Source organism: Sphaeramia orbicularis, chromosome 10 (genome assembly GCF_902148855.1).
Source record: "Sphaeramia orbicularis chromosome 10, fSphaOr1.1, whole genome shotgun sequence".
NCBI lineage: Eukaryota > Metazoa > Chordata > Actinopteri > Kurtiformes > Apogonidae > Sphaeramia > Sphaeramia orbicularis.
This window is the reverse complement of record NC_043966.1, coordinates 31,673,032-31,961,389: the sequence shown is the minus strand read 5'-3', so window position 1 is coordinate 31,961,389 and position 288,358 is coordinate 31,673,032. Positions and strand designations below refer to the sequence as shown.

The 288,358-nt window shown below is 39.4% G+C and overlaps 12 protein-coding genes across 21 annotated transcripts; 5 read left to right on the top strand and 7 right to left on the bottom strand.

Moving 5' to 3' along the window:
- Window positions 1-52,770: 52,770 nt before the first annotated feature.
- nlgn3a (neuroligin 3a) lies at window positions 52,771-174,958 on the top strand. Its single transcript, XM_030145985.1, is given in 9 exon segments — window positions 52,771-52,792; window positions 76,935-77,565; window positions 77,567-77,651; window positions 78,734-78,793; window positions 85,972-86,031; window positions 96,459-96,608; window positions 135,126-135,311; window positions 164,426-165,215; window positions 174,001-174,958. Coding segments are annotated over 8 exon segments (2,577 nt in total). The 5' UTR covers window positions 52,771-52,792; window positions 76,935-77,178; the 3' UTR covers window positions 174,860-174,958.
- A 12,002-nt stretch (window positions 174,959-186,960) lies between these two features.
- LOC115427666 (regulator of cell cycle RGCC) lies at window positions 186,961-191,024 on the bottom strand. The gene is made up of 5 exons (XM_030146305.1): window positions 190,870-191,024; window positions 189,590-189,754; window positions 188,863-188,943; window positions 188,144-188,206; window positions 186,961-187,575 (listed from the first exon to the last, which is right to left on the bottom strand). Exons 1-5 carry the CDS (start codon window positions 190,889-190,891, stop codon window positions 187,568-187,570), a joined length of 339 nt encoding a protein of 112 aa, XP_030002165.1. The 5' UTR covers window positions 190,892-191,024; the 3' UTR covers window positions 186,961-187,567.
- A 3,764-nt stretch (window positions 191,025-194,788) lies between these two features.
- pcdh20l (protocadherin 20-like) lies at window positions 194,789-199,076 on the top strand. The gene is made up of 2 exons (XM_030144754.1): window positions 194,789-194,879; window positions 195,331-199,076. The coding sequence occupies exons 1-2, from the start codon at window positions 194,832-194,834 to the stop codon at window positions 197,851-197,853; spliced, it is 2,571 nt and encodes an 856-aa protein (XP_030000614.1). The 5' UTR covers window positions 194,789-194,831; the 3' UTR covers window positions 197,854-199,076.
- A 1,448-nt stretch (window positions 199,077-200,524) lies between these two features.
- Window positions 200,525-208,603, top strand: plp1a (proteolipid protein 1a). The gene is made up of 7 exons (XM_030145744.1): window positions 200,525-200,669; window positions 202,940-203,126; window positions 203,266-203,422; window positions 203,742-203,910; window positions 204,002-204,075; window positions 206,787-206,852; window positions 207,250-208,603. The coding sequence occupies exons 1-7, from the start codon at window positions 200,666-200,668 to the stop codon at window positions 207,328-207,330; spliced, it is 738 nt and encodes a 245-aa protein (XP_030001604.1). The 5' UTR covers window positions 200,525-200,665; the 3' UTR covers window positions 207,331-208,603.
- Window positions 208,604-209,869: 1,266 nt separating this feature from the next.
- rab9b (RAB9B, member RAS oncogene family) lies at window positions 209,870-214,290 on the bottom strand. The gene is made up of 2 exons (XM_030145786.1): window positions 214,213-214,290; window positions 209,870-213,229 (listed from the first exon to the last, which is right to left on the bottom strand). The coding sequence occupies exon 2, from the start codon at window positions 213,152-213,154 to the stop codon at window positions 212,543-212,545; it is 612 nt and encodes a 203-aa protein (XP_030001646.1). The 5' UTR covers window positions 213,155-213,229; window positions 214,213-214,290; the 3' UTR covers window positions 209,870-212,542.
- Window positions 214,291-215,105: 815 nt separating this feature from the next.
- On the top strand, window positions 215,106-218,932 carry pofut4 (protein O-fucosyltransferase 4). The gene is made up of 5 exons (XM_030145871.1): window positions 215,106-215,243; window positions 215,526-215,864; window positions 215,992-216,372; window positions 217,066-217,688; window positions 217,856-218,932. The coding sequence occupies exons 1-5, from the start codon at window positions 215,241-215,243 to the stop codon at window positions 218,004-218,006; spliced, it is 1,497 nt and encodes a 498-aa protein (XP_030001731.1). The 5' UTR covers window positions 215,106-215,240; the 3' UTR covers window positions 218,007-218,932.
- Window positions 218,851-231,485, bottom strand: znf185 (zinc finger protein 185 with LIM domain). 4 transcript variants are annotated; one of them, XM_030145869.1, is made up of 35 exons: window positions 231,349-231,485; window positions 230,332-230,384; window positions 229,919-230,036; window positions 229,705-229,812; window positions 229,585-229,611; window positions 229,324-229,380; window positions 229,163-229,210; window positions 229,000-229,071; window positions 228,835-228,915; window positions 228,053-228,115; window positions 227,763-227,885; window positions 226,542-227,673; window positions 226,474-226,511; window positions 226,200-226,265; window positions 225,998-226,066; window positions 225,659-225,733; window positions 225,366-225,440; window positions 225,075-225,167; window positions 224,655-224,714; window positions 224,454-224,507; window positions 224,175-224,234; window positions 223,564-223,614; window positions 223,412-223,456; window positions 223,145-223,192; window positions 222,797-222,862; window positions 222,585-222,656; window positions 222,396-222,458; window positions 222,019-222,114; window positions 221,680-221,727; window positions 221,315-221,350; window positions 220,542-220,607; window positions 220,330-220,404; window positions 220,159-220,224; window positions 219,775-219,880; window positions 218,851-219,394 (listed from the first exon to the last, which is right to left on the bottom strand). In XM_030145869.1, the coding sequence occupies exons 2-35, from the start codon at window positions 230,339-230,341 to the stop codon at window positions 219,293-219,295; spliced, it is 3,369 nt and encodes a 1,122-aa protein (XP_030001729.1). In that variant the 5' UTR covers window positions 230,342-230,384; window positions 231,349-231,485; the 3' UTR covers window positions 218,851-219,292. The 4 variants fall into 4 exon arrangements, with proteins under 4 accessions (XP_030001729.1, XP_030001727.1, XP_030001728.1 ...); XM_030145867.1 differs by having other exon boundaries at window positions 226,474-227,673; window positions 231,349-231,484; XM_030145868.1 differs by having other exon boundaries at window positions 226,474-227,673; window positions 230,332-230,381; window positions 231,349-231,484.
- A 4,076-nt stretch (window positions 231,486-235,561) lies between these two features.
- On the bottom strand, window positions 235,562-239,751 carry nsdhl (NAD(P) dependent 3-beta-hydroxysteroid dehydrogenase NSDHL). The gene is made up of 7 exons (XM_030145310.1): window positions 239,565-239,751; window positions 239,305-239,466; window positions 237,747-237,893; window positions 237,520-237,648; window positions 237,159-237,301; window positions 236,856-236,958; window positions 235,562-236,692 (listed from the first exon to the last, which is right to left on the bottom strand). The coding sequence occupies exons 1-7, from the start codon at window positions 239,583-239,585 to the stop codon at window positions 236,360-236,362; spliced, it is 1,038 nt and encodes a 345-aa protein (XP_030001170.1). The 5' UTR covers window positions 239,586-239,751; the 3' UTR covers window positions 235,562-236,359.
- Window positions 239,752-241,970: 2,219 nt separating this feature from the next.
- Window positions 241,971-244,897, top strand: cetn2 (centrin, EF-hand protein, 2). Its single transcript, XM_030145314.1, has 5 exons — window positions 241,971-242,273; window positions 242,501-242,665; window positions 242,750-242,878; window positions 243,638-243,775; window positions 244,018-244,897. Exons 1-5 carry the CDS (start codon window positions 242,271-242,273, stop codon window positions 244,105-244,107), a joined length of 525 nt encoding a protein of 174 aa, XP_030001174.1. The 5' UTR covers window positions 241,971-242,270; the 3' UTR covers window positions 244,108-244,897.
- Window positions 244,898-248,158: 3,261 nt separating this feature from the next.
- LOC115426840 (olfactory receptor 10G4-like) lies at window positions 248,159-249,483 on the bottom strand. Its single transcript, XM_030145069.1, has 3 exons — window positions 249,274-249,483; window positions 249,065-249,166; window positions 248,159-248,758 (listed from the first exon to the last, which is right to left on the bottom strand). The coding sequence occupies exons 1-3, from the start codon at window positions 249,481-249,483 to the stop codon at window positions 248,159-248,161; spliced, it is 912 nt and encodes a 303-aa protein (XP_030000929.1).
- A 1,986-nt stretch (window positions 249,484-251,469) lies between these two features.
- gcna (germ cell nuclear acidic peptidase) lies at window positions 251,470-257,474 on the bottom strand. Its single transcript, XM_030145309.1, has 12 exons — window positions 257,026-257,474; window positions 256,741-256,918; window positions 256,588-256,660; window positions 256,423-256,466; window positions 256,265-256,331; window positions 256,105-256,175; window positions 255,598-256,005; window positions 255,336-255,501; window positions 254,048-254,192; window positions 253,792-253,927; window positions 253,426-253,630; window positions 251,470-252,074 (listed from the first exon to the last, which is right to left on the bottom strand). Exons 1-12 carry the CDS (start codon window positions 257,110-257,112, stop codon window positions 251,843-251,845), a joined length of 1,812 nt encoding a protein of 603 aa, XP_030001169.1. The 5' UTR covers window positions 257,113-257,474; the 3' UTR covers window positions 251,470-251,842.
- Window positions 257,475-258,037: 563 nt separating this feature from the next.
- ogt.1 (O-linked N-acetylglucosamine (GlcNAc) transferase, tandem duplicate 1) lies at window positions 258,038-272,510 on the bottom strand. Of its 7 annotated transcripts, none has more exons than XM_030145302.1 (23): window positions 272,143-272,510; window positions 270,299-270,479; window positions 269,384-269,627; window positions 269,187-269,255; window positions 265,701-265,817; window positions 265,517-265,596; window positions 264,950-265,145; window positions 264,643-264,783; window positions 264,420-264,520; window positions 263,986-264,139; window positions 263,677-263,778; window positions 263,356-263,553; window positions 262,918-263,076; window positions 262,666-262,755; window positions 261,375-261,500; window positions 261,086-261,256; window positions 260,842-260,958; window positions 260,489-260,659; window positions 260,317-260,364; window positions 259,985-260,137; window positions 259,632-259,884; window positions 259,321-259,444; window positions 258,038-259,185 (listed from the first exon to the last, which is right to left on the bottom strand). In XM_030145302.1, exons 1-23 carry the CDS (start codon window positions 272,177-272,179, stop codon window positions 259,005-259,007), a joined length of 3,213 nt encoding a protein of 1,070 aa, XP_030001162.1. In that variant the 5' UTR covers window positions 272,180-272,510; the 3' UTR covers window positions 258,038-259,004. The 7 variants fall into 7 exon arrangements, with proteins under 7 accessions (XP_030001162.1, XP_030001163.1, XP_030001164.1 ...); XM_030145303.1 differs by having other exon boundaries at window positions 263,374-263,553; XM_030145304.1 differs by having other exon boundaries at window positions 270,299-270,449.
- Between the last annotated feature and the right edge of the window lie 15,848 nt (window positions 272,511-288,358).

Here is a 288,358-nt window from a genome sequence, read left to right as displayed (position 1 = left end):
CAAAGACCATATGATGCCCTTCATCTGGGCTGTGTTTCCTGTGTGTCCGTAAGGATTGCCCATCTCTGGAGAACCACTCAGAGGATTCTCTGTGCAGTAGGCCAGCAGAGCGTGTGATATCTCCCTGAGGTGCTTTGTCAGAGAGCTATTAATAGGTTCAAGGGACATCCTCCATCCCCCAACACTTTCACCAACCCTCGTCCCATTCGCAACCATCCACACATGGGCGCACCCCTGTGTTGGCGTGCCCGGTGAAAAGGAATTGCGCAGTCAGCCATGATGTTGTGTTAGACGAGTGTGCGGAGAGACGCTGTTCTCCTTCCCTACTGGTGACACTGACATTTTATCTATAATATGTTCTCTAAATTTCACCATACACATTTAATCCGGATAAATATCAAACATTTTTAAATCTAAATCAATGGGAGCTCATTGTGTGCTCAAAGTGCGATGCAGAATTTGCATTTTTATAACATGTGCAGAGATATATCTGATGCCTCTAGGGTTTATGTCTGTTCTGTGTTATAAATATGATGTCTATATGTTCAACATCTGTTACATGTTTTTATATGCCACAAGTTGCCAAAGGCTAATCTCCACATGTGCAGATCATAAACTTTCCTGTTGTCTACCTTGTCATAAAGTAAGTTATTTCCATTCCACTTATTTACCCACAAAAGTCACTTGACATAAATAGATAAGTAAATGTTTTAATTTTCAGTGTCAGTCCAACAGCGATACCTGATAAATATAATAAATATGATACCTGAATGTCTTTGTAATAGTATATAAAAGAACTGACCAGAGATCTTAGGTACAATTTCTTTGGACTGTCAGTGTTAACTAAACTTTTTTAATCATAAATTGAAGAAATGTATTTATTTATTTAACTTGTGACAAATTTTATTTAAAAAATATTAGATAGAAGAGAACTACGTAGGGAATTGCAACGAACAAGGAGAGGGACAAATGCATAAAGGGAGAGAGAAGTGAGGATTAATCACTGTTGCCCTGCAGCTTTTTCTCCAAACTGAGCAGAGTTAACTCCCCCGCCTCTGTCCTCCTGGACCATATCCAACATCAGATGTTTGCATTTCACCTACCAAAACCCACGCAACATCACTTACTTCAGCCTGCCGCACATCAAGGTCAGTCTATATAAAGGCTTTTAGCATCTCTTCAGTGTCTTTCAATACCTGTGTAAAACAAAACTGACCTTCAGCAGAAGCTGTACATCGTGCCGGTAAATACCATCACACATGCCATCATAGCTGTCTTAACGGATGGCTAAGTTACTTCAATAACACAGCAAATGCCATCCTGTGTCATCTTCTCACAAAGATAATGTATTGACCATAACATGTCTGTTCTGTAAATGTCTGCTGTGCTTTGCAGGAAAATTTTTCATAAAACAACAACTGATTGGATGTCACTTCCATTAGCACCTGGCCTTTTAGCGATCAGTGGACTTAAGACTTACAATCTATGAGGTGGTATTCAGCAGTAGACAGACTCCATTTCAGAGTTGTTATGCATTCAAGAAATAAATACAGAAGTAAAAATATAGAATAAAAACAGTTACTAATGAGTTTCATACTTGTTTCTGTGACTTTTGACGGACAAAAATGCATTATATTAATCACATTATTGAATTAATGCCCATTTGTTAATGTACAATATGACACTTATCAGCAAAGTTAGGGTACTTTATCATTTGTATCTATTAGATCCAATGTTCTGCTTCATAATTTGTAGTATGTTCCTGTGTTAAACTGTGTTAAAGATAAACAATAATTAATCTCAGACACAGGCAGTGAACTCAAACTGCAGAGGGCTAAAATTGTCATGGGGTCCATTAAACTGCTGATGGAGATTGGCCCTGTAGCAACTAATGGTTTAGCTGCACGTTTTTGCAGTAGTGCAGCATATAACTTTCTTTACTTTGGAAATGCATGAACATATGTTCACTTACAGTACTGTGTGATTTTGTCTTGCCTCGAGGCCCTGGTTAATCTGTGCCAGCTTAAGTCCTTGAACTACCTTTGCCTGAATACAAATTTAATTGAGCAAATTCTGGCCTTGTTTCACATAAAATCATGTAGCCTCATATGGTACACACTGTTTATGTCACTGCCAAAAGCAGTAACTGCTTCTTTTCAAAGGCAGTCTCCTTCATAAGGAAATTATAAAATCAGTCATGATTCTGAGGCAGGCAACGCCAGGATGTGAAGTTATGCTTTTCCATGAGCAATCTACGTAAGTGGGTATTATCTGCATACTAATAATAAATTATAGTCCACAGAGCACATTGGAAATTGTCTCCTTGGTGAGGTCAGTTCACATAATCATGGAAACCAGTGACTCAATAATTAAGTATATCATTAACACAATAAATCCAGAAATATAATTAAAACAGCCTATTGGAATACAATCATCAGTTGATCATTGCATAGGCTAAGGTTAGCCTAATTTGTCAGTGAGAATCTGTCAGTAATGACAATCCTAACCTTGATGCGCTCTTCTTGAAGTTCAATTAAGTCTGTGTGATTGCTCATATTGTTTCTGCATGTAAATCAGCCTGCACTCTTTCATTTTTCATATTCTACTATGTGGGCAAAGGACACTGTAATAATCCATTGTGTTGCACCGCACTTGGGTTTTATTACAAAAATATAATACTTGAATCATTTTAGTGGATTTTTTGTTGCCCGGGTGTTTGTGTTGCACAGCTCAGGTCAAGTACTTTGTAAATTATATCAACACATAACATATTAAAAGGTGGGACGGCCCTCAACCTTGCCATTGTATTCTGTCGTGCTCGCTCCGTTGGGCTAGACTGCGCTTTTGACTGACAGTATTAAGAGCCATGCTAGCATAATAATAACATTCTGCCTGTTTATTCTTCCTTAGAGAGAGCTGGTCCCCTGGTACCTGTCTGCCCATCAGCCTGTGTTCCTAATACTTAGAAATCAATCACAAATCTACAGAGCATGAACCCAGAGCTTAAGCGCTGCTATGACACATGAAAAAAGTCAAATCGGAGTCACGACCAAAGTTTTGTCACATCAAACAAACCTCTATGAGCTGTAATTGGACTTTTGCCATAATTTGAGATCATTTGACTTTACCGTACATCTTGTGTCAAGTAGCCTCTCATTCTGAGTAGTAGGCGTCTTACGGTGGTTTATACTCTGTGGGGTAGGCAGTTGTCAGGACAAGTGTAAAAGGACAAGGCTTTGTTCTTCACCGTGTACAATATAAGGACAATCTTCAGTCTTCAATGTTCTCTGCTACACAGTAATCACCATTCTGCAGTTCGCTGTAACACAATGGACCTTCAGTGTGTGTGACCTACAGTAAATATACAGCTTTGTGGCTTACCCAGGCTGCAGAGCCGTTGCAATCTCACTGACTTGTCTTCGTAATCCAATGAAAGGGAAGCACTCTGTCAAGGAGAAAATGAAAAACGAATATGAGTCAGAAATGTTGAAATTGTGAAAAGGGGTCTCGGGAATAACAGCTCTGACAAAGGGGGCATCCATTTCAGAATAGGCCCCGTTATTTTCATTAATGTCTAAAGAGGGCAGATTGGTAGGTGTAGAATGGGATGGCATGGGTCGGCTTCATGCACATTTTCATTCCCATCATTCTGTCATGCTCATTTCATGGCAGACTGAGGCTCAAAGCCATCAGCGCATTATCATTCTAGTATAGCTGCTGTCGGAATCAAGGACATGGGCATTATCATGAGAATGAATTGCCAGCTGACATCAGTGAAACACAGATATCTTTTACCACCTGCTTGCGACCTTTTTCACTTTTCCTTAAAAAAAAAAAAAAAAAAAACACAGCATGAGATTTTGCATTTTTTCTGTTGCTTCAGCATTTGATACCTGACATGCACCTACTGAACACAAAAGTTGTTTCACCACATGTGCAGTAATACTAATGAAATCTGCAGCTACATAAATACAGACTATCAGTTTGCATAAGACAGGCTGTTTGAAAATGTATATTGGACACAGTGGTTCTCCAGCTCTGTGGGTGGAAAATGCTCTACTCTGCTCTCAAGCAGTTCCACTGTGCTATTAGACATGTAAATGCAAAACGCTGGTAGGTGGTTCTGCTTTTCTGCCTTCCTGGGGGCTGCACACACCCCAGATTAGAAGCCTAGTGCCCCCTAGTGGTGTGATTCTGAACATATGAGCATCCGTGTGTATCAACATAAGGGGTTCAACTGATTAAGGCCCAGCAGATTTATCATCAACACATTATTAAAGCGGTTCATTAAATTATATGCTGTGCTACAATGCAGGATGTACATTATAGTCATTTTTACAGATCTGATGGGGACTCTCATGTGTTTTGTCGCATCAAAGACAAGACAAATACCGTTCTGCAGCTATAAATTTGTTGAAACAATCCCAGTGCCGCTGCTCAGCCAATAATGTTTGAAGGCTGTTCTTTGGTGATATAGGTGTTTTAGGGGTCTCTGCAATTATTTCCGTGCTCACGTAAAATGAATAGCTTGATGTGGCTTTATGCTTCTCCGTATTTGTGAACTCAGGAAACCACTCAGCCATTCAGTGTTTAGAGTAATTATGTTTTGTTGTGCCCACAGGAGTGACTCACAAAAGAACAGCTGCATGTGTTGTTGCAAATTTCAGCACACAGGAACACGCACACAACAGACATGTTCACATCTGTGCTCCATCCAAATTATATCAGGTCAAACAAAGTGTAAAACCATTAGCGATCGGCGAGTGCTAATTGAAAAGAACAGTATGAAAGTGAAAGAGTTTCTGCAAAACTTAAAGAAAGGTCAGTCTTTGCTTATTTTTGGTCTGTTAAAAAATTTGACAAAACATTAACGCAAAGAATGATGTTTATTTAACCCATAAAGACCTAGTGCTACTTTTGTGGCCATTTCCAAATGAATTTTTGTCTCTATTTAAAGGGGTCATATTTTGCTTTTTAAAATGGAATTATGCCTTTTAAAACATTTCCCTGTGGTCTACATGAACTGTACATGCCTTCTGTAAATCCCTCCCACTTACTATCCAACACTACCCTGACCTCAACACCTTTAAATCCCCTTTAAAAACCATTTATTTAAGATTGCTTTTAATGTTTAATTTTAACGTTTAATTATTTTATATTCATAGACCTGTCTTCTGCACCTACTTTTATCTGTTTTAATGTGTTTGGTTTTTGTTTTTATCTGCTGTATATAAAGTGTCTTTGAGTTCCATGAAAAGCACTATACAAATAAAATGTATTATTATTATTATTATTATTAATATTATTATTATTATTATTATTATTATTATTATTAATAATAATAATATGTGCTTGGGTCTGAATTCTTCATTAATTCAACTCCACAGGTCCATCTTCAACCCTATTTCTGAGTAATTACACCAGAAAGGTCGTTTTGAGCGCTGGCCCTTTAAATGCAAATGAGCCACTTCATGCCCCACCCCCTCCAGGTTGTTGACTGTGCTTTGCCAGAATGAATATAGAGAGCTTTGCAGCACCCGGGGGGTTCAAATTCAAACTTTTTGAACTGTTAGGGTCCAAATACACAAATAAATGTAGCAAAGACTAATAAAAGTGGGTTTAGTAAAATATGACCCCTTTAACTGGTCTGTACTCATCTTACAAATGGTGTTTCCAAGAGAGAACGGAGAACATTAGGTAAACGTTAGGTAAAACTGCTTTTCGATATGTGGTCTCCTCTCAGTAGAATAATTTACACAAGAACCTGAAATTGTCAGAACTTTAAGGAAGTACATTTTTAAGAATCAAAAGAATAAACAACAAATTCATAAGGGAATTTTTTTTTTTTTCAAACTTCAAACTTTATAAACTATTAAGGTCCCCAAATACACAAATAAATGTACCAAAGACTAATAAAAGCGGGTTTAGCAAAATATGACCCCTTTAACCTTTCTTAAGTGATTCATCACCATATATTGTAATATTATTCTCTGTATTTTGCTTTTTTTTTTAAGTGAAAATCAAGTATTTTCCTATATTTAATTTACTGACCATGTATTTATGTTTACATTTAAGGATTATTGTATCAAATACAGAGGAAAAAATTTACTTTTTCAGTCAAATCTTTCAATAAGTGAACATAAATCAAGTGTGTCCATCCACTGTCACTGATCCAACTCTATCAGTGTTGTAGAAGATGATGGTGTTTCCATGTTCACTACTGAGCCTCTGAACGTCCAAATGAGTCATATCTGGTGACAATGAAAAGATGACAAACTGTGTTTTACACCAATCATTTCAACATATTGATTAGTGGTTTCAAAGTTATGTAACATTTTAGGTCAGTAGATGGTTTTGGTCACCAGTGGATATTTGGGTCTTTATGGGTTAAGGCAACAGTTCATGCATATACAAGTATATGAACCGATGTGTCTCAAAACCCAGAAACATGACATACACGGCAATGCTTTCACACACCCAGGTAGGCACACAAGGAGAAAAAAGAGGCAACACAATTTTGCCAAGAGGACACTCATAGATCATACATGATATGCTATTTCCTTCATATTCTAACTACTTTTTGTCACTTCACAAGGTGCAGTACAGTAGCAATAAGCTGGTTCAGTGGCGAGTAACAAAGACAGTTCAGTTTTCAACTAGATTTTGTCCTGTAATACAAATATGTTTGATGACTGCAGTTTTTGACTATTGAACATCATCCAGTAGGTGCATCTGCTCAACATCACAAACATATTTGTCAGGAAAAGCTCCATAAAGAACCAAGAATGAATTCTACACTAAAATCGCTGCATATTCGGTCTCATACTGAGAAATTAAAGGTGTATAGACATCACTCAGTGAAAGTGCAAGGCTTAGACTTGTTGCTGAAATAAATTTTCTAAACGAGGAATTGATTGGCCATTATGTGAAACTAGCACTCTTAGAAAATAAATTTACATATATATTACAAAACCTTCAAGATATAAGTAGCTTGGGTGGAATTCTAACCAGATTAGCTCCAAGATTGAATTACATACTAATTGAGTCCATCAGTTAGTTTTGACTCTATAAAGGGTTTAATAGTGGCCGAAAAGTTTATCATGGTGCAATTACTTTCACTCTTAAAGACATCACTTTATGTACATGCAGCAGTAGAACCTGTTGAGGATGATGTTTCTGTTCTTAATGAGTGTTTATTACAGCACTTACTGCAATGACTGGTATTTTTTATCATGAGGATCACATTGTGAACATCTGTGATTTCATAGATTTGACAGAAGGTATCGCTCCTCTCTCTGACTCTCTCTCTCTCTCTCTCTCTCTCTCTCTCTCTTTCTCTCTCTTCCATGTTTCTTATCATACCCTCCACCTCGCACTGTATTGTTCAGCTGATGATGAATGGCTGTGGTGGTAGAAGCCAAAATGAGCTCTCGCTGAGACCACACGAATGCCACACTTTCAATACCCCTCCAGAAAGATTCATTACTGTAATTAAAGTTCTGTTTTCTCACATTCTTCCACAGAAGTCACTTCTCGCAATCACTCCAGACTCTCAACAAGAAACAAAGCCCGCTGTAGTTCTATTAGCATTACAAGTGGGTGGCGAGACTGGTTTTCTATTTTTATCGAGGTGGACATCACCAGCTTGGATAATCAACTCCAACAGATTGCGCTCTGAGAAACAAATTGCTTCATTTAAGCATGAAAATGATTGAGCAAAAGGATGACAAACACAGCGGAGTGCATTTATCAAAGCTGTTTACACAAGACACAAATCATGGCTGCTGGATCCACTTGAAAAATTGCTTTGTTATAGTTACAATTTATCATTGACATGTTGTATTTACTGAAAAACAAATCTGTCAGATGGTAGTCAAGATAGATTCAATATGTCAATTATTACCACTGACTGAAATTACAGAGAAGTCTCATCTGGGCTGCACGTCGCAATATGAGGTCTTTGTATAATCATATTTTATCGTATTCCAGGGTCAAAGGTTTGCAAAGGCACTTTCCTCTGATTTAACCTCCTTCCAGCTGCACAGTAAAAAAAAAAACAGTGTCAATTTCACCCTTACAGAGTTGAATTTAACTGTTTCAGGTAACATTTGGTCCCACTCAAAATTAGAGTAAAATTTACTCTATGGCCAGTGTCAAATTTTCAGAATTAATTCTACTCAGTTCAGTGTCAAAATTAACAATGAAATGTGTTAAGAAATGTTTAACATTGTGGTGTTTTCACACTGTTAAGAATAATATGATTACACTTTATAGAGCTATTTTTACTCCAAATTTAGTTCAGAAATGACTCTATAATGCATTAATGTTTATTTGTCTGCAGAGTTTTTTTCTTTAACAGTTTGCACCCTGTAATATATTGAAACAATGCAGAATTGCAGGGGTCCCCCAGGTGGGGGTCATGAAAATGTAAGGTTACTCTATGTGTTTCTAATAATCTAGGACAATCTTTTCTTTTGAATAAGCACTGTCTTCCCTGTTATCAATACTGTTACAACTTCAAAGCAACGATCACGTTCAGCATTGTTCTGCCTACATGTTTGACTAATGGTGTCACATTAATAACAAAAAAAATAAACATAAAAAGGGCAATAAACATTGTAAAACAGACATATTAACCTAAATAAACATTAACACAACCCCCCCCCCCCCCCCCCCCCCCCTGAACCCATGCGCATAAAATACAACACAATGAGTAAAATGTCCAGTGCCCACAATGCAATGCAGCAGACTGGCACTAATCATCACTCTGGAGAGTTGAATTTTACACTGCATCTGTGCAGAACTTTTCACTGACTTTTAACTCTACTGTTAGAGCTGGTTCACTCTCCATAGAGCTATAAATGTTTATGTTTATGCTTATGCATTTGGCAGACGCTTTTTTCCAAAGCGACTTACAGGGGAAAACCAATCAAATCACTCAGTCAATCAAATTTTATTTGTATAGCGCCAGATCACAACAAAAAAGTTATCTCATGACACTTGATTAACTTTAAATACTCTATCTAGGTTAAAATAACTTGATTCTGAAATATTGACACTGCATTTTTTACTGTGTGGATGCTACATACTACGACCTTTGTAGTCACCAGATCTACAGTTATACATGTATTAGAGAAATCTGTGCATCAAATAAGGGGGTATTTTCTAAAACAATGTGTCTGTTCCTTAAGTAATGACTTGAACTAACCTGCAGAGACCTAAAACTTTTTGTAGGTGACTTCTAAATGATTTTTTTCTGCATTAAACCTTTCCCAAGTGATGTTATTTATGCTATTTTTATCAATATATTCTATATTCTTGTTAGTTGTGGATGAGGCTCTTCATTTTCTCAGATGGTAAAGCTGCCCATTCTTCTTGGCAAAACACCTTCAGTTCCTTTAAGATTTTGGGTTTTCTCACATGAACTGCATGTTTGAGACCTCCCAAAAGTGGCTCAATCATATTGAGGTCAGGAGACCGAGATGGCGCCCTGCGATGAACTGGTGACTTGTCCAGGGTGTACTCCGCCTTCGCCCCTATGTAGCTGGGATAGGCTCCAAGCGACCCCCGTGACCCTAGTGAGGATAAAGCGGGTTCAGAAAATGAATGAATGAATGAATGAGACCGAGATGGCCATTCTTTCACCTTCACTTTTTTCTGCTGTGGCCAATGACAGGTGGACTTGGCCTTGTGTTTTGGGTCATTGTCATGTTAGAACATCCAAGACCGTCCCATGTGCATTCTGTCAGGGTATGTAAACCTATGAGCACAACTGTACCTGTGATGTACTGAGGTGCAAGGCTATGCAGTGCTTTGTAAACCAGGAGCAGGATTTGAAATCGATTCTTGTTTTAATGGGTAACCAGTGCAAGGATTTAAGAACAGGTGTGATGTGTTGATATTTCTTGGTACCAGTGAGAATACGTACAGCTGCACTTTGAATGAGTTGTGACCTGTGAATACTTGACTTTGGGAGTCCAGTGAATAAACCATCACAGTAATCTAGTCTGTTTATGAATGCATGGATTACACCAAGGTGTTGAATTTTACATGTTTTTTACTCGTGAGTGCATTCAGCCTCTTTGTCAGGATGTTGAATGGATATGAAAAAATATAAAAAACATACAATACAAGTTTTTGTATACAAAATATACAAAAACTAATCATTTTTAAATTCATTTGTCATTATGCTTCTATTAATTTGGGTGAAATTGATGAACCTTTTCATGTTCAGAGGCAGTGAAGTGATACATTTGGGATTTTTTTAATCTTTTGCTTAAATGCACTTACCTTAAAAATGACTTATTATTGCAATCATTACAATATGAAAAAACGGTAAATTCAATCAGACGCATCCTTGAACTATAAAGTGCTGGTGCAGTTATTATCAACCTACAGTTAGTAACAGCTTTTTAGTTCATTACTTTGCCATCCTTGAATTCAAATTTGTGCCAACTCTGAAGAAATTCCCTCATGGCCAGACAGCCCCATGGACATGTCTAAGAAACTAAAAAGTGCAGAGTAAAATCATTTCTTGAGTCTACACTGGCATTGACGACCTAGTTTATCATTTGGGTGCTTCTATGAAACTGGGTTCATTTTGGTATCTGGCACTTTTCCAGTTTTTTAGACCCAATGATAAAAGAGAAATTTAGACATATTTCTCCCCAGGATGTACCTAATGACCTCAGATAAATGTAAAAAATATTATACTCTTGCTCTGAGCCATCCCAAAATTAATGAATTGTTAATCAAATATTAGGGCCAAAAATAGGACCAAAATTGGGACAGGAAAAGCTACTTAGGTGTCAGTGGATTTAATCTAGAAAACATGGTTGTAAATCATCTTATATAGCGCTATAAATAAAGACACTGTGTTAAATTTGAGGATCCTAGTGATTTTACTAATCCAGACATACAGCAGTCTCATTCCAGGTTTTGCATATAACCCATCATGTCCACTTGTGTTACATGCAGAACCTGCCCATTTAAACACATATAAATCGGAAGTGATTTTGCAACAGCAGTCATTTTTGTGAAACATTCTGCCTTGCATAATTTGTTCAATTCCCAAAATGTACCTGTGAGAGAATAAAAAGATATTTGAAAAAAAATAGTAGCACATCATTTTCATGTCTTTTTTACCGTGTTACATGCGGATTTTTGTATGAAAATAATATAAAAATGTGTTTTATCTGAAAAATAGTTTCTTTTTTATCTCAGTAAATATTTATTTTTAAAATTGACCCAAAGTGCTGTCAAACTTGGTTCTTAACATTAGTCTGTATCTTGTTAGAATTTTTCACCCCATGTCCTGTTTTTAGGGACCAGTTTCGTAGAAGCGCCCATTTAGATATCAGAAATAAAAGTTCAAAAAGATGCTATGTCATGACAGGAGAGACTCTGAAACAAAGTCTAGCCCGTGCAAACAAAAAGTTGGACAGATCATTGATCTTTTCCCTCGCTTTGAAAAGAGTTTTACACCATGACAAGACCAATGGGATCATTTTCTCATTAAGACCACATTAGATGCCATTAACTGCACAGCATTCTACTCCCACAGTATACAGTAACCATAACAATTGCTAGGGGCCATTGCAAATCAGAGATGATGGTTATATCAGAGGAATCATTAGTCTGCTGCTCCCATTTGTCTTCAACCCAATCTTCACGCCGTCAAAATTCTCCACCCCTACCTGGTAAGCTGGAGAGGTGATTATTACCTTCTACCTGCCTTTACCCCCCCGCCCCCAGGTTAAAGCACCAGCCCACACAGGTCTCCACCCTAGGGCCTAGGAATTTACATACAAGACACAGGTCACCATGGAGACGCTGATGAATAGAGGCAGAAAGGTGAATGGGGGTTGTGCTTTGGTGAATCTGCTTTAAGGGCACAGATGACAGTTCAAGGTTTTTGGGTCCCTGAGCTGAATTTGATTTGGTGATCCTCAACATCATGGGACTGCCAGTGTTAGTGAGAAGTGTCAATCACGCACAGAAATACCTTTTTTGTGATATTATGTAGTAAAAAACAGAGTTCCACTAATGTTTGCCAATAAATAAAAGCAACATTTACTTATGAACTCATCATGTAAACAGTGAGCTTTATATTTGATTCAGTGAGTGATCCAGTCTGTGTACATCGTGTTGATTTGTTTGTGGTTTTGATTGTAAGTGTGTTGTGGTATGCAACATCCATATCAAAATGACATAGAACCTCTTTAAAGAAATGCCAAAACTCAGTTTGATGAAATCTAATGGTGACAGTAAAAAAAAAAAAAAAAATCAGAAGGGGTCAACATCAGTAATGTAATTTGTGGACATGGATCAATTATTTCAGTCAAAGTCAATCTAATGTTCTTCAATCCATAAAAACCCAAACATCCATCATTGACCAAATTCATCTACTGATCTAAACTGTTTAATACCTGTTGATGCACTAATCCTATCAATACATGTAAATAATTGGTGTAAAATGCAGTTTGTCATCTTTTCATGGTCATCAGATATGACCCATTTGGACGTTGAAACGCTCCGTTGTTACACCGTTATCTTCTACAACATTGATTCACCAGTAAATCCCATGGAGTTGGATCTATGACAGTCTAAGGAAATGCTTGGTTTATGATCAGTTAATAATAAATTTGACAGAAAAAGTCATTTTTTTCTCAGTTTTCTGATAGAATAACCCTCAAGTTTAATCTGAGCTTTTATGAACATCTTCATGATCAGTAAATTAAATACAGGAAAATACCTGATTGATTACTGATAAAATACAAAATGCAGAGGATAATATCATGAATAGATGGTGATGAATCCCTTAAGAAAGGTTAAATATAGAGAAAATTTTATTTGGAAACTGACATACAAGTAGCACTGGTTTTTTATGGGTTAAAATAGCCCAAATGTAGTGTCAATAGATTAACATAAATTGAACATATTTATATAACATATAAAATACAATCATTTACTTACTTTAACCAGTTAAAAATAAAAATTGGCAGTGGACAGCCACAAAAAAAAAAAAAAGTCCTGTGCACAATATGTTCTTAGACTGACCTTAGCTCTTATTATAGGATGTATATGAATATATGATGTGGATTCATTTATAGTCCACTGATGTAATGTCACATTAAATGCCACAACATTTATTTCCGTGCAGAGTTGCATTCGTTTTAGGCCAGTGTCTTGTATTGATGATGGTAAAGTCAGACTAAAGTAGAAAGTCTTCACCACACACCAAAGATTCTCAATGGGGTTCAGGTCTGGACTCTTGATGGCCGGTCCATGTGTGACAATGATGTCTGACGCTCCCTGAGCCACTGTCATGATGTGATCCTGATGATTCCTGTTATTGTCCAAACTTTGTGCTTTCTAATAAACTGATGGTTAAAAAAGAAATCAGAAGCTTCTCAATGCATCAGTTAGAATTTAACAACTTGATGTCAGATGAAACATATTCATCACTGTAATGAATATCCAAAGGAAGGTTGTAACTATTTGCTTAGTTCTATACAAGTGTAGACTTTTTCTCACTGTCCAGGAATTGAATAAAGATGAAACAAATGATGTTTTATTCATTTTAAAGTTACTGGTTTCAATGTTTTTAATTTCCACCTATTTTTCCTATTGTCATCTTTTATATGTTTTTTTTTTGTTTGTTTTAAACTTGACTTTCTTAGTTGGATGATTTTTTTTTTTTTACATATTATGTCTTGTAAGTGTATGTCTAAATGTATAAAATTACTAAAGAACATGCATAAAATTCTGAGCTAAAGGTTTACTAAAGAATAGCACAGGACTTGATAAGTTCTGATTATTGTCATGAATTATTTATTGAGAACTACTTCTGGTTAAATAAATGATAAAACAGAAAAGAAACCTGAAATAAATCTAACATCTTTGTGTGGATGATTAAAGCTGGAGGAGCCAAAATCTGGGATCAAAACACCAGAACTTGAAATGCACATTGTCACACTGCAGCTCTTTCTTCTCAGTCCAAATCCAAAGAATAACTGCAAATATAAATACAGATAACTTGTCATTGTCTATACCATTATGGAAAAGTGAATCCAGTACTCCAGGCGTAGAGCAGTGACGCATCCCACATGTAACAGAATCTGTATAAAACCTTTGTCCAATGTGAAGATTTTTTTTATTTGCAGTTTGTGTGCATCCGTGCAGAAAGAAAAAGGATGGCATCACATTTTATGGAAGTCTGTTATTTGACTGAACATGTAATGAAGCTGCACCTGAAACATCAAATCCAGGCATTTAAAACAGCAGCAGCAGCAGCAGCAGGGATCCCTCTGGGGGACGGATCGAACTGGCATTATGGTCAAATTAACCCATAAAGACCCAAGCAGGCACCGGTGACCAAAAGTATCTACTGATTTAACATCCTTTATAGCTGTTGAGCCACTAATTCTATCAATACATGTAAATAATTGGTGTAAAATACAGTTATTAATCTTTTCATGGTCATCAGATATGACCCATTTGGACATTCAGAGTTCACCGTCATCTTCTACAACATTCACTCACCAGTAAAACCCATGGAGTTGGATTAATGACAGTCTTTTTTTTTTTTCAGTTTTCTCTGTTTTGATATAATAACCTTTTTATTTAATCTGAGTTTTCATGAGTATCTAAATTAAATATAGAAAATCAAATATAGGAAAATACATGATTTTCAGTGAAAAATACAGAGGATAATATTGTAAAAAAAAAAATGGTGATAAATCAGTGAAGAAAGGTTTAATAGAGAAAAAAATGTATTTGGGAACTGACACAAAATTATCACTGGGTCTTTATGGGTTAAAATAATGAAATGAATCCACATCAACAATCAAAAGATAATTTACTGTAAGTTTAAACCTTTTTGTGCTGTAGTGTTCACAGAAATACTTTGTAAAATAAAGGTCAGATAGACAGGTTTTTTTTCTGGAAACAGAGGTAGAATAATATCAGTGCTAGTGCAGACCGGGCATAAAAAGGCTTGTGATTAGACAAAACTGAGGTGTTCAAGGGAAGATTCTCTACAGCTTAAAAATACAGGCAACAGACTGATGTTCTCAAAAACCATGGGAATTACAGTATCATTAAAGGTAAAATTAGGATTTTTTTTTTTTTTTGTCCAGGGATGCTAAAAATATAAAAGCTTTGAATTTGTTAAATGTACTTTAATGGTTTTAGATATAAATGTAAGTATCTAGTGATTACATTTTTTTGCAGTTGCTTGTATCAAAATATGTCTAATGTGTATTCCAGTGTGAAATGAACATGTGACCAGTTGTGTGTGAACCAACAGTATTTGTCCAACTGCACATAAACATAAGACGCTTTGTTTAAATATTCCAACCATAAACATTCCAAGTGTTGTGATAGATTTCTCTGGGGCCCTCTGGTGGCCATTGGGCTCCAGGCAGGTGCACAGTTGTTATAAGATATCTGAAACATTTCACTGAATGGCTTAACTTCTGATAAGTTAACTTTCTTCTTTATCAAAGCTTGTGTGAAAGTTTCTTAAAACTTCAGATCAAGTGAGATTTCACACATTGTTTGTTTTCAAAAGAAATTGCTTCAGAAATTGGCAAAGAATAAAGTCTATAATCTGGAGAACAGTCGCTATGCTTGAGAGACTTCCACCAAAGTCCCTTCATTTCCCTAGAAGCAACATTAAATCCTATTCAACCTTTTCTATTCAGCATCTTGGATTTTTGTCCAAACCAGAATGTAGATAAAGCCCATTTGTAACCCTCATCAGAATTTATTGTCTCGCTGCCAGTTTTAAGGTGCAAGACTATAATCTTTTCATCAAAATTAGATTTATCATCCCAGCCTTCCCAGATGGCACAAAATGCACACAATGCTCTTTCCTCTTACATTATAAATGCATAGTGTTTTTTGGACAGTGTGCTGTGCCTTTTGGGCCAATTTAGAATATGGATTAATTCATGAGATGCTTATATTTAACAGCACTCTGGTTAAATTAACTTCCCTGTTTAGTTCAGTGCATCTGCAGAACAGAACCGTGATACGACAGCAGACACTACGCCTGTGATTAATGAGCAGGTGGCCTTCAAAATGATGTTCCTGGAAAAAAAATGACTAATACAGCCTGTGGGTATACTGACTTTTGAAGAACTTTCTTAGATTCCAAGCATTTGTTTCTGCTGTTGGTTCAGTTTTATGCCTCTAAGAACTTCTCTCGCCGTGTTTCCTGCACAGCATTATGGGCCTCAGGTAGGAATCGACGGGCCTGACACAGCACAATCTGTTGCAGAAAATATCTGACACTCAGTGAGACTCTGTATCTTTCAGACCTCAGTTGCCGCTGCTATAAATTGCTTTTTGTGAGACAAGACCCCAAGCTCCATTACCTTCGGTAGAAAACCATCTCATGGAAGGAGTTGTAACCTTGAGGCCGAGCTATTCTCACGACTGAATGACAGCATTCCGCCTGTCTATCTCAGCTCCTCTCTCTGCCTCTGTTCCTATATCTCTTTTTTCTATCTCGAAGCCCCTTGCTTTGCAGTCGGTTTAAATACAAACTGCTCCTGCTGGTGTCTCTGATTTTCAATCAGTTTCAGGACCAGAACCTTTCAGTGTTGTCTTCCTGTCAGGGTTTCAGAACATCCACTGCTGGTCGGAGAAAAAACTGAATTCATCAGGGACAAAACCTGACAGGATGCACCATTTACATACAAGTCTGAAAACCCTGAAGCATCACCACTATCTCACCCACCGTCCCACCATCTCCTCAATACTTCTCTCCAGCCTCCACTTTAGACAGCACAGACTTCATGTGTTAGACAGAGCCCTTCGTACTGACCAATTACCAGGTCAGCACTGTCAACAATTCTGGGAAGAAAGCAACAAACACTGCAGACAAAAATAGACCTTACAAGAGAAGTTAAAGAGAGGTTAAAGGTGCTATATAATATTTTATTTACACCTTATTTTTTATTATTATATAATATTGTACATAAATAGATAAATAAATGCATTTATGTGAAATATTACATAAGAATAAAAAATGAGGAGTTTATTAATGAATAAGGAATTTACTTAAATGGCTATTTATCAAATATTTGTTTGTATTTTGTGTCTGTTCTCATCTTACAGATTGGATTCTGGGTCAGACATGTAGAGATGGACATGTGAAGTTTCTATTTTGAACTGTTAACAAACCAAACAATAGCAATTCTGTTTGCATCCAGTTTTAGAGCTGACACATGAATGGATACAGCTTGCACATTGGAAAAGGGGGCACTATATATATATATATATATATATATATATATATATATATATATATATATATATATATATATATATATATATATACACAGGTAGAAGTATAGATACTAGGGTTTAGAAAGACTTTTGTAGAAGTTGAAGTATGAACTCAAACTTTTTACACCAGTAAAAGCACTGGTTTCAAAACTACTTAAAATATGAAAGTAAATGTGAGGGGGAAAAATGCCATTAGGACAAAAGCTTAGGCGGTGCCACATGAGCCTATAGTGCACTACCCCACCTCCCCAAGAAACATTTTTCTAAAGGCCATAATGACTATACTGTTATATTAAAATTTTAATGTTGAAACATTTGGGATGCACTAGTCTAAAAGTCGTAAAAAGTCGACTAAAAAATAATTACTCCAATAAAGTATAGATAACCAAAATTTATACTTAAGCAAAGTAACGAAGTATTTGTACTTTGTTACTTGACACTGTGTGTGTGTGTGTGTGTGTATATATATATATATATATATATATATATATATATATATATGTATATATATATATATATATATATATATATATATATATATATATATATATATATATGTCTTAGTGCTGGGCAGTGATTAAAATTTTTAATCGCAGTTTATCACGATTAATCACATTAGTTATATTGGGGGGGAGGTGGTTGCCGGCATCAACAGCGTGTATTGCCTTTAAGTGATATTTCAGACTCGAAGTACTCCAGTGATAAAAAATAATTCCACATTGCAAGTGCTTCCAAACAACTTTGTCCTTCTCAACCCCACCATCTGAAGACATTTAAAATGCAAATGTCCATGGAAAAGACCGGTACTTTTCTGCATGTTTATGTCTACACCAGTTTATTTCCGGTTGTGAGTGACTGACAGGAGTCTTAAGCCCACTAATAAGTACTAATACTAATAAGCCCAATAATATGTGATGTTCAGTTGTTCAAAGCAAGCAAAGGGGGCCCTCTATTGGTCGGAATAAATTGCACAAACGTATGTTTTGTCCTTTCGGTGTTCCCGTAGCCAGTTCGGACATAAGAAGGAACTAACGTATACGTTTCTTTCACTCTGTTTGTATGGCCCCAAAAATGTTTGCCTGTGAGTATTTTATGTTCGGTTGTTGTAAGAATGAACAGTATAAAATATCTCTGATGTGAACCTTTTGTTACTGGATAAAAAGACGTTTTAAATATTAAATTAATCTGTAAATGCTAATCGTTAGCATGTCTATGGATTTTCCCCATTCAAGTTAGCATCGAGCTAGCGATCTTTTTCCCATTCATTTAAATGTATAACGCCATGTAAATGTACTAAGTGAACATAACTGAGACATATTTTGTAGGTATGTTGCAGTTTTACAGTGAGTCTACAGTAAAAGATTTGGAGAGAAGTTTTGGGCTTTTCTTGTTAAACCTGTTGTCTATCTGCCAAGCTAATCCAAGCTAATCGCTACACGCACACAAAGCAGGGGCAGAATAATAGGAGTTAGAACTGTACTGTCCTCGCTAAGATGTCTGTAGCTTAAATCATGTTAATAACACACTGTAATAAACACATCCAAAATAACGTCAGAAACATGTTTCTAACGGCACATTTGCATGTGAAATTATTTAGCAAACAACAGAATGACTGATACGTACAGGCGTTGCTTCTGCAGGAGTTACACAATGTTTGATTCAGCATTTCTCGGAAAAGCTCCGAAGGGAAAAAAAAAAAAAGAAAGGAAAAGCTCCCTCTCTTTTCTCCTCTCAGCTCGTGCACAGTTCACGCAAAGTACTGGTGTGTGGAGCGCCAAAATAAAAGCATGAGTTTCAAAATAAGAGTCCATATGTAAAAATGAACTAAGACTTGGTTCAAAGGCAGAACAGCATTAACAGGAGATTTAAAAAATTGTCGGCGTTATTTAATGAATGCGTTAACGCGGTAATAACGCGTTAACTTGCCCAGCCCTAATAAAAAGTCAACAATATTATACCTGGAGGGTACTCTATTGCATATATCAATAACTATCCCTGAACACCAAATACACAATCAGACAATGTAAAATGCAAAATACAAGAGTTATTGTTGACAGAATGAACAAAACCTATTTCATGTTTTCTCTGGTCAGTGTAATTCCATTTGTCGGCTTTGCATCATATGAAATGACATGACCTTTTTCCACTGAAACACAGTCTAATCTTTTAACTCTCTATCAAACTGAAGGTTGTTTAACAAATGAGAAGCTACTCACGTTATTTCCAGCTGAAACATATCAGTCCCTTCAATAACTATCCAACTTATTTTCTTTGTCCAAACTGTGTACTTTCAAATTGAGTTATTTCTGTAGAGAGTGAAATATCCAAATCCCTTCCTGCCTGTATTTTAGGAACACATCAATAATTTTCTCACACATTTGCTGACAACCTGGTGATCCTTGTCCCAACTTTGCACCAAAAGGACTAGATCTTTCCTAGATGATACTTTTGCACTAAATCATGAATACAGTCATTTGTTCACAAAATCTGCTTCAAATCACATCATCCTTTAATTACACATTTTTAGCCTTAAATTACAACTCTCCCAACCTTATATTGAATGTGTTGCTGCCTGAATGTGAGGAATTGATGTATATTTACAAGTGAAATAAAACTGATCAGACAAAATACTAAATCTGTTGTGTTCATACCACCTACAATTTAACATCCCTGTTTCCACTTTTAGTTTGGATAAATTTGTACATATTTTCCACATGTTTTCAGTTCTGGAAGATGATATACTAAGGAATAAATACCTGTTCACATGAGATATCATTCAACTCAAGTGCATCAAATCCAGCACTAAATATGACTGTGCTTTTGTAATTGAGACTATTTTTATATGGTGCTTTTAGGTAATGTCAGAGTAGTTAGCTACTTAATCAACCAGACACTGTGTCACATTAATAAAGCCCCAGAGTAGTAAACAAATACGTTTCCACTCTCATTAGGACTGTTTCCACACTGGTAGAGCTGGAGGAAGCTGCTGTGTAATGACGTGTGGATCACAAGGTAATAAATTAAACACAACCTAGAATTAACAAACCAGATATTACATGGGCAGAATAAAATGACTTAAGGGTGAATGCATATCCCAGTCTCATCAGTGTACTTCAGCAAAAGCACCTTGTATGTAGTCACAAATGAGGAAGAAGAATGATGCAAAGGGCAGTGAGTAATAAATGCATAATCACTGGTGTAAATATAAATATTCTGGGCAGTCTGACAAAGACAACAGTGAGATAGAACATATACAATGTATTTTCTGGTTGTCATCGATGTATCATGAAAGCAGACGAAACCTTTGTAAAATCACAGTGAAATCTTCTGAAGAATATAAGGTCATGTCACATCCATTTATCAAGTTTGTGCACAGTAGCCATGGATTTTCGGTTGTATTAGAGGCTTATAAGTAGAGGAAAGGGATTATGAACTGAATCCTTTGTAATTAGGTCCACTGGGTGAAGACTTAGAAACAACGAGAAGAGGCAGAAATCAAGGTGATTGGGTATAGTGGTGAGAAGAAAACATGTTTACACAAAGGAGACACGAGACTGGCTTTCACATGTCGCTCCATCTGTTATTTCTATTTCACGTTACAGAACCTCCCAAGGGTATTTGAAGCTTAACACTTAAATATGTTGTAACCCCGACAGAGATCAGTCCTTCCTTTTACCTCTGCTATCGTTATTATCTGACTGCCTGCCATGAATGAGACGTCTTCTTTGCTGTGTGCTGTCTCTGGCTACCTAAACCTCTGTGCATCCACCAAGGTCCTCCTCTTGGTCCCTGGCTTTAGCTTGAACATCTTCATCTTGGTCTCCCTCGTGTCATGTTTGCTCAGCCAGCGAAGCAAGATAAGGACCAATGTAGCGATGTTCATCCTCGGAAGCACCTGCTGCAACCTCATCAACCTGAGCTTGTGGCCCATGACCATTCACTGGAAGCAGCACGGCCGCTGGCTACTGGGCTCTCGTTTATGTGAAATCATGGTGAGCGCCAAACACTTGACAAGCACCGCTTCTTTCCACTATGTCTCCTTCATTACCTTTTCTATTTACCTGACGGTAGTATGTGACTGCAGGCATCTGGTAAACAGCAGGTTTTTCCTGGCCCTGCAGCTTCTGTTCCCACTCCTTCCTGTGGGACTGAAGGAGCTGAGCCTTTGGATTTTGGGCAGCCATGTTAATCACCTGGATCCTGTCAACCTCACGTGTTTCTCTTTTATCAATGATAAGATTATGAGGATCTTCTTGTTGGTGAAGACTGTTGTGTTCCTTCCGCTAAGCCTGTATTTCTATGCCCATATTTTGCACACTATTGTCCAGAGTGCAAAGGTGATGAACAGGAAACAGATAGTCAACGTGCGTCTTGCAAAGGTGTTCGGCCTCATTTCTCTCATCACCTTTACAGCACATATTCCTGGTAAGTACACTGATAATAAAGATTTTATTTAGAGATGTTTTAATGACATTGGAAATGATCTTCTTGAGAGACAAAATGTGCCAAATCTCAACCGGAAAGCAAGTGACTTTTCAATACATGTGATGATGGAGCAGCCATGGCTCAGGAGGTAGAGCGGGTCGTCCATTAACCGAAGGGTTGGAGGTTTGATTCCTGCTCTGTCCTGGTCATGTGCTGTTGTGTCTTTGGGCAAGACACTTGATGTATGAATGGTCCATATGGCGCGATTTGGCAGTCATGCTTCCATCAGCATGCAAACGTAGTTTACCACCACCAGTGTGAGAGTGAATGACTAATGGATCAATAATGTAAAGCGCTTTGGGTGCCTTGAAAAGCACTATCCATTATTATTATTATGAAGTGTCATTATATTTTAGATTAGATTACATTACATTACATTAGATAGAACTCAGGAAATTGAAGTTCCAAAAGCAGCACAATACAGATGCATACGCATGAGAAACCCCACAAGAAAAAAAGCAATACAATAGCATAGCTATAAAAAACAGTAGTGAATAAAACACCATTGCACTTTGGAAAGTACTAGCAGTAACAAGTGGCAAAGTAGTTGTGATAATAGTTGTAATACTACTACTACTACTACTACTACTAATAATAATAATAATAATATACATAGGTTTATGTACATTTATACACTGTTGCCAACAAAGCTGTAATAATTTTGTTTTCAGACACATTCCTCTTTTTATTCCTATTTATACTCATCAATAATCACCTTTGACCTGGTGCAATGATTACATACTGAGTCTCAGTTACACATTTTTTATCAAGAATAAATCACATTGTCAGAATCATTTTATGAACAATATTTTATTCCAACTTTATAGGCAGGAGCATATGATACATGTCTAAATCATACACCAGAAGGAGTCTGTAAAGTGAATGTATTGTAATGTGTAGACACAGTGTTGTGAAGGACATCTGGCAGCTGTGAGACAAACATCACTGATCTCATTGATTCATATAATTTTACATTTTGACCAAGTAATGTATCTTGAAAACTACGACTACTGCTTCTTCTTTATTAGTGACAAAAATCTGGTAAAGCTTTCATTCTAGAAGTTTTTTGGTTGAAGACCAGCGTGATCATCGATTAAAACTTAAATATATAATCAATTTTTACCTGATACATTTTGTATAATCTCAGCTTCAACACTTATATTCGTTTATGATATTATTAGGCTTCAAAGGTGCTTATCTTTAGGTAAAGCCAGCAGAGGTCTTTTCTCTAGTTTTCTGTTTTGTGCTTGGTTTCGTTGACTCATTCTTCACTGTTAAATATACATGAAGGTTTTATCAATCTTCTAACTGAATTGCATATAACAGAGATTCTAGAAATGTAAAATCATCTCTTTGAAACACTAAGGCTTTCATAAGGCTTATATTATAACTAATTTTATTATATTTTTCACGTCTGGAGAATACTGATAAATAATGTGCCAATATATGATATGATATGATATGATATGATATAATATGGAAAGAATTCCTACATCTTGAAGGCATTAACATTAATTTCCATCATTTACCATCTACCTTAGATAAATGCATTCTAAACCTGTGTGGAACCAATGAATACCCATACTTTTTATTTGTTTAGTTTTTTTTTCCTCCTACAGCAGTGGTTCCCAACCTTTTTTGGCTTGTGACTCCATTTTAATATCACAAATTTCTGGTGACCCCAGAACTGAGACTTTTTTGTTTTTTTGCTAAAATTAATTGTTTTTGATTGTGTAATAGTTTACAATACTATGTTGCAAATTAACGTTAATTTTAGACAACATTTAGTCTATATATTGTATATTATTATGGATGGAGGCAGAAAAACCAGGTGTAGATTACTGCACAAAGTGAGAATTAGATTTTCCTTGGTCAGGATATGTACAGTCAGCCTAGCTTGGATTTACAAGGTTGACAATTAATACTGAACAAACAATAACTCAAACTATGAATTATGAAAGAGCTGCAGCATCTGAAAATGACCACAATGAACATTTGAAAGATAAATAGTACCACAGTGCTTCAGTTTCAGCTTCACAGTTTGTCATGTCTTTTGTGTATTGGGATTGTCTCTGTCAACTCACCATATATTTTTTATTAGTAAGTTTTTCTTAATTTTTATCAATGACTAGAAATTTCAGGCGACCCCATTTGAATTTCAGGCGACCCCACATGGGGTCCCGACCCCAAGGTTGAAAAACACTGTCCTACAGGGTCTTGTTAAATGACTTCTAACAGTAACAATGCCCTGGACTTTTTATCCATAGGCCTATGTTGAAACTAAAACCATCACCTCATCTGTGACTGTACATTGCAAAGCTACATGGGCCTTAATGTACAACCTTTATAACTGCTCTCATGTTGTACTTTTACGTGTAATCCAGGTGCTGTGTTTGCGTTGATGGACCACAACTCTGTGTGTCAGGAAATGGTCAGAGACTTCCTGCTGGACCTGCCTTTAGTCTCCAACCCCATGGTCCTGTTTTGTATGAACAAAGAGCTGAGGAGCCAGTGTGCGGTGCTGCTGCTGCGCAACCACCACATACAGAAAAAGCCTTTCCAAGCTGAAACAACCAGACAAGATAAGAACATGACAACAGGAGAAACTGACACTCTTCATGTCGAATGATATACAAACGTATGAGGTCAAACTGTACGTAACCTGTTTATAAAGTATGTGATAACTCAAGGTTCAAGGTTCCCTCTGAACTTTTTAGTCCATTGCCTCAAGTAAATAAATGTGCTTTTAGCAAAGAGCAAGAAAAATGAGTACAACAGGTGAAAAACAGCTTGTTCTGGAAGAATCATTTGTGTTGACGTGCTCCATGGAATACGGAGGTGTAAGCGAATCTTGTCTGTAGTTGCCGTGAGACCTACATTACCACATATCCAGGATCAATATGTCTGGGCTGTACAGAACAACATCATTATTTATTCATTATTTACATCCATTGGCTTTTTTTTTTCCAGCCACAGGATTGAAACTTGTGATGAACAAATGGTCATGTAGTGACATCTAGTGCTTACTAAGTTATATTACTTTTCATTTCAGCTGTTCTACCCACATTTCCCAAAATTCACTGGTTTTCTAATTAGCTTTTTTAAACCTGCTTATTAGGTTTGCCTGTATTTCTTGGTTTCTACAGTGGCTGAAGTGATTATACACTGTTGCAAATAAAGTTGGAATGAAATATTTGTACCTCTTCTCATGAAATGAGACCATGTGATTTATTCTTAATAAAGTGTAACTGTGACTGTAATCATTGCATCGAGTCAGAGGTGATTACTGATGTGTATAAATAGGGGGAAAAAGAAGAATGTGTCTGAAAACAACATTATTCCAATTTTATGGGCAACAGTGTATAAAATCTACATCCTTACAACCCGGGTTCACTCTAGGCCTTATTATGTTGCATTTAGAAAAATTACCAACCCATAAAGACCCAAACATCCACCGCTGGCCAAAAGCATCTACTGATCTAAAGTGTTTAACACCTGTTGATCCACTAACCCTACCAATACATGCAAATACTTGAGGTAAAATGCAGCTTGTCATCTTTTCATGGTCATCAGATATGACCCATTTGGATGTTCAAAGGCTCTGTAGTGAATGTGGAAACACTGTCATCTTCTGAAACTTTAATCACTGGTAAACCCTGTGGAGTTTGACAAATAACAGTGGATGGAGACACTTGTTTTATGTTCAGGAAATTATATATTTAGTTGAAAAAGCCTATTTTTCCTCTTTTTTTTTCTGATTTGGTCCAACAACCTTTGAATTAACGGTGAACTTTTATGCATATCTACATGACCACTGAATTACATACAGGAAAATCCTTTTTTTCCCTCAATTAATTAATTAATTAATTAATTTATTTATTTATGTATTATGTATTTACACTGAAAAACACTGCAAAATACAGAGGATAATTGTATTTTATTCACTTATTTATTTATTTAGTTAGTTAGTTATTTATTACAAAGGCTAATTTTATAATAAGCAGTGATAAAGCACTTGGGAAAGACAAAATAATAATAATTTGGAAGTTGTGACAAAAATAGTTGTGGGTCTTCAAGGGTTCCATAAACAAATGGAATTACTAGCGATACTAAAGAGCATTTCAGAGAGTTAATAAAAAAAAACCTATGTGCCATAAACGCCACTCAAGCAAGAAAACAATAACGGATTCAGTTGCAGTGTATTTTAACAACCAGTAGGGGGTGCTCTTAGCTCACAGTTGAAGCTACTACTTGCCGTAAATCAACAATGACTGAATAATATTCATTAATCTTCATGATCTATTCGGTGAGAGGGATGCAGCACCGGATAATGAATATGCATATTTATGAGCTTCTGCACTCCTGACTTAGATAATCCAAGCACATACAAGTTACATATTTCCCTGCAGCCAGTTCGCCTTCATTTCCTGGAAGCCTCTCTAGGTCATCCACCACATGGAACTCCCACAGCTCGACCTTTAACCCCGGTAATTTCCCATGGGTCTCTGCAACACAGAGAACCATATAGAAAATGGAAATTACTGGTGTCTCAGACTACCCACATATTATGTTAACTAGATGAACCACAATTAACATATTACTGAAATACTCTCATGTTATGCATAGTGGATGATTGGTGCAGTGCAGTGCAGCATTTCAGCGTTTGTTCACAGACGCCAAATAACATGACAAGAAGTGACAGCTTATGTATAATATAATTCTTGCTATATGATAATTTTAACAGCAAAAAATAAATATATTAAAATGGTTAGACAAAACTGTGTACATTTGGGTGGTGTCCTGTATTTTAATGCTTATTTGATATGCATACATGTACTGTATTAAGTCAGTGTGCATTTCCTTTTCCTGACTGTATTATTCATACTATTCAATCATATGTTAATTCTGCAGAATAAAGGCTAAAAGATGTGTTGTGGTGCTGTTTGTTTTATGTTTCATTGTTTCCATTCTTAACAACAAAACTACTCAGCTACTAAATAAAAGAAAAAAGGCCGTTTCCGTGCAGACTTTCATGAGCCGTCAGCTTAAGTTATTATTCAACATGTTGTGCCAACTAACACAATATTGTATCAATTCTAATTACTTAGATGATTGTTATGCAATTATATAAAAATCTTCCCTGCAAGGCATTATATAAGATCTTTCCTTGAATCAAAGAATCACTTCAGTCTGCAGCAAGTGTCTTCAGTTGCCTAGCAACTCCAGCCCCGGTGCGGACTAATGCTGTCTGGTGTGTGGAGGTAAATCAGGGGGCAATCTGATTTCAAAATAGGTTGCATGTAGGTGGGGGTCAAACTTTGCTGTTGTTCTAGGACAATTTTCCCAATCAGTGGTGGATTCCTGTTGCACTCTTTGCTTTAAAGAAGGAATGTTGGAATTAAAGTGAGATTAAGAGACTTTAGTCCAAGGACAAGAGCTCAGATAGCATCAGCTGATGGGAACGTAATGTTTAGTTGCTGACCATGTACACTAGAGCCTACAAGTCCTCCCTAATGGCAAAATTAACCATGCCCGCCACCTGAGCTGCCAACTCCCCAGGCAAGCTGTGGCTCAGTTCAAAGCATGGAAATTTGCTTTGTGGATTGCAGCCATGTCCTTATTCAGTGGTATGTATAATTGCAGTGGTGGCTCCTACATTCACATGTGAAATGCAAGTGCCTATAGCAATTGTTCTCACAGGTTCCCTGCTTCTTGTCTGCTACGCTTGACTAAAACAATTCCACATTGCCTTCAGCAAATCAGCCTCTCTTTTGCACGGTTTCCTCTTTTCCTGTGTTCATTAAAGTTTCATCCCAGATTCTTACTTTGATAACATATGCATACTGTATGTCATGCTGCTTGATGCAGGTAGCATCACAGGGGTTGAAAAAGTCTGAAAGTCCAGATCTTCACATAGGCGTTGCTGTCATACGCTTCTGCTGTTCCCTTCATATCTTTCCCTGTATGTCAATGTAAGTTAAAAAAAAAAACGCTTTGACAGCAGGAAGAGACATGTTATTGTGATGTTAAATACATCCATCCAACCAATCACAGCATTATGACAGACTCTGCATACGTTATCAGATGTGCTTTTTGAACATCCTTTCATTTTCGTTCTTATTGTGATGACAGCTTGCATTTTCAACACGTATACCATCCATGATATGCCGTCTTATCTTATATTTGGTGAAGAGAATAAAGCATGAGGGATTCTAAGCTCAGGTAGATGGCATATGTGTTTTGCTCACTCATCACCACATGATTTCTCATCAAAACTTTCCCTGGAACTTCATGGAAAAATCACATTAAACCTGACATACCTGCATTTTTAAGGATAGTTATCCCTTCTGCATTTCATTCTTTGTTCACCTGTGACAGTGTCAAGCTTTTTCCTTTAAAATCCAGATTCTGAAACAACAGAAATGCCTTAAGTGAGCACTGAGAGCTTAGGTTTTTACTGTCAAAACTTTCTGAACAGCCTTCAGTTGTGCAGATCTCTAGACTTTTCATGGAAGGGGAAAGTAGAGCAAACTACAAATGATTTTCAGTATACCACAATATTTGACAATTACATAAAATATATTGGTGTTTACCGGTATGATATATCTGAGGCGAAACCTGACAGAATAAGCAATATCCTTGAACTCAATGGGAAAAGTCCCAGCCCCTCTTTCTCCCTCACTTTACCCTCTTTCAGTCACACTTTTTTCTAAAGCTTTCTGATGCATTTGTGCTACTCTTTTCTTGCCCCGAAAAATCACTTTGTCACATAGCGACGCATCATTTCACATGCTAAATTTTTAAAAAGTAGAACTGGAAATCCTTTCTCAGCATGCAATATCCATTAGGGAGAAAATTATTCATATGATTCCTCTGCATTATTTATCGTTTAATGAAGAGAAATATGTGCCCCTCACGCTCTCACCATTGTTACCCGCCAATACTTTACCTCTCAGGAATTCTGGTTCATCTTTACAGGGTCCCACTGTGCCTATACAGGATAATCTTGAGTGAGAAACGACTTTTGATCACATAGTAATGGGATTTAAAGTGCCCTCATTCCTCCATCACCTCTGGAAGACTCCCTTCATGGAGGTCCCATAAATCTCCTCTATAGAGGTTGTTGGGGGGCATGTTGCTGATTTTTAATACACATTTTCTTTATGGTGGTATTGTGGGGAAGGTTTTTTTGGGCAGACACATGAATAATACCCTTGCACAACCTCCACTCGCCGTCTTTCCTCTCCAGCTCTGTGTTCTGCACCATCCTTTACTGATGCACTGCAGACCACCAGCTCGAAGAGTTGAGATACAATATAAAACACAGGCAGAATGTAATTTGGAAAGACAGAAAAATATCTTAGAGCACCATCGAATGCATTTATTCTGGAGACGATTGTAGCCGCTGAAAATAACTGCAAAGCATCAAGCGGATATGCCTGTGTCAAATACAAACTGTCATAGGGTATTAGAGTCAAGGTTGCCTTGACTGTGTATTGGGTTATGGAGCTTTTTGTTGTTCTGCTGTGCAGGGGGAGCAGATGGAGACTTTGCAGGTGGGAGAAACAGGCTTCTGCTCATGGTAGAAGCAGAGAGGGGAGGAGCTGTACAGTATGTCTGCTGCTTATGTCTCAGCCTCTCTGGGGTTCCTACAATCACAGAACTGAGGGTGATAAATGGACCAGCAAAAGGCGACACTAAACAAGTTCACGGTTCAAAGATTTGGTCACTCCATTTTTTTTTCCAACCTTGTTTGCATTTAAGTAGAATCCATAATCATCCTCATAAGCTCCTGCATCTGTGTTCATTTAATTCTACAGATGCAAATGCAGAGCTGTACATTTTTGTGATGCGCTGCAGCACATGCGATTAAATTTGACTGCCTGTGTGCGCACGCTTACATGTTTGCAAATTATTGTAAATACCACTGACGGTGTAAATATGAAGATTCTGACCTTTTACGACTATTAAACAATGTTACTGGTGCTGCTGGCTCTCCACAGCCTGCAGCTTTTACAGCTCATGAAGAGTAGTTTAATTTGTGAACATATGTAGAAACACTTTTGGCAAGTGTGTGAGTTCTCACAAACAAACAACGACAAAAAATAGCTCTAATTCAGTAGCTGTATTGCTTGAATTTGGCTTTTCGTTAATGTGAAACACATAGCCTGTGAGCTGGCCTCTATTTGCTCATCCTTTTCTCTTTCCAGTATCATCCTGTAGACCCTTACCTTTGTTTACGCATCAGGCCTTGTGGTTTTGCCTCACTTTGATAAATAATTGACATGCTCCTTCCCTTTGATATGTACTTTAATGCTCTTTTCACCGAGCTCATAAAAGTCTGCACTCTCAGTGTTTCTGTCCTGCTGAGTTTAGAGTGCTCCTCAGCACAGTCACTGATTTCATGGTGATAGCTGCTTTCATATAATATGCACATATGTGAAGTTCAGGCCATTTTTACTTTCAGTGAGAAAAAACAGGCAGTTAAATATACACAAATTACATCACTAATTCACACAAACAGCATCAGGTGAAACATTTTGTGTTTGTACCTGGTTCACTGTTTATGTCAATACAATGGCTTTTTATATATTTTCATACTGTAGGATGCTGTTCAACTACATACTGCACATCTACAGCTCATAACATTTAGTGTATTGTTGACAAAAGTTACTGCCTGCTCACCGGAGCCTCATTTATTGTATGCTCCAGGCAAGAAACATTTCAAAGTGAGAAAATGTCTTTGAGAAACATTTTTGCAATGGCAAGTGCTGTATTTTTAATAGAACTGCTTGACATACACACTGCATACGCTCAAAATAATTTCAGAACCCTTTGAGTTGAGGCTTTGAAATGTTCAGATTTTTTCATTCTAAAATCACATTAAGGTTCTAAAGTCTGGGGAAGATCTATTATTTAATTAAATTCTTGCTGCAGAATTATTCAATAATGCACTCTTGATCTATCCATGTGGACAGGTATTTATATTTCGGTGCGCATTTATTCTGCTCTTAATTTTATTTCGCTGTTCAGAGGTTTGCAATGCCTAGCTTTGCTGAGTGCTGATCGTTTAAAGAATGGAAAAAAAATGTGCATCCAATAAAAAGAAAAGCAAGGTTCGATTTGTTTTCTTTTCTACCTGTAAGACTTTGCTTGTGCACAACTATTGGCAGAGATGACAGGTCTGCTAATTAGTTGTCTGTGTTAGGAGGCGGGGCACTAAGAATCCCCAGCAATCATTAATACCAGTGACAAAGTAGGTGATTCAGTGCTCTCATTTGTTCTTTTATATGAGGTGAGTGGCAAATGGTTGTTGACTGACACATCTCTGTAAAGTATGATTAAGCTTTATACTAATTCTTCACACACAGGAACGATAACCATGTTCATGGCCTGACAGAAATCATTCTTTTCACTTGTTTTCATCATCAGTCATTTGATGATTAATAATAAAACACCTCATCTACATTCAAGGAAACCCCCACAAGAAGAACATATAGTCTCAGCAAATTTGCAGTTATTGTGATAGAATAAAAAGAAAGCATTTTTTGCTGCTTATTACGACTCAATGAAGACAATTTGACACAAAAGTGATTATGCATCCAGGCTAGAAAATGTGAAATAGGTGCACCAATGGGACGCAGATTCATAAACAGGCAGTGAAAGTGATATTCTGTTGAAATGCAAATTCTTTGAAGGTTTTGTTCCAGAGGCATGCAGGGTGAAATTGGCCTTTAAATAAGTTGGCATACTAATGTTGTGAGGTACTTCCACCTTCCGCTCGTTCAGAATAAGCATGGCATTATAATTGAGTCAAAGTTCACAGTGGCAATGCATACATTTTCATCAGATAGAATTATACATTCCTCTTCTTTAACGCACATCTGTTTTACTGTGTGTCAAGTGTGTGTATAAGTACCTGTACATAAAAGTGCATTTGTAGAAGTGGAGGCGAAATGTGTGCATTATGAAAGTCACTATTCTGTCATTTAGCTCTGAGGATGTGCGGTGCTGATGGTGGAAATACTTAGCTCTTGATCTGAGCGTGGTAGTGCTGTTTGCACTGACAGCGTTCAACAGGTCTGTTAGCGGGTCTGCTCGATCTTGTCTTTTCTCCTGTTTCCTTCTGTCTTTTATGAAAAAGAGGCTACACACATCCTTGACACAGAAGCAAAACCATATTCATGTGGAATTTACACCACTTGTCTCAGAAAAAGCACAGATATTTAGTTCTATACTCTTTACTGATACTATAACATTTAGCTCGAAAAAGTAGATTTTAATCAGTCGTGCGTTGTACAGTATGGGGTCTATGTTGAAGTGTGCAGACTGGAGATGCATATTTGTCTCAGTGAGTCAGCTCTACGATTGGCATTCAGTTGAACTCCCTGCAGGATTTCAAGCAATAAATATGGAAATCTGAGCATGAGAGCCAAGCTCTTGTCTAGCTGCTTTTTGCCTATTGCACAGTTTAGTCAAGTATCACTTCAGCATAAACAGACTGATAGCAAACAGTAAGATTGGAGCTTTCTCAACTGGCAACTATTTACTTCAACATGATCACTCTGAGAACATTTTACACATAAAAATTAAACATTTCTGATTTGCACTCTACTGGATACCTCTGCAATGTTTTCTGTAGGTAATTACATTCAGCTGATATAAAATTGGGTGGAAGAGACAGTGAAATCATGTGGGCACATTTTTGCATGTTAAATTTAGTTTTAAAGACTTACTAGCAGAGCCCTGGGCGCTTGGCACAAAAATATCCCTAAATCCCCTCTCCCACCCTGGGCAGTGACACATGCTGTGACTAACCCTTTTCCATGATAATGCCGTTAAAATTATTGTACATAAAAGGCTGTCTTAATAAATACAGTGTGAGTAAAGCGCTGAAAAGTGTGGCTGATGAAAACTACTATTAACAGCAGCAGCATTAGCAGCTTGATTAAAAGTCTTTGTTTCCTCTGATATTAAGGTCCTAGGGAGCTAGCTTGATTTTTGAGGCTACCTGAGACAGTTCCTGATGAGAGACACTGTAATCAGCCTCTGCCTGTGACCCAATCACTGTGAGTGGGGAGTGACTGGAAATACCATAAATGTGTTTCAAAACAGCAAAAAAAGCAGTTCAGTCAAGCTGAAAATAAATGTTTACAAGTAGAAATGATGAAAGGGTATGTACAGTTTACAGGCGGATTAACGTGAGTCGACTGCGGACATGAACTGTAAGCATAACCCTTAAAGTATTACAACACCATCAGATCCCCTAAAGCCACTGACAGGCTGCATTCTCTGAAATGCAAAACAGACTCTGTTGTTTTTGAGGGGAAAAATTAATTAGTTTAACATTGTGGGGGTTTTATAAACATATATTTTAGCCTAAGTCTATTGTTCTGCTAGATTTTGCTATCTCTAACATCATTTCTTTTTCTGATGTTTCTGACATCCTGACTAGCTGCTGCTGATTTATGCATCTGCACTGAGCTACTGGTAGAGTCAGAACATTATTTTAGCATGAGGACTTTTTATGACCACTCTTTGGTGGGTAAATAAACAGGAAAAAGCAAAATCAAAAACATAAAAATAAAATAAGAAATAAACAAAGTACAGGGTCAACCAACTTTACTGAGATGATGAAAAGATAAAATAAAATAAAACAAAATAAAATAAAACAAAATAAAATAAAATAAAAATACAAGGAATCTATTGGTCAAATGACCGAGGATGAATGATTTTAATAGTTGTCTTTATATCCAGCTAGCCTCATTTCACAGTGAGAAAAAGATGCACTATGGCTATAAATAGAGTCATATGGGTTCACATTCATGCCACGCTTACATCTGCCCTCTCTTCACTTTCTGGTTTTAATATTCGATCTGCAAACCAAAGGTTGGAGGGCAGGAAAGGTGCTGAGCAAGTTGGTCAAGCTCTGACAGAGATTACTGTGCCGGTCTCTGGGGTGAAGCTACAATAAAAGAAATAAACAGGATGTAAATTCCACAAAATATAGCAGAAAGTGTTTTTAGTGCCCATATGAGAAATGTGCAGTGGTCGGCACTGGACATCTGCTACGGCTACAACTGACAGAAGCCCTCCGTTTATTTTAGAGTAAATAACAGCATTCGTATTTAACATGTTCATTTAAATTCTATTGATCTATAAAGTTTTAAAGTATATATTTTTGTGTGTGTAATTCTTGAGCCTCTAGAAAACATATGAGGCTTTTATGTATTTCTTGCTCTGTTCATATGATGTGTATTTCTGACATTCAGAACTGGTGCAAAAAGATGAATGCCTGTAATATTCTGTATCTGTATAAACTACAGCAATTGAATTCATCAAATGTAGTAGTTGTGTGTGAGAAAAGAGGACATATATTGTTTGTTGCTGTAAATTGCATAAATACAATTCGGCAGTCAGTTTGAATTATTACAGTTCATCAAAAAATGTATGTTTGAACATGGCATATCTTAAATCCACTACATAGTATCCCTGGTTGCATGAACCCCATAGATTAGAACTAAAAACTACATTAACCTAATAATGAAGCTGTGTCTCCTGAAATTGTTTGGAAATAAGGTCCAGAGGGATAAAAGCCATTAGTCAAGTCATTAGACTGATTTTTTTCTTTTCATTCACTGACTCTGTCTGCGATCTGTCTCCACTAGGCTTGTCTTGTCATGTGTCTTTGTTATCTGATCATTTTTCAGCTTCTTTCTGATAAGAAAATTCTCATGTGATGGTAAAACAAGGCATTTTATTTGTTTATTTATTTGGATTCCTCACAGCAGTGACAAGTCTTCCTGGGGTTAGCATTCTGAAAAATACATGAACAAAGCATACATGATTACACAAAAGCATCCTACTGTACAAAAATCAAAGATAATGCCACATATAACACATAAACATTGTTATTGTAGATGCAAAATATCAGTAATCTGAGTATATTATACTGTCTGTCATATAGTAGTTTTGAAGTTTTTCTGTGTGTTAAAGGGGTTATATGTAGTAATGATATTCCAATCAGAAGGGGGAAGTCATGTATCTGACCTGATCTGACGACCAAAACAACTAATGAATCAGCGCCATGTATCCACAGACTGCATCACACACTGAATAAAATATAAAGCTCTGCATTAAAACACATCTGTATTATGGGATCATCAAGTTTTGTTCTTCAAACAGAAAACTTAACTGGTTCTGTTTACATTTTATAATCTTCACTTCATGTGTCCACTGTAGCTCTGTTAGCTTGGCTCTTACTACCATTTTTGACATTTTGTGTTGCCAGTAGCTGCAGTAAACATCTGTTTGGAACCATCCAAACAAGGTCAAAATGGTCACAGTTTAGTCTGAACCGTGGATCAACAAATGGTGAATTTAGCAAAGACAATAACATCATGTAATGACTTCATAAATTTCAGTATCAAACGGCAATATTTTCATTCAGAGCTGTGTCCAGTGGTAAAAACAACAACAGTACTTTTGGCTTTTATCACTAAAAGTTGTTTCTTAGCGGTTCTCATCCTATCTCATCACTTTCTGATGCTTTGTTCAAGGCATCATGGTGTTGGTTTTCATCACAATCTGAACCAGCACAGTGACTCACTACTCCCTCTAGTGGTCACATAAATCTGCCAGTTTGTCAGTGTGAATAGATTCAGTGAACATCCCCTCAAGTACATTGGTATCTTTGTCATAACGTCATAGTTATTAGTCAAACATTCTAATGATAATTTAGGGTAAATTTTTTTTATGTATTTGGAACCATAAACTGTATATTGCATTCAGTCTCGTTAAAAGTGGGGTATCTAGCTAACTCTCTAATATTTGAGGCAGTTGGTTACATTTAGAAGATCCTCTTAAAAGAATATTTTTCTTCAGAAATAATCAAACTGTAGTTACCTAAGAAGTGTGTAGTGACCTTTTCTATTACCCAGCTTGGCTCGGCTTGCTTTTCTCTTAGGCCCAGTTTACACGACAACACTCTCGGGTGAAAATGACCAAATATTTTATCAGATATGCCTTTCGTGTAGACGGCAATGGCATCTAAACACAAAAAAGTTCATTCACCTTCCAGAGTGGAAATTGGAAAAAACGCTCCACTCTCACATCACCATCTAAAGGGCTGAAAACGCAAAACTGCGTTTTTTCATCGTGTAGAGTTTACATCACATGCACGTGTCAGTACAAGAAAACAACAACACGTCAGATTTCCCTGTGACGGCCCTTCAAGTTGCCCTAGCTGCTCTAATTTACATCCAAGAGCAACTGTCACAAATCTTTATAGAGAGTTGTAGAAAGCAGAGAAGGCACATGAACTACCTTCAGCAAATTATTAATGCACCAATACTGCAGAGGTGAACCAGACAGCTGTGGATGAGACCTGGGAGGACTAGTTAATGGTGGGACAACTTTGTTAATGGAGTAGTTGACAACTGTGCATCACGTAAAAAATAGTAATCTAATCATATTAATTCCACACACGTTTGCATGTCTGTCTGCATGCAGACCCCCCCCCCCCCCCCTCCAAAACACAAGTCTAAACACAGAATTAAAAATGAGAAAGCAACGCCACTTTTGTGTTTTTGGTTCAGATCGTTACCGTCTAAATGTAGCTTCAGCCTATCAGAAAACAGCCACTCAGACTGGAGACCATCTGGCTGGTGGTTCACCTGGGTTGCAGGGCTTGTGAAGCCATCTCCAGGGTCTCTCATCATCATCCACTTTATTACCCCGCCCACTGAAGGGGAGGTAAGGGGTCTTCGTTTTGGTTCGGTTTGTTTGTTGTTAACACTCTAACAGCAAAACTAATGGTTGAATTCATACCACATCGGGTTTATAGATTGCAAATGACCCAGAATAGATTTGATTACATTTTGGGAACAGTATGTCAAATTTAAAATGTTTTATGAATTTTCAAAATCTTTTTTTTCCCATTTACTTATAATGGGCAAAATTCCAAATGTCTGTAGCAGTAAAACTACTGATTGAATTCATACTAAATTGGGTTTATAGATTGCCAGTGACCCAGAATAGATTTGGCTATATTTTGGGAAAAGTAGGTCAAAGGTCAAATATTTTATAATTTTTTTTAACATATTTTTTCTTCTCCCATTTACTTATAATGAGCAAAGTTTCAAATGTCTATAAAAACATCAATTTTGTTTCAATTTACTTCAAATTTGGCACATATATAGAGGCAATTGATATGCTGACATCAGCACATGCATAGACATGATGACATCAGCTGGATCGATGCCAAAATAAACTACAATACGTGCAAGGGAAGGAGTTTGTTGTGCGTGGTACCACTTGTTTACTTTATTTTGTCCATTTATGGCATCCAACACTTGACTTCTTCCATCCTATCACCTACATTTCTACTACTCACTGATTTGTCACATACGGTTTGGATTTGGTAATATATTCAGTCTGTATCTTACAAAGTATTGCTACTTTCTTTATAAACCAGTTCGGTATACCACAGTGTAGTTTATCTTCTACAGGACAGTCTGCTCATACTGGACGGACATTAGCATCTTATAAATTATAGATAAAAGTAATAGAATATAATGGATTAAAAAAAACAACACTCCAATGGTAACATGTATATGTTTTCCCATTTTGTTACTGATACTGCTCCTATACTGAGATGTTTATTACTGAGGCAGTGAATGAAGATCCTTTTTGCTTGTGTTAAAGTGCACATCTACATGTCATAAAGCAATGAAGTGCCATCATTGTGCATGAGTACTGCTTCTCACACTGTATAATAATGTGAATGTGTCAGTTATTAATTTGTGCATTCACAGAACATCCTGTCTTTGGATATAGAATATATATAACTGTACTTCTGAGACTGCATTAGTTGAAGTACTCTAAAAGCACCTGACCACCAACGGCACAAGCCAAAGGATTTATCTGTGATCGCTCACAATTTGTAACTGTATTATCCAGCTCATTTGACTACTTATCAAGCATATTAATCATTTCACACAGGATATTGATTTAAATGATTTTATTACAAGCTGAAGTCAAACACAAGCTACTGGAACAAAAAAGGGAGATTCACAGGACAGCAGCCATAGAAAGTATTAACATTCTAACTATTGTTTTTTCTGTCAAATGGCAAAAGCTATTTTTGGAATGGTTGTGCATAAACATGTATAATTTGGTATTCTGATCAAGGAAAGCAATTATTGTTAACAAACAAATGACTGTGGTTTGAGGACACTGGCACACAGATACTCAGAGACAGATGGATCTTAAAACCACAGCCATCAGAAAGACCAGAGCACAAGGCAGGAAAGAAAACAATCAAATCTAACTCTAAACTAGCAGGTTTAACTCAACATACATTCCCCATGAGCTTAAAAACAAAGAATAGTAATTCTAGTGTCGCTGAAACCTGACATTGATTGTATGAATAAGGGAAGAAATGAGCAGATGGGTTTAAAAAAGTATAGAGAAAAAAGGAAAATTAATCCCAAGCATAATTTTATACAAAGAAACCAAACTGCTTTCTGTTTAACTGCACGTTAATCTCAGGTTTTGCTCCAATGTCAAGAAGACTGCTTGCTTATAGATCATAATGGCAACCTCTGGTGCAGGATAAGAAAGGTTAAGTTCTGCGCAGAGTTAAAAAAAAAAAAAAAAAAAAAAAAAAAAAAATATATATATATATATATATATATATATATATATATATATATATATATATATATATATATATATATATATATATAAAAGCTTTGCTCAAACATTCACAGCTCCTGGAGGATGCAGATAGAGATGAAGGAATTGTTTTCACATTAAAAAGACGAGACACCTGGAGCGCTTGGCATCGTAACAGACTTGAAATAACTTTGCTTTCTATGATAAATTACCAAAATTCAGATGAACAGGCGCAGTCTTACTGTAAAACATGCTTCTACTCAAATACACTTACACAAGCTGACCACCACTTGTTATACTTGTATCTGTAGCCCCTTTTACACGGCACTTCTGTTATGGGAATATTTCACCTTTATTTCAGAACGACGTCTGTGTAAACAAAATGGTGAGATCATTCGGTCCCACCTTTATCATGGCTTTGTAACACCTCTGGAGGTAGTAACAGAGCCATGATAAAGGTGGACTCATGATTCCAGAATGCTGTGTAAAAGGAAAAGGAAGGTGTCGTTTTGATGATGTATTGCCTGTGCAAACCCCACACTGGGGGAATTTAAAAATGAGCATGGGCTGTGTACAGTAAACAAATATATTAACGCGACCAGAAAGATGTTGAACTGGGGCGATGCTGAGATCTGCGAGGTGCTGTCACTTCAGATTCTATCTATGCTAACATTTGTGGAACGGTGAAAGACAGGCCGACTCTGGAGAGGTTAGCAACACCGTAAATTTTTTTTTAGTTAGTTTAGTTTTATTTCGAGCACATAAAATCATCAGATAAAAAAGAACGATACAACATGGTCAAACAAAGTTTTCGGTGCACAAAAAGGAGTGGGAAGAAGTATAACTTACAGACTCCCACCTCCTTTTTACAAACTAATAACTATATCAATTCTGCTTCCTTTGCTTTGTTAACACACACTTTTTTTTTTCTTCTTTTTTTTTACACACTACTTCTCAATATGCTTGGGGTATTTCTGACACGCAAGTTATACATCACACTATACACTGTGCTGCATCACAGCTGCTTTAATTCCAGGATGCAGGTCTGCTGTGTAAAAGTCCAGGCTGTCTCACCTCTGTTACTCCTTTGGCTTGGCTGTGGAAATCAGTCAATGGTGGAAAAAAGGTGGGATCACCATCTCACCTTTTTTCCAGGATCTCTGTGTAAAAGTGTCTTGTGTTTGTAAGACATGTTGGCGTGAACTCACATTTTACATCTCTGAGCTGTTTATAAATTTTATTGGTAGGTCATGATTGTGTTCTGATCATTGTTCCCCCGATGATGTGCATAAATATAGGAAAATAAAATCTTATGTCTTGGCATAAAACTTGATCTTTTTGAGACAACAATATATACTATGCAGATTGTGTAAAGTTATTTAAAGAATGTTTCAAGCCCCATCCACAGTAATGTGGATGTTTTGCAAAACAAATATTTTTCTCTATGTTTGGGGCGCTCATCCACATATCAACAGCATTTTGGGCAGTAAAAAATAGAGCAGATTTTAAAAACTCCATCTTGTGTGTGTATCCATGTGGACAGACGTCATACTCCACTTTGCACATGTCTGTTATTGCTCTGTGTAATGAACATGCACACGAAATATCAAATCCAAATGTATAAATCAGTATATGACCTGAAGTAGATCAAGATCAGCATGGATTCTTTTACATTCCATTCCATTTCACTGGCTTTTATGATGAAATCCACATAATGTACATAATGCACTTCAATAAGATGAACCAACAACTTAACTTCTTGTTGCTGGTCACCATCGTAATAGAGTAAAGCCTCTGCTATGTCCAGTATTATCCACCGTATCCACACTTTGTCCACCTGAAACAACTGTCTGTCCAATCACTTACACTTCTTTTTTAATTATTTTTGCATTATCACATGGATAGAACTATTTTGTAAAAACTAGTCATGTAGACAAAAAAAACAAAAACAAAAACAAAACAACAAATGAAGAAAATATCTATTTAGAAAAACATTCATGTTAATACAGGGCATTAAGAATATTTTTCTTACTTCATAAAACTGGGAACACCGTGTTCCATATCGTGTTTGCTTTTGAATAATGTTTTTTGGTGATTTATTTTTCTTCTCTTTACTCCTTGTCCTTTTTATTTTTCCTGAGTTCTTTAACCGTAGCCTGTCTCTATTTGGTTTTGTTAAATTCAATACTGAGATCCCAAATCTGGATAATCCAGCAGAACTTTCAGAAGAAGAAGAAGAAAAACAGCATTAATGTAAAATAATAAGATAAATTTCTCCATTTTTTTCCCCAAAATCAAACAGGGGTTTTATGAATATTAAAGATAGGCAGTACATTACAAAAAACACGAGTAATTGAAAAGAAGAAAGGTATTACAGCTGGAAACTTTCACTCACACTTTCACACACACACACACACACACACACACACACACACACACACACACACACACTGGAACAGTCAAAAACTTCCTGTAGGGAGTGAGACTTAAAAAACAGATGAAAGAAAAAAATTGAGAAAGACAGATAAATTTGCATCAATAACGTCGTGTTGTATTTCCTCGGTATTGAAGATGTCACACCATGTTGGCGAATGTTAAGCACTACCTTTAGAGACCAGGTAAAATTGAAACACAGATCCAGTAATCAGAATGTCAGTTGTCCTCTTGACTGTTCCGTCTTGTCTTCTCTGCCTGCCTGCCATGTTTATTTATCTTTCCCCTTCTATATCTCCAGCTTGACATTTTGTTTTGTTAATCTTGACTACAGTTGACAGATCCGTGCTTTGTTGTCCCATGTATGTATTTTTCCTGGGTGCTCTGTTTTTCTGTTGTTCTGCCTTTCCGAGGCCTTTCACAGAACACTGAAAACCATGTCATTTTAATGTACTTTTTAACATTTAGTCAGAGACAACTGGAAAGATTTGCCATTTAGCATCACTTCTCATTAACATTTTGATTGTTCAATAATTGCTCTTGTCAACAATAAACAAGCATGACATGAATCTATTAAGTTGAATCCAAAGGTGGAATTCTTCATTAGTTCTCATTGCAATACTCAGAAACTCACAATGATTTTGGTTCTTTTTTTTTTTTCTTTTTTGTGAAGAAAATGCTGCCAAAGTGGAGATCATCACAGGGGGTGGTAAGCAATAAAAAAAAAAGCAATTTCATTATTATCCACCATAAATTTCAATTATGGTAAATAAATTGATTCATTTTGTTTTGAACACATGAATTAAAAAAAAATAAGTTGGAGAGTGGTGTTTTTAAAGTCTTGATCTGTGACGGAACTTGTTTCAGAAATATCACAGGACATCTGGCAGACTTCCACCGTGACACTGTGAAGCTCAGACTCCTAAGGCATAAATATTCTCCAGCATGCTTTTACACTAACCCATAAAGTCACCTCAGGCACAACAGTCATCTGTTTGTGACTGACTTGACACTACACAGAAAAATGGACCTTGTCAGTCTGACTGACTTGCCTCTGCTCACCTGTAAAACACACTCCACAAATACCCCCCTCATTATTCGGTAGTTACATGCTCACCTGAAAATTTGTTTTATTAAAAGTACATGTGCAGTGTACTTCCCACTAAAAACTTTTAACAGAAAAAAGAAGAAATTCTTCTACTTTACTGTAACTTTTTCATTTTATTATAGTCTCCATGAAGAACATTTTGTTACACTGTCAACTGTGGACAAGAACTGGCAAAACTGAAATGAAAAATCATAAAAAAAAATAAAAATGAAAATAAAGAAAGCACAGTGCAAACACAAGAGAACGGACACAAGGACAAAAGGGGAACAACAAAGATAGACAAAGCACTGGTGATTCTCTATTGATCTGAAATAGATTTAAAGGCCAAGGAGAAGACATGCGTTTTCAACAAGGATTTTAAAAAGTCAATAGAGGGAGACAACTTATGTGAGGGATAAACGATCCCATTCTTACTAAAGTTAGATATATGGTCACTTTGGTCAAACAGAATATCTCTGTTAATGCTGTGTATCCACGAGCATAAATGACAAAGAAAGAAAGAAAGAAAGAAAGAAAGAAAGAAAGAAAGAAAGAAAGAAAGAAAGAAAGAAAGAAAGAAAGAAAGACGGATGGATCATCATGTTTTGGGAGAACAGATATCAGGAATAACTTTTCCTCTTAGATCTGGAGGCAAATCTGGATATGACCCAAAAATAAAGATAAAAAAAAAAGATTCTAGATTATGTAAATGCTGAAAATCAAAAGAAGGGTATTGGTGTCTTGAAGGAAACATCGTAGCCTACTTATGAATAGATATATTTATCTACTTTGCTTTATGAACATTTAATCTGCCTTTTCGTCAGATGTGTGTTGGAATGTTTTTCTTAATTGATTTATGATGCATTTTAACATGTAAAATGTATAAACAGGGGAAATGATAGAAAAATGACTGTGTGTCCCAGTTGTGTTCTTCTTACTGATTAGTCTGATGTAAGTGCCCTACTCTGTTATGGTCTTTGTTAGGTCTTGTAGCGTAATTGCTCTTTGTGCCAAGAACATGATGTTCTCTCCCTAAGATGTCATCATTATTAAAATGTCACCCTTTATGATAAACATCATCCAGTGTGTAAAATGTTATCATTGTCATGTGTCTAATGCCTGCAGTAGCGTCTGCCATATCAACTTTTGGGTTTAAGGGTGTTTTCCTTTTGGACCGTCATGCTTGGATCTGCTCTCCTTAAATCCTGACTGTCTTTGGTTGTTGTGTGAGCTCTTATCTGTGCACAAAGAAGACCTTGAAATAAACGGAGCAGTTCTTCTTCAAGCACCTCGTCTCAGAGTGGTGATTTTTATTTTTTCCTTTCTTTGATGCTGAGGAGTGAGTAAGACCATGTACATGGCTGGAGAAAAAACATATCTGTGAATTCAGTACAAGGGATTCCAGAAGGGTTCGAGTAACAATGGCAGAGACGAACAAGAGGTGAGAAAACTCCTGTTGTTTGAAGGATAGGTAAAAAGGTTCTGGAGAGTTAAGTCTTCTCAGGTTAATAAAAAGAGGTTAGAACCTTTAGAGTGTGTTAACCTGGTTCTGCATTCACTGCTCACAGGCCACCATGTGAGAAAAGTGTAAGACATAGGCACTGGAAGTTAGGTATTCTCTACTGGGACTGAATATTCCCAGGACGCTAATGCTGCGTTCTAGGCAGGTTTTTGAGCCCGTAAGTCATGACTTCGAACCACAACTTTGTAACGTTCCAGGCAAGTAACACCAAACTGCCTGAGCGCAAGGAATTGTGGTAACTAGATGTAAACAAACCAGCATGGCGGACCGTACAGGGCTTATGTTCATTTACAATCATTTCTATCACCAGTGGTGCTTACTCCATGCTTATTTGAGGGAAACAGAGGAGGAAAAACGGCGTATAAGGCAAGAGAAGCTGGTATATCTTTTATGTTTCGTTATTTGTATATTTGGATATGTATTTGGTATTAATTTGTTCTTGTCCTAACGCTACAGTAGCTGCTGATTATGCATGACATTTGCAGATAAATAATGTTAGAGCAATACCTTGTTTTAATAAACAATCTGCATAAACACCACATCCATGGGGGCCGCCATTGTTGTTTCATGGGCTACGTGATGTCAGAGCTCAGAACTGGGAGTACATCAATCTAGTACAAGTTCACGGGTGGGAAGTCACAGGTTTGACTGCCATTCCAGCGCATTTTCACTGGCTGAAGGCTGGAAAAAACATGAGTTATGGGTTGCCTGGAACATAGGTTGAGTTTAACTTTATAAAAAGAAAAATATAAAAATTTAAGAAAAACACAAGAGAGAGAGAGAGAAAGCGAAAACAAACTCCAGAAAGCTTGCCAGTGGCGCAAAATTCAATCCCTCAAGCGTCCACAAGCTTGAGAAATGGATTTCTTTTTCCATTTACAAACAAGTCAGTGATTACAAAAATCTTCATGCAAAAGGGGTTATGAAAAAAGAGAAAAAGAAAAGAGGGATTAGATTCAAATGTGACTTGATCAAGCAGAAGAAAAAAAAACAGAAGAAGAAATAGTTGAGGGTAAGACAAAAACACAAAGAACATGTTTACAGTTAGGACTGGATGAATCAGTGGGATCATGGTGGTCCTCATGTTGTGCAGAGTACATGTCTTTACCCTGATCTTCCACAGGACAACACCGCTCTCATACACAAGTCTGTTCCTCATCTTCGTCCACCAGCCATGACAAGGCCGGCACCCTTCACCAGGAGAGGAACATCCATCCCAGCAACAGGAAGGATAATGCTGCCTTTGTGTGCTAAGGGAATTATGGTGAATGCTACTTACAAACTCAAAAACTGCACATGAACTGGGAAAAAATTTTGATACATGAGTTGCCGAGATGAGAATAATCTGAACTTTTCAATGTGGTGGAGAGCAAAGACACATTCATCACAAATGATAAACACTGCTTTTATTAACATTTTGCCGCTGTTCCCTGATGTTCTTGCACATTTACAACATACAATATTTGCAAAAAACAATTTTACAATAAAAAAAGTGGAATTACATGTTTTCCGGGTACTCTGGCCTCCTTCCTCCAGCTTCGTTAATAGGTTCATTGGTTAAGCTCAATGTGAGAGTGATTAGTTGTTCATTTTTGTCCCTTTTGAGGATAAAGTTCAGAGGATGTATGAATGAATGACTGAAAAAAGTGCTGTAGCAGATGAATTAACACATCCAAAACTGTTTTGCCCAAGTAACAGGTAGCAATAAATTGTGTGTCAGCCATTTTTCATTTCACTTCGACAACAAAAGCAATTGCACTCGAACACAACACACTGGTAATTTGTGGAAAGTGGAAAGGATCATCTTCCCAATAGCACGTGAAGGCAACATATGACCATCACACTCCCACTCACGGGCAGATGTCACACTAGGAAACATGTCACATGCAAAACATGCAGAACTAGACCTGCTAAATGAAAATTAAAAAGGGAATCAAACACAAAAACAAACTGTTTCATGAGGAATGTGACGAGACTTAAGCTGAGGATGATTTTTCTCTCCATTGTGCTGTTTTGTTTTGTTTTTCAGGAAGAAACTGTTTAACTATCACTGTAACTATTTCACATCATCTCTTAACTGTGAGGTTCATTGACCAATGGATGAGCACGTCCATGGAGGCTGGAGGTTAAGAGCAGGTCATGGAGGTTGTGGACATGGAAGATGAAAACCTTCCCAGTGTGAAAAACAAAGGTAACAACTCACCTGTTCAGACTAACCACCGAAAAAGAAGCCACCTATTACACACACACACCTACACACACACACACACACACACACACACACACACACACACACACACACTCACAAACACACACATTTGCAGAAAGATACAGGTGCAGACAATAACATTTTGGTGAATTCCGTGAGGAATGAGACTTAGGAGAAATGTTGAAATTAGAAAATACTGATTTGATGTTGAGCATAAAGAGCCTTTTTTCTGCCTCTTTGTTTTTAAAATTCTCTTGCTAGCATAAAAGGCACTGAATGGTTTAGGCCCAAAATACATCAGAGACCTTCTAGTCCAGTATGAACCATCCAGACCACTCAGGTGGTCTGGTGCAGGTCTGCTCTGTGTTCCAAAAGTCAGATCTAAACATGGAGAATCAGCGTTCAGTTTCTATGCTCCGTATATCTGGAACAAACTACCAGAAAATATCAGGTCTGCTGAGAGTCTGAGTTCTTTTAAGTCAAGGTTAAAGACTCACCTGTTCACTGCTGCCTTTGACTAAAAGGCTTTTTACTTTTTTAATTTTACATTCTACTTTGAAACTCTGCACTACAACTATTACTTTAATATGTGTGTTTTTAAATTTTTGGGGTTTTATGTGTCGTTTTCTTACTTGCTGTTTTTAATCACCTTTTACATATTTCGTTTACAATGTTTTAAATGTGTTTCTTTTTCCCTTGTTGTTGTATTTCAATGTCCTGTGTGAAGCACCTTGAATTGCCTGGATGCTGAAATGTGCTATACAAATAAACTTGACTTGCCTTTGTTTTTTGCAAAAAATATTGTGTTTCTTTGCAACTCAGGAGCCTGCAGTACTGTGTTAAAAGCCAGTGAAACACCAACAGGCCAAAAAATGTCTAATGACAAAATGACGGTCAAATATATAACCAGAAACACCACAGTTGAGCCTCAGCTGAAACCGACAAAAGTTTGCAATCCAGTCTCAGACTTCAGCGCAACATTACAACCAGTGATCTCCATTTCCTATCCCGTAAATCTGTTAGGAAGAAACAGCATGAGAAAACTAAAGCTAGGATTAACAACAGAAAAGAAACAGGATTGACTGCAGTAAGACTCAAACAGCCAACCTGACAACTAGTATGGTATTGATCCAGTTAACCCATAATGACCCAAACATCCACTGGTGACCGAAATCATCTATTAATCTAAACTGTTTAATACCTGTTGATCCATTAATCAATACATGTAAATAATTGGTATAAAATGCAGTTTGTCATCTTTTCATGGTCATCAGATATGACCTATTTGGATGTTCAGAGGCTCCATAGTGAACATGGAAACACTGTCATTTTCTACAACATTGGTTCACCAGTAAAATACATCGAGTTTGATAAATGGCAGTGGATGAACACACTTGTTTTATGTTCAGCTATTGATATCTTTGTTGAAAAAGTCCTGTTTTCTTCAGTTTTCTCTGTTTCTGAAATAATAACCTGCAACTTTAATCTGAGCTTTTATGAACATATACCTGTACATGATCACTTAATTAAATATAGGAAAATACATGATGTACAGTGGAAAAATGCATAGATAATATAATAAATAGCGATAAATCACTCAAGAAAGGTTCAATAAAGACAACAGTTCATTTGGGAACTGACACAGAAGTAGCACTTGGTCTTTATGGGTTAAAAAAAAAAGGCCCAGCTTCAATCACAAGTAGAGTGGAAAAAAAAAAGACCAGGAAATGTGATGGAATCAGAAAATGACATGAACATCACCACCTATTACGAAATGACCCTGGGATTGGATCAACAGCATACCCGCTTACAGTGACCCTTAGTTGTACAGATCATGCACATAACACCAACAAAAAAAGTATGTCACCTTCTGGAAAACTTTACTGACAACCTTATGAGATACCAAACTTCAGACCTACTCCTACAACAGAAGATGAAGGCACTCTTGGAGATTATATGAGCAAAACAATGGTGTATAAAAGACAAAGTATTCCCACCTTAAGTGTTGGATATTATTTCAGCTATCAAGAGTACCTCAACCCTTAAAGACCCAGTGTGACTTTTGCAGCAGTTCCAGAATGAATTTTTCTCTCTATCTAACCTTTTTTAAGTGATTTATCACCATTTATTATAATATTATCTTCTGTACTTTGCATTTCTACAATAAAAATCAGGTATTTTCCCATGTTTAATTTACTGGCCATGTAGATGTTCATAAAAGCTCATATTAAAGTTAATTGTCATAATATCAGAAACAGAGAAAAATGAAAAACATGACTTTTTCAACAAAATTTATCATTAACTGAACATAAACCAAGTGTCTCCATTCACTGTCATTGATCTAACTCCATGGGTTTTACTGGTGAATCAATGTTGTAGAAGATGACAGTGTTTCCACGGTAACTACAGAGCCTATGAATGTCCAAATGGGTCATATCTGATGACCATGAAAAGATAATAAATAGCATTTTACATTAATTATTTACATGTATTGATAGGATTAATGGATCAGAAGTTATTAAACATTTTATATTGGTAGATGATTTTGGTCACCAGTGGTTGTTTGGGTCCTTATGGGTTAAGGCGGAGAAAGAAGTGTTCTGATCCAAGGTGGGAAGGGCCGTACACTGTACTGCTGACAAGTCCTACAGCTGTGAGAGTGGAAGGATGTCCCATAAAACAGCCTGGAAAAGAGTGTCCAAAGCCTCCCAAACCTGCCATATCAGTGGGGAATGGGCTACACGGGCGGGGGGGGGGGGGGGGGGGGGGGGGGGGGTACATTAGTTCCACAAGAAACCAACAGATCCCAGAGACACCAGTGGTGAGAAAGTGCAAATGAGAAGTACTGCCATCACATGCACTCCAGAAGAGAAATGGCGTCAGAGAACACAGAGGCAGCCCATAAAACATCACCCTGATATAATGTGCAGCATACACAAGTCATCTGTTTCCACCTTAGAACAATGTAGGGATTTTCTGCATTTGTTTCATATTCTTTTTGTTATTTGGTTTTACCTACTCTTGTCCCACAGTCGACCAAGTACAGAAAATGCAGAAAAGTTAAATCAAGCTACAGTTTGGTAAGCTGCAATTTCTACTTTTTTCACACTTGACAATATACACACTTAACTTCTCATATCCATATGCTAAATATGCAGCAAATTCACAAAACAGAACAAAGTGCTATGTGTGTACTCACATGCCAGTGGCTTCCAACAGCCCTCACCTTTCCATAATGTATCTAGGTTGTTTCCTGATATCCTTCCCTTCCACATGGATGTTACATTTTCAAACTAAATTGCATTTTGCGCAACAGGCACTAATCTACAACCACCAAGAAATGGTTCTGGCCTGGGATTTTCCAAACTAATATATACTGATGACTATGGACAAACACCCATATTTGGACCAGTCCATCTTAAACCAAATTTTCACTTTATATGTCATTCCCCAAATTTGCACTAGGCTCCAAGCCTAGTCCCTCACACCAGATCCAAGAAAGGGGAGGCAGCGTTTAGAGTATATGCCTCATAAAAATGGAACACCCTACCTGATACAGTTAGACTTGCCACATCAGTAGCCATTTTTAAAAACAGGATAAAAACGTTCCTTTTTTCCACAGCATTCTGTTGGGTTTTTTTTGTGTGCATGTGTGATGGTATGGGTGTGTGCGCATGTGCAAGTTCAAATGTGTACATATGATTGTTTACTTGCACTTGCACACTCTTTGTAATGATTGTTTTTTATGTTGTATACCTGCTGTGAAGCACATTGAGCCTGCCTTGTGCATGAAATGCGCTTTATAAATAAAGCTGAATTGAATTGAATAGAGATGGTCTCCGATCTTAAACTCGAAAAAATCTGATATACATTACGTGGATCTGAACAGAAGTTTCATAAAGTGTGGAAATCTTTTTTTTAAACTTTTTTGACAATCCTTCGACACATGCACAAGGCCTTAACAATTTAAGATGTATGTGTATATGTAATACTCTGATATGTAATTTTATTTATATCTACACTGCCATATTGTATATGCAGGTAGATCTGGTGACAGCAAGGGGTTTGGGAGGGTCAAGTGGGTTTTGTTTGATTTTTTTCTTTTGTGTGTGTGTGAATACCTGTGTGTATTCTGTATTTTAAAATTTAATAAACATATCTAAACAGGAATTGCATTGAATATATATCTGGGAAAACTCCTACATGTTTTTGCTTTACAGATATTACTAATCTTACTTTGAACATCAGTCAAGCCGTAAAGGTAGCTATGCCCCTTTGTTTCTCCATTCCAGATGGTATAGGCACTTACACCCAGAGTGATTTGATGTGGCCGTGTGGATGTTACGTAGATGACATCCTTCCTCCTACTTGAAGGAGACATTGAGCTTCTGTTGTAGTTTCTGACCAGTCCTACAGTGTTTTTCCAGTACCAAGCTGTGCAGAAACAAGAGGTCTTTCTGAGAGGGGTATGAATGTTCCACGAGACCATCAGCTGTGGACCAGTGGTCAGGAGGTGGTCTTGTTTCTTGTAACAGGTGTAAGACCAGTTCTGTGGGTTTGTGCATGTCACACTGTCCACCTTTGAGGCACAGAGACAGGAGCTGAGGGCCTGTGGGTAATGAGGCTCCAGAACCGTATGGTACCACCTGTGCAGGAGGGGTTTGTGCTTTAGTCGGCACCCCATGTTGTACCGATATACCTAAAAATGATAAAGATGGAAGAGTGACACAACAGACGATAGCTAATCTAACCTCTTCACACAACACTATTGATACAGATTTTAAACCTGACAACTCATGGTTTCTTACTGAACCATGGTACGCAGATGATTCTAAAACTTCTCACCCCAGTGTTATAATTTTTTCTTGTTTTTTCTCATTATTTTGTGTAGCATTAAAGAACTAATCAGACAAACTACTGCAGGCATCATGTTTTAGGAGAAGAGGTATCAGGAACAACTTTTTCTCCAAAAGCTTACGGCAAATCTGGATATGACCCAAAAATAAAAATATAAAAGGAAGATTCAAAATTATGTTAATGCTGAAAATTGAAAGAAGAGTATTGATGCAATGAAGGAAACATTGTAACCTATTTATGTATGGACATATTTATCTACTTTGCTTTATGGACATTTAATCTGCCTTTTCGTCAGATGTGTGTTGGAATATTTTTCTTAATTGATTTATGATGCATTTTAACATGTAAAATGTATAAACAGGGGAAATGATAGAAAAATGACTGTGTGTCCCAGTTGTGTTCTTCTTACTGATTAGTCTGATGTAAGTGCCCTACTCTGTTATGGTCTTTGTTAGGTCTTGTAGCGTAATTGCTCTTTGTGCCAAGAACATGATGTTCTCTCCCTAAGATGTCATCATTATTAAAATGTCACCCTTTATGATAAACATCATCCAGTGTGTAAAATGTTATCATTGTCATGTGTCTAATGCCTGCAGTAGCGTCTGCCATATCAACTTTTGGACAGTCACACAGAGATCTGTCCTCAAATCCTGACTGTCTTTGGTTGTTGTGTTGATAGATAGATAGATAGATAGATAGATAGATAGATAGATAGATAGATAGATAGATAGATAGATAGATAGATAGATAGATAGATAGATAGATAGATAGATAGATAGATAGATAGATAGATAGATAGATAGATAGATAGATAGATAGATAGACAGACAGACAGACAGACAGACAGACAGACAGTATATGTAAATTATATTCACATTTCTTCGTAATAATATAAAGTCAGAAACAAAATTATTTAACAATAAGTATCAGGCATTAGATTATAGATATGTTTAGACTAGATTATTGTTATTAATTATTTAAGAAGAAGGGGTGGGAATTTATAAGTTATACTTCTTCTCACTCCTTTTCAAATATCTATTTTATGTCTTATGTTTAACTGTTTTGTCTATTTATTTTTTACATTCATATTTGAAATAAATACTTCAATCAATAGATAGATAGATAGATAGATAGATAGATAGATAGATAGATAGATAGATAGATAGATAGATAGATAGATAGATAGATAGATAGATAGATAGATAGACTTTACTGAAATTCAAATGGCTCTTTCTGTTATTTTTTTGTAATAAAACTTGCCTGTTTGTGTCCCACCTGCACTAAACCCTATTATATCTGTATGGGTGGAAATTAACAAATTACATCATTCATTATGATTGTGTATTACAACTTGTAGAAACAAATTGCGATCATTTATTCATTTCCCTCCACCCACAACCAGTATGTCATATTTGTAAATAGCTTATGTTGAGGCAGCTGTGTCAATTTCATCATAAAACAATCCCAGAGTTTCCCCATCACATACAGATGGAAGGTGTTTTTCACATGGGTTAAGTGAATATGTATTTGACTGTGGCGTGTCCCATCATCGAAAGGTTGAAAGTTCCAAAGCCATCCCCTCCTTCTCATGTATAATGCGTGTGCCCTTGGTTTCCTAGTAACTCTCCTCTCCATCTCCAATTGGCGCTCCCGAATGCTCCGCCAGAACGCGCGGCGCGCTCTCGCCAAAGCTCGTGTTGAACCCAAGAGTCAAGGCAAGAGCATTCAAACGCACCAGGAGTAGGAGAAGAGCTTCCCGCTGAAAAAAAAAACAAAACAGAACATGGGAGAAATCCATTAATATGACAGCGGAGTGAGGATAATGAAAGCCGCCACTGCTTCACAGGAAGGTCATTCCCGAAAAACGTAAGCGCAGCGCAGACTATTACGGATATTTGGAGTATACACACTCGACCACAAGTGAAGACGCGAAACAGTGAAACATTGTCCAAGCTTTTTTTTTTTTTTTTTTTTTTTTTTTTTTTTACCCCCTCAAAGAAAGGCATGGGGGGATTTACATCTCGGCAAGGCAGGTGAGTCATTTCATGATACTTGAAGAGCAGCTGGGAAAAAAAATCTGACTTAGAAGGATGTATGAGAAATAGGTTAAGGCTCATTGAAGTCGAATTAGAAGACTTGCATTTGTATGTATTTTTGTTTATTTTTTTAGTGAAGAAATAGAGTGGTATTTTGCGGCTGTACATCGACGCAGCGCTGTGAACCGGTATGAAGCACGTACTTCCAAAACGCATTTGGATGTTAGGACTTGAACGCACTCCCTCGACTCTTGGTGCCAGGGATTTGGATGTTTTCCGTCACAGTCATGCAACACACAACAACAGCCAGCAGTGTCAGCGTCAATGCAGAGAATATACGTGTGTGATAATTGTTGGGAGCACTTGTTACTTGGGCATTAAGACGTCTCGTGTGCGTGATGGAGCAGTGACGCGCGAGTCCCCTCATTGCTCTGCCTAACCAAAATAAAATAGCCCTGTGAGCTTTGGAGAAATGGAACAACGGCCTCTGAAGTTTTTTGCAGAAATAACTGAATTAATTCGCAAAGGATGGCATTGGATCCACATTTTTATTTTTTATTTTTTATTTTTTTTTAACGCGACTGGAATCTGCCTCCAGTTTGCAGCTATGCACGTATATCTGTTGTGATGAGCAGGACACTATGGCATAGGGTTATATATATATATATATATATATATATATATATATATATATATATATATATGTATGTGTGTGTGTGTGTGTATGGGAATCCCCATTTCCAATATTGTTTCAAGTTTTCTACTTTAATTAATTCATTTTACTATTAAATGTCTGATTGTAATCCATGGAGTACTTGGATATTAAAGGTAGTGCATAGGCCCAGGTGTTCATTATAGATTTTTCTCCTGATTTCATAACCAATAAATCCACTTTCAGTTAAATTATCAGATCTGTTCCTTCATCCCATGATATTTTGTGGTGTGCAGCCTCAGTTGTTTTTTTTCTTTCATTCTGTAACTGACCCAAAAGCTGCATAACCTCATGCACAAACTGCTCATCCTCAAATAAAGACACTATCTGTTATATATCTAAAGCCACTCTAATGATCCTTGCTGGCCCTCATGTGTTTTTTTTTGTTTGGTTCCGAAATTCCTGGACGTATGGCACAAGCTCAGAGATAAATAGCCTCGTTGTACTCAATGGAAGAAAGAATAATTAACTGTGAGAGTTGAATTCCAAAAAGGGAAGAGGGAGTGGAAATGTCAAGCAGGAGTTGTCATGGTGATGGGTTGAATAAGCAATGTGTCCCTGAAAACTAAGCATTTAGGGAAAGATTTTCAGCCTTTTATATGACATACATACCCCGGTATTGATGAAAGATACTGTTAATGGGTAATAATAACACAGGCACATAGAATTCCTAGTATTTGCTTCATGTATTTAGAATCACCCAATGAAATTTGATAAGGATTCTTTGCTTTTTGATTTGATTTGCAGGCAAATTGTGTTCATTTATATTGTATGTGTGTTTTCAATATCATGTGAATGATTATGCATACTGCTGCTGCTTATGAATTCTCTCTCTGGCCCTTCAGTGTTTGTATTCCAGTCCAGCAAAGTGCTATTTTTTAAGCTCCCTGCGGTTTTAATATTCATTCTTCACTCTTTTTTTTTCTAAATTATTCGGGGCTATGCTCAAGCTGGGTAACTATCATGGCAGTTTAATTTACGATTAAAACAAAGCTGTCTGTTTCAGCTATTGTAGAATAATTACGAGAAACACTCGCTCGTTGAATGCGCTGATTTGCTAGAAAGGTCCTACTAGAAGGTTTGGACTATTACGAAATGGTCAACATGTGATCACTGACAGGCAGGTACAACTCTTGAGCACACACACTTCACATAGGGATTCAAAGTGCAGCACTGAGTCTGTTGTTTACTCGGTGAATCCCAGGACTGCTCAAGAAAAGCTCCATGAGACTCTGTTTCTACTGCAAAGGTCAGCAAGGCTTCATCCTGACCTAACGTGAATACACCTGAGTATGTCTTGGCCTGACTTAACATGGATGAGCCACTCATTGGTCTCTAGCCCCAGAGGCCTCTTGTTCTTTAGCCTTCACTTTCTCTTTCAGCATGCTCCTGTTATTGCACTCTCATCCACACATGTGCAGGAAGGTGTGTTAGGTTGTGTGTTCCTCTGTGTATATGCAGGGGTGTGTTATTGCACATATGAAAACGCACGAGAAAGCTGTGGAAGGTTATTTGTGTTTTCTAATTTTCTTCATTGTGTTTGACATGTTGTCTTGAAGCAGCAGGAGCAGGAGCTGAATAATTTCCCAAATGGATACCTCTGACCTTCTGAAAATATGTCCTATCACTGCCTATCCCGCACCAGAGGAAAAGCCTGTCATTGTTCCAGCACAGTTTTCACGACTTTACAATGTCAGACAAGCAAAAGGACTAGTTTCACTGCATTATCAGCTAAAAAAAGGATCTTCCGTCGGGCTTGATTTCTGATGCAGAAGAAGACACGCAGTTTAGAGGTGTCCTCCGAAGCAGAAAAATAGTTTACAGACTTTAATATATCACTTCCTCTAGTAAAGACAGAAGTCGGCTTTAATTCTTCTACCACTTAAAATGTAGATACGCAGAGACTCTTCAGGGTTTTAATTGTCCTACACATCTGCGATACTCACAGGGGTTTGAAAACTGATGAGAGGAAAAGAAACATTTATAAAACCCAAGTCAAACGGTGTAACATAATGTGTCAACTGAGCTCTTTCAAAGTCTGGCCATACACAGCCATAGATATGGAGTGACTAATGAAGGAGGATCAACTTGTCTCTTCGTATTTGCTCAGAATGATTCACTTTCATCATCATTAAATCACACCTTTTGTAATTAAATAGCCGAAGACTGTGCTGATTTTTTTACACATTTTTCGAAACAAGCCTCAAGTCGCCAGATACATTTGTGTCATATTCATTTTAATAATGAATAAGACATATTTGTTAAATCTGTAAAAAGATGAAAGACTCTTTGTTTGACTAACAAAATGGTTTTGGCCTGAGGCACAAAGATACGCCTCAAGTCTACTGCACATAACATATTTAACAGAGATTTTACATTGTTCATGGCCCAAAAACATCTCCCCTGACTAACAGGTTTCCCTGCCAAAGACCAATGTCTGCTTAGTAAACAAGATTCTTTTGGACATCGCCATCCTAACTACAAAGCAGATGTCACACAGTATGTCTCCACTCACTGTCTGCCAGAAGTTATCTTTTTACTATTTATTTATTAATTAGACAATTTACTCTCAATGTCACACAGACCGCAAATGCAGCCTACTGAGCTGAAATCAGGGACCTCACAAAATATGCCGCAGCAGTGAGGAGCTATTTTTGATTGTTTTCCTTTTTAAAAGAAGACTTTTTAAAAATGCATCACATGGAGAGAGACAGAGAAGCGGGGGTGGAAGACTGTCATGATAGGGAGAGAGACTCTCAGATGCAAAGCTCTACTTTAGACTTATATAAGGTTAGATTAGAATGAGGCACTTTTATTTACTGTATGTGGAACATGCAGAAAACATCATTTTTCAGTGTTTGGTATGTGGACTTTCACAATTCACCACAGCAGTCTTTCTCACATCCCACTTATTTGATTTTATTAAAATGAGGTGTAAATCCCACACTTTGACTGTGACTGTGCCACTGTGATGTGGCAACACATTACCTTTTGTGCTACACATGCTAGATGCCATTTAATACTAAAAAGAAACTTCTGGTATTTGACTTTTCTGTCCTCATAAAGTCTTGCCAACTCATTTAAATTGTATAAAGTTCTTTTGAAAAAGGCTTTTAAGCGAGTCAAAACAGAAGAAAAAACTTTCAGTCACTCTGTCATTACTTTTGAGTATGATGGGGTGAAGCCCTTGCGTGTTTGTTTCTGAAAAGTTCACCTTAATCTGCATGATTCAAATTGCATTTTACTCCACTTAATCCACCTTGAAAATATACAGACAAGTGACAGTGAATCAACACTTTTAAATCCGGGGGATGAACGTTACTGTCCAGGTAAACTTGATGTGGCAGAGTGTGCCTTTCCCTTGTCAATTCTCCAGCTTCTTATCCAACTAAGCAATCACTAAGCCCCTTTCTCTGCTCATTTTCTTAACATGGAGTGAGTATTGTGTGGGTCTGGCAGGACACAGAAGCGAGGGCCTGTCTAATTCATGGGGTAAATTAGTAGAGATAAGGCCTGAGTCAGTACCTCCAGCCTACCATAGATCCCCTGGGGCAGGCTCTTAAGGAGCTTAGTAAAAGCCTGCCGTATGAAGACATGACATGGAGCTGGCTAAATGGGCTACGTTGGAGTGTCTTCCATCAACCTAATATTCATATATGGGTCACTGTCGTTCAAGCTTTAATCCCATTCAATTTATTCATTCTTGGTTATTAATTCAGAGTTTCAGAAAAATATGCCACCCCTGTATGTTTAAGAAAGGTGAAAGAGGGTGTATTAGTAAGGCTCTAATGCAGCTACACACCAAACTGACAAAACACTTAGGCCCACTCATAAGACGGCGTTGTGTAAGACTATGAGTCTGTGCTACCAAATCAATAATGAATGCTGGTTTACTCATAGTAAAGAACAAGGAAGTACTCCTCCAGAGTCACTGGGTCACATACACTGGGGAAACAATTAGAGGCTTCCTTATGCTTCAAAGTGCCACAGTTTTTTTTATAACATTTTTTTTTTAGATGCACGTATTTTCCTTAATTTTTCTCCAGGGTACAACACCATGTCTGGTATCGCTGCTGAGAAATTACAGACACCGGCCACAAAGTCTTTTTCAGCTACAACTACAAAAGGCCATGTCATGTTCCTGTGATATATGTGGGGCCATGTGAAGTGGAAAACATGGTGACGGATAGGACACTAGTCTTGCGGGTGTGTGTTAACCTCATAATGCTGACAGATTACAGATTTAAATATTTTAAATCTCACGAAGCACATGCTGCTGGTGATGAAGAGAGTGGAAATGACTGCAGTAATGCGAGAGATTAATAGAGATCCTTCCTCTCTCTCACACACATACACTCCGACACGCACACACACATAACCTCGACTCTGCCATCGACTGACTATTGTATACTCACAAACACTTATGCCAAAAGTCGCCTTTTGTTTAAAATTACAACTGATTTGTCTGTGGTTTCATTTCTCTGCTTTCTTTTTTCTTTGTGACTGTTTCACTTGCACATAAATCTGTACATCAGTTTCACATTGAAACCAAGTACTGCAGACTTAAGATTACATTTTAGATTTAGCCAAATAAATGCTGACATTGAGTCCGGTGTCAGCATCTTGCTTTTTCATCTCTTTTTGTCTCTCAAGGCAAGTTGTAAATAATGTAGTCTGCATTTATTTCTATGCTTTTTAAATTCAGTTTTTAGGCAAACGGAGCACGACGCTCCCAGAGTTCACCTGTGATCATGAGAATATGCAGTAGGTTTATGCACAGTGGATGAGGATGTGAATCCTCTGGCTGAATGAAACCTTGATTTTAATAATGTAACAACACTTGAGATGAGTTTTAGCTCCATTTAAAAAAAAATATATATATTTTTTTAAACACAGATAATGTTTTGCAAAAAATAACTTTCCACCATACACATATAAACACATCTCTCAGGTCATTACAGTCTGTTAGAGTTCTAATAGCCAGAAACGATGCAGGAGACATGTCCTTGGTATCTTTAATGCTAGCTACAGTCTTGTCTCTACCAGGGCTCACATTTCCTCCCACATTTCGCATAAATGCAAATCAGGTAGATGAGAGACTTTAAACTGCCTGTAGGTATGAACTGGAGTACGAGGGGATGTCTGTGTGTGTTAGCCCTTTGATGGGTGTCCAGTCTTGTTGTACTTCTAATCTCCGTAACCTCAATAGAAGCACTGCACATAAAAAAAAAAAAAAAAAAAAAAAAAAAAGTAGATGGTTCAGTAATTAAGCAACCAAATTATATCAGATTCTCTATCACTGCGGTTTATGGCATGGGAGCTTTTTAAATGCATCTTAATGACATTGTAAACCCTCAACCTAAACAAGATACTATCTGGTCTGGGATTGGTTTATTTTGGTGCTTTCATGTAGACCTGCTCCTGACTGTAGTCTATTTATATCTTTTGCCAGCTTGGCATTGCTTCCTGATAGCCTTTGAGGACAGAGAAATTCCTCCATCAAACTCCAGGCCCATCTGTGCCCATATTCCTCCCAAAAGGAGCCATCCTCCACAATTATTGCTTTCTTCCAATGATACCATCATCATGCTATCACTCTGTGTAAGAACAGGCTCCAGGAAATTGACTTGATATTAATCTGACAAAATTACGAAGAAAGGAAATTAGACTAGGGAAATCTCTTTGGCACTGATTTTGTTTTAAAGGCAAATACATATTTTTGTAACTTCAATAATAAATTAGTTAACTATTGATTAGTTGAAATATTCAGTGAAGGTCTGTGTCAAGCTCTAGGTGCTAAATAGAGTTGACTTGACCCTGATATGTTCTCTTTGACTTGCTGCAGCTTATTACATTGATATTCACCTGAAAATCTGGGTCATTACAGAAATAGCCTTGTGGCTCACTCTCCCAAGACGGTAACTCTGATGAATTGGTGGCTGTAGGTCACTATGACAATGATGAGGGGAGGAGCTCAACATTTTCATGGGTTTCATGTTAGTTTGATGTAAGCTTGAGAAAATCTGCAGTAACACTGCCTGGTATTGCAATGACAATAACATTTATATAAATAAACAGATGACCTCTTTGTCACCACCAAATTGACAGCAATTAATCTGAGGGTAATTATGTTGTATAAAAATGTCTTCCTTAATTGGAAAATGAGAATTCCTTTTGTATCAACCAGCAAAAACTTGTAGCATGACATGTTAATATGCCAACAAAGCTGAAGCAATATATTGTAGAGTGTTAATTCCAGCCTTTGCAAATGTTCGCATGCTGAGTGGGAAAGCAGGGCGTGTATAAAATTAGTGGTGTAACGGACCATAGTTGATCCATACGGAACTCCCCACCCCCACCCCCCATGGTTCGGGATGCATGTGAATCACAGATTAATTGAAAGTTTAATCATCACAGTGATTAAACTTTCATGTTGGTAATTGAAGAAACCCAAGGCACATCCATATTTATTAGAGGTGACTTACATTAAATTAGCTCATCTACTGCTGCAGTGTTTACATAGCATAAGATGTAAAAACAGAGAAAACATACAGTACATACCTCCGCCAAGTTCACTAATTCAACCAAACACCATGAAGAAAGGAGGCTTACACTGTCGGCGGCTGACAGCAAGGATATATCCCTGAAATCCCCCCAATCCTCTGCTATATATAAATCTATCCACAATAATTGTTAAACAATCAATATGAACTCAGTTTGAGCTACATCGACCTGATAGTGGAAGAATAATGGTCAGAGAACCAGTTTTTCCCCACAAAACTCCACCAATTGTAAGATGACCAATATGAACCAAATTTTATCTCAATCAGCCTATTATTGCTTGATTTATTTCTAGGGCTGGGCGATAGCACAATAACGACATAGTATATCGCAAAATAACTTTTCCTCGATAGACATTTGAGACATGCTAGATACAATTTCGATAGAATTCATTTGTCCATGTTTTGACAGACATAAGAACTGCCAATCATCATTAAGTAGCACCGCGCCGCACTGAACCAATCACGCTAGAGCCACGGCAAGTTAGTTTGACGCACACAGCACAGGTGTAAGAGCAGCCACAGCACACACACTAATGTTTGGGCTGGAGCGTGAGATAATTTGTTCTTTCAGGAGAAAATATGACTGAGAACTTGGGTGACCGGGTTACTGAAAAGTAGGGTGCAAACCGTTTCAGTTCAAGGCCTTAAATACAATACGGAGGTGTACCGAACAAACACATGTAGCCTAAGTGAAGAATGCAAACACTCACCTTTCCTTAAGTTTCACTTTCAGTTTTATGGCAGTTACGGAACCCACCCCCGCGCATATTCCTCCAGTATTGTTTGGTGAAGATGGTCTGTTTTTGTTTGTGTTCTCTTTTAAAACTTGAAAGCTTTTGCCTGCTGGTCAGACTTTCAATTTAGTTTTAAATATATGTACCCATTTTATTTATCTGAAACAGTTGTATAATGTTCAGCACATCTGTCATGTTCAATGTTTGACAGAAAATAAATCACATTTAAATCAAACCTAACATTCTGATATCTTCACAACTAACTTATGAGCAACAGAAAATTTAAGCTTGACAAAAATAGTAATTTGATTTATATTGTGATACATATCGATATCGTCTGATACGAAAAAAATTATCATGATATGATTTTTTTCCCGTATTGCCCAGCCCTATTTATGTCCAAAAAAGTGATTTTTCAACTGAAGCGCCCGCAACTGGACGACTAATAATACTCATAGAAAAGCTGAAATTGGCAGTGTTCTTCCACTAGGGGTCCCCTGTGTTGGTTATCAAGGGATAAGAAATCTCAACCAAATCTTTCCTAATTATCATGTTCACACGAAAGAGATCAGCATTCAGGGTAAAAACATTATGTCCCTGAAGCTCAATTTCTCTGTTTGTTTATGGATCTACACCAACATTTAATGGGTTCCTCCTTAGCTCATGTTCTACTTTTCCACCAAATTGAATAAAATTCTGCTTAGTAGCTTTAGTGTACTCCTGCACATAGTGACAACGATGGTGACAGTGATGTTGTTAACATCTGCCCCCAATAAATTAGAATATCGCCTGTTACAGCTAAGTTTTGCTCGGCTTTTATTTGCAGGAAAAAAACAATCCAGTTAGCTCAAAAACTTGAATGTGAGGAACAGTTATTACATAGGAGGCAGTTTATTGTAAGCACACAATTGAATTTCGCATTTAAGAGAAGTTACCAAAATCTTTCAGAAACAAGAATAGTTAAATCTGATTTTCTGACAAGGAAAATTATGAGTGCACTTCATATTTCAACAGCCCTGTGCTGCAGAACCAGGCCAGATTCAAGCTATTAATAAATCGACTGGGATGTTTATCGTGGGCATCATCATTCTTCATACTGTCATTTAATTTAACAACTATATTAATTATAGTTAGTTATAGTTAATTAATATTGCATATTTTATATTAAAATTGTGTTTAAACATTTGATGTGTTATAAGGCTGTGGACATACATTCTGTGCTTTTCACAATATTTAAGTGTATTTTTTAAATTTTCATCTCCATTCATTTTTTATCTAAAATGATCTGAGTTGTGTATCACGTTGGAACCCTGGTGTGAATGTTATATATATATTTTTTATCCATTTCTCTCATCTTCTTGTGATTATTTGCACATGTTCATATCATGGTGGTGATAAAAGTGGGATTTATCAGTAAGGACTAGTTTGTTAAATCTTGCAGAGTTTTGTTTTTTGAGGATTTTCTTGATGTGGGCGAACAAATAAGACCATCCTCTAGGCACTTTTCTGATCCTTTAAGTAGCCCAGATTTGAAGGGTTTGTTAAAACTCTCCAAATGACATACATCCATATTCTCCAGTTATTTATACAATGATATGTGGAGTGCACCCCTCCGTTTCAATATACTGTATAACCACAGGCTCCATGTAAATAATTCAGCATGAAATTTTTCCTCTCCACTGGAACTGTAGAAACTGACATGTGTCTTTTGTCTCACAACAGGAGTGTAGGTTTGTGACTAGAGGCTTCAGAGTTGTAGTCTCTCTCATGTACCTTTTTTAGCTTGCACCCACTGTAAATTTCAACTGGGTTTAAGTACAGGTGTTGAATGACATAATAGTGGTGGGCAGTTCAGTCCTGAAGCTGAAGAGTGAAATGATACTGTTGGATAGAGATGGTTGTGTGAGAGTAGTAGGAATGGAGAGGGGATCAGAGAGGATAAGAGCAAGGACAGAAGGAAGAGGTGAGATTGAAAAGAAACAAGAGGAAAATGGTTAGGCTGGAAAAAGGTAAGCCTGGATAAGCCTTTTGACAAGTAAGCTCTGGGCTGGAGGAAGCCAGTCAAACAAAAATCTGCCAAGTTTGTTTTATTCATGCTGTGGACAACTAGGGCCGTGCAATTTTTTTCTACTTTTTCTGTTTTTTTTTGTTTTTTTTTTTACAAAACAATACACAAACGACAAGCAGAATACAAATGCTACTGAGTTGTATCCTAGACTTTTTCTTCACTCTCTGTTTTAAGATTTTTGCCAGATCTCTCTGGCATGTTGAAAGTAACTAAATGATTCAACGTTTTCTGACATCCCAGAATATACTGGTGTTCTCATCTCGTATTCTCTTTAATCACATCCTCTTTCAGTCCAAATCTGCTTCACACACTTTTTGTGCATTTAAAATTATACAGAACCCCTTACTCCAAAGCAAACTGCGACAATAAGCATTTATTTTTGAAGCTTTTTGGTCGCTTGGAACCTATATCGACTGACAGGATGTGAAGTAGCATGCATTTGCTATTTCTACTATGCAATTACGGTTGACTGAACAGGATTTAGAATTCACATTGGAAATAACTTTTCTTAAATTGTATAACCATCCTTTTACACAAGTCTTGTTCCGAGGTAAATTATTAAACAAGTATTGTTCGTTTTAAGTGCTCAAAAGGCGTTGGATCTGTAAAATATATTTTTGGAGGGCAGCCAAACTGCTACAAATCATTTTACTTGATTGGTTGATACCAAAGTACCTGAAGGAAAGTCATTAGCCAGCATACACTCACAGTTACTGACTGCTCCAGAAACTCCTCAGGGTTGATTCTAATGATACCCATGTGATTTATCCAGTAGATGCATGATCAGTGTGTAAAGAGGAATCCAGAACTGACCTAATAAGACACATCTTTGCCTTTGTTTCTCACTGTGCTTCTTGAAAAAAGATGCAGGGACGCACGAATGAGGAAACCTTGTCACAAAAGACGTTGAAAATGTGACATATTTCCTCTGGGATGAGTGTGCTTTGTGTCTCTGTGGCCCAGTTTTTCCTTCATGTGGATGCTTTGCTGCACATGAATGACAAACAGCTGTATCACATGTAAAGTCAAATCCATTAGCAGAGGTCCGAAGCTAAGGACCTGAGAGCAAAATGCCTTCCACTGACAAAGTGCTTATTCTTTGCGTTTAATTGTTCCGCACAGTGTGAAAGGACTTGTCAAATTGGGTTAAAATGTGCAGCCTCAGTTTCCCTTTTAATCTGAGACTTGCACCCCAGTACCCACACACAACAAAATGCTGCTGAAGATAAAAAGCAACCAAAACAGTAGGGCATGGATATAGTGGTGAATGCTCATAGAGGATATTTATGTAATCTTGGGGCACCAGGGCTGACTCAAACCCGACTCAGAGCCGCTGTTGCAGAGAGAGGCCCAAGGACAGTAGCAAATGTTCTAAATCCCTGGTAGACACAGAAAGTTAAGACAAGCAGCATTGCAATAAAACAAAGCCCAGCCCATTTATCTGAGCATCCCACACAACCCCTGGCCCAGATTTACAGCCCCGGGTATCCAGAGCTACCAAATCTTCTGGCAGCCACTGCCGCAGATATTGATAGGAAGAGTGAGAATCCCATCAAGGAATTCTGAGCTGGAGGGGTGAACTTCCCAAAACATGAGCTGTCCTTAAATGGTGTCAAATCAAGCTGTACAACATAACATTATGTACAATAATAACAGTGTAAAGTGGGATAAATTGTTCCTCATTGATTTTACTCTTTCTCTCAACTTGTTTTTGTAAGTATCTCGTGGCATTAAGAAGTTATGGATTGTTTGACAAAGCCAGGACTTTGATGAGCATTTGTACCCTCCAGAGACAGAACATAGCCGCTGTTCTATCAAGAGCAAAATGCCTGTTTGAAAACAAATAAAAAACAGGCCTCCTCTCATCATTAGATCTAAAGCACTTAATCCTGCACAGAGGCGGCTCTCCTCGTCTCCTGAAAACCTTTTTCTTTGTATCCATCACATATGGATTTCCTTCGTAGCAAACGTCTGCATGCCAAATTGCTGGTGCTAACCTCTGGAGGTAGAGGCCAGTCTTCATCATTATGCCCCTTTTTAGGTGATTCCTAATGTGCGGAAATAGATACGGCTTAAATTATTCTAAAGATTTAAAGATGACTTGTGGAACTGAAGCCTCGCACCAAGAGAGAAAAGAGCATTAGCTGTAAATAAAAATAAAAGGAAAAACAAATGCTTTTGTTCCTGAAACTCTTTAAGGCATAGCAATTTGGTACTGTCATATGTACAAGCTTTGAATAAAAGCTGGATTTTATTCCTGCTGGAAAAAAAAAAAAGTCTCGATTTATCTCAGCGTTTTTCACTGCCAACTCATAAAAAAACATGAAAAGGACAATTGCAAATCAACCCCCACACATTTACACACAATCCAACTGAGAGACACACCTACACAGACAGATATTTAGGCTAGCCAGTCTTTCAGTTCACCACAAGGGTAAAACACTGGTAATATATGATGAGGCCCTTCCCTTTAGCATCTATGAACATTTCAGCAGGGCCTTGTAGTCACATGAAACTTTACAACAGGCATGGAGGCATTTTGATTGTTGTGCTTGCTTCTCACAGAAGCTCCAAGGCTTTTGAGCTAAAAAACAACAATGGCCTCGTTGTTCTGTCTTTTTTTTTTTTTTTTTTACATTCATGCCTGGTTAAGAGAACATAAAATTGTCTTCCCTCTGCAGTACATGCACTGAGGAATAGTTTTCAAAGTGTCACCGTTTAGGGCATGGTTTGGATGTCAGCAGCTAAATGAATAAATAATGTGCCCTCAAGTTGCATTTGATGTAGCAGGATCTGATCTGATATGACTTTTCACTCAAGCTAGCTAACATCCAGATGTTAGATGAAAACCCCCCTTTTTCCCATCAAGTTGCTAATGAAACACGGAAGAGGGAAGATATTCAGTCATTCCACAGACAAAAACATTAGGAAGAAGGTTGAACAGATGGAGATACCGTACGAGAAATTGTTTTCGTGAGAGCAAAATTGATTTGGAAATACTGTGTTTGAATGTGTGATCACAACAAAAGGAGCATAGTGTAAGTGCATGCAGAGTATCTCCTGTATGCGCTGGCATTGCTCTGGGCTTCTTTGATGCAAAGTAGGCGAAGAATAGGAAGAGCGATACAGTAGTAGCTCGCGGTGCCTGTTGTGTGCAGTTTTTGAGGAACAGCAGACCACCCGAGGCCAAATTCGCCTGCAGTGTTTGGACATGGCCTACTTCTAAGCATGCAGTCATTAATGTGGTTTTCAACACTGCTTTAAATACACATTTTCATTGCTGTTCTCTCAGTTCCATAAGTGTTTGTGCTGTGTCTTTTCAATCCGCTTTACAGTCATACCAAGCTCAATTTGAACGCTGTAGTTTAAGATTGTACATGTGCATTATGTCTGCATGAAATAGAAGAGATTTTGAGAAGCGATGACATCCAGTGTGTGTGTGTGCGTGTGTGTGTGTGTGTGTGTGGCACCTTGCTGCGTGACCTTGAGTACCCTCACTAAGCCGCAGTGTCTGAGTATATGTGCTCGGGACTGTAGTGGCCTACTCTTGTCTTGTGGACTGTGTGTGTTTGAATAATGTCCTGCAGGAGACACTCTAAGTGCAATGTCTAGGACTCAGGCGTCAGCAGTAATATCAGGGCAACCTCTCCTCTCCCTCTCCTCTGTGTGCAGTGGCATGGGGGATATTACAGCATTAGAACACATGAATTATAGCCATATTGTTAGCTCAATGTCAGGAGACATAGGCGTGTTTCTGGTAGCACCATGGCATCAGTCAAAAGCTAGAAAAGGAGGGAAATGAGGATTATCAAATGTGTTTTAAGTACATCCCATTGCACAGTGTTTTGGACTCTGGTGATAAATTTAAGCCAATTTCACTGAATTATGCTATACTGAATTAGGGTGCCACATTTGTCACATACTATTGTGAGCTTAAAGCTGCTGCGCTGTTTGATCTGAAGGCTGCTGTGTTATCATACAGCCAGGTATACAGCTGAGGATCCAGTATCATACTAAATGGATCTGTGCATTTCCCAAAGACAGAAAAAAGAGAAAAGACCAACCAGTGCAATAACAAAGGATGCATTACCTAATAGATTTGGCAGAAATACAGAGTTCAGGGCGGCCTGATAAAGCTGGGTTACAGTACTTTAATCAATCACTAAGAACACGAGCCAATTTAGAAAGAAGCCTGACATTCAAGATAGGCTTTCAGACAGGATTAGAAATAGTGAATGGAAAGTAGTCATATCTGCCAGGGCAAGCCGAAAGGACTGTTGTCAGGGGACAGTGTTCCCTTCTCCATGTGTGATATTGAGGCATGTCTCTACTTCACCCCCTCCTTCTCCTGTCGATGTTCTCTGTGTCCCTCAGTTACACTTTTTTTTTTGTTCAAATGCAGATCGGTATTTATACAAGACAGCATCGGTTGTCACTGTTGTTTACTTTCATTGCAAGAAAGGGCACTGTCATTTAAAATGTCCCTCTGAGCTCATCATCATCTGGATTCTCTAGCCTGACTAATGATATCTAGAATATCAATGTGAACATGCAGTGATCAGAGTAAGATGGGTGCTTTTCTAAACCAGACAACCGGAACCAGCACAAAGGGAGAGGAAACATTTACTGATTTTTAGTTTGTTTGTTTTTTTTTTTCCTCCAGAACATCTTTTCTTGTATCAGTTCTACATTCAGATTGTTTACCTGGTCTGTATAACCATTCCACAGTGCAGATCATTATATGCAATTTGGGTTAGTTTTAACAAGAAATATACAGAAAACTCAAGTTTATCCTAAAATTGTATAATAAATGCATTTTTTTCTGTAGCCTTTGGGTCCCTTGAATAGAAAACATAGCTCTTAGCTCCTGCTCTAGCCTTATAGCCTAAGAGGGATCAATGGGGAAAGCAGCCAGGGATGATGATGGTGCTGGATAAGGGGATGGTTCAACTGTGGTGATTGATATCACCTCGCTAATCCCTCTACATCTCCTCTAAATCCACCTGGCTGGAGCTCTGAATAAGCCTGTAATGTGATGAATTAAGATTTAAATGCTCATTTAAATACATTTCCAATTGTGAATGCAGATTATTTGTTATCGGAAGTAAATATAGTCATGATTATTCATACTTACATGCAGAAAATATTTCACTCTGTGTCTTGATTCTCTGAAAAAGTGAACTGCGTTTCACTTACAAGTGTTTTATTTTTTTCTCTGAAATGTCAAAGATAATTTGTCATCAACTCCTTCTTGATATAAAGGGCTGTTAATTTCTTATATCTTTATTAGTGGCTGGTCGAGGCCATGTGGTGCAGCATGTGTTTGTTTGGTCTTTGTTTATACTGAAGATGAAGGTCACCCCCTCATTAGTGCAGCAGCATCTTTTTTGATGTTGTGATATACATAGTAATCAAGTGTGGCTCACATTGCTGTTTACTGCTGACCTTTAGTTAAAAGCACAACACTGTTGGGTTGCTTCAAAACTTAATTATGTTCCCATAAAACTCCAGGCATCATGTACAATGGACAGACCTCATTTAATCTGTTGTCATTAGGCTACAGTAACCTTGTGCCCCCTCTGTAAATAGAGCACACACCATAATGCTCATGAATCCATTACACTTTTCTTTTTTTTTTTTTTCTGTTTAAAAAATAGATGCTGTGGGTATTGCTGTGTCAAGCGCATGTGTGTACATCTTGGCTTTCAGTTATGTATTGAGAAATCCAGCTTGTCACACAACAATACACTTTGGCACCTCTCACTTCTCTGCAACTACCAGTCATTTGCATGTCAATAGCGTAATTCTACCACAGTGCTTTTGGTATTTGTTAATACTCTGCAAGGAAGCTAAGTAGTCGATGTCTTTGAAAAGAAATATCAGAATAATGTGAAGTGTTGTTGCTGTGTTTTTTTATTCTCAAAAATGATCTTTTCCTAATTGGGCATCAATCACAATTACAGTGTTTCTATTCAGGACAGTTGTTAAAGTATCTGTAACATTTGAGTGCACATGCCAAAAGATGAGGCTACACTGAAGCAATGGTTCTGTCACATTGTGGTTATTTTAGATCAGACAAAATTAATGCATTTATGTTGTTACACGGTCTAGCAACAGCTCTATATATTACCTGAATGTGGAGTATCTCTGTTTGCATATTACTGTAACTGCTGCAAACGCTAAGGCTCCTAATGCATTATTAGCTCATTAATTTTACAGGCAGCATCTGGGTCATGTCTCTGCTTGGTATATATATGATTCTGTGGAGCCCTTTCACACCAAATGATAAAGCTGATCTTTCAATTTTCACTGAGAACTGCAGCCTACTTACCTTAAATTAAAGCTGTTATTTATCTTATTAGGCCAGAGAAAGATTCATTTCCTCAGCGTACTTACAGTGTATACGGTACAAGCACACACACACACACACACACACACACATACATAATATGCACACACACAACTAATACATTTCACAGTAGAGCTCCAAAGCCTTTCAATTTATTGTAAAAAAAATTTAATTAATTCCACATTCTTTCGGACAAGTTGATCTGAATTTTTAATCTTTGTCTGCAAAAAAAAAAACATAATTCAAAATGCAGTGGATGAAAGTGGTGAATTACATGCACTCAGAGCAGGGCTCCACTGCTTTTGAAATGGTGCATAGCTAAGTGTTGTCCTCAGGATGATCAGGTCTTCAAAGGACTGGCTTTGTATGATTTATGAGGATACTTGTGTTTGTGTTTTAGTTTCTGTAATGGGGGGTGGTGGGTGGCAGCAACATTACAACCATAAGAATTAATTTTCTCAAGTCCTACAAGGAAACATCCACCAAATTGCAGATATTATAGCATTGTAAATTACCCACATATAACATATGATGTGTAATGTTTTTTATTCATTGCTAAGAAATAACATTATCTTGTAAACCGTTGCACTGGCCCTGAGGAACTATCTTGTCCTTTTTAAATAATTGCTCACAAATGTGGGTTACTCTGAGTTGCATATCTGTTACTAGCTCTGCAAATGGTTATTCAGGCTGAGAACAACTGCATGATTTTTTATGCAGGGTGAGAAAGTCAATAGTAGCTATAGGAGGTGTCACATGTAAGATTTTTTTTAACGCAGTGAGAATGAACTTGAACCCCGGCTCATCGGAAATGAGTCCGTTGTTGTAATTACGTCCAAACCTCAATTAGCTCACAGTAAACCTGTAGTACAGCTCCAGATGTTAGTGAAGGGTTAGTATCACCTTGAAGAAAAAAGGTTTCCCCACTGTCTGTCTTTTCTTCGCCACCACTGATACACTTAAATGAATGTCCATTACATTACAGCGTATACTGTTTAATACCTGACTTAAAATTACTGTACATCTGTGTACCTTTATTAATCTCAAATAGGGCTGGGTGATAAAATGATAATGATATATATATAGGGGGGTGGCCAGATGGTAGAGCGGGTCGTCCAATAACCGAAGGGTTGGCGGTTTGAATCCAGCTCTGTCATGTGCTGTTGTGTCCTTGGGCAAGACAGTTCACCCTCCTTGCCTCCAGTGCTGCTACTTACACTGCGGTTTGAATGTGTGTGAATGTTTGGTGGTGGTCGAAGGGGCTGTAGGCGCAAACTGGCAGCCATGCTTCCGTTAGTCTGTCTGAGAGCGAATGAATAATGGATCCACTGTACGTGCTTTGAGTATGCATTCATAGAAAAGCGCTATATAAATCTAATCCATTATTATTATTATCATTATTGTTATTATTATTATATCTCAAAATAACTTTTCCTTGATAGAAATATGAGACATGATTTCGATAGAATTCATTCGCCCATGTTTTGACAGATGTAAGAACAGCCAATCATAATTAAGTAGCACCGCACTGAACCAATCACACTAGAGCCACGTCAAGTTAGGTTAACGCACACAGCACAGGCTTAAGAGCAGCTGCAGCACACACGCTAATGTCTGGGCTGCAGCGGGAGGTAATGAGGGTTCCCTCAAGAGAAAATTTGACCAAGAACTTGGGCAACTGGATTACTGAAAAGTAGAGTGTGGCATAGAAGCTGGGAGTCGGACGGTCAAAGCATGTTAAGTTTCATTTTCGATTCAGATTCAGAAAACTTTACTTATCCCATACGGGCAATTCTTTTGCAGCTTACCACAGACATCAGTCAACATTCAAAGTGCAATATGACAAACATGAATCAGTATACAAATACAAGACAAGATTAGTAATTGGAAAGCAACTACAAATAGATACATTAAATAATCAACAATAAATAATCAATAAATACCAATGCAGGCTAAAAGACCGTGTTAGTTCTGCTAGCATTAAAAAATCTCATACAAAATGGGTGCTGTCAGAGTTTAAAAGTGTGACAGCTGAAGGAATAAATGATTTTGAATATCTGTTGGTTCTCGTCTCTCGTCGGTAGCGCCAGCCTGAAGGCATCAAAGCAAACTTCTTGGACAACACATGGTGAGGATCGCTGTTGATAGACTCTGCTTTCCTCACTACCTGAAGCTCCCAGAGGGAAGACAGATCTCTTTGCCTGACTCTGATGATCTAGGAACATGTTTTTACAGTGGTGTGCAGGCTGTTCTTGTCTTTCAGAGTCAAACCATTGAACCAACAGACAAAACAACAATGTGAAACAACAGTGTTAAGTTTCTTTTTCGGCTTATGCCAGTTGCAGTAGTTATGGCAGTTAGGGAACGCACCCCCACGTATATACCCACAGTATTGTTTGGTGAGGATGGTCTGTTTTGTTTGTGTTCTCTTTTAAAACTTGAAAACTTTTTCCTGCTGGTCAGACTTTTAGTTTAGTTTTAAATGTATGTTCCTGTTTTATTTCTCTGAAACAGTTGTATAATGTTCTTCAGCACATCTGTCATGTTCAACGTCTGACAGAAAGTAAATCATATTTAAATCAAAAGTAACATCTGATGTCTTCACAACTAACTTATGAGTAATGGAAAATTTAAGCTTGACAAAAATTGTGATTTGATTTAAATTGTGATACATATCGATATTGCCTGATATGAAAAAAATTATTGTGATATGATTCTTTTCCATATCGCCCAGCCCTAATCTCAAGATATACTCAGTCAGTGTAAATGTGAGTTCTCTTTTCAAACAGTAACTGACGACTGGCTGCAAACTCAGTGACAAGCAGGGTTTAGACCAAAGACCAGTACAGCAGAAATAATACACACCAGTTTGTATTTGAAGTGGTTGTCATAAACTTTGATTTGCTTTATATACGTAGTGCCTTGCCAGCACTGCTCAGGTTCCTCGCTTTTGCTTGAATTTTATTAGGGATGCATCCCAGAAGGCTAAAAATCCATCCTCCTTTTCACTGTAAGCCAGAAATTTATGTTAGTGCTGCCATGTTATACGTGCTGTCCTCACAGTGGAGGAGATGAGAGGAGCTGCTTGAAATATCAGCTGAATTCGCCTTGGTATGCTCAAGTGTATCCTCTCTAGGAATTTCATCATGTTTCACATGTGCTTACCAAGTCCAATCAAATGTGTTGCTACTTCACAGACGCAGAATGATTTTACCAGTGACTAGCAAACACAATACTTAGAATAGCATCAATGCATGTTTTTTTTTAACAGCGACACTGAGGGTGTTATTTAGGTGATCGCTGCTTGTGTAATGTTAAATGAACAGCAGAATGCTCTTTTTGGTGGATATTTAAGCAGGTGTGTCATTGAATATAAAACATGCAGAGATTTTAGCAATTCTGGTCTACTCTTTTTTTATCTTTATCCCCTTTTCCATTCGTTTCTCTATGTGCAGGTTAATTTCTTGGTTTTAGTTATTATTGTAGAATATATGACTAGAACATTTCAATGAAGTGACAGTGCTGCTGTGACAGAAAAAAGGCCTGGGGTGGATGATACGAAACTGGAGAATTAACCATATTAAGTTCATTTGCCTTGTTTGTGTTCAGTAATTTGGCTATTTCAAAAGATATAGCACAAGCTGCCTTCATGCTCTTTGGTTAGCAGCACTTTGGCGCTGCGTTGGCAGGGTGATAGAAATTGCACACAAAACACTTTGTCGAGAATGGATCCCACCCTGCAAACAGCATCTGTGGGAGCTTGGATAATGAGTATGCCATGTGTAAAGCCTTAATGTGTTTACATTCGGCTAGATTAGAGACGGACCCAGTACTTGCCCCTGCGGTTTCTCAAAGAATCCCTTTGGGCAGCATGAGTGATTAGCTACTTTGAGTTTTTTTCAGTAGGAGTGTCTAGTGGGATTCTGCTGGGGATCAATAGGAACTAGGATGATGAACTGTCTTTATGTTTTTTTTTTTTTAAGATTTATCTTTATTTAAATGTAAGCTTCTCAATCTTTCTCCATCTAATTTAGTCTGTTAGCTTTAGATGATATACCGTGCACCTCCACATATTGCTTCATATATGGTATTGCTAACATAACTGTATCTGACATTCAGAGGGATGTGCGCCCAGTCAAGAGAAATAGACGCAATATATACTGTACGTAGGAATGGGCTCACTGCCTTTACTCGCAGCTTTAGGTCTTCTAGATCAAATCTGTCGCTATCATTTTAGTCACGAAGAACAAACAGTTGTTTCAAGCACCGTCAGCAGTTAACAGAATGGCCATTATTTATTTGCTGCACAGCCACAGAATTCATCTCAACATGAACTCACCTGGAATCTGTCTTTATTTGTCCCGCCAAGCTCACCTCTCTGTGTTTCCTTGGCCATTTGGCTGGTAATGATACTCATGGCAGCATTTATCCGCCAGCCAGGAGACAGGGTACAGACACACAGCTTAGCAGGCGACCACAGCAGCAGCACCGTCATTCCCCACCATCTTCCTCTTGCTTTTCTTAAAAATATGTCGGCATCACCACGGTGATTAGCAGTCAGAATGTGCCGCGTCTTTGTCCTTGATTTAATGCCAAATCTCCTAAGTAATAATGACTGCACAGGCTCGGTGTCTGATGTAAAAAGCAAAGGAAGGGAAGAGTGGGCCCTCATCCCTCACTGTTAGAGTAGTACTCATTCCCAGCAGGAGGCTCATGAAGTCGCAGTTTCGTTTTGACATTTTGTGACTGTTATTTCTGAAACATGCCAATCTCCTTGATTTAATATGGCGTGCTGTTGTTCGTCAAGCCCAAGCACTTTGCAATATAAAGTGTGTGCCTTCAAGACAAGACATGAAGTATGTGTGTACATTCGTTATTGATTTTTCCGTGTTGCAATCCATGTTTGCCTGTTTGAAATAATAAAAGAATGTGTAAGCAGACAATTTACAGATACATTTTCAACATTATTGACGCACAGGGCAAAGAGCAGTCCTATCATAAGTTGAGCTGCTATTAAAATGCAGCCTGCACAAAGACTGGTGTTTTACTGAAGTAGGTAGAGAAGTTTTTTTTTTCTTTTCTCCTCTCGTTTTAATGAGTTCAGCTGAGGTAACAGTCTGGGTACATAGGTTTCTGTCTTCCAGTTTGGGTCTTGTTGCCTGTCTCTTATCGTTTATATAATGGCGCTTTCAGCCTTGGTTATATTGTAACAGCACTGGTAGCATTTGTAATCAGTGATTACACTCTCTCAGGTCAGGATAGCTCACTTCATTTGAAGTTAGATGTTCCAGAGGACTAATGCAGCTTTGTGAATGCCTTTGTTGCGGACTACCTACTATAATAACTGAGTGGGGAGAGTCAGAAGCCCCATCTACTCAGAACTCTTATTGGTTCCTATTTTATCAGAGTCCATTCAGCCTCTCTCTAAGGGATGTCGAGGCGTAGGAGTACATTTGGCTCTGTGCTCAGACTTTTATTGCGATGCAGTGATCTCTCTGCTGTTGGAGAACAAAGGGTCTTCTACAGTAAGTGTACAAGGACCAAAATATAGAACAAGAAAATCTATGTACATATTCTTCTAAATATGAGCCCTGTACGGGGACAACTCATGAGATTTCCTGTCTGATTTTTTTTTTTTTTCCTCCTTGCAATAATGATGAATAGGGATTGGACTGACAGAATTTAACATGTCCTATTAATCATGAACCAGAGAATTGGGGAGGAGGGTGTTTAACAGTGTGTTCTTGGTGGAGTGCCGTCTTGCATTAAGGGCTAATAACCTCCCTTAGAGTCAGCACAGCCCCCCCTCCCCTCCTCTTCCTCCTCCTTTTTTCCTCCACCCCGCCTCCATCACCCCAGTTGTATTTATTACGGGCTGCAAGGCCACGGTGATGAGACGATCAATATTTCTGGGATGATGAGGGAGAACTCATGCAATCTCTCTCTCTCTCTCTCTGTTCCTCCCTTGGCAGTGCTTCAGCAGGTAGAGAGATCAAAGCAGAGAGGACCTCTGAGATGCTGTTGGAGGGGAGACTGATGAAGTCCTCTGTGCTGTGTGTCCTCTAAACACACACACTCCATCACACTGTCCTATGTCCTTGCCATGTCCTGATTAAAAAGTTTGACCTGATGTATTTTATCTCAACCAGAATTAGTGTTATCACAGTTCTTCTGCTGCTGGGTGTGCAAATCTACAGAACAGAAACAGAAAATGCTTCATTTGAAATTAAAGAGTCAAAATCAGTTTTTATCTGTTGGGAATTGTAAGGTGCCCTTTCATGAAACCTTCAGACAAATGCTGTTATCTGTTTAGCGGGATCAATGGTGAGCTCATTATCCACAGGACTGAAAATGGATAACAAATGAGATTAATTTAAATTTAAGTGGAAACAGTTTTTTGAATAAGGAACAGGCTTGTAGTAGTGGTTAATGAGAGTTGTTATAGTATTTTAGTTTAAGTCGCTAATTCATTAGAGAATACAGCAACCTGGCAAAAAATCCTACCTGTTTTCCTGAGAAAGGGTGCAAATGCTGTCATGTGACACTTGTAGATGCTGTTCTTTTGATCTTATATATCCAGTAAATGTAATGTTTTTGTACAAGTAAAAACATCAGTCAGACAATCTTTCAACACGGGAAATGTAATATTGGTTCATTTCTCCTGCATGGAGGCTAGAAAGCAACACTGAGACTTTGTCAGTGTGTCTTTTCTATCTTTTGCCAAGTCTTTTCCTGCTCTGCCCCCCCAGCAATACATGCTTTTTAGTCCCCAGATTGGATATGGATGACTTTTCGTGCATTATCACTTAGCAGATGCTCAGCGTGTGAGTCCCTGAACAGGATTGTCCACCACACACATTTCATTTTTACATCTATTGAGGAAGGTGTTCTCATCTCCAGTATTTACAAAATGTATATACATGGTTTTGATATGACGTAAGCGTGTCGATGTACAGCCACGTGTGTGTGGATTCTACCAGCAGGCTCTCCACTGATCCATGGCTGCAGCAGATGGGAATAGCTGCCTAGCGATAACAGCACCTCCAGGAACGTCAGGATTGCTTTCTCTCAGTGCTTAGTGGCCCTCCAATGGCTGCTGATACATTATAAATCATTTACACAGTCATTTTGGAATGCAATATCCTCCTCTAAATGCTGGTATTTCTTGCCCATTGTTATTAGAGTGAATGCTGCAGAAGGTGCACAAGGCTGAGGGGGACCCTAAGCCTCAGAAATTGAAAATTGATCAGGCAGTGTGGGAAGGTGTTGTTGCTGGCACTACTGGTTCACCCTGGGACTGCTGATTAGCATTTACAGCACTGTCACTGGAAGCACCCGTGCTGCCTGTAGCGACATTATCCTCTGCCCCTTCCTCTGTTCATCCTAAAGTGTGATCTCTTGTAAGAGCAAACAAGGGAGTTGGAGTTGAAATTTAAATTCTACATTGCTGATAACTGCACCAAAGGGAGCTGTAAGGAAAATACTGCAAGACATTAAGCAGGGCGATAAAATGTATGTATTTATATGTATCAGGCACGGGGTTTAAGCACTGTTCTAATGGTAAACGTTGTTAATACTATCTTTTAATGGAAAAAATGGCTTTGAAGTGGATGATAAATACCTCCTGACGGCTGATGCTCTTCTCATTTCAGTTGTCCTATTAGCATTATTAGGCGCTACTTGACAAGTTGCCCAACACTTAATTGTAGCATTCAAGTCATGGGCAGGTTCCTGATTTTGTGGATTGATGATAGGCCTAAGAGCTTTGTCATGTTTATGTGAGCTGCTTTATGTCATGACAGAAAAGGCTCCACAAGTCAATAAAAATGACTGACTAAAAATGGGAGCAAACTGGTGGGCTGTCAGAGAAATGCCATTCATTTTCTTGTTTTCCTCTCTTGCAGCACGGGATAGAAGACCTGACGAGTGAGAGAGGACGGTGAATAAGGACCTTGAAAAGAGAGGGACTGCATAATTGTGACTGTTTTTCCTCATCTGTAAGCAGCCGGGCCCACAGCTGATGACTGTCCCTCAGGTGGCTGGACTGCAGGGCTGAGCGAAGGCACAGGAAGCCTGTGTGTTTGCTGAGGGGGGGGCTGCCCCAGCTTGTATGTTGGTCACTTGCAGTTGCAGTCACTCACAGGGACCATGTGGTTTTCCCCAAGGAGAAGTCATCTCCCCTCGAAGAACTGCCGCGGTGCCCACAGTTGCACCAATTTCGGCGTGTCCTTGTGGGTATTAAGTTTTTGCTGGTGCTTTGCGGCCGTGAGAGGTCAGAACTACCACCCCACTGTGAACACACAGTATGGGAAACTCCGAGGGGTGAGGGTGCCCCTACCTAGTGAGATCCTGGGGCCGGTGGACCAGTACCTGGGGGTTCCGTATGCTGCCTCCCCAGTGGGGGAAAAACGCTTCATGCCCCCTGAGCCTCCTTCGTCCTGGTCAGGGATCAAGAACGCCACACATTTTGCTCCTGTTTGCCCCCAAAATATTCACAATGCTGTGCCGGAGATCATGATGCCAATATGGTTCACCTTTCAACCTGGATATAGTTACCACCTATATACAGGACCAACATGAGGATTGTCTGTATCTAAACATCTATGTTCCAACAGAGGATGGTGAGTGCGTCGGGTATACAGGATGAAACCACACTCTTCCTCTCCTCTGTCTCTGCTTTTTTCTCTTTTCTTTTTCTGTCTATTCTCTAGATTTTTTGTCACCTCAGTATTTTGCGCGGAGCATGACCTGTTGTCTGGCGCATGCTGTGTCTGTGTCCATCATTTCTACCTCCCATCTTGACTTGATCTTTCATTTAGTCTTTTCATCAACTCTCCCCTTTCATGCCACTGTTAGAGGTTCCTCTTTTGATGACTAAATGACTGATTAATATGACTGAATAAGAAAAAAAAGAAACCTAATCATAAAAGGAACAGATTGGAAATACTTGGTGCACCTTCCTACCCTCACTGTCTTGACTGTTCTGGGGATATTAGCCATTAGTGATTAGACGCCTGCCTCATAAGTGAATGATCTACTGTAGGGTTGGTGAAATGTTCTGTCTGGTACACGGGAGGCCTGTGGCATCAGCCGAACCTATGTAAGACCCTTTACTCTCCTTGTTTAATTCAGAGTTTGTCCTTGCACAAAATGCAAAAAAGCAGGTTTTGTATAAAAGACAAACATTGATTGTGCTGCGCCATAACTACAAGTCTGGAAACTTTTAGATTTATAGCTGTTGATTCGTTTAAGCTGCCCCCATTATTTGACTACTTAAAGGAGACCCACACAAGAAAATGGGCTTGAAATGTTAAGTGCTCTGAGAATCAAATGGACAATGTCAAATAACACTTTCACTTATCAGATTACAGAGTGGACTGAAAAACTTTGGAAATTCAACCTCTCTGCAGAGGTAATGTTGAGTTCTGTGTGGCTGTAATGGGTCTTAAATAGAAGTGCATGTGAATATGGGCTTCCTGTATCCCAGGATGCAGCAAATTCATTCCACCATTTTGGAATATTTCTGCAGCAACACCCCAGTTACTTTCTCAACAGGTCCTCTGTTGTTCTTGTTGTAAATGACTGGGAATAGGGGAGGGGGGGAGGGTGAAGAGGGGTCTGACTCAGTCTGAGTTGTTGCATGTCACATGCGATCTTTTCCAGAGCTCGCTGTTATTTTGTAGTTTTTTCATTCATTTTACAGTCAAAAGAATATCCAAGGAATGTGCCAGGAAACCCAACAAGAAAATGTGTAGAAAAGGAGGTATGTAAAAAAAAAAAGCCAACACGGAACGAAAGAGAGGATTTGAAAGAGAGAAAGAAAGAGCAGAGTGATGGGTGCATCCTTCCAAAGCCGCCAATATCACCACCTATCAACTCCCAAATCAAAGTGCTAATTGGGATGAACATGGGACTTGTGAGTCAGATCAACCTTGACATGTGTGAGAGATGAGCGAGTGGTTGTGCTGTGCTACATGTGTGTATGTGTGGGTTGTATGTGTGCACGGTGTGGCTTGGTTTCTACTACGAGTGTGTCAAGGAGTACAAATCTAGGTCCCTAAATAAATCATGACACTTTGTCAAAAAAAAAAAAAAAAAGATTGTGATGTCTAAGAATAAACTGCCTTCATTTATTTTGACATGATTGTATGATTTGTTCAAATTGAAAGTGTAAGATTTTTAATATAAATACAGCTGTTGATTAATTCCGAAGCGAGAGTGCTACTTTGAGACAGTAGAGCATAAAATTTGACTTAGTATGCAATTTTAGTCATGTTTCAGGCTGCTTTGACAGCACTTAGGACACCATGTTATTGGAAGTATTTGTCAAAGACAATACCTGAAAGCATCTGAGCCTCAACCGCTGATTCAATTTACACTAAACAGTTGAGAGCCACCTCTTAAATATATTATTCACAATTGTTCAAACAGGGGTGTGACAACATTCATCTATTCATGTGGCAAATATGGCAAACACACAGCAAAAGACTGGATTTATTAGTAGAAGCTAAAATCTGACTTTTAGTGACAACAAAGGGCTAATTTTCATAGCTGCCTGCCTAAAGGCACTTCACAATCTTACAAGTAGCTTTATGACTGTGATCCTGAGCGTATCTTGCTCCACAGTAAAGATCCAGTTTCAGCTGTGAGGCCTCTGCTGTTGATTTCCATGGAGGCAGGAAGCAGCTATTGGCTTCACTCTGTGCTCATACATTCTGCGTTGGTAAACCAATTTTGTTAGAGACAGACTGGCCCTCCAGGCACTTCTGCTTCTGAATTAGTCCCAGTTGTGGAATATACACAGAAATATCTCTTTAATATTCCCTTTCCACTTGGAATTTTTCAATTATCTTCCCCATGTTTGGTAATGAGAAAACAGTTTATCATAAGTTTCATATGTTGGTTTTGTGACACACTTTTGTGCAGAGAGGTGATTGTTGTATAGTTCTCTGTTGCTATAAACACAGAGGTTGTCAGTCTCACTGGAAAGTCTTTTTATTTCTATTGCACTTTTTTTTTTAAACTGCTTCTACTAATCTTGGCTTATGTTGAATTAGCAGTGCAAATGAAGCATAATTTATCCGTCTTAGGCAATGCAGAAAAGCAACCTCTGAAGCATACTTTGGTTTTGGTTAAATCTTTCCAACAAGGAAGTTTAAGTCTTGTGAATTGGCAAATACTTTAACAGTTCATAAATTCCCTTATTAAAGATTTTAATTAGTGTCACTGCAATAGTAAGATCTGTTCCACAGAGCTGTAAATACTGCAGGGTTAAATATGTGTTCTATTTTTTTTTTTTCATTTCCATTTTAAAAGTGTTCAATAGGCTGCATTCCTGTATAATAGAGTCATACACACTGTGCATCTTCAGTAATAACTATGTTTCCATTACCTTTCTAACAGTATCTCTATCTCTATGAATGCCCCTCCACTGGACTAAAAGAGTGATTAATATCCAGAGAGAAGTATGGTATTTGACACTTGATAAAATGGTTGTGTGATTGTTGCCAAGCAACCGTATGCAGTTGTGACAGCAGCAAAGTAAATGGTACTCCTGCCTAGTACGAAACACCTTTGTTGGTAATGCTGATGTCTATCAAGAGAGAAAAATGCACCACTTGTGATCCTTGGAAAAAGCATCAAACTTATAATCTTAGATTCTTGGATTGTGTAGCGGAAGAGGTGAGTTTGCAAGGAATTATATGATCTGAAATAAGTGTAGATCACCATCTTCAGTGAGATACAGGACAAGCAAGTGACAAGATATTATTATAGAATTTGGAATCTTAAAGGTTAATTAGTGAAATTGTTTTGCAGGCAAACCTCCTGATGCGCTGATATAAACAATAAGCTCATTAAATGGGGGAAAGCTCTTACAACTCATGGCAGTACCCTTACTAAAGTGAGAACCCTGATTCTTTCCAAGACAAGTTGACAAGTGGATGTACCTTTCCTTCAGTTTTGCTGATTATTCATGGCTGTGCAGCTAATTTAGCAAAAACAACAATGCAGTTGTCCTGAAATGTTACATATGAGTAAACCCTCAATTAGAGACCAACTCTTGTCGTTCCTTATGGGACTAAAGCACATCACTTCATGTCCAAGATGTCTCAGCATTTACTCACTGAGGTCATGTGGAGGTGGTCTATGTGCAAGATCAGCACCGATGCCCGCTGCTGTCTTTGAAGTGGCCTTATACTGAGCACACAGCGCACAGAGCTTAAGACACTGGCGCCTTTGCTATATCAGTCAGTCATTTTCTCTGCTCTGAGTCAGAGTGAATGGAGTGAGGAGAAGGGTAATGATGTGCAGGAACATAGCTAAGCACTATTCAGACTCAAACAGTGCTAGACTGGCTCAGGATGGGTCAATTTTGTGAGGACAAACCCTGATGAGGTCAGTCTTTATCTTTAAAAGAGGTTTACGTTGTTAAACTGATTGACAAATTTTAAAAGACATCTGTAAAGTTGCGTCCTTTTGATGAGACTCTCATTGAAGCGGACGATTGGTGATAAGGTGCACTCATTGTGCCGCGTCCAGCATGTTTATATTATATTCATATTATTTTCTGTGGGGCTTTACAGCTCGTCTCTTTCACTGCTTGTAACCTGGCTGTAAAACCTGTCCTTAGAGTCCTTCACACTAGTCTCTCCGAAAAGCTTTGCTTGTGAGAGACAATCTAAGATCAATTCCTCTGGCTCCTAAACTCACCCTCATCATGGGTCCATTTTAGATAAGTGCAAAATCTGGTGTATGTTTTGGCTTGATTTAGACCAGTCAACTATCATTCCTATGCAGGCCTCACAGGCCGCAGGCTGCCATGTGTTTACAGACCGGTGCCAGTACTGAACAGCCGATCATTGGCCAAACCTGTAGATTAACTACTGCTGCAGAAACATTGGACATTGTTTCCTTTCACCAGATGACCTCCAGATGCTAGAGAGCTGTAAAAAATAAAACAGTGAAAGAGCCCCAATCCTGGTTAGACTATGTCTGGGCCATGGCAGACAGTAACACACCATGGTAATCCCGTTGGTTGGCCGACTCAGCCCTGCCTCAGGGAGGGAGGGGCTCCTCCCTGGATGCTGCCGAGAAAATCTGCACGCCAAGCAGACAAGGCAAAAAACTTTCCAAGAAGACAAGAACAAATATTGCCTTGTGTGACTTGAACACACAGCAGATGCCCCCCTTTGTTCAGTGCAAAACTACTGCTATGATCTGTTATTACCATCTATCTGGGACAGTTGATGACCCCAGTGAGTGAAGGCTGTAGCCGGCCTGTGATGGATCCAGTCCAACTGACTTGAGATGCAAGACGCGACCTAAGCAGGAAGTTTCTATTCAGAGGCCTCCTGCTGCTTTGCTGTCCAGCTTCCACGGTCAACCCAAGGCTCAATATCTCTGTTCTGTTCTTTGTTTATCCCAAAGCAAAAAGGACTGAAGGACACAGTCTGTGGAGGCTGTACTTGGATTTAGCTTCTTGAGTCTTAGTTTTCCCTCATTCGTAGCCATGTTTTTATGGCAGCATGAATCAGTTTGTACACAGTTTGTAGACATTTTTCAGTCTCTTACAAGCGCATTGTTTAATCAGCACTTTTAAACATGTATTTGTAAAAATGTTAGTGCTGTCGGGCAGGGACATTCATCAGAATCCAAAAATCACAAATGCTGTCCTTGTGTTAGTATGCCTGCTCAAACTCTGTCTAAAGTATCTGTGCCATTAAATATTTAAAACATCAAAATTAATCTTTGATTTAGAGTATTTCTGGCTATAAAAAGCATGCATATTTGATTAAGGTGAGGCACCTATTTAATGACTGTTGTCTATCAGGCTTAAAAGGCTTAAAGCCTCATGAGTCTGGATTGTGTTATGATATGAGTGTGGTTATTAGTAGTGTTATTATTGTATGTATAAGTAATGACATACTGCTCAATATGGTGAATTAATGGTTTGCTAGTGCAAGTTACAAGGATACCGAGGTGTGTTAAGTAGCCTCCACCCTAGGTCTCTGTCTATTGTCTTGCTTCACAACAAGTTGGTTTCCTTTTTTCTGTTTTATTTCATTTTGGGAGCAGCTGAAGCGCAGTGTGAATTTTGGCTGTCCTTTACAGGAGGATTACAGCCTCCTTAACCTTTTAGCTGCATTCTCCATCATTCTCTCTTATGTGTCCCTCCCAAGCTGTTCCTTAACCTCTACACTGAGAGACAGATTGAGAGAGATGGAGATAGACAGAGAAAGAGGAAAAGACACAGAGAACAAGCAGGAGGAGAGACAGGTAGAGAGACGGATTTCAGCACCCTGAAAGAGAAAAATGGCCACCTGAGGATTACAGACTGAATATAACTGTTCTAAATTGTCAAGGCTGCAACATTTCACATTTCACTAAGTCCCTTTCCACATTCTGACCTTTCTGATATTTAACTCCAAGGCTCATCTATTGTCAGTGAACCTTTTTCCAGGAAAGGAAAGGCAGTTAACATTCAGCCTTTCTACAATGTATTGTGTGAATTGTGGATTCAGTCGAGAAGTCTCTAGAGTCAGAGCACTCTCTTCATCTATGTGTGTGTATGTGGAGGAGGCTACTGTATGTGTGCATGCTAAGGTTTGCATTTCAATTCTGCTGAAATGTTAAATTTCAATATCCTTTATGTAAGGAGAAAGTCCATCAAATGTCGTCTCTTTGAACCTGGTTTGATCTATGCAACAGGTTTTTATTTTGCTTGTCAGGTAACATGAATAATACCTGTTATTCTAGATGCTGCCTGTCATGAAGTGATGCTAATGCCGACTCCAGGGGTCCGGCAACACATAGAAATGCTTCAACTCATTTTGCTATTGTTTTATTTTTAATGCCATACTCTTACTGCATTGTCATTTTAAAACACTCAAGGTCAAATATAGGCTCGCTTGCTGAGTCACTGAAAATGTCACATTTGCGGTTCCTGTTATAGATCCGGCATTTGACACACAGGCTCACAGACAGCTCGATCCAAAGTGACAGAGTTTCCCTGTCGACACCTGCCATCCAATCTATGCCTGTCCGAAGCACTATCACTCAATAACCTCACTGTTACCACGTCAACAAAATTGTGAGTGCTAGAATCACGGTAATTGCTAACAAGCTGTAAAGAAGGCTGTTAAAACAGATTAAACGCCATTTGTGCTGATATTCTTCGAAAATATTTTTTGTTAGTGTCCAGGAACGCTAAAAGATTTCTGACACTGAGACACTTCCTACCAAAACCTCTCAGAAAAGCATGTATTCAGGCTGATATTACGTGAAACAAGGCATCTTTCTCATGACTTTAAGTGAAACTGTGTGTCCATAAAGAATTGTGTCACTGTAGCCAAAGCATGCGAGAGCATCTGGCAAAAAAGCAGAGGCTGCCTCAACTAAGATGGAGAAAAAAATCCAACATTGTATGGAAATGTGCTGCATGAGGGAAGGAAATTCAGGACATGAAATGGCATGTTCCTGGCAGGACACTTTGTGGATGACTTTACAATTTTGGAATATTGATCAGTGTAGCGATCAATTTATTTTAGAGCAGAAATGCAGCCTCTACATTACAAACTAATTTAATGTAAACTATGCTGTGTTTTAGCATCTAAAAAGCTTCCAGTGGCCTTACTAACTTGTATTCCATCCATTCCCCATCGACCAGCCCTGTGAAAAAATGGCAAAAACAATGCCTCATGATTCCGATTAAACATTAACATGCATTGAGCTCGATGTACCACAAAAACCCCAACCAATTTAATCATCGGTCTTTTCATGATGCGTTGAAAGTGAAATCAAATTCTGCCCATTATAGGGGCATATCACAAAGCTGCACTCTCAATATTGTGTGTTTTTAATAGATTTATAAATGGTTTCATACATTTATATTCCAGCCAGTGAAATTACATTGGCACTCGACACACCATTTACATTTACACCAAATATCCCTGACTGTGTAGAACACTATCACTATATTTGTACGTGGCGTCTAGAGGCTCTTGAGGGGCTAGATTTTCATACTAACATGAATCACGAGGACAACAGCACATTATCTGCTATCGGGGGCAAAGAGACAAGCTGAGTATACATACTCTACATGCAATCTTGTGATTTATTCAGATGTTGGTACCTCTAGGGATGGTGCAGGCCTCTGTGCTTAAAACACTGTTCATAGATTTTCTTCTCATTTCCAAGTTGTAGGATGTTACATTTTTATTTATATTAACTTTCAACTCACTGCTCAAGTTCGTTTTTAATTTCCTTTGCATATTGCAAAGATAATAGGAAATCCTTGAGTGCGGAGGCGCCTATTAAACTTAAACTTGGTTCAAAAAGTAATTTTGGAATCTGGCTCAGAACCAATCAGTGAGAAATACTGTATTACTGCATTTTTCCCTTTCTTTCTTCTTTCTTTCTTCTTTCTTTCTTTCTTCTTCTTTCTTTCTTTCTTTCTTTCTTTCTTTCTTTCTTTCTTTCTTTCTTTCTTTCTTTCTTTCTTTCTTTCTTTCTTTCTTTCTTTTCTTTTCTTTTCTTTTTTTTTTTTTTTTTACATTTTTAATGATCCAACAAAAGTGTTTCCTTTCTATACTTCAACACGTCGTTCTGAAAATGCCAGTGGTGTATGACTCTGCTCCAAATGAGATATAGGAACAGTGTGGTTTTATTTAAAGTTACTTCCTGCGAGATGTGTTTTGATTTTCACTATGGTTTAAAAATATTCAGTAATGTTCTTTTTTCTTCTGAATATGCTCTGTGTGCTCATATAAATTGTCCTTTTACAGATTTTTAATGGGAATCTTGTATTTACATTAATGTTGTTATTATTATTGTTCATAATTCTCTGGCTTTGTTGTTGAATTTTCTTTTCTATCTTTGTTGCCAAATGTGCTGTTTTGAATTTTCTGTGCCTCTCTATGTCTCTGCTTGCTTCAATAATAGGGACCCATGCAAAAAAACAGAACGAAGATTTATCGGATAACGACGGTGATGAAGATGAAGGTATTTTCCATGGTGAACAAAGATGGTGCATGATTTCTTCTAAAGTTGTCACTGTTTTCAGATCATTCCTGGTTTTATTTATTTATTTTTTTATTTCTAATTGCAAGTGCAAACATCAAGCAACACTGTCATATTATTATATGTAGAATAGTGTTGTCTTTTGAAAGTGATCAAATGTGTTTCAGTGATTGTCAAGTCTCTGTTATAGATGTGTTTCTAAATTTACCCACAGGAGTAAGTGATTGACATCAGAGGTAGATCTAGTAATAGTCAGTCATTTCAATATCTTATGTAGTGACTTGAACAACAGTTATTACAAGGGCAGCAGTGGCGGTGAGAGCCCCTTGTTAAGGTGTGGCCAGCGGCTGCATTTGTGGCGATAATGGCAGAGGGAAAGTGGAGCAGCAGTGTAATATCAGACTGTTCACCAGGTCTGCCAGCAGATTTAGATGAGGAGCGGCAGTTCAGGACTGCTGCTGGAGAGGATTAGAGGCGAGAGGTGTAGAAAATGGGAAGTTGCTGCTCAGCAATTGCATTGTTCACTTTCCATATTTATCTTGGGATATTCCTGGCTCAGGGTGGATCTCTGCCGAGATTAGAATGAGAGACGATTCTTGTGCTGCAACAGAAACGGCTTAAGTCGCCGAATCTAAATCAAACCCTTGATATCGCCCCGCCCTTGTCTTCCTTGCCTTGTATGTGTAGAGCAGGTGATGCAAGCATGATGTTGGGTATCAGTTAAAAGTCTTTGAAGATTGAATGTTTTCACAAGCATTGGAAAATCAGATTTAGCTGTATGTTTGGAGATAAGCTGTTTGGAACCTCAACACATGTTTAGGGTATGTGGACCATTTATGTGACAGAAAACATAAGGCATCAAGCAACATTACAATGTCTTTTCATTTTATTTGTTATTGGAGGCAAATTGCTGTGGATTCTGTTTTGGGTTTTAAACCCTGCTCTCTCCAGATGTTTGAGAGCTTGCAGTGAAACTCCTTCCTCTTTGCCAATGGGGTCTCCTCTAAAAACGAAAGCCTCACGCTGGCCTTGATCACAGAACAAGAAGCGTTGCCATGGCTCCACTTTGACACACAGGTGTTTCCTCATTCAAGCCCAGGGCGAGCTGTTGCAACTGAAGCCAGATTGCCTTCAGTCTGTGGCTTGAGTTTGTGTGTGCATGTGTATGTTTGTCTTCCTTCGAGCAAGCCCACATTTGTCAGTGTATGTAGCCTTAAGTCCGTTCAAAATTGCTGACAAGTGCCGATCCCTTTGTCTGGCACGTCTTTGCATGCGTATACAGTGGCTTGGTCTCCAAGCTGTTGCACAAGACTAGTCTCACTGAAAATGTGACAAGTCTATTCTTTACCAAGCGCAACTAATGCTATTTACCGAGCATCACCGTAGAAGCACAATACAGTCCCAGCAGAATCTCTGCCACAGCACTGTAACTAATGCATGTGTGACAGGGTTGGCCATCAATCCCTAAACATGATCCACACGATTTTCATTGTCCTTGAGTGTGTCATTTTTTAAGTGTCGTAACCTGACGCTTAAACCAATGTTGAGGGACTCCCCCTCTGTTCTGCTGTAATGCCCACCAAAGAGAACTGTTTAAAAAAAGATATTCCTCACTAAGGGATGGTTCAGTACACTGCACAAACCACAAAGTCCTTGTAAGCTGTCGTATATACTACTCCTCTCACAAGTGGCTGTACTGTTATTGTGAGTAATAACCATCTCCTTGTCTACAGTAAATGTACTGCATGCATTACCAATGAAAATCAAACATTTGTATTCAAGTTAAAGGCCAAGACACACCAGAACGTAGGCAGAACTTCCTCTCCCTCCCTCTCTCTCTCCCTCCCTCCCTCCCTCCCTCCTTAGCTGGTGCACCTCTTATCCACATATTCTCATTCAGTCCAGAGAGCTGCTGTCTTGTCTGGTCTCTCTAACTCCCTCCATCTCGCAGTCTGTTCATCCCAGCATTACCATGCTGTCTCAGTTGGCAATCTGTCTATCCAGGGCTAATTCTCTCCCCTGCCCCCACCCACCATATTTCAGCTGCCCTCCTCACTGATATAAACCTGTTCTCAAATTCTAATTCAAAGAGTTTCATTACAATAATAAAGGATTTCTACATTGCCAAAGAAAGGCGAGTATCATACAAAACTGAAGAGTAATATATAAATCTCAATTTATATAAATATGAGAGTAGGGGAGCAAAATGAAATATTTAGCGAGGAGTAAAGTACTTCCTTGCTCTCTCTCCCTCTTTCTCTTTCTTTGTCTTATATATTAAATATCACTGTAAAAAATATAACTAACTTCTATCATGTTGTACACAGTATGAACACAACATAAACTCTATGGACAAAAATACCAAGAGACATCACAGCTACAGCTTGTAAGACTTGTCATTCCTGTTGATTTGACAGATTATCATGACAAAGACATTCAGGTCAGTTGTTGTCAAAAATGATCACTGTAAATGTCAAGTCAATACTAAAGTTTAAAGGCTGATTTTCTGAAACTGTTAGTAACCCACAGTTACGTGTGGTTTAGAATTATAATTTCATGAACAGAACATGACAAATAAATGCAAATGTAGAGGCAGAACATTTAAAACTAGAAGAAGAATCATAATATTAATAATCAAAATAATAAATCAACTTTGAAGTAATTGTATGTAACATTAGATGACTTTAAACCCTAAAGATGAAATACATTTTAATGCAACGGTATTTATTAGAATCTAAAATTATATTTTGACATTTATCCATTTCACCCTGTCGGCAATGAAACTGAATTCAGTGTGTCCCAATTTTTGTGTCAGTGTTGTGTATTCATATTTTCCATCTGTTCTTCACATTCAGGTTGCAAAACCTTGGAAAAAAAGGCGGAACAGGGACAACATAGGCCTAATAATGAGTTAAAATAATGAATAGGGCCAAGGATTGACACCAAATGCATAAGAAAATTATTGAAATGTTTTGGAAACAAAGTTCTTCAAAGAAAGATAGGAATGGATTTGGATATTAAGCCCACTCTGGTACATAATATAAAAACATTTTCAAAGAAATCAGATGGATTCATTGTATGATGTATCCATTTATTTATTGTTTTTTATTCAGTGCATAAGGGGTGATGACGTAAGACCAAGATCTATGATCCATCAAGCAACACCACATCCAAAACCATCATTCATTTATAGCTGATACAACCACATGGGCTCAGGTTTTCTGTGCCAAACCTTTCTCAAACACTGTAATGCAGAGTGACATTCACAAATGCCAGTACAAACCTTACTGAGCCAACAGAAAGCCTTATGTTAATGGTGTCCAGAAGCACGGTTGACCTCCCTGTCCTCTGAGGCATCTGGGATGGACCGTTGCACAGTGGGAGCATGTATTGTGGTTTTCCAGGTTTTCCATTGGTAGAGATGGAAAAACCCCATATTTCCCATTCCAACTTATTCATCAATCTGTTACATGCTTGAATGTGACGAATGGATGTATTCTCACAAGCAAAATTAAAATTACCGGACAAAACATGAAATATGCTATTTTATACTGTTTACAGTGGAATACATATCGAAGCAAAGTTTAGTTTAATAATGTATTAATTTGCATTTTCCATAGTGTTCTAAGTACTTATTCCATGGAGTTTCATTTGCATTTGATTTCTGTTTTCTGTCCTCAAGGCTCTCCTTCTTGGCTTTCTTTTTCTGTTCTTGCATCCTCCTGTCTGTCCTTTTGGCTGTCCACCTGTCTGAGCAACAGTCGTCCACCTGGGACCTCCAAAGTGCATTCAGATTCTATACACCATCCCTTCCAGCACCACCACCCATTGTGTGGGCCAAGTTGCTGTGATTTACACCAGTCTACAATCAAGACTCAATTTTACAGAGGCTGTTATTGCACTGTAAAAAGGGAGTGCAAGCTTTCAGTCACCTACCTGCTGTTGTTAGATAAAGGTGGGCATGTAAATAGAGGAAGTGAGGCTGTGTAGGAGCTAAATCTCCCAGATGGAACATGGCAGTAGTGCTGAGGTACGGTGCCCAGTTTTCAGACAGGGAGAGGGAGCTGTCCCCACTCCACCTCTAGAGTGTCTCGCGCCACTGCCGCCTCGGTCCTCTCCCACTGATGTAAAATAGATGTGTGTGTGTCTGCGATTTGGCACTTTGAGACTCTCACCATAATCAGGAGGAATGCTCCCATCCTGTAATAGTGTGCACATACTCAGACATAAACACCCACATCTATTAAATCAGTGGAGCAACACACATATTTGTGCACATAAACAGTGCTTTCATCCAAAATCTAGAAGGAAGCAGCACATGCAAGCACACACACACACACACACACACACACACACACACACACACACACACACACACACACACACACACACACAGAGTAACACACATACTTCTACCCACCCCCAGAGAAGCTCTCCATCGTTGCCGTGCCAGGGAGCAGAGCTGAGCTCCACCTGCCTGGGTATTACCATTAATTCCATTGCACAGGCCTGACTGGATCCCCATCCAGCAAAGCCCTCAGCTCTGCTCAGACAGCCTGGAGAATGGTGAATTGACAGTAGGGGCAATTCACACACCATTCTCTCCATTCTGCCACTATCCTATTCTGTCTGATGTGGCAGGGATGAGGAATCATGCCCCTTGAAGTCCATTTATGCAAAGATATTTGGAATTCTGGTACTCAGCTTCTTTGCAAGATAAGCATTGCTGCTAATGGCTGATCCACAAGGGCATCATTTGAGTTATTTCAAAGGATGGTAAAGCCAGAATGTTACTGTCATCTTTTTTTTTTCTTTGTCCTCTACTCTTGAGTGGCACAAAATAATTGGCAAGGCAAAAACATGCAAAACATGCTGCTTTTGAAAACTCTAGAGAATAGAACAAGAATGGAGATAGGCTTTGAATTAGTTCACTGAGGGACTTTGACTCTTTTCCTTATGCAGCACCACACCATGTCTGTGAGGGTTTGGATAGTATGTGCAGTTCTGTAATATGTTTGTGTCCTCAACAATTCAGGGGATTTTACAGCGTAACGTCAGCTTATGGGGCTCACACCAAGGACAACAGGCTTCCCTGGAAGACTAAAGGGCTAGTCCTCTTTTGCACTGGGAGCAAACGGCTGTCTTTGAGTCTTATGGATGACAGCACCTCTACTCTCATCTAGATCCAGACCAAAGCTATAGGGAGCTTTGGTTAATAGTCTTGCAGGCTTCATACTATTTCTCCCTTTTATTTTACTCAGGTTGTGCTTGTTTCATCTCTCCTTTCACTGTATTCTCTCCTCTCCTCTTCTCTTGTCAGCATCACATTTAACGCACAAACACACCAGCCAGAGAGAAAAAAGTCACCTTCACACAAAGGTCATTTCTGCCATTACATTTACTGACGTGATGTCAAAATTCAGAGCAGAGACACACTCTCACATACACCTTCTTTTCATATTCCCTTTGCCAAGTTCAGAATTTCAGACATGCATTACTTAATCTAATAAATGTCAAATTGTTGTAGAGAACCCTGTGGAGTCGGACTTACTCTACCTCTTAGGTTCTATTCATTTTATGACATGACTCCTGATGATGTGCATTATGAAGAGAAATTACTCTCCGAGGGGCATATCACATGATCTGCAAATGAAAAGATTTACATTTGCACTAAAATATATGCACTATATGGGGTGTTTGCAAATGTGTGTTCAAATTCATGCACAAATACCAATAAATTTGAATACATGTAAAACAACTTTACAAATGCACACATCACAACTTGAATAAATATTGTTTTAAATACTTATTTCCTCTTCAGCTTCACAGAGCTGATACAGTTTGACTTCAAAAAGCTCCTTGTGCAGACGAATGTCTAACAGTATTTGTGACAGTTTTGCATTTATTTACAGATTGCTAAATATTTGTGCACTGATCATCTGACACGCTCAGATCACATTACATTTGTGTGTGGAATTTTAGATGCTTTCCACGGTCCCAGATCCTCACAGATCCACAAATGCATTCTGTGTTTAAATGTTGGTGGGAAACTGGGGCAGGTAGGGTTTCATGGGATTCATGTATAATTTTGAAGTGGAAAAGACATTTGTTCCAAAGACAGACACTTAATAAGTCTGTAAGAATCTTAAAATTGCATTGGTGGTCTTCACAATCAACTGTAGTCGTTAAGGTAACGTTTGTTCAGTGTTGCTAGGCAATTCTAAGATGAACTCTGCACCGAAACTCATTACATGTAAATAACATTTTCTGATGTTGCTTAAAATATTGAGATTATAACTAAATTATGAATTACTATTGCAAATTACTGACCGCAGAGCATGAGGCTATTACTGCTTCCTCCTGCTTATTTACATTCATAGGGCAGCCCGCTGTGTAAGACACTGGATGTAACAAAAGCCGTACTCAGCGAGTTTGACTTAGAACCACATTACACAGTAAACAGTTGGTAAATGTATGTTTTCTACATGAGTGATGAGCTGTTCTGTCTCTAAAGATCAACATCTCTGTCTCTTTAGAAAAACATCTTGCCAAATGTCCCACTTTGCCACCAGCACTCAAATGCAGCATGCAGAATATGCGGATCTTTGTGGAGCAAAGACCGTGAAACGAGTCAAAATCCTCCAACAAATATGACATGCATGTCAGGTGATCCATAAACATGCATATAACTACCAGTAAATAAGTGCAAGGGGGTTGTCACAAATATTTCTTGACATTTGTTTGCACAGTTAGCGTTTTGAAGTGTAAAATAATCTGATGTGTGAAACTGAAGTTAAAAATCTGTATGTAAAAAATAAACATTTGCTCAAGTTGCAATGTGTGCACTAGTAAAGATGTTTGATGTGTTTGAAATGTGTTGTTGTGTAATTGTATGAGGACTGGAACAAGCATTTGTGAAAATTATGCACAAATCAATACTGTACATTTGAAAGTGTTATTTTTCATTATTAGATCATAATATATCTGTAACCATTTACAGACTAAGTTTTCTCCATAATGCAGGCTCCAGTGGCTTAAAATAGTAAGACCTTTTTTTTTTTTTTTTACCCTTTTTTTGTGGTCTTCTTTCCACTGTGCTCTGCAGGTCCAAAATAGAAAATTTGTTACTGTGTGTTCCTTCACTTCAGCCGTTTTTCCCTCCGAGGCCTAGCAGTAATATTAAGCAGACATTCAGTGACATTCAGAATACTGACAGTGACTTGTACAACCGCACAAGCTGCTTCAGTGTAATTACATTGCCTGTTTTGCAAAGAGCTTCCTAGATAAAGTATATGCAGTTCTTAAATGTGAACATGGCCAGTAATGGACTTGTTATAAGTGAAGCGTGAAGCTTGGCCTGACAAGAGCTCTACAGTAGGGTGCATGTCATGTCCTGCCACATCAGGACATTGTCACCCATTCCCCCACCTCAGACCTCACTGATAGCCGCTGACAGCCACCATGTTTCACCAAGTGTTGACACAGTCAATGCCACCGACACTTATCTCCACTCGCCTTTGTCCCGTCCCACTCACGGGTGTCAAGGCCGGTTCTGGGGCGCTTAACGTCAGATATATGACTGACTGTTTTCAATGGAGTAGGAGGCAAAGGACGAAAAAGGTTGAGGTAAGGGTGATAGAAAAAATAAAGTATAGTGGGAAGGAATGTGTGCTCCTAGGCCTCCTGGTGAGTTTCACTTGCAGCAGCAACACTTAGAGGCACAGCTCAGCCTGAGTTATGCCTCCCACTGACACTCCAATCAGTCCAGAGCTACTGTGATGCACCTATAAAAAGTTTTTCCATGTGCATTCTGCTAAAATTCATGCCTATTTGTCGGCGAAACTGTCCCAAACTCTTCACTTTAGCCAGTGTGAAATGCAGTGAACCGAAGATCGGTTTATTAATGTTGTCACATAATGATTGTTTGAATTTACTGTTTTGTAGCTGCTGCATGATCTCACTTGTATTGTTGAAAAAATATGTGAGACATACTGTGTTACATGAATTATCTTTCTGTTCATTTCACTCTCCGGTGCACATCAGCTTTCATCTACATTTCATCATCCGTATACATTTTTTTTCCATCTTCAAATCACAAGTTTATTTGCCGTTTTTATTTGTAGCTCACTGTGCATGGAGTTCTGTTGTAAATAAACCTGTATGTGCATTAATGAATATATTTCTGTTTCTTTTCTAGCACAGAGCTCTGTGCATTTGGAACCTTACGAAGATACAAATATGTGTGTTGATGTAATGATGTATTTGCCTTGGAGAAGTAGTGAATCAGGAAATAGCTTTTCCAGGGGAGCTCTACTGAGTCACCTGTTTCACCAGATTAGGCCGTGCTGCAGCTCAGATGTGGATGTACAGCATGCATTATTATTTTTCACTGTAAACCAAGGTCCAGTAGGGATTTGTTGCATGTACATTTTCTACTGACACAAATCAGTGTCATTGAGTCCTATATCACATCTTTGTGACACTTCAGATCAAGTCAATAAATAGATTAGAAGAAGTGGAGCTTCAATGTCTTATATTGCTCTCCCAAACGGATTTAACTGTTGTCATGGAGACACGATGTGAATCAACAAAAGAGGTGACTGATAACATTGACATGACTAATCTCTTTTTCTTTCTGCCTCCTTTTCCTTCTTCCCCTTTGCCTATTTTCTCTCCCTCTTCTCTCTATGTATATGTGGCCCATTTCTTTGACTAGCTTGTGTAGGATATCACTATGCTGTTTCTCTCTCCGTCTAACCCTTTTCCTTCTCTGACTATACCTTTCATGCCTTCTCACCCCATGCATCCCCTCCTCCTCTTGTCTAAGATAAGTGTGTGCATAGAGAAGTGTCAGCTATAAATCACATTTCACTGTGTAGCCTTCTCAGATACCAGCAAGATAAAGAAAGTCATAAATAAGGGCACGTCATATACAAGTTATTGCTTTGCTTTTAAATGTAATGGGGCCATGAATAACAAATGGATAGTGGAAAAAAAAGTGTGAATCAAGGCTGAACTCTGCTATAGAGGTTAAAGAAAATGTGTCTCTACAAAATGCGTTTAAGTAATTGTCCTTAATGTTAAGCATGCTAATGTAATAGGCCACGTAACAACAAGCAGCGTTTGTAGATGGATACAGATTGGACTGTGCAGGATGTGGTCCGCGATTAGCTGTTCTTGAGGATTTTGAGTTTTGGCTCTCAGTCACCATAGCAACCAGAATACAATACCACCCTTTTAAATCTGAGCCCGTTGCTTTCTTTTTCTGTCGTTTCTTTTATATTCTTTTTTCCTGTCTTGATTCTTTTCTCTCCTCTTTCCTTTTTTCTTCTTTTTTTCTTTGTTTCCTTCCTTTCTTCCACCTTTTTTTTTTTTACACACCATCTATTTGCTTTCTCTTTCTTTTCCACTTTCTCTGTCTTCCTCACTCTTTGCCCTCCCACCCCCATCTCATTCTCACCACTCTCAGGCTTAGGGGGAAAAAAAAGAGAGAGAAACAGGGAGTTGGACAGAGATGGAGGGAAGGCGGGAGAGAAACAGGGAGAGACAGGGGAGAGTCTGTGAGTGAAAGCGATACAAAGTGAGGGAGGGGAAGGCGAGAAGCTACACAGAAAGCGGGGGGAGCAGGAGTGAAAATGAGAGAGAGTTTCTTGTCTTGTCTCCCAGCTCCAGCTAGCCAGTCAGTAATTCAGTCTATTCCTCAGACAGAGCCTTTTTTCTTCCCGCTACCTCTGGATGTGCTTTATCTGGCTGAAGTGTCGCTCCAGCTGGGTATCAAGCTCTGGTTCGGGAATAAAATAAACAACATTTTACCAAAACTGAAGCACGATTTTAACTGGCAACGATGCCACGCAAGACCGTGCAAATAAATTGTTGCACAGAGATAGGCCCGTGTAAAAAGGAGGCACATGGTAGCATTGTGTAATTAGCTGGTGCATTTTCCCTATCACTGTCAAGCCAGATTAGCCTTCTCCCTGGTTAGGAGATGTGTCAGAGTACCTCTCTTTTTATTCTCCCTAATGGCTTCCTACGTGTCTATATTGGGAAGTGGGTCTGCTTCCTGGAAGGCAACACAAAACCAAACACATCCCTAATAGTTTAGTTTATAAGAGGTAAATGACAAGCCATAGTTTCAGCAAAGACGGCCAATTATGATAATAGAGTTGAACTCACTATAATGAGTGGGCATTCATTTGTTTCTCATAAAGTAGATATGAAAGGATATTGTTTCTGTTCCCATTAGTAGGCCAGCAGACTGTATCCTTAAAGCTGGTATCTGGGAGGTGACTGTCAGCTTGTCTGTTTGTGGCGTTCGCCCATTATGTTCTGTATCTGCTGTATCTGAGCTGACCCTTGATAGGACTGAGTGGACGACAATGTGAATGTGTTAATGATGGCCACTCTTGCAGACATACGAGATACTGGAGCCAAGCCCGTGATGGTCTACATCCACGGAGGATCCTACATGGAGGGGACGGGCAACATGATCGATGGGAGCGTCCTGGCCAGCTACGGAAATGTCATCGTTATCACTCTCAACTACCGTGTCGGAGTCCTCGGTAAGCATCTTTTCCTCTCTTTTTCTTTCACCTCCTCCTCCATCTTCAAGGACATTTTTCTGGGCCATCTTTGTAGGTCGGCTTTAGGTGTAATGAGCGCTGCTGATTGTCACATAAGCTCCAAATGAGGCAAAGGGAAGAATACAGCACAGTAAATACACGGACTGGTTCCTGTGCTTCATTTCAATGTGGTGCCCGTGCATCAAAATCACATTAATTGAGTGTGGGTTTGTTGTTGTGACTGTGGTTTGGAATAAATTAAGAAATTATTGTAATGAGTTTGGAAAAAAAAAAATCATGAGATGGGCGTGATGCTGGAGAGAAGAGAGTAGAAGAGTCTGTTAGAGAGCGAAGGGTTCTCTCTCTGAGTTGCGGTTGGTTGCAGATTGACTCACACAGCTGAATCCTCTTTCAGACACTTGTGTGTGTGTGTGTGTATGTGAGAGAGAGAGAGAGAGAGAGGTAGCAGAGAGGCAGAGAGCGAGCGAGAAAGCAAGGGAGAGAGAGAGAGAGCTCCATGGAAACAGCTGCAGCAACACAAAATGGAGTTTGTTAGCACACTACCCAAGCTTTGTACCTATTCCATCCATCTCTCTGACACAGCTGATTTCCTTCCCCACGCATTTTTTACATTTAGAGTGGTTGCGTACTGACTACAAACACTTTGAATATAAAATGAAATTTGCATGTTGTTGTTTGCATTTGTTGGAAATGTTGCCTCAGATTTAGAGTAAATTGGTGGCAGGTGTTAAAACAAACTGATAAAGCTGGAGCCACCGTACCCGGAGTTTTTAAATCAAAAACAAATCCTGCAAAAAGACCAAAAATAACAATTTGTAAGAGCATTTCATCTGAAGTGTAAACTTAATAAAGGCCACCAGCAGAGACAAACAAAAGTAACTTTTGGAAATAGTGGCAAATTGAGAAGTTAGAGCCAGATATGTGCACTTCAGAGTCCAACACTAAAGCCAAGTTTGTTTTGTTTATTTAAGAATAGCAGAGTTAATAGTTGTATATAAATGTTACTCAAAGACAGAAAATATATGATCAGACTTGGATGAAAGTAGCATAATTATAGTCATAGCAATGCATGTGAAGTGCAAGGAGGCGATGGAGAAGGAGTGCTGTTTTATCCTCCAGGACATTGAGATGACTGTGTTTGAGTCACAGTGGAACAGCTACATTCAACCTGACACAGTTTTTTTGATGGAGATGAGAGCGTTATAGCGATCGATTTTGCCATCAGGATTGCTCGCCTTGAATGTGCCGTGTTTTCCTCTGTCATTTTTGTGGAGTATCATTTTGAGCGTGGTAATCAGCCTTCAGCGTGGTAAGGTAGTGGGTGCTGTAGCTGAGCTCTCTGCCTCCGCCGCTGGTTTAAAGCATGAGCACGTAAGCCTAATACAAATTCATGATCATATTTCTTTCATGGCACTTCAATTATGAGTCAGATGTTTCTTCTCTCGCTGCCACATTTTGCTAAATGTCATTCTACATGCATGCACATACACCCTCCAATGCCATGTACGAATAGCCTAAGAAAGTGCACGTGCTCACACATTCGTATTTGCACACACAGTAAGAATAGATACACATGCACAGTGACAAAAACACAGAAAAACAATGCACACACTACACAACTGTGGCACAAATACAGACATTCATGCACACACACACATACACACAAATCCAGTACACAAAGCAGCTCTCTTAGTGAGCTCCCCAGCAGCCATTCTGAGAAATGAGCAGGGAAGAAGTGATGCATGTAGTCGAGCGATAATGTCCATCGCTGTAGCATGGACTGATAATCTCCCCACGGTACTTTAAACTGTTATTACAGACACACTCATATAAACCAAATAAAACCAAGGCCAGAGAGAAATCAGACCATGATGGGCCAATTAACACTAAGCTGTCTGAAGATTTTCAGTCATAAAGTGCGAACTGCAGTATACTCAGAACATGACAAATTATAATTACATGTCTTCATTTTGTTTTTGTTTGTAGTTTTTATTGAATATGGATGCCACTAACAGTTTCAGCGTTAATCTAGTTTAATCGGTATTAAATGGAGTAGATTAACTGTTGGTATTTGACACTTTACAGTTGAACATAACAGCACTCGTAGTTCAAAGCGGATACTTGCAGTGTAAGATCAGGTCATCGGTAGGAAAAAAAAGAGAGAATACTCTGGGTTTTGCTTCTCTCAAGTACTGTGCAGCAGTTCTCCTTTTATTTAAATAATGAAAGAACGCAGGGTAAAAGCGTTTTATGTAGAAATGCAAATATAAATAAATAAATAAATAAATAAATACATATTAATGAAAAAAATGAAAGCTCTTTTAATTAGGCTGCTTAAAGGGATGAGGGAATAATGGAGGCAGAGAGAATTAGACAAGATAATGAGTTTAAAGTGAAAGCAGACAACGCAACTCAAACCATGCTTTCTGACACTAATGTAGCTCTCCCGTCGTCCCTGAGCAATCTGAATGTGGCATTAATAATGCAGTAAACACCTTTGAAACACACACAACAATCTGAATATTTAACTCATTTCACAGAAACAATAGGCCTAAACTATTAGGCAACAGCAGCCCTCAGTAACAAATCTGGGCTAAAAGCATTTTTAATACAGAAACTGAAAAACATTATCATCAGCAGATTTCAACAAATTGGAGTGCACCAAACTTTTAGAAATGTCATTTATGGATGTTTTATTTATCCTTTTTCCCTATTCATTTCATGTTCTTATGCTATTCCTGCACTATCCCCAGTTACTGCATTATAGGACATTCAACATTTCACTAAAATATTTACTGAAAGATGGTGCTCAGTGCATGATGAAATGCAGATTTAGCATTTAGTTTAGTGTTTTCCAAAACATTATGGGTAAATCCTGTTATAGTATGTAGTGTATATTGCAGCTACAGAGTTCCACAGTGAAATATAAACTGTGAATACACTCACACATAAAAAGTGGGAAATGGGTACACAATACTGTAGAAGAAGGACTAACACGGAGGAGGGTTGGACCATATTTTTCCCTGAGTAGCCACTAGTCCTGTTCCAATTAATGAGGAGTCCACTAAGTTTCTAGTGCTGTTCTATCATCCCCCTGCAGCTCTTCGCCTTACGCTGCTGTAATGGTAATTATTGCTTCAAAGGGTGGACCACAATTCTCCTGGGGCCCCATTTGGAAACTTTCATATCTCAACCTTTCACTATTTAGATGAATGAGGATTCATTTCAGATTTAATCTTTAATTACTTATTGACCTACCACAGAATGATTATCACTAGATGAGATATTGAGAATATAGCTGTCATGTTAGCACTTGTCACACTTGGGTCAGGGACTTGAAGAGCAGAGTTTGTTTACAAGAGGAGAAGTGTTTGGATTTATTCTCATTGATCAGTGTGTGTGTGAGAGAGAGACAGAGATTGAGACTTAAAGTGAGTGAGACATTGTGAATTTGTGTCACAAAGTGTCTGAGACTCGTTGGCCCACGTACGTGTGTGTGTATGTGGTCTGTGCATACGGTGGGTGTGCATGTGCCTGGTTGCCGCGCCTCTCTAATGATGTGTAATGAGTCCCAGTCAGAGGGGAGTATCTTGTATCACTGCTCTTTACAAATATAATTACTCACTGGCTCTCCAGAGCATGTCAATTTCCCAGTCCACTGGGGGGGGGGACTTAATTACTAGTTTCCAAATGCATTAAAAATTAACAAAGGCTGCCTCTCTTGCCAAAACCCAAGGTGAGACTCCTCTCTCCATCAAACGCTCTGAAAGGAGACTGGTCAAGTACAGTCTGTAATTGTACGAAGAGATTAGGAGTTTTCACCTCTGACAGGGTTTATTTGTGACCTCTGATGTCTATCTCCCATATCTCTCTGATCACAGCCATTTTATGGCGCCACCATCACCATGATGGACTGTCACCTCAGTTTATCCCAGTTATTCAACACTTCAAAAGAATAGTTTTAGATCCAATCAAAATAACCTCAGCCTACTGTAAGTGCAAGCAGCGCTCTCAGCAGCAGCGCAGGTGATTTCACATTGATTTGTTGAATTGCCAGAGTTATTCAGTGTGTTGTAAGTGACTCTGCCTTTCTGTGCTGCTATGTCCTTCCTCTAAACTAAAAATGGTGACTGCTGGTAACTCAGCCGAGGACTGGGGAGAAAATGCTACTTAGAGCTGTGTTTGTAAAGCAAAATAAAACCTTTTTTGGTGATATTTGACTGCAGAGTGTTATTTAAGGACACATGGTGACTTCCACTGAGAGTTAAGTAGCATCCTGTCTAAGAGGCTGTTGATGTTAATTAAGCAATAAAACCAGTAGATGTTATGTTGTAAATTCAGAAAAAATATTGTGTCTGTAGGGCAATACAGCGGTTAGCAATTTGTTAGCAATATGGCCACACAGAAAGAAGGTCTTGGGTTTTGGATTCCAGCGTTGACCTGCATGGGCCTTTGTGTGTGGATTCTCTCTAGGTATTGTCCAAAGACATGCACCACAATAGGTTAAGTGGCCAATTAAAATAGTCCATAGGTATGAATGTAAGAGGGAATGGTTCCAGTTGGATTAGTTCATATCAGTGAGTGCCTAGTTGCCTCTTAATGTGGACCCTCTAAGAACTTGTTTTCTTTTGTACCGTGGAGTTTTGTCAATATATCGCTGTATACATTCGAAGATGGTTGAAAGAAATGAGTAAGTGAATGTAACTGGATACCAAGTTCTAATTTTCTAAATACTACTGTTGCTCATCACTAGATGTAATTCAGTGTAACTCTGTGGTCAGTTTAACAACATAGAACCTACTTGAAAAGTTATCCCAGTGTTATTGTAGATGTATCATCCCTTTAAGTAGCGGTCAGTGGGATAGCCCACATACTAGGGGTGTGCCATCTCAAGCACCTCACAATTCAATTTGATTACGATTCAGGGTGCTATGAGTCGATTAATCAACAATTATCACGATAATAATGATTATTACGATTATTTTGATTTTCGATGCATCTTTTTTCCCCATTCAGGATTTTTTTTTCTCCTTCTGTGGCTACTTCATCCTTTTAAACGAGGTATATTTGTCAATATCTATAAATTCAAGTAATCAAACAAATTTGCCTGTTATCTTTTATTTGTTTAAGACCACTGAATGATCCAACATATTTTCCACCAGGGAACCAACAGGACAAAGGTAGCAGTGACATATACAGCAAAAGCTGCTCTTATTCACAGAATAAAGATTTCTAGTTATCTGCAAAACATTTGCTGTATCAAAAGCAATACTTTTCAAAAATATATACCTATTAACAGTACAAAAGAAACTTTGATGGAATGAAGTCCACATTTTTTTCAGAAAACAAACAACAAAGTGTCTTTAGAAATAAATAAGACTTATTTCAATCAAAAGAGGTTTTCATAGATTTCTGTACAAGTCTAATAATAAATAAATAAATAAATAAATAAATAAATAAATAAATAAATAAATAAATAAATAATTGCTTATTTAGTTTTTCTGGCCCCTCAAAAGCTCCCCAGGAACCCACTTAGACTCTCAGACCCTCCTTATACACATGCTTCGGTAGAAAACTGTAGAAAACAGCTCATTCAATCTGAACCAACACAAGTGCTGCCTTACTCAGTCATAATAAATAATATCCAAACAAAGTCCTCAATGAGCAGCAGAAATCCCACAACAAACGAAATATTTCACTGTCCACTATCAAAGCCGGCATCACATGTCAGAGTTGTCCTACATGCTTTTGGTCTCATTGTACAGTTCGGGAACTTCCTTCAGGGCCAAATACTTTCGGTGTGGAAGTTTGAATCTGCGCTCCAGTGTTCACATCAGAGCATGACAGCCCTATTTCCAAATGCTAGCTTTTAAACCCGCTGTGTAAATCTGACGCTCTGTGACTATAACCAAGCAGTTATAGTTGGTTTTACTGTGGTCCCCCTGGTCCATTCTTTAAGGCATCTGGGCAGCATGTGCCACTTTTATTTTCCTGCCGCCCGCTGCAGTTGTGTTCCTGTCATTTACTAATTATGAAAAATAGTTGTTTTTGAATATTCATGAATTGTTATCGAATTGTCATGTATTGCATCGCAATGAATCTAATTATTGATGTATTGGCAAACCCCTACCACATTCTGTACATAACCCAGGTGGTAATCAATGGTTTCACCGCAGCAAGAACAGCTTTATTTTGGCAAGTGCTTTTAACGTACGCTGCTGGGTCTGATGAAGCCGATGTTTGTACAATATACTAACCTGACAATAATAGCTTTGAGAAAATTATAAGTTATTGTTGTATTTTTTTTCTTTAACTGAATCTTAATACAAAATATCAGCACAAACTACAGCTTTCACAAAAATAAATACACACCTTGCTAAAAGCAAATCACAAACAAAACACTACAACCTCCATGATCTTTGGTTTTTAGACATGATGACGGGAATGAAAATGGATTTTGTTTTTTGCTACAAGTTTTTGTTCAGGATATAATCTGTCTGACTGGATCTCATGTGTCACATTGGATGCCTGGGATCACAAAAATCACTCTGTGAGTTACAACAGAATAAAATTTGACATGACAACCTCCTGTGTGGCGAGGGTGAATCGACTTAAAATAAACCCTTCCAATAACACGAGCCTTCAGTAAGCGTTCCCAGTCTCAGTCATTTTGGTTATCATCTGATATATGAGCTTGGCGCTGAGCAGAGGAATTTTTAAACAGTAGGTGGAAGAAAAAGCGAAAGGAGAGTGAGTTCTCTTTGTCTTCTATTATCAGGAGGGGAGCTGAGATGGATATTTACTTGTTTTCATTGCCATTTGGATGAATTCATCCAAATTAAGCAGAGAACAAAAACATTTATTCATCCTATTAATGTCAGGGAGTGAGGGATTGAAGTAATGGTTTTCATGCTCCAGTCTGCAGCAGCTTGTTGATGCTGCTCTCCTACAAATCACTGTCAGGAAATTAACTCTTAAGCCGCTCTTGCCAGACGCTCTGCAACAAATGTCTGGCTCTGCAAGACAGGACCAAGATGGGGCTATTGTTTCTCTGCGCTCGTCTTCACCTTCCAGAAAGTAGATGTTTCCTTTCTAACTTTAAACTGCTGAAAAGTATTGATTAGAGCTGAAAGGGGATAATGCTGAATAGGACAGAGCCCCAAGAAGTAATGGAGCAGTTGATGTTAAGCAGCATTTACACAGCAGGATGTTGAATCTTCTCTCAGGTTTATGTTTTCAATATAGAGTTGCTCAGATGTTTATGGGTTTATGTATGCATTCATTTTGATTGTATTATTTCTAGTAAACATTGCTGACGTTACTGCATTTTAATAGCAAGCTCTCATTTACTGTAATTGGCTATGATTGGCAGAGTTCACCCTCCACCCCATTAAAGGAATGTGTCATTTCCATAGCTGGAGACTTTCCTGATTGAAAGAACGCAGTCCGTTGTCGAGGGAGTGGAACCAATCAAGAATAATTGTATTTTCACACACTGATGCAAAAAGTCCAAAACCTGGAACCAACCGGGTTTGTTTCATTGGATTGCCTTTATGAATATTAAACTCAGAGGAATAGGAAGCTTTAGTGTGTGGAATCTAGATGTATCTATTTGTAGGAATGGAGTGTAAAATTCACAATTATGTTTTTATTAGTGTATAATCACCTTAAAATAAGAATCATGATTTCATTAGACTGAGCTTTTTACACATTACTGTATATATATTAAGCAGCCTCTCTTCCATGGAGCTGCACTGCCATGTTTCTACAGTAGCCCAGATCAGACAAACTAAACACTGTAGTGAGAACCTTTTACATTTTTCACCGTAAAGTCTTTAAATGTAAAATTAATTTGTTATCTATATTATAAAAGCCAAGTGGCCTCTGTTTGAGTGTGTGTGTGTGTGTGTGCTTTATAATTGATAAACTGGACAGAGCTAGCCTTTGCCATTTGCAGTACTTATGTATTTTGGGTCAAGGATCAGACAGGCCAAAACAGCTTATTGATTTGACCAATACTTTTGGAGTTATTAGTTGTTTTTAAAATTACAATGGGCATATAGTTGGCCCACGGAGGAGTCCATTCACAGCCGCAGAAAAGGGCAGGGGGGGCTGCTGGATCTGGATCAACGGAACCACTGGGACACAACGGGAGAACTGGGTCCAGCCGTGATCACACACTAACAAGGTCAGTCTGGTTCTTACTGTGGCCCAGTTCCACTCCACCGATCCCCAGTCTGACCTGGCCCGTTAACTTCCCCCTCTGGACCATAACAAGGTGACAGACGTTCTGTGCACACTCCGATCAGACGGTCATGTTCTATCCTGTGTAAAAGTCTTATGCTGCCTTCACATGCTACTGGAAATAGTAAAACTCACTAACCATCATGTTCAGTCCCGTGTAAAAGTCTTATGCTGCCTTGACAGACTGTTCAGTGCAAACTCCGATCGGATGGACCGCAGTTCAGTGGATCCGGACACAAGACACAATAAAGAGTCACAATAAACCGTCATGTTCAGTCCTGTGTAAAAGTCTCTGGTCCACGTTGATGTCAATACAAAACAAAATAAGGGCCATTCTATTTCTTCCTAATCTGTGTGTTACACCAGTAAGCTTAGCTCAGCTCCCCATTTTATCAACTCCACTGCTTCTAGAACCTGTGCATTCCCACGGGTCAGCGCACTAGTAAGATTATATTATTACATATGAATTTGTCATGAATAAATATTAAAGTACTGAAGAGTTACTGAGGTTAGAAACTCTAATGCAATTATTTCAACTTGTAATCCCTCACATTGCTCATTACAGAAAAAAAAATCACATTTATCTTACATATGGCCATATAAATAGACTGATATTAGGCTAGCACAGGCTGCATTCACACTTCCAGGCTTACTGCTCAAATCTGATTATTTTGTTGTACTTTACATTATTTTTTAGATGTGGCCAAAATCCGATTCCACTGTGAACTATCAAAACTGAACCACATGTGCAAAAGCAGCAAAGTTAGAAGCATTCAGATCATTAAGTAAAAGTACTAATTGTCACCATGGAAATACTCCTGTATGTTCAAAATATGCATTCAATACCTTAATTTTAAGCTAAAATGTGTAAGCATTTGCTATTGTATATGAATGTATGTGCATTTGAATAACTATATAAGATGTGAGTGACTCCCTCTTGTGCAGAGTTGTGACAAATCTCCATTTAAAGTTATGTAAAAGTCACAGGAATTCTGATCTGCCTTTTAAGACTGAGATCACATTAAAAAAGATCAGATCCATGTCTGGTTCAGGACCACAAATGGAAGTGGTTTCAGATCAGAAAAGATCAGATTCTATGCGATTTGTCTAGTTCACACTGGTTCATGAAATAAACAGATCTGATCCACATATAAATGAAAAATCAGATTTAGGTTATTACCTCTGCTGGGAGGTATTGGGATCGCTTTGCTTTGTGTGTCTGCGTGTTTGTTTATTTGTTAGCAGGGTAACTCAGAAAGTTATGGATGGATTTTCATGAAATTTACAGGAAATGTTGATACTGGCACAAGGAAGAAATTATTAAATTTTGGTGATGTTCCTGATCTGTCTTGGCAGAGGTCTGCACTCTCCAAGTGCTTTTCTTGTTTTTTCCTGCAGTGGTAATGTAACCATGAAGTCATGAATTCATACAAGTTAGTTTCTGGCTTTGACACTTCAATATGGAAATTATTTCTGGTTTGTTTGCAATTACCATCTGTTCAGGGATGGTAAAAAAGTGACATTCTACTTTTTTTTTTTTCTCCTGCAGGGTTATAATGGTCATTGTACTGTAATCAATTTGCTTGACATTTGTTTGTACATACTTGAATCTCATTAGCTAAATTTCTAAAAATGTTTAGCTTATTTATACCAGAAACTGAAACATGGATGCAACACAGCAGAGGTGTATGGTATAAGCACTAGAGCGCAACTGATATGAGATTTTTGGGGCCAATGCCATTACCGATATTGGGGGCCAAAAGAAGTCAATATCCGATATTGGCCAATAAGAACATTGATATACACAGGATATAATAGTCTTATATGGGATACTGGTGGACATGTGGATTAACAGTTGCATCTTTCTTTATCTCACAAAGATCACTTACACAACTTTAAAACATTGTATAATAGTCTTATATTAGACTAGTATGTGGGAACCACAGGTTGTAGATGTGGTAGTTTTTATGCTGGGGAGAGCAGACTTTTGGGAAAAGATATGAGTCTATATTTTATAAGTAGTGACATAAAAATTGTTTTGTAAATCATTCTTTGAATGTAAGCGACAATTAATATACAGTATTAATACCCAGGTGTGCCTGCAGAATGAAATTGTGAGGTACAGAGGAAGTGCATGGATGGGGATGGGGGTGAATAGTTTGTAAGCCTGGGGGGGGGGGTCAAAGTGAACGTGAAAGTGAACATACTTTACTATTCCTCTAACTCTCCGGGCAGCACAGACACACAAGAGCAGAGCAACAGAATCTCCACGCAGCAAAAAAGTTAATACATCTGCTACATATTGACCAATATTGATTAATCAGTGATACGCTATAATCAGCGCAATTAATTGGTTGGGCTCTAATAACCACCCTAATGACACAGAGTTGTCATTGTAATTTAATATATAAATAGACACCTGCGAATAATAAACAAGGACGAAAAAATATATGGATGAAAAATATATATTGTATCATCAAACAAAGCTTTCTACAATGAATTCAGTGTAGCTGCTGGTTAACATGTAGGCTCTTCATGCAGTAAATGACCATTTCACACTAGTTCATTGTCTGACAACAAAACTGAAGAATAAGTAAACAAGAATGGTGTAACAGTGAATTCAGCTGGGGGGAAGTAAACAGAGGTGTAACGGACTGACATGGGTGACTGACTGTCTACAGTCTATGTGAGGGTGACAGTGAAAGAGCTAAATAAGACTAAACTTTGTGACAGTGGTGTTTGCACGTTCATCTTCTGCTCTTTATGATATTCAGTGAGAAAACAGATGTATCTTATAAAAACATATCTGGTAACCAAACGCTGTACACTTTGCTGTACACAACAATGAAAAATATGTTATTTAAGAAAGGATGATTTCTGCAGAAGTGAATGATTTCACTACTTTTGATTCATTTACTGACTATTTAAAAATCCCAACATCGTGACCCGTCTCTTGCTTGAATCACAGTTTCTTTTCACCTGCACAGACTGATGCATGGTCATTGTGCCATTGCAGAAAGTTGTTCTACACTGAACGAACAATACATTTCTATTCACTTTTGTGACTTGAACCCACGTTGGTGATGTTTTCTTAATGAGAATTTGTCTTTCCTTTTCATCTTGCAACAAATGGAAACAGGAACAAAGCTCATTATTTTTCATAAGCATGACATTTCAGAAAACTGTGACATAAAGAAATCAATTTCTACGGTACAGTAGTGCTTTTCACTATGCAAAACAAGCTTTGCTGTGGCACTGCCCTGAGATGAAAACATGTTTAGATGATCGCAGTACTTGCACCAAAACAGTAAATATGCATTACAAAGACATCAAAGCACTAACCCGCCAATTGCTTTCATCTGGTCAAGGGGTCCTCTGCAGCGTCTCATGTAAAAATGGAGCACTCAGACTCAAAGATGGCAAAATGAAGTGCACAGATGGAACGGTGGTTTGCTGAAGGAAAATGTCAACCTCATGTCAGTGTTTGTGCTTGAGATGCTTTATTGCTGTATGTTTGACCTTTGCTGTTAGTGATGGAGGATCTTGTGAAGCATTCATTTGCCTCCTTAAACATGCGTCAACATTTTTCTCTTTGGTCGAGTCGGAGACAAAAGTGAGAGTTTTCTGGGTACAGATGTGAGTGGCTCCTCAAAGACAAGAATAATATTTGCCCAGAGCCTATCTTGCTCACTTGCTGACATGGCATGGTATGGAAACAAGAGATGGCATTTCTGCTTCTGCCTCTGACAAATCTGACCTAATACTGATTCAGGGGGTAGAACTCCAATTTCCAGGTATGCCACTTACTGCCATTTTTTTCAAGTGGTCCTTAAATTGAGTGTATTTGAGTGTGAGGCTCAAATAAAGTACCCAACAGGCAATTCATAATGCAATGCATGCGTAGTGGCAGGCCAGTGCAATCATTAAGCTTTTCTTTCAGCTTTGATTTTTGTGGTAGAGGCTATTAACGTGCACAAACAGACCTTTTAGAGTTTTGTTTGAATCCCTGGCTGGCCTTCCCCTTTGCTTCCTGAGCCAGATGCCCTTTTTAATAGTCATGCCAGTAAATCCCAAAATATATTCACACCAACTGGGGCTTTCATGTGACCTGATGTACTTGGTTGTGTTTGGACTGGTTTATAGCCCACCCATTGCAAAATGACCTTGGTTTCTCAAGGATATAAATTGAAGGTCCCCTCAACCTTTAATGTGTCATTGCATAGCTTATCAACTGTATAACATCATGACTGTGGAGCATTAAGCTGTTTTAATTAATGCATTATTTTACTCCCAGGGTCACACTAAACTGCATAAATACTGAACTTCAGTTCACTACAAGTTCTTAATTCTAATAAAACAATGTACAGATAATCCTGAAGCAATAAATAATGCAAATTTATTTGCATTACCGAACTGAAGTACATTGAGGGACTTAAAATGCCTCGGAAAAATAGAAACAATTCAGCCTCTAATGGGAACTGCAAATTACTGCTTTGTTTCTCCACCAAGATATTGACACAGGCGCCCAAAATCAATTATATGAAAACAGCACATATCATTGTATGAAGTCTTTGTACAAATATCACTTTGTCAAAAGATGACACCTGCTAGATATATTCTATACCCCAAGGTGAATATTTGTATTTTGAAGACTTTTATAGCTGTAGTATATTCCCAACGCATATTGGGCTTCTTGTTTATAGCGCCTGAAAGATCTATCTGTGGTGATTCATTGCTCAAATGCTTTGTTTTGCTTTATACTCTGCTCTAAGAGGGAGTATAGGGCTCCTAATGGCAGTACAGCTTTTCTTCTTAGTGCATTTGTCCTTGAGGGATTTTTAACTTCACAACCAAAAACACACAGGCACTTCTTCTTCTTCCTCAGGGCAAAATACGTACAGGTAACAGCCTTATCGAACGGAAACCAGCAAGTACACCACCCAGATGAGCCCAGTGCGGTGTGTTTGATCATTTAGAGAATAAAAAAAAAAAGTCTGAATCTAAAACTCCCCCCTTTTCATTTTTTTCCTCCTCCACAGCAGCATTATAAAACAGAGGAGGAAGAGGGGAAGATTACAGTACAGGTACAGCACAAAGCGAGGATGGAGGTTGAGATTTGTCCGTCATCAGGTGTGTTCTGAGACTGGAATGATGTGTGTAAGAAGATATATATTGGTCAGGCAGGTAAAGGTACTTGCTTCTTGTCTTGTAGAGGCATTAATCATAGCAGCAGCCGAGCCTAAGCTCCAAGGTCAGCAGTCCTCGGATGTGTGGGAGGCACTCACCGCAGCTGCCGCCACAAAAGGGCCGCTGCACAGGGGGCTAATAGAGGCGGGAGGCAGGAGTTTGAAGACGGTCAGGAGCGGGGTGTTGAACTGACAAGGTGAAAGGAGGAGGAGAAGAAAAGGGAAGAGAATAAGGTTGGATTAGTGATGACCCTGGGGGCGTGGTCACTAAAGAGTGGTACTTGAGGTGGTAGCGAAGGAGATTGCCAAGCAAAGGTAGGTGGACATTTTGGGATAATGGATTAAAGTGGGCAAGACAGCTGAGGGGGCAAAATAACAGCATGTGATGCACTGGTACAGAGGGTGGAAATGAACCAATCAGTGGGAGGAAGGTGGGAGGGACTGCATGTGAACAAGGTCTAGTCACAGTGTTTTTAATCACACCTCTCGAGTAGGAGTTGGGTATTATTCAAATAGGACAGAGGTGAGAATTATGCATGTTCAGGGAGAATCGTGACTGTTTGGAGCTTTGAGAAAGATATCAGATGATAAAGGCGCTCTTAATTTAGCAGAATAGAGAGCAAGATAACCAGTGCAGCACTTGTATTTAAAACAAAGCATCCACAGAAGGCCTACAGTCAGCAAATAGGTGGCAATATGTCCACGACGGGTTATATTACACACACAGCAAGTACTATTTTGTCCTATGAGAGCTAATTTTATGGGGTCATGTGTGGTTTGGAATGTGTCATAGCACAAAAAAGGTCTATCAGACGAGTGGGAGGGCATGTCTGTGGTGTCAAGATGAGGCCAGGTAGCATTGTAAAAGTATGTGAAGTATTGTATGTGCAGTGCAGTTTTGTAAACTCTATCTATCTATCTATCTATCTATCTATCTATCTATCTATCTATCTATCTATCTATCTATCTATCTATCTATCTATCTATCTATCTATCTATCTATCTATCTATCTATCTATCTATCTATCTATCTATCTATCTATCTATCTATCTATCTATCTATCTATCTAAATGCACCTACAAAACTTATTTTGCTCCTACAAACCCATTTTTACCCCTCAGCCAACTTCTGGTCAAAGGGGTATTGTAATGGCTTAGTCGTCTGTCTGCCCATGTGTCCGTCTGTCTGTCCATTCAACATAATCACATTATCTGAAGAATGTATTGAGATATCCGCACCAAATTTACACTGTGGATGCGTCTTGGCATGGAGCAGAAGCCTATTGGAAATAAATGACCTTGACCTACCTTTTCAAGGTCAATTGGCCTTGTGCAGTTATAATATCTGAGCACTTTCAAATATAAAAATGTATGTAATAAGTTTTACACACAGACAATCTAATCTAAATGAACTTTCGACAGTGTCTAGACTATATTTGGCAGAGGGGTATTAAAAATATGCAGCACTTCCATTTTACTCGTACAAAATGCTTTCTGCGTTTACAAAACTTTGTCTGCATTTATAAATTTTCTAAACTTTTCTGTGGTTGCAAAACACTCTGGCCTCTTTCTGATGTGAGGTGGGGCTTAGAGCTTGGAGCACTCTGTAAACGAAACTGGTTCCGAGGATCTTGGAACTGGTTTCAAGAAAGGAACCAATTTCACTCTTGTGAAAGTAGATGAGGTGAAATGGGCACATTACGGTGGTACTTCACAATTGCTCCATTGTAGTGAATGAGACGATGTCTGTCCATCACCACTAATATTGCTTCCTGTCTGGACCAGGTCTCGACATGCCTCTCATTTAACCACACTCCCACGTGAAAAAGAGGCCACAGTAAAGTTTTGTAAAAGAAAACATTTTGTAAAAGCAAAAAACAGGCTTGTAGAAGCAAAATAAGTTTTGTAGGTGTATTTTTAACAGGAAATATATATTTTTGGTTTACAAAACTTCACTTGCACTTGCAATACTTAACGTACGTTTCCAATGTTTTCTGGCCTCATGCTTCACTATGAAACAAAGGCGTGCTGTGTCCTTACATTCCGCAGTCAAAGGAGCCATGGTTGCAGTACAACTTAAACCAACTTCCAACTCTGTCTTTCCCTCTATTCAGAAAACCTGATTGGTATAAAACTGATGCAATTGGGAATTTCCAGATTCTGCTTCGCCCATCCATTCTTTTGAACCCCAGGAAGGAGGAGATACTCTTGAGGGAAATGTAGAGAATTAGAACGCACTGGAAGGGCTTTGTTGTAGTAAGCCAGCGTACAAGGAGTTCTGCAGGGCACTACCTTTGCCTGACTGCCTTCTGCTTATGTAACTTGAAGTCATTTCAGGTAGAGGACAGGGTAGAGATGTCAGGTCTGTTCATACCAGGAAGGCGCACGCAATACCACATTTTTTATGTCTGACGTTTTTGTATTTAGAGATCTTTTATCTGTATTACTCTTAATTTTGAATCATGTATAGTTAAGATAATGCTATTATTTAAGTCAAACATTTGTTTGTAATTATATCGGGGGTCTTACCTCTAAAAGACACACCTAAACCCTATCCTCATTGTTGTAGGCGAAAACACCTTCACTAGCCCACACTGATATTTAATACATTCCTGTTGCATCTAATATTTATAAATCCTCGGTATTCATTGTTTTACCACATGTCTGTAAACACAACACCTATTACACTGTCTGTCTGTCCTGGAGGAGGGATCCCTGCTTCTGTGGCTTTCCCTGAGGTTTCTACCATTATTTCACACAGTTTGTTTGTTTGTTTGTTTGTTTGTTTGTTTGTTTGTTTGTTTGTTTTTGTTTGTTTGTTTGTTTGTTTGTTTGTTTGTTTTTTGGGGGGGGTGAGGAGGGGTATATTTCCTCACTTGAACTGAGGGTCTAAGGACAGATGGTGTTGTTTATTGTACAAACTGTAAAGTTATTTGAGGCAAATTGCACATTCCTGAAGACATGAAACCGAACATAGTATATAATGTTGATTGAGTTTATTTGTGTATTATTTATTTATTTATTTTAAGTTTTTATGTGTTTAGATGCTGTATGTTTATTAAATTTCAAAATACAGAATACACGCAGGTATTCACACACATAGAAAAAAAACAAACAAAACAAAAAACAATCAAACAAAACCCACTTAACCCTCCCAAACCCCTTGCTGTCAGCAGATCTATATACATATACAATTTTTTTTTTAAGTTTTTATTTATTTATGTCAAATATTTTCTGTTTTTTGCATCTGTTTCTACTTGTTTAACTTTTTGGAGAGCTGCATCTGAATTTCATAGTGTTTCACTGTACAGTGACAGCAAAGGAATTCTATTCTATTCTATTCTATTCTATTCTATTCTATTCTATTCTATTCTATTCTATTCTATTCTATTCACAATATAAAATTATATTTCTACTAATATATTCTATTTATTTAGAATAGAATAGAATAGCATAGAATAGAATAGAATAGAATAGAATAGAATAGAATAGAATAGAATAGAATAGAATAGAATAGAATAGAATAGAATAGAATAGAATAGAATAGCAGTGTTTTGCTGAGCTGTATAGAAGAGTATCATTTCCATTGCTTATTCACTTGTTTATTTTTAAGTTCTTCTAATACTACCTCATCTTAATGCAGTAGCTAAGGGATCTAGTGCAGGTTAATGTGAGCTGTCATTATTGCAAAAATAATCCTTAACAGGGTGTAAATTGTGTAATAATCTCATTGTGCATTACTCCACTTAATACGTAACTAATTACTAAAGGAATTAATAATTAGGTTGTTTTTTGTTTTTTTTTAATATATGATTGACTGGAAAATATTTATAACTGAAAGTGCACACGTCATAGAAATGGTCTGTTATTTATAGCACAGTCTGATGTAGACAAATCACAGAACACAGTCATTGACCAGAATTAAGAACAAAGCTGTGCAGCAATAAATCACAATACGAAAATCATGCTTTACAAATCATTATTTTGCATAACGCACATGTACATTAAAAATGATTGGACAGACTGGATCGGATGTAAATGTCTGTGCCAGCACTAGTAGATTACACACACATCCAGTTACAGACATGAAGCCCACCCTCTCCAAGTGGCATGACTTTGGAATGGCAACATTTTTCATTAATATATTATGACTTGTCTTGATTCTAATGTGGGTAAACAACAACAAAAGAAAGTTATGTATTAACAGCAGCCTGAAGGGGGAAATGAAATTACAGCATGACAAAGCAGCTTACAGAGGAGGAGAAGTAGTGCAGATGGTTGATATCTAGCAATTCATTTGGAAATTACATATTTTGAGAGTAAGTCTGACATGGTTTGCCTGTAAATAATCGGAAAAAAAATAAAGGGAAACAAATTAAAAGGCTCTAATAACATGCAAAGAGAATCAGGTTAAATTATGTGAGGATGTGTTGTGCATGCAGTGGGTTTGTATTTGTGTAAGGGCAGACAGGGCGAATCAAAACATCTACAAAAAGGAACATTTTCATTTCGCTAAAAGGAATTTTCATACTACACACGCTACACAGTTCAACTTTTTTCATCTTGTATCACTTAATTTAATTTGTTATGTTTATTAGGGGATAAAATGTGTTTTTTCATGTTTTTTTTTTTTTCTAGCTAAAGAGCTTAAGAAGTTATTCCCTGTGAATCACCAAACTTTCACTTTGGTGATTCACAGTATCTCAACAACACAATAATGGTATTACGATGAGGGGTGAAATTATATTTATATATGCTGCGCAGCCACACATACTCAGAATTTATATATCTCAAAACACAGGATTTAGCTTTTTCAGTGTCCCTTTTACACAGATTTGCAAAAAAACCCCAAAAAACTGTGCACAAGGTAATCAACAACACGGCTTAATTGAGATTAGTCTGTAGAACAAAAAGCAGCTTTGTTCCTTGCAGGCGAAAGGAGTTCAAGGGAGTCTTGTAAATATCACGCAGGACTAATGTGAGCGTCAGGTGCTGCCGAATGCCTGTTTCGCATGAATAATAGTAGTGAAATGTGTTGATAAATCCTGAATGTCTTGTTGAAGTTGCGTGGCTTCAGGTGTTGGCTGACATTCTCTCTGTGGAACTGCCTGTCAAACCAACGCTGGGACTCCGGAGCGCTGTCTCTGTCTCTTTCCATGATATTTTTCAATAGCACAAGACATCGCACTTGAATATCCTGCCTCTCTTCTGCAATGCGAGTGTAATACTGAAAATTCACAACCTCACTAGTATACTGTACAAAGATTCCTCCCCTCATATTCAGAGGTCTCATCTGTTCCTGTTTTGTTTACACAGATATGAGCCGTGCCGTGTTTTCCCATATCAAACTGTATTAGTTTCTGTCATCACTAACACAACGTAGCGGGCTAATAAAAGCATCAGTGAAGTGTGTGGCACATGGCAGGCACACTGGGGACTGTCGATGAAAAGCAGCGGTTCTCATCTGGATCTGAAGAATTGTGGGTCCTGCTCCCATATATTGGCCAGGAGCCTGTGTGAGCTGTGACCTCATGCCACTTGTCCTTTACACTCACTGGCTGCATGCTGGCAAGCTGACCTTTATCATTAACCCTGCTGCGTGCCTGTCATTTGAAGTCTTTATTATTCACGCTTCCCTTTGGGTATATTGTATACCGGTGAGAGGGATACAGAGCTAGTTAGCACATTTACACTCAACTGCTGATAAAACCAGCGAAGAATAACATAAAAAACATGACAGTTACACATGAATGGTCTGGTTCACCGGACGTAGCCTGTTGGAATAAGTCTGCCATTTGGCATCTGTTTCATTGGCATTCCCCTCCTCTCTGCTTTCTGCATTTTTAAAGTCTCCTTCGCTACATGGAACAACAACAGCCATATCTGAGTTACAGCTTCACACTGAAAATAGCAAGTTTTGACAGAGACGTGCCTTTATATGCTGCGTTTTCTTTTGTGCGGATTTAGTCATTTTAATACCACAGCTCACTTCCCCATGTGCAAATATTCCAATAAAGCAAGTTCTTCCCTGACACAACTTTGCAAAAGCACTATCACTGCATCTTGCTCTTAGCTCTACCTTACTCAGGAGATAGAACACAGGCATCCACTAAATGAAAGGTTGGTGGTTCAATTCCCAGCTCCTGTCACATGTTGGAGTGTTTTGGGGAAGACACTGAGCCACCAATTTGTAAATAAAACACATTAGAAAGAGCTTGGAGTGTCAGTAAGGTAAAAAGAAAAGTGGTACATACTGTAAATGTAGTCTGTTTACCTGTGCAGAACACAGATGGGTGCTTCTATGAAACTAGGTTCATTTTGGTACCTGCTTTTTAGACTTTTTAGATAAAAGAGAAATTTAGACATTTTTCCCCCCAGGATGTACCTAATGATGACCTCAGATAAATGCAAAAAAAAAATTATACTCTTGCTCTGAGCCATCCCAAAATGAATGAATTTCTTTATTTTTTTAATAAATGTGTTAATTGGGTTTTTTGTTTTTTAAACACACACATAAAACAAAATAATAAAACAAAACAGGCTGGGAGTGGTCAGAAAATAAATAAATGAAATTATATATATGCAGATACACACACGTGCGTGTACACACACATATACATATGGACTTCTAGGCTATACATATGAAAGATACAGTACAGTATACAATACAATACAATGGAAGCTGGATAGAAAGAAAATCATTTTTATACAAATACTCTTGTCATTATAGCAGATATGTTCAGATTAATATAGTCAAGGAATGGTTTCCCGATTCTTTCAAAGGTGTTGGTCTTTTGGTGCATGAGACAGGTCAGGAAGTCCAGGGGTATGAATTCCATTAATATCCTAGGCCACCCCACAATTGAGGGGGTTTTATCTGAAATCCAGTGCTCTAGAATATTTTTTGTAGCACAGAATGCCATAACATTATGCAGTGTTTTCTGATATACATCAGGTACACAGACAGTAGGAAGGGCCAGAAGCAGAGAAACCGGGTCGAGTTCAAGCTCCATTTTGAGAATTTTTTGTATTTCAAATAATATGTCATTCCAATATTTTTGTATTTTAACACAGGACCAGAGACAATGAATAAGATCACCAATTTCTGTCTTACAAAATTAATAAATTTCTAATAAAATACTGGGGCCAAAATAGTACCCAAATTGGGACATGAAAAGCTACCTAGTTGTCAATGCATTTGATCTGGAAAACATGGCTGAAAATGGTCTTATATACCACTATAAATAAAGACACTGTTAAATTTGACAATCCTAGTGGTTTTTCTAATCTAGACATGTGGGGTTTTAATGAATCGGTAGTCTCATTCCAGATTTCGTGTTTAACCCATCGTGTCCACTTGAGTTACATGCGAACTTGCCCATTCAAACACACATAAACTGCGAGTGATTTTGCAACAGTGGTAATTTTTGTGAAACTCTACCTTGCATGCTTAGTTTGATTCCCAAATGTACCTGTTAGAGAATAAAAATATATTTGAAAAAATACTAGCATGTGATTTTCATGTCCTTTTGCCGTGTTACATGTAGATTTTTGTATGAAAATAATATAAAAGTAATATAAAAATGTGTTTTATCTGAAAAATAGTTTCTCTTTTATCTCGGTAAATATTTATCTTTAAAATGGACCCAAAGAGCTTCCAAACTCGCTTCATAACATTAGTCTACATCTTGTTTGAATTTTTAGCCCCTCTGTCCTGTTTTTAGGGACCAGTTTCACATAGCTGTGATTGGCATAATGCTAACAAAGTAAGGAGGTTTGGCCATTCAACAACACATGGCATTTAGACCTCGCTTTACTTTATCTTGCAGGCAGACACACACCCACATGGATTTTCTTGAGCACATGATGGTACACGTACAGATATAGAAATGGACATCAAACTGACTGAACCCTCATTTTTCTTGATTCTCTTCAACATAGTCACAGTCTCCTTCATACTGCATTTGTCCTGTTTTTTTTTACTTTGATATGTGCAGGCCTGCGAGATGAGAGCATACATCGTGGCTGAGACACTGTTGATATTCTTTGGACATTACTCTCTGTTTGCAGCGGTGTTAATCAGCTGCCATTCTAATTAAAGTTAGTTTGCAGTTGAATTCTTTCAAACATACTCAAACATTTCTGAATGACAGCTGTTTGATAGGACACACCGGTGCCTCCGTCCTGCTCATAGGTGATAAGAGCAGCATATATGCAAAAGGAGGTGGCAAACGGAAGCTATTTTTAAAGAACCGATTGTCTGAGATCTGACTGTGTGTAATCTGGCCGAGACAGTCCACATCACACACCTTCGCTATGATATTCATGAATGTGTGTTTTTTTAAACTTCTAATCCACATCCATTACATCTTTATCACAACTATTTTCATTATCATCCAGCTCTTCCACTTGCCTTCGCTCAACCTCATTCTGCTGCGTGCCAACTCAGCAGTCTCCTACAAAAAGTAATCCTCTGCCTTTACTGATGGACTGCGATATAGCTCTCATCGTTTCAGTGCTGCAGCGACGGCTGCCAAATGTAGCAAACAGGCAGTTGACACCCCACTTCTGGTCTGTCGGCTGTTCCATTTGAGCAGCACATAATCAAAATGCATCCATTCAGATTACTTGATTATATTATATAGTCAACTGCAGTGTTTTGGTGCGGTTATTACCAAAGGGTTTGCATTCAGTTTATGCTGTTTTGTTTTTCTGTCAAAGCCCTAACAATCCTACATACCATTTTACATAGAGTTAGTTGGAGGATAAATTACAAAATGCTCTAGACTTGTAGAATTTTCCATCATTAAAACACAGAAAGCTATTCAGATTACAAATAGGGACATTTAAAATGCATGTTTTTTTTTTCCTCTCCTTTACCCTGTCTGAATCAATTGAACAAACCGGCATGATATTTGATGGCCTGTGAGCTCCAATTATTAGAACAATATTATGGCTGGGGTAAGTCAAGGGAACTCCAGCGGAATTCCAATAGTGTTTGAAAGCTATTTGTATTGGTGGTAGTCCTTCAGGGGCTGAAGAAGGGCATACAGCTCAATAACTCAATTCTTAACAATTAGCCCTTGACATGTCCCCCAGAAAAAAGATAGAGAGGACTCTAGTGGATCATATTTTCCAAAGTGTAGAGATTATTGTTTCAAAGATCCAAAGAGCATTGCAAAAAAAGTTGTGACTGTGCTTTCAAATCATGCTTGGAAATGATCAGATTAGTTTGATAAGTTTGTAATTCTTCATCACTCAACAGTTTCAGTAGCTTTTATTTTGTCTGCATCCACTTGGATCTCAACACAAGCATCGCCTGCTTCTCACTTAACTGTGAAAAAAAATGCTACCGGTTCTCCAGGGTCACTAATTATCAGCAGTGCACTTACAACATTTTAAATGGCATAGACCTTATCACGCTCAATTATGAATGTATTGTACTGTAATCGGAGGGGCCTGTTGATCTGGGATCAGATCGCATCTGGCTAGCTGTGTGCTTAGCGCTCTCCTCCCCTCCTCTTTGCACACCTCCTCAACCGTGGACCCAGCTGAGAGTGACCTTGGACCAGAGCCGACCTTGCTGCATCACCGCGGTCTGATGTTATTAGATTGTCCAGAAAGGAGAAAGGTTGAAAAAGCATATACAGTCCACCTCGCCTCCTGTGCACTTTCAAGGGGAGAGGGAGAACAAATAGAGCTGTCTGAGGGTGTTTGACTTTTGTGCATGGGGGGCGCAAATGTGTGTTTGTGAATTTGATGTTTGTGTACGTCCAACAACTTGTGTCTGTTCAGTCACATAGCTGAATACATAAGTTGCAGACAGACATAGAGGTGGCATTTCAAGTTGCCTGCTCAGGGGAGGCAACCATGCCGGAGGGGATCGTACTCAGTTGGACTCTCCTTTGGGTCCTGATGGACTGTGCGCTATGCTCTGTCTGTAAAGAGGTCGTAGCTTTGTGATGGAAGCCCCAGAGGCCAACCAGAACAATTAGAAATTTGTGTTTCTGGGTCACTGGAGCACAGTTACAAGTCTTGTAATAGTATTCTATTTCCTGGCTGTGGAGGGAGAGAAGTGGCTTTGCTGTGGCTTTTGTCTGATTCATGATGAGATATCTCTGGGCTGGAAACACCATGCATGCTGCTTTGTTTGAGCTGGTTTATACTTGCAACTATAGCATAGATTTTCAGGCTTTTACTTTTACAGTATATTCAAATCCTGCTCTATAGTCCTTAAGTCAACAGTAAACAGAGCAGTAACAATACAAATGCATGAGCAGTAACCCAGTAAGTAAGCTAAGCCTAATGTAAACACAGCCATCATTTAACATGTGCAGAATGCAGCATGTACCAATGTAAGTAATATATCTGAGAGAGTAGACTGCAGTGTTCTATAAATATTTGATGAAAACAAAAACACAAGGTCTGCAGACTCCACTGTACAAGAACATGTGTGTAATGTAATTCATTGTTTCTATAATACCGGTGTGAGCCTAATTCTTTCATTGGAACTAAATTGCCATGGGTTATATACTTCTCTCAGAGGCAGCATATCTGGTGCTTAATATAGCAGTAAACAAGTTAACAATGCTTGACAGGGATTAAAATGAATATGGACTCATGAGTGGCAGAAACTCAATGATCCAGATCAGATTAGCTGAACTGTTAAAGGTGTCAGACCATGTAACTTATATATAGATTTTAGTTTCATATCAATGTGGTTCTTCAGCCTTGTCATTTTTTTTGAAATATTAAGAGCTTCAACACAAAGGTTCAACAAGGTTTCCACCCCAGAACAACAGTATATTGAGAATTTATCACCTTTACACTTCTCTTCATGAAATATGAAAGCGCACAGACAGGATGACTTAAGCCTTGCCTGCGATCATTGGATCCAGCTGTTATATATGAGTGAGAATATGAAATGATATGAATTATCATAAGTGGTATAAGGGCTGCATCAAAACAGATTATCTTCTGACTCAATAATTTTGCAAGGTTATATCACACCAGTCTAACTTGATCATCCGCCCCCGTCATTTTAGACATGAATTGTGTATCAATTATCTCCCCAGCTAGAGCAGGCCCAGGTTCTGAGCACAGCTCGGTTTGATTTGGTATCCTAGTCCTGGCATCTAAATGCTTGCTTTTCTTAAGGTAACATTTTTCACGACGGATTATAAAATGCTGACGTACATGCTTTATGTGCTGCATTTGCATTTTAATGTAAATCCACATTTACATTTACTAACAATGCCACTGTGGTCAGAATTATAATGGTAATACTAGCCACTGGGTAAGAATAAATAGGTTAGGAAAAGGTCTTTAAAGCTTTTAAGTCCCATCTTTTCGAGACAGAAAGCTAACACATTTTTCTGTGCAAACAAGTCAGGGTCCAGTGCCATTTGCTGGTGGCACCACTGCTCAAATGCCCATTTCCCCCCATGTTGTAAAAGGCTAAATTAGACTCCTCTGGAGCCAATTTAACTGAATTAAGGAGCTTAGAAAGGTCATACTTACATTTCATTTGAACTTAATAGACAGTGCAATAAGAGGACTTTTCTATGTTTGCCTACATCACCACAAGACACTTTCAAATGTAATAAGACCAAATATTCAGTCATTACGTCTGAACCCTGATCATGCAGAAGATTTGCAGGTAGCTGGGGCAAAACCCTCCAGTATCCAATATCTTCATGGCATTTTCCCAAATTAGACCTCCAATCCACTGTATGTTTGGCCACCGAGCTACCTCGTTAAGATAAATAATGAATGAATTGCACGGGTAATTATGAAAACTGCTCACAAGCGGGACTAATGCTTCTGTTGGTTTAATTAGAGCAGGAGCCTGCCACTCAAGGCGCTTCACTGTGCCAATCTGGAGGACAGAACTGAGGCTTCTCGGGCTGGGAGATAAGGCTGAACTCAGGGGTTCGGTGTAGTTCAAACCCATTGCCATTGCTCAGGTTACTAGCGGTAGCAGGGTTGCAAGATTTGCAACCACACGTAGGATTACTCTTGATGGTAAGCCACAACACACAGTCTAGTCAAGTTATCCTGGACTAGAGACAGGAGGAGCTGTTAACCACCTGTTTTCCAACATGGGAGCAATTTCAGTGTAGTTCACTTGACAAAGAGAAGAGAAGAGCATTGTTGCCGGCATATGTTCAGATAGCACCACAGAGACCATTAATAGACATTAGAGAGCATTATCCATTGCACAGCCAGTTAGTGGACACAGAAGTGAAGGAATAGATGTCAGGCGGTAGAACGGGGAATGATTTGATCAACACAATTGGCTTTATTTCTGTTCTGCACCTGCTTGCTGTGGCTACAGATGCTATCATAGAGCCAAAGGGGTTTCTGGAGCACTGACTGAAACAAGATGTCTTGGTAATAAGATTCAGAATCTTCCATTAGAAAGTGTCTGTTTTCCTCCATTTATTGACATTGTTGTCGGGTCAGTAATCTAGCTTCGTAACCTCTAGGCAAACTGAATTGGGAGGATGCAGAGTTTAACGACAAAGTGTGTCAGCTCAGAGATAGTGAGCTGAGCCATGAGACAGGCAGCCATGGCCGTTCAGGCTGAAGCCAGACTGAGGAGAGAGGTGACATTGGCCTTGACTACATAACAGAAACACCATAAAGCAATCTGTATAATGAGTGGTTTCCCCTCTGACTGAGATGGCTTGTCATTTCATTCATACTCCATAACTCAATACATCCTCCTTAGTCAGCCCTCTCAAGCCTGAGGGGAGAGGAGAAGACAGCAGAGATGGTATAAACATGGATAGAGTTCACCAAGTGGATGAGGAAAATATATATGAGTATATGTATAATTGAATAAATTATCACACTGATTAAGTCCCTTGTTAATAATATTACAATTACAAAGTATTTATGTTGACTAAAATATGTGAATTTAGTGTTTAAATCCGGAAGATTTTTTTTATTCTGAAATGCTAATACAATTCCCTGAGTACATATTGCAGAAATTGGTTACACTCATTTAAGTCCTTAATGTATAACAAATGCTGGAGCTGATGTTGTTGTGGTTGCATCTGTTTTGAAAAGTATGAGCATGTTCCCCAGATAAACCCATAGGCTTATGCAGAATGCATCACAGTTGAAACATATGAACTCATAAACGTCTGCTAAAGCAAAAGAAACTCAATTAGAGTAAGAGATCTGTGGGGATTGCATCAAATTAGGTGACTGACAAGCCCAGTAATCTGGAGCATATAGCATTTTTCATCTAATAACACCCAGAGATGTCCTTGGAAAATGGAGTATGTGGTGATTCTCGGCTGATAGTGAGCTAAAGGAGAAGAGCTGCTGGGGCGGGGGTCATGTATGAGTATAGTGACAATTTCTTCTGACAACGTCCTGTCTTATTTTTGCTTTGTCAGCACGCTCTTTAAAGCGGGGATGTCGTATTTAATCAGATTACCTGCAAGAGCTGCTCCTTCTTTTATTAATTTATTGAGGGGTAGGGGGAGTCAGGGTGGGTGAAGGAGCACGGATGAGCTCCTTTGGGATGAGTGTGTTTGTGTTCTCTGAAACATGAACCAGAGAGGGTTGAGTTAACAGGAGCTGACAGTGGCAACCGCCCTAGTGCTCGGGCTGTGAGAGGACCAGTCGGCTTTTCGCTCGAGCCTCGTTAGGGACACAGCGAGAAGGGTCGTCTGAGGCTCAGAGACAGGAGCTGGGTCTGGTGCTGCTGCTGTTAAAAGGAAAAAGGATCAGGTTTGACTGTAGATGTCAAACATTTGAGTCTCAGAAGCTGTTGCTTTAAACAGTGGTGAGTGTAGAGGACTCTTATCCAATCACATCTCTCAGCAACATGATGTGACGCTGAATTAACGCTGTTGACGAACCATATATGATTTATTTGTGCTTTAATCAAATAGCGCTAAGGCTAAAACCTCTAATCTAATTGTCCATCAAAGCTGATTTTGTCAATGAAGATAAAATGCTGGCAGTTAACTAAACGTGGGGATGCTGGATGCTTTTCTTTCTCTACACCACCTCTTTCAACCATCTCTTGAACTGTGCTTTGGCCTTCAGACTCTCAGGTGTACAGTGTGTCTGGCTAGCCTATAGGGTGTGTGGAACAAAGCCATGGTGACATTTTATCTGAGGGTAGCTCCTGTGGGGCCTGAGCCATGCTGTCGAACTGTCAGGCAGATTTCAGCACGATGAGGAGGGGGAAGAAAGCCAAACAAACAGAGCCCTGGCACAATCTCCCATCGCCAAGCAGTGGAGATGAGCACAGAGAGACATCCCAAGGGATTGCAGGAGGCCGAGATGAAACAGAAAGCGAGATCTAACCTTTTGTTGTTGCTGAAACCTAGTTCTTTAGTGCTGCTAGATTAAAAGGAAGAACGGTGAAGTGAAATGGGAAAAAAATAGAATCACTTCAGCTGTTCGAACATAGAGAGCCTTACTGGAAACAGGACTTCAATATCAATTGTAGGGAAAGAAAATAAAGCAAATATCATCATCCTTTGTAGGACATGGGTGCAAGTGTCTTTTGTATAGAGCATGGCCTTTGTGTAACATGCAACAATACATGACAGGAACACTCTTTTGTAGAAGTGTTATAGTAATCATACACACTATTTCAAAAGCTTCATCCATTTTTCATTTGCCACTATGAGGGTGAGGGAACAGGCATGTTTCATCAACAAAGGAATACGTGAAGCCAAGCAACCCAAGCACCCTCATAGGGTAGAAGGTATTATATTCTGCATATGTACAAACCTAGTGGTTTACACTTCAATGAAAGAGAAAGACATCCAGTCACCACTATTGCCATAGGAGATGTTTAGCGAGCCACTACACCGCAACTTCAGATCTTCATGTTACCCTCCTTTTATAAGGTTTCTTTTGGCAGTTACATCATTGACCTCTCCTTCGTCACAGCTCAAATAAGGACTATAACACTGAGCATAGTACCTTCAGTGGTAGACCTGAGCTTAAAAAATACTATCCTGGATAATCCTCAGTATAGGGCTGTTGTTTTTCTTCAGCCCCAGATTTTGACAAATCTTTAAAGTGGTTCAGTGCATATGTGGAGTGATGTAATTAAAGCTGAGACTGGGAGTTGCTCCCCCTTCTCCTCCTCTTCTATAGGGTTGGAATTAACCTTCTGATTCTTCTACTGGCAGATGAAGAGATACCCACCAGTAATGTTAAGCTGAAACTGGAGCTGGAGCCCCAGGAGGCTCTGATCAAATCCCCCAACTTAGTGCTCCACTGTGCACTGCATAGCCCAGTTCAGCCTCACATAGCCTCGCCTGCCCTAGCTCTTACTAAAGGGATCCTCTTGCACCATCCCCCTGGTGTGAAGAGGATCCCAGCAGACAGAAACTGATGGAGAGGAAAGAGGGAGGAGGAAGAAAACAAAAAGGTGTAGGGGAAAGAAGGTGGTGATTGAGTGGTATTTAAACATGAAACACTGGGAGGAAAGTGCACAGTACAGTGAAGACCTTCAGTGGCAAAGTTCACTTAACAGAGGGAAAAGTTTGATACCGGGCTTACTGCCTCAGTTTAGAGGCTTAACACTTCTTTATAGGTGACAGACACTTTAAAATAAGCCCCGGTTCCATTAGTTAGTGGTGTCAGACTTTTAAGAACAAACAACTGGTGAGGTCAGAACTCTTACACCTGAACTCAGTTTTTCAGAACTGCAGTTCACCAGGATGACAGATCTTGTACCTTTTTTTCCACATTAGAGAGTAAATGCATGCTTTTACCACTGGCCCAAATGATTGCTCATATTGCCATTGTTCTAGCACTTCATCAAATTGATATTGTGGGAAAACACATGGGCAGTGCCCAGTCTTTAGTTCGTAAACACACAGAGACTCCCTGCCAGTTCCCATTGGCTTCTGTGTAGGCTAGACCTCGTCAGTGCATTTGGCTGATAATATGAATGGCAATGAGTGACTGGATGCTGGGATTGAAAGCAAAACCTTGCTGTAATTTAGTTAGATTGATTAAAGCAGCTACACTGTACTCTTACAGATCAGTGCACTTTGTTAGAGGTCTGTGCTGTCGGTTAGGGCACCGGCGGGGGGTGGGGAGTGTTTGTTGCCAAAGTGTATGTATATGTACGTGTGTAACCTGCAGATTGTGGTTTAGGTAGGTTGTTGTGTGAGGAACTAATTGAAATGAGAGGCGATGTGCGAGTCTTAGCCAACATGGCCGGTCCATTTGTCAGGGTGACATCACTGCACTCACACCCCATCCATCTCCGCCCAGCGCCACAGAACCATGCTCCTCCTGGTGATTAATATCCATACCTCCCTCACCGTACTGCATACAACCCCCCAACCCCACCCCCTTCTGAGCACTCGCACTTTGCCGCTGCTCCACACATGCACCCACAAACAAACAAATAGTCATACACACTCTGTTGGAAGCCCTCCTCCTTACTTATGCACACAGTGGCTGTGCACTCACCCACACTCATTGCCATGGCACTCCCATTTACTCTCTGATACACACATGGCTGAAGCCCAGAGCCCAACAGTCACACACATAAACTTCCTAATTGCTTCAAATACAAGCTGTCCTTGTTGTCTGGTAGGCTGTGGTCTCAGAAATATTTCCTCCATTCAAGCTGCTCACTGAATCCAGCATCTTACTCCTACATCATTGGTACACTCATATTAATATGAGTAGTATCACTATTAATCTATTTTCAAAGTAATTACAGGAAATTTTGGGGCTGCCATAGTTAAATAATGTAATAGATAATAATGTGATTTGGTGTTACTTTAATGGGAGCATAAAAAATTATACACTTGCCTGTGGCGTAAGTCAGTCCTGTGTTTTTTTAATAATAGATGTATTACTTCTGAATTAATGATGCTTTTATTATTATCATTCCATTTTGATATGAATGCAGTGGTCCCTATGTTACATACTTGATGATGATCTGACTTTGTTTCTGAGAAATTTTATTTCTCATTGAATGATCTTTGATTTTTATTTATTTAAAACATTTTTTTTTTTTTTACATCTCAGTAGGAAGGTGTTTGGGGTGGATGGTGGATATACAAAATTTCAAGATTCAGTTTAAGCTAATAAATACACTGTGACTCTTTTTTCCCAAATCTTTGCAAACTAACTATAACCATGAAAAGTTAAATAATGCTGTTGTTAAAAGTTGTAAAAAGAGATTGTCATTTTGTTGGCAGACAAAATGAAATATAGTGTCAATAAACACTTTACATTTATATTCATTATCAGCATACAGTGTTTGCCAGTCAGAAATGATGTATATTTACATAATTTAACTAAAAATTAATGTGGGTAGCATTATGTTTTTCATAAAACTAGATTAATTAACATCCTGTTTAGGTACATATGGGCAGGGACAGCCATGGGGTTGACTTGTTCTGCTTGGTTTGGCTGGTGATATAATGACAGATAAAATAAATAAGCAAATAAAATTAAATAAATTAATTAAACACAACAGCAGTGAGTGTGTGAACCCTGGATTCCACCAGAACAGGTGCATTTTCTTGCATTTCTTTCCCCTTTTCCTCTGTTTTTCCTGCCGTATCTTTATTTGTTATTTATGGCAGTGGAAATTTTGAATAACAGTCTGTAGTCTAATTAAAATTCTTGCTTATGTTTCTTAACAGAACTTTTCATATCAGACCTTTGGCCCCTGAATTTTGTCTCTCAGACAGAACTGTGCAGTAAATGAGAGGAGCTGAAAGAGGAGACAGCTATGTAAAATAAGTCACAAGCAATAAATGCTACTTATTTTTTTTACTCATGCTGATCTATTATATTGCAAACATTATATTAATACATTACATTGGCAACAGCATAACTGGCAATGTAGGACGAAGTGCATCAGGTCCAACCACTACTTTAGGTATGTAATAATCAGTATCAAACAGGATAATTTTCAACAAAACCTGCTTCTTGTAAATTTGGAACCAGCTCCAAATCAGAACATAACCCCACTGGCAGCAACAATACTTTTTGTAGCCAAAAATATTATGCTCCTCTGTAGACAAAGCATCACTCATACAGCACACAGCACAGGACTAAGCCACAGGATAACAGATGTTCATTTAAACTGGTACTGTTGACTTGCAGCTAAATCTGCATTTTTTTTTAAGTATAGGTATGTAAATTTAGAAATATGAAAAGACAGAATTGTAGTATCAGGAGACAGAGGTTAGGCATAGGTTTGGCTGCTTCTGTGTATTTTCACAAGTTCTTAACAGGGTCAGCCAAAGTTAAGCTCATTATAGCGAGCTATCAGAGCAACTCAAGCTTAAGGTGGAGGGGAGTCGAAGGTCCTCTAAATGACGACCTTCCTCTCTTTCTTTGCTCCACTGATGTGCTTTTTTTGATAAGCCATGCTCTGATCTCCTCAGTGGCACCACAGTACATCACGGCTCTGTCTGGACCTGGTTGATACTAGATTTTCTCACGACACTCACGTATTACATCACGCAGGCTCGATGCCATTTTTGACACATTGCCTTTGAACTTATGTAACCACAGGACAAAAGTATCACAGGTCTCCCCTTCGTTTCTTCATTGTCGTTTGGTTTAAACAAGAAATAGTGAATTGAGGAACGGTTTTACATATCAAACTTAAGACAAGGTAAATTATTTTTCATGGATTTTTTTTTTCTCCTGTAATGCATGTTCACCAAGTGGAACCAAAGTGCTATTTAACCTCACAGTTGTGACTCTAACGGCAATCTCTCCCTCTCTCTCTCTCTCTGGGAACATGCAGGCACACCTCCACACCAGCTGTGAGATGCAAAGCTCCTCTTAATGTAAAAGCCTTTCCCTGTCTTTGACAAGCCACTGTCTGTGCTATTCACTGTGCTATTCAAAGAAAAGATGTTGAGAGTTACAAAAAGAAAGAAAATAATAGCTAGTGGAAAAAGATGGAGGCATCCATGCAGCTGGAGAACGGAGTAGGACACTGAGAGCAAGGCAAGACAGGTAACATGACAGAGAGGCTGAGCAAAAGGGAGGGCTGGTGAAGGGAGGGTGGATGAGAGACGAGGGGGAGCAACAAGACCGAAAGCCGACAGCCGCAATAGCCGATGTGTGATTGATTGAGTGGCATTCAGATGCCAGGGGTCATACATATGCAAACTGCTCATTTGTAGTTGCTGCCAGGGCTGTTGTTCACCAGAGCCCTTGAATAGTATTGCCTGACCACCAGGACACATCACACAATCAGATTAAGCCGCCCTGGAGTCACATGCAGGACGACCAGCAGCTGCCACGTGCACCAGCATCTCCGACTTACAGTATCTGTTTGTCATCCCTGTCTGCTGTAACAGGCCTTTGTCCGTCTGTACAAGATCTGGGTTTTAAAGGACTCAGATATGTGTCAGAGGAGCTTTGGTGTTTGTGCAGTGCAGAGTTTCCCTTTTGACATTTTGTTTTGTTGGTTTCTTAGTGCATTGTTGCACACAAACCACATTTTCCATTTGACTGCCTCAGTCTGCATACAGCGACACAGTATGCATGATGCTCTATCTTCAGTGACATCTTTTCAGTGTAACGCGTATAGTAGCAGAGTGGGATCATGCTGCACACGTTGCAGCTCTCTTTGACACTGTGTGCAGCTGAGACTTATATTCAATAGAAATCATTTAGGTTTTTGTTAGTCACTGGTCTCCTGGCATTTTTAGTTAAGACCTTAAGTTTAGTGAGGATGTTATTATTCAGTCTGAAATTCAGTTTGAACTCATTCTATGTCAAGGGCCAGGCCCCTGAAACATCAGATGACTTTGTTGCCATTCAAGACGTTCTGATATTTTCTTTAATTATTGATTAGTGATGAGGCCAGCAGGAATCAGACTCATACATAAATTCCTTTTCACCGCTTTCTAGTTTGATTTTCTTACCATGTTATATTCATTCATATAGAACTAGTAATTTGTGGAGGTGACAATCAAAAAATATGGCTTTATTTTTTCAAGTTCTTTATTTTCCCTTTCACCAGAAACAAGGACACGGTGTCGGGTAAATGGTCTCCTGTGTTCAAGCTGCCATAAAGGGGCTTTCTTATACTTGCTGGCCCTTCTCTCCCCCTCTCTCTGTTTCTCTATTTCTACCTCTCACTCTCCTGCTCTCAGATCAGACTCTGCTCCAGCCATACTATTGGGCACTGAGCTGTAAACAGAAGCTGTACACAGATCCAAGTGGCAATCACCTTCTTTTAGGTCAACGCCTCCTACCCTCTCACTATCTCGCTGTGCTTCTTTTACATTTTTTTGGTTGGAGAATGAGGTGGTTCTTGTCAGCGCACTCATATCTTTACCAAAGACAGGCTGAAAAATGCTTGTGGGAATAACTCCCTGTGTGGAGGATGAACCTCTGGGTATGTCCCTTGCTCGTCGTGAGCCTGACACACAGGCCCTTTATGTGGCTGTGTGGAGGGTGGCTGCTTCCCTCCTCTGCTTCTCATCCACACCCCAGAGGCTCCCATTCAGCCCAGGCCTGGCTGGGGGGAAGTTGGGTCCCTTTTGTAGTTGGGGATTCTTAGGGGAGGCTGTCAAGGCTGTGACTGTGTGGGCCTTTATTTCTCCAGAGAAGAGAAGGGAGAGAAAGATAGAGGGAGAGGCAAAAGAGAGATCGGGGAGTGTACCAAAGGAGAGTTTGGACACAGACGGCCTTGTTAACCGGCACCCCTAAAGAGAGGGAGGATGAGAGGGAGAAAGGAACGGGCAAAAAGCAAAGTAAAAGCAAGAATGAACGTAGCAGAAAGCCAGAAATCTTTCAATCCGTTACGTCACCACTGTTCTTCCCATCCTCCTACCCTCTTTTCCTCCACTCCTCCCTATCCGTTCCCTCCATCTGTCCCTGTGTAAGCTCACTCTTCAGTTCAATAACAAGCTTTTGCCCTCCCCCTCACCCTTCTTCACCCCCACGCCACCCCCCCCCAACCCTCCGCCATTACTTTACACACATTCCATTATCTGGGAGACCAGGCTAAGAGAGATGTCTGGGGTCGGAGCGATCATTATCATCACCTCTTTCCGCTACACTCTGAGTTATAGCCCACCGTATTGGAAACAGACATTTAAATCATAATCAATAAAGCAATATCAATGCTGAGAGGCTTGGCTAAAGGAAATCACTGCCAAGGCTCAGGAGGAAACGGAGACGCTCAGTTTAAACTCAGATAGCGGCGCACTTATTGATAAAAGACGATCAAGCCACAAAATGCATTATGTGGCATCACGCTCAGCGCTCGCTTTCTGGAAAAATAAACTGTTTCACTGATATTCAGCTGATGCAATGATTGTGGCTGCTGTGTGACAATATGTGTGGAAAAGGAAAGGTGCTGAATTCGAGGTGATCTCTGAATGTCAGTGTCTGTTGTTCATGTATTGCTTCTGGCGCTGTGGCTGAAGCTCAAACTCTAGAGAGAGGACATTGTCATACTGTATACATTAACTGAGCCCCTGGTCATGTTAAGGTGACAAGAGCAACAAAGTTCCTCTAAGCGTGGCCTGCAGTACACAAGCAATGATTTGTTCGACAAGGGCGTTGCAAGGTGATTTGTGTGTGACCTGACTTGGCCATGATCAGAGCACATTTCCTGATGCCTGTCTGTATGTGATCGGGACTGAATTAGTGTCAACGCACTGCCACCGGACAAGAATCCACTTCTTTATACAGTGCACCACATCAATTTCAAGGAATAGCAGCTGTGAGACACAATACAAAACACATCATATAATCAGTCAGGGAGAAATTACAGTTCTAGTATGCAGAGGAAGAGGACAGAATCACTGTTATTACCTCATACAGTTTGTTGTGAGGAATAAAAAAATTCTCATGCCAATTTCATGTCCAATCCTGCTGATGTGCGAACAGGCTCTTTTCAATTTTGTAAGTCTTTGTTGGAAATATTAAGACAGTTTGAAATGTTATTTGTTGACATGACCTTTTCCAAGTGATGCTTATATAACCAGCTTTCTCAACAGATTGTTAGTTTGAGTTTGGCATTCATGATTTTAAACAAAGCTCAATTATGTTACGCTTTTTCTCCGGCGTAGGTCAACAAAGGGACATTTCCATTTACTCTAATTCTCCATGTTTCCTCCTCAAAACAAAACATTTTCTACTGAACCAACTCAGCTGGGAATACAAAACAAGAGAAAAAAGTAGTAGGTAAACTAAATGTGACATTGCTTTTCAACCTCCAGGTAAAAGGGTATAGTCTCGTTTCTCAACAAGCATCCCACAGCTTATCTGTAGTCAAAGTTAAAAACACGCAGGCACAACAGGCATGATTAATAATACCACATACAAAATTAAATTAGCACAAATTAATTTGTTTGCACTTTACTTTCAGTAGTATCAGATGTATGAGAGCTATTTACTGTGTGTTGATTTTTATGTGTGTTGAATCAACTTGTCTGGGACAGTTAATTGGTCAGATCAATTAAGAGAATTTGCATATTGATTTGAATTCACACGACAAACAAAGATGGATATTATGTGATTACAGTTGTAATTAAATGCTTATTGTAAAGTAACACCCAGTGTGCATTTAAAATCTCACTTGAATGCTGGGTTGAGTAGTACAGTCAAGCACATAACCAGCCTGGCCAAATAGTTCAGCTGCCCAGAATCCCAAGGTCCTGTGTAGGTGGGAGCTGTGAACAGATAGTGCACTGCACATCATGGTTCATGAGCGGCTCAAGCCCACGCAGGGCTGATCAGGGCTGATCATCTGCTAGACCTGGAAACCTTAAATCCAAACCCTGATGGCCAAGATGATGCAGAATTATGTGATTTTATTATGCTATTATTTAATTTGACTCATTATCCTTTGGTAAAGCACAAGTATATTTTCTGCACTTCTTTCTAGCAGAAGCGTTTCTGTTTTCCATATATATTAAAAGAATAAAAGAGAAAACACACCTGTAGAGTCCTAGTAAAGACAGAGACCACTATAAATGTAAAAGTTGAAATAGCTATGCATAAAACAATTACTTTGCTATCTTAATTGCTTTCCAAAGAAAATACTTTCTGTCACCTTTCCAATTAAAACATAACCGGCAGCTATATTAGATGTATTTTTAAACGGTGCCTGCAGCATGTCTTGTTGTCTAAGATAGGATTGGATTCCACCGCTACATTTTAATGACCAGTTTCATTTATAGATGCAAAAAAAATCAAGACGCCTAAACAAAAAGTCACCACAGAGCATCGAGTAGTATTTTAGTCTGTTAGCTGGGGATTCAAGTCTAATAATTTAGATTTTTTTCATTTAGCGATGTTTTATATTACACTGCCAAATGGCTAATGTTTACTATATTTTTTTCAATTAGGCTAACAGTTGCACAGAATTCATTTCACATGCCACTCTCCTGACATTTCTTAACCCGTGTGATATACACTTGGTGTGAACTATTCTGCAAATGAGAGTTATTCTGGGAGAGTCACGTCTCCACTTTCCCAAGCACCTGTGAGAGGATTGTAAAAGCTGCTGTCCTTTAGTTATGACACAGCACAAGGAGGGGCCGCAAGAGAAAAGGAAAAGGAAAGCTCTTCAATCGGAGAATCCTCCCCTCTCGTCTCTCTGTGTGCCTGTCTCTATTCCTCTCTGCATGTGCCCTGCTGCTCTCTCATCCTCTGGGATGCGTCTGAAGGAGACCATCTGTTGATCCATTTGTCTCCTGCTTTGCTTCCTGTGCCACCTCTTCTTCCCTATCGATGATCACGCCTGGCCTTTCCTCTGCCCTCCCTCTTTGTTGCTGCCAACAGGCACTTGGGGTTATGCGAGTGTGCTGTTGGGGTTGGGGTAAAAGGTTATGGCTTCTATAATCTATAACACACACACAGAAACAAACAAAAAACGGGGATGAGCTGGAAAGGAAACACACAGCTCTTAGCACATATATGCCAGAAACAGCTAATGAGCCCGGAGCAGCTAAACTAATGTGTGTTTATCTAAAGTTAGCATCAGCAGACTGACCTAAGTCAAAAAAGCACATGTTTGATCTTTTTTCATTGCTGACATCAAAACTATTCCCTTTTACCCCTTAGGACTTAAAAACAGAGAGCTTATCATTATATGGAGGCATTGACCATGAAATAGATGTTGGAAGCAATGCTGAGCTGCTGAAGGAGCATCACTGGAGGCTTGTGAGTCTTCATCACCAAACACATTTACTGCGAGAAATGTTTGGACATCTTTTCGCTAAAGAGTGAAGTGTGTGTGTGTGTGGGGTGGTTACCACACATGTCTCTTAGCTGTCACCTCGCATGCATGTTCAGGGGTTTGATGGACATTGAGTCTACCATGGGGACTTCAGAGATTGCCTGCCTTTGATCTTCTCCCGTGACTCTCGATTACCCATCATTCAGCAGGGCTTAGGCTCAGGAGAGCAGCTGGGAGAGGATGGTGTGTTAACATGAGCTCTGATGTACCCAAGAGAGACTGACTGTCCAACTCTGACATCATATAGCAGGTTACACAGACACAGAGGGGAATGTGGGTAGATAGTTGTTGTTGTTGTTGTTGTAAATGTTTAGGCTGAGAATCATCCAGACTGCAGAGAGCGAACCACAGTCACAATATTTAACGGGAAGATAGGATGTAGAATGAGGTCACAGTCTATACACAGGTTTTTCCAGCTTCAAAATGACTGTTACTCACTGTCAACTTCTTTTTCTCTGTCTGTCCACTGACGTTTCGTAGATTCCTATGAAAAGTTTTTCATCAGGACTACTCAATATATCCTATGATGGGTGTTCACCCAGGGAGACATGCCATTGATTTCTCATAAGGTGCAGATGACATGTGGTCACATACTCTCCTATTTTACCAACAGCTGTGTCATCTAATAAGTCATTATTTCTGCTGCTGTCACCTAGCATGATGGTTCTTCCGATACAATTGAGGTCGGGTTAGTATGCGCAGGCTACAGACTACCTTCAGTATTCTTTATTTGAGTCCACATTTAAATCAATGTACCAAACTGATTTATTTGAGTAGTTTTCTTTTGGACATGTTTTAAAATCTTGCTCTTTTTATTTATTTCAGGTTTTCTCAGTACTGGTGACCAGGCTGCTAAAGGGAACTATGGGCTACTAGACCAGATCCAGGCATTGAGGTGGATCAGTGAAAACATTGGTTTCTTCGGAGGAGACTCCAACCGCATCACTGTGTTCGGTTCTGGGATCGGCGCTTCCTGTGTCAGCCTGCTCACCCTTTCCCACCATTCTGAAGGTAAAACGGGAGTCGGGGTGGGATGATACAGCTGCGGAGCTCGCGCCTGCTGCTGTGTAGGCTGCTTGATATTAGAAACTGGCGATGCAGGTCATGAGTTCTTGAGTAATGTATTCTGCCGTATTGTATACTGTAGCATGACAAATGTTTAAAGGAGCAGGTGTTTGCATTTACATAAGTGTGACGTTCAACAGGAGAATGAAATTCTACAGCAGCTGTCAAACCACATGTGGGTTTTGACATACCTTGCTGGTTTGCTAGTGCTTAGTTTCAATATTTTTGTCAGTGAATATAATATACTAAAGCAGGCTTTTCTAGAAACTAAAAGCCCATGGGGTACTAGGCAGTATTTTTTAAGGTATCCACAGTCATGTTAAATAATAGAGAGACTTACTCTGTGGTCTTCATTGTTTAACTGCTGGTTACTTAAATGCTTCTTCATGAAGATTTACTGCCCATGTTGGCCATGTCTTTAATACTAAATGGAGCGTGTGTGCGTCCCTGGACATGATAAACATCCCTCATACACATGCTCCTCTAATGCATCATTGAATTAAGTTGGGCCTCTATGCCGGATACTGTAGGTATGTTCTTACGGGAAGGCTTTGAGTCATGTTTATAAACCACACATTCACCAGTGCAGCACCCCCGAAGAGCCAAATGGACGCCACATCATTCTTAACCCCGGAAATTATTTCAGCCAGTCACGTATGCACCCATCTGTTTAAAAGCTGGCTGGATCTTGCATTTAACTGATAGCTGCAATGATGTGAACATGACAGGGGATGAGGATATTGAGGTGTTATTGTATAGCAGTGTTCATGTTTTTCCACAGTGTTTATGCGGTAGTAATATTCCAAATGAGAAATCTTTATATTCAGCCACGCTTGTGTACCCTGTTAGTGCAGTGAACATGTTAACAAGCCACAGGCGTACTGCTCTGCTTTGTAACACTGATCTTTTATTGTGCATTACGTGGATTACATTATAGAAATCACTGTTGCATTAGATAGAGGATTGGTCTTGGGAAATGCTGTGGTCAGTAAAACATTAAGTGGTGCAGTTGACACTACTCAGCCATCTCACACGCCATCACACACTCCTGAAAACCTGGCAGAGGCACATATCTGTTGTGGATTTTTGATAGAAGACCAACCTGGCTCTGAAAGAGGTCATTTGAGCTGCTCTTCTCTGGTCTCCATTGCAGCAGCAGGGATTTGGAATGTGTTTTGCATTCTCCAATTTGCATTAAAGTGTTACTAATTGCCTTGATTTCCTCCGATGAATGATGACTGCTTTTCGATTGAATTTTTACCATAAATGCCTTTTTTATTCATACTCCATAATGCTACGCTCCATGTAGCATGTTATTATACTGCCAGTGAAACCATCTCCTCTGCCTCCCAGTAAATTGGATATTACCGGGTCTGTTTTTTTCCCCTGAATAGAAATGTATGCCCCACTGATGGGATAAAAAAGAGCCAGTAAAACTTGAGGGATCCTAGGAAATTGAAACAGGAAGCCTTCTATCACACCAGGACTCTTGCTGCGAATGTTACCAATGGCAATCAGATTTCACACAGTCTCTCTTGGAGCACAGATTGTTGTAATTATATAAAGTTTAGGACTGGAGTGGGCTGCAGGATGTGACGGGAAATCTAAGTGAAGAAATGTCTTTTTGCACCTGCTTTCACAACCTCCGCTCTACCCCCTCCTCTCGTCTCTTCTCTCCTCTCTCCTCCTCTCGTTCTTATAACTCTTAGCTGCTAGAACTGGCATGTTCTTGTTGCCACGACAACACAGTAAACAAGACAGGAATCAAAGTGCCTGGATCTGCATAGTGTTGAAAACTGAAGTAAAAATCTGTAATCAAATGAATTATACACTGTGGCATGTGCACACCTGGTTTCAGGTGGCCTTCTAATAATAGATTTCTTTGCTTATTTTCTTTCCATGTTCCTGTTGCTCTCAGAAAAGTGCCTTATACCGAGATTCCTACTTTGCACTCTAAGCCTGGAAACAGGACTGTAAACAATGTGTTGTTGCTCCTCCCTCATCTCATCTCACAATTTGAATTTTTACTCTAACTTTCTCAGAAATAAAAATTTTACCCAAACACTATCCCTCGAAATGAAAATAGTGGTGTCATATTGAATGTGGAGTGTTTGAAACCCTGAGTAGAATCTGGCAGTATGTGATAGCACAGGACAGTCCACATACACACATGCTCTCACACACAAACATTTTCCTTCACCTGCTGCTCAGACGCAGGATAACGAGGCCCAGGTAAAAAGAAAAAGTAAATCAGCAATGACACACTGTTCTGGAGCTCCCTGGTGTGTTGGTGTATTAATGACAGTATTCCCACTCTTACTGTACACAGGCTGTCATCACTGCCTACAGTGCATAGACTTTCCATCTAACACAGAGTCCTTTTATGCCTTTTGGTGGCAGAGTGACAACTTACTTCAGATGCTCCATGCTCCTCCTGAAGCCTATTTAATAAGCTGGATCCTCCTATATCATCCCAGCCCTACGGCCTCTCTTTTTGATTGCCTGCTCCTCTGGCCTGGCCTTGGTGGCGTCTGCATGTGGGCGTGCCGAGGGCTCCAGTCACAGGGTGCATCCATCACCAAGCCTCCCCCTTCTGGCCTGTGTGGAGGCTGGTCTGGGAGTCCTCTCGTGAGGGCTGGATTTTTAGACCCTGTTGCCTGCCCTGCCTCCTCCATCTAATCTTCTCCTCACTGCACCCATCTGTCTCCCTGCCTTCACAGACAGTAAAAGCATGCAAGTGACACACTCTTTTTCTCCATGTGCCAGTGTGTCTCTCTCCTTTTCTCCCTCTCTGGATTTCTGCTCCCTAGTCTGCAGCATGTGTGGTACGTTGCTATTAATAAGATGGCTGCCTTGTCTGTTATGTGGCAAGCAATCTAGCTGCACATCTGAGACTTTGGAAGCAGAATGGTCATTAAAAGCGCTGTCTCTCTCGGCAGGAGAGTGTTTTTGACCAGCTTATTAAATGTAGCTCAACAGTTGTGTTCCCACAGAGGGAAATCGCTGTCCCCATCTTCTTTTTTTTTCGTCAGCTTCAAACAGAAAACGGCTGAAGAAGTTCAGAAGCAAGGGCATTAGGCATTTCCATGTATTATCTATCAGTAATCGCACAGGCACTAATTGAACGTGGAGATTTGGCTTTTTCTCTATCATCTAATAATCATTATTATACAAAAAGTGAGATGGTGTGCTGAGCAGAATATCAAGTACCGACTGAAAGAAATGCATCATTTTAAAATCAATGTGTTTCTCACCTCACAACCTCTGGGAATCATCGCTCCGTATCAGTATTTGTATCCTTGTACACACATGTATACACAAGCATGCACATTCATGGAGCACACATGGAGGGAAGGGCTATTGTAGAGGCTCTGAAGGTCATTCGGTTTCTTTTTTTCCCCCTTCTCTTCCTGTAAGCAATCAGGATAAAAGCTCTGCTTCTGAGGAAGTGCTCCCCTTTTAATGGAACGTCTTGGACATTAAAGACAGCTAGTGAGGAGGATCCTTCATGCCAATGTCAGCTTTCATTTTTATTAAGACTTCTGGGTTATTGAGGACCATAAATGTGCATGTTAAATGCTTGGGTTTTATTGCAGCAGTGCAATGAGTACCAAGGTTTTTTAATGCAAGACACCACCTAGCAAACACTGAAACCCCTTGAACCATGATTATTAAGAGGGCAGTGTGACAGGTACTCAGTTTTCAGCAAAGGGTAACAAGTTTTGGAATTCATTTAGTATGAAGGATTGCATAGATGGTGATTAAGTGAAGGGACACATTGTGGGATGAGAAGAAATAGAGGATCAGAGAGATTAAAATATTATATGGTGTGGCAGGACATTTTTTTAAAATCAAATCAGGAATATTAACTTAAGTTAATGGCTGCTCTTCAAAGTGAACTGCATGCTGTGGGTTTTCTGACTCCAGTGCAGACAGGGGCTCAGTTAGAAGGATGTCATTTAGATTTTACAGGAACTGATGTATTGAGCTTCAACTTTTTTCAGCTGATTGAGTGAGAAACTGGACTAGAGTGTGATTTAATAATTACAAGGACAAACATGCAGCCATGTCCTTTATTGTACCAAGGCCCTTTTGTGAACCCTCAGGTGTTTGGCATGCAGACTAGAGAGAATATTTACGTTAAAGTAAAAAACTTTTTTTTTCTTGCTGGGGTTTTGGGATGACAGAGTGTAACATTTCCTATAAATGGCAACCTGCTTCACCAGATTTTTTGTGAGATTTATCACAATAATTGTATACAGTATGTGGAAGGTTTTGGAACATATTTCCTCTTGATAATTTCCATACCCATACACATTCACAGCTGCAATCTCCATGCACTGGAATTTAAAGTACCCACTCAGAATGTCTTTTGCGGCTGAAATCATTTTCTCCACGGTTGTCCAACCCAAAGCAGTGTGTCCCCGAGGTCTCCATCCTCACATTTATGATCAAATTTGGTCAAGTATGAAGAGTCAGTGAATCACGTGAAGGTGCAACTGCTGTGAAAGACAGATTTAAAAACCTTGAAGACAATTGTACAGGGACCTAAGTGAATCAGACAGAAAAGGGGTAATTGGGTAAAGCTGTGCAAACTTGTGTAACTTAAGATTTGCACTTATTATAAAGTCAAAACCAGAAACAGTTAAACACATTTATGCTGAGACTAAGACATAATTTTTTTTACAAATATGAAAATACTACTAATAATTTTATATTTTTGCCAAGTACATTTTGTTATGCCTATTGGTAATATTTGGTTCGAATATGCTACTGGATACAAAAAAGATTCACGTTTTTTTTTTATTTTTTTTTTTTTATACCTTTTTCTGCAGTAACATAATATGCACTATACAAAACATAAATAAATGTATATATCTCTACTACAGTTGTCATGCATACAGAAGTGAGACAGATGACCTACATATAATTTACTTGTTAGTTTATAAATACTATCAAACGTTTGTCAGTCTTACTTTCTAGATCACATCTAACTTGGTAGTATGTATTTTTCTTATGGAAAATATGTTTTTTAAAGATTATGTAAAATAATTCCAGGCATAATGGCACTTGACACAACTCTACCTGCATGACTTTACATACATCAGAGGGAGGTCAGGACCTCTCAACTTGGTAATTTCAATGCACAAATCAGTACAAATGGCTTCTACTCTGACATGTATTTAACTGATAGGTGTATAAGAGAAGGAAAAGGGACTGACAACAATGTATATTGGATCTCAAATCAATCTAGCTCTGTCAGTCTTGCTGATATAGTGCAGCTGTTGTGAGATTTAACGTCTGCATTGCTATGGGCGCCCAACCTCTGTCCTGACAATCATTTCCCATGTACATGCAGGCTTTCAGTTGTCCTTTGAGGTAACAACACAAACACTTTTGTACTTTTTCTGGCTGCTGGGAATTGCAAGGACATGTTGATTTTTAAAAAGTTGCATAATTATTCTTTTCTGTATTTCAACACATTGACACATAATCTAAATTACCTTGTTACAGAGTAGAGAAAGAGGCCAACAGGCCATATAAAGGAAGAGTATTGCACTACATCACTGCTTTAGCTGTAATGTTACATCTGGGTATGACCTTTGAAAATAACATGTGTGGGTTTCTGCTGTGAAATGAGACCCATGGGAGGTTCTCCTTGTGGAATGACCTACAGGCCCACACTCCATAATATCACTGTACCGAGTTCTCGGCATACGGCTCCAGAGCTACGATCCCCCCACACTTGTGTCGACATTATGTCTTTGGGCTCCTGTAGCAGCCTCCCTTTGCCTGTGGAGTTTAAGCATCAAATAAAGGCACCTTCTAAGACCTGGAATGTGAATTGGAGTCACCAGGAACGATAGCTGCATAACCGCATCCCTGGGATGTTATTCATACACGATGCAGCTGCCATTGTTGTGCAAATGCCTTGTGCTTGAGAAAAACCAGCGACAATTGTCAAAGTTGAATAGACCCCATTTCTGAGGTGTCAAAGGCATTCAGCAACTCAACACTGTAAAGTTACCTGGGTGTTTGGGCCAACAGAATGCCTCCATCTCAAGGTTTGATTTGCCTGTTTGCTGAAGGGTGTCTGTGCATCTCAGGGTGTGAAAAAGGCCTATACAAGATGAGAGAATGGGGCCGCGCCTTGTCAGGTGCCGTATTCTTCCACCTCGATTGACAAGAGCGATAATTAAACCAGGGGGATGCCATCTCTGCGGAGGAAGAATGCATGTATTTATTTACGCTGACTACTCTGCTTTGTTGTCTGCCATACACTGTGGCCATCATTGTGTGGAGAAAGCACACTATTTTTAACAAGTGGCCTATGTGGCATTTTTCAGTCACACTTTGAATAGCAATGTCTCTAACTTTGTGTACGGCAAAAGAATTGCTTTATTTTTTACAAAACAAAGATTGAGGATTACTCAAGAACTAGAAGGTATTAGTCTCTTTTGAACTTGAAAGAAATTGGAAATAGCCTAATTCAGGAAATAAATGGGTTTTTCTCCTATCTACTCAGCAGTGCAAAAAGAAAATGAAGCTAAAGTTGTACTGAGCCAAAGAAGAAAATGAGGGCCTGCAGCTTAATGTGGGGAGTAGGGTTGGTATTAGGGTAAAGACTGAGGTCAGATGGCCTCCTTGAGGGAACATGTAAGAAAATAATATCCAGCTGGGCTGTCCATTACAGAATGGCAGGTTTGCTTGTCACTACCTAGAAGAGAACAGAATGAAGAACTGACAAATGGCCTGAAAATAGTAAAGGTAGTTCATTCAAGTAGTCCAGCCATCACTCTGCTCGCAGCATGTAGTTGAACCTATAAAGCATGGAGTTATAGGTGTTAAGAAGCTGGGCAGCAGGTCAGAGAAAGAAGCAGAGGATAATTGAGCACTTTAGTAAATCCATGCCTCCATCAACCAAGGTAATAGCTTTGAGCACCGCATATACCTGTAGCCACAGATCCACAACTGTACGAATGGGCTTCAGCAGCTTGAGCTACGTGGCACGCATGGGCGGGCTCAGCAATATTCTCCAAGACAAAACAATGAGACCCATCTGCTGATGTGTCGCAGAGATTGCTTTTGGAATCTAATCGCAGCTGATGAACGAGGTGACTACAGAATATGTCATCTGTTGATGACCTGAAATCCCCAGTGAAGACACTGGCAAGTCATTAGTTCAGGTAGATGCCATCTATGAATCATTCCTGATAAATCATTGTCAAGGGTGCATTCTTACACCTTCTAATGGGCAGTAACAGTAGTATGGCTGCAGCTCCTGGCTGTGCCCCTGCGTTTTTTGATGCTGTTATGGCTTTAGATCAATTAAACCAATAGCTGCATCATATTGCTCCCAGACTGTCTCGTCTATTTCCTCTCTTGATTGGTCTAATGACTTGATGGAGGTTTCTGTCTGCTTCTGTCTATCCATTTCCCCGCTACACTTGCCTTCACTTCAGTGCCTTAATCTCTGAGGCATTTTCTTCAGCTCCTTTTCCCTGTTTCTCATAGCAGTTTCTTTCTTTTTCCAGTGCCCACCCTCCCCCATGTCTCTTTCTCTCTGCCTCCGTCTTTCTCTCTCTGGCACCAGTGTAAAGCATCCATTATAGAGCGATGCATGGGTGTCTGTGTGAGTGGGAGAGAGGGACTTGGCACTCCTCCTGCCCCACCTGCAGAGGAAGCACTGACAGCTGAGCACTGGGGGCTCCCCCCCTCCTCCTCCTCCACCCATCTCCACATCTCTGCTGACCTCCCTCCTCCTCTCACACCTCCTCTAGCTCTCATTCTCTGCCTCACCCTCCCTTTATTCCCTGTTGTTACACATATTGGCCCAATTTTTCCCACCCCTTACTTGTTTTCCTTACGTTCTTTTTTTATTTCATTATGCCCATCCATCTTTTCATTTGCACTGTCTGTTGCCTCTTTTTTGTCTTCCTCTTGGCAAAATTTAATTTCTCTCTTCCTTTATACGTGATCGTATGAGTATTTATTCATTAAGTATTCCGCACATCATGGCCAGATAGATGTTGACCGTAGGATGTTTAATACACTGTTGTTTTGGTGTTTGACCACCAGACGAACAACCACAGTGTAATTACCTGAACTTTGCCCTTTAGCGATGACCACCAGCACTTTGTGTTAGCGTGTTGTTGCTGACAGCTCACCTGTGTGGTTAGCTAGGTCAGTCCTTCAGTGCTCATACATCTGTTTATCTTTGCTGAGAGGAAAGTGCTCAATGCCTCAGTATGAATAACAGACAGATACTGTGGTGCTGATATGAAACCATGCCATGGTTGAAAGCACTGTCGCATTCCCTGTCAATTTCACCGATTTGCATGATTGTGATTTATATACATCGTCTGAAGCAGGAGGAGAACATTACCTGGTCTTTCAGGTGAGGTTTTTGAAACTTCTGAAATATTCTGAAATAGGAAATGTGTGAGTTTGTGCTCACTTAATTCTGATATAACTGTGTCATCTGCACAGAGAGGCAAAATACTTGTTTTCCACTTTACTCCATGATTATAGGCCTCCAAGAATACATCATTCCGTTTACATACTGTCTCCTTGCGACAGTCTGTGTTTACAAAGAGAACGATTTGGAGGGAAATTGTTTTTTCAGGACGTGATAAGAACTGTCACATTGGAAAAACATCAGTCCAATTACTTTGCTGCAGGACTAAGCTAGTGCTATTGGTGGGTAAAGGAACAAAATGGAGTGGGAGTACAGATCCAAAAAAATCAGAGTTCATGTACTGCATATGGGTGCTTATCACTAACATAATGTGCTGTAAGTGTGCGTTTTAAATGTCTCTATGTATATGAGCATGTGTAGTCACAAGCTCCAGCCTGCCTACCAAGATGTTCAATTCAGGCAGTGCAAATGCATTACCCTTAGCTGTGAAATTTGCATAGTCTGAGCACAATGAAATCCCCAATGAGAGTAACTTCAGCAAACATGCTGACTAGCAGAAACCTCTACTATAAAGGGCCAACATTGTGCAGCCTGACAAAAAGGCTAAATCTTTAACCGTCATGCCCAAAAGGCTGTAATAGATTTTTAGCTTAGAGAGGTAACATAAGCTATAGATCCTTTTCACTGGTAAAAGAGAGTGAGTCACCAAATCGAACATTACTGTTAGCGAACAATCCTCCCAATGTGTTGAATCACAATTTGAAGACAGTCTCCTTCTTTTAGAGATGAACTCCACATGAATATCCAGACTGAGACTGAAATGTTAAATGTATAAGTAAAAACAGTCTTTAAAGATGAAAATCTGTTTTGTCAGTTGAGCTTTTAAAATAACATCTTTATGTTTCATTGGAAATTTGATCTCATGGGCAATTAAAGTCTTTCTACGCACAGCAGCTTTAAAATGGTTGCTCATGAACACAGGATATCAGCCATCAGTCACTTTGGGATGTGCAGCTTTGTTCTGTATAACAGGGACAGTCAGTTCACTCTACTCCGCTGCCTAGACTTTTACTAGGAACTCCAGCCAGGCTACGTGCATGTCCTCTATGTGAGTTAGATTAATTATGGCCCCTGTGGTACATAGAAAAGACACCTTCAATCCAAAGCAAAATAACAAACCCAACAAAAACTTACATAAGCTTATTATAGTATGTCCACCTTTGACAGCAATTTTTTTTTACACCAAATCAAAGATCAGACTTTGTCCACTTTTTGCACAAAATAACTTGTGCATAAAAATTTGCCTAATAGAAAAATGACAATTTTGCCAAAACTCTTGTTTTTTTGATGAAAAGTTTTTTAGCTTTCAAGAGGTGGTTTTTCAGGTGTAGCAAAATTGTTATATTGTGCAAAACTGCAATGGATGTTGTTGGATGTTACAACAAGTGAAGTAGAAGACTTAAAATAAACATGGTGCAGTATGTGTGGACACTGGAGGAAACCGAATCATTTTTTAAATTTAGTACGGGATAGAGGGGTAACGAGCATTCTAGATTCAAAACAACAGTCTGTCACCATGTTCATGGAATGACTTCTTGCGACATCACTCAATAATAAATAAACAAATCATCGCATTTGTGATTTAATGGAAAAACTGATGTTACGCACTTCTGTTTTTTCGACATTTAGTAAATATTGGTAAAGTTTTGTCCAATGGAAAAGCAACTAGTGTCTGCTAATGTGCTTTAACCCATAAAGACCCAGTGTTACTTTTGTGGCAGTTCTCAAATGAGGTTTTCTCTCTATTTAACCTTTCTTAAGTGATTTATCACCATTTATTATATTATTTTCTGTATTTTGCATTTTTTCAGTGAAATCAGGTATTTTCCCATTTGTAATTTACTGATCGTGTAGATGTTCGTAAAAGCTCAGATTAAAATTGATTGTCATAATATCAGAAAAATGAAGAAAATGTGACCTTTTCAACAATATCTATCATTAACTGAACATAAACCAAGTGCGTCCATTCACTGTCATTGATCCAACTCCATGGGTTTTACTGATGAATCAGTGTTGTAGAAGATGACGGTGTTTCCATGTTCACTATGGAGCCTCTGAACATCCAAATGGGTCATATCTGATGACCGTGAAAAGACGACAAACTGTAGTTTACACCAGTTATCTGCATGTATTGATAGTGGATCAACAGGTATTAAACATTTTAGATCAGTAGATGGTTTTAGGTCACCAGTGGCTGTTTGATCCTTCATGGGTTAATACCTTCTTTGCAATGTGAGGAACACCTCACAAGCTCCCAAGAGGAACACAAAGGAATACCAGAAATGTCTTTTTTAGCATTATCACATGAACAGTGTTTCAAAATGAGCTCTTATTGGTAATATTAGAGGTGAAATTTAAGAAGTGCTGCAGGCGCTTTTCGGAGAAACATTCCAGGGGCACCTTAAGCTAAGAACACACTTGACAGGCAGCTGAAGCATCCTAAAACAGGACACAACACACTTAACGATTGTTTCCAATGACTGGAGCTGTTTTTAGTCTTTGACAGTCAGACGGAGTCACTAATCAGAAACAGGCTCAGCAAATGGAGTATTTTTTCATCCATATGGCACCAACTTGGCCTGCTTTTTAGTGAGATGATACCGTCCCTTACAAATGTACTCAACTGATAGCTAACACTATATATGTATAGGACACACAACGGTCTGCTGATAAAATATGGAAACATTCACTGTTAACGCTGTATTAAATGTCACTGCTTACCTGGTAAATTGGATCATAGCAGAGTTCCTTTTCTTGTCAATATAATATGTCGCCCCTTGACAATATGCAGCCTTAGACAGCAGCAGATGTCCAGTTTGTTCAGTTGATTTCACCTCTGCTATGTGGACATGTACTGCAATACACTGTACAGAATTGTCAACTGTGGTACTGTTTGTTGTCAGCAGATACCAGAATTATTTTAACTATAAGGAACAGATGAGTGTTTGTGTTGTGGTAGGATGCCAAATCTAGTGTACTTTTATCACAAATATTTTGCTCAGAGTTTCTTTCCTTGTGTTTTCCTTGTTTGCTGCAACCAGGAAATCTGTCAATAGTGTCAAATATTAAATATGTTAAAAAATATTAATGAGAATCACTGATCACAGCTAAATTCTTAAGACTTTAGACTTAAATGTTTATACTCTACTTGATTATTTTTTAACAAACCATTTCACAGTGTAGTAATACTCAGAATGACCTTTCAAATAAAATATAAGGTGCAAATAAAACACAGTTGAAAAATCAATGAGTAAAACATTATTGTGAAATGTCCAGCTAGCAAATACATAGTATATAATGTCATCCATTAGGGGTTTCTCAGTCTAAACAATAATAAAATATATTATAGTAGAGGATGTTTTTGTCTCAAAGGTTTTTATTAGAGCACATTGTCATACAGTTACATGTTCACTGCATACACATTGCATGCAGGATTTTTACATAATGCCCTCTTATTGTTTTCTTTTAACATATAACAATTTATGAAGAACAGATAGAAACATGAGGTACAAAACACAAATGAGGAAAAAATACATTAATATAAAAACAAAGACAAATGAAAATAAAAATAAATATCCATTCTAATCCATTTTTATTTATAAAGCACACATTTAAACAAACACATATGTTTTCAAAGTGCTGTTCAATAAAATAAATGCAATAAAGCATAATAAAAAGATAAAATACTAAGATAAAAACACAATGAAACATAATAAATAAATAAATAAATAGACTGTCCACCTCAGATAAAATATAGATGCACATAAAATCAACATATCCCTCCCACCCCCCCACTATCCACCCATACCCTTCCGTCTATTCACTACTTTGTTAGAGTAAAGGTGAAAAGTTAATTTCTGCTAAGAGGTGTGAGATATTGAATAAGAGGTGACCAAGTTTTTTCAAAGAATGTGACTTTAGTAGAGGATGTTTTAAATATCAGGGGGTAACCCGAGTTATTTTTACCATTGCTGATGAAAAACTGTCTAAGGTGACTCAAGCAGAGATTATGTTTACAGACCAACTGATGTGATGCAGTTTTTTTCACATTACATTTTGTGACATTTATTCACACTATCTCTTTTCATTCCAGTGAAATATTTGCAACTAACTGTAAGCACTAACATGGGTATATGACATTACTGACAAGCAACCGACAGACTGTTAAACTGAAAAGACATGACAGTTTACTTAGACATTTACATACAGAGGCAAAATGTATAACACGAGCCAAGATATTTTAATGTGGAAAATGTGAAAAATATTATAGCTTTAGGTGAATCACAGTCTGGAGAAGCTCCTATCAGAGCAAGAACATGAATATAGCAAAACAAAACTTCCTGTGTGACTCATATATTAACAAATGTAGATCAAATGCAAAGCAAATAAAAAAGCAAGATGTCCTCAGAGTTGTTTGTGATTAGTAGTTTAGTATTCAACACAGAGGCAGAGATAACTGTGTGAAGAATTAACAGAGGAGAAATAGCAAAGTACTCAGAGATCTTAATGTTTTCACACCTTAGCACACCTTGTTAATTTGTGCAAAGTGTAAGTGTAGACTTCTAGAATTTCTTGCCAGTTTTCTTCCAAGGAGGTTGTCTTTTAAATTATGCAGCAGACTTGACAACAGAAGTGACGACTGAGGAAAAAGTGGATGTTAACTCATGTATCATTTGAAGGTGACTCATCAGACAACAAAGCCTTTGACAGACTCAACATTTAACTAAAACAAATACTCCTTTTGCTGGCCAAAGATAATGCAGCATCATGTTTTCACTAAATGAAAATAGGCTCATCTCCTGATACATTTCTCCTTGTTTAAGTGAAAGCTGTTGTGAGCGCATGCATCCTCCACAGTATTTCAGATGTTGACAAACCCATATGGCACGCTACTAATCTTGATGGATGCCCACCACCGTAAACACTACTCACACTGCAGAAGATAATGAAATGTAACAATGCAACATTTCACAAAAATCATCACAGTGATCTGTTTATTATCCATTATGAAAGGCATCATGGTTTCTGCCATTTTCTAGTCAAGGAGTGTTTACTTTGCAAACAGCAGCACAGAGTGCTCATAAAAGTGTCTGCAGTCAACCATTGTGCTATTCTTAGGGTTCCCCTTACAGCCACTACCTAATTGGATCCTTGGTTGTCCTATCCATGAAGCTCTCCTCTACACAGACTTTTTATGAGGCTTGTGAGTGGCTGAGATTCCCTGTCTGGGTTTCTGTGGCTGTTCTTCACCATGTCCCAGGACTCTTGCTCATCGGTGAGGGCTTCATTAGCCGGGAATGGGAGGTGGCAGCGGAGAGAGAACAGCTGTTTAGCTAACCATTCGCATTGTTAGCCAGCCTTCTCCGTATGCCTAACTGCCTAAATCCGTCCCGTAGCTGCTAATAGAATGCTCATTAGGAGAGTAGAGGGAGATGTGATGGGAAACAGCGCCACTATGTTGCAACCCTCCCAGCTTTTGCTGCTCCTCCTCTCCCTCTGGTCTCTATTAAAGAGCTGTATGGAATAAATGTTCTCTCTGTGGATCAACTACCTATCCAGCCCATCTTGCCCTCTGACCCTGACCCCTGGGAAAAGACAGACGGTGTATAGGTATGTGAGTTTTCCTTTGAGAGCCACCAGCCCGTATGATATCAAACATTCCCCATACACTGCCAGAGATACTAAAAGACACAAGATTACAAAATCCCAGAGGACAGACAGACGCCTGAAGCAGGATACTTTCTGAGGAGAATGGGTTACTTTGGTGCGTGCGTGTATGTATCTGTGTGTGATTTTTTTTATATATATATATATATATATATATATTTTTTTTTTTTTTTTTTTTTTTTTTTTTGCTCCAAAATTTGCTCCAAGCAGTGTGATGTTAAATTATTCAAACTCTGTTGATTGTGCAGCTGTAATTTATCAGGAATCCAAAAGCACAAGTCTATTTTTCTGTGTCAAAACTGATGAAGCTGGCGAGAAAGATGGAAAGCTACAACATAGATGGCACTGTGAATATCTGATGGTATTCACAGGAACAACCACAGATCAGAGCCAAAAACGCCTGAAACCCATCACAGCCAAAACTCATCCCTGGCTGGAAAAGGTTGGCCCATGTTTGATTGAAATACAAAAGATGAAGACATGTTTTCATGGAAGTGCTTCGGTGAATTAACACAGGCCAGTTGCTTACAGGGGAAACAAAACCCACAGCAACATGGAAGGAGATTGGCAGAAATCAGCATGTGGTAGCACTGATATGCTTCAAGCTATTTACAGTAGATGATGGCAAATGTAGACTCTGTTGTCATGGGAAGTGAACGCTGGAATAGTAGTACACAAAACAGTATTTTTACCGGTGAATAATTATATTGTATTAGGCAAATATAGACCAGCAGTAGCATAATTACTGACTACAGATTTCTTCTTCCTTTCATTATCATTATTATTATTATCATTGTTCTTATTATTGCAATGCATCAACGTCCAATAGTGGCATAACTGGGCAAATATTCCATAATAAAATTTCAGTATAAGCCATATAGTAAAGAGGAAGCAAGAATCCTATCCCTTTCTTTGGAGATATATTTAGCTTCTCATACGTATTTAAACAAAGGTAAGGAGGTTTAGTAGTGACTGATCGCTATTAAGATGCTGTCAGATGTGACCCTACTGCTTTAGCCTGTGGTTGTGTCGACTGCAGTCTGTTATGTTGTATAGCTGAGGCTGGCAGCCATAACCAGTTTTCTCCAAATGCCCCTGTCACAAACTGTCTGCCTGATCTCTATTGGCTCCAACTACATTCTAGTTCCTCTGGAGAGCATCTTTGCTGCATATTCATGAAACAATATCTTGAGGCTCCCATGATTTCGGCAGCCATGATTTGGAGAATAGAGTGCAAAATGTTGAATGATGTTGTTGGTGACTAAACCACTGAAGCTGTAAATCCGCTGAGTGAACATCCTCTGTCCAGGCCGTTGGTGGATTCCATCACTGATCTGATCTTCAGAATCCAAGGGTAATTCATACACACATGGACTGAAATGTGTTAAGGATCTGTCTTGTTTTCTCTCTGAGTGCTGCTATCTTTACTCCATACGATAGTAGACAGAGAACATGACTCATCACAGAGGCATAGAAAAGTAGCTTCACTTCTCTACACCAACGTGCAACAGCATCAGGTCATTTAGTCTTTTAACCCATAAAGACCCAAACAGCCACTGGCAACCAAAACCATCTACTGATCTAAAGTGTTTAATGACTTCTGATCCACTAATCCTATCAACCCATGCAAATAATTGATGTAAAATTAAGTTTTTCGTCTTTTCACGGTCATCAGATATGACCCATTTGAACATTCAGAGGCTCCGTAGTGAATGTGGAAACACCGTCATCTTCTACAACATTAATTCACCAGTAAAACCCATGGAGTTTGATCAATGATAGTGGATGGAGACACTTGTTTTTACGTTCAGTTATTGATATCTTTGCTGAAAAAGTCACTTTTTCTTGAGTTTTCTCCGTTTCTGATATAATAACCCTCAACTTTGATCTGAGCGTTAATGAACATCTACATGATCAGTATATTCAGTACAGGAAAATACCTGATTTTCACTGAAAAAAGCAAAATCCAGAGGATAATTTTATAATAAATGGTGATAAATTACTCAAGAAAGGTTAAATGGAGAGAAAAATTTATTTGGAAAGTGACATAAAAGTAGTACCGGGTTTTTATGGGTTAATCTGGACAAAGGAGTGAACCCTTTTTCTTCCCGTTTGATTTCTGCAGCTGTGTCTTTTATCCATAGTCAGTCCTGATTCAACAAACTAACAAAACAGTCTCAACTCAAGAATAACTTTTCATTGTTTGCAAATCTTTACTTTGGAGTTTGTCCACTGAGGAAAAAAGTTTAATTCATTGGACTATTCTGAAAGCATGGACAGAAATGAAAAGAGTTAGTAAGTGATGGATTTTGAATCACACATGCTACACATTGCATTTAAATTTGACTTTCATTTAAATATTAATTAAATATCCTAATGAAGTGACAAATATTTTTCTTTCTACAGCTATTCACTAATGAAACTGACATATACAAAGTGAAGCAGAAATAGTTTGGCATTCACATACTTAAAATGTCGCATCACACCACAAAAGAATGCATCATTGCTAAGAAATTTGACTTAATAAAAGCAGCAGTAGCAGAAGTAAAAACAGCATTCATAGAAATATATAGAGAGCATAAATCCTTTTCTGCATGCTAAATGTTGTATAATTTTGTTAATTTGTTACAACTACTTGTTAAATTTTCCAGACTTTAAACAACTAACAAGTTAATTTGTAATATTTGTGTCAAGAGCAGACCTGTGTGTCACATCTCTATGTGGTGATGGAGTTTGACAATGACACATTCTATAGTAAAGGCAATAGGCTTACTGATGCCACTCACAATGTGTGCCGAAAAAGAATGTGTGTGGGTGCGATATGTGTCAAGTGTTGTGACGTTAGTTGCTGTTGAATATGTGTTCGCTTGACATTGAGAAAGTGGAGCGTGCCAACATGCAACTGATAGACGAGCACGCCCAGTTATACACACACACACACACGCCTGTGCGCACACATACCTCATCCGCACCGAGTTACATCGATGCTGCGCAAACATGTATGGTACCTACGTGCACAAACACCGTCATTCTGGACACACAACACACACCCTATTCTGATTATGGAAGGTCCAGACCCATGAGACTGACTGTTGTTAAAGGTTGCCCTGCATAAATATCCCCTCTTTACTTGGCTCACCTCAGCACACATGCAAACATACACACACAGATCATGTGTACATATAAGTCCAGATAGGCTCCCACTCCAGGCAATTTCATGTGGCTACAGCTGTGTGCCTACTGGCGCTGGCAGCAAGACACAACAGAGAGATGAGAATATACAGTAGAAGAAGATATGGAATGGGACAGATTGTAGTGAAAGGCGTGTTACCATGGGAAACAAGACAAAAACATGTGAAAGAGAACTGTGCAGTCTAAAACGGCACATTTTGTTTTTTTCTTTTTTTTTCTCTCCTCCATTGCCTACAGTCTGGTTTGAATGTAGAAGACTGATAATCTGAAGTGTGGCCACTGATGCACAAAGGCAACTATTGAATGCCTTTCTTACCTCAGTAAGTAAAAAGTTCACCAGAATGCAAACGTGTGTATACGCACAAGAGCCCACAATGTAAGCAAATAGAATGACGGCAGTGAGCACAAGCAGCATGCTCAAACACACACACACACACAGAAACACAAATAAATAGTGAATGAGTCTGCCCGGGTGGGAGGATGTGATGCTCCTCACCACAGCTCGGCTCACAGCTCTTCGTCCTTGTGCCGGGACCTCAGCCTGTCACTATGCGTTTTACTGTCTGCACCACTACTCCACTGTAAGCAGCCAACACAATTTGGGGTATTGAGGTGGTGAAGAAACTGTCCACCACTACCCATTTGGCCTTTTCAGAGCTTGACAGAAAGGACCGGAGGTAAAAATACACTGCATTCTGTCCTGCCAAAATTGAAAGCAGGTTGGAGTGGTGCTGTGAAAAGGGAATGTATATAGTCCTTGTAATAAGACCGGCCAGTCTGAAATGAGGTTGACACGGCGCCAGATATTGAGATGTTTTCTGTCACTCCATTTTTTGTTTCATCTGAAATTCAATATGATACATTAGTGTTCCAAATGGTGGCGGCGCAATAGATATTAATTACTTGTCCATTACAGTTTGCGACACTATCAATCTGTTATCAGCTTGCTACACCAATGACTGAAATTAACTGTCACTTCTCAATATCATCCAAGTCATCTCCATGTTTTATTGCCTTCATTACAGTATTCAGTTCTTAAATGGTATCCTCATGATATCGGAAAGTAACCAAGACCTTGGCAGATGCTGTTGCTAAAAAAAGATTGATGTCACATAATATTTATCTGTGTAAAGATGGTAAAAACTCAAAGTCAAATGTCAGTGTATGCATCTTACAATGCACAATAACATGTTGTAGACCTAAGGAAATAATGGGAGTCCAGCCATATCATGATCTCCTGAGGTTCATGTATATTTGATAGGACCTGCCAGATGTGGCCTTGGATGTGTGGATGTGTATCAGCAAGCAATCTCTCTCACTGAGCTCACCGAAATTAGATTTCATCTCAGGCGCCAAATCTAATACACAAGCTTATATTTACTCACAGTTGCAGAGCATCATAAGCCAATATGACCCTATATAAGGGGGGCAGAGCTGCGCAAAATATAGTTAAATAAAAATGCTTTGAGCAAACTGTTCCGAAAAGCCATCAAAGCTTCTTAGCTATGGTCAAGCACACAATGTAGTTGTTTTTCCATTGTATGGGTTTAAACTACCAGTAACACCAAAAAACTGCGCAAAGCACACTGCAGATAAAGAAAGACATTAATATTTTAATGTTCCTTGTTCAATAGAAATTACATTTTTGGTGAATGTTTCTGGAATGTGGTTTGAGCACATCCCAAAGAAAAAGAACTGGTGCATAAGTAAATACATTCCATGAGATGAATATCTACACAATGAGATGTTTCAGAAAGGTTTTTTTTTGTTTGTTTGTTTTTTATCGAGATAAAATGCTTTGATGTCAGCAAAATGTTTGAATATCATCTCAAAATCTATTGCAAGAGGACATAAGTTAGTTCACCAGCATGTTGAAAATACTGAGTATTTTTCTGATTTAGTGGAACAATTGTCTGAAAAGAGTTGTATCCAGAAAAACTAAACAAAATCATGTGTTCAAATAATTTCTCGACCTTTTAACTCAGATCAAGAACAGCCTATATTTGAGATAAAATGGTTGCATGAGTCACCCAATGCATTTAGATGCCTGTGTCTACTTCACAATGCATGCAAAGTCACAGTTAGCATGCAGAGTGCCATTTTCCTATGCACTGAGCCTTTGCCTGCTTTGAATACTCTCCAGGGACAAAAGCACCCACTGAGGAATTTTAAGAGTCTTCCTCCCTCTTCCTTTCCTCTTCCATCCTCTCCTATCCTCCACTGACCTCCCCATTTTTCCTCCCTCCTCTTGTGTATGTGACACAATGAGAATAGATGTTTACAGCTCAGTTCATCTATATGTCTGTCTGTTTGTTTTCCCAAGATATATTTTGTAGTTTGTAGTGCAGATAAATGTGAAGTCAGCAGCCTTTTGTTCCGAGGAGGCAGAAATGAAGCATCTGAGAATGATACACTACACATGAAACACTATGGTCAACACATTTTTAATCTTTATTACTAAAGTCAACATCTCAGCAACTCTGTATTTCCTAATCAAAATAAAAACATTTGAATGGATTGATTTAGATTAGTTTTGCAGCAGATCGATGTTCAGTGGCTGAACGCTGAGTTCAGATAGGCTGCACAAATAGCTCTTAATTGTTGGGTTTTCCAGTTGACTTGATTTGTTCGAGTAGATTTCAGAGAGCCTGTGCTGCCAATGGAAGTTTTCCAAGCCATTTTTACAGCAGGACATGTTATAACCCAATTGTCTCAATGTCCACTTACAGTAAGTGGCTGTGGTGGCTAAAGAGTCTGCCACTGTAATTGACTCAATGGGAGTTTACAGTTTGAAGCATGAGGCAGGGTAGAAGGCACAGTGCTCTCCAGGGATCGGCTGTTGTGACAGAGCTGCTATCTTTCCACTGTGTTTCTTAAAGTGCCTAGAACACAGGCTTCCATATACATGAAAGCATACATGCACGTATAACAGATGCACGCATGTGAAACGGTTTTCCTCTGAGCAAGAAACTCCAGAAGCTTGGCTCACGTTCAAAGCATTATACCAAGGTCCAAGTTTTTCGTGTATACCCGAGAATGAGGGTAAGAGAAGGGCGACACGTATCCATCCTATTTTTGTTCACTGTTTGCATGGTGTGCCGCCTTGAATTAGACAGAGCTTGCGTGGCTTCTGGCTGCAGGGCTACTGGCACAATGGGCAAAGCAGAGGAGAGTGGTGTCAGACACTGTGAGAGAGGAACACACATAGTGACATAGGCACAGCTAGGAGAATATGTTTACCCTGTTGGAACCTGCACCCAGCCTGGCATGTTCATGCCTGGTACAATAGCTAATCAGCACAGACACCGCTGCTGGTATGACCACTGACCCTAAAAGGCATCGTAACAGGGGGAGTCTTTCTAATAGCAAGAGCACTGTAATTTTGAGTGGGATGCTGGAATTACAGCGCATCCAGGGGGTATTTTTTTCTAACATCTCCTCTGGTTCTGGTTCATTAATGGTGGTTTAGATTAAAAGAGTTGTTGATGTTCTTGGTCATAGAAAAAAGGTTGCTGCCTACTAGGTACTCTGTGTGTGGTGCCTAATGAGCATCCTGAATTATACGAGTGTGTGTGTTTGTGCGTGCACGTGCATGCTGGTATCATTTATGTGAGTGGGTTGTATATTATGCCTGTAGGTGCTTTTTGTGTAAGACTTGGTAGGACTGGACTTCCCTGGGGAAATGATTGACATTTAGATTTAGAAAATGCACAGACACATCTAAGACCACATGCTCATGCTCTGTGCATGTATGAACAGATGTCCATTGTGTTCCTTTGTGTGTAAAATACAATCAGTGTAATAAACAATAATGTAATTGGAAGGAAATATGCTATTTGAACCAGACACAAAGGCTTGTAAGCTAGTGATCCACAGTATTGGAATCCTGTAGAAGGGCCATAGTAAGCAGTAAGCTTCCACCCACCTCCTGCTTTTAGCCAGGCTTCCATCCATCTCAGTTTCACCTCCCATAGCCCTACAGCTCACAGCTAATTTGTTTCTGCGAGATTTAGACACTTAGTCCTAGGTCTCTGTCTCCGGCTCTCTCCCTCTCTCTCTTCTTCCAGTTCCCTCTCTTTCTGTCATTCTTTCTCTCCATCTCTGCTCTGAATCCCTCTGATTCCCCCCAGGGGGGTGTACACCCCTTGCGATAATTTGTCTGTCACAAATGCAACTGCGCCCTCTCCGTGGCTTTCCTTGGCCCAAAAATGAGTTTCAGTCATCCCATCTGGCTGTCATTGGCAAGATGTCGCCAAGAATAGAAGCTTGCCATCCCTCCACATTTCATGGCTGAATTGTCATATTTGTGTGTGACTTATATCTTTGACCCTCCCATGCTAGACATATTTTACATCTGATTTGTACTTATGCAGCTTCACTTCCTTGAAGTCAGTGCACTCTTTGTCTTTGACTGTCACTGTTTGCTGCATATATAAAATGATCCAGGCTTTGGGGCTGCTATACAATGCAGATGGGGTGTAAAACACGGTGCATATATTTAGAAACAACAGGAGTCAGATGTTTTGCACTGTTAGTACACAGCAGCCACACACACAATCTTCCCATGAAAACCAGTTTCTGTGAGAGCTAAAGGCACTAATCATTTCCTCTCAGCACACTGATCTGAAATCTATTTGTGGACGCAGTAGGAGAAGGGAGAGGAAATCAGAAAACATCTTTAACAACTTGTCTCATCTAATGAGATTAGCAGAGCCGCTTACACAGTCATGACATGGAGATACACACAGATAACCCTGTAATAACTCATTATTCTTCCCATTTCCACATTGACGCCTAGTCAAGCCTTGCTGACAGTGCGTGTTGTTGTGCGTACACAGCTATCAGGCCAATCTAGGCATTGCAGCAATGTGGAGTGCACATGGTGAATACCGCCTCGAATGCCACAACACAAAGTGAGCTAGCAATAGAAGGGCACAGAGATAGCATTCTGTGCTTTTCAGAGGCTGCAGCATTAGTGACACATGCATGAGTGCAAATGGAAAAATTCACCGTGCAGCCTCTCTGTTTCTCTTGGTATAGCAGCAATGGTGTGGGGGGAAAGAAGGACAGGAATCAATTTAGTATTTGTGCTTGCACCCATGTGTAGACATAAGAATTCACAGATAATGTCACAAAAAAAAAAAAAAAATCATAAAAGGACTTTATGTTCCCATTTTTCCTCCTACCTTTTTTCTGTCTTGGACAATTATAATTTTCTTTTGTAACTGTATTTTAACACTGTCTCATTTACATCATTTCTTGAAAATAGACTTGTTTAACCACTTACAAAATTGACTGTTTCATTGTTGTAGTCACCAAACACATTTTCATATTTCTGGCAACTATAATGACGCATTGAAAGGCTTCCTTAGTGTCTATTTTTGCTTGTTGACTGAAATAAATAGCAGTATTCTGCTCATCACAAGAGATCCAGTTTGGACAATTCATGAAGACTTTTAAACAATTACAGAGAAGTTTGGGAAATTTCAGTTTAGTCTGCTTTTTATGGACGACATCAGGAATATCTCGATGTAATAAACCACACCCACAGTGCGCCAAGCCCCAAATAAATTCAGCGAATTAGTCTACGAATACCATTTGACTCAGGTGTGGTGTGCATGCCCGTGATTAGCAACCAGATTGATGAGTTCAAGGAGGAGCGGTGGCCCTGTTGTGCTGTGCGTGCAGACAGAGGGAGGCCAGCATGAGTGTAATGATGAGGCCTGGAGTGTGCAGTATTGACCAGTGGATGTCACGTTGTGATTAGTAGGAGATATCACACTCGCTGGGCTCAGATGCACATCGATCCTGGAACCTAGGTACGGCCTGTCAATGGGGTCATTTTTATCCTCTCCTCTCCTCTCCTCTCCTCTCCTCTCCTCTCCTCTCCTCTCCTCTCCTCTCCTCTCCTCTCCTCTCCTCTCCTCTCCTCTCCTCTCCTCTCCTCTCCTCTCCTCTCCTCTCCTCTCCTCTCCTCTCCTCTTTTTTCTCATTTTCCTACTGTGCATCATATTTTGTCTCTCACTTTCCTCTTCCAACTCCTTCCCTTTTCCTTGTTTTTTGTCTTTTCCCTCTTCTTCTGTCCCCCCCTTTTCTGTTTTCCTTTTCCCTCTCTCTTTCTCCCTTCTCTCCATCCACCCTCATGGATCAAACTCTTTATCTGGCCTAAGCCACAGCCTGCAGGCAAGCAGGCAGTCTCTAGAGATGCTGGAGCTGAAGACCAACAGCTTCAAACAACATTATATAGGGCTGGCATGAAGCATGTCTCACACTGATAGATGAAAACACACCCGTCAAACACTGTCTCTACATGGACATGATGAAACACGAGTTGGGCAGTCCCTCTGTTTAGAAACCCACTGCTCTTCATTTAAAGTTGCTACAACACTTCCCTGGATGTAGGACAGACCAAAGTTTTGTAGAAATTAGGCAACTGTGCACTTTTGTGTTGATATCACTGCAAAACAAAGCAGTCAGTTTTCTGGGAGGAAGATGCATTTTATTTGGCAGCTATCCTGTTGGATGATCTGTTATGAAAGCAGTTCAGAGCACATTTCAGTACATTTACAGGAAAACACATTAAACCAGGTAACAAGAATAGTTTCAGCCAAGAAAGAACAAGAAACCTATTCATGCATGCAATGAATCATAAGCAGTAGGGCTTATTTAGGCCCTTTAATGTCATGTTTAATTTTTAATGTTTAAGCAAACAAGTACTACAAATAACACCAAGACTTACATGGATTAATGGTCACACACATGCACACACACTATAAACTGACTGGATGCATTTGTGCCTTAATGTACAGTATCTCTGCTTAGCCTGAGGGAATCCAGGAAGTGCATTTAATGGCACTACTACTGTCTCAGAAAACTGTGGCTTGCCCTTTTCCTGATTCTGTCAGCATCGTTTTGAAGCTCAAGAGTTTGATGCTGGATGGAAATTTTAATGGAACAGAAAACAATGTAGGTGTTGTTTCAAGGCTGCCAGACCAATGTGAAATTATCCATGGACTAATGCATGATCAGACCAGAGGCACTTGTGTTTAAGTGGATGCAGCCTGTGGTACTGTAGGCTGTAGCCATGGAGACAGCAGCTTAAACCCAGTGTTATGAGACCAGAAGTGGCCAAGGATATACAATTAGGCAAATTTTAAGTATTCATCCAACAAGTGAATGTTATAGGTGGGATTAAAGCACTATCCCCCACAATAAGCACAATGCATCTTTGCATTTGACAGAAAACTAACAAAATAGCTTCCTGAAAAGTGATGAGAGTTAAGAGAGAAAAGAAAACAGTGGTGAGAAAAAGGAAGAAAATCTGGAGTCAGGGGGGGAAATACAGCAGGATAGAGAAGAGCAACATTTATTGAGTGTGTCCAACTGAGTGGTAGCCTAGTTTGACTGTAGATGCAGAGAAATGTTTGCACCAAAAAAAAGGGGGGGGATCTGCATAGTCCACGGGTCTGTGGAGATTTGCTTAAAGTGAAGAGATGGTGGAGGTAAGATGGCTCAGAGGATTCAGGCTCTGCTGAACGCAGGCTTATGTCTAATAATCAGCAGGGAGGGACTCGGCATGGTACCTCAGAAAAAGAGACAAGAGAGCGAACGATGGAGAGAGATGGAAAAACACAGCAGAAGAAAGACTGAAGGCGAAAGGAAAAGCAAGTACAAGGTCTGGCAGGAGTTGTGGCACAGAAAAAACAGCAAGAAAAAGAGAGAGAAAGAGAGTGACACGTCCCCGTGGCCACATTATTTCTCTTGTGGTGGCTTTTATGTGAATGAGAAGAATTTTGATAAGATTTTACTACTTTACATATTTTCACCCCTATTAGCTCTTAAAGTCATGTGGAATATTGTTGGGAAAATGAATCAGTGACCTATAAAATGAGACGTGGACACTCTAGACTTTCAAGGTCATCTGATAGACGTCACTCCAACACTTATTCCTTCTTTGTTGACTTTTTTCTTGGATGACATAAGGTTATAGTCACTTTGCAGGATGCATTTTACCGTCGCATATATCTCAGGGCCACGGTGATAAAACTCAACACTGATGCTTCAGTGATTTGTGCCAGCTGTTCCACATTACAAAGTACAGTCATTTATGATGCTTACTGACATCATCACCGACAGAGCATCCTTGTTCATTAACATGGACTGAATACTCACACATCGCCCATGCCTTTAGATGCCACGTAATACATCAGTTGTTATCCAAATCACGCCTACGTCATGTAACTCTGGGTGTCTCTCCAGTGATACTACATTTACTTGTGAGTATCTCCATCCATATTGTTGTTGTCAAAACAAGGTCTGGACTTGTTTGTGTGTTTAAGCCTGTGGGTTTCTTTGAGTGTGTGTGGGGATTGTGGCTCGCTAACCTATGCGGTCGTAGTCACACCACAAGGTCAGCTTCTTTTTTTTCCATCAGTGGTGAATTATCTCCACACGCCACTCCACCAATCCAGGGTCTAAACCACATGCCCATTTAACGGGTGTCTAGCGAAGGGGCAGCGCGGTCGAGGTCAACAAACCGCAGCGCAGAGGCGACTGCAGAGCGATGCGACAGCATTTTAGCAGTGGCCCAATGAGTGATTACCTCGGAGCTCCAGTCATAATTCAGCGTGACCTCAATCTGCCAGCAACACTATGGTTTGATGGATCTGCTCACAGTTTGGGTGTCGAGTTCTCGCATGTCAAACACTGGCAGATAATGATAGGGCTATCTGTTGCTTTTACAATGTAAAGCATTGGGAAATATGAACGTAACTCATATGTTTATTGTTTTCCTGTTGTTCCAACATGTACTGTCAGCTTAACTCATAGGAAACATTTGCTTTGTAGACGTTACAGTAGATCCTCAAGTCAAAACACTGTCACAAATGGTTAACCCCCATCATCATGACGCCTGTCGTCTGTCTGTCGATTCGTCATCGTTGTATCATATCAATCAAAGTCAGCACAAACACACACATGCACACGCACACACTCACAGACACACACATACACCTCCCAGTGAGGATAATTAGTGGATTCCCTCAGTGGTAATAGAGCCCTTGCTCTTTTCTCCTCTCTCTTTCTGACCTTCCCCAGTGAGCTTCCTACCACAGTGGGGCTCATCACACACAGCTCTAATACATATTTATTGGTCCACTGACAGCTCATGTGCACTAGATTTATATGTTTCTCAACAAACAATAGTAAAGATTCACTCACCCCCTTTCATCAACCAAAGCAGGGGATAAATCCTGTAGTAGCAGCTAGCTATCTGGGGTTTGGTGCAGACAGACATGGGGCCGAGCGTAGTTGAGCTCAAGCTGCTCTCCTCAATTACTGCAAACGGATTTGATATACGTATGTCTGTCAAATCGCCTTGGCAATCAGAAAACCTGCTCTGTTGGCAAACACTTTCCTACAGCAACTTCTGATCAAAGACATTTAGAAAGTGTCTGTGGCATTGCTGGCAGCATTGGGATTCAGGACAGACTCCCCGCACCATGACTGGCTCAGTTTGCACAGCGCAATCGGAGTTGAGATGTGAAGAGAGGCAATACCACTAAAGAGTGAGGGGAGGGGAAGGGAGGGAAGAGGAGGAGAGGATGGATGTCAGGATTAAGCCCCAGCCCCCCTCTCTGCTTCCAAGCGGCCATCTTTCATCTTGCGGCTGCCCCTCTAATGCTTTCAAGTGGGTGAAACCCTCGACATCTGCTTCCGCTACCCAGGACACAGCACAGGCCACCATCCTGCAGAGACACACAGCCACAGGACAGCTCCAAGGGCATGGTCAGGGCAAGGCCACAGGAAGCTGATGGTATCATCCATGGAAGAAAGACACACACGAACCAGAAACATAATCAGGATTTCTGCCACAAGGGTCATGTATTTACAACTTTACAACCAACAGCCATTTTCAAACCCAAGACCATTGTTCCAATACACAAACTGTGGCTTATGCTAGTAAACACACTCACCACAGAAACATTTCACAGTTCACTCACCCAGACACATTAATTCTACTTACTACTTGCAAACAAATAAATGTAAATAGCTCTGTAAATAAACACTTCATCTTCGCCAAGAAGAAATAAGCCCCCCGCCGCCTCTGATTAAGACTACCAAAGTGATATATCTGGCACTTAAGTCTGCTGTTTACCTCATAAACACAAAGACTTCAACGCAGCCACCCACACTGACACTGAAATATCACAAACTGGCTCTGCATGCCGGCATGTTTCACTGCTAGTCCTTGTGGCTTTAATGTGGAATCAGCCGATGACTTTTCTTTCTTATGCGTTGCATTTTAGAACCGTCCCGTCCACTGTTGGTTTCAATATTTGGAGTTCAGTGAAATTCCTCGACTCCAGCAGTGAGTCCATGAGCAGTAAAGCAGCATGCCCGTGTGGTAGTAGCTTTGCCTCTGATTTTGTCCGAGATCAGTAAAACAGCACTTCAGAATTCAAAACCATATCAGGAGGACAGATGAGTGGTGCTCTCAAGGCAGCGACTGCGAGGCACTAGCGATGATGTGAAAAGGGCCAACCCAAGACAGAGAGGATGTCATGTCACCTTCACTCTGCTGTCTGTGAGGTTTTCAAAGGGATGCAATTCAATTATTTCTGAGGAAATGATGTTTGTTATTTGGTATCTGTTCCTTGTGGTGAAAAGTAATTTTAGATTTCCTTAAGACTGAACTGTAACAAAAATGTAATTTAATTTGTGAGAGCACCACATGAGACTGTAGATTAGCTTGCCTTGGTGTCTGAACCTCCTCCATCCTTTCTGCAGCCCACCCATGCACCCACACACACACAGGCACACACTTAACTCCTATGTAGATTCACATGTTCACCAAATAAATAGTCTGCACAGCATGTGTCTATTTCAGCACAGTACAACCAGGACTTGGAAACTTCTTTTTTTTCTTTGTGCACAACCATGTTGCATTGTGTAACAGGGTGAAAAGTATATCATTCTCCGCTCTTTCTGAAAATATAGAGATCAGGAGTCTAGTTGTATTTATACCTATCCACCCACAAACTCCTTAGATCTAAGTAGTCTTTCAGGTGGAAAAAAAAAACAACTTTTAAATTATACGAGGCATGACTGAGGTAATGTATGTGACTGTGTGTAATGGATTCAGAAAGGTGCACATGTGGCTATAATTGCAGTGATCGAGGTTCTTCCATTTTTAGCTGCCTTTAATAGTACATTCACACAGGGAGCGCATAGGTGACTTATACTTAAATCAGACTCTTGTGTGTCTTGTTTGTATTCAAGGGAAAGAATTAATATTTGCCTCATACAGCGTGGTTTGCCAGTTTCCTTTCACTATTTAGAGCGAAGCTTATGGAGCAGCATCTGCTTGTGACAAACATACAGAGATGATTACAGAAAGAGCATATAGAGATGGATGGAAGAAGAGAAGATGACAGGCAGAGTACCAATTCCCTCCTCTGTCTGCGAGCTTTCTGTGAGACCAGGCCATCTGCACATTCATTATCACAACCCTGATTCCATTATTGTGCTGTGTGGCAACAAGGACTTGTTCTGTCTGGCCTTTGTTATTTCTTATCAACTGCATAGCTGACAGTCCCCTTTTGATCATGGCAGCAACAAAATTAACAACTATCATGTATTATATTGCACATTACTGAATTGTTGTCTGCAGTCATGACATCCTAAACAGTATCCTGTCTCTTTGTCTTGTGTTCTTTTGCAGGTCTATTTCACAGAGCCATCATCCAGAGCGGTTCAGCCCTGTCTAGCTGGGCCGTGAACTACCAGCCAGTAAAATATACACGTCTCCTGGCAGAGAAGGTTGGCTGTAATGTTCTGGACACCCTAGACATGGTGGACTGTCTGAGGAAGAAGAGCTCCAGGGAGCTGGTGGAGCAAGACATACAACCCGCCAGGTACCACGTGGCTTTTGGACCTGTAATCGACGGTGATGTTATTCCAGATGACCCGGAGATCCTCATGGAACAGGGCGAGTTCCTCAACTATGACATCATGCTGGGGGTCAATCAGGGTGAGGGTCTGCGATTTGTGGAGAACGTGGTGGATTCGGAAGATGGTGTCTCTGGAAATGACTTTGACTTCTCTGTGTCAGACTTTGTGGACAGTCTGTATGGATACCCCGAAGGGAAGGACACACTCAGAGAGACTATTAAGTTCATGTACACAGACTGGGCGGACAGGGACAATCCGGAAACAAGGCGCAAGACCCTGGTGGCCCTGTTCACCGACCACCAGTGGGTAGAGCCTTCTGTGGTGACCGCAGACCTTCATGCTCGCTACGGCTCACCCACCTACTTCTACGCCTTTTACCACCACTGCCAGAGTTTGATGAAACCTGCCTGGTCAGACGCCGCCCACGGGGATGAGGTGCCATATGTTTTTGGAATTCCCATGATCGGTCCCACTGATCTTTTCCCCTGTAACTTCTCAAAGAACGATGTAATGCTGAGCGCTGTGGTCATGACCTACTGGACCAATTTTGCCAAGACTGGGTGAGTGAAGTTGTGTTGTTACATCTTACCTTCAGTCATTTTTTTCTGTTTATATCCCATAGGTTTGACTCATCTGATCTCAGTGATTTTTTTCTGTTAAACAACTCTCATCATAAATTAGTAAAACGTGTGATGGCAGAATTAAAAAGCTACTACATTAGTACAAAGTGAAAGAAAAAATCCATCTTGGTTCTATTAAAAGGACATGTTTGGTAGAGAGAAGAGGGAGCAGGGAAGAGGAGCTTCACATTAGATAGCATAGGACAGAAAAGGCATTTTTCAACTGACTTTTTTTTTTCAGAGGTGTTTTTTGCCTGGACTTCCTGGGTCTCAGTCGGAAAACCTGAGACATATTGAATCTGAGGAAGATTAAATGTTCCTCCAGAATGTGTGCTGTGCTATTCGTGCTTGGCTGACTGTTTGGGTTGAGTATTTGTTCATGGCTGCCTGCCTTTCTGTATACGTCTGTGTGTGTGCATGCACTTGTGTGTTTGGCTGGAAATACTATCTATGCTCTATTATACTGAGGCTCAAAAGACACGGAGACTTATCAGGGAGACATATCAAACTCCTGCCCTCGGCGGTATTGATTCCCTCTGCCTGGACCCAGTCGATCACTTGTGCCCTGGGTGACTCCCACTCCCCACCATGCTCAATTTCACCCCCACCCATTACAAAGCATAGCCATTTTGTATGACTACTAGTAATCATTTCTAACAACTGAAATTTAATTTGACAATCCTGTTACCAGAGAGGTATTGATTTTACCCCAAATGGGATGCAGTCTAAAATCTTGTTCTGTTTTTTTTTTTTTTGTAATCTATCTCTATATCATCTTCTGCCCAATCAGGTGGCATTTACATTCAGTTGTCTGACTGATAGGCTGAGCCCCCAGCAGCTGGCTGTGCTGCAACCTTGAACTGCTAATGGCAGAGTGGTGCAGATGGACTGATGTCGGCTGTTTTGACTCCTCAAGGAAAGCACTGAGGTCTATCAGTGATGCTCGGACTGAACAGCTGTCTCCTCTGCCTTGCAGCCATCTTGTGTCAACACATATGAAGCTGCAATTTGTAGATACAGACCAATGTTGCTACGTCTCCTTTCTAGAATATTATCTGGCATTATAACAAGAGAGGTATGTTCTGTTTTAATGAGAAAAGTTGGAGGCCTGAAGGTAGCAGTGAAAGCTCCTCCTTAGATTTTGCAGCGTCAGGGAAATTAATTTTGATAGATGATGACAGCCTGTCCATCATACCTAAAACCAGATTCAGCACAGTGCCACAGGCAGTAAGCCCGCTGTAACCCTAACATGGCCTTCATTCCGCCAGCAGATGTCACAACAAAATTCACTTTATCGCTGACCCACAGTCAATTTTTAGATTTCCGGATCAGTGATTGGTTTAGATTAAAGGCAGAGCAGTGGGAGAAGAAACTGGTTCCCTATGTTAGGAATTGTATGCACCTTATGTATCCTTGGCGCATTTCCAGAGAGGAGGATTACAAGCAAGCCACAATTAGGCACTCACATGGTAAAGAGGCTGGGATTAGATACCAGGATAATAGAAAACTCAGTGTGCTGCTTCAAAGGATAATTTTACTCCACCTAAGGAAGAGACTCTACCATCAGCTTCTGGTGGAGGGGGTAAAGATGGAAGATATTTCCCATAACTTCTGAAATTCATCCTCCTCATTTAGACTGCACTCTGGGATACATAATAGAGCTCTTCTCCAACTCTACCTAACTCAAGCCGGCTCTGGAGAACATCCTCTTAATTAAGACCCAGTTGAATTCCATTTGCCGTCATAGGCCGTCCAGCAACCATCTTTCGTATATCTGTAAATCAGCTCTCGCTCCCCTTCCAGATGTTCGTAATGAACTGACCCAGATTGCACTTCCTGCCCCAGTCTCTAAATCGGCTGTTGAAACATGTGTGACACGATGTTGAGACACTTGGGCTGCATGTCAACAGTGTGTATCATAGCAGCGTCCCCCCCCAAAGCTCTTCCTGTCCCTGGCTCTCATGTGTCGTCTTTACAGGGCAAATCCCTGCCCATGCGCTTTTTTTCCTCCATCAGTGTCAGTGAAGCATAAAAGCATACAGAGAGTGCACACTGTCAAATCTTCTTAGTGTGTGTGTTTGTGTGTGTGATTGTTAGAGTGTGTGTTTACACTATGAGGCTGTTCTTTCCTGTGAGTTAGGAATGTTTCAGAAGCTGCGGATTTAGTCAGCTTGGAGTTATTTTTCTGGCTGCAACATTTGTTTTCCTATTGACAGGCAAAACTGGCCTGCGTTTCATTGCTATAACAGTTTGTGCAAAACTTTGCCATAAAACCACATGTACACGTTCTTGAACTTATAAAGGAGCTTTAGCATCAGCACAAACATGTCTGCGAACAAAAACTCTAGCAGAACACTTCAGGAAAAAATGAAAAAAAAAAAAAAAACAAATGATGAAGAGCAGAGGAGATCAATCATTATATATCATTAGTGCTATAAATACATTGGTCCATCTTCCTACTCCTTGTGTTTTTTCCTGCTGGTGCTCATTTTCTCCGTTCTGGTTATGAGCTGTACCACATGCTGTGCGAGGCCTTGCTAGGTAGTTAAAGAGCAGAGCGCTGTCGTGTTTATTTTCTTCCTCATTCTATTTCGCTGCTCCTCCACCCCCCAATCTCTCATTATCTCACACACAAAAAAAGAAAGTCTGCTCATGTATTACATTCTCACATGAGCTAAAATATGCACTATTGATTGCTTAGTTTTTACTGACGGCTGCCGACTAAACAAATGTAGATACAAGTAACTACAGTGTGTCTGTAGAGCAGTTTAACAGCCAAAGCTTTGATTTACATCCCAGCTAGTTGATTTTTTTTGTTTTCCTCCCACTTGTCAATCGAACAACCCTCCTCCGTAGGGTTAACGACATGTATACATCAACTGTTACTCCTGCCTGACCTCATTCACTCACTGCTTGAACCTTTTTTTTTCAACCCCAGCTGTCTAGTAGTTACATCACTCGTCCCTCATCCCCCTCCTTGTCCTTTCTCCGGATTATCCCCTACTCCCTTCAGCTTCCTTCATTAGGGCCAACTCAACCTGTACCAGAAGTCTGTGAGTAGTCAGTATTGTATAAAAGCGCAGGCACCTTGTTACTCCATTAAATAGGCACTCACTTGATAGGAGATTTGTAGCCAATATCCTGATTTGCATTAGAGAAGGTAAGGAAGTGGTGTGGCTTGTTAAGGGGCCTGGATGCCATTGATCGGTGTCCATGCTGCACTCTGAATGTAATGAGAGAACGGCAGTGGGAGGAGGAAAAGAGGAAGTGCATTTGCATGTGTACATCCATAAGTAAGTAGCTGTCACGTTTAACAAGCTGGATAAAAACAGAGATAATAATAATGGTAAATAACAATGAGATGTTGTTGACTGGTTGCTTTTGCTTAGAAGAAAGAAGAAGAAAGAGAAAAAAAATAGAAGATGCTGGAGGAAAGAGGACGTTTTGCTTGCTGTCACTCATGTAATCAAACAAATCAATAATGTCCATAGTAAGGAGCTGCCTGAGCTCCGTGTCCTCCAACACTTGTGCACACCCCAAAGTCACAGCGCCTCGCCCTGCATCACTTAGCCTGCTGAACCGAAGGCTGCCATTAAATATGAACCACGCATCACTCAGCCCTCTGCCCCAGCATGCAACCACATGAAGGGTAAAAGAGCACAGCCTGATAATTTGCCCGCTCAGCGCTGAAGTTGCCCCCGACACCTTGCTAAGACAAAGTCTACAAACAGAATTAGATTGAGTAAATTATTAAAAATGTACACAGAATGCAGGAAAGGTGTTGGGAGCCTTCTGTCAGAGTAAAAACGACAAGTAGACGCTTGCTTTGTATCACCTGGTATGTAGATAAACAACTGCAGGGAATGAATTTGTCACACAACCGAAACAATAATAAATAAAACTAACAGGCTTCAACTTTGCATATTTTAGCAGCTTAGTAAAAGGAGCATCAGTGAGTTAATGTGCATTCCTTGTCTTATATAGAGAAGCTATACTCTGCTAAGGATTCAGGGACCTTGAGTGTAGTGAAAATAGATTCTTGTCTTCTGCCTTAGGGCACCTAAACGTGTCTTTTCAGATTCGGTGATGGCTAGGTCTATGATCATTCAAGCGCTTCAAATTACATCAGGATGAAAAGGGGAAGGAGGTACATGGGAAATGAAAAAAAGAGAGAAAATGATATTCATTCTTTCCCTTTATCTACCTTTTACATCAGCGCTTGCAGATAGAGCTTGGAATAGGTAATGAGCATAAGCCCCTGTTCTGCCACATGTGTAGGTATAGAGCTGGGAGTTGTGTAAAATCCAGGTGGCACGACATGTTATAGAAGAGCTGTTTAACGCCAAGAGAGGGCTTTTCTAATATCAGTCTAGAGAGGCTCAGTGTTGTAACTGCACACCATGCACAGCTTTGAATATTGACATGTCTTACGTTCAAGTGCTGCACTTATGTGACTCTAGAGATCATTATATCAGGACAGTTTACACGTATACACACATGTATGTGCACACCAGGTCACAGGTTCTAATGCTGACAGATCTGAGATTACACACATACACACACCCAAACCCCAGTCAATCACAGATACAAACACACAGGAGCACTTAAACACGCTTGGCAGACCAAGGTTATCAGGGGTCAACAGGTCATCCTGAAGGGAGGCTGAGGGGAGGGAGGTGGAGGTGGAGATGAAGGCGATGGTTTATAGTACCACAGCCATATGAACACATCAGAGGAAATCTGAAAGGCCATTAAAACGCCTGCTTTTATGGGTGTAATAATCCCTCTCCTCTGCCTGGGAGTCCAGCCACGGCTCCAATGACCATTCGGATTAAGTGGGAGGTCTGACAGGAGAGAAGCTATCAGCTAATGCAGGGGAGCTCTGAGAGCCCGACAGGCCCACAAACATCACATTATGTTCACACAAGTCACAACGAGGCATTTGCTGTAGAGCTGCACAGATATACTGGGCTCACTTCAGTGTTTTATCACCAGACTGTTAAAATATTTGAACATGAAATGATAAGATGACCACAAGGTATTGAAAGGAGAGCGTCCGCTTTAATTTTGGCACATTAAAATGAATGGGTGAAGTGATAGTGTGGTCTTTGTATTTTTTTTTTCTCAGCTCACCTTCATCTCAGTATTTTTGAAAGGGTCAAGATAATGTTCAATATGTTTAATACTTTTTTTTAATCTTTTATCTTTTTTTTTTTTTTTATCTTTTTACATGTTTAACTTTTACAGCATATTTTCATTTTATTTTGTCCTGACTGTTTTTCTCTGTATTTAAGTGTGACTAGTCTCAGCTGACTTTGCTACCACCACTACCAGACAGCCATTACTAAAAGTCTCTATAAACACTGGAGCTGCACAATATATCATTTGAGCGTTGGCATCGCAATGCATGTGTGCACAATAGTCACATCTCAGGTCCTGCAATGTAGGAGGCAAATGAACTCGATGTGTTCTCGTCTAATTTCAACGTGGGTACCTGACAAACACTGGGTGCATCCATCCACCAATCACAAGTGTTCTTAATCAGTTTGCTGAAGCAGACCATGCCCCTGCACATGAAGGGAGTTGCTGGTAACAACGTTCAAAATGAGCAACGAACAAGAGAAAATCACTGAAAACGAAGACTTGGTACCAAAAAGAAAAGCAACGTCAGTTATTTGGAATTATTTCGGCTACAAGAAGGATGATACTGAAACACCTGTTCTGTGTCGATAGTGCCTTGCACCTGTTGCCACAATGAAAGAAAACACATCTAATTTGTTTGACCATTTACTTCAGCACCAAATAGCTATTATATCCTCCTGAGTATTTTTTTCATATTGCAATATATATATATATTGCAAGGTTAAAAAATCGTAATGTCATTTTTTTTCCAGTATCGTGCAGCCCTAATAAATACACAGAAATGCATTCTTCCTTTAGAGATCATGTCATTGTGCACAATAAACTTTGAAATTTGTCATTTAGTTATTGACAACAGGGGATGAATACAATAATGCCATGTAAAGATCATTAATTTTTAGATTGTGTGTCTTTAACTGACTGATAGAAGTATTGTGTTTGTTCAAGAAGCACTAAAATAAGATTAGCCTGAAACATCTCCAACAGTATATTGTACAAGAAATATTATAGCAGATTATAATATATCTGTATGTGAGGTGACTTCCTGGGTTTTGCTTATAGAAGTCAGAAAGGTGCACCTGCAGAAAAAGCTGCAGTTTTTTTTTAGTTCAGGTGGAAAATGCAGCAGCACTGCACTCAGGAAACATTAAGAAGTGGATCAGTGGATCTGACTACATTGCATCACACAGTACCCAGGATGCTCCAGTACAAATACAGCAGAGTAACCTATAGCCCTCAACACATTGAGTAGGAGAGACTGAGCTCAGATCACTCTCTCTGACTCTACAGCTTAGGGCAGGACATGAAAGCCAGTGTGCAGCCCAAACTTGAGCAGCAGTGGTAGAAATTGTTCAAAGGAATGTAGCCTGTTTACTATTGACTTTGCAACAATTACCCAAGCATATGTGTGTGTAATTAGATAAGGCAGCCAGTTGTTCTCTAATGCGGCAAATCAAATTAACTAAAGATGCCACATTGATTTCTTTGTGTTCCCTAAATTATTCATCTTCACTTGCACTGAACCAGCCAGCCAGCCACCAAAGAGCTTTTCTAACTCCTCTGCACCACTGCTCCCTTGCTCTCTGCTCACACTGATTGTTTTGTGAGATCCATCCAAGTACCTTTTAGATATTTTTACCATCACAATTCAGTAAATTGACCCTCAATACAAGAGAGCATTTGCAGTACCAGGAATTCCCATTAAATGAGATTGCTCTGACCTGTGTCCTAGGCGACATGTGTGTACGTGTGTGTGTATGTGTGTGTATGCATATGGATGTGAGAGAGATGGGAGGAGAGAGGGAGAAAATTTGCTTGCATGTGTATGTATGTGAGAGCATGCACAGGGCTGCTGTGAGAATTCATGAAGCACGCAAGCTGCAGACACCCACGTCTCAGCCTGCTCCATTGACATCCTGTTCTCTGGCATGTTGCGCACAGGGAGATCAATATGACCTTACCTCCACCACCCGCTCTTTTGAAACTTAATTACTGATATTCAGCTACAAAGTCATCATAGTCTGGCTGTCAATATTCATTGGGGATCATTACGGGCCTAATAAAAGAGGTTATTTACGGGCTGCTCTGCTGACACCAGCCTAGGTCCAGGGATACAGCTCCAGCCATCTCAATTTGCTTTAACTCTCTCTCTCTTTCTCTCTCTCTCTCTCTCACCTCTCCCAGAAGCACTGACCTGAAAAAGAAAAATTGACAGCACAGAAACGAACAGGAGAGAGAATGGAGGTTGAATTCTTCTGGCATGGCTTTTAATTCTCTTGGCTGTGTTTGGAGGTTTTCAGCTTGTCCCAAAAATACACTGTAGTTGCCATATCCCTAAATCCCCAACTAAATTTGAACTTTGCTTGCCACTGACATCGCAATCAGACCCACAAAGGGAAAATTCATGACATTTAGAGAAATGTCGTGCAGATCCCTGCCTTCTTACAACAAGGTTTTTACTTCTCTGTTCCAACATCAATTACTATGTTTTCAAGGCTACAGAGCTATTCATCAGGTTCCTCTAAAGAAAGTCATTTCATCAGTAGTAAAAGCAATGTGCCATGTACTGCATCGCTCCCATTTCTTACATTTTACAGCAACAAGGCTACAAAGAGTTGCATGAATGGGGGGGGGGGCTGCTATATGTTAATTCTTTCAATAAATAAATCACTTTACTGTAATTGAAATGGCCGGCGGTCAGATATTGAAGTGGAGGCAAGAACTGAAAAGTGGAACAGTGAACTCTGTAGATAGAAGACGGTACTGCGTCCGTTGTCTTTCCCTCTCTCCATCTATCTCTCTCTCTTTAGCTCTATCACTTTCACAGACTCTCACACATATTCCTTTTGTCTCCTGCTTTCAGTCTCAGACACACAAACATATATCCAAGCGCACACACAGCTCTGCAGTTCCCTCTTAGTATCTTGATTAATATGGTCCACTTTACATCAGTACACTGGATGCCAATGCACACTGTGCTGCCTTCCCTGAGCAATTAGCAGAGGGGCTCCACCAGCGTTAGATTATCAACAACAAGATGCCTCCTGACGCGAGCCCTAAAGCCTGCTGACTTATTCATATGTGTTTACTTTAAAAGCCTCTGCCCTGGTTTTTGTGGGTGGGCTGCATCAGAACTGAATTAAGAACAACATCTGGGGAAAGAGGAGAGGGGAATGAGACAGACAGGCACATTATGCTCACAGGAAGAAGGAGGGACGGGGTCCTGCTACGTGAAGATTATGTGGTAGAAGTCATACTGAGTTTGTTTGGAAAAGTAAATAAAGTAGGTGGGTCATTTAATGAAAAATACACACACCATACATACCAGGATCAATTATTAACTGCAGTCTGTTGTTTGCTGTTGCAGGTTTTGTCTTTCACTGTTTCTGGTTTCACTGAGGTAGATCAATATTCTACAGAGAAAGCTGAACCCCATTCACCGAAAAAATAAGCTGTGTCTGATGTCATTTTGTTATCTTTATAGTATTTTTGCTGGCGTCCTATTCCTGTCTGAAAATGAGAGCATGATTGATGAAATGTGCTGTCACAATCATATTTAACACCCTGTTTTGTCTTTTCTCTGTAGAGATCCAAACAAACCTGTTCCACAAGACACCAAGTTCATCCACACCAAGGCCAACCGTTTTGAAGAGGTGGCCTGGTCCAAGTACAATCCCCAGGACCAGCTGTACCTGCATATCGGCCTGAAGCCACGTGTGCGTGACCACTACCGCGCCACCAAAGTGGCCTTCTGGAAACACCTAGTGCCCCACCTGTACAACCTCCATGACATGTTCCATTACACTTCTACCACCACCAAAGTGCCGCCGCCGGAGACCACTCAGAACACCCTGTCCACCAAGAGGCCCAACGGGAAAACATCCTGGCCGTTTAACACCAAGCGGCCTCCCATGTCTCCAGCCTACAACAGTGAAGATAAAGACTCTTGGACTGACGATGAGGAGACGGGGCCACTGGTGGTGGAGAACCCCAGGGATTACTCCACGGAGCTCAGCGTAACCATCGCTGTGGGAGCCTCGCTGTTGTTCCTCAACGTGCTGGCTTTCGCAGCCCTCTACTACCGCAAGGACAAGCGGCGGCAGGACTCGGGCCATGGGCAGCCTAGCCCACAGCGCCAGACCACCTCGAATGACATTGGTCACCATGCGCCTGAGGAGGAGATCATGTCGCTGCAGATGAATCAGACGCACCACGAGTGCGAGGCGGGGAACAGCAATGAGGGAGCTCTGCGTTTGGCCTCACTGCCCGACTACACCCTCACTCTGCGGCGCTCTCCGGACGACATCCCCCTCATGACCCCCAACACTATCACCATGATCCCCAATTCTCTGGTGGGTATGCCCAACCTGCACCCCTACAACACCTTCACAACTGGCTTCAATTCCACCGGCCTTCCGCACTCCCACTCAACCACCCGCGTATAGCTTTAAGGAGGCCAGGGGCAGCTGGCGCAGGCGGGGGAGGATGAGACGGCGGCGGTGGTGGTGATGGTGGAGGAGGAGCAGGCGGATGAACAAACGAAGGAGAGGATTGTGTTTTATAAATATCACAGGGAGGGGGAGGGCAATGAGGGGGAGGGGAAGGGAAGGGCAGGAGTCGGATTAAAACGTGAAGAGATTTAACCAGACTTTTACTACGAGGAGAGTTGCTGAGAGCTCTCTATGGATGTCAAGTTGTGCAGAGCTGCCAAAATCAAACTGCTTCTCTTCTCCTGATCTGGGAGGAGGTCTTTCTGCAGTGTTTTTTTCTAAAATAATCATTTTAAAAGCCTTTTTAAGCAAACTGAGGAGATATCAACACTTTGTTATGAATTCAAGTTCATAGCAAAAACAAAGAGAAGTGCTTTTTATTTCCCATCCCTTCCTCCTGCGGGAGACACATCTAGAACAATGGCCTCTATGTCAATATTCGCAAATGTTTTTAATTGCTTTTTTTGTTTTGTTTTACTTTCAATGCCTTACAAAGCTTGTTCTTTTTTGTCATTATTTCTATTCCCTGAGACTATTCCAAGTGGAGTGTTACAAGCGGATGAGACTTAAAGATGAGAGACTGAACCAGGATGGGAACCTAGAGGATATGCAGATGTAGAGATTTTCATTTTGGGCAACTCATCTTGTTTTTTTTTCTGTTGTGTACCAACGCAACAGCCACACAAATGGTGTTATCTTTTTTTAGCTCGTATAGAAATGATTTGTCTGGGACAGCTCTTGCCGGGAGATGAGAAGGCAGAGATAAATACTATGTTACTGTGATTGTTTTTGTTAAGAAAAAAGTGCATCTTTTACAGCCAATTTATCTGTTAAGCTATCTGATATTATCTCCACCAAGTGTGCACGTACACATGCTGCTTAGAGCACCCGTGTGTTTGTGTGCATGAGAAAATGATTTCTCGTTCCTTGCGTGTAAGCGTGGTTAAGAGGCTGAGATAAAGGAAGAGACACATTGTCGGAACTTGCAAAAGCAAGACTGGTTAGTGAGTGAGAGAATGAGTGAGTCTATAAATGTGTGTGTGAGCATGTGAACCAGAGAGAGTGTGTGTATGTGTGTGGGTGTGTCTGTGCACCTGTTTTTGTTTGGTTTTGTTTTTTTGGTTTTTTTTTTGTTTGTAGGTTGTATAATGTGGTTTTGGGGGGCGGGTTGGGACTGAGTACTTTCTCATGTTGTTGATTTTGGTTCACCACCAGTAGTGTTTCTGCTGCGTCTCTGGGTGTCTGTCTTTGCGAAATAGCACTTTTGTTATTTTCAAAGTTATATATGTCTAATTTTGCTTAAAGATTACAAAATAAATCTATTATTTTACGTGTAAGAGAAAAAAAATAGCTGAAGATTCAACTGAACTAACAGACATGATTCCATTGACTTTGTAAGAGTTTCTCTTCAAAAGCAGACAGTGGCCTGTTTGCACTGAATAAACCTACATCAGTGCACACTTGTATTTCTTTGAATATATATATAAATATGGGCATACATACATATATGTATAGGGCTTCTATAGAGATATCACTTCCACTTACAAAAAAAAAAACAAAAAAAGAGAAAAAAAATTAAAACACTGTTCAGACTGAAAAGCACCAACACAAATAATTTCTATGTATTGTTGTCGTCATTTGAAACATCCCGAGCCAAGACTGCTCTAGGTGTCTTTGTAAGAGCTCTATATGTATATTTATGTATAAAATATTTAATATTTATTTATGTATACCAGATGCATACATGCTGATTGTGCCATGTGCCAAATTAAAACTGTAAAAAATGAAGAATATAAAGTTTCACTAAACTTTTCTTTCTTCTCTTGATCAAAGTTCTGTTCTTTCCTTGTATGACTTTTTTATTATTTCCATTTTGTATGAGTCAAAAAAGAAATATTCTTGCAGCAAGTGCAAGTCTCCCCCCCAGGACTTCCTCTCTACCTCCCTCCTCCTTCTCCTCCTCCTCCTCCTCCTCCCTCTCTCCTTCTCCCTCTCTCACTGAAACCTTTGAGAAAAACAGGCTAACAGCTTGGGGCCTATCTGCGTGCATAACTCCAGATTTTACTGTAATTCATGCAAAGTAGTGCTGCAGCAATGGGAGATTGTGAAAAGATTGCCTTGATGTAGTCACATTGCATCCTATTATATGTTATTCTAGGGGAGAAAAGTGGAGTTATTGATTCTGCAAGTAAAACTGACAATTTTCATTAAGTTTCTTGGTATATTACAGATTGTCTTCTGCATTATGGTGAAGCGCGGTAATATGACCCAACCAGTGATCCTTGATTAGAGTTGCATTTCTTAGATACTTCATGCACAGAGACCTCACTATTTTTATGAAGTATTCCATTACAACTTCCCCTGGTATTTAATGATTGGAGACGCAGCAGAGCGCGAAGCACAGTCTGGTCAGCTCATCACCGATCCTGCCAGCAGCAGAAAAAGAGAAGGGGTTATTTGAGGGAAATTGCTTGGAGACTGATCTATGTGAGTCATCTTGTTTTTGCTCATCCTGCCTTATATGGGACTCACCTCCTAATCAGCCACCGTCTTCATCTGAGATGCAGCCACTAAGAAAAAAAACACGCATTTGGTTTCTACCTGGAGTCGCCTCATACATACAGAAATATTTAAGAACATCTCTGTGCTTGTGTTTATGTACGGACCTGACTATGCAAATATAGTCAATTTGTTTGTAGCAATAACAGCAGTCACAAGTCATTTTCAACTATAAAACCAACAAATATTCTTGCACTGATAGCATTTTGATGGACAAAATGAATGAAATTTTGTTCCTGGAATATCTCTTAAGACTTGTCAATTTACCTGAAGTCTTTTAAAGCATATTGTACTACTTATCTGAAGTGGCATTCCACCTAGTTTTACCAAGGTTTTGTGATACCTGCTGTAGAAATTCCTGCTACCACTTAAGATAAAGTGGAATAAAAGTGTATATCCATTATGTACACACAGTATTCAAGAGATTCAAGTCAATTGAAGAAATATGTTTTGGTAGATCAGGATAATCCACATGACACTGTTAGTGGAATGTAGTCACATTTAGAGAGTTTAAAAAATAATTAAAAATCAGTCAGAGGAAACTGTTTACACCAAGGTCAGTGAATTATAAGTAGTAACAGGGAAATTGTTTTGGAAGTCACATACTGTTAGAGTCATTCATCTATGTTCTTTCTGTTATAGTTCCACAAATTAAATACCCTTCACCTTCAAATACCAATTACTTTCTTAAAAACATGGCAAAAAGTCAAACCTGAATGGCTAAATATTATGTCATGTGTTTTTTATTATTCGGTTGAATCGAGCCTGTAAGATGGGATATGAATCTCCAAAATAGCCTGTCCTCTTCTGATCTGTCTGCAGCAGTAGGAGGTCAGTTTCCACTGGCTCCACCGCTTACACACACACATACAGTAGTAGCACAGGGCTAAAATTGAACAGTGAAGTTGAGAGAGAACTATCAAAGAGAAAAATGTCATGGGAGGGCAACTTGTTTTTTGCCATGTAATTTTCCCATATGCTGTTAAAGCAGAGCAGATGTCACTGAGTATTGGCAGGGGCAGACCTGGTGGCCTCGGGGACTCCGTTTGGGATACATGGGTCTGTGAAGAGACTCATAATTAAGTGCTGGACCAAAGGGGAAGACCATGGAAAGTGCAGTAGTGTAGTGCAGCAAGAGGAAACAGGGTCAAAGTCCTTCTGCAAGAGAGAAGGCAAGATGAAATTAGTGCAAACTTCCTATGACAAGAATTACCACCAACCGAAAAATGGGACAGTTGTGAGCGAGACACTTTTCCACAGTAGAGATTTGTTTGCAGTTTAGTGAGTGAGTTTGAATGTGACATCATTCAAGGATTGGCTGGAATACCCCGATGGGGTTTGTGACTGCCTCGACAGTGGTGAAGACAAACCCAGCCTAGGAAATGGATGTGCCAAATTACACAGTGCCACCCGCTGGGACAGAGCTGCCGGTGTGTGTGTCCGTGTGTGTGCACATGCACCGTGCGTGCAGATATTGAGAATTTTTTTTTCTACCACAGTGAACACGTTATTACCTATACTTCCTCTCACACTCTCCCTCACCCTCATTTCTATCTTCCTGTGTGTCTTCATCTGCTTTTTTTTTCCTCCTTTCATGCTTTTTTTTTTATCCTCCCTCACACAAAATGCAATCTGAGCTGATGCTCCATCTCTCACAGACGTGACATGCTTATTTTTTTCCACATCTTTCATGTGCCATAATCTGGTCCTCTTGCTCATTTCCAATCATTTAAGGTCTAATTTTCATGAGTTACAGTTTCTCTCTGCTGACTAAGAAGCTAATGAATATTACTTATAGGGAAGCAGAGTAGAACCGGTTACTGAACCAAATCTCTTGTAGTTTAAATGTAAATAGCCTGTTTTTCTCCAAGGAAAAATCATACTGCATTTGTCAAAACATCAATAATCTATTATTTCCAAGTGAAAAACACTCTTGGCAATTTTTTCTACTCACAAAGCATAGACAAATCCCTGACACATTTTTTTAAGCTTTTCTTTTTTGGTGCCATCAAACCCAAGATACTGTAACACATTTTTTGCCATGAAACCAGAACTGAAATCAGCAGAACCAGTGGTCTATGAGCCCAGATACATCATGATAAATCTTTGTTATCTCAGTGTCATTGTACAGATTACTAAAGATGCTCTGTTACTTCTATGTCCATAGAATGTATTTATAATCGCGCCAACTGAAGTAATCAAAATAAAATATCTATTCTTTCTGTATCTTATTGTGATTCTCATGAATATAGAACATAACATCCATTTTCTGTGGGCGTGAGACCAAGAGGTTTTTGTCCTGATAATACTGTTTTGTATATTTTTCACCCCTACACAATGATTATAGACATTGCAATCAAAGGAAGCATCTCTGTAAGTGTTGTATTTGTGGACTCCTTCCCTGCAAAATCACACTGCTTTTGCTTTAAAGGATAAGGCTGGCATATTTTATCTTTTCTATTACTATCAACAAATCCCAGTAACAGACCCAAACCACCAGTGAGTTTATCGCGCTAACAAGTACTGTGTGTGTAGCCATGGCCAAATGTAGCTTATTCCTCTGCGCCATTCAAAACATGGTCATCCAAAAACTATTAAAAACACAGAGATGAGAGCCAAACAAGAGCCACTCTGGTGACATATTCCTTAATTACAATAAAGTTGGTTGAAGTTGCAGGATTGTTTCAGTAGAAACTACCCAAAGGCGTTGCAATTTTATGGGTTTTTAACGGTTTTTGGATGACAGTGGAGTTCTGTGGAACAGAGGCACAAGCCACTGGCTGTGACTATGCCGACAGTACTTGTTAGCTAAGTAAATGTATTGTTAGTTTACTGATTTATTGGTAAATAAAAAGACAAAATAACATCAGCATGGTCCTTTAAAAGCAGCTGTGGGTCCGACATAATGTAGCAGCCCTGTAACTGTGGAACAACCTCAAGTGTAATGTACTGTTCAGCAGTAAAAGGGGCTGGTTTGGGTTTTATGGAGGTCCAGTAAAGAACAGAAGCAGCCTATAGTTCATCTAGTACAAGCAGTCCCACCTGCCCCCGGCCTAAAGCTTCCTGTCGACTACATAATGATCTGCCCTCTGTAAGATGGATGGCCTGGAGATACCACTAAGGCTGCTGAGACTAAAGCCTCCCAGTGTGTGTGAGGGAAGCAACAACACCAGGCAACAAGCAGATTCTAAACCTCTGCAGAGTATCTGGCCTGTATCCTGTCCAGTAAACCCCGTTAGTACAACATGCCGCTTGACAGCTAATTTTTCTACATGTTGGACCAGTTCTGATGGTGGGAAGGGAACAGTGCTATCATGGCAACCTCTACAATGGTTCTTTTCCTCTCCAAGCAGCCCTCTCCATTCACAGCATTATCTTGCAGATTCAGAGCTGTTTTGCAAAGTCGGCCCTGGCCAGCTGAGGCCAAGCCGGCGCTATCTCACAGTTGCATCAGCTAGAGTTCACCATCAGATGGCAGTCCACTAATGCCTTTCTCAGATGTGGGTTACTGGAGGCAGGGGAAGGTTGCGTCAGTAGACCTTTGGTGTCTGAAGTCACCGGCCTGTGTTGCTGCGGTACGCACTACAGAGACTCCCAGAGGAAAATTCCGAAAGTATCTTATCGCTTAGATCACATTACAATGATGTTCAGTGGCACCAATTTGATCTTTAGTGCTAATCCAGGCTACCAGGCTTTTCACAGATCTTTGAGATCAAATGCACAGTGAGTTTGACTTCAATATCGGCGCTTTCCCAAACACTTTTTTTTTTCTATGAAATACTAAAAACATCCAGCCTTTGAGACCCAGGAGGTTGACACATTCATTTGGCTGTGATGTCTAAATGTTACTTATATGTGGTAAACCTGGAATATATTCCCATTCATTTAAGCTTTTAAGCCAAATATCACTATTATCTGTTCAATATTTAAATGAGTGGCTGATGAACAAAACTCTTATGAAAGAAGTAATACATTTTCGGATGTGATCCCAATTAAAACTTCCCCATATTTCAGGTTGTAAGACTGTGCATCTGCCACAAATGACATAAATGCAAACACAAACTTGACACTTACACTGTCAGAAATTATTATACAATGGCATTAAGATGTCAGTTGCTTCATTAAATACACTTTTGGAACTATTTTCAGTTTATATAGGTAACATGGCCACTGCAGGCAACACCAAAGGCGTTTCTCTCTGAGGAGCTTAGAAATTGTACAAATTTGTCTCTATCCGCTCCACTGCATCTACCAACACTGAGGAACCGTTTTCACAGCTGTAAACATGCATTGAGTCTGTCTTTGGTGACTGACAGCTCACCAGCTTTAGTACATTACAGGAAAGACTCTGTTTTTCTTGCCCACTAGGTAGCCCATGGCATTTGCTAAAACTATGTTCACTGTCACTTCCATTCATGCATCCACATCTGCTCAAGGGCTGATTCAACTCCACTGATTTTTTCAGCAGTGTTCAATAACATAACCAGCTTTATGATCTGATATTTGAAGAAATTTTGGTGCCATTCATGATTTACAAATGGAGTTAAAACACTATTTAAGCTCTTTGATGCATTGTATGATGTTTCACTTTAGTTTCGATGATGAATTCAAGTAAACTGCCTGTCTGGATTTTAAAGAGGAAGGGTGAAGTGGCGTCAAGAAATCCCCAGTCAGCAGTGATGTAATGGCTCATTTGAAGACCAGGGAAGGCTGGATGAGTCACATTCCTCAGGAATGAAGTTCCCTGAAAGGAATTACACTGGTTTCCCGTCCCATGCAGCACAATGAGGACTGTGGGAGTCAGAGAACAAAACAGGAAATGACATGGGCTGTAGAGGCAGCTTTGGAATTACGCAACAGCAACCATGAAAAACCAAATAAGTCATTATCATGTTACCATTACACTAATGAGCTTAAAATGAGTTGGTTTTTACTGAAAACTGAATTTTAGTTCTGTTTAACCCACAGATTCAAACTCCACTTCAGGTTATTTATGTTGTTGATGCTCATAAATAACTGTTTACAGAGACAAAAGAGATGGAATGAAATCAAATTAAGGTAAAGGAAAAACATTATCGTTTGAGTTATAGTTATTATGACACCAAAAACTAAACTATTGCTCAAGTGATGTAGGAGCAAAGACATCCAGTTAAACACCCAGTGGGGGATTCACCCCTTATTGCTCAATCTGCAACAAAATTTAATGCCTTCATACCTGCTCTTCCACCAAGAATAATTTTCATTACTTCCCCCAAGGAGGTTAAGTTTCTGTCATCAATTGTCAGTCATACAGTAGGCTTACGCAAAAACCACTTCATGAAAATACTTGCAGTGGTTTTTGTGTAATCCTGCTGAATGACAGATAACTGGTGATGGAAACCTTAACTCCTCAGTGCAAGTAATGAAATTTAGTATAAATGACATAACAGGGTATTACAGTTGCAACATTTCAGGCCACATTACTCTCATATTGGGTCATAATATAAACATACAAACCATAAATTATATGTTACAGTAAATAAATAGCTTCTCGCACATCTTGCTACTTCAAGGTCACATGAAACATACGAGAAGCCATAAAATATTATGTTACTGTATTTACGGCTTCTCACACGCCTCACATGACCTTGAGGTGGGGTTGCAGGTGAATGTTACTTTTGTGGGTTTTGCAAGAACAACAACAACATTGATCTGAGTCCTTGATTCAGAATGAAGCACCGGTCTCAGTTATGTAAGACTGTGTGTTCTGGACTGCTGAGTCGGGGTGTGTGTGCGTTAACTAATTCCTTGGGAGAGTGTTGTTAGCTTGGACCATTTGGGGAGCTCTCAGGGGAGAGGCGTTGCTCGGTCTCTCATCAGGCAGATGACAACACACTGCGTGCCCGGCATGCTGTACTCATCTTGGCCATGATAGCCTCACTGCACAGGCCATATCTCTGCTTCATTGACTCATTGTCTGATAATAACAAGTGTCTCCTCTATGCTATACTCAATTACATCTTCATTAGTTTCCAAACTAACTTAAAACAAACCAGCATTGTGTGTAGAGATTTTAAGTCTATGTGACATTTATTAGCAGATGCTGGAGTCTATAGGTGGAGGTTGTAAGGGTAAAACAAGATATTTATTAAGTCTTCATCTCGTAAGACCATTCATTGTCTCATCATAACATCAATTCATTTTAATTTATCAGCTAATGAATTCAGTTCATTCATCATTTACTCTGTCTGTTATCTAAACAACGCGACTGGCTGACATATTGGCCTTCTACTTCAGTCTGCTGCCAATCAAACACCAGCCTCATAGTAATTAGCGGGTAAACAATGGGGAGGTGTTCCCATAAGACAAACTGATATATTGCATCAGATCCCACTGAAGAGCAATCTAATAAAAATCATGCAGGATAATTAGCTGCTAGTGACTTTTCTTGTACAGTGAAATGACACCGTAGATTACAGCAGGTAAGTGGGTCAGAGATGTCAAGCACCAACACCGATACAGAGGCACAGAGCAGAAATGTAGTCTTACAATAACTGACACAACACAGGAAAAACAAAGTGAAAGCTGAATACTAATCTAAGCCCTTTCGGTTTTATGTGTACCTGAACATCACATTTCCTTTATTCACTTCTTCTCCTTCAGTCTCCTCTAAAAACAGGATGTGCCCTTGGTTTGAGAGGGAAGTTCCATCATGTTGAAAGCCAACTTTGTTTGTTACTATCCTGAACAGCTGTGCCCTCAATCAGTCATCCTAGCATTACCCTAACTGGAACAGACAACACAGGAGAAGCAGGTTACTCTATACTACCCTTGTGTATTCGTCTATTGTTTAAACACTCTTATTGTCCCGTATGGTCTTTTTTCTCTTCCCATCATTCCTCTTTACATTATACTGTGTCACATTCAAAGTTCATTTGCTCTCTCTACTACATTACCCCTTGGTCCCCATTCTACTGCCAGCTCCCAGTCAGCAGGGTTAAATAGTTGGCTAGAGTTCAGAGCACAGCTTGAACTTTCTGAACAAAGTGTCCTTTAATGAGACATAAACAGACTGCAGGCAGTATCGGTCCTCCTTCCTTTGGCTTCTATCACTGACATCAAGTCAAAAAGCAGGTCGGCTCAAGTAGTCTGTCTTAAACACGTCACCTATAGGACCTAGTTTAGGGTTATGGGTGACAGACCGCATCAACCAACTGTTTCAAACTATTTTAACCCGTAAAGACCTAGTCATACTTTTATGCAAGTTCCCAATTATATTATCTATTTAACCTTTCTTTATAACCATTTTTATAATACTATCTTCTATGTTTTGCATTTTCTCAGTGAAAATCATGTGTTTTCCTGTATTTTGTTGAGTGATCATGTATATGTTCATAAAAGCTCATAAAAATAAATTTAAAGGTTATTAGAACTGAAGGAAAAGTGACTTTTAAAGCAAATTATATCATTAACTGAACTATTTCTAACCAATGTTATTTGTCAAACTACATGGGTTTTACTGGTGAATCAATGTTCCAGAAGACGACTGTGTTTCCACGTTCATTACAGAGCCTTTGAACATCCAAATGGGTCATATCTGATGACCATGAAAAGATGACAAACTGTATTTTACACCAATTATTTACATGTATTGGTAGGATTAGTGGATCAACAGGTATTAAACTGTTGGGTACTTCTATGAAACTGGTCCCTAAAAGCTGGACCAAGGGGCTAAAAATTCAGACCACATGCAGACTAATGTTACGAAGCACGTTTGGAAGCACTTTGGGTCTGTTTTAAAAATAAATATTACTGAGATAAAAGAGAAACTATTTTTCAGATAAAACAAATTTTTATATTATTTTTATACAAAGATTTGCATGTAACATGGTAAAAAGGACACGAAAATTATGCACTACTATTTTTTTGAGTATCTTTTTATTCTCTCACAGGTACATTTTGGGAGTTGAAGTAAATATGTAAGGCAGAGTGTTTCACAAAAATGACCGCTGTAGAAAAATCATTTGCGATTTATATGCGTTTAACTGGGCATGTTCTACATGTAATGCAAGTGGACACGATAGGTTACACACGAAACCTGGAATGAGACTGATGATTCATGAAAAACCTGCATGTCCGCATTAGAAAAACCATTAGGATCCTCAAATTTAGCACAGTGTCTTTATTTATAGCGGTATATAAGACCATTTCAAGCCATGTTTTCCAGATCAAATGCACTGACTCCTAGGTAGCTTTTCCTGTCCCAATTTTGGTCCTATTTTTGGCCCCAATATTTTATTAAAAATTCATTAATTTAGGGATGGCTCAGAGCAAGAGTGTAATATTTTTACATTTATTTGAGGTCATAATTAGGTACATCCTGGGGGAAAATATATCTAAATTTCTCTTTTATTACTGGGTCTAAAAAGCTGGCAAAATGCCAGGTACTAAAATCAACCCAGTTTCATGGAAGCACCCAGTTCAGATCAGTAGAGTAATTTTATTCGATGGTGGAAGTTTGGGTCTTTATGGGTTAAAGCAAGGATCATGATATCTCAATCAAATACTGTTCCCTAACTTCTCTGTTTCCATGAGGACAAAACTTATTTTTCTCTCAAGGATCCATGTAACTGAACCTTGGCCTTATTTATGCTTATAGTAAATATTGGAGACTGCTTTTTATTCTTCCTCTTCTAGCCTGATCCTCAACACAAACCTAGCATCCAAAGTGTTTTCCTCAGCAGAATAAAAATATTTTGTGCATAGTTCAGCTGGATTATACTGCTGATGTCACTCAAATCACACAAGTCAACAGTTAAAAAAAGTCCCACTTTAAAACCACAAGCCTTGTTTCTCTAAACTGTGTTACTTTGGCAACAGGGAGGAGACACCTGCAGACCTACATGCATGATACATGGTAGACCCGATACTGCCTTGGAATGGACAAACTGGTATTTTACAGGCAACTCAAACAAAAGGGAGCTATTTCCTTCCTACAGTTCAAAGCTTGGATTTGTGGTAATAAGCTATAAAAGAGTCGACGCTGTAGTGTACAATTACATGTCTAGATGAGCATTGTTTTTCAGAGCACAAACTGACGCACTTCCCTTTTAAGCTGTCTGCGCTTAGTGTCTGAGCTAAATTTGTGGGTTTCCTGATTCTGTGGCAGAAGTGAAACTCAAAGCATAACGAGAACAGGCATACAGGAAGCACAGGTACAAACAAAGAAGAATGGGTGAAAGGCTCCTGAGACATGTAGTGTGACACTAGCAACAGTCAATTTAGCGAATGGTGAAGGTGTGAGCATAGTGAATGTAATTTGTTGTCAGTACTGTCAGGAGTATTTTTGTCTTCTTCTTCTTTTTTTTTTTTAAACTCAGGAGCTTTGTGTTTGTAGAATCAGATGTAGCACTGAGGCCATCACAGTCTCTCCTTTACTCTGGAAACATCACAATTAAATTTAGTTTTAATGTTTCAGAAACATGGCAAAAACAAAAAAAAAATTAAGACAGAGTGTATACAGTCAAATATTAGCTTTATTTATAGATGCATTCATCTGTACAACACTTTCTCCATATAAAAAATAATATTAACAACTGTACATTGAAACCATCAGCATAAAAATCACATTAGATATTACACAGCAGATCTCAACCCAATGAGCCATCTGTGATTTAATTCAAGACAAAGATCAGCCTCTTTAAAATAAATGCATGGCGCTGAGGATTTAAGGCCCTTTACTGACAAAGTACTCGTGGGAATTTTAAATGTGCTATAAACACACTTTCTATACTCCAGGCAGCACTTTGTCATCCACTCAGACAGATGGAAGCTTTGTCCAGTTTCGGGAATGTGTCGCCTAAGTTGGATCTGATGCTGCGGGGACACCATCTTGCCAGGTAGGCGAGGCGTTGCTGCCAGGGTTCTGTGGGTTCGCTTGCATTTTGGAATGGAATGCCCTTTTAATTTGTGATGTTAACCTTTTCCCCTAAAGTAGCCAGGGGACCATTTGCTCCCTCAGATCTGTTCTGCTGTAGATCGGTTTGTCTGCTCTGCAGTAGCCAGCATTGTTGCCCCCGGCCTGCCCCCCCTCCCTCCCTCTCGTGGCTCGCTTTGCATCTCTGTTCACATCTCTGGGAGAGAAAAAGAGAGAGAAGTACAAAAGCTCAGAAGCCAGAATAGGAGCAAAGTCACACCGGCATATTAACGCAAACATGCACAGACTAATAAGTGAGCAGAGCCTTGTAAAGATACAGAGGGAGTTACAATTAATTTGTAACATTAATTCTCTGAGCTGCAAGACCAGTGATAGCAGCAGATGTATGCTTTGTCTTTGTGGTTTGTGTGTGTACGTGTCTTCTACGGCCTCTGAAACACCACTGCTTTAGTGCTGATAGCGGGATCATGATGCTCATGTAGTCAAGTATGCTATTATCACTAAAGGGTGTGTAGATAGTCCACCTGAGTCTCTAGACATGGCATTTACACACAAGAGGTGCTCAGAGATAAACGGTAGGAGGGTGGTACAGGATAGAAACAAGTTGACTACTTAGTGCTGTGTCTTTCAGTGTGTAACAAACATGCACTCAGTCAGCATCTCTGCCACTTCTACACAAACAGCCTGTTCACTTGTCAGCTTAAGTGCAAAAGGAATAAAGAAAAGATTGAGTGATAGGGAGTATAATTCTCTTAAATACGCACCAGCAAGCTCCCGATCCAGCATGTCGATAAAACTCTCAAGTTCCCTTGTGTCTCCCAGCTTGGCTGAAGAAAGAGGACAGAAAGAAAAGGAATTTAAGAAAGTATAGAAAAAAAACCCTGGAATGGAACATTTTTGTGGAGAAGTGCAGCTCAGTTCAGTGGAATTTCCTTTGGAACAGCTGAAAATGTAAGTCCCAGAATTACATATGCACTACACTCCTTTGGACTAGAAAAAACATTTTAAGACTATTTTCTTCAAACTGAGATGAGGCTGATCTTCAACGGTAAATCTCTGACAGCTTGATGGATCCCACCAGGATGAGTGTTGTAAATATTTTAAGGTATTCTGTATAAACAAACGGCACCTCCTGGTCACATTCTTGTTTTTTTATCCTATGAGATTTAAAGGCGCTTTGTGCATCTGCATGCGACAAAATGAAGCAGCACTCAGTCATTTGCACACACCTGAGCCAATCTCCACACTTCACAACAGCACAAATAACCCCTGCTGAAGAATCTGAAAAGGCTGGGGAGGGGATGAGATGTCACAGTCACAGTCTTAGTGGCAGGGGCTTTGTTGTGCAAAAACAAAAGAGCCTCCAAGCCTAATGTAAAAAGGTTTTGTGTGGCTGTGATAGCGATCAGAGCATAAGTGATAGTGATCACTGTAAGAACGTGGGCTATCTGGATGGAGATAGGCTGACAGAAGCCTCCAGTACCTTTTGGTGCCAGCGTTATGCCTGCTGTGTGAAGCTCCTCCTCGCTGGTGTTCAAACTGTTTCCCAAAGAAGCTTCACTGCCTGGAGGAAAAGGGAGGCGAGGAGGGAATGAGCCGCAATAATAAACAGAAGACAACCACTAAGGCCAGTTCGTGCAAATGATCCACAACAACAATGACAACCATCTAACACAGAGCAGGCCTCGCACATAATCATAATAATATGCAATAAAATGGAGGTAAATGCCTGTTCAGTGTTAGCGGCTCCCAAGTGTCATCTTTTGAAAGCGCCTTGCCTGTTGAAACATTAGGGGGGCCAAAACACTTTTAATAATAATGACACATGGGAGCAGCAAAACAGTCTTTCTTCTTTTATCTCATAACCATCTACAAACACAAAACAGGAGCAACAAAAAAGAAGACAATTACAAAAGATGGGTTATCCATAATTGTAGTTCATTCCAGTGCACAGTTATTGTCATGAGCAAAACAGGCTCTTTAATGTAAGTATTCAGAGATGTGTCCTTGTGTACAACTAATTTTATGCAAATTAAAAGTGTCAAGTCGGAGTTGTTTGAGCTGATAAAGGGACTCCACTACTACCCATGGGGATTCCAAATGATTCACGTACCAACAAATGATGCGCTAAATAATGTCACTTTACCACAATAATCAAACATACTTGTAATCACAGTAACAGTGGTGTAAGGTGAACATTTTTAACTTACTGTAATCAGAATCTTCAACCCCACTGTCGTCCCCCTGTCCCGTGCGGGTTTTGGCCTCCTCCAGGATGTTCTGGTAGGCATCAGGTTTACTGTGAGAAGGAGCCTTAAGCTCCTCCACTACATCCTGGAACTCCTGCAGCAACTCGCCCAGTTCCAGTTCCAAGTCTGTGGAAAATGTGACAATGGTTTGGGAAAAAAAACAAGAATTTCAGGATTGGCTGAAGATCTTTAAATTCCCTTAAAAACATACAGTTCATCCCAGTTCAAATAATAGCTCTAATCAAAGTCAGGACATTTAGAATACAATAAAAATGATCCTGTACATTTTTGTTAGTGTGAATGAAACTAAAAGCTGAAGCCACGGCATGCGGGGAAAGTCAGGAGCTGCATCAGATAACCAGATGCATGAAAGATAAACCTAACAGCCCATAAGGCGTATAAACCACCTTACAACCTGTAAAACACCTGGTCTGTAAACTATGATACAAAATATTACATCTCACATCTGAAATTTTTATCTATGGGCTGCAATAAAACATTTTAAACCATTCCTTGGGTAAATGCCCCATCATAAAGTCATAGATGCAGTACAGTGTAGAGGTTTGACACAGAACAACCCTTCTGTATTTCTTACAAAGACAATTTTATTACGCTGACATGATTATTTTTTAGCTTTACGGCAGCTTAACAGCACCCCATGGGGTATGTAGTTATGGAAGTTACAAAATATAAGAAATATAAATTAAGCATTCATGTCCATTTGTATTTTTAAGAAATGGTTAGTACAAGTGACAACGAAGAAACTTATACTTAAAGAGCTTTTTAGTTTTAATCTTCGTTTACTATTTAATGTTTCTTTAATTCAGTTTCTATTTAATTATTTGGATTTTTTTTTTAGATTTCTGTCTTTGGAGCTGCTGTAATATGAAGTTTCTCTACTGTGTGAGTAATAAAGTTTATGTTACATTTTCATTTTTAATTTTATATTAAATAACTAATGAATAAAGCTATTTAGATGTGTAGCCTGTGATAGTAAGAGGTAAAGACATACAATTTAAGTATTACAGGCTATATGATGTACAAATATAGAAAAGCACTGGTCATCTAATTATTTTTCTAAACTATATATTATACCATTAACATGTTAAGAGCTCATGTTAAAAGTCGATGTAAAATGTAACAGCCCATTTGAAAGCGTTCTAGTTATTTCTTCCAGGCCTGTGATCCTATAATTTGATCCTGTTTTAAAACCTAATGGTTGAAGTGGTCGTTGGACTCACCTGTGGTAATGTGTGAGGACATGCTGGAGCAGTAAAAACACACACCAGGCTGCAGACTGTCTGCGGATGAGACCGGGTTCAGAACTAACGGGCATGTGCGGACGTTTATTATAAAGCCCTCCACACCCGAGCGAGCCGAGCCGAGCCGAGCCAGCCAATCAGGTCTCAGCAAAGCCACATCGGTCTACTGTAACTGGAAAAAAAAAAAAAAAAACAAAACAGACCGGAAAGTTTAACAGAAAAACCACACGCAAAAGTGGTTGGAAAGAAAAAAAACACCCATTACGCAACTCAGGCTCAGACAGTGTTTCCCATGCTTTCAAATAAGAGAAATTTTTGTGAAGGCTTCAAAAGTTAATCTCCCCCTTAAGTATTCATAAAAGGTTTATCCGTTTTCTTAAAGATAAAAGCTGCTGCTGGCTGCAAATCGACTTTACATAAGAACTAAGTCCCGTCTTGAGTTGGAGAAAAGCTTTGTTGGTAACATTAAACACAAGTGATGATCATCGTCATGTCTGCGCTCTAGTACAAGTTAAACTTACTTGAAAAGGCTGCACTTAAACAGAAAAACATCAGTCAAAATGCTCACAATGACTTGTATTACTTTGCACCTACAGCAGAGGTCCCTCAAGAGCAAGTCCTGGAGCTTTCTTGACCTTATGTAACTTTATTAGAACACTTAGCAAATTTCATCTGTCTTTTTTTTTTTTTTTTTTTTTCTTTAAGTGGCCATTAAAATACCCTTAAAATAAATTACTATTTCATGCGCCATAGAACATTGTTCCATTTTTTTTTTTTTTAACAAAATCTTTAACCATAAAAAGACTGTTTGCTTCACAAGACACAAATGATCATATTTGTGATTTGCATTTGCTTTACTTTGTTTTTGGCCAAAAATAATAAAATCCAGTCCACCTCTGACCCCGCCTCCCCCTCCTTTTTTCATGTTTGGTCCAGGTGGCAGAACTTCCATCAAAAAAGTAAAACTACATTTTATTGGTGTGTCAATGGGGAAAAAAGTCTAATGTTATCATTAAAAAATATTTTTTAAACGTAAAAGATGGCTTGCACTTTTTGCATCAATCTTGCATGAAATCATAAAATCTATTGTGAGTAGAAGATTGATTTATTGATTGATTGATTGATTGTGCATTGTTATGTTTTAGGGTCTGCATGTATGTTTGGTATTATATTTTATTTATTTATTTATTTATTTTTACACACCCTCAAATCCCTGATGACACCCCTTGGTACAGTGGTGGCCAAAATGATAAGAACACTTGTCATATTTAACCCATAAAGACCCAAACAGCCACCAGTAACCAAAAGCATCTGCTGATGTAAAATATTTAATAACTGCTGATTCAATTGTTCAATCAATACATGTAAATAATTGGTGTAAAATGCAGTTTCTCAGCTTTATAATCATCATTAGATATGACCCATTTGAACGTTCAGAGGCTCCGTAGTGAATGTGGAAACACCGTCATCTTCTACAGCATTGATTCACCAGTAAAACCCATGGAGTTGGATCAATGACAGTGTTTATGTTTATGTTTATGTTTACGCATTTGGCAGACGCTTTTTTCCAAAGCGACTTACAGGGGGAAACCAATTAAATCACTCAATCAATCAAATTTTATTTATATAGCGCCAGATCACAAAAAAGTTATCTCTTGACATTTTATATATAGAGTTGGTCAAAACCAGACTCTAAGTCAATTTACAGAAACCCAACAGAATCAGTGGATGGACACACTTGGTTTATGTTCAGTTAATGATATATTTGTTGACAAAGTCTTTTTTTTTTTTTCCAGTTTTCTCTGTTTGTGATATAATAGCCCTCAAATTTAATCTGAGATTTTATGAACATCTACCCGATCAGTGAATTAAAAAAGGAATATACATGATTTTCACTGAAAAAAATGCAAAATATAGAGGATAATATTATAATAAATGGTGATAAATCACTTAGATTAAATATAGAGAAAAAATAACTTGGGAACTGCTACCAAAGTAGCACTGGGTCTTTATGGGTTAAAGGGTTTCATCTTTTTTCTTTTTTTTTTAATGGCCATCAAAATATCCATAAAATGAATGAAATGTCCACAAAGTCCTCATTATGCTCTATAGACCATAGAACAGAGCCATCATAAGGAGAATTAGGTCATTTTCCTTGCAAAAAACTCTGACACAGTCAATGTCACACAGTCATTTTTCTTCAGAAACCAAATTCCACGTCATTGTGAGGTTTGATCATGGTTGAACTGATGATGATGATGGTGAGTCTCAGGACACAGCTGTGTGATTCTGTTGAGTGTACAAGGTCTATCCTGTTCATTATGCAAATATTAATGTTAAAAGTGGGTAAAACAGTAGCACTCATTTCATCTCACCAGTTATCTGAATGTTTCATGAACATTATGACCATGTTTACGAGGCAAAGAACTCAATATTTTCAAATATTTCAGGTGTTCTAATAATATTGGCCACCACTGTATAAAGAACGGATTTTGTCATTCTGATATATGAGGACCAAAACATTTGCATATCTGTGGGTTTCTCCTGTTTGATGATAATTTTTTTATTTTATTTTATTTTATTTTATTTTATTTTATTTTATTTCATTTTATTTTATTTATTTATTTTATTTATTTTATTGTATTTTATTTTATTTATTTTTTTTTGGGGGGGGGTTATAATAATAATAATAATAATAATAATAATAATAATAATAATAATAATAAAAATAATAATAATAATAATAATAATAATAATAATAATAATAATAATAATAATAATAAAAAATAATAAAAATAATAATAATAATGTTTTGTTTTTTTGTTTTTTTACCTCCTGAGATGACTAATTTATATTACGTGAGGCTTGGAGTAATGTCAATTGTACATGATTTAGGCAAAAGAGTTAGGATAAGATAAGTGTTAACATCTCCCACTTCTTAAATTGAGTATTTCTTTTGTATTATGATTTAAATTTCTTTTTCATTTTGTCTGTTTTTCTGGGGATCATGTGCTTTTATTGGTGTTTGAGTGATGTTTTTTATATCTCCAGAATAAAACATACATTCATTCATTCATTCATTCATTCATTCTTTCTTTCTTTCTTTCTTTCTTTCTTTCATTCATTCTTCGTTCATTCGTTCATTCATTCACTGAAGTAGGCCTGCACTGAAACATACAGTCTACCAGAGGTTTCATGTGAAGATGATACTTTTATCAAGCTCACTCAACATTGAGACTCTGGACCAGTATCAGATGGGGCTTTTCACCAACTGCAGAGCCTTCATTTAAACAGTAAACACAGAGATGCCAAAATCTAAAAAGATTCACAAGTAACAACCTTCCAATTCACTTAAAATATTTTTCCAATGCCAATTCTGAACAGACAAAGTGAATATTGTCATGACCACTAAGTCTGCAATATACTTTTTTAACTGCACTTAAATAAAGGTCTATTACCAGAGATAATAAACTCTATTATTGATAACATTTGGTAAATTCTAGATGCCTTTTGGAACTGGGAACAAAATTAGACTGTATGAAAAATCTAGCAGGAGCAAAATCAGAGAGTTAAGCATTAGGACTTTTTCACTCATGTGACATGTGCCAATAGATAGGTGTGGAAGCACTTTGGCAAAGTATTCCTAATCTGTCAGCATAAACTCATCACCCTGTTACTTGCGCAATGTGTATCACATAAACCTCGTGCTTACTCATCGTTTTATTCCTTAGAAAATCTAATCTCTCGCCACAAAAACACGCTTTCAACTCAAGCCGCTAAACCTGTACTTCTAAGTTCTCCTGTGTCAGTCTGACACACTAGGTAAGTGTTGTAGGAGGGGCATGTAATGAATTATGCCTTCAGCTCAGCAGGTTTAGGTTTGTGCTTCAGTCTTCCGTGTTCAGTTGCAGAAGAGGAACTTGGGAACATGAGTGAGGGTGATGGGCCCTGGGACTCCTGATAATATGAACTGGGCTGGACTGCTGCAGGTCAGTGGGTCAAAATGATGCAAGGAGTAACTGTTCTGATTATGAGTGTCAATAAATATGAGCATTTTTAACCAAACTGGAAAAGATATGTAAGTGCAATGGATTTATAATAGGTAATAATACTGAAGATTATTCAGGAAAATGAATGCAAAAACCTATGTGGGTCTGACTAAATGTGTATTCTGTTGTTTACTTGTTTGTGAATGAGCATGAGTTGTTTATGAGCGACAATAATTTAGTTGAAGAGCTGCATCACATTACTCGCATTTTACAGTTGCTTGATTTTAAAAGAGCTCATTCACACATTAAGTTTAAATCTTTTCACTGTGCGGAAAAATGTCCTTGCTCTAATATATTGCAGTGTGTAAAACAGTTTCATCTTTAAACCAAAATCAAAAAGGCTAATGGTTTTTCTGAGAGCTCATGTTATGTTGTGTATTTCTCCTCTCAGAATCTCCTGGTTCTGGCCCATCTCAGTCAGATCATGTGTGGTTCCATGCGGTTTTCTGTCTCGGAGGAACAGGAACCTGGAACTCCGGTTGGATCACTTAGTAAAGACTTTCCACCCCCGTACCAGCTCCTAACACAGGAGTATCTGTGGATGGACAAAAACACAGGGAATTTCTACACTACTGAGCAAAAGATGGATCGTGAGGCTCTGTGCCCTGAGGAGACAAAAGCTGAGGAATGCATTATTCTACACAATGCCATTGTGGGGCCCTCAGGAGACCTTATACAGTTTCCTGTGATCATAGAGGACATCAATGACAATATGCCTCATTTTGAAAACACTGAAATACACCTCAAGGTGTCTGAGGATGTTACTGTGGGGACAACTTTCTTATTAGATGACCTGGCTCAGGATAGAGATACTGGTCAGAATGGAGAGCTGAAGTACCACCTTCAAGGTTCTGATGGCATTTTCAGTTTAATAGTTGAAGCTGAGGCTTCTATGATGCTGGTTGTGCAAACATCTCTGGACAGAGAAACTCAGGACCAGTATCAGATGGCGTTGGTGGCCACCGACTGTGGCTCACCCTCTTTAAGTGCAACAGCGACCTTAATAGTCACAGTGACAGATGTTAATGACAACTGTCCAAGCTTTAGCTCCGAGAGCCCCCACACTGTCAACATCCCCGGAGACTCGCGGAAGAACACAGTGGTTGCTCAAGTCATCGCCACAGACCCAGATTCAGGTCCAAACGCTGCCATCATTTACTCCCTCAGTCCCAAAGTCTCTGAGCAGGCCAAGAAGCTCTTTAGCCTCGACAGCCTCAGTGGGTACATCAGACTAACACAGGACCTTCACAGTGACATCTTCGAGGAACTGGTGTTAAAAGTGTTAGCTAGCAGCCGTCACTGCCCCCCAGCAGACACTCAGGTAACAGTATCTGTGCTCCCCAAGGCAAACCAAGAGCCGACAATAAAGATCGGGTTCATAGCAGAGCATCAAAACCAGACTATGGTGTTACAAGAGAACCAGCCCCCCACTGTCTTGGCTGTTTTAGAGCTGGAAGGTGACAGGAGCTTTAAAGGCTCCTCTCTTGCCATTGAGGGTGAAGTACCTTTCACTTTGAACCTACAGAATGGCAAATATCTGCTTTCAACATCAAAGCCCCTAGACTATGAGATGAGAAGTGAACATCATATTTCTGTGGTAGCGCAGAGACGATCAGCTGAAGGATCTGTGATCGTTGCCTCCAGCCGTGTGATCAAGGTGCTGGTGGCAGATGTCAATGATAACTCCCCATTCTTCTTGCAGTCACACTACCAGCTGGAGGTGGAGGAAAACAACCAGCCTGGTCTGTCACTGCTGCAGGTCTCTGCTTCAGATGCAGACAGTGGATCCAATGGCAGGGTGACCTATAGACTGGACAAGCACATACCCACCATTTTCAACATTGACAATGCCACAGGTCAGCTGTTTGTGTCTGTTTCTCTGGATAGGGAGCAGCAGGATTTATATGATTTCAGTGTTTTTGCACAAGACGGTGGCTCTCCTCACCTGGAGACAGAGGCTACAATAACCATTCGTGTGCTGGACCAGAATGATAATGCACCTGCTTTTCTAACGCCTCATTTTATCTTTTTCATCCCTGAGAACGTACCAGTGTTCGCTCAGGTGGGTAGAGTACGTGTGACCGACCCAGATGAAGGGGAGAATGGGAACACAGAGTTACATGTTGCAAACAGCAGTGGACCTTTTGTTGTGGATAACTCCCAGGGAACACTGCGTACTACCACCAACTTGGACAGAGAGTCAGAGGACCGGTATGAACTCTACATACTGGCCCGTGATCATGGCTACCCATTCACTTTGACATCCACTGCCAGGGTAACTATCTTTGTTGAGGACATCAACGACAACAGGCCAAAAGTAATCCTTCCAAACAGCAACCTCTCGTGTCTGACCGTCTCACCAGAAACAATGGCAGGTACAATGGTAACAAAGATCTATGCCATTGATGAGGACTCGGGGCTAAATTCAGAGCTAACATACACAGTTATGCATCACAGAAGCCCCTTCAAGGTGGACTCCAGGTCAGGAAACATCACCGTGGCTCAGCGTCTTCTAGGGAAGGACCTGGGAATGCACCACCTGTTTATTGTGGTCAGTGATGGAGGGAAGCCATCTCCACTTCAGACTTCAGTTTGGGTTAATCTACTGGTCAATAAGAGTATGGATCCGTGCTACTTGGACAGCACGCCCACCTGGACAGGACAACCTGAACTGATAACTCAAGCATTTCCCGAGGCCTCTGTGTGTGACCTAGATAACGGGTTGACCAGATCTGCTCAGATGACCCTGTTAATAGGCATGGCTATGATGCTGACATCCATCTGTCTGCTTGTAGTGGCAGTAGTTTTATACCTGAAACAGAGCCGAAGATGTTCAGAAAGGAAAAAGAAGGTACACACTGAGGAGAATGAAATTCCACTCAGGCTCAAAGACAAATATTACTCTGATGACTAACAGAATAAAGCCAGCAGTGTGTGTAATCCTCATTTGTACAGTGCCAAGGATGAAATCGGTGAATTTATTACATTTTCCGTATTTGTCAAGGGTTTGTTGCATTTTAATGATCAAATTCTTGAAATATCTTGATCCACTGTTTACCCAGTGATTTCTCAACAGCAGAAGTCCAGCACTTCTGTGGAAATTTGGAATGCGGAAAAGTAAACGCATTTTATCAAAGATAACAGAAAAAATATGAAGTGGTTTGCAAAGTATTTAGTGTTATTATGCTTCATATCATGAACTATAATACTTTAATATACAGTTTAAAACATGCCCAGCAGGGCACCGCTAAACACTGGAATTACAGCCATTACCTTTAGTGATAATTCTCTTTGCCCCCTGCAGTCGGAAGAATCCTGAGGTAATGGTCTGCTAAGTTGATTGGGCCTTTCTCAGATTTCCAACTCTTGAGTGATGGGGAGTCTAAAGTATTTAGACTCACAAAAGGGTTTAATGTTCCTCTGGTGGGGAGGTGCTGAAAGTCTTTCAAGATGCAGCTCTGAGACAACCACAGGAGGCAGAGAGCAGCTGTGGACATGTGAGAGGCAGCAGAGGGAACGCACAACTCCATCTCAAGTCACCATCTCATACCTGTTACCTGATAGTGCTGCTTCTCACCCACAGTGTTGGATCGCACCCAAAAGGAAATAAAAAAACAAAAAGAAAACCTACTGTACTGTGCCCAGTAACCCAACATGCTTGTTGTTTTGATGACAGATGTTTGGAGTGAAATCACACTGTGCTCAAAGAAATCTTTACAAAAGGCAGATGCTCTCTTGTGTTGCAGATATATTTATGCAGGGAAACAATTGAGTTATCAAACCTGGTTAAGTGATGCATAAAGTATGAAAGGAGTCCTGTGTTTACAAATCTGTGAACTCACATTTACATACAGAGGGCAGACTAATTGTTGTAGCATTACAATAGAAAACCTTTTTTTTTTTTTTTGCAACAGTACAACTGGGCTTGTCCTCGATGATACACTTGTCTTAAAGAAAAGGAGGGAAAAGCCACAAGTCAGGGCCTGTAAAACACTGTGTACAACTCAGTTTGTGGAGAACAAGGCTTGTATAACATGAATAGTGTCTCTCTTAGGATTTCTGTGCTAGCAGCTGGAAAATAATCCAATAATGTGTGTAACTCTGAGAATAACTACAGCAAATAAAACTAAATAAATCTCTTTATAACACAATCACATCTATTTTTCAATGTATTGCAACATTTGCTTAAAGATGAATTAATTGCATTTAATTACTACAGATAAAATTAGTTTTTCAAACAGCTATTCTATGACAAAAACAGCTTTGCATAACTCATGTTTATAGATGCTTTTTGACAAAGACAAGCATTTGGTTAAAAAATGAATTGCATTTTTGAGACAAAGCTGCTCATGTGTCTTGTGATGTCCAAAAATTCTGTGGCAGGGGAAAGTCTGCCACCTACTGGACAGAGATGAAGCCAAATCTAGCTCTTGCACTTCTTATTTGCGTCCAAAGGAATGGGATGAATCAGAGGACAGTCTCACACTCCACCACAGTCAGGTCACGGAGATCAGAGATATTTCACTGCTACATTGTGCTCTACTCACGTCACAGTTAATATTAAAATTCACGTCCAACTCAAACATTTTGCAGTGGGATGCAGAAGCTGACAGTGACAAAGAAATCAGCAAAACAAATATTCATGTTAATTTAAAGATAGAACTGCTTCAGAAGTAACATTATAGTGTAATGTAATTAAAAGTGCTGCTTTTATTAAGTGGGCCTTGATGCCTCCTCACTTTCCTCTCTACTGACGTTACGTGGGTAGGTTACAATCTGATGTCACCAAAAAGTTAAAATACAACCAGTTGGCATCTCCAGAGGTCAGATCTTTGATGCACAGATCATTTTTCTAAAATTGCAGTGCAGCACCTTCGGACTTCAAGTGTCTAATAATGACAAAAGTGGATTTTTTTTTTTTTTTTTTTTTTTTTTTTCATGATTCATGAGCTTGGATTTTATTTATCAGGTTGAAATATGGCCCCCAAGTCACAGGAGATTACCTATTTATGTATTTATTTATTTGCTTATTTAGTATAAATATGATGTATTTTATTTAATTCAAATACCAGTCTATTATTCTTATTCTTATTCTTATTCTTATTGAAGAGAAGTCGCCAACCTGTTAGGACAATTCCAATATTTTATTTTATTTTATTCAAGTACGAATCTATTTATTTATGCATTCATTCGTTTTATTATTATTATTATTATTATTATTATTATTATTATTATTAGTAGTAGTAGTAGTAGTAGTAGTAGTAGTAGTAGTAGTAGTAGGAGTAGTAGGTTGCCAGTCAAACAGGCTACAACTTATTTTATTTTATTATATTTTTATTTATTCAAATACAAGTCTCTTGGTTATTATTATTATTATTATTATTATTATTATTATTATTATTATTATTATTATTATTATTATTATTATTATTATAAGTCTCCAGTCTGTTAGGGGCCAATACTAGTCAACAATGACCTGAGTAAATTCCTTCAAGCGTGAGAATTTTGACCTCCTCATTATTCTCCGCCTTTAAGTTCATTGAAAAGCGACATTGTTTCTTTAAGATGGCAGTCGCAGTCATCTGCGGGCCTGTCTATTGTTGGGGGAACAGAAAGCGAGTTGAGATTGATATACGGGGGCCGAAGACAAGTTGCGCATATGATCATCGGAGCAGCTGCGGTGCGGACAGCGGCGGCCAACAAGTGCCTGAACGCATCCTCCAGACATGGGTAAGAAACTCCAGCCGTCAGACTTGTGGACCTTTATTAGCTCTTAAAGCTAATAGAATACATACATTTTTCCCTTGTGATTGCACACTGATAAGAATACGTCTGTCCGAGGGCAAAAGTTATTAGCTTTTCTTTTTTTTTTATTATTATTATTTAATTTTTTTGTCAGTTTAGGGTCGGCTACTCGGCGGCTGATGCTCCACTGATATTATGAGATTTATTTCATGCTTCAGGTGGCAGGGTTACTTTCACAGGAGCCTTGTCGCATTTGCGTTCGGCTGTAATCTTTCTCAATTTTTAAGAGCCGAACTTGGCCTCTGTTTTGTATTTAATGGATTTATTTTTCCTCTTGAGATCCAGGCCTGTAGTTTGAAGCCTGTACTGATGCGTTCACTGTTCGTTCGGTCTAATTAGTTAATTGGGACAAGGTGCATCTGAAGCTACTGAGAGTGACACTGAGGGTGTGTGTGAAGTTTGCAATTCTGTGCGTGTTTTGTGTTTGCCATGTTTTTAGATTTAACTGAGAGCAACAAACTAAAAATCTTAAGTATTAGTGGTTTTTTTTCAATGCCTTGTTGAAGCTTAATTGTTGAAATGAATCCCTACTACCTACAACACCAAACTTTTACAGTCTCAGTTGGTGTGATCCCACGTTGTGTCTCCTCTTCAGACACACAGTAATGAAGATGTGGTCTAAGGAAGAGTTATGTGTTTGCCCCTCCTACCATCTGTGTTTACAGTGTGGTACCAACCACAGTTTGTCTGCTTCCATTGTGGTTATGTGCTTGTCTCTGTGCATGTAATGGTACACATGCACACAGTTCCATTGTTTGTTTACAGATCTGTGTTTTTTCCCCCACTTCCAGCACAGACAGCTCCCCCTACTATCACTTTCTTGTTCCCGTGTCTCTCCAGAAGGAAGTATAGCAGTGTGTGCATGTGTGGGTATATGTGTACAAAGCACAGAGGTGCCTCTGGCTTTTGTTTGCTCGACATTGGTGGCCCTTGTACCCCCATGATGCTGCTGGACAAAGACGGTTGTCTCTGCAGTGACAAAAGCAGCCTCTCTCTCTCTTTCACATCGTCTCTGCTCTCTGTCCTCCCCCTTTTTCTCACACTCTCCATGCTGGGGAGTGAATGGAGTCAGGGTGAGAGCTGGGGTCAGAGAAGACACATCCCCATGCCCTTGGCCTTTGGCATCCATTCAAACAGCACGACTATTAGAACACAAATCTATAGCGTTAGTTTGCAGCTGCAGCTCAGTCTTGCATATATAAAATAGGACAACATGTACTCAAAGAGTTGCTTTAATTTACCCCAAGAAAGCACCTTTCTTACTTCATGTTGCATCTACATTGCTCATAGTTGTAGTGTACCATGGCATGTGTTTTTAGAGGACATTCCCATTAATTTTAATTAAATTAATGGTAGATTTACAGTAGGGTGAGGCAAACATGTAAACTTGCAACTCTTTTCAGTGCAATGAATGATGCATGATTTCATTTTTATCTTCTGTCTACATGAATTCAAGGAACATAATTTTCTGTTTCAAAACCATGTCTATGTCCAGTATTAGGAGATAACAACAAAGTGAGAAAAAAAAATCACTTTCAAAGATGTCAATATGCATTATTTGCTGAAAACTAATGGTTTTGAATAAAAGCACCATAATGGGAGAAATATCTTTATGCCACAGTTAGATGCATTTGGATTTCTGTTGTGCAAGAAATGTCTCGAGAAGAAGCAGCAATCTCAATTATCATTCAAGAATAAAAACAAGATTAAAAGAATTCAATGTATTGTCCAGCCCTATTTCACAGAAAATACCGTCTAACTTGAATGTATATGGTCTTTTTTCATATTCATATCACAGCAAAGTGATTTTCCTGACTATAAGACCCCTTTGCATAGGTCACCTTGGTGGAGATAAAGTTTTTTTGGACATTTTAGTTTTGAGCAAGTCTCATATAATAAAGCAATCAGCACCTTTTTATTGTATGGATGCTAATTGGTCAAAGTGGTGGAAGCATGGAGCTCATATGGTTCTCAAACCAACAACAGCCATAAGAGAAAGGTAAATAATTTTGTTGAACTGATTGTGTACATTACCTTAACTTGGTTTTACAAAGGAAAACGCCCTCTGAGAAAATTCTGCACATTCACTCTTTGTGATTTGTACGCTGGAATGAGTATTTCCCCTGCGCTGGCTGTCGTATGGCATCAGATAATGATGTGCTCTGACTTTCATGGTGCTCCACCTTGACTAACAGGTTGCTACGACTGCTGTATGCGCTGTTTGGGTGGTGTGCCATACTGCTCCCTGGTTGCCACGCTCCTGTGTTTCTCTGGCATCGCCCTCTTCTGTGGTTGTGGGCACCAGGCGCTCACAGAGACGGAGAGAATCATCGAAACATACTTTGCCCGTAACCTTCAGGACTACATAACCCTTGCCTACATGTGAGTGACAGAATAAAGCTTTCCCATCATTAAAGCCAGTTTGGGATTTCTCAGATCACTGAAGCTACTCACAACCTTGAAGTTCTTTGCAAAAACCTTCATTTTCAGCATATTTTCTCTTTTGCACTCCCTTCCACAGTATTCAGTATTTCCAGTATGTCATCTATGGTTTGGCCTCCTTTTTCTTCCTCTACTGCATCGTGCTTTTGGCTGAGGGATTCTACACCACAAGCGCTGCCAAGCAAACCTTTGGAGAGTTCAGGAGCACCATGTGTGGCCGCTGCCTCAGCTCCACGGTGAGAAGCCCAGAGTGGGACAAGTAAAAGGGATTGCAGAGATTGGCTAGGATTAATACACATATCACTCCCTGGTGGGTGCTGAGCTGAAAATCTTAAGGCTGCTAAAAACCTTTGGGGACATGCAAAGATAAGCATACAGTGTTGGGAGAAAAAGCTGAGTGGGAGGAAGTGGAGTAAGATAAGTAAAGCTAATCAGTAAAGTAAATATGGTCACTAAGTGAGTCACGGCTCAAAGAAAAAAAATGACTTTGCTTCTGTGCATCAGTTTTGTCACGACGAGGAATCGTAATGTTTACTCTGCCTTCTCCTTGTACAGTTCATAGTGATGACATATGTCCTGGCTGTGCTGTGGCTCTTGGTGTTTGCCTTCTCTGCCTTGCCTGTTTACTTCTTCTACAATATGGATGCCACCTGTCACACCATTGATGTTCTGACTGAGACTCCAGCCAGTATCAATCAGCTCTGTGTTGATGCCAGGCAATACGGTAATAAGACATTCCACAACTAGCTTGTCAAATGGGTTGTGTGCCGGTAGTCCAAGAGGTAAAATTAATTACAGAAATTTGTTTCTAACAGGACTCCTGCCGTGGAATGCAGTGCCAGGAAAAGCTTGTGGTATGACTCTGTCGAATGTTTGTAAGACTACAGAGGTAAGAACTAGAGGTGGGAAGTGCAAATAGTTTAGTAATGTGCTTAACCCATAAAGACCCAAACATCCACTGGCAACCAAAACCATCTATACATGTAAACTGTTTAATGCCTGTTGATCCACTAATCGTATCAATACATGTAAATAATTGGTGTAAAAAGCAGTTTTTCGTCATTTCATGGTCATCAGATATGACCCATTTGGACGTTCAGAGGCTCCGTAGTGAACATGGAAACGCTGTCATCTTCTACACTCACAATGAAAACTTTGACACCATATTTTTCGGCATAATTTTTATTTTGAAACCCTAAACTGGAATTTTTTCATATGAATCATTTGTTTAGGATATTGGCATACAGAAACAAAAATCTAAAGTTTCAAGAATAATTTCAAAACAAAAAACTTAAAAGAAAATGGCAACAAAACAAAAAGTCACAACAGTCAATACCGGATATGGCCTCCGTTTGCTTCGATGGAGGCGGTGATCCGTTAGCACTTGCTTCGAACTAGGTGTTGTGTTGTGGCGTTTAACCAGGTTTCTGATTGTGGGTTGGGAACAGCCCATACATAGGCCTGGCTATATCACTGTAGCTCAAACCGGCCTCCACCATACCCAGTTTCTGGAGACGTTGTTCATGTGATAGACGTGGCATGGTGTCGTTCACTGGACTAACAGTGGTGACCTTTTTTGGGCCTTTATATAGGCCTTCAAAACCAATCCTCAAATTGTGCAGATACCCACTGAGTATTGCTCAATGTGTATTTGGTCCACTTTTGCAAAGAGACCAACCCATGTGCAATGAACCATGACGACTCATCATTATCTCAACTACCTGAGCACTAAGTCATCAATAAATCCACAATGAATAATTACAACCCCCCTACAAGTAGAAATATGCATACATTTCTACCTCAAAGTTTCTATTGACTGTCAGTATACTACAGGAGTCACCAACCCTGGTTCTTGAGATCAACTATCCCGCATATTTTAGATGCATCCCTCTTCCAACACACCTGATTCAAATGATAAGCCTATCATCAAGTTCTGCAGAAGCCTGATAACAACCACCGGGTGTGCTAGAAGACAAACAAGACAAAATCTAAAACATGCAAGATAGTAAATCTGTAGGACCAGGGTTGGTGACCTCTGTTCTACAACACTGATTCAGCAGTAAAGTCCATGGAATTTGATCAATGACAGTGGATGGAGACACTAGGTATATGTTCAGTTAAGGATTTATTTGCTGGAAAAGCTACTTGTTCTTCAGTTTTCTCTGTTTGATATAGTAACTTTAATCTGAGCTTTTATCTACATGATCAGTAAATTAAATATAGGAAAGTGCCTGATTTTCACTGGAAAAGTAGAAAAGATAATATTATAGTAAATGATGATAAATCACTTAAGAAAAGTTAAATGGAGAGAAGAATTAATTTGGGAAGTGATGCAAAAGTAGTACTGGGTCTTTGGGTTATGGAAAATTTTCAGATGTCTGTGCTGCTTGAATATTTATTTTCCTTGCAACTTTTTTTAAAATTATTTTAGTTTTAATGCATTTTAAGGGTAACTATTAATTATGTATCAGTCTTAATCTAAATGAATGGGACAATAATGTTTAGAAAAGATGATCTATCAGTACATATCACACAAAACACCAAAGAAACAGGAAAAAAAAATAGTCCTGAAAAGGAAACAGGAAAGTTATTTAGCCAACATTTGAAATCTGCAAACAAGTTTTCAGCTTTAGATCTCCAGAGGAACAACTGGTTGTGCAACAGCATCAATAAGACAACATCACTTGCACAAAATCATACATTATAATAATGAATATGTAAAGGAATAAGATAAAGTTCAAATGAAAACATAGAATATAAGCATAGTAGTGTGATGGCTGTGGGGATGAAAGAGATTTGTATCTATGGGTTGAAATTGGAAACTGCAAGAGCCAAAATTAGACAGAATAAAGCAGAAATTGAAAAGACACCCCTCTCATCTCAGTCCAAAAGGCAAGACTTATTATAAATATAGATGAATCTGATGTTTGTCACATGCTGGCAAAGTGAAGCCTCTTTTCCAGCCTTTTGTGTTGAGACGCGTAGCAGAGTTGTGGAGTCATGATCAGGTCACATCTGATCAGGGATCTGTAATTATAATTGTCAGTCACGTATCTGAGCTTCCTACTTGTCTGAAAACGCCTGTGATTAGACAAACCTTGGGTAGATTTTCTGCAGACTGAAAACACAGACACATAGAGGCAGACCACTTGAATTGCAATACACTCAAAAGGTAATTATGGAAGTTTTACTCAATGATGCTATAAAGCACTGTAGCTTTAACGTTAATTATTTGCACAGTGTTTTTTGTTTTGTTTTTTACTTTATTTGAATGGTTTAATAGTCTTTGGAGTATATTAATATGACTTGAGATTCAGTTTGCGAAGCACAGTAACAACCAGAAGACATATCCTTCAAACTAAGGCTTTTTACCTTTTTTTAGTTTGACTACATTTCAGACCCCTTCACTTTTACTTGAATAAAGTGGTTCAATCGATATTTCTACCTTTCCAAAGTCTTACGCAAGTATCTATATTTCTGCTTGACCAAAAAAAAAAATTTTTCTCTGCCAGCTCTTTCAGGAAGGTGGCATAACTAACTTGCCTGACATAAAATAAAGCCGAAATATTCTCACCACTAATGCAGATCTCTCTCTTGCAGTACCGAATGACCTATAACCTCTACATTGCTGCGTTTGCTGGTGCAGGCATCACTCTCTTGGCGTTGGTGAGTGATTGTGTTTCAGTTGAAGCCAGTTTGTCTTCTTTCCAGAGAAGGATAAAGCAATAGTGTTACAGCTCATGTGACCTAGTGACGCTCAACATGTAGGCAGCCAGGCATCTCAGGCCTGCATGACTGATGACTTTTGTGCTATTGCTCTCTGTTCCTTTTTCTCAGCTGACACAAACATCATAATAGTGTGGTAATGTCTGGTGGTTTTCCAGCCAGGCAAATGATGCACCCATTATACTTCCATGCTCCATTACAAAAGCCCTTATACAACTGTTATCCATTATAAAAATTATGGTCATTAGCAGTCAGTTTTTCTGTTCATGGATTTTCAGGGCGTTGGATTTTTCTACATTTCCATTTTGACATTTCTGTCTCTTCTCTTCCTCCATAGCTGACCTATACTGTGTCAACCACCTATAACTTTGCGGTTCTGCGGTATCTGGGGAGAAAGGGCATAGGGGCACGGTGTTAGCTTCCTGTCCACTCTGTCACTAAAGCGCCACCATCTATGGGATCTAAACAGAAGATGAAGCTCTCCTTTCTTCTGCAACATCTGCACAGACCCTGTGGTGTTGGCTATTTGGACCACAGACAAGAACTCTTTAAAATCTTGTCTTTGAATTTGTACTTTTCTTGTGGAAAAGCATGTCTTCTTTTTTCTCTTTTTCCTTATGTTTTTTTCACAGGTGTGTATTTTGATATTAAGTCCTTTTCAGTATTTTAATGCCATGTCAAGTTATTGTGTTTGTTGCTTGCTCATGTTAGGGTCTAAAATGCATCTGCATCTAATTGTACTCAAACTGAAAACAACACATCTTACTTACATATTAATATTTGTTAGAAATAATAACCAAATAACTACACTTGCAGCTGTTAGGGAGAGTAGGGATTAGAGGTTACCATAGCTACCATCCCTCACATCTGGTTGCCATGGTGGCAGACAAACGTGCATTTGCAGTCTCACGCTGACCTCGGGACTTTTCTCACGGGCTGGAGAAAAGCTTCAACAATGGAGTCACCCCTGCTTTAAAAGCTGGCCAATAATGGAGCCAGTTCTGGGGGCCACCTGCGATACGAGTCTCTGCCACGGGTTAGATTACATGTCAAGGGAGAGGGCCCTCTGGACAAAGACGTGGTAAGACCTCTCTAAAGCCAGAAGGCAGCTCCTCTAGGACATCAGCCCCCCACACATGCACATGCTGCTGCATGACCCCGACATGCCCCTGCATAATGGACATGAGTGAGAAGACTGAAGGCATTTGAATAGTTGGACAAAGGGACATACTTGTTTAGCTGGTTTATCCTGATCTAGAAAGGTCTGAAATTGTTTCTCATAATTTTGAGATACCAAAAGCACTAGGTGCTATTTTTTCTTCTTCTTTTAATTACCTCATTTTAATAGACATGAAACACATTGTTGAAGTGCGTCTCCCCCCGCTGTTAATGCATGACTGAGGTACTTCTATAGAGATAAGACAACTTTGTTTCATCTCCAATTCTTTAGGGATTTTGGTGTAGTTATTGTATAACACATTGTTTTACTTATTGTAGCTAAACTTACTAGTACCTTTACTACACTTTGGCTATTACTAACAATGTTTTGCAGCATAAGTAGATTATTCTCTTTGGTGGAGGCTTTACCCAGCTGGGAGTAGAGGATTTGTTAAGTGGCAGCTGGCTGTTTGATGATTATTATATGTGTTGGTAATATTTGATAATAAAAGGATTATTCTTTGGCGTATTTGTACCAAGTGCCTTTGGAAACATTATTTGTGATCTTGTATAACCTGTGCATCCATGGTGCCCTGGTGTTTAACCAGTACACTGCCCTTGGCTCGTGGCCACATCTAGGGGCTAAGTGTTTTGTAAGGTGTTTTGTCTTCTGTCCTGTTTTCTCGACAGGTGCACTGTTCGCTGCAGTTGGCCGTGAACCAGGTGTACCTGAGGAGGCTCAGGCGCAGGGTGAAAGAGGAGAGGAGGGGTTATGAACTGTATGGGAGGCTGCAGAGGGACAGAGGAGGGATACTCTGCTCTCCGTATCCTGCGTACACATCTGACACCTCCTAACGGTGCCTCCAGCTGCACTCTGGGAGCTCTCCATAAATGCCATCACAGCCAAACCCTCAGCGGTTACACTGTAGCGTTAATTTACTTGAGATTTTGTTGACACTTTGAAAACGGGTCCCCTTCATTAAAAATTAGCCATTTTGTGTCATACCTAAAGCTGTAATTTAGCACAGTTGTAGCTGGTATGTAAATGTAATTTTGCAGTTTTGACATGCATTAAGGTTTAAGAGTATGAGCAATGACGAGACTTTTTTTTTTTTTTCATGTGGTACTATTTCTTTTTTTAATGAAGGGAAAATAAAAATGCAGCATGTGAGTGATTTTTTTTTTTTTTTTTTCTTTTAATGGAGGTGAAAGAAACAGTGTGGCCTCTCAGGTTCCCACAGACATTGACCCGTTCAATGACACAGTGTTTTGTGTTAAAAATTATTTCAATGGACTCTATGCACAGCTCCACTACTTCCTGAACTTCAGGTGGGTCCTTTATTTCTTGTCTTTGATTACTGGACACACTGATTAATCCAGGTGTGCCTAATTAATCAGTTGTTGCAACAAGAAGTAGCAGACGCCTGGAATAATCGGTGTGTCCAATAATCAAAGACAGGAAATAAAGGACCCACCTGAAGTTCAGGAAGTAGTACGGCTGTTTATAGAGTCTGTTGAGCTGCTTTTTGGTTTAAAAGTCAATACCTGTTCTAGTCATCTTACCAAGACAGGGACGTCCATCTATGTAATCTGCCTTTTGCAAACTGCTTTTTTGCTAGTGGGAAATGAGGGGAAATGCTGTAGGTGTTGAATGGAAGCGTAGCGATAAATCTGACCCATTTTAGAAAATACTTGAAAAATAGTTTAAAAGACATTTCTAAACTTTTAAGTCATCCTTAAAAGACATACGCTTTCATGGATTTTCAAGGCATCAGCACAAAGACCACAGACAAAGCATCTCCATTTGGTACATTGCATGTTTTATTTGAAGCCAAGCACTGGGGAGATTTTACTGCTTTGCCAGCATGTTGGCTCAACCAGTCTTATCCTCCATAGTGCAAAAAGAAAAGTTGTACATGAGATCAAGAGATAATCAAGGTGATCAGTCAAACTTTCACGCAGCTTAAATGATACTCATGGGTGGACACTGCAGAGTGAAACAGACGTTCAGTGTCATTTTGTGCATTATTATAAAATGAATGCCCTTTGCAATTTACATAAGCCATTTCTATGGACAGCCCAAAGAATTAATTTTTACATTCATAAATATTAGCAACATTTAAAAAAAGAATTCTGAGACTGGGGTTGCAGTGACATAGGACAACATTATGAGTTCAACATAATGTATTTAATGCTACAAGTTTAGAAAATAAGGTATACTTGATTTCCGGTAAACACTGTGGTAGGCTACATCAGGATTAAAACTGAAACGGTACAGTAAGGAGATAAAGTACTCTGTTGAATGCAGAAAACATTAACACTGACAAATGAGACGCTTTCAGCCCTCTTTTTCACTTTGGTGTAATGTAGGCCAATTGCTCGATTTTATTGAAATGCCCGAGACAGTTCACAGTTTCCCTTCTAGACTGAAATTACCAGAATCAAAATTCACCTCGTAATACAATAACCACATATGAGCTTTTTATTATAGGCCTACCATACACCAAAGCACCATTTAGTACCAAGTAAATATGACAGTCTGTGATGGGGCTACATTCATTTCTAACAAGAAGCCCTAGTAATGTACCGTTAGTGTGCAAACATACTGGAATATTGTATGATGTGATTTCTGACCAAAAAGGCAAAAAAGTGTTATAGGCTGATTATGGTCCACACTCGAAACAGAGAAATTCATATGAACCTGGAGTCGGTGCAGTCAAAAGATGGAAACAATGCACCTCCACCAAAGACATATTTTCACCCACATCTATTTGTAGGTCTGTCAGTAGAAATATTCTCGTACAGTAGTTAGATTTAGTACCAGACAGGAAAAAGGGGCATTGGTGGAGGTATGCATTGTACCATATGCCCTTCTCATCCTATTTACACAACAGATTTGACTACACAATGTATTAAAAACTTTTTAAGCAGCATTTGAAATAATGAAAATAACACTTTTAAACCATGTTAAACTTAGTTTGAAGGTAAAACATTATCCATACTTTCCCAAACAATACTGGCATATGTAATACCCTCTGGATGACAACAGGAAAAGTAAAGAAATGAAAGTTAAATGTACCTATGGCAAGTAAATACATAAAAATTACACATACTAACGTAAAAACATTACTATTAAACTGAACACAAGTAAATGTCATAAAAACCACAGAGTTCTCAGGTGGATGGTTCAATACTGTATGAATGGGCAGGAAAGACAATGGAGTACACATTGGAAAAAGCATTATCCTAGTGCTCAGACATTTTCACATTATGAGATCCAGAATGAGTAGGCTAACAGAACAAGCCATACAGTATGGTATATATCAGTAAAGCACAGGAGAGCTTTAGAATAAGCAAAGCAATAGAACTGGAATGCTGAAGGCTGCCATGCAGGCAGCAGACTAGACACACAAGATTACACGCCGTAATTCTGAAATTATTGTTAACTTAAGAAATCATAACTGCATGTACACATCTATAAACACGCTGTAGTCATTGCCTAGTCTCACACTGAAGCTCCCTGCCAAAAAAAAGGGAAAAAGTCACAAAACAATTTGTAGAAAAACACAGCAGTTTTTTTTTAACAGCATTTGAAAAAGCAGTACTATTTGAGCCTCACCTAGTAAGCAGGCACATGTACATAACTGAAAATGACTGATCCATACAGCCGGCAATATCTCTGGCTACACTTTAATGCAGTAGTGAGAGATGAACTAGTCAAATGATTAAGAGCACTGCAAATAGCTCGTACCCTATTCTTATAGTCAGAGCTACAACATTAAAGCTTACAATCCGCTTCCCATTTCTTCCTTTAGTGCAGCAATCATTTCACTTCCCAGTACCTCAAATAAAAATGGTCATTATACTGATGTAGGAAGTGCTCAAGCACTGTATCTGCCTGGAATGGGAATGTTGTCCTTGTCCAGGAGTACATTAGCTCTCCAACAACTACCAACATATCTGATAACAAGAGAACATGATATTGTTTTCAAAGTCCCTCTAAAACCATTCAGTTTACAGCCATAAAGCTGAAGTTACAAGACCAACTGCATGTTGCTTTGTCAAAACTGTGCTCATCAAGAGAGGATCAGTATAATGTGTCAGTTTAATCATTAACATTTAAATAATATAATGAAAACAAATGGTCTAAAAGTACTGTTTAATACTGTATAACCCCTGCATAGGCAGACAAAGCTGAAGTTGGGTTTGTGAGCACACTACTGAAAGGAGAGAGTACAAAGACTGAGTGTGCCTGTTACAGTATACCTGTACCTTTAATGTAATACTTCAACCCTCTAGATACCCTCTTCAGACCAGCTGTATCTTATCCTTATTATCTATAGGAGATGCCGTACTCAGAACCTTGTACCGGCTATACGTGTACCATAAAAAATATCAGACTGGCTCTCATAACTGCCCAAGGCTAGTTTCCACCAGTGAGAATAAGAACAGGTAGATTCACACCTGACCAATCAGCAGCAAGACGCTCGAGAGGTTTTGCGGTTACCATGGAGATCAATGGTGCTACTCAGAAGCGCATGGTCAATCTGGTCTTCTGCAGCCAGAACCTCCCTGACAGCTGCCTCAAATGCAGCTGTGACATTAGTGTCATCCTTCGCACTAGTCTCAAAATAAGGGCAGCAGCCGTTCTCTTCGCACCATGCCCGTGCCTCATCTTCACCCACCTCCCTCTGCTCCATGTCTATCTTGTTGCCAAGTACCACAAATGGAAAACGTTCAGGGTCTTTTACATCCGAGTAGTACATAAACTCCTTTTTCCAGCAGCCAAGGTTTTGGAAGCTCTGCAAATCGTTCACAGCAAATGTAAGTAGGCAGCAGTCAGCACCTCGGTAGAAAGGCGTACGTAGAGACTTGAAGCGCTCCTGGCCTGCTGTGTCCCAGATCTGAAGAGTGACCAGGCGCCCATCCACCTCCAGGTCCCGGTTGAGGAACTCAACACCAATGGTGTGAAAGGACTGAGAGTCAAAACGGTCCGTAACATAGCGGTTCATCAAGGAGGATTTGCCCACTCCGCCATCTCCAAGCAGGATCACCTTCAATAACAGGCTCTTACCACTCATCATACTTCCTCCTACCCAGCTAGGCCTCCTGTCTGGGTTACAGGCCTGCAGACCAGTGGCAGACCAGGGTCGTGTAACCTAAAAAGAGGAACAACATCATAGACTTTATAATAGATACTTACTTGACAATGAAGAGAAATGTGCAAATCACAATAGAAAAAGGAAATGAAAGAGACTGACACCTCAAAAATGCAAGAGGAGTATGAGCTTGACGTCAATATGTCTGCGTACTTCACTACTTTCTTTCTACAGACTGAAAAAGAAAGCTGTTTGAGCAACATTTGAGCTCAACTTCAAACTGCCCTTTTGCCCTCTGTCAAATTTAAGCCACATGACAGAGATGTGTAATTTTTTACTAATTTCAAGGAGTGACAGAGGTGAATGACCGGGTGGTCTGCCAAGGTCCTGGTCCTGCTGGATGAAGTGATTAGATTTGCTTTGTCCTGGCTTGTTACAGCTTTACTGCTTACAACGTGACAGTGCTAATCACTCCTAACTGTCCACACATACAGCACCCCTGTATGAGTAACCGGCTCATGTGTCAAAGCTACAGAACCATAAAACAACACAAGTACTCACTACAGTAACATTAGCTACAACAACAAGGACTAGTCGGGATCGTTATCGACTGGAGCAGACCACAAACAAGCCAGGTACCAGCTTGTTGTTAAATGTGGCTGGGGGCTAAAACTGTGATGAAAGTGCTTTGACGATCATCTCTGTGAAACTTAAATTGCAAAAAAGTAGAATGAAACGAAAAACTTACACAGGCAAAGAAAAGACTTTAAAAAAAAAACAGCCGCGCAGAATGAAATACAATGTTTACATACTGTCTTACGGTGGTAAAACTGTCTGCAAACAACTAAGCTAGCCGGCTAGTAGGGGAGGCTTGTTGACATTCCGCACTGGTCAAGCTAGCCGTTAGCTTCAGTGCATGAGCTACTCAAAACAAAAGGAAAACAATCATTGAAAGCAACGAAAGAATATATGCTATAAAGGTGTGGTTATGTATAGAAGGTGATGCATCTAATATGAGCATAACGAAGCGGTGTTTAACTCACCCTGTTCTTATGAGGCGGTGTTGCGTGGTCTGCCCTGCTGCCTACATCTGACTGAGTTTGAGTGTCGTGACGTGCGCGCCCCCACCGAGGGGCTGCTTGGCACGTGCACAGAACGCATGCAAACTAGGTCCTAGAGCGCGCTTCAATGTATTTCCACAAAAAGAGGCTGTTGCCGTACACGTATCAATGTGAAGGTACATCACTGGTCATGTATTGAGAGAATAAATTGTTAATTTGCCATTCTAAAATATGAAAATAAATTTGTGTCATATTCAAGCTTTTTCTTCAGCATAATGCAACATTTTTTTCACATACATTTTTTAATGGAATGTCCTTTGCAGTGGACACTTTTTTTAAGGACAAAAATGCATTGCTGAGTCTCAAGAGGATAGGGTTAAATATGAGCAGCCAAACCTTTTTTAAGCAGCAGATGTAGTAGTGCAATATTACAACAGACAGAAAGCTGTACTATTACTGCAACAAAATAAAATACAGAACTGCTATGAAAATGGTAGCTCATTAAGTAGGCAGACCCCCCCCTTTTTTTTTTAATGTGTGTGTGTGTGTGTGTGTGTGTGTGTGTGTGTGTGTGTGTGTGTGTGTGTGTGTGTGTGTTCATGTGAGTGCAAGTGTAGTGTTCTTGCTCTGACATCACATATATTGGATGCTGTATATGACTCTTATATATTGTCATTCTTCAAATTTCAATAAAAAGTATAAACAAAATAAAAGTAAATAAAAAAGAAAAGAAAAGAAAAAGAAAAGAAAAGAAAAGAAAAGAAAAGAAAAGAAATGGAAGCTCCTCCAGAGCTATAGGTGGCGCTGTGGGTCGCTACTTCGACCCCGTATGTACTGATAAAGAACCGTAGAAGAAGAGTCATCTGTTTTTTTATAGCCTCTGTACCGTTGGTTCTTGTCGGACAGCATCCAGTCTTTACAACCTCCCAAATCCAGACGAGGAAGGTATTCTCATTTTGGTCGGGGAACTAAGAAACCAGCATCTTCAACACCTCCATGTTGCTCTAACGATGGTATGGGAAATAATTTACTGTTAATATTGTAGCACTGTGACGGAACAGGCAGTGTGACTGGAATGTTACAATGCTAGGTAGTGTACTTGCTATACGAAGTTAGCTGCAGGCAGTAAAAGTTCATGTGTAGCAGTCTAACACCAAAAGTCGATAGAATTATTCCTTTGTTAGATGGTAATTACAGCTACTCTGGTTTGTTTTCCCTGGTTTTAGTTTATGACCTACTTTTACCAGAACATTCATGTCATTGAGATGTGTATTCCTCTCATCTCAACCTTGCAGATGGCAGTAAGGGGCCGGTTAGTGCCCTGTGTGTGTCTGGGGGTCCTGGGCCTGCTGTGCTGGGTCTGGGTGTCCTTTGCCTCTCTGCCAGATGATGAGCTTCCCCTGGGGTCCTTGGATGCAGTGGACCGAGGAGCCTTTCAGCCTCAGAGTGCTTTATCAGAGATGGAGTTTGCATCCATCAGTTCATACCGAGGTCCAGGCAACAATGACCGCCGCAGCAACAAGGAGCTGCCAATTCTCCTTTGGTGGAGCGGGGGTTTGTTCCCTCATTTCCCAGGGGACAGTGAACGTATTGACTGTGCCATATCCTCCTGTCTGGTCACAAGCAACCGCAAGGTACTAGAAATGTTTAACCTTAGCTTGTTGCTGAGAGTCTTGACTAGAATAAAAGATGCATGCAAACATTAATAATAATTATCATCTCAAGGTGACTTGCTGGTAATTTTGAGTTTGATCTTGAAAGGTCCAGCTGTACAAAAGGACAGCATCCATCATCTTTTATGGCACTGACTTTCGGGCATATGAGGCGCCACTCCCCCGTCTCCATCATCAGACCTGGGCACTTTTCCATGAAGAATCACCCATGAATAATTATCTCCTCTCCCACGGACCAGGAATTCGGCTGTTTAACTACACTGCCACGTTTCGCAGGGAGTCAGACTATCCTCTGACACTGCAATGGCTGCCCTCTCTAGACTATTTGCTGGAACCTATAGCCGTGTCCCTGGAGGAGAAGAAGCGGCTGAGGAGGGAGGGCCTGGCGCCCGTGCTGTACATGCAGTCTCACTGTGATGTACCATCAGACAGAGACCGATATGTACAGGAGCTCATGAAGTACATTGAGGTACAATACATAAATGTCTTTTTATATTTGCAGCATATTTTAACCACTGCATGACAGATGAGTGTAACTCATCTATAATTGATGCCTAATTATGAAAACCCATTATTATGCATTATATCCATAAGTTTAATGAACTGGATTTGTGGTCATGAGAGTTAAAAAGCATCATAAAGCCTCAAGTGAAATGCTGAAGTATTGCTACATATAAAAGGAGCAGGTATTGTTACAAGAGCAAGTGAAAGACGCAGAGATTTGGAGTTAAAATATTTTTTTGTCTTTATGGACTTGCACACAGCCTCTTTCAGAACTATATGAACAGATTTACATGCAGTGAAAATGTCTAGGTTTGAGTCGGTCTTTGTTTAGCTCATGCAGAATGCAGACTATTTATTATTAGACTTAAAACTAATTTTATACATATTCACTAAGTGTGTGGAAGACTTATGTTCTAGTTAAATTTGATGAAGTTTTGCCCAGAAACTGCACAAAATGGCCCAGGACCTGCTTATGGTGTTTTAATATAATTCATCTTGATCTATGCCATATTACTGCCATAAAACCAGTGTAAATGCTTGTTTATATAACCCTAGTCTGGTGCTTGTGAAATATCATTAGTTAGTGAAATGTTAGTATAATTTATAATTCATCCTCGTGTTTCTTGTCTTTGTCTCTTTTCACATATTTTATCTTTAGGTGGATTCTTATGGGAAATGCTTAAACAACAAACCTCTACCTGAATACCTGGAGGACACGTCCACTGCCACTGGTGAAGATCCCAAATTCATGAATTTTGTTGCCCGCTACAAGTTCCATCTAGCACTGGAAAATGGTTTATGTCCTGATTACATGACAGAGAAGCTATGGCGGCCCCTCCATCAGGGCTGTGTGCCTGTATATCGAGGCTCCTTTGTGGTGAAAGACTGGATGCCCAATGGCCACTCTGCCATCATCATCGAAGACTTCCCCACTCCAAAAGCTCTTGCGGATTTCCTCAAATTTCTGGATGACAATGATGACGAATATGCCAAATATATCCAGTTTAAGAACCCCAGCCATATTACTAATGCTCAGTTGCTGGAGACTTTGGAGACCCGTGAGTGGGGGGTTAATGACATGAGCAAACCCAACTATCTGAATGGATTTGAATGTTATGTCTGTGACCAGGAGAACACCAGACTTGCAGCAGAACGGGTTTACAAAAAAGCCCCTAAGAAAAACCAACCACCTCAGCCTAAAATGGCTGATAACACCCACATGGGTTGTCCCCTCCCCAGCCCAGGATATGGAGATGTCCAGGACCTGCCAGCAGATGATGGGTAGGTTTGACATCAAAAATTTGCAGTGCCAGGTGTGCAAGTCATGTCCCTTTTTGTACTTTAATGTGAATAACGATGTCCTCAAGCGATCTGAACCAGTCTGTTTTATTTGTCTAATTAAAATGCCCTCTGTGATGGGCCTAATCTGTTTGTATATCTGTCCGCAGATGGTTGCAAATATGGCCTCAGGATTACTGGCAGAGCTTGGACCAAGCTGAGGGGCTGGAGTCTCTGATAAGACATAACGAGTCAGACCCTTCACTGCTGTGGAGACACATCCAAAACATTGCTGTGAGCAGGGCCAGAGGAAAACAGTGACACAGGCCTTGAAACAAACGAAGGATGGAGCACATCCAGAATTCCAGGGATGTCATATATTATGCATTATCCCCTCTGTTTAAGTGAGGGAACAAAACAGAAATTACTCAGTTTTCCATCTGAGCCAGGACTTATTTACAGTTACGAGCATATGTACTACAGCCGACTTTGTATTCAGATAACATTACACTTTTGTCCTTCAACAAATTCAGTAATGGTAAATGTCTTAGAATGGTCTATAATAACATTTTCAAGTTGTTTTAGTGCCATAACTGAGGTGCCATCATTGCTCTTACTGTGCATTACATTGTAAATATTAACTGCCTACATTGCAGTTGTTCCACTGTGGCACATTCTCATGGGAGGAAGACTTTCATTGGACTGGGACAGAGCCAAAGATTTGTCCTCTGTACCAAGGGAGCTCTGCCTAACAGTGTGTGAAGACCATCAAGACACTAGCCGATGAACAGTATTAGTTCCTTTACAGTTAACTCCACAGGAGGCTGAGGGTTATTACCTAGAGTCACATTTATGTACACAGCTATTTTAAGTGACTATGCAAGTCAAATATTATTTCACAAAAGGCTGGAGGATGGTATATTTAAAGATAAGTACAGCTACTCAGTTGGAAATCTCCGCTGTAGTTGCAAAGTAGCTCTCAGGACTCATATAATATAAGCTCATCTAATGAATTTCTGTGGTAAATGCTTGATAATATATTGTTTTTACTGTTTTCCGTTACATGACAAGAATGTGCAATAGTTTTTTTTAAGCATGCTTTTCTAAAACATTAAAGGATTGAGGCAGCACACTACCTTTACTGTATATGACATTTGTACCAGAATCATGTAAAGCATTTTATTTTAACAAAGCATTGTACAATATTTTGTATGAAGAACAAATGAATAAAATGTTTTAACAAAGTATATTGCTTCTATAACTACTGTTGCTAAATTCTAATAATATCCCATTTGCCAGTATTAGTCTGTTCACAGTTAACTGCAGAGACACTGTTTTACAGACATATCCTTCATAGTTTAGAGGCAGATACAGATTTCACCACCAGGAATAACAACACAAGGTTTTGAAAGTAAAACAATGCCATAGGAACAAGTGTTCAGTAGTCATGTTCAGTATAACAGTCTCTTTGATCACCCTAAACCATCAATCCTAAGTTTAAACTGAACTCTGTCTAAACTTTGTCAAAAGGCCGCTTCTCACTTTATATGCTAATGAACATGAGGGGAAGGGGATGAGGATAAGAGGCTGCTGAAGAGCTTTGATAATCAGTCAAAAGCTTTGCTGTAACAACTCTCACAGTGGACTTTTCCACCATGTAGGAACATATTGTAGAGAAGGTCTCCCATAGGTCTGCCACACACGCCACACTGCAGAAGAAAACAAGATACAGTGTTTGAAACTAATAACAAAGGAAGTAAAGTGAAGGACAATTTTTAAATTCTGTCAGAGGAATTTACTGCTTGATAATATTTAATCCACAAAACTTTGGAAGCTTCAAGGACGCAATTAACTGGTGAAAATAAAAACTAGTGATTCGTGGACTGTCAATATGAAATAGCTGACCATCATTTGTATTTCAGGACTTCTATCAAGGGGAAAAAAGATATAAATCAATCTGTTACTTGAACAAAAGCTTATTTTCTCAACCTCAGTCCCTTCAAGGACACATGAATATATCATTTTATAATTCAACAAATACAAAAATATATCTTCAGCAGTTCAGCCACTGAAGAGACAGATGAATTACCTTGAAGCAGGAAGGGTGGCAGTTGATATTGAGGTGCTCAATGGTGATCTTGGCATCGCTGCCCACCGGCTCTCCGCAGTATGTACACTTGGATGACAGGGAGCCACTGGGGAGACAGGAATTGAGACAAGTTAACTCGGCCACACACTGTGGAGCTCTATCTAGTAAAATAACCTGTGACCCTTTCTGTCCTGTGCGAGGGAATTTAATAGGTGTAAATAATCCTCTGATGTCCCCGCTTAGCCTCCTAATGAGCAGGCTTGGTGGAATTTCTGTCTTATTGCTTACACATATCTGCTTTCAGCAGAACTGGAAACAAAACGGCATGGGGAGAAAAGAGCTTACAGCTGAAGACAGGCTAATGCAGGTTTAAAGAGTTATTACCTGGAGAATTTGGAGGGGCTACTGTAGGAGTAATTGGCAGAGCTGGACGTCAAATAATCTGACCCACTGTGAAAACAGAAATGGTTGAAATATTTATTTATTTTGTAACAACTATCATCATTTTTTTTATTTAATTAGGTAAAAAAAAACATATATACATTTCGTTCTTACCTGCTGGGGTAGTCTTTGGTGTTATGCAAGGACAGCTCTGTTGCACTAACATACTCTTTCAAGTATACAAACCCCCTTGAACAGAGGAAAGTGATGATGGGATGACAAAGGGACAGATTTCAGAAGAGATTAGGTTAATGCGTTAAATTATATTCATATAATTAAATAGGGGTTCAGTTGAGTTGTAGTCTGCAGTTTGTAAAATCACTCACTTTTTGGGCTCTGGTGTTTGGACTTGCTGGTTTTCTTCTGTCACAGTCCTAGAGTAGGTTTCATAACTGGAGAAAGCGCAGCAGCGTTAGTCTCATCTTTCACTACTGATGACAGTAGTATGATGAGTTATACTGAAGGACTATATCTGTCAAATGTAACTCAGAAGATAATCATTTTCTGCCAACACTTGTTAATGGCATGCTGTTTAACGGGCTGCGTTTTGACAAAAGGACATCTCTAATACACATCATTAATCTGACATCTGGAGGCTGATAATTAGAGAGGAAATGAGGGCAAATTGAAAGACAACGGACGAACGGAACTTGTCATTTCACTTCAGTAATAGAGTCGAGTCATGAGTGTGTCTAACTAGGCGTCATGAAAAAGTTACAGGTAACTTCTAGTTTTAGAAGTGAATGTTAAGCAAATGCAGCTGCATTCCCTCAGGGTTTGGCCTAAATCTCTCACCCTCTAACTAATGCAGCTCTATTATAATCACACAGGAATAGCAGAAGTGTTATGCGAATGGGTAAAACAAGCCGTGATGAGCTAAATATTTGATAGGATGTGAGATACTAAATGCTCTTCTTCAAATTAAACATTTATTCCACTTATAGAAAAACATGTTTTCTTTAACACAATCTGAAGTTATAAAAGACTGAAAGTGTCTTTATACAAGAAGATCAACAGAGCAAATAGTGAGAAATAACACAGTGGAAAAAAGTGTTCTTGCGTTAAGTTGTGTCTGACATTAATAAGATCATAAACTTACCGATCCATAGCGGGCTCAGGCTCACTGTGTATCTCCCTTGAAAGAAAAGAAAGCGGTATTAGACTTTTACTGTAGGCTGAAACAGTCAATACGCTAAACACAAGTCAGTGCACAGGAATTCGGCAGCTCTTATAAGTGTATGAAACTGATCTTTGTGAATCACAGCTCCAGAGGGGTCGGCTTTATTGACCAGGTGTGGTCTGTTTTCTTTTGTTCCACACCAGTGCGTCATCCTGAGCCCTCCTTTATGCACTGTGATTCTAAACATTACCTATACCACCTCTTCAGCTCTCAGCTCATAGTAATCACCCCAGCTCATGCTTATTAGTTTAGGAATCTCAAATTGGAGGATTTTTTTTCCTCACCTGACAGTGGTGATAGTTGTCACTGTTTCTGTCTGTGTATCCTCTGGCCTACAGAAAAAACAAAAAACAAAAAACAAAACACACAAGATAAAATAATTACAATAAGCCTGGCAGAACAGGATGGGAAATGGTGATATTTTTACTGTAAGAGTAAAAAGTTGAGAAGAAGTGTATTGTTCCTAGACTGAGGTATAAGAAAGTTTCAATTTGTATTTAGCTTGCCTTCAATTAAATGCTTGACAGCAGCTGAATTTTAAGGAGCTGTTATCATATTCTGCTAAAGTGTAGAAAAAGAGTGTTTTAATAAGCATTTAATGAGCTCAGCTATTGTCGAGATACCTTTCTTCTTCTTTCTCTTCCTCCTCCTCTTCTGTATTGATGGTGTAGACAGTGGGCGACGTCCACCTGTCCCATGGGGAATCATTTTCTTTGGACCTTCAGCACAAACAAACATAGGATATTGTAGCATGAGATGATCACATTTTAGCTCTCTGAACTTTGTAAGAGGAGAAAAGGGATCTGTTTACTGGGGTTGTAACAAATATACTATATCTGACCTATTTTTGTAAGCACCAGTGCACAATGTCTTATGGTTCAGTGAGTAAAGTGTTCATTCTGCAGTGCCCGAGTTACTTTGCAGCGGTGAAAGGGAAGGAGGTTATGGGAATAAAAGGAGCAGGTATGGATCCGGAGCTTTCAATAAAAAGATTACTTACTTTCTCTCAAACATGACCACCGTCTGTTGATCTTCAGCTTGGCCCTCTGGTTCAGCTTCTCGGCTGAAAGGACAATACATTGAAAGGCTTTTAGCGCATAATGGCCGTGACTGTGTAGATGGAGATGAATGAAACATAGTGGCCCACATTGTCTGTGGACGTATAATAGTACTTTAAGTGTGTCATCACCTCTCGTCTGTGTTTGTCTGCTGAGGTGGGTTCACTTCCCATGTGCGTGCCCATGACCGGTGACTGCTGAGACTGAGGATCCAAAAGTGGAGATGAAGAACATGCAGAAGTTATGACAGATCAAGCATGACAGAAAATGTAATGTGAGTGGTTTGCTCTGCAGGTGCTTCTTCTCTATCTCACACTCGTGCAAACATGCTGCAGTTCAATACCTTCTGGTGTCAGTATCGATGGGAATGATGTCATCTGCAAGGGACTCCAATGTTTTACTGCTCATGCTGTCACACACAAGGAGGCAAAGAGAAAAAAAATTACATCCAAACTCAAGTGGCACTTAAGCTCTTTTTTTTAATCGTTGCAATGTGATTATCTTTGAAATAATGATCATTTTTCCATTTGAAGAGGTCACTATGATGTCTCTGGATTATTGCAGTGGGCAATTTTGTCATTTTCTGCACTGAGAGATTAATCTATCCATTAAAAATCATGATTAATCATGAAAAAGTATAATTTGTTATCTTAATCACACAAAGCCAACTAAATAAATGCAGCTGGCTTACTTTATTTCTGGACTTGGATCTTCGTTCTTTATGGAAATAAGTGAAGCACTGCATAAACGTCAAAAGAGAAACACAGGAATCAGTGACAAATAAGACACAGTCACCGTGCAGATTACATGTGTGGCTGTTGATTATGAATGATAATTACTGCAACAATCCACAAAGTAAAGTGGTTATAGTAACGCAATAGCAGATATATGATAGTATCAGTAGAACAAACAAAGTTTACAAAATAGAAAAGGGGAATTTACATTATCTCTGTCATACCTGTTGATGGGAATATCTGAGAGAGGCTGGAGCAGGTCAGAGGAGCTGCAATAGAGAAAAGTGGCTCATAATCAGAAACTGCTGCATTATGCATGCCGAGATGCTATCTGGCTGGCTGGAAAACAGTCACAGCTCCGAACCAATATGATTACCTGTTAGGGGATGTGGTCCCTATCGGATATGGATCAAACGGATCAGCCGAGCTGAAAAACAATTTCACACTGATTTCACTCTCAATTGTCAGCATGGCCCATCTTGTGTCAGAGGAATTCTGATCACATTGACTCATAATGGAAAGATACATCGACTCATAATGGAAAGATTTAATGCAGTTTGAATAGTAAACAAACGGAGGCCAAACTTAATCAAAATCAGACACTGAATGTATTTGACAAATGGAAATACTATTCTTCCACTGAATGGTAAGAGTGTACTTCCACTATTCTTCACCTGAATCGAACTCTGATTTTACTCAGTCCTGATTACACTCATTAGATAATTCATTTTGGCAATTTTAATTTCTGCTTTTTTACAAGCTAGAAAATCCTACAGACAATTTTTAATAACCACATTACACTTAATTTGTCTCTTTAACTAGAACGATTATCTAAATTAAAATGAAATCCCATTTTTAGAGTAGGTCCTGAGGCATATTAGAATTAATAGTTAGAATTATGCAGTAAACAACCATGAGCATTACATATACACTGTTTTATTTCAGTCAAAATAAATGACAGCTAACATTTAATGTAGAATTAAGTACCTTGATTCAGTGACTGTGGTAATGACACGTGAACTCTGAGGAGCTGCATTTTCCTCTTCACTGCATGATGGCAGCGTAGAATAAAGTACAAAAACAGTAGAATACCATGATGGAGAGAGAAAAGAGGCCAAGGAAAGGTTAGTGCGGTTCTTCTCATACACTATTTACTATGCCAGTCCATTAGAAAAGCTTTGAAACCCACTGAACTATTTAACAAGCATGAAAACCAACTGAATATAGCACAGAACAGTCTTTTTGTGTGTGTTTGAGTTCTTATACCTTTTGTCAGTAATGATCACAGTTTTGGTGGTGATAGTGGCTGTCTCTGTGAGGCTGGCGGGCAGAGAGAGACACGGCATAGTTTCAGGCAGAGTTAGTGGAAATCATTACAAGGCATATCTGAATAGAATGCATTTCTTAGCTGGAACAGCTCAGCATAGATAGATAATTGTTTAAGAGCAGCCTGTCATCTCCTTCTACCTTTGTGTTTCTTTGGCTGTCTCATCTGTCTGCTTCTCCTCCTCTCGCTCCATGCTGAGGCTGGTGGAGGCAAAACAAAGCCACAATACTAATCAGTACAGAACATTCTCTTCTATTTCCATTCACACACAGATAAGACGAGGCTTTCTGTTTCAAAGTATTACTCAGCCGCTTTAGGAAGCTGTGACTTTGTTTCTATCTAATACAGAGCAGGGGTTAAAATAGAATTCAGAAAGCAGTCGAGCCTTGATTTATGGATCAAACTTGAGGCGGAAGAGGTTTATAAAATCTTACACCTCAGGGAACTGAAGCTGGGATGCTGGCCTCCATCTGTAGCGATAAGAATTAACGGTAGAGAGAGAGAAAGAGAGAGGGGGTGGTGGGGGGATAAGGAGCTGGGGCATCATGAGTCTTTCTCACCTGCGTGTCTGTGTGGTAATTATAACGTCATCAGTGTCAATGTCATTGACCAGGAGACCCACAGTGCCACTGGTCTTGGCTGGGTCTGTCCCACTAAGATATCAAACACACAAGAGGAGAGTTTGTGAGCATGCTCCCTTGATCCTGTACATCCAAGTCTGGAAAGGTAAGTTAAGGCAATGCTTCAGCTTGCTACTGACAAGGGAGCTATTGATTTTTCACTTATGAAAGGATAATGCCTCGCATATCTCTGGTATTTGGGGCTTGGGTGGGAAAGTGCTCTTCCTATACCTATCTAGCCCACTAAGCAGATCCTGACTCCAGCGTCCTGGGCTGGGGGGAACAGGCTCTGCTGACTGCTCTGGGCTGCGGAGGCGGAAAGAAAAAAACAAGAGGAAGTGAAGAAGGTGATGAACAACAGGGATTTAAGATTTAAAGAAGATTTCAGAGCAGGTTGAGGTAGAGACAAGGATGGGTATTAGAAGTCCAGCAGTGCCACCTTGTGGGTGACATTCAGCAAAAGGACCTTTTTATCGACCAGACTGCTTAAATGTGCAGTTAGTGAGAATGTATTTTTAACAAACCCATTATTGAGGAACAGGAGATCGTCTGTTATTGGTTCACAGTTGCTGAGCTTTGGAGTTGGCTCCTGTTCAACACTGCAGTAAGGTGGAGAAAAAGAAAAAGAAAAAAAAAAAAAATCAGTGCACCTGTTTTGGCACAGATACTCTACACTGCATTTTTTAAGCACCACAGTTAATCAAGAGTAATTTGAGACATCCACTCGTGTAAGGTAGTTTAAGGAACCTGAAACTAGGATGTTATTTGCATTATTCACACTAGTTTAACCGTGGCCGTTTGCAACTATCTGTTTTCTTGCCAGCCCTGCTATGACATGAATGAGGAAGTTCTTGGTTTCGTACCCATTCCCTGTGTCAATGTTCACTGAGCCTCCTTCTTCCTTTTCCAGCACTGGCTCATCCTCCATCAAGCTGGAAAGGAAATAAACTCTTACTATCAGATGGTGTGCACAGGCATGAGGTACTAACATGTTAGTGCCAGGGTAGTAACGTATATATATTTTTAAAAATATTTTTGATTTAATCTTTTTTTTTTCACTTGTACCTGCTTGGGCTTGTGCCGAAAGAAATGAGGGTGTCAGACAAAGCTGACAGTGTGTCAACATTGGAGCTGTGAAAATAGAACAGACAAACATATAGCATACCTGGGCAGCAGACAGCAAACATAGACCATGAAGAATAAAGACAAGCACAGGTAGAACATGTAAAACTTACCTGTAACCAGTCTGACCAATGAGCACAAAGTTAAACAGCTTCATTTTTTATGTTGACGCTAGAGTACTATGTAATGGTGTGATTTTATTGAAGGCGTGTCTTACCTCAGGTTTGAAGATGGTTCAGGTTCTGGTTCAGCTTCCACTTTAGATTCAGGTTCTGGTTCAGCTTCTACTTTAGGCTCAGGTTCTGGTTCAGCTTCCACTTTAGATTCAGGTTCTGGTTCAGCTTCCACTTTAGGTTCAGGTGCTGGTTCAGCTTCTACTTTAGGTTCAGGTTCTGGTTCAGCTTCTACTTTAGTTACAGGTTCTGGTTCAGCTTGTACTTTAGGTTCAGGTTCTGGTTCAGCTTGTACTTTAGTTACAGGTTCTAGTTCAGCTTCTATTTTAGTTACAGGTTCTGGTTCAGCTTCTATTTTAGTTACAGGTTCTGGTTCAGCTTCTACTTCAGGTTCTGGTTCAGCTTCTACTTTAGGTTCAGGTGCTGGTTCAGCTTCCACTTTAGATTCAGGTTCTGGTTCAGCTTCCACTTTAGGTTCAGGTGCTGGTTCAGCTTCTACTTTAGGTTCAGGTTCTGGTTCAGCTTCTACTTTAGTTACAGGTTCTGGTTCAGCTTCTACTTTAGGTTCAGGTGCTGGTTCAGCTTCCACTTTAGGTTCAGGTGCTGGTTCAGCTTCTACTTTAGGTTCAGGTTCTGGTTCAGCTTCTACTTTAGTTACAGGTTCTGGTTCAGCTTCTACTTTAGGTTCAGGTTCTGGTTCAGCTTCTACTTTAGTTACAGGTTCTGGTTCAGCTTCTACTTCAGGTTCAGGTGCTGGTTCAGCTTCTACTTTAGGCTCAGGCTCTGGTTCATGTCCTGGTTCAGCTTCTACTTTAGGTTCAGGCTCTGGTTCAGCTTCCACTTTAAGTTCAGGTTCAGGTTCTGTCTTCACTGTGACAACGGACACAGATGCAGGAGACACTATGGCAGGAGTCAGTGGGGCAGGTGATTCTGGGACAGCTGAAGCAGCAGGTGGGGGAGTTGGAGTAGGTGAGGGTGGAGCGGCTTCAGCTACAGGTGACTCAGCAGCCTTTGAGTCATCAGGTTTTGTACAGACTGCTTGAACAAGTTCAGGGATGAGTTCAGGTAGAGGAGTGGCCACTTTGGTGCAACCTGGTGTCATGCCTTCAAAGGGGTCTTTTTCTGTTACAGATACTGGAGCTGGATCTTCTTCTTTCATGGCCTCTAGAGCAGCTTCCTCTACCTTTGGAGCAACTGGCTCATTATCGGTGACTTCAGGAGATACTTTAGCACTAGCGTCGACTCTGTAAACCACAAAAATAATGATTGACAGTGGAGACATAGGCACCAAGTAAGATGTTTAGTGAAAACAGAACTATGATATGGAGCATACATTTTCCGTGGTTTGGGCTCAGGCACAGCGGCAGTGTGTGTGTCGGGGGTATCAGTGGAAGGGGGTGGAGGGCTAACAGGTGCTGGAGCAGCGACACTCTCATCATCATCTGTAATCTCCACCCTGCAGATTTGTACCCAAGCACAGGTGCAGATGGATGTGAGTGTACACAAATGAAAGGAGCCCCCCCCCAGAAAAACCATTTGAGTGCATATTTTGATTTGTAAGTTGTGGTATATCTTTTGCCTTGACAGCTTTTAGCATCAGGAACAGTGAGAAGGAATGTTTACCTTTTAGCCACAAAGGATGTACTGTTGTTGACCAATGAAGTGTCAGCTGTTTTATCTTTAGACCTGGAGTTTTTTAAAACACAAATTTCCATGAATACATCCCAAAATACTAATCATTTCAATAAAACGTGATTATAGAGTTTACTTATTTTTTTAACCCATAAAGACCCAAATATACACCAGTGACCAAAACCATCTACTGAGCTAAACTGTTTAATAACTTCTGATCCATTAATCCTATCGATACATAGAAATAATTGGTGTAAAATACAGTTTGACATCTTTTCATGGTCATCAGATATGACCCATTTGAACGTTCAGAGGCTCTGTAGTTACCATGGAAACACTGTCATCTTCTACAGCATTGATTCACCAATAAAACCCATGGAGTTGGATCAATGATAGTGGTTCTAGACACTTGGTTTATGTTCAGTTAATGATATATTTTACTGAAAAAGTCACTTTTCTCAAGTTTTCTCTGTTTTTGGTATGATAATCCTCAAATGTAATCTCAGCCTGATGATTAAAGTACACGATCAGTAAAATAAATAATGGAAAATACCAGATTTTCACTTTAAAAAAATTGCAAAAATGGAGAGGATAATATCATAATAAATGGTAATAAATCACTTATGAAAGGTTAAATGGAGAGAAAAATGTATTTGGGAACTAACACAACAGTATCTCTGGGTCTTTATGGGTTAATGCTAGTTACTTTGTTATCATTAGAAATGTCTTATGAGTGTTGAGATAAACAATAGGAGAGAGAAACAAATACATACTCGTAAAACTTAGCAGCTGAAAGTACATAAGACCGCTGCCTTCCTGCACTTTTCCTCAGAACATTACTGGCTGCTTCCGTCCTGCAGAAATGACGTTAATATAATCTCTTTTCTGGGCCAGAGAAATCAAATTGAATGCCATCCTTTGTGCAAACCAAGTCTCACCGTTTCTCCTGCTCCTCGGGACTGAGTGTGCCTTCCTGGGTCTCTGAAGCGGACCTCACAGTGTGTGGGGCTCTAAGGAACATAAGCGCAAACATACACCTCATGAAAATACATTCTCACTTTGTGCCAACAGCTACGTGTGGGATCTGATTTGTGGGCTCACATTCTCTTGTAGCTCTCTGAAGGTTTTTTGGTGAATTGTGTTGTTCCACTGTGGGTAAACACAAAAATATATATATTGATGTGGGAATTGGAGAAAGCAATCAAAGTAAGTTTCTAGTCTGGCTAAAATCTCTGCCAAAAACAAGAAAGAACAGCTCCCACCTAATGCCGTTAGATGTTGAGGATGAAGCAGGCTTCTCTGTTTTAGTGAAAACGCCTCTAAAAGAAAAACAAAAAGCATTAAGTAATCCACAGTTTAATTACAAAATGTAAAGCATTGTGCAGATAATCCTAAATCTCCCTTTGATTTAAGACTCAAATTGGATAAATGTTGAAGGTACTTTTTCTGATACTTCCATCTCTATGTAAATACTGAAATAAAAGTGAGAGTGAATTTGTACCCAGAAGGAGGTTTGGTCTCACCTGATCAGGTATCCTGATGTAGGTGCTCTGGGTTCAAAACAGAGATTTGTTATCAGTTTAATCTTGTTTAACAGGGAGGATTCAAAACACTTGCTCGACAACTTAGAAACTAGTGTTTACTTTTCAGTGTCAGACACGATGGGAGACGCAGTGGGTTTTGTTGGGGAGGATACTGGACTGGTTTCAAGGGAGGCTCCGTTCAAGCGGCTCGCTCTTACTTCAGCCAACCTGTGTGATTGTACAAGACAGATCTGGTCTGTTCAGGTAACTGTGACAGAGGCTCCTTCTAAAGGTGTGAATAAAGCACAAACAGCTCCTATTGGTGTGCTCTTACCAAGGTTTCTCCTCTTTTCTTTCATCCTGAGGTTCACTGCGGCGCTGCAACCAGCTGCTGTCTCCCTTCAGCTTGGTCCGCACTTTGGTGGTTTTGAACACAGCTGCTCTATCCCCCTCTGAGACACAAACACATGCGTGTCACACACCCACACACCATCTGAGATATTATACACACTGTAGGCTGCATCATTCTGACACTTTAATCACTGTCTGCTTGATAACGTGCATGATATTCAGCCTCCTTTCACTGTGTCGATCAATCAGTCATTTTGCATTAAATCATGGCAAAGACAGAGCAACAGATTTTACAGATTTATCAGCCTGGCATCGAGACACGCCCTCTGGTGTCCTCTGCTTTTGTCGGAGGAGACATGTCATCTATTTTCACATCAGATCAGTTGGTCTGCTCACCGTTTGACATGGCTGTTCTTGAAGTTTCTCTTCTTTGTTTCTTTACAGACCTCCTGAAAAATACATGGAAACCAATTACATTAGTGACATCCTATTAAAAGAAACAGTATTATTTTAACCACAAGTTTGAATTATCTCATAACTCAGTCATTCTCAAACAGACCTTCCCACGCCATGTTCCCTCCCAATAAGGAACATGTGGCCTGTAAAGCATGCCTTAGTCTCATTCTTTAGACATGCAGCTGATCCTGTCTTTCCACTTTCCAAAATATACTGCTATTGCATAAATTGCATGAATGGCCACACACCAACATACATATATGTGTGTGTGTGTGTGTGTGTGTGTGTGTGTGTGTTTGTATGTACTACATAGATAGGAACTAAACAGAGTGATTTATGTGATTGGGCAAAAATTGTTTCTTTGTATCTAAATTAGCTGACCTCTGTTATTTATGGTCAAAAATGAGCTACTCAGTGGAAAATATACCTCCCCGGGGAACTCATAAAGGAAGACAAAATATTAATGAAACCCTGATGAGCATTCCCTTATCTGAAAGTAGACTAAGCTTATGCAAAACTGCGGCGTACTGCCAAATTCAGAATGCAAATATAACTTGTGAAATTCCTTGGGCTGTACATTCATTTCGTCTACAGCAAGTTGACACAATATCTCTTGAGGATATTGTCCTGAATATTGGTGACAGAGCAAATACACTGAGGGCTCAGAGAGTGTATTTATACTAGGTTTAACACATCAGTACACACAAGATAAATGATTAATGAAGAGCAATTGCATTTAGGCGAGCACCGAGCAGGACAGACAACTCTACAGACAAGCAATCATGACAGGGAAACACCCAGAAAAATGAGAGTCCACACACAAACAATACAGTTAACCATTTTAACAGCTTAGTCTGATAAATGACCCGTGTGATTTCTGCTGATTTGTAAAGTCAAAAACAGAAAGTATCCACTAAAATATCCACACAAGTCAAGCACCTGTTACTGGGCACGTACCTGTTATCACTTTATATCCAGATGGACTGTCGTCGGGCAGGAGTGTGTGACAGTGTGCCACTCAGTGGGTAGTAAATGCTCTGTGTGACAGGTGTTTCAGTCCCTCAGGTTGTGAACAGGTACGGGCGTGAGCACTAACAAGCCCAGCCAGTCAAGGAGGGTAGGGGTGGAGCAGTGTGTGTTTTTCTACCAGCATGCGTGCGTAAGAGGTTGCTAAGAACTCATTTTTGTTTACTAAATTTGTGCTTTGTTCATGGAAGAGAGCAAGCACATACCTGCCATACAGGTGGATGTCAATTATTTCTGAGAAACAGCGAGGAATAGGCGAATGGACGATAACAGGGTGCACAGCATGGCATATGCATATGTGAATCCACTCATGGAAACATCTCCTCTGGGAAGGCTTCGCTTCTGCTCAGTAGGAAGGAAAAACCCAGGAAGCATACATCATCAAAATGTGATCAAATGAAACTTACAATAGCAGTGGTTAACGTCTCAAAAAACTGATTTTAGTCTTCTGTAGAGAGGGCCTTTGAAAGAACAGACAATAGGAAGTGTCTTACATGGAACAGATTTTTTTAGATGATCAGATAGAAGACTATAATGATTTTTTAAGCCATTTCATAGAGCATGAAGAGAAGCAGATGTGGTCCCATAACAAACAATTTGTGAAAGACAAAAGCGTTTTTGTTCTTGTCCAATATTTCTACTAAAAACTAAAAAAAAAAAAAAACACTTTCAAGCAAACGGTCACAGTATGCTCCATTTGAAAACAACATGGATATCAGCTCACCACTGTTTCTGTGAGCAAAATAACAATCTCTGTGCTGAGTACATATTTACAAACCTTTTTCAAAACAGAAAAGGGTGTGAATAGATTTCGCAATATGCCAGTGAGAGAAGATGAAAGAGGAAATTAGTAAGTCTGAGAGCCAAAGTTTCACTCTAGTGAGCACACTGGCATATGTAAACGCTGCAGCCTTTTATCTACCTGGATCCCTCTCCCTCTTTCTTTCTTTCCCCCGAACCAGAAACCAGTCAGACTGCCTTGCCTGCTGTCTCTGACTCTAACAGTGAATCATTTAGGTGCTGCTGGTGCAGAATTAAAAAAAGAATGTAAAGTATCTGAGCTTAACACCTTCCTTGTTGTAATACTCACACACCAAGACATGGAATGAAAAAAAAAAAACATTTCACCAATGAGAAACATCTTTAAAATCTCATTCATATATTTAACAAAAAAACATAACACAAGGAAAATTATATATATCCAAAGCTGAAACTCCTGAAATAATACAAATCAACAAAACGGCATAGGTGACATATGTAATGTAGTAATGTTCCATGCATATCTTTATTGCCCATCCCATTATTGTCTGAAGTGACAGTCCTAGTCAAGTATTCCAGCCGTTTGCCTGACTCGTAGAAACACATGCCATTATGATGACATGTATTATCTAAAGCTAGAGTGGCAGAGTAACTGCAGTATCACTGTGTCGGAAGAAAATGTGATGAGAGTTGTAAAAGTGGGTTTAATGTTCGTAATATGCAAAAGGTATATGAGCATCCCATATGTCTCTGCACCATTTTATATAATGAGTTTGTTTTCCATCAGGGTGGAGGTTTTGCGTCCCCAGGGGTGCAACAAATAGATATAAAGTCATTTATCACCTCAGTTATTAGCCTCACAAACAAATTATGATTTGGTTTGAAAATGGTTGTTATTTATCCCCATGGTTTACTTATTCTACCTCTTTGTCATGTTCTCTGTTTAGTGACAATGGAAGATTTGACAAAATTTAACTCTGTTTAATATAGTACAGTTTATGTGTGTAGCTATGTTCTTTATTGTATGGGTTATTGCTAGATGTATATTTTACCAGCTGCTGCCTGCAAGCTGAATTGCCCCCAGTGGTGTTAAAGTTTAACTCTAGTCTACTCTGATGTAATTGTTGAACTTCTCATTCCAACATTAAGGTCACTCTCCTTTACAGTCTGTATTCACGTCCATCTATAAGGTGTTTGATGATGTTCTGATCAGGCTTCATGTTGGCTGGTCTACTATTGCCCTAAACTTGTGTGTTGTGGATTGTTAGATCATGTACAGTGTAGTGGACAGGTCCACAGTCATGTTGATAGACTACTAAGCCTTTTCCATTCCATTCCATTCCAATCCAATCCAATCGTATTTATAAAGCACTTTAAAACAACCACAGTGGACCAAAGTGCTGTATAGAAGAATAAAAGCACAATACAAATTAATCAAAGCATTAAAAACATTAAAATCAAATCAAATAAAAACAAGTTAAAATATGAAAACAGAAACAAAATGTCAGCATTGCACAAGTGTTAAAAGGCCAAGGAGAACAGGTGGGTTTTAAGAAGAGATTTAAAAACAGGTATGGAGGAAGCCTGTCTGATATACAGAGGCAGGTTGTTCCACAGTCTGGGACCAGCAGCAGCAAAGGCCCGATCTCCTCGTAGCCTGCACGTTGTTTTAGGCACCATCAAAAGCAGCTGATCAGCTGATCTGAGAGAGCGAGTGGGGGTGTATGTGTAAAGGAGCTCAGTGAGGTAGGGCGGTGCAAGACCATGGAGGGATTTAAAAACAAATGAAAGTATTTTAAAATGGATTCTAAAATGGACAGGCAGCCAATGGAGTGACGCTAAAACCGGGAAAATATGCTCAAATGATGATTTTCCAAATGATTAAATGTACATCAGCTTCTTAAAGCTGCTTTGCTTGATGTTCAATATTTTTACTGTTCTTCAAAACAGCCAAGTAGCTTACAGAAATACAAGGGAGAAAAAAATTTATAAATACAAGAAAGAAAGAAAAAGAAGAAAAGAAAAAAAAAGTAAAATAGGACGAACAATTCAAGATGATAAGGTACATGATGTTGCATCACTAGTAAACTGGCTGGATTCCACATAGATTCCTACAAAAAAAAAGAGGTGAGTGGCATGTTATGGACCAGTTCCCTGGCCAAGATTGTCATTGGTTTGAGCCATATGGTCCAAAAAAAAGCTGGTAAATCTTATAAGACGTCTTTAGATTATTACTCATGTTGTATCTGATCTTCTCCTTGTGAAGCACAGAGGTAATGTCTATCAACCATGTTTTGAAAAGAGGCACAGTCTCAGATTTCCAAAGGCTTAAAATGAATCTTTTTGCGATCATCATCCCATACATGATAGTGCACTAGGAGGACAGATCATTAGTCCTTAACGACAGAGAGTAACCAAACTGCTGCTTTGCTTGATAGTTTTTTAGTCACTGGGGAAAAATTCCAAGATTACTTTTCATGCAGTTCATGAGGACATGAGACTTCTGCATCTACATCTTGATTGTTTTTCAGAAAGTGAAAAATCTATCCCGATTTTAGCAAATCACAGGCATTTTCAGACAGGTGGGGGGTTGACTACATGACTGACTGCTGTAGTTCTACCAGATGCGACCTGGACATGACTCTACTGTTTTACTCTGTCTCAGCTTGAAACAGGGTATGATTCAATGTCCGGTCACTTATATTTAGTCATTTGATTTGGACTGAGAGGATATGACTGCAGGAGGAAGGTGAGCAGTATCAAAATCTAGAGTATTTTCCTCTGATTTTGGCTCCAACAGATACAAATACTTTTGTAAACCAAAGTATTAACCCATAAAGACCCAAACATCCACCATCTACCAAAACCATTTACTGATCTAAACTGTTTAATACCTGTTGATCCAATAATCCTATCAATCCATGTAAATAACTGGCGTAAAATAGTTATTCATCTTTTCATGGCCATCAGATATGACCCATTTGGATGTTCAGAGGCTCCATAGTTACTATGGAAACATTGTCATCTTCTATAATATTGATTCACCAGTAAAACCCATGGAGTTGGATCAATGACAGTGGATGGACACACTGGGTTTATGTTCAGTTATTGATAGATTTGCTGTAAATGTCACTTTTTCTTCAGTTTTCTCTATTTTTGATATAATAATCCTCAACTCTACTCTGAACTTTTATGAAAATCTACATGCATAGGAAATTAAATGTTGGAAAATACCAGATTTTCACTGACAAAATGCCAAATAAAGGGGATAATAATAAAATAAATGGGGATAAACCACTTAAGGACCGTTAAATAGAGAAAAATTCATTTGGGAACTGACACAAATATCACACTGGGTCCTTATGGGTTAAAAGGAGCAATTTTATTTTAGATTTTGGAAGATCTATTAGTAGGATCAGAACTATGATTTAATTAATGCATAATTCTCTGTAAGTATAAACTGCTTGAATGAGCTCTCTTTACTAGATAAGTGGGTTACATTACTGTCATTCTACAGTAGCCTAGAATGTACAAACCATGGAGTGGCTTTAGAAAAGGCATGTTTTTACATTTTACAATTATGCTTGCAATTGTAGGTGTAAAGGAGCTCTATTCAATTAGTCGCGACCTGCAACATTTGGCTAGATGCCAGTAAATCTTACACTTGGGTCCTTTCAAACTATGTTACCGAAGATCAAAACTAGACATTCTCTACATACATTTGGTTTTGTCATATTTTTGTTAGTCATAATCATGTCTGTTCAAAATGTATGAGAAGAATCATTTATGGTGGAATGTGTTAGACATCAGTGTCTAAATATATGAATACCATGGTGAAATACATACAAACAGGACACCCTGGGTGTAAGACTTTCCAGTTTTCATAGTCAAAGATCAGACTATTATAGATGACAAATTTTACTTTTATGCTTTACATTTTTGACAAAGTGCTTTAAATTCTTTACAAGATCAAACTGCTGCATGTTTATCAAACTCAGGACAATTTGCTGCCATCTCCTGGTGAGACAGGCACATAAGCATTTCAAGGCCATAGAAAGGCTGCAGGCAGTGATATGTTGAATTGTAGATCACATGATCAGCTCGTTACCATTATATGTGCGACTTGACTCGCACCTGTGGCTTGGATTTAAGAGAAGTTTTGTTTTCAATGTTGATATCAACATCAAGCCTCTTTTCTGAGATGAGGGTAACTCTGCACTGTGCGAGTTATGCCTTCTTTCAAAGTCACCACTGGTTTGTAGCCCATGTCCTCTTTGGCGCGGTCACAGCTGTAGTAGTGATGGGTTCCAGCCAGAGCTACTCTCATTGGTGTAAAGGTTGGTTTGAAGGATACTAACGGGCGCAGGATCATGGCCAACAGCCAGAGGAGAAGTGCCAGTCCATACACAAGAATATAAGGGAGGTGGTAGCGGGGTGCAGGGTAACCTAAACCCACCAACACCTCAGACATGAAGTCCCAAAAGCGAACCGGCTCATCATTGGTGATGTGGTACGCCTGAAAGAAAAGCAGAGGATGCAAAGCTTAAGATTCAGTCCTAATAATAATAACACTATTATCCGCCTCAAGAGTCATCATTGAAAAGTATTCACAAAAAAGTCATATCTTGAGGGAGGTGTTTAACTAGCCACAGAATTTTCATTATTTTCTTCTCACTCACTTTTCCACATATGGGCGAGTCTGGCCTCAGGCGTTCAGCAGCCAGGATGTGTCCATGAACTACATTCTCCACAAAGGTGAAATCCACTAAATTGGTTCCATCACTAAAGAATCACACCGACAAAATGGTCACATAAATGAGACTCAAAAAAAGTTACTATGCACCAGTGGCATACAACACTTTTTTCTAAGTGTTTAACAATAATGATTGCTGGAGTAACAAAAAGCCTTCATTATATTACTGAAATGAAAGATGGAGGACTAGCATCAGTGTAATACCTAGAAGTCTATTCCTATGTCTTACCCAATGATAAACTTCATCTTCCCTCGGCGAGCTGTGTCTACCAGTATAGGAACCAGCTGCGGGTCCCGAGGGCCAAAGATACCATGAGGCCGGATGGCAACAGTGAGGAAACCCTTCTCTTTGTCACATGCTTTCAGGACCAACTAAAAATGGTTAAAAAAAAGGTGAAGTTGCATCTGTGTGTACAGTCCTCTGCGTACAGTGGTGTGACTATTGAGGTCTTGTGGCTATTACGTAACCTGTTATTTATGAGTACTATGTTGTGCATTTGCTAAATTGTTGTTGTGATAATAAAAATAAGTGTTATCCTTTGGAAACTTTGAAGAAAGTAGTTAACACAAACTGAAAAATACCAATCTACCTTCTCCTGCTGTATCTTGGTCTCTGTGTAGTAGTCAATCGGTTTCATGGCATACGGTAGAGTCTCGCTCCCATTCTTAATGTCTTTTCCTTCAAACACCACACTTGCACTGCTTGTCAGGACCAGTCTCTGGAAAAAAAAAATGACATCGCTTATCCTTAAATTGTAAAAACACCACAAGCAACCCCTCCATCTCATTCGCCTGCCTCCTTTCGCCTTCACTTCACCTGCACTCCAGATTCAATGCAGGCCTCAATAACGGTGCGTGTGCCCTGAATGTTGACCTTCTCAAACAGCCCTCGGTCATCACTGGCGGGTGCAGGGGAGGCACAGTGGAAGACCAAGGACACATCCTTCAAAGCTGACAGCAGAGCCTGGTGCAGAATGAGACAGATAACACACAAGTGGATAATTCAACAAAAACAACTGCACATTCATTCCTCCAGGCTATCTGACCTGTCTTATAGTTTTAGAAAATTCAAGTAAATCCCAGCTCCTGATAAATACAGCCTTTATCAGGTCAAAACATCAGCTCAAGTCCATTTGGATTTAAAAGTCCACATTTGTGGCATTGGCTAAGTCTGACTCCACCTGAAGTCGTACAATGTAATAAATTTGAGGTAATTGTGCCTGACTTGAGTATTTTGATTGTATTTTTAAAAAGAAACTGAAAATATAGCTGAAAGCAAACCACACCTGTGATCACTGACTGGCTTCTTTATGTTATTATTTTTATTGAAATTTTACTGGGTTTTGTTAATGAATTTGTCTGTCACATGTTGATGTGTTGGATTTTAGATGCTGTGTTATGCATCATCTCTCTTGTGTCATGTACTATTTGGGCATATTTTAATGTGTCATCTCCTGCCCAGGGACCACAGAGGCAAATTAGCAAACAAATGAGGCCAAAACTAGCCCGCAAAAGGCAGCCCATGGGATGAATTTGTGAAATGCAGAAATTACACTGCGATCTTAACAATCAATGGCCTCAAATTTATTTTAGTTCAGCCGCTATATACAACCCAATGTGATCTCAAGTGGGCCAGAGCAGTAATTTACTATCTTATAACCTAAAAATAATGACAACTTTAAAATGTTCTCTTTGTTTTAGTGTAAAAAAAAAAATTATATGAAAATATTAACATTTACAAACTATCCTTTCACAAAAATATAAATACCCGGAACATATATGAACTATCTAAAGTGTCTTAGGAGAAGTACATGCAAATTTTAATAATATTATGCAGGTTACTGAAAGTTTTGTGCTTTTGCAGATCCACTGTGATCTGTAAATTGTAATGCACATGTGTGAATGAAAACCAAAAGCATAAAATTGTTACAATTACACATATTGTTCTTAATAAATTTTAGGCTGATCATGTTATTCACATTTTTCAAAGGGTAATTCCTAGATGTAAACATTTTCATAATTTAATTTAGCTTTTTACACTCTAAAACAGTTCCATTATTTATAGATTGTTATGTAATTATTTTACTGGTGTGACCCACTTGAGATTATACTGGGCTGTGTGTGGCCCATGAACTAAAATTAGTTTAACACCCTTGATGTAAGTGTTTCTCATTGGACAGTGATGCATAAACATATGATGATCTAACAGAATATGATGCATTGCTGCTTAAACTACCTTTAATTCTACTTTTTTTTTTTTTTAGAGAAGTTCAATCTAAAGCATCTCATACAGCAGTAGTACTAATCATTTCGTTGCACAATGACTACTTTTCAAACTTCAGGTGCATTTTGCTGTTAGGTGTGAGTACTGGTACCTGCTTGTCACAGAGGTCTCCCAGGTGGAAGCTGACACCAGGCAGCTCATAGCCCTGACGGATGTCAAACACAGACACAGCATAGCCTCGATCCAGCAGCTTCTCCACCAGGTGTCTGCCCAGGAAGCCAGACCCCCCGATGACTGCACACCGCTTACTGCTCTGCGACACAGAGAAAACAGACAACACCACAGTTAGAGAAAAGCGACAGAAGCATCAGGAATAGTTTCAGAGTCAAACATGGTACCTGTATAACTCACCGGTCGAACACGTGTGGCCATAATGAGAATAAAGCGACCAACAGGTGAACAACTTAGCAAAAAAATGTCTGCCAGAAGTCTTCTACTTGTGTGTATTTCAAAAAAACAAGGGGAAAAAAATGTGCTTATATTCACCGAGTAGCCACAACAGACACTTTTGACCTGAGCAGTAAAACTAACTGGGACTCAAGCCCTGAACTGACTGAATGAGCCGAGTGATAAATGCTCTGTGATTGGCCACGTCTGAACCCGGAACAAAGGTGACGTTCATAAACAGCCAATCGTGTATGATGTACGTCAAAGAACGCCACACTGTTAACCAATAGTGGATCAGAAACTGACAGTGCCCGCCTCCTCCCACAGTAACCACGCCCCTTGACAACATAGATAGATAGATAGATAGATAGATAGATAGATAGATAGATAGATAGATAGATAGATAGATAGATAGATAGATAGATAGATAGATAGATAGATTTAGCTTTGTTTACCTTTTTTGGATTATTTATTTGAATCCAGGTCAAAGACCCACCTGTTCTCAGCTGCATTTGAATCGAGTTCTTATTCATCAGTTCAGATCTGCACTGTTACTTTTAAGCTTAAAATTTTTATCTGTTTATTTATCTGTTTTTGTTTTTATTTCATACTTATATTTTTTATTGCTTCCTTTCTGTAATGCTTTTAATGTTTTTTGTAAAGCACTTTGAATTGTCTTGTTCATGAAATGTGCTATATAAATAAACTTGCCTTGCCTTGCCTTTGTTGTTTTGGTTGGAATTGGCATGTGTCTTTATTTCTAATAAGAAATATGCAGGAAATATGTGCACAGTATTGAAAACACAGTATTCATATTTTTTTTCTGAAATGCATTTTATTTTTTATATTGTTCACATATTTCTTGTATATTACAGTTGTATATATTTTAGAAGAAGAATCTGTCTGTCATATATTGTACATGTGGACATGCAACACACACAGAAAGTGTAGAACCTATGTGTGATCATCAAAAGGATAAAAGACCATAAAAGCCTTTGGCACATTCTGAAGATTTGTAATATAACACAAGATTATGTAAGAAACATCCAGTCGACCTAAGAGAGTTAAAGATTTCCTGAATCCAAATGGAGGTCACAGTAAATACTGAATTTGCCTGCAGAGACTGTTTAGTTCTGATTTTGTGTGTGTGTGTTTCACTACTCTGCACATATTTCCTGCATATTTATTTTTAGACCCTGTAAATCCTGTTTGCCACCCTGTAAAAACAACACCCATATTCTTTATAATTCATCATTACTATTTGTCCAACTTCCTTATTGATTTAAACCTACATTCTATTTATATTATTATTATTATTATTATTATTATTATTATTATTATTATTATTATTATTATTATTATCATCATCATTATTTTAGATATCATGGTTAATAATTTTAAGTCAGTGATGTTCTAAATAATCTAATTTACTGATATTAACCCTTTCATGCATCGGTCACTACAGTGGACAGTTCTTCTCCAGCTGTTCTCTTGTATATTAATGGGTTTTGTTGTTTTAGTTTCGTATCAGCCAACACAGTGGACACTTCTGCATCATCCCATACACTGACATTCATACCATTGCTTTAACTATGCTGTTCTTGATAAACCTGACCTGCAGTGACATGTTTGAATGTAAATACATTTTTATTTGTCAGACAAAAAGGTTTTTTTTTTTTTCATATTATCTCCATGAAGTGAGTAATTACTAGCATTAGAATATGTAAAAATGTGAGAAGACAACAGATTAGCAGCATTAAAAATGTTTTTATTTCATTGTTTTCATATCACTTTCTGATATTGGGTTTTAAACACGTTTCTTTACTTCAAAAATTAAATGCATGCATATTTTTGTAACTCCACAGAAAAAAAAAAAAAAATCAATCACATTGTTTTTTTTTCGTGGCTAAGGAGGAATAAAAACACTCAAAAAATAAATCTTGACTCAGATTCTCACAATTCATGCATGAAAGGGTTAATTACTGTATTAAACGTGTAAATTCCTTATCTGGCAAATCAGAACACATGGGTAGATCTGACACTAGAGGGTGTACTGTCATATTTTTCAGAAGTCAATGCAACGTTACAACAGTAAAAACATTGATGTGTTTGTTTGTTTTTTTATTTATGAAACAAGCACATCCAGTACAAATGTACACTTAGACATAGATCGACGAAAAAATCCCTCTCCTCTGCACAACTCTGGTATTTCAGATCGTGTCCCACGTCCCGTGGTTTCCAACAGCCAATCATCTTCTCGCCCGACTGGTGCGTTTGTTTTCGACTCTGCTGTGTACCTGACCCATCCGGATTCATCAACTTTGAAGGCACGAGACGCGATCTTTTGTTTCTCGGTGAATAAATCAAATGCACATGACTCCATGACAGCATCTGCTGGGTTTGTACACCTGCATGTTTGTGCTCTAAAAACGGTTATTTTTTCCAATATTTTAAAAGCTGTTCAATCGAAATAAGTGCAAGACTTTAAAAAGGGATATATTTGTTTTATAATTAGGTAACATATTTGTTAACACGTGCGACTGATGTAAAGAAGACACCGTTTTATGAGCTCCTCCTCTCTAAATGATAGAGATTTCATAGCCCTGAGGAAAACATTGATAGACTAAAAGATCCGCAGGTCGCTTTTGTTTTTCTAATCTACAGCAACTAATGGTAAGTGAAAATGTAATATCATTCCATAAATGAGTTTGAATGTCATGCATCCTTATCCCTCATTTTCATTCTATCTATCTATCTATCTATCTATCTATCTATCTATCTATCTATCTATCTATCTATCTATCTATCTATCTATCTATCTATCTATCTATCTATCTATCTATTTTTTCAGCTGAATCGTTCTTTTCCTTTTTTGCTTCTTTCTCATCTGTCCTCAAAAGGCGACCAGTGCCAAAAGACCTTCCTTGCAGGGTCCAATACCACCTCCACGCAAGAAGACTACTCCCAAGCCAGAGTTGACTGAGGAGCAAAAGCAGGAGATCAGGGAGGCCTTTGAGCTGTTTGACACCGATGGGTCTGGTTTCATTGATGTCAAGGAGCTCAAGGTAATAAGGCGTTGACAAACTAATCTCAGTCCAGACTCATGTTTCATGTGTGTTTGACCGTCCGTGTGTGTTATGTTGTGTCAGGTTGCAATGAGAGCTCTAGGATTTGAACCAAAAAAAGAGGAGATCAAGAAGATGATTGGTGAAGTGGATAAGGACGGCACAGGGAAGATCTCCTTCACTGACTTTCTCTCTGTTATGACACAGAAAATGGTAGCTATCGTCATCATTTTTACTTGAATATTCAGTTTCATTACATGTAATTAAAAATGTGACGTTACAGCACTGTAGCAGATGGATTAAAATTCATATTTAACCCATAAAGACCCAAACATCCATCACAAACCAAAAGCATCTACTGATCTAAACTGTTTAATAACTGTTGATCCACTAATCCTATCAATACATGTAAATAATTGGTGTAAAATACAGTTTGTCATCTTTCCATGGTCATCAGATATGTCCCATTTGGATGTTCAGAGGCCCCGTAGTTACCGTGGAAACACCATCCTCTTCTACGAAGTTGATTCACCAGTAAAACCCATCAATGACAGTGGATGGAAACACTTGATTTATGTTCAATTAATGATATATTTGACTGAAAAAGTCACTGTTTCTGCAGTTTTCTCTGTTTTTGATATAATAACCATCAATTTTAATCTGAGCTTTAATGAACATCTACCATCAGTAAATTAAATACAGGAAAATGCCTGATTTATACTGATAGAATACAAAATACAGAGGATACTGTTATAAATAAATGGTGATAAATCACTTAAGAAAGGTTAGATAGAGAGAAAATTTAATTTGGGAACTGACATAAACGTAGCGCTGGGTCTTTATGGGCTAACTTAATTCCTAATTTTTATATCCAGAATCAAACACAGTTTATCTATTAACGACACTTAAACTTCGCACTAACTGAACAAGTGAGTTAATGGTGAAACCACTCTCAATTTTGTCCAAATTTAGGCTGAAAAGGACTCTAAAGAGGAGATCCTGAAAGCTTTCCGACTGTTTGATGATGACGAGACAGGAAAGATCTCCTTCAAGAATCTGAAAAGAGTAGCCAAAGAGCTGGGAGAGAACCTCACAGATGAAGAACTGCAGGTAATCCACATTAAAATAAATAAATCACATTAAGATGTAATGACACAACATCCAGATACATTAATAATTCCTGCCCAATAATAGCATCTAATACCTTCTTGGCTGTTTGTGAGCAGGTCACAGCTGTGCTTTTGGATAATGTCTACAATATATTTGCATATGAATCCTATCAAATAAGCTTCTTGAGTTGCATACATCCCCACATTAGTTTTTATTTCCTCTTATGTCATCTGTTTCTAAAGGAAATGATTGATGAAGCCGACAGGGATGGAGATGGGGAAGTGAACCAGCAGGAGTTCCTGCGCATTATGAAGAAAACCTGCCTGTACTGACGAAGTGCTTACCATTAGGTTGTACATCGCTGTGTTGACCAGGGGAAGGCTTTGTGTGTTATGCTGCCGACACATCTAGTTCTGTATTTTAAGAAATCATTTTATTATTATTGTGTTGTGCCATACATTTTCACAAAACCTATGTCTATCAAAAGGGTTAACTTTGCATAGTACAAAGACAGGGAGTCTGGTCCAATGCCAAATAATCCTCCATTCATTCACTTTACATTTGCCAAAAACAATATGAGAACGCTGTCTCAGTAACACTCAATACAAGATTTTCTTGTTCAGAATGCTGCATACTTTTGTCAAGAACGCGTTCATATGTATTATTATTGAAAAAAGATTATTTGTTGTCAAGAAATTCTCAGTGCCTGCCTCAGTATGATTACAGAGTACTTTTCAATGCATTGTTTATTGTCACAGTATCTGCTTCTAATTTAATGTGTCTGCACATTGTTTGGTTTGGTGTTCCATGTTTTGGCTGTCCTATACTGGTTTACCACAGAGGTTTGTGGAGCAGCCTCAGTGCTGTATCTGGATCTGTGCCTGTGCCTCTCAAAGGGGTGATCATCACAGTCAGGGAAAACTAACCAGTGTCTCTGACCTGCAACACCTTTCCACTACCTTCAAAATATGATTGTTGATGTACTTTTCTTGTAGCATTCATTCCTCTGCTCTATATTCCATCCCTTGTATTCTTGAATGTTTTGTACAAGATATAGTGACATACTGAGTAGATATATGAAATATTAGTGTTTAAGGTGCAAATAAATCTGTTGAAGCAGTTTGTCCTGTTTTTCTTTGCAAACAGTGTCTGTGTTTACACAGCTTCATTGTTTAAATACTAGTTATTTTTTAACCTCACATCATAAAAGCTTAATTTTATTCTGCTGCCACTAATAAAACACATGTTTGCCTTCAAAACACTAGTGGGTTGCATAAAGATGGTGTTCCATGACCACAGTGTATTGGCTCAGCTATTCACACTTACTAATACAGTTAAGTACATTCAAAATGTGGTGCAATAAATAAATTTATGTAATACAGGGAAACAGAAGTTTTAAAACATTTCTTAACATATATAGCATCCAATAACATAATAACGACCCATAACGTAATAAATTTGCCATTTTTAAAATGTAATAGGCCAATAACGTAATAACTGGCCAATAACGTAATAAAAGTCCTGAACCAATAACGTAATAACTTATTACGTTATCGGTTGGTTATTACGTTATAGGCCTGTAAAAAAAAAATTCTTTGCAAATGTAATAACTGAGCCAATAACGTAATAATATATTAATATCACTGTGTTTAAGTTTCATTTATTAGATATAACTGTGATAAAATCTCTCTCTCTCTCCATGTATTCGTCTATTTAACATGATGGTTAAAATAATCTCTAGTCCAGTCTGCTGCTCCTTAGCCTTTCAAACTATCTTCAAACTAGAAGCACTCGGAGAGCGCAGACCTCCGCCAAGGCTGATCAGTGCCCCCCCCCCCCCCCCCCCCCCCCCCCCCCCCCCCGTGGGCCCCCCCACCCCTGATCACCACCAAAATTTAATCATTTCTTCCTTATCCCATTTCCAACAAACCCTGAAAATTTCATCCAAATCTGTCCATAACTTTTTGAGTTATGTTGTACACTAACGGACAGACAAACAAACAAACAAACAAACAAACAAACAAACAGACAAACAAACCCTGGCAAAAACATAACCTCCTTGGCGGAGGTAACAAAATGGAAGCACACATTTACAAACATAGACAATGGTATGATATGAAATTTGTATGACATGTAACTCACTCTTGAAGATAGTAATCTTTTTTCTGCTAAAGATTTTTTTATTTCCCATAATTGACCACTAGAGGGCAGTGCTGTGACATTGACTTTCTTCAGTAGTCCAAACTTCCTTTCTCCCTTTCTAGGACACATGTTGGAAGGTAATCAGTGATCAATTTTCTTTGGTGAACAGTTCATTTTGTTGAAATTCTTGCATATACCACGTATAATCCTATATATTTAGTGCAAGAGGATATAACATTATAGAGAGTGTTTTCAAAGTTAACTAACTATACTTAGCTAACTGTTGGCTAGTTATTAGCATTATTAACTATTACAGTTTGATAATATCAGAGGTATAAACATTTTTTAAGAAAAGTGTGTATGTATGTGTGTGTGTGTGTGTGTGTGTGTGTGTGTGTGCGCACGGGCACACATCTGTATCTGTGTGTGTTTTAGCTGATGACTTCTGGTAAATTTTGTGAAACAGAATGGATAAATTGAATTTATCAAATATGGGACAAACCCTTAAAAGTGGTCTTCTATAGACTATAAATAAAGACACTGTGTTAAATGTGTCGATCCTAGTGGTTATTCTAATTCAGACATACTGGTTTTTCATGAATCTCAATCTCATTCCAGGTTTCTTAAGGAACCCATCATGTCCATTTGCGTTACATGAGGAACCTGCCCATTTAAACACATGTAAATCACGAGTGATTTTGCAACAGTAGTCATTTTTATGAAACACTCTGCCTTGCATATTTACTTTTATTCTCAAAATACATGTAAGAAAATAAAAACATATTTAAAAATAGTAGCGCGTAATTTTCATATCCTTTTTACCGGGTGACATGGGTTTTTGTATACGTGCGTCAAATAAAACTGTATTTTATCTGAAAAATAATTTATTTTATCTCAGTAAATATTTAATTTTAAAATAGACCCCAAGTGCTTCCAAACTTGCTTCATAACATTAGTCTACATCTGGTTTGAATCGTTCGTCCCTCTGTCCTGCTTTTAGGAGCAGTTTCATAGAAGCACCCATATTCAACTTACTGCATCATGATGATTGATGACTAGGTGGGTGTTGCCATGGTACCATTACTAGTAACTTCCTTTTGCTTACTGATTTTCACTAAAAACTGAACATTTTAGAGAAAAAATACTCAATAACCTGTTTTTTTGTGTGTATGTGTTTTTAGATGGCAAAATGTTGAAGAAGTGTTGACAATGATTATGCTATGATTAGAATGTTTTGATTATAAGCTCGTATGTGTACAGTAAGAAATGCCGAGTGCACCTCTGTCTGAACAAGGACAGGAACTGTTTTCAGGCCTCCCACCATGCAAAATAAAAAGTTTGCGAACCACAAAATTAGTAAAGATAACTGAAATGTTATGTCTTCCAGACTTCCACCGTGCCAGTTCCACTGGTGGATTTCTCATTGCTGCATGACAGTAGCACTGGAAAATGTTCTTGTATATGTTTGGAATTACCAATTTGTCAGATATGTTTGTGTTATATTATGTTTTTGTTTGTTCAAAAATAATATTTGAGCACTGAGACGCAATGTATCAAATATGATACAAATTTAAACTCATACATGGAAATTAGTATTTGGTTGTTCAGAAGGACCAATAAAGGCTCCAGTTTTAAAGAATTGGAATTTTCTCTCAATGATTTTTAATGGTTCAGGCTTTACAGGGTTAAGAGTGAAAAAAAAGATTGCTATCTTCAAGAGTGAGTTACATGTCATAAATGTCATACATATTTCATATCATACCATTGTCTATGTTTGTAAATGTGTGCTTCCACTTTGTTTGGAGATAGTTTGAAAGGCTAAGGAGCAGCAGACAGGACTAGAGATCATTTTAACCATCATGTTAAATCGACAAATACATGGAGGGAGAGAGAGAGAGAGAGGGAGATTTTTTTTTTTTTAATCACAGCTGTATCTAATAAATGAAACTTAAATACAATGATATTAATAGATTATTACGTTATTGGCTCAGTTATTACATTTGCAAAGAATTTTTTTTTTTTTACCAGGCTAATAACGTAATAACCTAACAATAACCTAATAAGTTATTACATTATTGGCCAAAAGTTATTATATTATCGGTTGAGGACTTTTATTACATTATTGGCCAGTTATTACATTATTGGCCTGTTGCATTTTAGAAATGGCAAATTTATTACGTTATCAGTCGTTATTATGTTATCAGCCGTTATTACGTTATTGGCTTCTACAACATACACTATTTAATTTTGGATATTAACTCTGCTCCTGTGGGTAGCCTGACTTATTCTTTGCTGAAGTTCCCTTGAGCGATAGCCATAGACCAGTGGGATGATTGCCACCCCCAGGCTGTAGGTGATAGTGGTCACTATATCCAACACATCACTGTGCAGGTAACCAGGGATCAGGTAGCTGCTTGTGATCACAGGAACTGAAAAGAGAATGGTCTGGGCTGCCTGGAGGGTCATGGTGATGTAGGACCTCCTGGTGCAGAGCAGACCTTTATGCATGTCCCGGCAGAGCAGGCAGAAGCATCCTACCATTGTCAGATAGCAGAGGAACACCACCACAGCTGTCCCCACGGTGCAGTACAGCAGCAGAGCAGAGGTCGCCATTTCACAGGGTGTGAGGATGAGAGGTCGGCAGCGGGGAAGGGAAAAATTGGATGGGATGGTGATCAGGGTGATACACACAGTAACACTGGTAAGAACAAATGATAAGGTCCATATGGTTGCAACAGTTACTCTCCTCCTTCGAGGACACATCAAGAATTCATAGCGCAGGGGCCACTTTACAGCTATAAAGCGGTCCACAGCCATAGCAGTACTCAGGAAAAGGTCCACCTGTGCACACAAAGATGTAGTCCTCAGCTTAGGCTGTTAACCTCATCTAAACTTTTATTTGTCCTTTTAGCAGAAAAGAGTATTATTAGAAAATAGGGCATTCATGTATGTAATATTTATGTCCATCATCACACCATCCAAAGTTTTCTACCCTTACTTTCATGTTCAGATATTATGCAAATCCACACTGGTAAACAGAAATGTACAACGAATTCAACAATATTAACTGACTGTATCAGCCCTGACTACATTATTTAATGCATACCATATGTGACACGTACAGACAACTGTAAAAGGATTACAAACCATAGAACAAGCCTGGATGGCAGCACAGAAGATCAAACACTCGGTCACAGGTATACTTTCAATATAGCTGAAAAGAATGGCGTTGATAGTCCACAAGAGTTGCTGAAACGGTAATGATGATCAGAGTACATTATGTCAGTTTTAACAAATTTCATGCCTTCATAAAAATGTGACTCAAAAAGCATGTTTATGACAAAATGCAGCCTTACATGTAGGTTGTCGCACAAAAGAAGGTGTGTGAGGAGCAGAAAGCGAGTGTGTCTCAGGAGGGATGGGGGGTATGTGATGACCAGGAGCAGAGGAACACTCAGCACAGTGTTCAGGGTGTAGCTCACACACATACTGACCATCTTAACCAGGTGGAAGATGGTGGAGTTCATCTGTGTCTCAAACAAGGTTGCATTACAGGGGGTGTCCATAACAAAAAGCAGTATTGTACCCTACAGACAGATACACACATATATATAAGAGACAAAACAAGTCTTTGTACATTAAAAAAAATAAAGAAAAACATACACTTACCCTTTAAAAATGTCCTTTCCCTTTGATTATTTCCTGCACCACAGAGCACAACAAACCCACTGTCAGATCTGTTTGACTATGATGGTTGCTTTAAACTCATTGTTCCTGTGATGTGCTAGTGTTTAGAGGCTGTCCATTTACTCAACTTCCCCATTCATTTCAACACCTAGTGTTTCTTATCGGGATTGCATTTGCTTATTTATACAACTGTTGGGACCTTAATACATCTATACAGAATTCTATCCTACCTGTCAATATTTGCCAGAGGAAAAGTAATTGAGAAAGGTAATACCCTCTTTAGACAACACACACACACACACATACACATACACACACACACACACACACACACACACACATTACTGTTTATCTGTGAAATATTCGAAATAATGCATCACCTATTTTGCTTTATCTACTGATGATCAGCAGGTTAAACAGTGGAAGATGAGGGCAGGAAATCTTAGGAATATATATTATAAAAGGGAAGTGTGTGTGTCTCGGGCATCACACAAAATCCGGAAAGAACTGACAACTGCAATTTTGGCATTTTTGTGTATTATTGGTCAAGGAAACAGACTAGCAAAAATGGCAAGTGGATAGGACCAATATTTTGGGAGATATTAGTAATTTTACAATAGCCCTACAATCACGTTGCTATGGCCAGAAGGTTTTGGCGGTGACTGCTGGACAAATGCGGTACAGCATACACAAATACACAACAGCATAAAAACTACCACATCTAGAACCCATGGATCCCCACGCACCAACACGCTAGTTTAAAATTAAGCTACAGTTCTTTTAAAAACTGTCTAAAATATGTAGTATTTATTTGGATAGAAACCTTGCCTAACATCAATGAACAAAATTTGCTTAACATTTCATAACAGTACTGGGCAAATACTGTTTCCCTCACATTCCTGTAAAACTATCTTTGTCAGACTTAAAGGTGAGGTAGGAGATCCTGGAAAAATGATTCAAGCAAGCTACATTTTAACAATACACAATTCAAAAGTCCAAACCCTTTTCTTCAGACTTCCCCCCCAAGCCACACCTCCAGAGTACTGGTATGCACAATGTTTGTTGGCAGAACAGCCCCAATTCATACCTAGCTGGCAAACGTTACATTCTCCAGTGATTTATGTTGGTGGAAAAACAGTTTGCTGGCATCCTAACATAACTAATATGGCCAAGCTCTGGCTCTGTCTCCTGTACAAGTGCTCCAAGCCTCTGAGAACACGTGATTCGTGCATGAAGAGGGGTACACGCAGAGGGGGGAGTGACAAGTGGCAGTTGAGTTTGATAGACATGTCATCATTCAGTCATTTTGATGGGCCGGTTAAAATGATTGGCATTTTTTCAGTCCTGTCCGTTCCACAGGTGACTAACATTTTTTATTTTTGCGTAAGAGTATTTAATTAATTGGTTGCAATCGGGGTGTGAAGGGGATTTTAAGCAATATAGTAAAAAAAAAAAAAATGCTCCAAGAAAACATCTCCTACCCCATCTTTAAGATCAGGACCAAAAGTGTGTCACAGAGATACTTTATTGAGGCCACAAACTGTCAAAGAGTAAAATATATAAAAGAGTGCTCTCTGAATGTTGACCTCATAGCTGCAATGAAATGAAAATGGGATAATAAAAATGTGAAATTAAAAAATAAAATAGGTCCATTTCAAAAATGTAAAAGATGCAACAGGAAAAAAAAGGAAAAATTATCTAAAAGATGAGATGGTGAACAACAAAAGCTAATATAAATTGCTTAATCTTGTTTCAAGTGGGTCCTCAGGAGACAACACTTTTCATTTGGGTCTTGAGAGGAAATAGTTCTGGAAAAATAGACAGGTGACAATTTTTTTCCATTTATTTTACTTTATTCATAGATGAAATGAACAGAACATTGTCCTTGTGATAAAAAAAAAAAAAAAACAGTACCTAGTTACGATGCATATGCAAGTAACGTAGGAACAATTTATGAACAAAACACCATGAGGTCAAATGAATTTCACAGTTTGACAAACACAAACGAACAAAACAGTACACACACAATCCCTCCTGAACTTGTTCCAGCTCAGACTTGCAGATATCCACTCTAAATTCACATACTGACAACTAAAGGAATTACAAATAATATAATAATAATAAAAAAAATAATAATAATCATCATTCCGTGTCACAGCTGCACACTGAAAGTAAGGCCCTTTTTGGGGTCACATGTGGTTCCTGGTCGTGTCCCCTATACATGAAATCAGCAGCAAGTTAACTTTGACCGAGTTTAGTTTTGGAGGCAAAGTCTGCACTTAATTTACGCATCACTTCAGCATGGCTTTGTCCTGCCAGCTCCTGTCGCGTGGTCCCATAGTTCTCTTTGATAAAGTTGGCAAAAGGTGCAGCAGCGCGTGGCTTGGACGGCGTCAATAAAACAAGTTGTCCTGTGCAGAGGCCACATGCAAACCTCTGTGTGTCCAGTGACTTGGAATGACGCCCAATCCTGTGGAAAATCAGAGTGAATCAATAGAAATACAGCCTAGTCCCACAAATATGGCATTTTCTTATTGAACTGGTCTGTTTTTGTTGGTATTAGACCAGGGGTAGGCAACCTGTGGCTCCGGGTCCACATATGGCTCTTGGGCCCTTTTCCAGTGGCTCAATGTGGCTTTGTCAAAAATCATACGGAAATGCTTTTTTTTTTTTTTAAACATATTTTGCCATTATTGTCACAACCAAAAATGTTGTCAAATGTAGACTACACTCCAAATGAATTAAAAAAAAAATAGTAGCAGTAGTGAAAGTAGACAGCTTTTTAATCTGATGACACTGAAGGCATTCACCTTCACATACCAGGTGATTTTTGCTGCTAAATAAAAGTGGTAAATTTCACAGTTTTCTTTAGTTCTGTATTTTCTTTGTAGTTCTGTAAATGCACCGAAACTGTGATTTATTCTTCACATTTTCAAAACACACTATGCTGGCCGACAAGGGCCAAACACATTGCAATGGCCCAATGCATCTCAGTTAGAGAAAACAGCTGCAAGTACAGTAACGATGCAAATTCACAAACTCAAACAAGTCTAAACGAGGTACAAAAACAGGAACATGGTGCAAATAAAAAAAAAAAAAGTGCTCCAAGAAACAAAAGCAAATGCATAATCATCAAATGCTCTGCAAATAAAGAAAAGATGCAAACCAAAAAAAACATTTGCAAATGAAAAACGCTGCATAACCAGTCACTACAACAGAAGTGCTCCAAACCTGCAGTCAGCCAGTGTTTATAGACTACAGACTAGTGTAAAATATAATCTAATAAAAGTTACATTACAGCGCTACGCTGTAACTTCAATTAATTCCCACTGTAGTTTGAAACACTGTCAGTCACCTGTTCTCCTTCTCTTTCTCCAGCCTATGTCTCTCTGCATTAAGCTGTTCTGCTGACAGCGCCCCCTACAGGTTAGGAGCACTTCCATTGTAGTGACTGGTTGTGCAGCGTTTTTTGCTTGCAGATGTTTTCTTGGTTTGAATCGTTTTGAGCTTTGTATTGTTTCTCTATTTGCAGAGCATTTGATGATTATGCATGTTTTTGTGTTTTGCAGCGCATTTTTTTCATTTGCACCATGTTCTTCTTTTTGTACCTCGTTTAGACTTGTGTTTGAATCTGTGAATGGTAATGTGTTTGGCCCTTGTCAGCCACCGTAACAAACTAATTCTAAAGAGCTTCTTAAACAGTCATCACTTTGAGGAAAAATATATGGGTATCTTTTGAATCCAGACTATTTAGTTTTCTACTTCTGTCCTAAAATGGCTCTTTAGATTACAAAGGTTGCCGACCCATGCATTAGACTTACGTATTCTGGCAGCGGGTGCACTGGTACTGAAATTTATACTTTATGTCGTAGCTGTGACAGCGAGTCACCATGGGTAACTCAGGATGCACTAGTGTGGACTTGCGAGCGTACAGCTTCCAGAAGTTCCCGTGCCCATCCCTCACGCCATTAATCAGCCAGGTTGCAGCATGACACATCTCATGAATCAGTGTGTCCCTGAGGCGGTCTAAAAAGAGTGGGACAATGACATACAGTCAATAAAATATCAAACCTCAAGGCAATTTTACTGTGCGTAAGAGGAGACATCAACATAAATACATAAGGGACCTTGAGGGATGACAGAGGTTCTAATTTACGGCGGCTCTATTTGGTTAACTAAAACTTCACCTGCAGAGTCGCAGACTTTCTCCGACAGTTCAATGCGGGCATAGCGGCTCCCTCCCCCTCGTTCCTGCCCTGTGATACAGTAGCCAGCTGTTTTCCGCATCTTTTTATTCCAGGTTACAGACATATCGATGGGAAGCTACAAACGTAAACAACATCATACTGCATGTTAACCAAGTAACACCAAAACATTTTACATTTTAAAGCAGATGACAGCACAAAACAAATAAATATTAAATAAGAAAAAGGGGATGTTTACCTTACTGTCAAACACACTAGTATTGTAGAGCCGATAGAGTTTACTCGTGAGTTCTTCCCTTGTTTTCTTGAAATTATGCACATATGTGGAGTGAGGATTTGAAAGTGACTCCAAGAAGCAGCCTGGGGTTTTACATAATGCTATCCTAAAATGAAGATTAAAACCAGTTAAACACATGGTATCTCCTTTATGCTACTAGGTGTCTCTCAATCAAAACAGCAGCATATGTTAGCTCTGCACTGTAGATTTACCACTTTTATTATTACCATAAAAACAAACAAAACAACATATACAATGCATGACTGAGCTTAGTCACTTAAGAGCAGTAACCCATAAAGACCCAGTGCTACTTTTGTGGCAGTTCCCAAATGAATTTTTCTCTATTTTTGCCTTTCTCAGCTGATTTATCACCATTTATTTATATATTATCCTCTGTATTTTACATTTTTTGGTGTAAATCATGTATTTTCCCATATTTAATTCACAGATCATGCAGATGTTCATGAAAAGTCAGAATAAATTCAAAGTTAATTACATCAAAACAGAGAAAATGAAAAAGTTACTTCTTAAGCAAAGATATTGCTAACTGAACGTAAAAACAAGTATGTCCATCCACTGTCATTGATCTAACTCCATGGGTTTTACTGGCGAATCAATTTTATAGAAGACGATGGTGTTTCCACGGTAACTACGGAGCCTCTGAACGTCCAAATGGGTCATATCTGATGACCAAGAAAAGATGAAAAACTACAATTCACACCAATTATTTACATGTAGCTATTGATATGATTAGTGGATCAACAGGTATTAAATAGTTTAGATCAGTAGATGGTTTGTGTCACCAGTGGCTGTTTGGGTCTTTATGGGTTAAAGAGCTTACAATTTTATCATGTCACATTTGCGCGATATTCATACATGTCAAGTCTTATAATTCTAATGAAATAGCTACAAGTAACTATGAAAGCTGATTTTATCTTTATATGAGATATGACACCTTTGACAGATGACCAAATAGAATCTATAATTACAGAAAATAAATCAGTTTTGACCATCATTGGAAACATCTGATACTCATAAGAACACAAGCAAATGCATAAAATAGGTCTATAGATTTTAATCCAAAAATGCTACACACTGTGGGATTAAACTACAACTGTCTGTATGTACTACAAACATGAAAAATAGAAATCAAGGAAAAGTTAAAAAAATAAATAAAAATAATTAATTTAAAAAAAAATGTTCATAAGTTCATACTGTGCACAGAAATTGGTCACCATTTCATGTGTACCTGCTGCTGGGGCCATGTCTGGGTTCTGTCTGACTGACCATGGGTCTGTGGACGGTAGATTTCCCTGGGGTCTTTGTATTCTTTGGTGTCTGAACTAATAATTTTGATCCTGTTGTTGGTGGTGCTTTAACAGGATGGACCGACACAGGAGGCTCTTTACTGTTTTCTACATTTAAGACAGAAAGAGTGGAAAAAAACAGCCTTAAGAAGAAAGAGGAAATTATTTGAAGTTGACATGAAGTAACAATCACAAGAGAGTTACCTTTGATGGTGACTGGTGAGGATGTACTGAAAGGGAACTTGTTTTTCTTTTTTAGTCTTTCCAAAAGGGATGTGAGCTCCTCTTCAGAACTGGCTGTGTCTTCTAATTTAGATGGTGCTGAAAGAGTGCGCTTAGGATTGTTAGAATAAATAGCTGGAGTTTTGCTGGCACAGACAGAAGGAGAGGGGAGAAGTGGCAGTGGTGGTGAATCTTCCTCTTGGCTGCACAGTGATGATTTTTTTTTGTTGACCTTGGATGGTGGCTGAGGCCTTGAGTGACGAGTCCTCCATGTGCTCTTCACCACAATATGACCATCATCACTACTATCACTAACAAAGACTGGGGAGTCACACTTAGACAGTGGTCTTAAGGGATGCCGAGGTGTTGGATTGTGATTCTTCTTGGGGACTACAGAACAGAAAGTTGAAATATATCATCACCGTTATGCAAATTAAATCTATGCAACTTCATACTTACATATTAATATCAGTGTTGAAGTAGACTTACCCCTAGAAGAGGATTTAATCTCAATAAAGTCATCATCTGATGAGTCGTCATCCACTATGAACTTTTTGAGGCTTCAGAACAAATAACCACGATACAGATATTTGATTAAACATTTCGTGACAATGACAATTGATACGGTGTTCAGTCATCCAAAACTCACCTGTCTTCACTCCCACTCTTTTCTACTTTCTTAGGCTTCACATTAGGAGTTTTTACCCGCTGAAGAACTTAAAAATAGAACATATAAAGCACATCATTAAAATGTTAAGATTTTTCATAACAGATATGAAGTTGACCTAGCAAATAATGCTAACTCACAAGTCTCAAAACCTCCATCACTGTCTGAGCTCACCACAGTCACACTGGAATTGAAGAAAATATTAGGAGTAAAACTAAAAATATGAAGCAAAGCAATAATAAAATCACATTAAAGAAACAAACGCTTTGTTAAAACATGGATTATTGCATTATTGATTTTCATACCTGACTTTCTTTGCAGAACTTAATGGTTTCTTTGAGGAAATTTTAGATTTGGGTGTAGCCTTTTCCACAAGAACTGGGGAACAAGAGGATCAACATGCGCATTTGAACTGCTGTAATTCTCAAGATAATGTAATTTCTAGTGCATTAACTTACATTCATTAAAATCACCATCACTGGAGTCGATCACAGTCTTGGATCTGTATTCTTTGTCATTTAACTGTAGGTTCTCCTTCTCTGGATCTGAATCATCTTCACTTTCAGAAAGAAAAGACTTTGCACATCCATCATCACTGATGCCAGGACGACGACTCTTACCAATTTCTTTTATAAGCTAGAAAGAAACAACAGAAAAATGGTCCAATGGAGTGTGATTAACGGGTTTATGACGTTACTGGAATAGGAAAAATAATGGTTTAGCTAAAGATGCATGCAACGCACCTTATCTTTTGCAACATCCAGCCCCGTATCCATCCACCCCATCTTTTTAGCAACTGTTTCAAATAGTTTGCGAGTATCATTATTCATAGTGTCTTCAATTGTGCTAAAAGGACGAACAACGGCGCCAGTTAAAGTCCAACGTCAACATCCAACCTCTCAAAAAACCAGGCACTCCTGCAAATTATAACCATGGGTCATGACGATTTTACTATTTCAGTCTGATGTTAAGTGTTTATAGTGAACGCAGAAATACATTAACAATTTACAAACACATGCCACATAAGTTAGCTTACTGGTCATTTAAAAGCTACGGCTAGCAACTTGCTAACATTTAGCGTTAGCTTGCATCTGGACTAGGTCAAGCGCGAACTTCCTCAAAAAGATTTAAAGTCTCCGTTACAATCCGTCAAAAAATGTGAAATGTGTAGATGAAAGAAATTGTATTTTATTTATATATATTAAAAAACTGACCATCGACAACACACCGTGTAAAGCTGAGATCAGTTGAGTAAATTCAAATTTTGTCGCAGCGTAAGGCGGAAGTCGTCATGTACCAAGTTAACCAATCAGATTGAGCTTTAAATAACGTCAGAGCAGGTTGTCCACGCCTTTCTGTTGGCCCCATCCATGCGTCTGTAGTAGAGTTAAGTATGTAGAGATGGTTTAATGTCACTATGGGAATGCCTCCATAATTTTATTTTCATTTAAATGCTGCGAATTTTATTAATAAGTCTATTTAGGAGAGATTTCTGTTTGGTTATATTATGCTGATTTTATACCGTATGAAAAAGTGAAAGGCACTGGTATGACGTTATGGTGACGGTACACAGATCAACAGATACGTACATGAAAACTGCAATTCTGCAACTCAAAAATACTACCCAAGTCAACTCATATCTTACAAAAAGAGTAGTACTAATTTTTTTTTTTTTTTTTTAAAGGTATCATTTGTGAGTATATATATATATATATATATCTGTTTCTCTACCAATATACAACTCCAGTTTATTAATTTTTGCCACCTCTTTATTATTTTTTCAATTATATTTAAAGCCTTCCGGCATCATTGACAGCATACAATTAACAGACAATACAAAACAAAAACTGCTTAGAAAATACTTACCTAGGCCGTTCCGGGTTTGAGTGATTAAAAAACAAGATCAATCTGTGAACAGTTCTCACAGCTAAACTTAGATTTAGGCCCTTTCCAATGACATGAAGCTCATTTATGGAGCTCTATTCCAGTCACCTTTGCAAGCATAGTGTGACATCAAACAGGACAACAGCTACTGAACATATTCTTTGATCGACAACAAAATTATTAAGAGTTGGCATTTGGTGAGAGGAAGAAGTCTTCATATAGGCTTCATCCCATAAAACTTGTACATCTACTCGTTGCAGTCATTTAATAACAGCATTGGACAAACTAAAGAGCAGCTGCACTGTTTTACAATTGCTTTACAATTGTTAAAGCCGATGAGACTTAAATCAAAGTTACAACTTTCATGGTGCAACATTGTCCTTTTAAAACACACAACACTCTTTATCCACTGATAAATAGATCAACATGTAATGGCGGTTGGGCATTTGCTCCACAAGCTGTTATCAGTCCTGTATGCATATAGATGGGAAAAAAAAAAATAAATCCACGGATTCCAAGGACTGAAGGGGTAGCAGGGAATTCACAATCCTCTCATGCGCACCAAATATAGCAGAGTTTAGAACAAGAGTCTCAGACAAAGTTCCTGACGTCTTCAGGTTCTATCTGGCTCAGACAGTGAAGGGGGATAAATGTGTACATCTGTAGGCTCCTTTAGAAATACGAGTCCCATTTATTGTATGTGAGACTGACGGAGGCAGTCATTCTGGGGAAAGGGGTCAAGTCGACCATTCAAGCAAGGGTGGTGATGGATGGTTAGAAATGGTGGGGAGGACTGGACATGATTAGGGTACAAGGGTAAAGACAGTGTGCTTCCAGTTCAGGCATTCTCACTGGTTTCTACTGCCTGAAATTTGACCAGGTGCTCAGGCTTGCTGCCGTTGGTGTGGTGCTCCCACATCTGCAGATAAAGCCTCTCTAGGTCCATTGTGTACTGCTTGGTGTTGAAAAGAGGGCTGCAAATTCGCTGCTTCCAGACGCGTGCTCTGATCATCTTAAGGCTACATGACAAAAAGAGAGGCAGAATCAGCAGCTCCATTAATAAGGATTGAAAAGCATTAAAATTTTAAAAAAGCATTACAAGTTTAAAAAAAAAAAACATCTTAGAAAAGATGTCAGACATAACAGTTACTCACTACTCCATGTCAGAGCCCATTTTCACTGCGATGTCCTCATAGTCTTGGCGACTTTGGGCTATTAGCTCAGGACAGCCCAGACAGCTGAGCTGCGAAGCAGCCACACGGGAGGCTAGGGTCTCACCTTTGCAAAAAGGTTTTAGAATTAAAAACCAGCTTTGAATCCTATTTGATCAAGTGTGTTATTTTACTATAAATCTGTTTGTATTTACAGCTTCTTGCATTTTCATTTTTTGTTACTGAATGAGAAAAGAGAGGTTAATTTGATTAGTAGCCAATGGTTTCGACTGCTTTTCAAGTAGTGTCCTCACCTGGCATGGTAACCATAGGTGTTCCAGCCCAGAGAACATCCATGCCTGTTGTGTGACCATTACACAGAGGAGTGTCAAGGCATACATCAGCTAACTGGCCCCTTCTCACATGCTCCTCCTTTGGAGCCACGGGTGAGAAGATGACACGAGAACCAGGGAGACCCATGTTCTGAGCATACTGCTGGATGTTGGGCTCGCCCACAGCAGGGAAACGAAGTAGCCACAGCACACTGTTGGGCACACGCTTAAGGATCTGCAGAGAAACACACATTTTTACCATAAACCAAAGGCATCATGGATGTAATTTTCATGAGCAGAGCTCAAGGAACATTTCTGGTAGTTGTCCAACTCACATTGGCCCACATCTGCAGTGTAGGAGGGTCAATCTTGTAGAGCTGGTTAAAGTTGCAGTAAACTATGGAGTCTTCTGGGAGACCATACTGGGAGCGTGTAGTCACAACAATTGTGCGTGGCACCTCTTCCCCTGTGGCAGCTTTGTTATTGATCTGAACAGGAATAAAAAGTGTTGTAAAGTTTCAGTGTAATCGTAAGAGTTGGAAAGTGTCAACAGGTTAATGGTGTTAATATGCAAAGTAAAAACCCAAGATAGACTTAATTCACTGTGCCACCATGTCCCTCACCACAAGTTTAGTACTTCCACCTTACTCTCATGAACATGGCATACCTGTAAATACTCAGTGACTGGGACTACAACCCCATCTGCTGAAACCATCTGCAAAAGCAGCAACCTAAGTTAAAGTACCGCTCCTGCCTTGTTTCTGAAATTGTAGATTTTATATGCCAATGGTTTGACCTTCACAATTTGTCTATTCACAGTGTGCTCCAACTCAGCATACCTGCGTGGTGGCCAGGCCATTACTGACGGTGAAGCCATTGATTGTGACCTGGATTTGGCCTTGGTTGATCATGTTAATGATGGCTTCAGCTGCAGTGTTCATGGGAATGACAGGCATGGACAGTGCTCCATTTGTGTCACCAGTGGCTTCCTGGTTGTTATCGCATTTCATCTGGACAAGGACATCAGTTTCAATATACGAGCTTGACATGGTTTTAAACTGAAGTATTCAAAATACAGTATTCATAACTACCTAGTCGATATGCAAATGTATTTATTTTGTCCATGCACACTGCGCAAAAATATATGCATAATGTGTCAATGTTACTTTTCTTGTTTGGTAATCTTTCTCACCTTTATCACTTTGACATCTGGCAGACTGTCCAAGAACGCCTTCAGATCAATACCATTAAGCACGATGCGGTTATCAAAGATGTGTCCATTAGACTTGAAGTCAATCACTGCTTTTTTCTATGGGTCAAATACAAACAAGTACAGTTACAAACAATATTAGTTTAGTGAAGTTTACTACAACGACAGAAGAAAGACAAAGAAAAGCTCAAAGAATCACATAAGAGAAATGTGTGAGTAAACAAACCTTGAGATGAGGAAACATGTTGGCATGATCTCCAATAAAGAAAGTGTGTGGCATGTAGGCCAATTTCTCTGAATACTGCTCAGCGACCTCCAAAGGTGAGGTCTCTTTATCAGTGATGATATAATCCATGAAAGGAGCCCCACTGGTCCCTGGGTAACCCAGCCACATGGCCTGTTGTTAACACAGATGAAGAAAATTTTAGGTGTACAATCAAATGCCAAGATTAAAGTGGGGCATAAGCAAAATTATAACTGAGATTATCCTGAATATGAGTGGTGTCACAGCAAACCTGAATGGGGGCAGGACGGAGGGCAAACAGCTCATTTCTGGCTCCCTTTGTGTAACCATTCATATTAACGAGAATGTTAATTCCATCCTGGTGAATGCGATCAGCGGCCTTCCCATTGCAAGGAATCTGTGAAGACATTTGTTTCACACATTCAACAACACTTTATTTGAATGGCTATTTAGTTAATGCAAAGTTACTGCCGATAGTACCAGATTTAACACTTTCAGTGCCAAGGGCCGATTAAATCGGCTTTACGAAAACAACCTGTAAAGTGCCACGGGCCAATCAGATCGGCTTTGGAGAACACGCCACATTTGTGTACAAACAAACCATCCACCCCCATTTCTTTGTCAAATTTTTTTGACGTTCTTTCTGTGTCCCCCTTTTGAGACCAAGCAGACGGGAATTTGAGGTCACGCGACCGAATAATATTTTTATATCTTTTTAATATTTCTTATTCTCCGGTGTTTCATCAGAGGGAGCCCTCCATGCCGGGGGGCGGCTGTGGACTCCGGGGGCTGTGGCGCCTTCTTTCACTGGGGTCCGCTCCTTTCTGGTGGGTGGGGGTCCCAGTTGGCCCTCTCCCACTAGTTGGGATGCGGGGCTGTGTTGCTGGTGCCTGGTCGCTGGGGTCGGCGGCTGCATCCTGGTGCGAAAGGCTCCCTGAGACAGCGCCTCCTAAATTGATGTTTTACTTTTACTTGTACATTTTTGTTCTGGTCTACCCGTGCTCAGTCAGTCTTCTTAAGTATGTGTGAGCTTGTGGGTTTGCATGTATATATGTGTGTGTGTGTGTGTGAGTGTGGGTGGGGGGCGGTACTGATTTTTAAACTGATATGTAAAGCACTTTGTGCTACAGTTTTTAATGTATGAAAAGTGCTATATAAATAAAGATTATTATTATTATTATTATTATTATTATTATAAATTATGCAAATTACGATCAATAATGAATCGGCTGCGTCCGGTGCGTTTTGAATCTAATCAGCAATCGGTCGGATGTTACCGAGCGGTTTCCTGCAGGATTCTTCAAATATTATAAAAACGACGCGAAATACTGAAAAACAGCCAAATTCTGTGGCACTTTTAAGGCTTATTAGCCCCTTAACTGTCTGGCACTTAAAGAGTTAAAGTAACTGAAAGGGACAGAAATAAGGTGTCTTACAGACCTCAGGATTCACATCATTCAAATTATCATTAGAGAATGTGAATCTGCTTAATAGACATGTCAATGAGGCCCTCCATTACTATCCACTGTACATAGAAGTAAACCTGGCTCATTAACAGTTACCTGAGAGAGGTCTGTGAAATGATGAGCCTCTGCTACCACTTTCACACGGAAGTTGGTACTGTCATCGGGGCTGAGAGCATAGCAGAAGACCTTGGGGAAAAAAACAATTTTCAGATTAATCTAAATAAATTAGAAACAGATTTGAGCTGACAATTTGCCTCACTCCTTTGCATGTCATAAATATGCAGCAAATAGTGTTCAAGATGTTACAAGGTTACAACAACTACAAGTGAAATTATTTAAATTACCCACCTCAAATTTCTCAGGGTTGTGCATTCCAGGAATTGACTGCATCAGGTGTGAAGTTGGGTGGTTACCAAAGTCAGAGCTGACATAGCCAATACGCAGACGTCCACCACTAGCCTTCAGATCTTTAGGATGCTCATAAGCTGGTTTGTGCAATGCATTAATCTGTGAAAGAAGCAGCGATGTAAGATTACAAATACATCTGGACACAAAAGTCTTGTTTGACTAAGATGCTATGATTTAGGCTTAATAGATTCTGCACCTTATGCCATACCCTCACCCATTGCAAGCAACCCCTTCTGTACTGGCTTTTATGCATCTTCTCTTCACAAATTTCAATAACCTCACCCCATCCCTTACTTACTCCATGTCCCAGCTGATAGCCACTGCCACCACCAGCCACCTTTTCACCCTCTCCCAAAAAATGAATAAAAGGTTACTTGCTTTGATCAGTGCGTGTACCTTGTCCAGGCAAAGGTTTCCATGGCGCTCTGCGATGGCCTTACGGAAGTTGTGAGAGAGAGGGTAGAGCATGCTGTGGTGTGGGTGGACTGAAGGCAAGCGGTTCTTATCCAGTTGGTCAGCCACAATGCTCACAAGCTTCTTCATCCGTTCATCATAGTCTGTCCAGTCACACACAATCTGAGAATGACATGCATAACAGAAAGTTAAAGAGAACTGCTTTTGCTCAGTTTGTGGTATTGCAACTGTTTCTTCGTAACAACTTTCAAGAGTTAAACATATAAGTGTATAAATTTTATGAACCTGAAGGCAATGGGCCAAATTGCAGTATGCATCAGGGAAATCCGGCTTGAGTTTCAAAGCTGTGCGGTATGATGCAATGGCCTCTGGGATGTTTCCAGAATCCTAATTAAGAAAGAGAAAATGGAACACATCCAAGTGAATAATTTCCAGTGAGAAACTTCAGTCTTCATTTTGAAACTACTCAACTACCATATTGAATAATGAACAGAATAGTGTTTTTGTGGGCTGTTGAAAAACTGGAAGGAGAAATTATGTTTTTAACAGATTATTTGCCTTAGGGCGCATGTGCTAAGAAACAAGTTTCGTTACCTTGTGTATAGAGGCCAAATTGCTGTGGGCATCAGCAAAAGCAGGGTTGATCTGAATGGCACGGGTGTAGCACTGCAGTGCTCCCTGTACATCTTGCATTTCCTTCAGTGTATTACCCATGTTTGAGTAGGCATCAGCAAAAGTAGGACTGATCCTAAAATCACAAGATAAAAACAGCTGCATTAGAAAACTGTATATTGTGCTCTGTATATCAAAATGCATGCATATATTTACATGTATTTGTAGTAATACACCAGCTTAATATTCACTATTTAGAAGAGCACCAGAAAGAACATTTAGAAAGAATATCATACAGTCATGCATATCAAAGGCTGACCAATATTATATGATGCAGTTAGGGAATTGTCTTTGCTATAATGGCATAACAATGTCTTAACTAAAATACTTCAAGTACCATGAAGCAAATGACATACCTGATGGCCTCCTTGTAGTGCATGAGGGCCTCCTGGAGTTTGCCCTGCTGCTGTAGGACACTAGCCAGGTTAGAGTGAGCTGCTGCAAACTCTGGGAACACCTAATACAAAACAAGGTTTATTTAGTAATACAATAATATCATGCTCACATTTACAGCACTCACTGTCCTGTTAATAAACACATGTAAGAAGTCATGAACAATCAATGGTTGTGTATACTGACCTCTAGAGCTTTCCTGTAAAGCTGAACAGCCTCCTCAATGTTACCCTGCTCACGCTTTATGTTGGCCAAGTTATTAAGTGAGTCTGCATGGGTTGGGCACAAGCGTAAGGCTGTGTTGTAGCACTCTTCTGCCTCAGACACCTGGGAAAACAATGACAATGAAATGTTTATGCCTGAGCGCAGATACAGAAAGGCAGATCTTTATAGATAATTCAAAATGCCCTAATATACCCAAGACTTAGTTATTTAAATTTATGATATGATCTTTTGGAGTCTAGATAAACAGGCAAACAATGTAATGCCTTACATTGCCCTTCTCCTTCAAGGCATTTGCCAAATTGCAGTAGGCATCAGGGAAGTGGGGCTGCAATTCAATAGCACGACGGTAAGTGTCAATAGCCAGGTCAATTAGGCCCTGTTCATAGTAGACACAGGCCAGGTTTCCATGGACAACTGCATGGTTGGGACTAAGACTTAGGGCTCTCAGGTATCCAGCAACAGCTCTGAAAAAAATAAGATTAAAGAAATGAGAACAAGATCAGCCTGAAATTGGTAATCGTAGGTTTATGCTTTTCTGATGACATTCAGCACAAACACTACTGCCTATTGAAAATGGACATGTAATGCTAAACTTTACTCAAATTTAACACAACAGCTGTTTGAGCAGCTGGCAGTGCTGCAGGGTAGTTGGTCTGCCCTGCATTAAGGAAAACAACCACTAAAAAAAAACATAAAAAGGAGGTAAGGCCATTTATAATATATATGACTCATTCTGAATACTACATAGGATGAGGTAGACTGGACTTTTTAAAGGCCTCAGATTAGGTATGATGATTGACAGGATTATTAGGTAAAAGTTTGGACTGGGACTCACCTGTCAAAGATGCGGGCCTCCTTCAAAACATTTCCCAAATTGATGTATGCATCAAGGAAATTTGGATCCAGAGTTACTGCCTAAAAATAAAGAAAAAAAAAAAACTTATACTGTGGGGCCCAGGGTTATAACAAAATTAAATATTGGACAATTTTAAAACATAATACTGCACTGCACAACTGACCTTTTCAAAATGGTGGATGGCCAGCCATATCTCTCCTTGTGCATTGAATACACAGCCCAGGTTGCTCCACGCCACAGCAAAGTTGGGCTGAGTCTCAATAGCTTTCAGGTAACAAGCCTTCAGTGAGTTAAAAAAACAAAACAAAAAAAAAAAAAAACAAAAAAAAAAACACACAGGAAAGGAGAAGAATAGGGAAGAAACAAGAAAGGAATAGCATGTAGAGGGGAGGACAGGGGATTGTAAAATAAAAACAAATAGAAGATTGAGAATAAAAGTAAGAAAAAAACAAAAAGAGCAGAGAGGGCAAAATTAGTGACAATTCTCCAAGATGGCAAAAAGTGAGTCTACAGCATGGGCTCGCGTGCGCACAAGTCTGCCGCGCTAAGCTGCATTGCTTTTTCCTACGCTGCGCGGATCCAACCAACACCCACATTCAGGCCCTCATCTTGCAGTTATGACCACATTTTTAACAAATACTGTGGTATCCCACACCAGGGACAGTCTACTGTACCCTTGATCAATTCCTATTCGTTATAGCCCAAAGGATTACATAAAATAATGTAGGTTTAAAAATAAATACATATATGTGCTTTAACGTATATTTCATGTGGGCAAAAGTATCTCACAACCTCCGATGCCGGACAGTTCTTGCAGGTGATGGTCCCTGTAATGCATGCGCAACAAATCCATGCAAGCGCATAGGTGTGTGTCTGTTGCCACCACCACCACAATGCAACATATAATGCATTCAGCGTGACCTTGCTCCTAGCACAGGTCATTGCTTCGCTGCTGCGCTCACTGAATGGCCAAATGAGACAGGTGCAGACCAACATCCCCTGGCAGAACACCTGCTATACCAGACTGGCACACACTCAGCACCCCAACTGTCTCATAATACAAAAGGGGCGTCTGGGGACTGAAATATCACAGCAGCCAGTGGCTACACTGTACTACTGAGGCATGAATTACATGGGATTTAACAACCAACAATTCTACCATTAGAAGAGCAAAAGGGTAAATTTTACTTGACAAATACAAGTTTCTTAAAGGCCAATATGGTCTGAGATCTGGGGGCATTTGGGAGCAAGGCTGGTTGTTAGCGGGGAGAGGTCCACAACCAAATGGCCAAAGGGAGTGGGGGGTGGGGGTCGCATGCTTGCGCTTTCCGACATTTGGTCGCTTGGAGGGTATCGCTGCGCAGCCCCTGCGTTACTGCAGACTCACAGCGCATCTGCATCATCATCAGAACGCTGCAACTCCAAATAAAGAAGGAAAATAAAACAAATAGGAAAAATAACCAACATGTAAGAGTTAGAGGGGTCTTACTTGCTTTTCACGTTTATTGCTTCCAAATCCAAGTTTCTTTTTACTAATATAGAATTGGGTAATTAGTATAGCATATTTAAGAAAATGCTTACTGTAATTTGTTTTGTTACTTGTCTTTTGCTCTTCAAAAGGAAGCCACAAGACAGAGGAGCTCAAGCATGAAGTGAGGTGGTTTTTCTTTTGTTGGCAGTTACAAACCCGTTACCATATTTTTGGACTTTGTCAGAGTGGTGGCCGCAGCTGGCTGGAAGAAGAGGAGAGGACTGAGGCTGCCCTAGTGTTCCTTTCCGCCAGGCACCTACGCAGGAATAGTGTCACCCACCTGAAACCTTCTAAATAACAATATCAGTTGTGGAAAAACCAAAAGAGACAAAATCAGAAAACAAGATCGTTAGTAAAAGTCTTCAAACAATGCATTGTTTTTTTTTTAAATATGGAAATAAAACACGTTCTTCCAAATCACAACAAACAAAAAAATAAACTATTCCTATTTCTTATTCATGCAATGAATGTTTCGTTTCAAAGAAAATAAAAAGAATGCTTTTAGGGTAATGGGGAGGGAAGAAAGGCTTTGATGTGTTCAGTTTCAATGGAATATACTCAAGTTAAATTTTTAGATTAAACTATAGGAGGGCAGTTACTGGCTTGATCTTGCCCAAATGAACTGATCCCATTTCTTTGGGAATGATATTACATATTTAAAAGCAAAGGAAAAAAGTATTAATCATTCCTTTTCTTTGAATATTTTAGCACTTTCATTAAATATTTTAATGCTTTGTTTTTCTTTATCCTGGCCTGCTTTCTTGAGTCCTGGCCAATGGGGTAGGGAGAAAAGTCTGTGGTTTAATTATTTGTATCTAGAAGCCTCCACAGCTCTGAAATAAAGAAGTCATCGCTGTTGCTGCGCGTGCCTGTCTTTCTAACCCAGCATCTGACGCAGGCGGTGGATGTTAAAGAAGAGCTGTCTGCCTGACAAACCCTTTGAAAGTATTTGAGAATGGTCTCTCTCAAATAGGTCATATTAAATACACTACTCGTCAAATTTCAGTGGAAATAAAATTAGTCAGCTGGCTCATGTGTTCAATAGCAACCATAGTCAAAAGCTGGACTAATGGTTTTGTGCTTGAATAATATTAATGGCATATGTTTGAGTAGTGGCAGGACATAGAGGGGTCAGGAAGACAGCTCTGATCGCGCACATTCCACCAATCCTTAGCAAGCGCGCGGGGGGTGGAGCGACAGAGCAGGGGAGCTCGTAACTCCCTGATGCTCCTCCCCACTCCTTAACCCCCCTCTAGCACGAAATAAGATGGCCTGTAACCAGTGGGACAACTCCACATCTCCAGATTTGACCCAACCCGAGCAGCCCCCTATAAAATGAAGACAAGGTTGAAAGTAACAAATCAAATGTAACAAATGTTGCGGGAGAGTAACCCCATGCTAGCAACAGCTATACTGGCAGCAAACTGAGACCAAAAGCTCATCAGTATTTAACCTTACAAACAATACTGGAGTATAGTGGTTTGGTTAGAAACCATCTTATCTTTTGCACTGCAATGATAAACTAGCTTCTCATCAGTTCATAAATTCTTCAAAGACCGAGCCAGCATTTTCCCTCCAAAATTAATTAGAACAAATGCATAGGCCAAGGTTAAGAAATAACAATGAAGATTGACTGTTTAAATTTTAAGACTCCAGCCTTTCTTCCTGAAAGGGGAGGGACTGACCTCTGGTAGGTCGGTAAGACATTGGGACTAAAACTTAAAAAAAAAGAAAAGAAAAAAGAAAGAAAGAAAAAAGAAATGGGGAAATGTAACACCAACATGTATAAAAAATATTTAACATAAAGTTTTTTATTTCTATGAATTAAAAAAATACAGAAATGTTTGCTGCCTCATTTAGGTCCAATTATTCCAAGTACTGGGGGAAGTTAGGGATGTGACGCTCACTGCAACTCTGAGAAATGAAATACTATCCTTCCCTGTCTTTCCTTTGGCAAAGGGAGTTGAAGGTAAAGGACTTGATGTGACTTAAAAATGCATCGGGGGAAAAAAAGATCTATGGCCTTGGAGACACTAAAAACAAACATTTATGGACAAGAAAAAAAAATCTACAAAAACAGAAACGCATATATTCAGCTGCCAATTCACTGTAACATACCTTGGCCTCTTCCAAACGCCCAAGGGCTTTAAGCAAGTTGCCCAAGTCACTACGCACACAATAAAGGTCCTGTGTGGGGGGGAGAAAGGCCTTAAATTATAATATGATCAAATATTAAGGATCAACAAATTGATTTAAAATACACTCTCCAAGAGCTATAGAGTTTTCTGATTTCAGCGTACGACATTGCCACTTACAGGGTTATACTGTAATGCAGACACATAAGCCTGCACAGCTCCCTCCATGTCCCCTGCTGCCACCAGAGCTGCTGCCAAGTTGATGTATCCATCAATAAAATCTGGCTTCAGTCTCAGGGCATGACGGTAATGCTCTATAGCCTCCTGCAGTTGTCCACGCTCCTTGTACACATTCCCCAGGTTGGAGTAAGCCTCTGCCAGCATTGGGTTCTGTTTGATGGCCAAGGTGCTGAAGTGAGCAGACCTATAGGGCCAGAATGGAAGAACACAACCATGAAGAAAAGAACAATTGCTGAGCAAAGGACAAACATATTTGCAAACTGCAACCAATGAATTCATAAACACCTGAGTAAATTTCTAAACAGCATGTAAAGATGAAAAGTCCCTGAAATATTACAAACACACTACCAGTTTATTATACGGCACAATTTATTCCTCGAGTGTCTTTACTTCATTAATCGTTGTGAGGGTACAATACCCTATAGGCCAGCTGTGCTAGGTTACACCACTTTAGTACATAAACTAGGTTAGAGCGTGGAGACTGTGTCCACTTATTGAATAAACTGATCTGTTAATTGTATCGCACCTAATTAGCAAAAATTACTTGTCATTATTAAGAAGCAAAAGGTTTGTTGGTATTACTGGGTGTGTTTCTTAATATAAAAAAGGCTAACAAAACAATAAACCTTGAATCCTGTACACCTTCGCAATGGCATCTGTAAAGCAAACATTTACCTCAACCTCCTTACTATGTGTGTATTACAAGGACACAAAAAGAAACCACATTTCGCTGAGCAATATGAAATCCAGAAGACAGCTCTGTGCCTAAGCTCTCAAAGACACAGGAGACCCTTTATTCCCTGCACCTCCATGTCACATGTTCAATGTGCATTGAGTCAGGCCCCCAGACCTTACCTGTCAAGTCTTCGGCACTGGAAGTGTATGGAGGACAGAAGCAGCAGCACGCCTGTGTTATCAGGCTCCTGTCTCCACAGCTGCATGCAGTGGCGTTCTGCTGCCTCAAAGTCCCCCGACTGATACTCCCGGTGCGCCAGCTCAGCCAACCCTTGGAAGGAAAGCATACGTTTTGTTGGTTCTGGAGCACCAACACAGCCCAAGGAGGGGATGGGAAAACAACATGTTAGAGATGATGAAAGAAAATACAGCAGACAAATGAAAACATAAATTTAGAATAAACCAAGAGAGATGATAATGCTTTTGATGAAAAATAATGGGTAACTGAAGTAAACACAACACAAGACAATGACCAAAACAAACCAGGAACTGAGATCAAATGGTGCTGTGATAAAAAACAAAGGAGAGATTTATTGCAAAGGGCTTTTGTGAGGGAAGTCAAAGGTGCTAACCATAATCTAACTTAAATTTGTATCAATTGTTAAATTGTTGTTGTGTCATTTTGTTTACAAATCTACGATCACAGAAGATAAGGTGCTTTTGTAAAGTATTATTACATTAAGATTTTTAAGGATATCCCCACAAAAGTGTCACCAATAAAACAAATGTGAAGATCAATGTAAGAAATATAACATCTTAACATTTTTGGGGGGGAGGGGGGGGTAATAATTCAGTTTAACAGATGAACCTGGTTTGACACAAAAGCTGCTCAGGTAGTAGAACATATGGGATCATGCAGCATTACAGCAGATTGTAACTGAGGCTATGATTAGTGACAGACTTATTACTGCATTGATACTGCTGTATATGTAAAAAGTCAGTTCTCAGTCACCTGCTGTCAGTTATTCAGGGAATGGCATAAAGATGAAACTACATGTCTATTGTACACAGATATAAAGCAGGGTAAGGGAGGTGTAATGGTGTGGGAAGATTCTGTCAATAGATCTGTACACACCTGCTGAGTGATGCCAGAGCACACCCAAAATCGGTTCATCCATCCATTACAATTGCGTCACAGTGGGTGTGTGTAATAAAGACGCATAGTTTTAGTTACATAAAGCCTGGCAACAGCGTTAGCATAAATCGAGACACCGCCAGATATGTATACCAGTCATATCATTACCACTGATCATCTTTGACGTACACGCGCGTCATCGGTTAAAAAAAGTAGTCGTTAACCTTGAGCATCTTCGCCAACCTGTGATGTCCGCATTGACGGATATAAAACCGAGACCTAAAGGCCCTTGCTGTTTCAGTGGCCTTGTCAAACAGCAGTTATCAACAGTGATACCGTTTTTCTTCGACACGACATGCCACATTTTAATCATTCGTTAGGAAATACATCGGAATATCGACGTTACAGCTACCCGTTGCCCACCTGAGCTACCAATAATGTACAATTAGCTATCTAAATAAAACATATTAAAGCATTCGCACACCCGTGTGAATGGCTCATTTTATTTTACCCTTAATATTTGTACATGTGTTAGGTAAAAGAAGCGTAAAAATGTGCGCTCCTAAATTGCGATAAAGCTAACCTTCACTTGTGTGTGCGGGTAAGAATTATGGCTAGAAGCTTCGGTTAGCATTAGCCCGTGCCATATTAGAATAAGATATGACATTAGATTCATAGCGTTATACTACACGGTTAATACCACGGTGTACGGTTAGGCAACATAAATACTGCATTGTTATTAGCCCTGAGTTTTTGTTTTAGCTACTAATTTTAGAGATGGTTATATGCAGAAACCAGCTCGAGGTAACCAAGCCTTGTACAGAGGGGTTAGTTTGGGTCGTCTTCAAAGCTCGACACGTTACTTAAGAGTAAGAGAGACGCAACCAACCTGTGCTGTCCGCCACGTTTCCCACTGAGCTCGCCATCTCCTCAGTTTTCGAGTCCTGCACGGTGGTCGTCAATGTGCCTTCTGGTGAATAAACGTTTCAGAGAAAAAAATACGACGGATAGTCGTCTTTGTCGGCTGCGGCCAACAAGCACGTTTCCAGGCAGCTGCGTAGCTAACCTCTGATTACTCCTTGTAGTGTACAGCACTCAGTGACTGTCTTATGGCTGTCAGTAACGTTGTATAGCTGGATCGTCATTAAGCAGTTGACGTTATTACTATATCTACTTTACACGGATAAAATGTACTGTTGTTAAATGTTCGGACTGGTTCCTTCTTCACAACAAAGCAGCTATGGAACATAAAATGGCGAAATGGGTGGTACTAGTTTTTGAGATAAAGTAGATCCGCACACCTTCCCAAAGACGTAATATGTAAAGTGAAATGTGAACCTTTAATCAGTATATCATCTTTAGCTAAACTAAAACATGTAAGATGAAAGCCAGTGCTACTGTTAATTACTATGATAAGTTAAAAATGTCACCTTAATCAAAACAAATAAGACTATGGGTGACAGTGCGCGGAGGAACACGTTAGTGCGGTAATCCGCAGTGCATATGCTGGTAGATGATTGTACTAGCAGTAGCCTCAGTGTAGGATGTACTATTAGTGTATGTGTGATCAACTTATGAGTCTATGGCACATGGTGTGGCATCCACTTTGTCTGACATGCAAAAGACTAGTTCATAAGGCACATTTGTGACGTCAGACTGCTTTAAAGGTCTTAAACTAACCCATAAACTCACCCATAAGTGTGACTTATGTATTAGTTCCCAAAGGAATTTTTCTCTTTATTTAACCTTTCCTTAGTGATTTTATTACCATTTATTATAATCTTATCCTCTGAATTTTGCATTTTTCTCAGTGAAAATCATCTATGTTCCTATGTTTAATGGACTGATCATATAGATGTTCATAAAAGCTCAGAGTAAAGTCAAAGGTTATTGGATCAAAACAGAAAAAAACTGAAAAAAACGGACTTTTTCAGTAAAATATATCATTAACTGAACACAAACCCAGTGTTTCCATCAACTGTCATTGATTAAACTCCATGAGTTTTACTGTTGAATCATTGTTGTAGAAAATGACAGTATTTCCACGTTCACTCTGGAGCCTCTGAACATCCAAATGGGTCATGTCTGAGGTCCATGAAAAGATGAAAAACTGTATTGCACACCAATTATTTACATGCATTGATAGGATTAATGGATGAACAGTTTAGATCAGTAGTACTTTTGGCCAATAGTGGATGTCCGGGTCTTTATGGGTTAAAAAAGAGTGTAGACTATCATATAGTGAAGAATAGTAAAGTGAGGGGTTGAAACTGCAAGATGAAAATATGTGCACAACAGACATAATATAAAACATAAATAAGAAATAATAACTGATCTATTGTATCACAGTATCATAAACCAATATTTTACCCTGCATTTCTCTTTATAGTTCTACAAATGGCCAGAGTGATGCTATCATACGATTTGCATTTCATTTATCAAGCCCTACACGCCCTAGGTAACAATTTAGCTTTTAAAGCAGGTTCATGGTTGTAGCAAATACCTACTACATAAAACTAGAATGGTGAACTGTTGGGAAGATTGTAGCCAATGTAAAATGTATAACTACCAACAGGGGGCACCCTCTGTAAACTAAATGGAAAGAAGAGTTCCCTGAAAACTGACTATGACCATGATTTCATCTTAGGTTTTGTTACATCTGGTGTTTCCATATAAACTATATTTACCTGTCTTTAGGTAATGATTCCCTCCCCTGCCCTCTTGTTGCAGCTTTGTGTTTTTATCATACCATATATTTAATCTCTGAGCCCTGATTCTGTCTATGTCATTGTTTTCCCTGTTTATAGTACAAACTTCAATTTGATTGAAACATTGTAAAGGGAACATATAACCTAATTTCACCCTTGTTGTAAACAATATCTACTTGATTCATTAGTTTAACTCATCAGTTTTAAGTATGTTAAATCAATAGTGATTAACATGCCATTATGCTCCAGAGATGTTGAAAAGGGGGCTACTGCTTGCTGTATCCCAGTTTTTCCCATAGTCCTTCTATGGGAAAGTCGCTGACATCATTGCTAGAGTCGAGTTTGCACTGTGTGGTCAAAGCATGCATAGGGTGCAGGGTTTGTGTACACTTCCACACGTTCCTCTCCTTTGCTCTCAGTCTTTACATTGCTCTGTGGTCACTTGTGCTCAGAATGATGTCATGGGCTCTGTGTCTATGGCAATTGCATCTGACATGCTTTATCTTTGTGCAAACCACAGTCATTGGCCAAACTGTCAGGGCGAACACATCTTCTCCTGCCCAAAGGGTCAGTGTCAGTTCTTCACAATAGACACTGCTTTGACACAGGCTATTTTTGGATGCACGTGAGAGCAAGAGGTTCAGTGTCTCTTTGAAATGGTTAGTTCAGACCGATCCCACAACATAGCCCAGAGATATTTGGAGTTGGTTGTGCTGTTTTAATTGATGGACTAGAATATTCTGCCACCAAATGAGTGGCCTACATTTTTTCAGCTCATTTATTTTATGGTAACATCCGGTCCAAGCAAATGACCCACATTACTTGAAGTGCTTTGGAATAATTTTGTAGATACTTGTATAGAAGTGCTTAGAGACACAGAGAGGGTTATTGGTTCATTTCATAACTTTCTGACAGTGCAGTAGCTCTGAAAAACTATAGTGTAGTCTGTACTCCATGTTCCCTTAGTCACACACATCTGGAACAGCCATTGACAAGGTTTGTTTCACTCATCTATAGTTTGAAGCTTTCTAATCAGTGAACATTCTGGCTTTCATATTCACTTAAGTACTTGGTACTTTCCAAATATCTATAAATAAAATTCAAGGTCAGCAGTGCTTGGAAAAAATGTCTAATTTTCAATACACAATTATTCAGCCATCTGTGTAAATGAACATAGAAATTCATTAAGAAATTAAATTTACTGTAAGATGCTGATGTGACAACATATGGTAAATGTGAGGACAATTACTGATAATGATAATTAAAGTATTTTATGTGTGTGCAGCATTTTTTAAAAAAAACTTGTAAGCAAATACATTATTACGTAAAACAATAACTCATGCCATTTTAAATGTTGTATGCACTTGTTATTTGTATGTACATATATATTCAGAATTTATCCTGACTATATCAAGAGATGAGCAAAAACCAAATGTAGCAACATCTCCAAGATTACTTATAAATGAGTTGAAGATGCATATTAAATCAATGACAGAGAAGTAGACAAGCATAATTTCTGCATGAGTGCAACACTTTATTGCTTTGCCAGATGGCTTACAGCAACAGACATATTTATCACCGTAAGCTTCCCCCTCTGTCAGACAGGGAAAAAAAAAGACACAGAACAAAGGCATTTCCTCAAGAGCAACTTTTCCGTTGTAGCACAAGTCAGCATACCTGCTGCGATTGTTGACATACTAACACAGTATGACAATGTTGAGTCACTTTTTAATGTGCAAAGTCTTCAAATCAAACAGCACAGTGATTTACAGCATCACAGTCCTGTTTGTGTCAGGCTTGAGTTTTCAAATTGGTGAAATGGTCTAAAGTAAATGTGAAAAGCACTTAGGCTGGAAGGCAGGCATGTAGTGGGCTTCTTGCTGCCAGCCAGGATAATCATTGGGTACCAGCACTTTGATTCATGCTTCTGGCCTTTATTTAAGACATTTGTCAGGTGCAGACTGATGTTTTATAGCCATGCATTTTGTGGTTAGAAGTTGTGTCTCTGCAAAACATCTGTGGCAGAAGTGAACTTGAGTAATGTGTTTCTGTTTGAAGCTGTTTTTAACACTCATCTCTTCCAGGGTTATTGTTTAAGAAGTCTATCAACAAAGATGGAAAGTCACAGGCTCTGACTTGAGTTGCCCTCACACTCATCTCTGCCATCATTGCTGATTTGAAATCAGGGACATCATCCATACCAGGACTTTGTAAAAGTTTTAGTACTCAGGTGGTTCTTCACTGTTTGTATGACCATCAGACCATCAGAGATCTGAAGGCGGACAGGTCAGGGCTGGTGCCGTGCAGTGTGTTTGAAGGTGTCAGGACCTGTCTGGTGCCTCCTTTAAATCTCTGTATTCATCACCTGTCACCCCTCTGACTCCACGACCACTCTAACTTCACCCCACTCGCTCCACTTAGACTTCATCTCTCCTTCCCTCTCTGTCTGCGAGGAGAAGAGTGGCAGTGGAGAGAACCTGGTGACACCACTCATGACAGCAGCTGTCAGTCTCGGCTATCAATTACACACTGACTGACATCCTTTCTAATACTGATCCTGGCTTTTATTCACCCTTTGGGAATCTTCACCAGTTAAGACAGCACCCACCTCTGGCCCAGTCGTGTTCCTGATGACTTTTCACTCCAAGACTGTAGGAGTACAGTGAAATGTTATAGACATGACTTTTTTCTAAGAGTATCACTGAATGTACTTTTTCAAATACTGGTAAAGTATACAGTGTTTAGTTTTGTTATTCAGCTGTGGATTTATGCAGGGAATACATGACTTCTCCCTGGGTTTAAACTAAATCTCCATATAAAAAGTGTCTTTGGATGGAAAACTCCACTGATCCGGGCTTTGCCAGATCTCATTTAGATCCACCTGAGGGGGCTTTGAGTGGCGTGCAACCCCAGAGACGGGATGTCTGGGTTGGGGAAGGATTAGAAGAGGCTCCCCTTGGCTGACTGAGGTCTTGGACTATCTGAGAGGCTCTGCTCTGTGCCTACATGGGAGTATGTTGTGCAGCTGGTTTCCTGATGTTATTGTTGTTGTATTCTACCCTCTTTGAACCAGCGTGCAGCCTCAGATCAGGCAGACAGATTTACAGAATCACCAGCGTGATTAAATCACTGTCTTTCATGTGCTTTATTTCATTACTTTTACAGTTTTGCATGTTTTGTCTCTTTTTAGCTTGCAGCTTTCTCCCTCTTCTTCAGACTTAATTTATTTTATGAGTGTGATGTTTGCTTTCACTTGCTAGTTAAAACATTTTGTGAGTCTGAAAAAAGTCAGTTTGTCTTTCAGTTTGTTTTATGATGTTCTTAACTTATTCTGTTAGATACACATAATTTGACTTCATTACTTTGCAATTATTTGTTGTTTAATTGTTTTGCAGTTAAGTTGATTTAGAACCCACCAGGCGTCTCCCCTGCAGAAGACTGAGAACGTGCTAAACTCTCCTCTTTCCTCATTCTCACTGTAAACAGAGCACTTGTTGTGACTTATCCCTTTGTTTGCTTAGGATCAAATGGAGGTGGAATCTTACATTCTTAAAATGAAAAACATAAATAAGTTGACATAGAGTAACCTTATATTTGGCAGCTTGAGATGCAGAAATTTGAATGGATTCCTCCAAATTAACCATTAATGGGCTTATATGGTGGCTCACACTCAGAACAGATTTATGAGACTAGTCATTCGTTTGGATGTCTTTGACTCTTTTGGTTTCTCTCAGTTCCTCAACAGTATTTAAATGTCTTTCTTCACGAGTGACAGTTACAGCATAATTGACCTCTGGCCAGCCTTGAGCAAATAGGACTTGTATTCTTTCCCATTCTCACGCAGGAGTCAGTCACTTTGTGAAACCTTTTATCCAGAAAAATGGATCATCCATCATTAAACTGACTCCCCTCTTCTAGCCCCTCTCCTCCCACTGGTTGCATAATAGGTTGTCGTACCTTGTGAGTCCATGATGACGGGGGGAACAATTTGTCCAGAAAGAAGGTCACCGCCACAGAGTAGAAATCAGGCTCTAACCAAGCCCGTGGCACAATACAGTACTGTTCACCCTCAAACTAAACGTCTCCACTTGCCACCTTCATATAAGCTGCTTATAGGAAGAGAGCCATGTGTTCGAACTGCACACCAAAGGTTGACAGTTTCTACGTCATGACCACCTTATTATGGTCTTCCTGCCTGTGTGAGAACTTTTCCCTTTCTGTCTTATTGATGCCGTTCCAAGTTATGTAACTGCACACTATGCCACAATAAAGGATTAGCCCAACTCTGAGAAGATAAGCTTCATAATAATAATAACAAGCAGCAGCAGCAGCAGCAGCAGCAGCAGCAGCAGCACTTGGCTTCTTTTCTAGACTCTGCAATGTTTATGTTAATTAGATGTAATCTCATTCACCATTACCAGTTTCAAATCCCATCTATAGTTTGTAGGTAAAGCAGCCTTCTTTGCTTCTAGATGTTTATTTGCCCTTCCTCCCACATGGTGATTCACTTGTTCCTCTCATGCAGTAATTGTACGATTACTGTATTTGTTCATGCATTTGTTTGAACAGTTTACCTCCAATCTCAGCCTGCCCCTGTCTTTTCCCACCCGGTCCTTTTCCTTTGCAGGTATCCTGTTTATATGACACACACAGTTGTAGATATTGAGGAAACCGGGACTCATTTCAAGATACAATACACACTTGATCTGAATGTCTCACAGGCAGGAAGATTTCTGACAACATTTTGTGGATATTCTTATTCTAACCCATGTGCACATGCCAGCTTGCATTAGAGGCCAATAGGGTGTTAAGGGCTGATTAACTTTAAGGATGTGTGAGACACTTTAGAAATGTGCATGCATGTCTACATTGCTATCAATGTCTAGCCAGATTGTGTGTGCACATTTCGCTATGTATCTGTATCAGTGTGTATGCAGCCTAGGTCGGAAACGGGTTGGACCACAGCCGCTGTGGAAGGAACAGGGAAGGAGCCCAGAGGAAAAGGCGTAACTGTAGCCTGTCGACCACTGTATCCACTACCCTTGCCACAGGGTGTAATAAAACATACAGTGGAGACAATTTCAATCCCCCACGCACCAAACACACATAAGCACACAGGAGACCATAATGACAAAGTGCAGAGCTGACTGTTATTGTAGGTACATTGACTTCCCGCAGTAAAATGTCATGTCATGGCAATAAGGACAGGAAAATTTTGGCTGAATCCACAAAGTTGAGGCTGTGGTTTTACTTTCAATGTCAAAGCTATGAAAGTGAAGGGAAAACTACTAAAATGTATGGGATTGGACTAGGAGTTTTCAAACATAGGACCCTCACGCTTTGGTCACCCCAAATTTACACTCATCACACCCTATTCTAATCTTATGTTAAGCTGCTCAGCAGCTGCAGACAGCAAATACATCATCTACACACTATCATACGCCCTTTAACATAACCTCGACTCAATAGAAACATGCCAAATTCTGTCATGAACATTTATGAGGCATGTACATCACATAATTAAATCAGCAGTTTTTGCTGTGCTAAAATGAATGAGACTTTTTAGGAAAGAGGCCTGTGCTATTCATGCACCATCCTTGAGGTTAAAAAAAAGTAATTTTGCTTAGTAGGGGGACAGCATGGGATGATACTCAGACACAGCTGTGGCAGTAAGGTCAAAGGCCACCTACAAAGCAAAGGGTATACAATAAGTCTGATATTACTGCATGGAACACCAACATAATTCATTTGCAGGCTTAATTTATTGTAACATCAACAAAACATTGTAGAACGTCATAACATTGGACAATCATTCATTTATTTTTGATTAATAAGCAAGCTGTTCAGATTTGAAGAATTTCATCCTCTTTTTCCTGTGTTATCTCTACCAAACAATTGCAGGAATAGCAGGGACTTTTGTCTTGCTGACTGTATGAAAGAAAAGTGAAAACAAAGAGGATGGAAAAGTGAGTCGAAGGTCAGGCCCTCCAGCTGAATTTTAAACCATATAAACTACATGGCAAACAATGAGCTGGACAGATCTTGTTATAAAATTATGACAAGGGTGTTAGATAATCACATCAACATAAAACTTACCTGCGTGACTCACATCTTACTGGTGATATAACATTTATGACGTCCATGAGAATCATATTATTACTGGTCTGTGCTTTTGACTGATGGCAGCTCAGGTCTGTCTTGGAGGCATGGCACCGAGAGATAGGACCCACTAGAGGGAAACATGACAGTCACATGTCAGAGGTTATGGGTGAAGAACCAAAGGTCAGAGAGGGTGTGGATGGGGTGGGGAACTTTGACAACATCAGAAGTGCAGACACCATGTCTATAACCACTGATCAAGAAAAAAGACTGCGGTGTCTGCTATGGTGGTACACAAATCAGCATAGGTGTGTCTTGTATGTAATGTGTCACTGTCTTCATTAAACCGCAGTGAAGACTTTGGAGAAGACTTCGGAGAAGACTCTGTCAACTGGGCACAGCAGGTTTAAATAATAATATTTACTCTTCTTTCTAATGTCTTTAAGCCACAACAGTTAGTCAGCATGCACAAGAATAGGGCAGAAACTGGTCCTACTACTAACTGGATTTTCGTCATAAATGGGATTATTAACGCCTCTGCTTTTGCTTTTAAAACAAGCACGATGGTGAATATGATGAAATCAACCACAGTGAACATTAATCAGGTATATTTTGTTAAGTTGTTCCCGTAGATGGGTATTTCCTTGTCTTTCACAGGGAAATGTCCATGCACTCAGTCAATGTGTTTCTGAAAAACAAAGGGAATTAACCAACTTTCTACATTAAAGCAGCTTTCACATGTGTTGAAACAAGTCATTACTGGCCAGAAAAAAACATCTGGAAAAAAAAAAAGTGTCTTGGTCTGATATGAATAAATGATATATAAATAACACAGCAAATCAGTTTAGGAATGTAAATAAGTGCCTTATCTCGTGTACTGTACTAAACTACAAATTTGAGGTACTATGCTTTACCCTTACTGGAATATATTACATTTTATGCAGCTTATACTTATACTCCTATACATCTCTGAGGGAAATTGACTTCACTATATTTGTCTGACAGCTTTATTCACGTTTCAGTTTGGGTTACTTTTTAGTTTTTCATCCTTTTTTGGTCCACAAAAAACACAGTTAATCTATTCCAAAACCATTATATATAATTATTTATAATTAAGTACATTATGACGATAATAGTTACTTCAGTAAGCTATGAATACTTACTCCATCACAGCAAAGACTTCAAGCTAATACATACTAGCACTGACATAAATTTGTGCAACTGTTTGCACAAGCAAGAAAGCTTCACCACCCTGTATCTGGTTTCATTTCATCTATTTGTGCCACTGAATTGAAATTTTAGATCCAAGTCACAATCCTGATGCTAATTTTAATGGGTTTGTACTCATATTATTGTAACAGACTACTGGGCGAGGCTTTGAAGGCCCAGAAGTGAGGAGAGCTGAGCGACCCCAAGATAGGAAGTGCAAGTGCATTAAGAAATGGATATTGGCTCAGACTGAGGCACTGACTCAATTACAAGTGAGAATGTTTGTTCCAGATAAGGGCCATTATTTTTCTACTGAAAATAAGAAAAAAAACCACACAACCATATGAAGTCTGAAGGATGTTGGCTGCTACAGCAGTGAGACCTCGATGCATCAGCAGCAGCTTGGAAAGGACAGATAACAAATGTCGACCCAAATGTTTAGTCACTTTGATGTGTGCAAAACAAAATAGAGAGACACTAAACTGAAGGACAATGGTGACCACGACAGCCGTGCTGTCATGTTGGCTACAGTCTGGTTGAGTGATTTGCTCTGTTGATGAACAGTGAGGATGTGCAGCAGGGCTCTCAGACTGTTGAAGAGGAAGGAGTTTATCATTCATACAATGTCAAATGCTCAACTAAACTTCTGAGGCAAAATATAATTTTTTTCATAAAATCTGAGTGTGTGAGTCACGCTTCCATCTGAGCTTTTAAACAACCTAACTTAAAGACACTTCATGTTACTCCCTTATTGAGCCTTATTTGACATAAATTTTAACAAAGGGATATTATTATAGTTGTTGTTATTGCTATGTCATTGTCTTGTTATTATTGCTAAATGAAGGGTAAAAAAATGATGCATGGACATAGCCTGCAATTCATACAAACAGGCCTAACTGTGGCCTGGCAGTCCTGTTTTTTTTTGTACATGGGCCTTGTTTGGAGCAAATCCCCTTTGTGTGATACACAATGCTGAAACCATCTAGCTCATAATTAGCTTTGCCTGGCAAAGGCCTGTTTAGTGCACCTGGAAATGGGAGTGGAAAAGCGACTGTTCAATGAATGGTTACATGGAAGTTATGTAAATATGTATGTCATTGCTATTTGTCAAGCTGTTGCCCTTTCACAACAGGTTATGTCCTTTTACATACTGACTTTAAAAAATCCCAACTCATTGTTATTGGCATTTATATAAAATCAGCTTTGACATTGTAAGACCAGAGCATAACAGAGCACTGCACAGACTTCATCGTTGCTGTCAAGTGTAATAAGTACCCTCAACTTTTCTGCTATATTTACTGGAGCGCTATATTATTATGGGCCGTGCAGTTCTGCGGCTGCACAATTTTAGGACCTCCTGAGTTAAATACCCATATCAAGCACCTGGTAGGAAATAGGATGAGAATTAACTTGGAGACTCAAACATGCCATTACAATTCCTGCAACATACCTTCCATCTATCTCCTCATTTTCCAGTAAAAATCCATTGTGACAGATGAGGAACACCTCATGTATGTCAATATTTAAGATTAGTTTGGCAAATGTGGTCAGTGAGTGGGTATACAAAGGATTCATTTCATTGTGTTGAAACAGCTTTGGAGTTCAGGCCTCACCACCTCAAACTGCACTTCAAACAAATGCTCATGTCAGTCAGGGTTCAAAAGGCTTAAATATGAAAGACCCGCTCTGTGCCCAGAGCTGTGCCCCTGGACCCTACAGCTCTGATCTGCCACATCGTGGCAACTTTCTCTACAATGATGCCCTCATTGTCACTGAGTCCTATGGAAGTAATCAGGCATGCTCTGTTTATGCTTGATCACAGCGCCAGCAAAAGCTGAGCCTTGCGACTGCCTTGTCTCATATTCAACTTCTGTGTGGGTCACTGGAGACTGAGATCATCCTGAGATACACAGAATTCACTGTGGGATCTCCTGTGTTACAAGACACAAAACAATGAGGATGTCAAAGTGAAGCTGTGAGAGATGACTGGCATAGACAGAGAAGCTGCATGGGATGTGAAATCACTGGAGTGAATGTATATGGAGTAAATAACACAAGTGATCCAGTGGCCAGATAAAAAATGAGCAAAAAATACAGAAAAGAAAGCAGAAACAAATTGCGTGCTTCAATTATTATGAAAACTGACACCAAACACAAATATTCTGGCTTGGAATGGAGCCATTGAAGAGATAAGATCTCACTGAAGCATTTTGTTTCTTAAGAACTTCTCAACACCTCCCACACTCCTCCCCCTGCCTCTCCCTCTCCCCCTCCTCCTCCACACCTCAGGTCACAGTTGGAGTATCATTAAGAATGCAATGAAGTACATCCACAGCGGCTGAATGAGGGAGGCATCGAACAACAGCACTGCCATTATCATTCACATAAGTGTGTGTCTGCGAATGTGTGTGTATTGCAGGGTGTTGTGGATGAGCTTGTGGCTGTTAGTTGTATCTACTTCATCCAAACACCAAAAAGAGTTAGGTCCTGCTAGTGCTATGATGTCATTGACTCCATCCTCCACTGATGTTGAATTTCTCTGGTCTAAGTAAACAAACTGTTAACTCTTTACGCTTTCAGGGAACAACAGGCAGGTGTGACCACCAACAACAGGATGACAGGGTTCAACACCTCTGCTCCCCACTGACTTCCTCTCACACCCCTGCTCTGCGTTTATCCACACCCACAGGGATACAATTGCCAGTATGTTTTCCAGAGTACAGGGTTTGTGTGCTTGTGGCTATGAGACAATCCATTCTGGTTTTAACCACTAAATACCTTCACTGACTAAACCATTTAACTATAAATGCTCACATCTTCCCAAACAACTGCAGTTAACCCCAAACATTTACTGATAACCTCCAAACCTAACCTGTGACCTGTGACCTTAACCTCGGGGCTCTTCAAACAAGACATTGGCCTCTAGGGCTTCGATGCACCTATCTTAATGGTTATCTACTCTGCTATTGCTTTCTCCTTCTTAGGCCTCTGTCTATGTCTTGTCTCTCCCTGGTTTCTGTTTGGTACGGCCCAAGGTAATCCTTTGAGTCTGTTTCCTTTAGAGCCCATCCTGAGTTTTCACAACACAAAGCCAGAGGCTGCTGAGGTGTACACGTGAGGAGTAAACAGCAACGCATAGATCTGTTTATCTATGCTTCTCTGGGCAGGGCGTAGCTTGTCCTGTGTATGCAGGGGTTAACAGCTGATACCTACAAAGTCACCTTCCATCAAGAATCTCTCTTTTTTTAGACATTCTTCCTTACCCACTAAACAAGGATTGGGCTTTTATTTTCCATGAGTAAACAAAATGCTACATATCTGTTCAATTTTCAAATGTCAAATATGCATTATTTGCTTTTCAGCTGCTGTCAGATTTATTTAAGGGATAGGTGTGTATGAGTAGTGTGTGCTTTGGTGTGTAGCGCTTTGGTTTGTGGTATTATATTGCACTGGTATACACCATAGTTGGACTTTTGACTTGAATTCAATGTATGTTAATCTCAAGTAGTGTCAGATTTTCTACAGGAACCAGGGTGTGGATTGTGTGTCTTTAGACAGTTTAAACAGTGCAGTAGTATATATGGATATAAAATGGCTGTTTGTTATTGAAGATTCCAGCTCTTTCAGATGTAAAATATTCCTGTGCGCATGTTTTTTTCCACCCGTCACTCATTACTATTCAGACTCTCTCTGCCTCTTGGTAAGTCCTTTAGATGCCTTCAAAAGGTTAATAAAGCCTCAAAGAGAGTAATAGGAGGTAATGGCGGTTAATAATACTAATTGGTGGTGATTCCAGTGCTTCTAAAGTGGTATATCTTTGTGAGTAAACAGGGGCCTGTTCCTTTTCAATGAGCTCAGCCAGAGTGCTCTCTCTGTCTCCCAGCACAACCTAGCAACAGCTTGTCCATCCATTTTACTGGGTTTTGACCAAATAACTCAGCTGGCCATCTCAGCTCGGCTTCGGTCACTCATCCTTTTGTTTCATGTCTTTTCTCCCTTTGCCAAACATGCCAGATTTCCTTGTGTCAGAGAGAGGGAGGAAGGAAGGGAAAGAGGGTTGCACGTGATTTCCAGAGAAAGGACCAAACCCCTGCTGCCACTTTATTTATCTGACCTACTGTACATTAAGTCACTTTCACTTTAACTCGGTTCCTCTTCACCAAGTGCGTTGAGGTCATCGAGTTATTTGTATTCAACATTTATTGTGGACAAGGATAAAGGCAGTAACTGTCATGTTAAAGATGGCTATATGGGCCTTTATGGGCATGATAAATAATTCTCTGAAATAAATGCTACTAAAGTATATGCTTCAGTTGCCCAGTGCTCATAAAGTTAACACTTCCTCTACAACTGGTTCACTTTAACACAAGAAAACTTGGCCTGCAGCACAGGGGTTCCGAGGGCCCAAGGGCGCCTTGTTTCACCAACAGCTCCTGTACCACAGTAAAAGGCAGGCTGCATTGTTATGCAACAGTTTAGTAAGGATGAATAGGTTTTAGTACAGGCGTAATGAATGCCAGTGGAAATTATGGGAAGACTAGCAGTTAGGTTAATCCCAGAGGGAGTCCCCTCAGGGCCTGGCCCCCATAACTCCACTGTGTGTTTTCCTTTCAACCTTAAATGTGTTGGCTCTATCTGAGCTGGAAAAGGAGTAGAAAGGAGGAGGCTAGGTTTGGAGGGTCCAGCAGTAGAGCAGGCAGGTTAATCCTTGTAGCCCCAACCCAAGGGTCTGCCAAGACTCCAGGGGTACCTTTATTTCCTTATAACCTCTCATCTGCTAATCCTCTGCAAAACGCTGTCTCCTCTCCTCTCCTCTCCTCTCCTCTCCTCTCCTCTCCTCTCCTCTCCTCTCCTCTCCTCTCCTCTCCTCTCCTCTCCTCTCCTCCATGGCTGCCCTCAGGCATCAGGCCAACAGTCCCACTGTCTCTCTGTGGGTGACATCACTGGTTGGCACTGAAAAGCAGGAGGGGAATAATTAGGTTTAGATGGGTGAAGTAACTGTGTGTACGTGCATGCTAAAATGTGTGTGTGTGTATTGATGTAGAAAGGAATTTGCAAGGATTTGCTCAACACAAAGGACGTAGATGTTATGATCAATACTCAGTTTAATTTAATGCTTTAATTGCAGTTTATATAATTTATAAATGTTTGTGGTAAACAATTAAAAGAAATAGAAGACTTCATATTTGGTTAGAAAAAACTTCATCATTAAATAGATCAAACAACTAAACTGCAATAGGATTTAAAGAGTCTTGTGACAAAATATATATAAAAAAACCATGAAAGTCAGAGACATAAACGAAGGCTGTGGTTAGGTTTGGAGTTAAATGTGATGGTGGGGGAGGAAGAGCAGGAGGCCCTGCTTTAATAATTCACTATGGACTCCATACATGACCACCCTAGCAAAGCCCAGCCGTTCAGTGCACTTCGTGCTATATACACAGCCTACTTAGGGAGAAGCCTTTGTTTGGACGACGCGCTTTGTCAACCTCTATTTAGTGGCTTCTTTACAACAGGCCTAGGCCTTTGAATATTAACTGTGTGATCATTCTTGCCACACAAGCAGCCGTTCTAGACCCCCTATCAATGCAGCCCAGCTCCCCTGCACTCTGCTGCAAGGCTTTGTGCCTAACCACAGCTTGGTATAGCAGGGTTTCACTCTGGCATCTCTCATCAGTGAGCTAGTAGGAAATTTAGTTTCCATTGGTTTGCTGACATCATTTATGATTCATTTTACATATGAGAAGACTCCAACCCTAGGGATGACTATGAGGGGATTTCTATTCTCAGAAAAAGGGACAAAGGACAGAGAAAGGCCTGGTTTGCCCATGTCGCTGTGTCATTGTATGCCTCTAGTGGAGTGCGACTGTATTCTGACTAGTGTAATGACCGTAACAGCTGTGGCAGAATGGTGACTGAGGGTGGGAGGGTCTATCCTAGTGTTTTTGCAGGCCAATAATCCTCTTTATTGAGTCTCAGGAAATCCTAATTGGAGTCGGAAGTGGCTTGAGTGGCCAGATGTGAGAAGACAAACATAGCTGACCCAACCCCCAAAGACCATAGACTATAAGCACCTCAGCATCTTTCCATCCAACCTGAGATTTCAACTTTCAACACATTAGCCAGGCACATGCACTTACATGCATGTAATACCAAAATGATTGTGACAGAATACATCTTGGTGAACATAACACTTTGAACAGGGCTCAGGGTTCATATTGGAATTGTATTTAAGAACAGAAGCTGTAGTCAATATTATTGGGAAGGCACGTAGTGGACATTCTTCTTATATCAGTAATCAATCCACAGGAATCTCAAAGAACAATAGTGAATCCTTGATAGATATGTCTTTAAGATGTGTTTTCATTTCTTTGTGCATGTTCAGTCAGCTTCTTATTTTATCTACATTATGTTTGTATCATCATCTAATGGCCTGTCTGTGAATTCCTTATCTGACATTTTGGAGAAGCACAAGAGTGTGGAAACCTCTTTTTACATCTATGCTTGGGGGTGTATAGGCTCTAAGGTCTTGTGCTTGGAGAAGATATGCAGAAGATACTTTAGTTTGCTGACATTTGTGTTTGTATAAGAGAGATTTCAGAAAAAGAGGGCAAAAAGTTGAGTGCCTGTGTTGTCTGTCTCTTGCCGTCTCGCCTTATCAGGTCGGCGGTCTGACCAAAGCCAGAGATCCTTGTCAAGCAGTTCTGGCTAAGTGCACGTGATCTGTGCTCAGCTGGGAAACCAAGAAAGATCTAAAGGACCTGGGTTTGATTAGAAATACCTCCCCAGACCTACTGTCCCAGTATGGGATCAGACCCAGGTGTGTGTGTTGGTAGACACACACATACACACACGATGTCTATGCCTGTGTTTAATACTCCCGCAGAGCTGCAGTCACACTGACCTATTTACTCCACCATGGAAATGGCCAAGACCCAGGAGGCAGCCCAGACTCACCAGAGGCAGAATAACACTGAGACCCCATATGGTCATATCAATAGTTTCACATGGAATAGTTTTACAGCCACTTTTACACGCTATATAAATGGGGCATCTGGACAAAAAATCTATTGTATTGATTTCTTTATA

Coding starts and splice junctions, on each gene's coding strand:
- LOC115427666 (XM_030146305.1), bottom strand. CDS start 190,891: ATGTCCTCACACATTACCACAG. Junction 188,944..189,589: donor GGTTGAAGATTCTGATTACA/GTAAGTTAAAAA, acceptor CTTTTCCTCCAG/GCAGTGAAGCTTCTTTGGGA. Junction 188,207..188,862: donor CATAACGCTGGCACCAAAAG/GTACTGGAGGCT, acceptor CTCTTTCTTCAG/CCAAGCTGGGAGACACAAGG.
- pcdh20l (XM_030144754.1), top strand. CDS start 194,832: ATGGGCCCTGGGACTCCTGATAATATGAACTGGGCTGGACTGCTGCAG. Junction 194,880..195,330: donor ACTGGGCTGGACTGCTGCAG/GTCAGTGGGTCA, acceptor TTCTCCTCTCAG/AATCTCCTGGTTCTGGCCCA.
- plp1a (XM_030145744.1), top strand. Junction 203,911..204,001: donor TGTTGATGCCAGGCAATACG/GTAATAAGACAT, acceptor TGTTTCTAACAG/GACTCCTGCCGTGGAATGCA. Junction 206,853..207,249: donor GCATCACTCTCTTGGCGTTG/GTGAGTGATTGT, acceptor CTTCCTCCATAG/CTGACCTATACTGTGTCAAC.
- rab9b (XM_030145786.1), bottom strand. CDS start 213,154: ATGATGAGTGGTAAGAGCCTGTTATTGAAGGTGATCCTGCTTGGAGAT.
- pofut4 (XM_030145871.1), top strand. Junction 215,865..215,991: donor TGGTCACAAGCAACCGCAAG/GTACTAGAAATG, acceptor TGATCTTGAAAG/GTCCAGCTGTACAAAAGGAC. Junction 216,373..217,065: donor AGCTCATGAAGTACATTGAG/GTACAATACATA, acceptor TTTTATCTTTAG/GTGGATTCTTATGGGAAATG.
- znf185 (XM_030145867.1), bottom strand. Junction 224,715..225,074: donor ATTACCACACAGACACGCAG/GTGAGAAAGACT, acceptor TGCCTCCACCAG/CCTCAGCATGGAGCGAGAGG. Junction 222,657..222,796: donor ATCGATACTGACACCAGAAG/GTATTGAACTGC, acceptor TTGGATCCTCAG/TCTCAGCAGTCACCGGTCAT.
- nsdhl (XM_030145310.1), bottom strand. CDS start 239,585: ATGGCCACACGTGTTCGACCG. Junction 239,467..239,564: donor TGGCCACACGTGTTCGACCG/GTGAGTTATACA, acceptor TCTGTGTCGCAG/AGCAGTAAGCGGTGTGCAGT. Junction 237,894..239,304: donor GAGACCTCTGTGACAAGCAG/GTACCAGTACTC, acceptor ATTCTGCACCAG/GCTCTGCTGTCAGCTTTGAA.
- cetn2 (XM_030145314.1), top strand. Junction 242,666..242,749: donor TTGATGTCAAGGAGCTCAAG/GTAATAAGGCGT, acceptor ATGTTGTGTCAG/GTTGCAATGAGAGCTCTAGG. Junction 242,879..243,637: donor CTGTTATGACACAGAAAATG/GTAGCTATCGTC, acceptor GTCCAAATTTAG/GCTGAAAAGGACTCTAAAGA.
- LOC115426840 (XM_030145069.1), bottom strand. CDS start 249,483: ATGGACACCCCCTGTAATGCAACCTTGTTTGAGACACAGATGAACTCC. Junction 249,167..249,273: donor TTTTGTGCGACAACCTACAT/GTAAGGCTGCAT, acceptor TTACCGTTTCAG/CAACTCTTGTGGACTATCAA. Junction 248,759..249,064: donor CCATCCAGGCTTGTTCTATG/GTTTGTAATCCT, acceptor TTGTGTGCACAG/GTGGACCTTTTCCTGAGTAC.
- gcna (XM_030145309.1), bottom strand. CDS start 257,112: ATGAATAATGATACTCGCAAACTATTTGAAACAGTTGCTAAAAAGATG. Junction 256,332..256,422: donor TGATGGAGGTTTTGAGACTT/GTGAGTTAGCAT, acceptor TCTATTTTTAAG/TTCTTCAGCGGGTAAAAACT. Junction 256,176..256,264: donor AAGAGTGGGAGTGAAGACAG/GTGAGTTTTGGA, acceptor TTTGTTCTGAAG/CCTCAAAAAGTTCATAGTGG.
- ogt.1 (XM_030145302.1), bottom strand. CDS start 272,179: ATGGCGAGCTCAGTGGGAAACGTGGCGGACAGCACAG. Junction 264,140..264,419: donor CACTACAAGGAGGCCATCAG/GTATGTCATTTG, acceptor TTGTGATTTTAG/GATCAGTCCTACTTTTGCTG. Junction 260,365..260,488: donor ATGGCCTGGCCACCACGCAG/GTATGCTGAGTT, acceptor CTGCTTTTGCAG/ATGGTTTCAGCAGATGGGGT.